General features: G+C 38.3%; 1 protein-coding gene across 1 annotated transcript; it reads left to right on the top strand.

Moving 5' to 3' along the window:
- The first annotated feature begins 56,885 nt into the window (after window positions 1-56,885).
- Window positions 56,886-178,550, top strand: SYT10 (synaptotagmin 10). The gene is made up of 7 exons (XM_055395218.1): window positions 56,886-57,036; window positions 85,389-85,746; window positions 110,334-110,901; window positions 151,389-151,509; window positions 170,446-170,617; window positions 174,711-174,840; window positions 178,479-178,550. The coding sequence occupies exons 1-7, from the start codon at window positions 56,886-56,888 to the stop codon at window positions 178,548-178,550; spliced, it is 1,572 nt and encodes a 523-aa protein (XP_055251193.1).
- Window positions 178,551-288,358: the final 109,808 nt, after the last annotated feature.

Consider the following 288,358-nt stretch of genomic DNA (forward strand, 5'->3'; position numbering starts at 1 on the left):
TAAAGAGATTTTATTTTCTTCATTGCATATTTTTTTCCTCCTTTGTCAAAAATAAGGTGTCCATAGGTGCATGGATTTATCTCTGGGCTTTCTTTTTTGTTCCATTGATCCATATTTCTGTCTTTGTGACAATCTTGATGACTGTAGTTTTGTAGTACACTCTGAAGTCAGGAAGGTTGATTCCTCCAGTTTCTTTCTTCTTTCTCAAGATTGCTTTGGATATTTGAGGGTTTTTTTGTTTTGTTTTGTTTGTTTCCAAACAAATTGTGAAAATATTTGTTCTAGTTCTGTGAAAAATGTCCTTGGTAGCTTGATAGGGATTGCGTTGAATCTATAGATTGCTTTCGGTAGTATGCTCATTTTAACTATATTGATTCTTCCAATCCATGAACATATAAAGTAGAAAATTCAGTTCAGTTCAGTTCAGTTGCTCAGTTGTGTCTGACTCTGAGCTCATGGACTGCAGCATGCCAGGCTCCCCTGTCCATCACCAACTTCCGAAGTTTATTCAAAATCATCTCCATTGAGTCAGTGATGCCATCCAACCATCTCATCCTCTGTCATCCCCTCCTACTACTGCCTTCAATCTTTCTCAGCATCAGGGTCTTTTCCAGTGAGTCAGTTCTTCGCATCAGGTGGCCAAAGTATTAGAGCTTCAGCTTCAACATCAGTCCTTTCAATGAATATTTAGGACTGATTTCCTTTCAGATGGATTGGTAGGAAATTGGACAGTAATAATCTTAAAAGAAAATGGAGTACATTTTGCTAGGTACTTTATGCATATTATTTATTTAAATGTATAATGACTTCTAAGAGTTCATATTATTGTCTTAATTTTACTGATGTATGCTGAAGAAGTGCTAGAGATAAGATTTAAGCCCAGGTTTGCCTAAGCCCCAAACCTACTTTTTTAACCATTTAAGTGATTTTAGCTCTGTAATATGATTTAACGGAACTTTGCAATCGCCCTGAGTATATATTGTGAGTAACTGAATTGTGGTGTTGGAGAAGACTCTTGAGAGTCCCTTGGACTGCAAGGAGATCCAACCAGTCCATTCTAAAGGAGATCAATCCTGGGTGTTCATTGGAAGGACTGATGCTAAAGCTGAAGTTGCAATACTTTGGCCACCTCATGCGACGAGTTGACTCACTGGTAAAGACTGATGCTGGTAAAGGTTGGGGGCGGGAGGAGAAGGGGACGACAGAGAATGAGATGGCTGGATGGCATCACCGACTCGATGGACATGAGTTTGAGTGAACTCCGGGAGTTGGTGATGGACAGGGAGGCCTGGCGTGCTGTGATTCATGGGGTCGCACAGAGTTGGACACGACTGAGCGACTGAACTGAACTGAACTGAACATAACAAGGATAGTCATTAGCATTTTTCTTGAGAATTAGTCATCTTTCCTTCAGTAGAGGAGGTGTATACAAATAACATCATGCAAGAAAAATCAGAGAAACATGCCAAGTACAGTGCAGGAATATATACAGCCCACAGTTCCATTCAGCAGCATCTGACTACTTCTGAAACAAAGTGAGCTCTCAGGCTCTAGCAGAAGGTCTTATATGTGCAAGTGCAGTCTTCTCATGTCCATTTTACCTTCTTTAGATTCCAATTACACCTCATAAATCAAGACGATTTACCTTGTTTTACTCCTTTACAAAGAAGGAAGGATAACCATAAACATATATAACTGCATGTCATCATATCAAATGTAGGGCTTCCCTGGTGGCTCAACGATAAAGAATCAACCTGCAATACAGAAGACACAGGAGACCTGAGTTTGATCCGTGGATGGGGAAGATTCCCCTGGAGAAGTGCATGGCAAGACGCTCCCGTATTCTTGCCTGGAGAATCCCATGGACAGAAGAATTTGGCAGGCTACAGTCCATAGGGTCACAGGGAGTCAGACACAACTGAAGCAACTGAGCACACATGCATATAAGATGTAACCTTCAAGTGAAGAAGTATAGAAACACAAGGTACACTATCAGTTATTGAATCTCAGCATCATGGGGTGAAAAGGTACAGCCTGAGAGTGGCTTGAGTTTTTAGTGTTTGTAAAAGAACTAGTTTTTGCCTCTTTTTAAAAAATATTCTTTAACCAATTTATAGATGTTGTCCAGTTATGTCATAGATACAAAGGAAGGGGAGAAGAAGAATGAGGAGGAGAAAAGGAAGATGAAGGAGTAGAAGGGGAAAAAGGACAGGAAGGAGAAGAAGGAGGAGGAGCGGTAGAAGAGGAAGGAGGAGGAAATGGATGAGGAGGGAGAGAAGAGAAAGAAGGAGGAGGAGGAGAGGAAAAGGAGGGACAGAAGAAAGAGAAAAAAGAAAGAAAAAAGGGGAAATAGCTATTTTGGAACTGAGGATTTTTTTTTTAATTTTGCCTAGATTTCTGGCTTCTGTATAATCTTGGTTAAACCATGCCTTTTTTCCTGCACCTATTTTTGTTTATAAAATGATGTTAGCCTAGATTATTTAGAAAGCCATTTCAATTTGTGCTGAAAGAAGCGGCTTACATCCTTGTGTTAAACAAATGCACTGCCAAGTTTGTGATACTAAAGTCTGCCCACATACATTATTTATTCATTCATTCAGCACTTACTGAGAATCTATCAAGTGCCAGAAACTGTTCTACGTGACCATAATTCATCAAAGAATAAAATAGACAACATATTCTTCACTTTATGAGACTGTGACCTTTATTTTCAAGTGATGTAAGTAGATAAGAATCCATGTATGCTACTTTTGGGAATCAAATGTACCAAGTAAATGAGATGCCCCCCCAAAGTATCTGAAACATTATATCTCAGGAAATTGGCTTTGGGCATCAGTTTAGTTCGGTTCAATCATTCAGTCGTGTCTGACTCTTTGCAACCCCGTGGACATACAGAATTTTCATATATATATATATATATAATTGTCTATGATGGTACTCTCTAGTCTATTGTATTAATTGACATTCCTATTTTTATTGTACCTCAGTTCAGTCATTCCGTCGTGTACAACTCCTTGTGACCCCATGGACTGCAGCACACCAGGCTTCCCTGTCTATGTCACCAACTCCCAGAGCTTGCTCAAACTCATGTCCCTCAAGTCAGTGATGGCTCCAACCATCTCATCCTCTGTCATCCCCTCCTCCTGCCCTAAGTCTTTCCCAGCATCAGGGTCTTTTCCAATGAGTCAGTTCTTCGTATCAGGTGGCCAAAATATTGAAGCTTCAGCTTCAGCATCAGTCCTTCCAATGAATATTCAGGACTGAATTCCTTTAGGATTGACTGGTTTGATCTCCTTGCAGCCCGAGGGACTCTCAAGAGTCTTCTCCAACACCACAGTTCAAAAACATCAATTCTTCTGTGCTCAGCTTTCTTTATATTCCAAACTCTCACATCCATACATGACTACTAGAAAAACCATAGCTTTGAATAGACAGAGCTTTGTTGGTAAAGTAATGTCTCTGCTTTTTAATATGCTGTTTAGGTTTGTCATAGCTTCTCTTCCAAGGAGCAAGTGTCTTCTAATTTTATGACTGCAGTCACCATTTGCAGTGATTTTGGAGCCCAAGAAAATAAAGTCTCTTTCTGTTTCCATTGTTTGGGGCATACTGTGCCTCAATCTCCTCTCAATGTCACATTGAGAATTATGCTGTAATGTGCAACTTCCTCAGGAAAAAAATACTCTTTTCCAGTTCCCCTATGTTAATAGTTTAAGCAGAATCCACTCTTTTGTTGATAGTGGCTTCTTTGTTCATTGACTGGCTCCAAGGTCATCTCTACCAGGGTCACCTTAGTTCCTTTGTCTTCTATGATGTTTTTGGCCAAAGATTCCCTGGAACTTCAGCAGTTCTCCTTTAACACTTTCTGCTGTTACTGCCTCTTATCACATGGAGAGAATATTCACATTAGTCACTAGCTATTGCTTATAAAAGGAACATTTTACAGAAGATAAATAATATATGCCTTCTCCAAAGGATCTTCTTTTACTCAATTTGCAGGGATCTGCTATCAAGGAGAGTGAGCAACTCAACTCAAATTTAGTGGTAGGCAATGTGATGATCAAAAGAATGGCTGTGAGAGGCCTACATTTTCATTGTATAAACTTAGGCAAAGTATTTGTTCTCTGAGTCTTGGATTCTTGTGAAAAAAAATATGCAACTCAGAGTATTGTTATAAAGATTAAGTCAGATAGCAAGTAAATGCCTAGCACCCATCACCAAGCATTACATAGACAATACATTCATCATCTACTTTGATGCCAAAGAGGACATCAAAGCATGCAAATGAATGACCAGTTACAAGTTATATAAGAATGTTCAAATATGAAACATTTTTTAATTATGAAAATAAAAGTCTAAGGAATAAGCTGCTTGATTTTCTAACTTAATACTTATGTCTATGACCTCTATGTTCCACCATAATAAATGCTAAATTCTTTTCATAACCTTCCCTAATATCCTACCCAAAGACCTGTAATGAAATTGGTTATTTCTCCAGATGGACATTTCTAATGACTTCATGTTAAGAGCACTTTATTTACTGGGTCACTTACCAGTGAATCAAATAAGCAATTTTGGTAAAGGAAGTGCAAGGACTACGTTCAAGTCATAGATTCACCACTTACCATCTGCATAATTTACATATTGATCTTTCTAGACCAAATTTTTCCAGCTGTAAAATGGTCATCTATAGAGTCCCTTGGACTGCAAAGAGATCCAACCAGTCCATTCTAAAGGAGATCAATCCTGGGTGTTCATTGGAAGGACTGATGCTAAAGCTGAAACTCCAATACTTTGGCCAACTCATGCGAAGAGTTGACTCACTGGAAAAGACTCTGATGCTGGGAAGGATTAGGGGCGGGAGGAGAAGGGGATGACAAAGAATGAGATGGCTGGATGGCATCACCGACTCGATGGACATGAGTTTGAGTGAACTCTGGGAGTTGGTGATGGACAGGGAGGCCTGGCATGCTGTGATTCATGGGGTCGCAAAGAGTCGGACACGACTGAGAGACTAAACTGAACTAAAATGAACTGATAGCTGTTTTATCAGTCTGTACAGGTTTCTTGTAAAGATCAAAACCCATACTCTTCAGCTTTGTAAATTTAGGACTTTTATAAATATAAGTGATATTATTATCCATGTTTCCCTGACTAATATATTTGAATACACTCAAATAAAGGTTTTGATTATGTGTGTATTTATATTTACAATTTATAGGTCCAGATTTCCTTTTTCTCATAAAAACTACGCCTTAGAGAGAAATTAAAACTTGAAGCCTGTGAAAGGTTAGTCACCTATCTTTTTCTCTCTTGATCCTTAAGAAACAGAAAATAGTGCTGTCATGAGAAAAATAGGGTGATTACATCATTTGCTGAAGTATCTGTAAAGGTATATGACAGAAGACGTCAAATCCTCACCCCCAATAAAACATGAATTGTCACATTTGATTTAGAGCTTTATACTGGGGGTATCAAATGCTATTTCATTTTTTCAACCATTTCATATATGTGAAGTATGCCCAGGTCTCCCACATTGCAGGCAGATTCTTTACCAGCTGAGCCACCAGGAAAGCCCATTTCATATATATATAACTGAATCATTATCCATGGCACTTCTGTCAACATCAAATTCTCAGCAACCTATGAGCAGTATGAACAATTGTTTTTGGATGTATTTAAGGTGTACAGCATAATGTTTTGTGATATAAATACAAAACATTGTGAAATGATTACTGCAATCAAGCTAAGTAGCAGATCCAATCACCTATCAAAGTTATGAATTCTTATATTTGTTTGTGGTGAGAACATTAAATTTAACATTAAATTTCTCAGCAAATTTCAAGTATAAAATACAGTAGAGTCAGTTCACTATATCCCCATATGCATAACTCATGAATATAGACAGCCAATTGTACTTTGCCATTTTATATAAAGAATTTGAGAGTCCATGGATATTGGTATCTAGAGATACTGGAACAAATCCCTCTGCAGATATTGTGGGACTATTCTACTATTAACTTTAGTACATTAAATCTTGAGAAAATTTTCATCCTGCACAATTGACTGTTTGACCCCTTTGACCAACATCTCTCCATTTCCCCTATTCTCCCAACCCTGGCACTCTACATTTATGAATTCAACTTTTTAAGATTCCACATATTAGTGATACCCGTGCAAGATTTGTCTTTCTGTATTTGGCTTATTTCACTTAGCATGATAAGTTCCAATTTTATCCATGGTATCACAAATGGTAAGATTCCCTTCTTTTCAAAGGCCATACAGTATCCCATTCTGTGTGTGTGTATCTCACATCTTCTTTATCCTTTCATCTGCCAGCGAACATATAGGTTGCTTCTATATGTCGTGAATAATTCTGCAATGAACATGAGACTGCATATATCTCCTCAAAATACTAATTTTATTTCTTTTGGATATATACCCAGAAGTGGGATTGCTAAATCATATGACTTTCATACTTTCAACTTTTTGAGGAAACTGCATACTGTTTTCCATACTAGCTGCACAATTTTACATTTGCATCAGTAACAAACAAAAGTTCCCTTTCTCTACATTCTCACTAACACTTGTTTCTTTTCTCTTTTTGATAATCATTTTTATGATATCTTATTGTGTCCTTGATTGGCTTCTCCGTGATGATTAGTGATGTTGAGAACCTTTTTACATATCTGTTAACCACTTGTGTGTCTTCTTTAGAGAAATATCTATTTGATCTTTAGCCCATTTTTCAATCAAGTTTTTGTTTGTTTTTCTTTTTGTTGTTAAGTTGTTTGAGTTCCTTATACATTTTGATATTAAGTGAAAGTGAAAGAAAGTGAAAGTTGCTCAGTCGTGTCCTACTCTTTGCGACCCCATGGACTAAACAGTCCATGGAATTATCTAGGCCAGAATACTGGAGCGAGTAACCTTTCCCTTATCCAGGGGATCTTCCCAACCTAGGGAATGAACCCATGTCTCCCACATTGCAATCTGAGCCACAAGGGAAGCCCATTTGATATTAACTCCTTCTTTACTGGATCAATTTTTTTCAAAATTTTCTCCCATTCTATAAGTTTCCTTCAATAGTCAACAATTCTCTGTTGATTACTTCCTTAACCTTGAAGAAGTTTTTCACTCTGATGCAGTCCCATTTTTCTTTTGTGGGGGGGGCACTTCCCAGGTGGTAAAAAAGAAAAATCCACCTGTCAATGGAGGAGATGGGAGAGATGTGGAGTCCATCAAGAAGATCCCCTGGAGTAGGAAATGGCAACCCACTCCAATATGCTTGACTGAACAATTCCATGGACAGAGGGACCTGGAAGGGGCAGTCTGTGGGGTCACAGAGAGTCAGATATGGCTGAGCACACACTACTTGGCACACATGGGGGAAAATGGCATTTATTTTTGCTTTTGTTGCCTGTGCTTTTGGAGTCATATCCAAAAATATTTGCCCAGAATAATGTCAGGAACTTTTCCCCTACATTGTCTTCTGGTAGTTTTATGGTTTCTGGTATTACACTTAGGTTTTTAATTCATTTTGAGTTTATTTTTGTGTATGACATAAGAATTCAATTTCATTCTTCTGCGTGTGGACATCCATTTTTATCAACATCATTTACTTAAGGGACAGTTCTTTCTCTACTGTGTATTCTTGGTAGCCTTCTCAAAAATCAGTTGACCATAGACGCATGGATTATTCCTGGGTTCTCAATTCTGTCCCATTGGTCTATATGTTTCTTTGCCAGCACCATGCTATATGCGTGTACACAGCATATTGTTGAGGATTGTTTCTTGCTTGTTTCATTTTTAATCCCTTCAGCCACTCTATATCTCATGGCTGGAAAATTTAATTGTTTATATTATTTAACTTATATGCAGAGTACATCATGAGGAACGCTGGGCTGGAAGAAGCACACGCTGGAACCAAGATTGCCGGGAGAAATATCAATAACCTCAGACATGCAGATGACACCACCCTTATGGCAGAAAGTGAAGAGGAACTCAAAAGCCTCTTGATGAAAGTGAAAGAGGAGAGTGAAAAGTTTGGCTTGAAGCTCAACATTCAGAAAACAAAGATCATGGCATCTGGTCCCATCACTTCATGGGAAATAGATGGAAAGACAGTGGAAACAGTGTCAGACTTTATTTTTTTGGGCTCCAAAATCACTGCAGATGCTGATTGCAGCCATGAAATTAAAAGACGCTTACTCCTTGGAAGGAAGGTTAGGACCAAACTAGACAGCATATTAAAAAGCAGAGACATTACTTTGCCAACAAAGGTCCATCTAGTCAAGGCTATGGTTTTTCCAGTGGTCATGTATGGATGTGAGAGTCGGACTGTGAAGAAAGCTGATCGCCGAAGAATTGATGCTTTTGAATTGTGGTGCTGGAGAAGACTCTTGAGAGTCCCTTGGACTGCAAGGAGATCCAACCAGTCCACTCTAAAGGAGATCAGTCCTGGATGTTCATTGGAAGGACTAACGCTAAAGCTGAAACTGCAATACTTTGGCCACCTCATGCGACGAGTTGACTCACTGGGAAAGACTCTGATCCTGGGAGGGTTTGGGGGCGAGAGGAGAAGGGGACGACAGAGAATGAGATGGCTGGATGGCATCACCGACTCGATGGACATGAGTTTGAGTGAACTCCGGGAGTTGGTGATGGACAGGGAGGCCTGGCGTGCTGTGATTCACGGGGTCGCAAAGAGTCAGACACGATTGAGTGACTGAACTGAACTGAACTGAAGGTAACTATTGATAAGTAAGGACTTACTGTTGCCATTTCATTGTTTTCTGACTGTTTCATAGTAGTTCAGTTTTTCCTTTCTTCTCATTCCATCTTTCTTTGTGAGTTGATGAATCTTTGCAGTTTTATGCTTTGATTTCTTTCTCCTTATCTTTTCTGTAACTACTAGAGGGTTTTTCTCATGGCTACCATGAGACTTATATAAAATATATGATAACTATAACACTTTGTGTTAAACTGATAATAACTTCAATAACACAAAAAATTAAATTAACAAAGTATTGACTCTATAGTAATTTTAACTTTTGTCTTTTAAATTTATTCTAGAGTTATCAGTAATTTGTGTGTCACATTATGATCCTGAATTTGACAACTATTGGGTTAGCCAAAAGGTTCATTCAGTTTTTCTGTAAGATGTTACCATGAATCTTTTGGCCAACCACCTTTACCCATGAGTTTATACTTTCATAGTTTTATTTTACAACTTTTTTCCTTTATTTTTCTTCCTTTTGTTTTCCATTTAAAAATTCATTTTTAATTGGAGGTTAATTGCTTTACAATATCATGCTGATTTCTGCTATACATCAACATGAATCAGCCATAGGTACATATATATATGGCCCCTTCCTCTTGAAACTACCTCCCACCTTCCACTCCATCCCACCCCTTTAGGTTTTAACAGAGCACTGGTCTGAGTTCCCTACATCATACAGTAAATCCCTACTGGCTCTCCATTTTACATTTGGTTATATGTTTCCATGCTACTCTTTCAATTCAACCCACCCTCTCCTTTCCCCATTGCATCCACAAGTCTATTCTCTATATCTGTGTCACACTGCTGCCCTGCAAATAGGTTCACTGGTTCCATCTTTCTAGATTCCATATATATTTATGTTAATATGTGATATTTGTTTTCCTCTTTCTAACTTAATTCATTCTGTATAATAGACTCAAGGTTAATCCACTGCATTAGAACTGACTCAGATGTGTTCCTCTTTATGGATGAGAACCGTGAACTCCCAGATGTTCAAGCAGGTTTTAGAAAAGGCAGAGGCACCAGAGATCAAATTGCCAACATCTGCTGGATCATGGAGAAAGCAAGAGAGTTCCAGAAAAACATCTATTTCTGCTTTATTGACTATGCCAAAGCCTTTGACTGTGTGCATCACAATAAGCTGTGGAAAATTCTGAAAGAGATGGGAATACCAAACCACCTGACCTGCCTCTTTGCAGGTCAGGAAGCAACAGTCAGAACTGGACATGGAACAACAGACTGGTTCCAAATAGGAAAAGGAGTACGTCAAGGTTGTATATTGTCACCTTGCTTATTTAACTTATATGCAGAGTACATCATGAGGAACGCTGGGCTGGAAGAAGCACAAGCTGGAATCAAGATTGCTGGGAGAAATATCAATAACCTCAGATATGCAGATGACACCACCCTTATGGCAGAAAGTGAAGAGGAACTGAAAAGCCTCTTGATGAAAGTGAAAGAGGAGAGTGAAAAGTTTGGCTTGAAGCTCAACATTCAGAAAACAAAGATCATGGCATCTGGTCCCATCACTTCATGGGAAATAGATGGATAAACAGTGGAAACAGTGTCAGACTTTATTTTTTTTGGGCTCCAAAATTACTGCAGATGCTGATTGCAGCCATGAAATTAAAAGACTCTTACTCCTTGGAAGGAAAGTTATAACCAACCTAGACAGTATATTAAAAAGCAGAGACATTACTTTGCCAACCAAGGTCCATCTAGTTAAGGCTATGGTTTTTCCAGTGGTCATGTATGGATGTGAGAGTTGGACTGTGAAGAAAACTGATCGCCAAAGAATTGATGCTTTTGAACTGTGGTGCTGGATTAGACTCTTGAGAGTCCCTTGGACTGCAAGGAGATCCAACCAGTCCATTCTAAAGGAGATCAATCCTGGGTGTTCATTGGAAGGACTGATGCTAAAGCTGAAACTCCAATACTTTGGCCACCTCATGTGAAGAGTTGACTCACTGGAAAAGACTCTGATGCTGAAAAAAGGTTGGGGGCGGGAGGAGAAGGGGACGACAGAGAATGAGATGGCTGGATGGCATCACCAACTCGATCGACTTGAGTTTGAGTGAACTCTGGGAGTTGGTGATGGACAGGGAGGCCTGACATGCTGTGAATCATGGTGTCGCAAAGAGTCAGACACGACTGAGCGACTGAACTGAACTGAACTGAATATTCCATTGTATATATGTACAACTTCTTTATCCATTCATCTGTCAGTGAAACATCTATACTCCTTCCAAGTCCTAACTATTTTAAATAGTGCTGCAGCAAACACTGGGGTACTTTCTTTTTCAGTTATGGCTTTTTCAAGGTATATGCCCAGTAGTGGGCTTCCCTCATAGCTCAATCGGTAAAGAATCTTCCTGCAATGCAGGAGTCTTGGGTTCAATTCCTGGGTCAGGAAGATCCCCTGGAGGAGGAAACAGCAATCCACTCCAGTATTCTTGCCTGGAAAATCTCATGGACAGAGGAGCCTGGTGGGCTACAGTCCATGTGCTCGCAAGAGTCGGACACGACTTAGCAACTAAACCACCACCAATGGGATTGTTGGGTCATATTTTAGTTTTATCCCTAATTTTTAAAGGAATCTCCATACTGTTCTCCATATGACTGATTCAGTTTACATTCCCACTAACAATGCAAAACGGTTCCCTTTTCTCCACACCATTTCCAGCATTTATTGTTTGCAGATTTCTGAGCATGACCATGCTGACTGTTGTCAGGTGATACTTCATTGTAGTTTTAATTTGAATTTCTCTAATAATTAGAAATGTTGAACATCTTTTCATGTGTCTGGCCATCTGTATGTCTTCTTTGGAGAAATGTATTTTTAGGTCTTCTGCCTATTTTCTTATGGAGTTGTTTTATTGATATTAGTTTGCATGAGCTGCTTGTGTTTGTTAGAGATTAAACCTTTGTCAGTTGCTTCATTTGCAAATATTTTCTCCCATTCTGAGGGTTGTGTTTCCATCTTGTTCATGGCTTCCTTTGCTGTGCAAAAGCTTTTAAGTTTAAGTATGTCACATTTGTTTATTTTTGGTTTTGTTTTTATTACTCTAGGCGATGGATCAAGAAGAATCTTGCTGATTTATGTCAGTGTTCTGCCTATGTCTTTTTCTAAGGGTTTTATAGTGTCTGGTCTTACATTCAGGTCTTTAAAACACTTTATTTTTATGCATGGTGTTAGGAAGTGTTCTAGTTTAATTCTTTTACATGTAACTGTCCAGTTTTCCCAATACCATTTATTGAAGAGATAATCTTTTCTCCATTGTATATTCTTGCCCCCTTTGTCATAGATTAGGTGACCAGAGGTGTGGAGCTTTCTATCCTGTTCTATTGATCTATATTTCTGTGCCAGTACCATACCATCTTGATTACTATAGTATGTTTTTTTTAAAAATTATTTTCCGAGTCCAAAAATCCCGCCAAGGGAGCCGCCGAGCAGAGGAAAAGCCGAAGTGGAGAAAGGAGAAGAAAGAGAGCAGGGGGTCACCGGGCGAGCGGGAGGCAGAGAGCAGCGGCCGCCGCCAGCACCCGTGAATTGGGTACCTGGACTCAGGGCAGAAAAACCTCTCCCGGATCCACAAAGGCAGCCTGAGCGCGCACCTCTCGTTTGCGACTCCAAGTACCAGGTTTGAGAATTTCCAGGTACTTTTCCTGTCCTGCCCTTAAAAGGAGCTTACAGGGTTGAGGAACAAGATGGCGGAGGAATAGGACGGCGAGACCACTCCTCCACAAATTCATCAAAAGAACTTTTGAATGCGAGTAAAGTCCACAAAACAACTTCTGAATGCTGGCAGAGGACGTCAGGCACCCAGAAAAGCAGCCCATTGTCTTCGAAAGGAGGTAGGAAAAAACATAAAAGATAAAAAGCGAAACAAAAGAAGTAAGGATGGAGCTCCGTCCCAGGAAGGGAGGCTTTAAAAAGAGAGAAGTTTCCAAACACCAGGAAACATTCTCACTGGCGAATCTGTGGCGAGCCTTGGAAGCTCAGAGGGGCACATAACCCTCTTTTTTTTTTAAAGATTTTTTTAAAACCCACAGATTACCCGCCAAACGGTAACTCCCAGCGGAGAAGCAGCGCAGACGCCTGCATACGCCATTAGCAAGCGGGGGCTGGGCAGGGAGGAGCCGGCTGAACTGCTTAGAGAGAGGACTGGGCTTGAATGCCGCGAGAACAATTTGAGAGAACTGGGGAGAGCAAAGCAGACTGTGGGATAGCTTCCCCACGAAAAGGCGGAAAGCTCTAACCTAAGACTCGGCCAGCCCCGCTCACAGAATAAAGGACTGAGCAGAGCGAGCCGGCTTTGGTCGGCCCATCCCCCATCCCCCGCCAAGACAGGCAGGGAGGTCAGCCAGAGCCGGAGCGGGCAACCGCGGCCCCGGAAAGGCATCAGATACAAACTGCAGGCAGGCTTGTTGCTATTCAGGACTTCTTGGGCTCGGGCCGGTCGATATCCCCCTGAGAAGGTGCGCCGGTTGTACACCCAGAAAACTGAGTGGCGGGGACTGGGGAGGCGATAAGTCGCAGAGACCGTGCTCGCCAAACACCTGGTCCCCTGAGCTGCTCGGACTGGGGAAGGCACAAAACGCAGGCCCAACCAAGTCTGCGCCTTTGTGGAGTACCTGAGAACCTGAACTTGAGCCGCTCAGACCTGGGAAGTGCATACAACCCGGTGCCAGCCTCGGACAGTTCCCGGCAGAGCAACCTAGAGCCTGTGCAGTGTAGACTGGGACAGCATACGTGCTGTGAGCGGGGGGCAAACCCAGTGTGGCCGAGACGCTGCGAGCACTCCCCACAGACGCCAGAGATAATCAACTGCAGCGTTCCTCCCTTCCCAGAACAGGACTGAACAACTGAGCCTTAAAAAGTGTCCACCCACCCCCTAGTATCGGGGCGGAAATTAGACACTGAAGAGACCAGCAGACAGAAGCTAAAACAGAGGGAACTACCTTGGAAATGACAGATAGAGACGTCTAGAGACTACTCCAAGAATAAGACCAAAAACCAGAGGCAAGAGGCTTAAGCCCGAATCCTGAGAACACCAGAGAAGTCCTGACTCCAGGGAACATTAATCGATAGGAGCTCATCAAACGTCTCCATACCTACGCTAAACCCAAGGGTCAACAAGTTCCAGAGCAAGACATACCACGCAAATTCTCCAGTAACACAGGAAACTAGCCCTGAGCTTCAATATACAGGCTGCCCAAAGTCACTCCAAACCCACTGACATCTCATAACTCATTACTGGACACTTTATTGCACTCCAGAGAGAACAAATCCAGCTCCACCCACCAGAACACCGACACAGGCTTCCATAACCAGGGAAACTTGACAAGTCACCTGTCCAACCCCACACACAGAGAGGAAACTACATAATAAAGAGAACTCCACAAACGGCCAGAAGAGGGAAAGGCCACCCCAAGCAAAGCATTATAAGCAAGATGAAGAAGCAGAGAAATACCCAGCAAGTAAAGGAACAAGATAAATGCCCACCAACACAAGCAAAAGAGGAAGATATAGGGAATCTACATGAAAAAGAATTTCGAATTTTGGTGGTGAAAATGATTCAAAATCTTGAAAGCAAAATGGAGTTACAGATAAATAACCTGGAGAAAAGGATTGAGAAGATGGAAGAAAGGTTTAATAAGGACTTAGAGGAAATAAAAAAGAGTCAATATACAATGAATAATACAATAGATGAGATCAGAAACACTCTGGAGGGAACAAACAGTAGAATAACAGAGGCAGAAGACAGGATAAGCGAGCTAGAAGATAGAATTGTAGAAATAAATGAAACAGAGAGGAACAAAGAGAAACAAATTAAAAGAAATGAGGACAATATTAGAGACTTCTGGGACAATGTTAAACGCTCCAACATTCGAATCATAGGAATCCCAGAAGAAGAAGACAAAAAGAAAGACCATGAGAGAATACTTGAGGAGATAATAGTTGAAAACTTCCCTAAAATAGGGAAAGAAATAATCACCCAAGTCCAAGAAACCCAGAGAGTCCCCAACAGGATAAACCCAAGGCGAAATACTCCAAGACACATATTAATCAAATTAACAAAGATCAAACACAAAGAACAAATATTAAAAGCAGCAAGGGAAAAACAGCAAATAACACACAAGGGGATTCCCATAAGGATAACAGTTGATCTTTCAACAGAAACTCTTCAGGCCAGGAGGGAATGGCAAGACATACTTAAAGTGATGAAAGAAAATAACCTACAGCCCAGACTACTGTACCCAGCAAGGATCTCATTCAAATATGAAGGAGAAATCAAAAGCTTTACAGACAAGCAAAAGCTGAGAGAATTCAGCATCACCAAACCAGCTCTCCAACAAATGCTAAAGGATCTTTTCTAGACAGGAAACACAGAAAGGGTGTATAAACTCGAACCCAAAGCAATAAAGAAAATGGCTATGGGATCTTACTTATCAATAATTACCTTAAACGTAAATGGGTTGAATGCCCCAACCAAAAGACAAAGGCTGGCTGAATGGATACTAAAACAAGACCCCCATATATGTTGTCTGCAAGAGACCCACCTCAAAACGAGGGACACATACAGACTGAAAGTGAAGGGCTGGAAAAAGATATTCCATGCAAATAGAGACCAAAAGAAAGCAGGAGTAGCAATACTCATATCAGATAAAATAGACTTTAAAACAAAGGCTGTGAAAAGAAACAAAGAAGGAAACTACATAATGATCAAAGGATCAATCCAAGATGAAGATATAACAATTATAAATATTTATGCACCCAACATAGGAGCACCGCAATATGTAAGGCAATTACTAACAAGTATGAAAGGGGAAATTAACAATAATGCAATAATAGTGGGAGATTTTAATACCCCACTTACATCTATGGAAGAGGTCAGTCTTCATTCCAGTCCCAAAGAAAGGCAATGCCAAAGAATGCTCAAACTACCGCACAATTGCACTCATCTCACACGCTAGTAAAGTCATGCTCAAAATTCTCCAAGCCAGGCTTCAGCAATATGTAAACCGTGATGTTCAAGCAGGTTTTAGAAAAGGCAGAGGCACCAGAGATCTAATTGCCAACATCCGCTGGATCATGGAGAAAGCAAGAGAGTTCCAGGAAAACATCTATTTCTGCTTCATTGACTATGCCAAAGCCTTTGACTGTGTGGATCACAATAATCTGTGGAACATTCTGAAAGAGATGGGAATCCCAGACCACCTGACCTGCCGCTTGAGAAACCTGTATGCAGGTCAGGAAGCAACAGTTAGAACTGTACATGGAACAACAGACTGGTTCCTAATAGGAAAAGGTGTACGTCAAGGTTGTATATTGTCACCTTGCTTATTTAACTTATATGCAGAGTACATCATGAGGAACGCTGGGCTGGAAGAAGCACAAGCTGGAATCAAGATTGCTGGGAGAAATATCAATAACCTCAGATATGCAGATGACACTACCCTTATGGCAGAAAGTGAAGAGGAACTCAAAAGCCTCTTGACGAAAGTGAAAGAGGAGAGTGAAAAGGTTGGCTTGAAGCTCAACATTCAGAAAACAAAGATCATGGCATCTGGTCCCATCACTTCATGGGAAATAGATGGAAAAAAAGTGGAAACAGTGTCAGACTTTATATTTTTGGGCTCCAAAATCACTGCGAATGCTGATTGCAGCCATGAAATTAAAAGACGCTTGCTCCTTGGAAGGAAAGTTATGACCAACCTTGATAGTATTTTAAAAAGCAGAGACATTACTTTGCCAACCAAGGTCCGTCTAGTCAAGGCAATGGTTTTTCCCGTGGTCATGTATGGATGTGAGAGTTGGACTGTGAAGAAAGCTGATCGCCGAAGAATCGATGCTTTTGAACTGTGGTGTTGGAGAAGACTCTTGAGAGTCCCTTATACTGTAAGGAGATCCAACCAGTCCATTCTAAAGGAGATCAATCCTGGATGTTCATTGGAGGGACTGATGCTAAAGCTGAAACTGCAATAATTTGGTCACCTCATGCGACGAGTTGACTCACTGGAAAAGACTCTGATGCTGAAAAAAGGTTGGGGGCGGGAGGAGAAGGGGACGACGGAGAATGAGATGGCTGGATGGCATCACCGACTCTGTGGTCATGAGTTTGAGTGTACTCCGGGAGTTGGTGATGGACAGGGAGGCCTGGCGTGCTGTGATTCATGGGGTCGCGGAGAGTCGGACACGACTGAGAGACTGAACTGAACTGAACTGAACTGAACATCTATGGATAGATCAACTAAACAGAAAATTAACAAGGAAACACAATCTTTAAATGATACAATAGACCAGTTAGACCTAATTGATATCTATAGGACATTTCACCCCAAAACAATGAATTTCACCTTTTTCTCAAGTGCACATGGAACCTTTTCCAGGATAGATCACCTCCTGGGCCATAAATCTAGCCTTGGTAAATTCAAAAAAGTTGAAATCATTCCATGCATCTTTTCTGACCACAATGCAGTAAAATTAGATCTCAATTATGGGAGAAAGACTATTAAACATGCCAACATATGGAGGCTGAACAACACGCTGCTGAACAACAAACAAATCGTAGAAGAAATCAAAAGAGAAATCAAAATATGCATAGAAATGAATGAAAATGAAAACACAACAACCCAAAACCTCTGGGACACTGTAAAAGCAGTGCTAAGGGGGAAGTTCATAGCAATACAGGCACACCTCAAGAAACAAGAAAAAAGTCAACTAAATAACCTAACTCTACATCTAAAGCAACTAGAAAAGGAAGAAATGAAGAACCCCAGGGTCAGTAGAAGGAAAGAAATTGTAAAAATTAGGGCAGAGATAAATGCAAAAGAAACAAAAGAGACCATAGCAAAAATCAACAAAGCCAAAAGCTGGTTCTTTGAGAAGGTAAATAAAATTGACAAACCACTAGCCAGACTTATCAAGAAACAAAGGGAGAAGAACCAAATCAATAAAATTAGAAATGAAAATGGAGAGATCACAACTGACAACACAGAAATACAAAGGATTATTAGAGAATACTATCAGCAATTATATGGCAATAAAATGAATAACCTGGAAGAAATGGACAAATTCCTAGAAAAATACAACTTTCCAAAACTGAACCAGGAAGAAATAGAAAATCTGAACAGACCCATCACAAGCACGGAAATTGAAACTGTAATCAAAAATCTCCCAGCAAACAAAAGCCCAGGTCCAGACGGCTTCACAGCTGAATTCTACCAAAAATTTAGAGAAGAGCTAACACCTATTCTACTCAAACTCTTCCAGAAAATTGCTGAGGAAGGGAAACTTCCAAACTCATTCTATGAGGCCACCATCACCCTAATCCCAAAACCTGGTAAAGACCCCACAAAAAAAGAAAACTACAGGCCAATATCACTGATGAACATAGATGCAAAAATCCTTAACAAAATTCTAACAATCGGAATCCAACAGCATATTAAGAAGATCATACATCATGACCAAGTGGGCTTTATCCCAGGAATGCAAGGATTCTTCAATATCCGCAAATCAGTCAACGTAATACACCACATTAACAAACTGAAAAATAAAAATCATATGATTATCTCAATAGATGCAGAGAAAGCCTTCGACAAAATTCAACATCCATTTATGATAAAAACCCTCCAGAAAGTGGGAATAGAAGGGACATATCTCAACATAATAAAAGCTATATATGACAAACCCACAGCAAACATTATCCTCAATGGTGAAAAACTGAAAGCATTTCCCCTAAAGTCAGGAACAAGACAAGGGTGCCCACTCTCACCACTACTATTCAACATAGTTCTGGAAGTTTTGGCTACAGCAATCAGAGCAGAAAAAGACATAAAAGGAATACAAATTGGAAAGAAGAAGTAAAACTTTCACTGTTCGCTGATGACATGATCCTCTACACAGAAAACCCTAGAGACTCTACCAGAAAACTACTAGAGCTAATCAATGAATACAGTAAAGTTGCAGGATATAAAATCAACACACAGAAATCCCTTGCATTCCTATACACTAATAATGAGAAAATAGAAAGAGAAATTAAGGAAACTATTCCATTCACTGTTGCAACGAAAAGAATTAAATACTTAGGAATATATCTACCTAAGGAAACAAAAGACTTGTACATAGAAAACTATAAAACACTACTGAAAGCAATCAAAGAGGACACTAATAGATGGAGAAATATGCCATGTTCATGGATTGGAAGAATAAATATTGTAAAAATGAGTATACTACCCAAAATAATTTATACATTCAATGCAATCCCTATCAAGCTACCAAAGATATTTTTCACAGAACTAGAACAAATAATCTCACAATTTGTATGGAAATACAAAAAACATCGAATAGCCAAAACAATCTTGAGGAAGAAAAATGGAACTGGGGGAATTAACCTGCCGGACTTCAGGCTCTACTACAAAGCCACAGTCATCAAGACAGTATGGTACTGGCATAAAGACAGAAATATAGATCAATGGAACAAAATAGAAAGCCCAGAGATAAATCCACGCATCTATGGACACCTCATCTTTGACAAAGGAGGCAAGAATATAAAATGGAGAAAAGAGAGTCTCTTTAACAAGTGGTTCTGGGAAAACTGGTCAGCCACTTGTAAAAGAATGAAACTAGAACACTTCCTAACACCATACACCAAAATAAACTCAAAATGGATTAGAGAGCTAAATGTAAGACCAGAAACTATAAAACTCCTAGAGGAGAACGTAGGCAAAACACTCTCCGACATAAATCACAGCAGGATCCTCCATGACCCACCTCCCAGAATATTGGAAATAAAAGCAAAAATAAACAAATGGGACCTAATTAAAATCAAAAGCTTCTGCATAGCAAAGGAAACTATAAGTAAGGTGAAAAGACAGCCTTCAGAATGGGAGAAAATAATAGCAAATGAAGCAACTGATAAAGGATTAATCTCAAAATTATACAAGCAGCTCCTGCAGCTCAATTCCAGAAAAATAAATGACCCAATCAAAAAATGGGCCAAAGAACTAAACAGAAATTTCTCCAAAGAAGACATACAGATGGCTAACAAACACATGAAAAAATGCTCAACATCCCTCATAGTCAGAGAGATGCAAATCAAAACCACAATGAGATACCATTTCACACCAGTCAGAATGGCTGCTATCCAAAAGTCTACATGCAATAAATGCTGGAGAGGATGTGGAGAGAAAGGAACCCTCTTACACTGTTGGTGGGAATGCAAACTAGTACAGCCACTATGGAGAACAGTGTGGAGATTCCTCAAAAAATTGGAAATAGAGCTGCCATATGATCCAGCAATCGCACTCCTGGGCATACACACCGAGGAAACCAGAATTGAAAGAGACACGTGTACTCCAATGTTCATTGCAGCACTGTTTATAATAGCCAGGACATGGAAGCAACCTAGATGTCCATCTGCAGACGAATGGATAAGAAAGCTTTGGTACATATACACAATGGAGTATTATTCAGCCATTAAAAAGAATACATTTGAATCAGTTCTAATGAGGTGGATGAAACTGGAGCCTATTATACAGAGTGAAGTAAGCCAGAAAGAAAAACACCAATACAGTATACTAACACATATATATGGAATTTAGAAAGATGCAAATGATAACCCTGTATACGAGACAGCAAAAGAGACACAGATGTATAGAACAGTCTTTGGGACTCTATGGGAGAGGGTGAGGGTGGGATGATTTGGGAGAATGGCATTGAAACACGTATGTTGTCATATGTGAAATGAATCACTAGTTCAGGGTCAATGCATGTTATAGGATGCTCGGGGCTGGCATGCGGGGATGACGCAGAGGGAGGATAAAGGGAGGAGGGAGGTGGGAGGGGGGTTCAGGAGGGGGAACTTATGTAAACCCGGGGCAAATTCATATCAATGTATGGCAAAACCAACCAATATAATATTGTAAAATAATTTGCCTCCAATAAAAAATAAATTAATTACATAAAAAAATAAAAATAAAAATTATTTTCCATCATAGGTTATTGTAAGATATTGACTATAATACCCTGTGCTATACAGTAAAATTTTGTTGCTTGTTGCACATCTATTTTTAAATTAGAAATCTAGCATTCTATTCATAGTAAGTCAAACAAGTGGGATAAATACATCATGATTTTTTGTTAGGCAAAAATTCATACATTTTCTAAAATATATATATTATACATATCTCTGTATATGTTTATACAAAAGCTATTCTACTACACTTGATAAAGGCTTGAGAAAGAACATAAAAAAAGAATAGGTGGATAAATTAGAGAACATTAAATAAGTGGAAGCATTGAATATGAAATATAAAAAGTGAAACAAACTAGATATAAATAAAAAATCATCATAGAGTCCAGATGTTTTTAAACATGACTGCTCACTAGAAACATAACTGGAGCTCTGGAGAAAAAAAAGGAATGCCTGAGCATTTTTATTTTTAAAAAAATTTCAAGATAATTCTGATATGCATCTGGATTTTAAAAAGTTATTACAGGTTTTACTATTATGTACTAGTTTTGGTGATATAGAGTTCTACTATTTTTCTGTTGTCCAATCATGATACAAAGGTATTAAGTGAGTAATATTTACATAATCAAAAAAGTAAAAGATGTTTTTCAGTTTTGACAATCAATAGCTAGACATAAAATAAAAGATAATTATAACTGCAAGCCATAATGGGAACATGATTAACCTAATAATATAAAATAATTACATATAATTTGAAGGAGTTAAGCAGAGTGATGTGGTAAGTGGAAGTGCATGCATGCAGATGTCTTCATCCACCCAACCAGACTATGTCTTTTGGTTGGCACATTTAATCCATTTACATTTAAGGTAGTTATTGATGTGTATAATCATATTAGCATTTTCTTAATTATTTTGGGTTTATTTTCTGTAGGTGTTTTCCTTCTCTTGTGTTTCCTGCCTAGAGAAGTTCCTTTAGCACTTGTATTAAAGCTGACTTCCGTTCCGTTCCGTTCCGTCGCTCAGTCGTGTCCGACTCTTTGCGACCCCGTGGACTGTAGCCTACCAGGCTTCTCCGTCCATGGGATTCTCCAGGCAAGAATACTGGAGTGGGTTACCGTTTCCTTCTCCAGGGGATCTTCCCGACCCAGGGATCGAACCCAGGTCTCCCGCATTGGAGGCAGATGCTTTAACCTCTGAGCCACCAGGGAAGCCCCAAAGCTGACTTGGTGGTGCTGAATTCTCTTAACTTTTGCTTGTCTGTAAAGTTTTTGATTTCTCCATCAAATCTTAAGTACAGTCTTGCTGGGTAGAGTATTCTTGGTTGTAGGTTCTTCCCTTTCATCATTTTAAATATGTCATGCATTCCCTTCTGGTCTGTAGAGTTTCTGCTGAGAAATCACCTGATATTCTGATGGAAGTTCCCTTGTATGTTATTTGTTGTTTTCCCCTTGTGGCTTTTAATATTTTACCTCTGTCTTTAATTTTTGTCAGTTTGATTATTACGTGTCTCAGTGTGCTTCTCCTTGGGTTTACCCTGCCTGGGATGTTCTGTGCTTCCTGGACTTGGTTGATATTTCCTTTCCCACATTAGGGAAGTTTTCAACTATTATCTCTTCAAATGTTTTCTCAGGTCCTTTCTCTCCCTCTTCTGCCTCTGGGAACCCTATAAGGCCAATGTTCATGCATTTAATGTTGTCCCAGAGGTCTCTTAGGCTGTCTTAATTTCTTTTTATTCCTTTTTCTATAGTCTGTTCTGTAGCAGTGATTTCCACCATTATGTCCCCCAGGTCACTTACCTGTGCATCTGCCTCAGTTGTCCTGCTATGGATTCCTTCTAGTGTACTATTTATCCCTGTTTGTTTGTTCTTCATTTCTCATAGGTCTTTGGTAAAGATTTCTTTCATCTTCTCAATATTTGCCTCCATTCTTTTCTGAGATCTTGAATCATTTTCACTATCATTAGTCTGAATTCTTTTCCTGGAATGTTGCCTATCTCCACTTCATTTAGTTTCTTTTTTTTTTTTCTGGGGTTTAATCTTGTCCCTTCATCTGGGACATAACTTTATGCTTTTTCATCATGATTAACTTTCTATAATGAGGCTTTATTTTTTTTCAAGCCACTGTGAGACTGTGCTTCTTCTTGCTGCCTTCTGATGGAGGAGGCTGAGATTTGTGTAAATTTCCTGATGGGAGGGACTGGTGATGGAAAAAACGAGGTCTTGCTCTGGTGAACAGGGTCTTGCTCAGTAAAACTTTAATCCATTTATCTGCTGATGGGTGGGATTGCACTCCCTCCCTGATGAGCCCCTGCTGTCCCATACCTCCACCAAAGAATGGATAAAGAAGATGTGGTGCATATATATAATGAATTTTTTTCACCCATAGAAAAATTATGAAATAATACCATTTTTAAATAACGTGGATGGGTCTAAAGATTACCATACTAAATGAAGTCAGTCACACAAAGAAAGTAAAATATCCTATGATATATTCACATGTGAAATATAATTTTAAAAAAAATGAAGCAATTGAACTTATTTACCAAACAGAAACAGACTCACAGACTTGGAAAACAAATTTATAGTGAACTCCGGGAGTTGGTGATAGATTGGGAGGCCTGGCGTGCTGTGATTCACGGCATCGCAAAGAGTCAGACACGACTGAGTGAATGAACTGAACTGAACTGAAAGGGTAAATGTGGTTCAGTTCAGTTCAGTTCAGTCGCTCAGTCGTGTCCGACCCCATGAATCACAGCACGCCAGGCCTTCCTGTCTATCACCAACTCCCGGAGTACACTCAAACTCATGTCCACAGAGTCGGTGATGCCATCCAGCCATCTCATTCTCCGTCGTCCCCTTCTCCTCCCGCCCCCAACCTTTCCCAGCATCAGAGTCTTTTCCAGTGAGTCAACTCGCCGCATGAGATGGCCAAAGTATTGGAGTATCAGCTTTAGCATCAGTCCCTCCAATGAACACCCAGGATTGATCTCCTTTAGAATGGACTGGTTGGATCTCCTTGCAGTATAAGGAACTCTCAAGAGTCTTCTCCAACACCACAGTTCAAAAGCATCGATTCTTCGGTGATCAGCTGTTAACAGTCCAACTCTCACATCCATACATGACCACGGGAAAAACCATAGCCTTGACTAGACGGACTTTGGTTGGCAAAGTAATGTCTCTGCTTTTTAATATGCTGTCTAGGTTGGTCCTAACCTTCCTTCCAAGGAGCAAGCGTCTTTTAATTTCATGGCTGCAATCAGCATCTACAGTGATTTTGGAGCCCAAAAAAATAAAGTCTGACACTGTTTCCACTGTTTTTCCATCTATTTCCCATGAAGTGATGGGACCAGATGCCATGATCTTTGTTTTCTGAATGTTGAGCTTCAAGCCAACCTTTTCACTCTCCTCTTTCACTTTCGTCAAGAGGCTTTTGAGTTCCTCTTCACTTTCTGCCATAAGGGTAGTGTCATCTGCATATCTGAGGTTATTGATATTTCTCCCAGCAATCTTGATTCCAGCTTGTGCCTCTTCCAGCCCAGCGTTCCTCATGATGTACTCTGCATATAAGTTAAATAAGCAGGGTGACAATATACAACCTTGACGTACACCTTTTCCTATTAGGAACCAGTCTGTTGTTCCATGTCCAGTTCTAACTGTTGCTTCCTGACCTGCATACAGGTTTCTCAAGAGGCAGGTCAGGTGGTCTTGGATTCCCATCTCTTTCAGAATGTTCCACAGTTTATTGTGATCCACACAGTCAAAGGCTTTGGCATAGTCACTGAAGCAGAAATAGATGTTTTTCTGAAACTCTCTTGCTTTCTCCATGATCCAGCGGATGTTGGCAATTTGATCTCTGGTGCCTCTGCCTCATGAACAGTAACAAAAGGCAAAATGATAGGATACTGAATGAGGAATTCCCCAGGTCAGTAGGTGCCCAGTATGCTACTGGAGCTCAGTGGAGAAATAACTATAGAAGGAATAAAGGGATGGAGCAAAAGCAAAACCAATACCCAGTTGTGGATGTGACCAGTGATAGAAGCAAGGTCCGGTGCTGTAAAGAGCAATATTGCATAGGGACCTGGAATGTTAGGTCCATGAATCAAGGCAAATTGGAAGTGGTCAAACAGGAGATGGCAAGAGTGAATGTCGACATTCTAGTAATCAGTGAATTAAAATGGACTGGAATGGGTGAATTTAACTCGGATGATCATTATATCTACTACTGTGGGCAGGAATCCCTTAGAAGAAATGGAGTAGCCATCATGTCAACAAAAGAGTCCGAAATGCAGTACTTGGATGCAATCTTAAAAATGACAGGATGATTTCTGTTCGTTTCCAAGGCAAACCATTCAATACTACAGTAATCCAGGCCTATGCCCCAACCAGTAATGCTGAAGAAGCCGAAGTTAATCGGTTCTATGAAGACCTACAAGACCTTTTAGAACTAACACCCAAAAAAGATGTCCTTTTCATTATAGGGGACTGGAATGCAAAAGTAGGAAGTCAAGAAACACCTGGAGTAACTGGCAAATTTGGCCTTGGAGCACGGAATGAAGCAGGGCAAAGGCTAATAGAGTTTTGTCAAGAGAACGCACTGGTCATATCAAACACCCTCTTCCAACAACACAAGAGAAGACTCTACACATGGACATCACCAGATGGTCAACACCGAAATCAGATTGATTATATTCTTTGCAACCAAAGATGGAGAAGCTGTATACAGTTAGCGAAAACAAGACCAGGAGCTGACTGTGGCTCAGATCATGAACTCCTTATTGCGAAGTTCAGACTTAAATTGAAGAAAGTAGGGAAAACCACTAGACCATTCAGATATGACCTCAATCAAATCCCTTATGATTATACAGTGGAAGTGAGAAATAGATTTAAGGGACTAGATCTGATTGATAGAGTGCCTGATGAACTCTGGACAGAGGTTCATGACATTGTACAGGAGGTAGGGACCAAGACCATCCCCATGGAAAAGAAATGCAAAAGAGCGAAATGGCTGTCTGAGGAGGCCTTACAAATAGCTGTGAAAAGAAGAGAGGCGAAAAGCAAAGGAGAAAAGGAAAGATATAAGCATCTGAATGCAGAGTTCCAAAGAATAGCAAGGAGAGATAAGAAAGCCTTCCTCAGTGATCAATGCAAAGAAATAGAGGAAAACAACAGAACAGGAAAAACAAGAGACCTCTTCAAGAAAATTAGAGATTCCAAGGGAACATTTCATGCAAAGATGGGCTCGATAAAGGACAGAAATGGTATGGACCTAACAGAAGCAGAAGATATTAAGAAGAGGTGGCAGGAATACACAGAAGAACTGTACAAAAAAGATCTTCACGACCAAGATAGTCACGATAATGTGATCACTGACCTAGAGCCAGACATCTTGGAATGTGAAGTCAAGTGGGCCTTAGAAAGCATCACTAGGAACAAAGCTAGTGGAGGTGATGGAATTCCAGTTGAGCTATTTCAAGTCTTGAAAGATGATGCTGTGAAAGTGCTGCACTCAATATGCCAGCAGATTTGGAAAACTCAGCAGTGGCCACAGGACTGGAAGAGGTCAGTCTTCATTCCAATCCCCAAGAAAGGGAATGCCAAAGAATGCTCAAACTACTGCACAATTGCACTCATCTCACATGCTAGTAAAGTCATGCTCAAAATTCTCCAAGCCAGGCTTCAGCAGTATGTAAACCGTGAACTCCCAGATGTTCAAGCAGGTTTTAGAAAAGGCAGAGGCACCAGAGATCAAATTGCCAATATCCGCTGGATCATGGAGAAAGCAAGAGAGTTCCAGAAAAACATCTATTTCTGCTTCATTGACTATGCCAAAGCCTTTGACTGTGTGGATCACAATAATCTGTGGAACATTCTGAAAGAGATGGGAATCCCAGACCACCTGACCTGCTTCTTGAGAAACCTGTATGCAGGTCAGGAAGCAACAGTTAGAACTGGACATGGAACAACAGACTGGTTCCTAATAGGAAAAGGTGTACGTCAAGGTTGTATATTGTCACCTTGCTTATTTAACTTATATGCAGAGTACATCATGAGGAACGCTGGGCTGGAAGAGGCACAAGCTGGAATCAAGATTGCTGGGAGAAATATCAATAACCTCAGATATGCAGATGACACTACCCTTATGGCAGAAAGTGAAGAGGAACTCAAAAACCTCTTGATGAAAGTGAAAGAGGAGAGTGAAAAGGTTGGCTTGAAGCTCAACATTCAGAAAACAAAGATCATGGCATCTGGTCCCATCACTTCATGGGAAATAGATGGAAAAACAGTGGAAACAGTGTCAGACTTTATTTTTTTGGGCTCCAAAATCACTGCAGATGCTGATTGCAGCCATGAAATTAAAAGACGCTTGCTCCTTGGAAGGAAAGTTATGACCAACCTTGATAGTATATTAAAAAGCAGAGACATTACTTTGCCAACCAAGGTCCGTCTAGTCAAGGCAATGGTTTTTCCCGTGGTCATGTATGGATGTGAGAGTTGAACTGTGAAGAAGGCTGATCGCCGAAGAATCGATGCTTTTGAACTGTGGTGTTGGAGAAGACTCTTGAGAGTCCCTTATACTGCAAGGAGATCCAACCAGTCCATTCTAAAGGAGATCAACCCTGGATGTTCATTGGAGGGACTGATGCTAAAGCTGAAACTGCAATACTTTGGCCACCTCATGCGACGAGTTGACTTACTGGAAAAGACTCTGATGCTGGGAAAGGTTGGGGGCGGGAGGAGAAGGGGACGACGGAGAATGAGATGGTTGGATGGCATCACCGACTCTGTGGACATGAATTTGAGTGTACTCCGGGTGTTGGTGATGGACAGGGAGGCCTGGCGTGCTGTGATTCATGGGGTCGCGGAGAGTCGGACACGACTGAGCGACTGAACTGAACTGCCTCTGCCTTTTCTAAAACCTGCTTGAACATCTGGGAGTTCACAGTTTACATACTGCTGAAGCCTGGCTTGGAGAATTTTGAGCATGACTTTACTAGCGTGTGAGATGAGTGCAATTGTGCAGTAGTTTGAGCATTCTTTGGCATTGCCTTTCTTTGGGATTGGAATGAAGACTGACCTTTTCCAGTCCTGTGGCCACTGCTGAGTTTTCCAAATCTGCTGGCATATTGAGTGCAGCACTTTCACAGCATCATCTTCCAAGACTTGAAATAGCTCAACTGGAATTCCATCACCTCCACTAGCTTTGTTCCTAGTGATGCTTTCTAAGGCCCACTTGACTTCACATTCCAAGATGTCTGGCTCTAGGTCAGTGATCACATTATCGTGACTATCTTGGTCGTGAAGATCTTTTTTGTACAGTTCTTCTGTGTATTCCTGCCACCTCTTCTTAATATCTTCTGCTTCTGTTAGGTCCATACCATTTCTGTCCTTTATCGAGCCCATCTTTGCATGAAATGTTCCCTTGGAATCTCTAATTTTCTTGAAGAGGTCTCTTGTTTTTCCTATTCTGTTGTTTTCCTCTATTTCTTTGCATTGATCACTGAGGAAGGCTTTCTTATCTCTCCTTGCTATTCTTTGGAACTCTTCATTCAGATGCTGGAAAGGTATAAATTACGAGCTTGAGATTACCATATTTATACCACTATATATAAGAGTGATGTCAACAAAGGCCTACTGTCTAGCACAGGGAACTCTATTCAGTATTCTATAGTAACCTATATAAGAAAGTTTTATATATATACATATAACTTATATATATCCAAGGAGCAAGCGTCTTTTAATTTCATGGCTGCAATCAGCATCTGCATATATATATATATATATATATATTAGTTCAGCTCCGTTGCTCACTCATGTCTGGGTTCCCTGTCCTTCACCAACTCCCAGAGCTTGCTCAAATTCATGTCAATTGAGATGGGGATACCATCCAACCATCTCATCCTCTTTCATCCCATTTACTCCTGCCTTCACGTCTTCCTAGCATAAGGGTCTTTTCTAATGAGTCAGTTCTTCATATCAGGTGGCCAAAGTATTGGAGCTGCAGCTTCAGCATTAGCCCTTCCAATGAATATTCAGGACTGATTTCCTTCAGGATTGACTGGTTTGATCTCCTTGAAGTCCAATGGGCTCTCAATAATCTTCTCCAGTTCCACAGTTCAAAAGCATCTGTTCTTCGGTGCTCAGCTTTCTTTATGGTCCAACTCTCACATGCACAAGCAGAAGTAGATGTTTTTCTGGAATTCTATTGCTTTTTCTATGATCCAGTGGATGTTGGAAATTTGTTCTCTTGTTTTTCTGCCTTTTCTAAATCCAGCTTGAACATCTGGAAGTTCTCAGTTCACGCACTGTTGAAGCCTTGCTTGGAGAATTTTGAGCATTACTTTGTTAGTGTGTGAGGTGAGTGCAATTGTGCAGTAGTTTGAACATTCTTTGGCATTGTCTTTCTTTTGGACTGGGATGAAAATTGACGTTTTCCAGTTCTGTGGCCACTGCTGAGTTTTCCTAATTTGCTGGCATATTGAGTGCAACACTTTCACAGCATCATCTTTTAAGATTTGAAAGAGCTCAGATGCAACTCCATCACCTCCACTAGCTTTGTTCGTAGTGATGCTTCCTAGGCCCACTTCACTTTGCACTCCAGGATATTTGGCTCTAGGTAAGTGATCACACCATCGTGGTTATCTGGGTTATTAAATCTTTTTTATATATTTCTTTCTGTGTATGCTTCTGTTAGGTCCATATTGTTTTAGTTCCTCAAGCTTCTGTTAGGTCATATTGTGTTAGCTCTGGGTATGCATAAAAGTGATTCATATGTATATATATATGTATACATGAATATACCTGATTATCAAGTATATATAAATATATATATCTGAATCCCTTTTCTGTATACATGAAACTAACACATAGTTGTACATCAATTATTCTCCAGTATAAAATAAAAATGAAATAAAAAATAATTCAGTGTCAGGTGCTACTTTATTTAAATTTTAATAAGGAGTAACCAAAAGAAAGTACAAACATTTTCAAAAGCAATGCCTATATGAATTGACAAGAAAAGGTTTAAATTACTATAGCACAACAATGTGAAAAAGAATTAAGAAAGCACTATAATGGTATGAAGCAGAATTGACATTTCTCTCATTTTAATCGATTGAAATCAATCTAATAGTTTTTATAGTAGCCACCAGTTATTTATTTCACAGGCTAAACTCGGATAATTTCCAATGTTTACTCCCATTTTTAATGGGATCTTAATGACACAAAAAATGTTGATTATAGATTAAAAATGCTAGTACAAAATACTTGATGAGAAAAGTTAACTTAAAAAATGAACATATTAATAGATCCAGTTTAATTCACATTATGGGAGAAACTAGCCAGAGAGCCTCAAAGGAGAATTCTGTATTAAACATGAAGAGAATAATTTCTATAGAGTTTTATAGAGAAGTAAGAGAAGTCAATCAAAGTTTAGTTCTTTCTGTCAAAAACACAATTGGAAAAAAAGTAATTTAGTAATTTGTGTGGATGCTCCTTCTCCAATATTTTTCTAAGGCATCACAAAATATGATATATTCTGATTGGTGTAGTTTTTAAGTTTTGATAAATCACTCATCCAGGTGTTGAAACAGGTTTAGATCTCCTTTGTGAAAGGAATCTTGTGTTTTCCTACATTACCAAGAAGGGAAGATACCATATGAAGGTTAAATCCACCAGAAGGTATGATCTAGGGTATATAGCCACCATATTAGAAAATCAGCACTGCCCATGGTCACGTGGTTCCCACAATATAATCATATTTCCTAAATTAGCAACATAAGATGTAAACAATCAGAAAATAAGATCTCATGTCTGTTTTACAATGCCTAGCAAAAGCCTAGCTAACAGACATAATATTTGGAAATTCAATTTAGGAACACGTTAGTTCCAAAATGAGCTGATTATCAGTCCAATCTGGCAAGTTTTTAGAAATGTCAATTCCTGGCTCCCACTCTCCAGAATCTCTTTTTGAATGGACCCAGGAAACTCTTCCTTTTAATGGTCCCCAGGTGACACTGATGATCATTCAGATTAGCAAACTCTAGCATGCTAGTCTTCGTACTTGAAAATAATGGCCTACACATCAAAACATCTTCTTTTCTATCCTGTCACATCTTCAGATACAGTGAAGTTATCTTGAAATTATTACCTTGAATAATTACAATGAAATTATTGATTAGTTTTCATAGGCTGGGTAATTTCATATGCTAATGAACGGGAGGATTATTCCAACAATTTTTGAGAAGGGGTGGAGATTTCCAGGATTGGGCTACCGCCCACTCCTTGGTCTTTTGGCAGTGCCTTGGAACTGTCATGGCACCTCTGGGTGTGTCATTTCACTTGGTGATTGAGGATCAAGGTCTAGTCTTGTCTGCCATCTTGATCCCATTTGATTCTAATTTGCTTATGTTGTGTCCTTGGGTTATATCATTCTTTCAGAAATTGTTCTCTGCCCCTTTCCCTCCTGTTACAAACCTACCTGAGAATTACCTCTCTGAATATTATGAATAGTCATCCCCCCACCCCCCAGATAACTGGTATGTTTCCATGTTTTGTATAACATGAATGATTATATTGCATCTTGGTTCCATTTTGTCTGAGTTGTCGGCAATCACAGGTTTACTTTTATTCTGAAACAAAGAAACTTTTTCTCTTAGGACTGGTATTTCTGTGCTGGATTAAGCTTAAACTGGAATTAAGATTGCCAGGAGAGATACCAGTAACCTCAGATATGCAGATGACACCACTCATATGGCAGAAAGCAAAGAGGAACTGAAGATTCTCTTGGTGAAAGTGAAAAGAAAGAGTGAAAAAGCTGGCTTAAAGCTCAACAGTCAAAAAGCAAAGATCATGGCCTCTGGTCCCATAACTTCATGGAAAATAGATGGGGAAACAGTGAGAAACTTTATTTTCTTGGGCTTCAAAATCACTGCAGCCATGAAATTAAAAGATGCTTGCTCCTTGGAAGAAAAGCTATGACCAATCTAGACAGCATATTAAAAAGCAGAGACACTGCCCACAAAAGTACATCTAGTCAAAGCTATGGTTTTTTCAGTAGTTATGTATGGATGTGAGAGTTGGACCATAAAGAAAGCTGAGCACCAAAGAATTGATGCTTTTGAACTGTGGTGTTGGAGAAGACTCTTGAGTGTCCCTCGAACTGAAAGGAGATCCAATCAGTTAATCCTAAAGGAAATCAATTGTGAATATTCATTGAAAGGACTGATGCTAAAGCTGAAACTCCAATACTTTGGCCACCTCATGCGAAGAGTTGACTCACTGGAAAAGACCCTGATGCTGGGAAGGATTGGGGGGAGGAGAAGGGGACAACAGAGGATGAGATGTCTGGATGGCATTGCCGACTCGATGGACATGAGTTTGAGTGAACTCCAGGAGTTGGTGATGGGCAGGGAGGCCTCACAAGCTGCGGTTCATGGGGTTGCAAAGAGTTGGACACGACTGAGCAACTGAACTGAACTGAACTGAATGTTCTAATCTGTTCTGCTTGAGCTGATATAACAAAATTCCAAAGACTTGGTGGCTTAAAAATACGAATTTATTTCTCATCATTCTGAAGACTGAGAAGTCCAAGACCAAAGGACCAGACGATTCAGTGTCTGGTAAGAGCCCTTTTCCTGGACAGGTTACTGTCCTTATATTGTAAAAAGGGACAAGGAAGTTCTCTGGATCCCTTTTATATGAGCACTAATGAGGGCAAAGCCCACACAAAGACCCCATCTCCAAATACCATCACACTGGAGATTAGGTTTCAGTATCTGAATTTTGAAGGGAACACAGAAATTCAATCTTCAGTACATAACAAACCTTAGAGATATTGTCTTCAATCCACCTTTCAAATGAGAAAGTTGGTTTAAATAAAGAATATGAAGATTTTTCTGAGAGTCATGCTGTTAGTGATTAGCACATATACAATTTGAATGTAGAATCAATTCTTTTATTTGCTGTGTTATCTTCCTTTAAGATGATTTTTTAAAATGTGTCTTACATAATTTGGGTAGGGCGGGAGGAGGGAACAATGAGGCAAAAACAGAAAGAGCAATTTGACAAATGATGTTTTGTATATGATTTTTAATGATTTTACTATATTAAGCTCTGACTTAATCTATGACCTATGTGTGAAATAGAAAAATACAAAGTACAGCAATAAAAAAATTCTGTTTTTTTAAATGGGTTGAATGCCTCAACCAAAAGACAAAGACTGGCTGAATGGATACGAAAACAAGACCCCTATATTTTTTGTCTACAAGAGACCCACCTGAAAATGAGGGACACATACAGATTGAAAGTGAAGGGCTGGAAAAAGATATTCCACGCAAATAGAGACCAAAAGAAAGCAGGAGTAGCAATACTCATATCAGATAAAATAGACTTTAAAACAAAGGCTGTGAAAAGAGACAAAGAAGGACACTACATAATGATCAAAGGATCAATCCAAGAAGAAGATATAACAATTATAAATATATATGCATCCAACATAGGAGCACCACAATATGTATGGCAAATGCTAACAAATATGAAAGGGGAAATTAACAATAACACAATAATAGTGGGAGACTTTAATACCCCACTCACACCTATGGATAGATCAACTAAACAGAAAATTAACAAGGAAACACAAACTTTAAATGATACAATAGACCAGTTAGACCAAATAAATCTCTATAGGACATTTCACCCCAAAACAATGAATTTCACCTTTTTCTAAAGCGCACACGGAACTTTTTCCAGGATAGATCACATCCTGGGCCATAAATCTAGCCTTGGTAAATTCAAAAAAATTGAAATCATTCCAAACATCTTTTCTGACCACAATGCAGTAAGACTAGATCTCAATTACAGGAGTTAAAAATGCCAATATATGGAGGCTGAACAACACACTGCTGAATAATGAACAAATCATAGAAGAAATCAAAAGAGAAATCAAAATATGCATAGAAATGAATGAAAATGAAAACAAAACAACCCAAAACCTCTGGGACACTGTAAAAGCAGTGCTAAGGGGAAGGTTCATAGCAATACAGGCACACCTCAAGAAACAAGAAAAAAGTTAAGTAAATAACCTAACTCTACACCTAAAGAAACTAGAAAAGGAAGAAATGAAGAATCCCAGGGTTAGTAGAAGGAAAGAAATCTTAAAAATTAGGGCAGAAATAAATGCAAAAGAAACAAAAGAGACCATAGCAAAAATCAACAAAGCCAAAAGCTGGTTCTTTGAGAGGGTAAATAAAATTGACAAACCACTAGCCAGACTCATCAAGAAACAAAGGGAGAAGAACCAAATCAATAAAATTAGAAATGGAAATGGAGAGATCACAACCAACAACACAGAAATACAAAGGATCATTAAAGAATACTATCAGCAATTATATGCCAATAAAATGGACAACTTGGAAGAAATGGACAAATTCTTAGAAAAGTACAACTTTCCAAAACTGAACCAGGAAGAAATAGAAAATCTTAATAGACCCATCACCAGCACAGAAATAGAAGCTGTAATCAGAAATCTTCCCGCAAACAAAAGCCCAGATCCAGAGGGCTTCACAGGTGAATTCTACCAAAAATTTAGAGAAGAGCTAACACCTATTCTACTCAAACTCTTCCAGAAAATTGCTGAGGAAGGGAAACTTCCAAACTCATTCTATGAGGCCACCATCACCCTAATCCCAAAACCTGGTAAAGATCCCACAAAAAAAGAGAAAACTACAGGCCAATATCATGGATGAACATAGATGCAAAAATCCTTAACAAAATTCTAACAATCAGAATCCACATTAAGAAAATCATACATCATGACCAAGTGGGCTTTATCCCAGGAATGCAAGGATTCTTCAATATCTGCAAATCAATCATCATAATACACTACATTAACAAACTGAAAAATAAAAATCATATGATTATCTCAATAGATGCAGAGAAAGCCTTCGACAAAATTCAACATCCATTTATGATAAAAACCCTCCAGAAGGTGGGAATAGAAGAAACATACCTCAACATAATAAAAGCTATATATGACAAACCCACAGCAAACATTATCCTCAATGGTGAAAAACTGAAAGCTCTTCCCCTAAAGTCAGGAACAAGACAAGGGTGCCCACTCTCACCACTACTATTCAACATAGTTTTGGAATTTTTGGCCACAGCAATCAGAGAAGAAAAAGACATAAAAGGAATCCAAATTGGAAAAGAAGAAGTAAAACTTTCACTGTTCACAGATGACATGATCCTCTACACAGAAAACCCTAGAGACTCTACCAGAAAACTACTAGAGCTAATCAATGAATGCAGTAAAGTTGCAGGATATAAAATCAACACACAGAAATCACTTGCATTCCTATACACTAATAATGAGAAAATAGAAAGAGAAATTAAGGAAACTGTTCCATTCATTGTTGCAACGAAAAAAATAAAATACTTAGGAATATATCTACCTTAAGAAACAAAAGACCTGTACATAGAAAACTATAAAACACTGGTGAAAGTAATCAAAGAGGACACTCATAGATGGAGAAATATACCGTGTTCATGGATTGGAAGAATAAATATTGTAAAAATGAGTATACTATGCAAAGTAATTTATACATTCAATGCAATCCCTATCAAGCTACCAACGATATTTTTCATAGAGCTGGAACAAATAATCTCACAATTTGTATGGAAAAACAAAAAACCTCGAATAGCCAAAGCAATCTTGAGGAAGAAGAATGGAACTGGGGAAATCAACCTGCCGGACTTCAGGCTCTACTACAAAGCCACAGTCATCAAGACAGTATGGTACTGGCATAAAGACAGAAATATAGATCAATGGAACAAAATAGAAAGCCCAGAGATAAATCCACGCACTTATGGACACCTTATCTTTGACAAAGGAGGCAAGAATATAAAATTGAGAAAAGACAGTCTCTTTAACAAGTGGTGCTGGGAAAACTGGTCAGCCCCTTTAAAAGAATGAAACTAGAACACTCCCTAAGACCATACACAAAAATAAACTCAAAATGGATTAAAGATCTAAATGTAAGACCAGAAACTATAAAACTCCTAGAGGAGAACATAGGCAAAACATTCTCCGACATAAATCACAGCAGGATCCTCCATGATCCACCTCCCAGAATATTGGAAATAAAAGCAAAAATAAACAATTGGGACTTAATTAAAATTAAAAGCTTCTGCACAGCAAAGGAAACTCTAAGCAAGGTGAAAAGACAGCCTTCAGAATGGGAGAAATAATAGCAAATGAAGCAACTGACAAAGGATTAATCTCAAAAATGTACAAGCAACTCCTGCAGCTCAATTCCACAAAAATAAAAGACCCAATAAAAAAAATGGGCCAAAGAACTAAACAGACATTTCTCCAAAGAAGACATACAGATGCTCAACGTCACTCATAATCAGAGAAATGCAAATCAAAACCACATTGAGGTACCATTTCACGCCAGTCAGAATGGCTGCTATCCAAAATTCTACAAGCAATAAGTGCTGGAGAGGGTGTGGATAAAAGGGAACCCTCTTACACTGTTGGTGGGAATGCAAACTAGTCCAGCCACTATGGAGAACAGCGTGGAGATTCCTTAAAAAACTGGAAATAGCACTGCCATACAACCCAGCAATCGCACTCCTGGGCACACACCAAGGAAACCAGAATTGAAAGAGACACATGTACTCCAATGTTCATTGCAGCACTGTTTATAATAGCCAGGACATGGAAGCAACCTAGATGTCCATCTGCAGATGAATGGATAAGAAAGCTGTGGTACATTTACACAATGGAGTATTACTCAGCAATTAAAAAGAATACATTTGAATCAGTTCTAATGAGGTGGATGAAACTGGAGCCTAATATACAGAGTGAAGTAAGCCAGAAAGAAAAACACCAATACAGTATACTAACGCATATATATGGAATTTAGAAAGAAGATAACGATAACCCTGTATACGAGACAGCAAAAGAGACACAGATGTATAGAACAGTCTTTTGGACTCTGTGGGAGAGGACGAGGGTGGGATGATTTGGGAGAATGGCATTGAAACATGTATATTATCATATGTGAAACGAATCGCCAGTCCAAGTTCAATGCAAGATACAAGATGCTCGGGGCTGGAGTACTGGAATGAACCAGAGGAATGGGATGGGGAGGGAGTTGGGAGCGGGGTTCAAGATGGGGAACATATGTACACCCGGGGCAGATTCATGTCAATGTATGGCAAAATCAATACAATAATGTTAAGTAATTAGCCTCCAATTAAAATAAATAAATTTTAAAAAAAGAGCCTGGGAAAAAACACTTTTATTTTCTAACTTAGCAAGTTTTGACTCCTTTATATTGTCTTTAAATTCCTCATAGTGAGTGAGTAATTACTTCTTTATATCATTTTTATCTGTACCTAATGATTAGCAAATAAAGCAGCTGACACTTTTGACATTCTTTCTGGAAATTTCCTTAGTCAGATATATCATTTTATTAGATGAAACTTATTTTCCATATTGCCTCAGGTGACAGTCTTGCTATGCTTTCTGAAAGTGAAAACTCAGTCATGTCCGGTGCTTTGTAATAAAGAATGTCCAAGATGGTTTCTTCGTTCACATGTTAGTCACCTGAGCTGAGGTGACTGGAGTAGCGCAAGTTGATTGAGATTTTTTTCTCTTCTTATTATGATTTTCCACATGGGGTAGCTGTGCTTCCTCATACCACAGTCAGATTTATGTGGCAACTGTCTTCCCCTAGAGAGTATATTTTAAGAGGCAAGAATTGGAAACTACAAGTTTCTAGGCCTGGGCCTAGAAAAAACTTTTTTTTTTTTTTACATTAAGCACAATACAGCAATTTATTTAGATGCTTAAAATGAATACAAAGGGAAATAAAGACAATGAAATAATACATACTACAACAGTGTGTCATATATTAGATGGTATAAATGAATACACCAGGGTGGTGTTTAACTAAAGATAAACTAAATATCCAAAGAGCAGCACTCACTGGTCTGCTGCTTCAACACAACACGCTTCTGTACAGATCTAAACGGTGTCAAAATTAGTAGCTGCAAAGTCGATTCTTGCATGTGTTTTTTAGCTTAAAAGATTTCAGGAAACATCTGAAATACCAGTTTTTGTTTTTGTCAGCTGTAATGTCAAGGATATTCAGAACAAGAAAAATTCTATTATACAAGAGAGTCCAGATATATATCTTATGTGGCTGGCCTCTGTCGTGAGATTGTAAGGTTATGTGCAAAAACTAAGTCTGTCCTGAAGTCCACACTAGTGTAAACTAGTCCACACTAGTATAAACTAGTCCACAGTTTCTAGCCTGGGCCTAGAAACTGCCAAAGAATCATTTCTGTTGTTATTTGTATGTTCTTACTTGTCAAGGTAGAGAGCCCACCTAGTTTCAAGAGACAGGAACACAGATGTCTCAGAGGTTCAAATGTCAAAGAATTTGTAGCTATCTCTAATCTACAAGATTTAAACTTCTCCCTTCTTCACTTGACTGAGTTCCAGAGGCCTGTATCCATCGATGCAATCATCAGTTTCAGTGAATAGCGCAAAAGCACCTGGTCACGTCAAAATCAAATTTACTCCTTTCCTGGTGTTTCCAGGAGCAGTGAAGGGCTCTGTCACTTGCTAAACACTTGGAGATGATCACTGACACTTCACATGCATTTTATGCAACACATCACCAAGTTCTTTTGATTTTATCTCATACTATCACTATTTGATACTTTCAATCTGCTAAGCATCCATTCTAGAGCTTTTTTTCTTTTCTTTTAAAATTAATTTAATTCTTTTAAATTAATTTTATTCTTTTCTTTTTAAATTAATTAATTTATTTTAATTAGAGGTTAATTACTTTACAATATTGTGGTGGTTTTTTGCCATACTTTGACATGAATCTGCCATGGGTGTGCAAGTAAGAGCATTCTCATCTTGGTTATGCTTTTTTTTTGATCAGTATTTTCTTCTCACATATTCAACAGTCTTTTAAAAATATTTGTGTTTATTTATTTGGCCAAACGAGGTCTTAGTTGCAGCATATGGTATCTAGTTCCCTGATCAGGGATCAAACCTGGGCCCCCTGCCTTGGAAGTGCAGAGTCTCAGCCACTGGACCACCAGGGAAGTCCCTAGAGCTTGAATTTCTTGAGAATGATCTATCATTCAGATTAACACAGTATGAAAAATTAACTTTCCTCCTATCAACATTGTCTATTTCTTGTTTACAAATCCAAAGTCAGCAAGGATCTACACATTCCTCTCTTTCCACTTTAATTAAAAGATGCATAGTTTTAATTAATGTCTTACAAACTATATGAAATAAAACAAATGTAGGAGGAAAACAAGCTGGTATTTTTCTACAAAAAGAATAAATTACTAACCAGTTTCAGAAAGCTGTGTTTTCTGCCTCTGAACTGTACCACTGAATTTATGAGATTTTAAGGCATACCTTAACTTAATTATTTGTTTAGTTGAGTTTTTCATTACTTTGTTATTCACCTCAATTGTTTCCACTTTGGTCTTAGGAATGTATTGAACTAAACTTACTTCTGGTAATGGAGAGGAGATGAACCGTCTTATACTTCATCTTTAATATTCCTTCCCCCAAATGTACTTATTATCAAGCTAAGGTCTAATTTTTATCTTTAATCCAGGCTTTCCTCTATCATGGATATGCACTGCTTTCTAACTTTTAGGAAGCAGGATTATCTCATCTGCTATTAGGTTTGACAAATTCTTATTATACCAGTTCACAAAATGAAACTAAGTCTGAAAGAAATTAAGTACTAAGTATGCACATGAAAGTGTCTCTATATACATATACACACAGACACATAAAATTGGCTTATAATATAGTAAAGCCTTATTTATTAGTTGTTTAGATTTATAAAATACTATAGATTCATCAAAGAAATAATAATTATTACCATAAGGTGCTTATTTAGTGTTTAAAACTCACATAATATTGCCAAATCTTTATTAATGCTATTTTTACAAATGGAAAATCTTAGTCTCAGTCTTTACACAACTTTCACAAGGTCACATTGTAAATGGTGATCTAGGAAGATCTGTATGGTAGAGTTCTTTTTATTATACAATATAGAGTCCCATAAAATCATAGAGCACTGTTTGTGTCTCTGATATACATCTCTCACAATATGCCACGTACTTATGTTATTTGTATATATGCTTGTCTTTCTACTTATTTTGAAGTTTGAAGTCCAGGATTTTCTACTTAATAGAATTTCCACCCTGGGAAAGCTATTTAAATGCCCTGTTTCTCATTTCCCATGTATGTAAATGAAAGGGCTGAGCTAGAAGGTATCTTTGGGTTCCAATGTTCTATAATTTCTGTCACTGTGAGCTCCTCCATATCTTGTACTACTTACAAAGTATAGTAAAGTACTAATATCTACTGTATAAATGTCTATTGCATGAAGTAGGTTAGTCTTATACTGCTTTAATAATTAGTAAAGTTAGAAATTCAATAAATATATTCATTCATTTTTCATAATATGTTCACTTGACCAAATGCAGTCTATTAGGTATATTATTGTAAAAAGACAAATAAATCATAATCTCTGCCCTCAACAAACTTCCACTTTGAGGTTATTTTTGATTATTTTTATATAAAATAACATGAAATTCATAAAAAATGATGCAAGGTATCTTTTAGTGTCATTATTTTAATTTAAAATATGAGAAAACTAAGGTCTGGAAAATTAATTGATTAGTCAATAGCATCTACTTCTGCTTCAATGACTACACTAAAGCCTTTGGCTGTGTGGATCACAACAAATTGTGGAAAATTCTTAAAGAGGTGGGAATACCAAACCACCTTACTTGCCTCCTGAGAAACCTGTATGCAGGTCAAGAAGCAACGACTAGAACTGGACATGGAACAATGGACTGGTTCTACATTGGGAAAGGAATATGTCAAGGCTGTATATTGTCACCCTGTCTATTTTTTTAAATTTATTTTTTTATTGAAGGATAATTGCCTTACAGAATTTTATTGTTTTCTGTCAAACCTCAACATGAATAAGCCATAGCGAACCTAGATAGCATATTAAAAGCAGAGACACTATTTTGCCAACCAAAGTCCATCTAATCAAGGCTATGGTTTTTCCAGTGGTCATGTATGGATGTGAGAGTTGGACTGTGAAGAAAACTGATCGCTGAAGAATTGATGCTTTTGAATTGTGGTACTGGAGAAGACTCTTGAGAGTCCCTTGTACTGCAAGGAGATCCAACCAGTCCATTCTAAAGGAGATCAGTCCTGGGTGTTCATTGGAAGGAGTGATGTTAAAGCTGAAACTGCAATACTTTGGCCACCTCATGAGACGAGTTGACTCACTGGAAAAGACTGATGCTGGGAGCGATTGGGGGCAGGAGGAGAAGGGGACGACAGAGAATGAGATGGCTGGATGGCATCACCGACTCGATGGAGGTGAGTTTGAGTGAACTCCAGGAGTTGGTGATGGACAGGGAGGCCTGGCGTGCTGTGATTCATGGGGTCGCGGAGAGTAGGACACGACTGAGCGACTGAACTGAACTGGACTGATAAATATATCCCTTCCCTTATGGACCTCCCTCCCATCTCCCACCCCATCCCACCCCTCTAAATTGATACAGAGCCCCTGTTTGAATTTCCTGAGCCAGTCAGCAAATTCCCATTGGCTATCTCTTTTACATATGGTAATTTAAGTTTCCATGTTACTCTCTCCATACATCTCACCCTCTCCCCTCTCCCCATGTCCATAAGTCTGTTCTCTATGTCTGTTTCTCCATTGCTGCCCTGTAAATAAATTCTTCAGTACCATTTTTCCAGATTCTGTATATATGCTTTGAATACGATATTTATCTTTCTCTCTCTGACTCACTTCACTCTGTATAATAGGTTCTAGGTTCATTCATATCATCAGAACTGACTCAAATGTGTTCCTTTATGGCTGATAATATTCCATTATGTATATGTACCACGGCTTCTTCTGTCAATGGACATCTAGGCTGCTTCAATGTTCTAGCTATTGTATGTAGTGCTGCAATGAACAATGGAATAAATGTGTCTTTTTCAATTTTGGTTTCCTCAGGGTATATGCCTAGGAGTGGGATTGCTGGGTCATATGGTCGTTTTATTCCTAGTTTTGTAAAGTGAAGTTGCTCAGTCATGTCCGACTCTTTATGACCCCATGGACTGTAGCCTACCAGGCTTCTCCATCCGTGGGATTTTCCAGGCAAGAGTACTGGAATGGGTTGCCATTTATCTCCATACCATCTTCCATAGTGGCTGTATCAATTTACATGCCTACCAACAGTGCAAGACTGTTTCCTTTTCTCCACACTCTTGCCAGCATCTATTTTTTGCAGACTCTTTTGATGATGGCCATTCTGACTGGTGTGAGGTGATATGTCTTTGTAGTTTTGTTTTGCATTTCTCTGATAATGAGGAATATTGAACATCTTTTCATGTGTTTGTTAGCCATCTCTATGTTTTTTTGGGAAATGTCTGTTTTAGTCTTTTTGCCACTTTTTGATTGGGTTGTTTTTCTTGCATTGAGTTGTATGAACTGCTTGTATATTTGTATATTAATCCTTTGTCAGTTGTTTCATTTGCTATTATTTTCTCCTATTCTGAAGGCTGTCTTTTCACTTTACTTATAGTTTCCTTTGCAATGCAAAAGATTTTCAGGTCCCATTTGTTTACTTTTGCTTTTATTTCTATTACTATAGGAGGTGGGTCATAGAAGATCTTGCTTTGATTTATGTCATCGAGTGTTCTCCCTATGTTTTCCTCTAAGAGTTTTATAGTTTCTGGTCTTACATTTAGGTCTTTAATCTATTTTGAGATTATCTTTGTGTATGGTGTTAGGAAGTGTTCTAATTTCATTCTTTTACAAGTAGCTGTCCAGTTTTCCTAGCACCATTTATTGAAGAGGCTGTCTTTGCTCCATTGTATATTCTTGCCTCCTTGGTAAAAAATAAGGTACCCATAGGTGTAGGGTTTATTTCTGGGCCTTCTATCTTGTTCCATTGGTCTATGTTTCTGTTTTTGTGCCAGTACCATACTGTCTTGATGACTGTAGGTTCATAGTGTAGTGAAATCAGGAAGGTTGATTCCTCCAGCTCCATTCTTCTTTCTTAAGACTGCTTTGGCTATGTGGGGTCTTTTGTATTTCCATATGAATTGTGAAATTTTTTGTTCTAGTTCTGTGAAAAATGCTGTTGGTAATTTGATAGGGATTGCATTGAGTCTGTACACTGTATTTGGTAGTATAGTCATTTTCATAATATTGATAATTCCTACCCAGGAATATGAAATATCTCTTCATCTGTTTATGTCATCTTTGATTTCTTTCATTAGTGTCTTATAATTTTCTGTGTACAGTTCTTTTGTCTTAGGTAAGTTTATTCCTAGATATTTAATTCTTTTTGTTGCAATGGTGAATGGGATTGATTCCTTAATTTCTTTTTCTGATTTTTCATTGTTAGTATACAGAAATACAAGTGATTTCTGTGTATTGACTTTGTATTCTGCAACTTTGCTAAATTCACTGATTAGCTCTAGTAATTTTCTGATACTATCTTTAGGGCTTTCTATGTACAGTATCATGTCATCTGCAAACAGTGAGAGCTTTACTTCTTCTTTTCTGATCTGGATTCCTTTTATTCCTTTTTCTTCTCTGATTGCTGTAGCTAAGACTTTCAGAACTATGTTGAATAATAGTGGTGAAAATGGATGCCCTTGTCTTGTTCCTGATCTTAGAGAGAATGCTTTCAGTTTTTCACCATTGAGAATAATGCTTGCTGTAGGCTTATCATATATGGTCTTTACTATGTTGAGGTAGGTTCCTTCTATGCCCAGTTGTTTTAAGAGTTTTAATCATCAGTCAGTTCAGTTCAGTTCAGTTCAGTCACTCAGTCGTGTCCGACTCTTTGCAACCCCATGAACCACAGCACGCCAGGCCTCCCTGTTCATCACCAACTCCTGGAGTTCACTCAAACTCATGTCCATTGAGTTGGTGATGCCATCCAGCCATCTCATTCTCTGTCGTCCCCGTCTCCTCCTACCCCCAATCCCTCCCAGCATCAGACTCTTTTCCAGTGAGTCAACTCATCGCATGAGGTGGCCAAAGTATTGGAGCTTCAGCTTTAGCATAAGTCCTTCCAATGAACACCCAGGATTGATCTCCTTTAGAATGGACTGGTTTGATCATAAATGGGTGCTAAATTTTGTCAAAGGCTTTTTCTGCATCTATTGAGATAATTACATGGTTTTTATTTTTCAATTTGTTAATATAGTGTATCACATTGATTTATTTGCATATATTGAAGAATCCTTGCATTCCTGGAATAAACCCACCTCGATCGTGTTGTATGAGCTTTTTGATGTGTTGCTGAATACTGTTTGCTAAAATTTTGTTGAGGATTTTTGCATCTGTGTTCATCAGTGATATCGGCCTGCAGTTTTCTTTATTTCTGATGTCTTTTTCTGGTTTTGGTGTCAGGGTGATGGTGGCCTTATAGAATGAGTTTGGAAGAGTTCCTTCCTCTGCAATTTTTTGAAAGAGTTTTAGAAGGATAGGCATTAGCACTTCTCTAAAAAGATCTTCACGACCAAGATAGTCACGATAACGTGATCACTGACCTAGAGCCAGACATCTTGGAATGTGAAGTCAAGTGGACCTTAGAAAGCATCACTACGAACAAAGCTAGTGGAGGTGATGGAATTCCAGTTGAGCTATTTCAAATCTTGAAAGATGATGCTGTGAAAGTGCTGCCCTCAATATGCCAGCAAATTTGGAAAACTCAGCAGTGGCCACAGGACTGGAAAAAGTCAGTCTTCATTCCAATCCCAAAGAAAGGGAATGCCAAAGAATGCTCAAACTACCGCACAATTGCACTCATCTCACATGCTAGTAAAGTCATGCTCAAAATTCTCCAAGCCAGGTTCAGCAATATGTGAACAGTGAACTCCCAGATGTTCAAGCAGGTTTTAGAAAAGGCAGAGTCACCAGAGATCAAATTGCCAACATCCGCTGGATCATGGAGAAAGCAAGAGAGTTCCAGAAAACCATCTATTTCTGCTTCATTGACTATGCCAAAGCCTTTGACTGTGTGGGTCACAATAAACTGTGGAAAAGTCTGAAAGAGATGGGAATACCAGACCACCTGACCTGCCTCTTGAGAAACCTGTATGCAGGTCAGGAAGCAACAGTTAGAACTGGACATGGAACAACAGACTGGTTCCAAATAGGAAAAGGAATACGTCAAGGCTGTATATTGTCACCTTGCTTATTTAACTTATATGCAGAGTACATCATGAGGAACGCTGGGCTGGAAGAAGCACAAGCTGGAATCAAGATTGCCGGGATAAATATCAATAATCTCAGATATGCAGATGACACCACCCTTATGGCAGAAAGTGAAGACGAACTCAAAAGCCTCTTGATGAAAGTGAAAGAGGAAAGTGAAAAGGTTGGCTTGAAGCTCAACATTCAGAAAACAAAGATCATGGCATCTGGTCCCATCACTTCATGGGAAATACATGGAAAAACAGTGGAAACAGTGTCAGATTTTATTTTTTTGGGCTCCAAAATCACTGCGGATGCTGATTGCAGCCATGAAATTAGAAGACGCTTACTCCTTGGAAGGAAAGTTATGACCATCCTTGATAGTATATTGAAAAGCAGAGACATTACTTTGCCAACAAAGGTCCGCCTGGTCAAGGCTATGGTTTTTCCAGTGGTCATGTATGGATGTGAGAGTTGGACTGTGAAGAAAGCTGATTGCCGAAGAATTGATGCTTTTGAACTGTGGTGTTGGAGAAGACTCTTGAGAGTCCCTTGTACTGCAAGGAGATCCAACCAGTCCATTCTAAAGGAGATCAGTCCTGGGTGTTCATTGGAAGGACTTATGCTAAAGCTGAAACTCCAATGCTTTGGCCACCTCATGCGACGAGTTGACTCACTGGAAAAATCTCTGATGCTGGGAAAGGTTGGGGGCGGGAGGAGAAGGGGACGACCGAGAATGAGATGGCTGGATGGCATCACCGACTCTGTGGACATGAGTTTGAGTCAACTCCGGGAATTGGTGTTGGACAGGGAGGCCTGGCGTGCTGTGATTCATGGGGTCGCGGAGAGTTGGACACGACTGAGCGACTGAACTCAACTGTACTGAAATGTTTCATAGACTTCTCCTGTAAAGCCATCTGGTCCTGGGCTTCTGTTTGTGGGGAGATTTTAGATCACAGCTTTGATTTCAGTGCTTGTAATTGGGTTGTTCATAATTTCTATTTCTTCCTTGTTCAGTCTTGGAAGAATGAACTTTTGTAATAATCTGTCCATTTCTTCCAGGTTATCCATTTTATTGCTAAATAGTTGTTCATAATAGTCTCTTATAATCCTTTGTATTTCTGCATTGTCTGTTGCAACCTCTCCTTTTTCATTTCTAATTTTGTTGATTTGATTCTCCTTTCTTTTTCTTGATGAATCTGGCTAAAAGCTTGTCAGTTTTGTTTATCCTCTCAAAGAATCAGCTTTTTGTTTTATTAATCTTTACTGTTGTTTCTTTCATTTCTTTTTTACTTATTTCTGCTTGGATCTTTATGATTCCTTTCCTTCTACTAATTTTTGGGTTTGTTTTGTTCTTCTTTTTCCAGTTGTTTTAGGTATAAAGTTAGGTTGTCTATGTGATGTTTTTCTTGAGGTAGGATTGTATCACTATAAACTTCCTTCATAGAACTGCTTTTGCTGCATGCCATAGGTTTTGAGTTGTCATGTTCTCATTGTCATTTGTTTCTAGAAAATTTTTGATTTCCTTTTTGATTTCTTCAGTAACCTGTTGGTTATTTAGAAACGTTTTGTTTAATCTCCATGTGTCTGTGATTTTTACAGTTTCTTTCTTGTAATTGATATCTACTCTCATAGTTTTGTGGTGGGAGAAGATGCTTGATATGATTTCAATTTTCTTAAATTTACTGAGGTTTGATTTGTAACCCAAGATGTGGTCTATCCTGGAGAATGTTCCATGTGCACATGAGAAGAATGTGTACTCTTCTGCATTTGGATAGAATGTCCTGAAAATATCAATGAGACCCATCTCATCTAATGTATCATTTAAGACTTGTGTTTCCTTATTAGTTTTCTGTTTTGATGATCTGTTCATTGGTGTGAGTGGGGTGTCAAAATCTCCTAGTATTATTGTGTTACTGTCAGTTTCTCCTTTTATGTCTGTTAGTGTTTGTCTTACGTGTTGAGGTGCTCCTGTGTTGGGTGCATAGATATTTACAATCGTTATGTCGTCCTCTTGGACATAATAGGACATAATGATCCCTTGATCATTATGTAGTGCTCTTCCTTATCTCTTGTAATCTTCTTTATTTTAAGGTCTATTTTGTCTGAGTATTGCTGCTCCAACTTTCTTTTGCTTCCCATTTGTATGGAATATATTTCTCCATTCTCTCACTTTCAGTCTATACACATCTTTAGGTTTGAAGTAGGTTTCTTGTAGACAGCGTATACAGGGGTCTTGTTTTTGTATCCATTCAACCAGTCTGTGTCTTTTAGTTGGAGCATTTAATCCATTTACATTTAAACTCATTACTGATACATATGTTCCTATTGCCATTTTCAGCAAGAGAGTTCCAGAAAAATATCTATTTCTGCTTTATTGACTGTGCCAAAGCCTTTGCCCCGGATGAACTCTCCATAATAAGTGTGAGATTGTGGTCATTGCGAACCACTCGACACTAGGACAAAGTACAGACTGGAGTAAGGCCAGATCTGAGCCTGAGCTGACTTCAAAACACCCACAACAGGTCAAGAGGCCTTCCTAGAAATATTGGGGTACTTTCTAAATAGGCAGATTGGGTGATGCTTGCTGTGTGGAGAGGTCAATGCAGGAGTAAGGAGGTCATTTATCTTACTACCACTCTCTCTGTATATAATTTTCTTCTTCACTTTTATTTTTTTATCATACAGTTCTAATGTTGTTCTTTATTATTTCTTTAATTGTTAATTTTCCCCTTTAAAAAAGAATCTTATTTTAAAATAAACTTACTTTATTTTATATTTTTTCCTATTTTTGTAGTACTATTTAATTATATTCATTTTCCTCATATTTTTGATTTTGTATTTTTGCTAGTGTAGGCTTTAGTATTTATTTTAAATTATGTCTTGGTTTCTTTCTTCTTTTTGATTCCTGCTTTTACTAATTTAAAAAATTTTTTTATTTTTTTCACTCTTCTTTTTGTGTATGAGTTTCTTAGAGTGTTCTTGGCTGTTGAATGTTGCTTTCACCATTAGTCTTGGGGTTTTGTCTTCTGTGCTGTGTGGCTTATGAAGCATTGGTGCGACAATAAGTTTTCGGGCCTGAACCTTCAAGGAAGGAGACTGGAGTCCAGGACGTTGAACCACCAGAGCAGTCCCAACCCAATGGAACATTAATTGGTGAGAGCTCTCCCAAAGGCCTCCATCTCAACACTAAGACCAAGCTCCAATCAAAGCCAGCAAGCTACACTGGACATTTCATGCCAAACCTTCAGCAAAACAGGAACACAAGCCTGCTCATCAGAAAACAGACTGTACAAGGCAATACTACGTCCATACAAACCACAAAACTATACTGAACATGGCACTGCCTTTTAAAAGACAAGATCCAGCTCCATCCACCAGATCATAGGAACAAGTCCTCTCAACCACTAAACCTTCACAAGGAACTGGTCCAACCTCAGCCACGGGGGACAGACCTCACAAATAAGAGGAACTATGATTTGTCCAGCCTGCAGAAAGAAGACCCCAAACAAAGTAAACTAAACAAAATTAAAAGACAGAAACATACAGCAGATGAAAGAATATGGTAAAAGTCCACAAGATCAAATAAATGGAGAGGAAATAGGCAGTCTACTTGAAAAAGAATTCATAGAAATGATAGTAAAGATGATAAAAAATCTTAGAATAAAATGGAGGCACAAATAAATAGAATAAAAACATGGATTGAGAAGATGCAAGAAATGCTTAACAATGAGAAAATATTTGAAGAGATTATAGTCAAACACTTCCCTAACATAGGAAAGGAAATAGCCACCCAAGTCCAGGAAGTCAAGAGAGATTCATACAGGTTGAACTCAAAAAGAAACATGCCAAGACACATATTAATCAAACTAACAAAAATTAAACACAAAAAATAAATATTAAAAACAGCAAGGGAAAAGCAAAAAATAAATACAAGGGGATCTCCATAAGGCTAACAGCTGATATTTCAATGGAAACTCTGCAGGCTAGAAGGGAGTGGCAGGATATACTTAAAGTGATGAAAGGGAAAAATCTACAACCAAGATTACTCTGTCCAGCAAGGATCTCATTTATATTTGAAGGCAAAATAAGAAGTTTTACAGAAGCAAAAGAAGAATTCAGCACCATCAAATCAGCTTACACCAGGAAACAAATGCTAAAGAAATTTCCCTAAATAGGAAGCAAAGAGAAAGAAAAGACCTAAAAACAAACAAACAAACAAACAAAAATAAAACCCAAAACAATAAAGTAAATGGAAACAGGATCATACATATCAATAATTACCTTAAATGTAAATGGTCCAAGCAAAAGACACAGTTTGGCTAAATGGACACAAAAACAACAGCTGTCTACAAGGGATACACTTCAGTCATAGGAACACATACTGATTGAAAGTGAGGGGCTAAGAAATATTATTTCATGCAAATGGAAATCGAAAGAAAGCAGGAGTAGCAATCCCCATATCAGATAAAATGACTTTAAAATAAAAAATATTACAAGACAAAAGAAGGACACTACCTAATGGTCAATAGATCAATCCGAGAAGCATATATAACAATTATAAACATGTATGCATCCAACATAGGAGTACACCAATACATAACAGAAATGGCACCAACTATTATAGTGGAAATCGACAGTAACACAATAAAAGAGGGAGATTTCACCAACCCACTCACACCAATGAACAGATCATCTGGACAGAAAATTTATAAGGAAACACAAGCATTAAATGATTTGTTGGACCAGCTGGATCTAATTGATATCCATAGGACATTTCATCCAAAAATAGTATGTTTCACTTTTTTTCTAAAGTGCACACGAGACATTGTTCACGGTCACATCAAGGCTTGATCTTGCATCACATCAAGCCTTGGTAAATTTTTTAAAAAAATGAAATCATTTCAAGTATCTTTTCCTACCACAGTGTTATAAGATTAGATATCAAGTAGAGGGGAAAAAATCTGTAACAAACACATGGAGGCTAAACAATATACTTCTGAATAACCAACTTGTCACTGAAGAAATCAAAAACAAAATAAAAATATACCTAGAAATAAATGATAATGAAAACACAATAACTTGATATCTACAGGATGAAACAAAAGCAGTGCTAAAAGAGAGGTTTACAGCAGTACAAGCCTACCTCAAGAAACAAGAGATACCACAAATTCTTACACCTAAAACAACAGAAAATGAACAACCCCCCCCAAAGTTAGTAGAAGGAAAGAAATCATAAAGATCAGAGCAGAAATAAATGAAAAAGAAAAAGGAGAACAATAGCAATGATCAATAAAACTAAAAGCTGGTTCTTTGAGAAGATAAAGAAAATTGACAAACCACTAGCCAGGCTTATCAAGAAAAAAAGGAAGAAGACTCAAATAAATAAAACTAGAAATGAAAAAAGAGAAGTTACTAGAGACAACACAGGAATACAAATGATCATAAGAGGCTACTATGAACAATGATGTGCTAATAAAATGGATAACTAGGAAGAAATGGACAAATTCTTAGAAAAGTATGACCTTCCAAAACTGAACAAGGAAGAAATAGAAAACATGAGCAGACCAATCATAAGTATGGATATCGGAAGTGTATTGAAAAATCTTCCAACAAAGAAAGCCCCAGGGTCAGATGGTTTCATAGGTGAATTCTATCAAAAGTTTAGAGAAGTGCTAACACTTATCTGACTCAAAACTTTGCAGAAAATTGCAGAGGAAGGAAAACTCCCAAACTCATTTCACAAGGGCACCATCATTCTGATACCAAACCAGACAAAGATACTACAAAGGAAATTGCAGGCCAATATCACTGATGAACACTGATGCAAAAATCCTCAACAAAATTCTAGCAAACAGAACCCAACAACACATTAAAAGTTTATGCATCATGATCAAGTGGGTTTTATCCCAGGCATATATATCCCAGTACATGCAAGGCATGCATATATTGCATTCAATATATGGAAATCAAGCAATGTAATGCACCATATTAAAAAATGAAAGATAAAAATCATATGATCATCTTAATAGATGCAGAGAAAACTTTCAACAAAATTCAATACCCATTTATAATAAAAACACTTCAGAAAATAGGCATAGAAGGAATGTACCTCAACATAATAAAAGTCATACATGACAAACCCACAGCAAAAATTCTCAACAGTGAAAAACTTAAAGCATTTCCTCTAAGACCAGGAACAAGACAAGAGTGCTCACTCTCAACAATATTATTAAATATAGTTTTGGAAATCCTAGACATAGCAATCAGAGAAGAAAAGGAAATAAAAGGAATCCAGATTGGAAAAGAAGAAGCAAGACTCTCACTGTTTGCAGATGACATGACACTATATATACATAAAAACCCCTAAAGATGCCACCAGAAATTAATAGAGCTAATCAGTGAATATAGTAATGTTGTAAGCTATAAAATTAACACACAGAAATTTCTGGCATTTCTATACACTAAAAATGAAAAACCAGAAAGAGAAATTAAGTAAACAATTCCATTCTCCATTAAAACAAAAAAGAATAAAATATCTAGGAATAACCTACCTAAAGAGAAAAAAGACCTGTATTCAGAAAACCATTAAGACACTGGTGAAAGAAATCAAAGATGACACAAACAAAAGGAGAGATATGCTGTGCTCTTGGATTGGAAAAATCAATATTGTGAAAATGACTATACTTCCCAAAGGAAGCTACAGACTTAATGTAATCCCTATCAAATTACCAATGACCTTTTTGTGGCTCAGCTGGTAAAGAATCTGCCTGTAATGTGGGAGACCTGGGTTCGATACCTGGGTTGGGAAGATCCTCTGGAGAAGGGAAAGGATACCCACTTCAGTATTCTGACCTGGAAAACTCCATGGACTGTACAGTCTATGGGGTCGCAAAGAGTTGGACACAACTGAGCGACTTTCACTTTCATTTTTTTCACGTAACTGGAACAAATAATTTCAAAATTTGTATGGAAATATAAGGCCCCAAATAGTCAAAGCAATCTTGAGAAAGAAAAACAGAGGAATCAACCTTCCTGACTTCAAACTATACTACAAATCTGTCATCAAGACAGTATGGCACTGGCACAAAAACAGAAATATAGACCAACAGAACAAGATGGAAAGCCCAGAGACAAACCCATGCACCTATGGGCACCTTATCTTTGACAAATGAGGCAAGAATATACAACGGAGAAAAGATAGTCTTTTCAATAAGTGGTGCTGGGAAAACTGGACAGATACCTGTAAAGGAATTAAATTAGAACACTTTCTAACATCATACACAAAAATTAACTCAAAATGGATTAAAGATTTAAATGTAAGGCCCCAAACTGTAAAGCTCTTAGAGAGAAACATAGGCAGTATATTAACGCATATATATTGAATCTCAGAAAATGATATTGATGAGCCTATTTGCAAAGAAGGAAGGGAGATGCAGTCATAGAGAACAGACATGTGGACATGGTGATAGAAGGAAAGAGTGGTATAAACCAAAAAAATAGGATCAATTATATATACAGTACTATGTGTAAAATAGAGAGCTTGTGAAAATTGCTGTATAACACATGGAGCCAAGCCTGGTGTTCTTTGATGACCTAGAAGGGTAGGATACAGAGGGTGAAGAGAGAGGCTAAAGAGGGAGGTGAAAAAGCAAAAATGTTAGTCGCTCAGCCACATCTGACTTTTTGTGACCCCATGGACTGTAGCCCACCAGGCTCCTCTGTCCATGGAATTCTCTGGGCAAGAATACTGGAGTGGGTTGGCAATTCCTTCTCCAGGAGATCCTCTTGACTCAGGGATCAAACCAAGTTCTTCTGCATTGCAGGCAGATTCTTTACTGTCTGAGCCACCAGGGAAGCACTGAAGAGGGAAGTGATATATGCATAATTTTGGTTGATTTGCATTGTTTTACAGCAGAAACCAACACAACAGTATAAAGCAATTTTCCTCCAATTAAAAAATAAATTTATCAAAGGAGAAAAAAACCTGGAAAAAATCCATAAGAGGGTCAAAAGAGAGCCATACTGCCTTACTCCACAAAAGCAAATAGACTCTCTAAATAATACAAAATCACTTGTTTAGACATCCCACACAACAGCTCATGTAGTAAATATGAAAACAGCATTGCTTTGCAGGTCATTTCATATGGATCTGTCTTTTTAAGTGTGGAGGCCTGGAGGGCAAGGACAATTGAAAAGGGATTTATTAAAATGTATTACTTATGAAACTGAGAAGGACCCTGAGGGGTCTTCCTGAGTACAGAATCCCCTCTATGCCCCCATTTCTTGTTTGTAGAAAAAAAGGCTTTAGTCTTCAAAATCTTTACTGAGCTTCAGAGAATAGGCTCAAGCAGTTAGTGATTAGGACAACAGAGTCATTAAACTCCTAATTCTTCCTGAAAGGATATAGATACAATTTAATGTATATCTTTGAGCTTTTGTGTAGAAACTAAGACCTCACCAAGGTGGAGGGTGGTGACTACATGCTGACTACACACATGTAGGCCCCAGACTGGAGCCGGAAGATTGAGGTTTCCCAAACATTACCCTATTATCTCACCACCAAGCTGTTACCAAGTCCAAACTCACTGTGCTCACCACATGACAGGTCAATAAATCCAAAAGACTAGGTGTTGAGGTAAGGAATATAACTTTATTTGGAAAGTTGTCTGACCAAGAAGATGGCAGACTAATATCTCAAAATAACCATTTTATTGGAATTGGGAAACTAGTATCTTTTAAAGAAAGGAAAGGGGAAGCAGTGAGGAACTAAAGTAAAAAGTCATTAATCCTGCAAATATTTCCTGGAATGGCCAATCTCAGGGAGGGGATAAGTTAACTTCTTCTTTCCTGTAGCCATCCACAGGTGAGTAGGGTCCTGAACAAAAGCACTTTGGTTTAACATTCAGACAGAGGGGCAGGGTTTCCCAAAGCAGGCCATTATATATAACTATAATAACAAAAACAACAAAAAGCAAAGATTAAAGTCGAAGAAACAGATCCAACATGGAGTCAAAATTGGCTCTTTCCCATCAACTAATCAGAAGAACGTCCACAGTTCTTTCCTAACACTGTCTTTAAAAACTCTTGCTTGAAAGCCATTTGAGCATAATCTGCCTGTTCTTCTTGCTTAATGCCCAAATAATTCCTTACTTTGCTGCAAACACCCACTTTCTATAGAGTTTGGCTTTCTATAACATGGGCACCAGAGCACTTATTTAATAACAGCTTCAAACATAGTAGATATTTAAGGTTTCTTAAATTGATGGTGAAATTATTTCTTTAGTCAATCTGATCTAAAAACAGCCCAGGTCGATGTGCATAAAAACAAAAAGCAAATGAAGCCAGCAGATTATACTTTGTCTTAATTCATGAAAGAAAAAATAGTCCTTAGTGATACCAATTGTCCTATGAATCAGGTTAAAATGATTCAACTAATATATGCTCCCTCCTGGGATGCTATGCCAAATGTTTACCCTAAGCTTTACCATAGTGTCCTTACAGAAGAAATAATTTATCACAAACTGTGGAATGGTTTAAAATAAAACTACCCATTCTTTGGGAGCAAAACCTTTGGGCACGCAGATTATTTTGAGCTGAAAACAACACCCAAAAGACTCAGGAAGAAATTTTGACAGTCCTTCTAGCTGCCTAAAGAATGTAGCTAGAGCTGTTCCAGGAAGGGAGCTATCATCAAAGAAAACTATTGTATGAACCAGATGTGTAGACTGGGAGAAACCTAGCAAAATCTGTTTGTTAAAATTCTCCTTGTCTCCTATTGTCTCTGCATGGCAGAGTAAGCATTTGTTTACCAAGCATCTGCTTTTCCATCTCCTTGTGAATTGTCTTCCACCCCTTTGAGGTACCAAACTGATGCCCCCAACGTCCTCTTTTGTCTTTAGCTGAAGAGGGCATTTAAGGTGAGGGCTTCAGCCATTTTGGTGAGTCACTCATTTTTCCTGAGTCTCTCCCATTGTACATTACTAATTTTTTTTCTCCTGTTGATCTTTCTCACATCAATTTAATTCTTAGACCACCCTGAAGAATCAAGATGGGTTGAGGGAAATTTCTTCCTCCTCAACATGAACAAATTCAGGATATTTCACTTCTAAAATAAAGAATCCTTACCTAACAAAAGTTAAATCAATCTTCAGATTATAATATGGGATCAAACTCTGCCTGAAAACAATTTAAAAGCAATGTAAATTTATTTCCTATAACCTTGTGGCACATGTTTATTAACATTATTTTGTAGCTTTAGCTCCACTCATTTGTGTTAGAGAATTATAAGAGTCTAAACCCTTCAGTTTGGAGAAGGCACTGGCAAGCCACTCCAGTACTCTTGCCTAGAACATCTCATGGATGGAGCAGCCTGGTAGGCTGCAGTCCGTGGGGTTGCTAAGGGTCGGACACCACTGAGTGACTTCACTTTCACTTTTCACTTTCACACATTGGAGAAGGAAATGGCAACCCACTCCAGTGTTTTTGCCTGGAGAGTCCCAGGGATGGGGGAGCCTGGTGGGCTTCCGTCTATGGGGTCACACAGAGTCGGACACGACTGAAGTGACTTAGCAGCAGCAGCAGCAAACCCTTCAGTTAGCCCTTTGACTTAGTTAAAGCCCTGAAAGCAATTTCCTCAGGTTGAGCAATCTGTGTGACAGATTTGAACTTAACCCCTTTCCCCTTTAACACCTGTGCCTTGTCTTCTTCAGTACTTAAGTCACTTGAAAGAGTGATAAAGGAGATCAGGTTATGCAATCTCAATTGCCAATTGCATATTAATGGACAAAATTCAAACTGAATATTAATACAAATAACATTTTGTTTTGTGGTCTCTTAAATTTAGTAAAAAAAAATTTAAATAGCAATGAACAACTTTGCCTATTCACTATATTTATGCATAAAAACCAATACAATAATGTAAAGAAATTAGCCTCTAATTAAAATAAATAAATTAAAAAAAAACTGAACTGGGTAAAGGGTAAGTGCACCCCATGGGGAATTTTACTTTTAGTAGTAAAAAGAGCTCTTGGGTTGAATATTCTGTTTCTAAACAATCATAGAAATCAAAAAGAAAAAAAAAGTCATTTCTAAAATGCTTTCCTGGGATGTCTTTTTTTCTTTCTGTAGACGTCTGGTTTGATCGTTCATCTACTAGGTATTTCATTAACTTTTTCAGTTTGTTTTCAGTTGGCACGATCTTTTAAAGAAAAGTATTATAGAATCAGAGCACATCTGTAATCAAGAGGGGTTTTGGTAGGGGGGTACGGAGGCTGGGAAAGGTACCCAGAAAATCAAGATTTCTCACCAACCTGCGCGCCAGAAGAGCATCTCTGGCCTCAGCAGGAAAACCCAGCAAGGGCTCCCGGCGGCGCCTCCTCCGTTGTCTCCCGCTTCCCCCGGTGACTAGAGACGGGGTCACCAGACCCGCGCCAGGCTGCGATTGGACGCGCCGTCGTCAGGCACCCTCCAGAAACACAAACGCTTCTGCGAGTGAAGGGCTTTAGGCTTTTTACGTCTCCCCCCGCTCCCCTCCGCTCTCCATGCCAGGTCTCTCTGGCTTGTTTGGGCTCGTTCGCGCGGCCTGAGAATTAGCAATAACCTCGCTGCCGCCTCCGGCTAGCTCTAATTCCCGCTCCAGACTCTCCACCTTCTCTGGAGCCTTCTGCTCCCGCTATGGGGCCAACTTGGGGCTCCTAAGAGTTGCCGCCTCTTAGCTGCGCGCTCTTGGGCCAAAGTCTCCGAGGGCGGGATATGGCTTAGGGCGCTAGAGGGGTCAGCACAGAGGTAACTGGAAGGGGAACGAACGGCTATCTGGGAGAAACGAGGCCAAACGATGAGTTTCCGTAAGGAGGACGGAGTGAGCAGCCTGTGCCAAAAGGCGCTGCACATCGTCACGGAGCTGTGCTTCGCGGGCCAGGTGGAGTGGGAGAAATGCTCGAGCATCTTCCCCCCGGACGGGGGCAGCCAAGGCGGAAGTAACACAGGTAACTGGGGAGGGCTCGGCTCGCGACCTCGCAGTCCTCGGGGACTCGCGCTCTCTGCTCCAAGCGCCTGGGTCCTGCGCCTTCCGGCGGCGCGGGGGCTTCTTTAGGACGCCTAGGCTTCTTGTCTTACCTCTCTCCTTTGGTTAGCTCCTGGCGACTTCCAGTGTGGACTGCTCGGGTTTTGCCTTCTTGCCTCCATCTGTCTGGCTTCTTCCACTTCTCTGCTCCCCTTCGTACCCGCTGCCGCCGTTTCTCGCTCCTAGGCTCCTGTACCCGCTTTCTCTGAGCTCTCCCACGCCTCCCATCTCGCTCCCAGAGAGGAGAGGCGAGCGCGGGCCGCGGCGTCCAGACCTTTAGCCCAGCGCTGCCCGCGGGGGCCGTTTGCCACCGGGACTCTGGCTGCCCTCGCTTTTGTCCCGCAGGTGGCGGGTCGCGGTTTGGGGAAGGGACCAGGCCGAAGAATCCGTACTTGGATGCAAAACAAACAAAAACTCCTTGGAAATGGGGCTGCGTTGGTCCCCTAGAACAGAAAGGAGCCCTGTAGGGGTAACCCGCAACCGATGTCATGTTTGCATTTGACCGTGTGCAAAACCCTTTAATATAAGTGAAATTCTAGGGCTTCTTGATAACGTTGGGCCAACAGCGGGGATGATCAACCCCATTTTTCGAGGCAACAAGTAAGGCTTAGAGGACAGACAGATTTAAGTGGAAGGAAAGGTTTATAAATCCTTTCTACACGTGTTCATACAGCCCTTAATACAGGCATCCTCTCTGCCTTGTCAACAAACTTGGGGGAAAAAAACGGGGTGGGATGGAGGAAGCACATGGATCTTTAGAAATCTGAAGGTGGAAAGAAGTCTCAGGTAACAGATTTTTTGCAAAAGGGATGTGGAGCATAGCAGAGCCACTTAGGGGTGATGCTTGGCGGGAAAGGATTTGTAACCACCTGCACTGTGGTTAGTTTGTGTAGCCTGTTGTGCCATTGATGGGGTCTAGCTGGATTCCTAGAGTTGCGGACCGAGTAGTTTTAAGTTCCATGGGAGAGAGTCCACATAGTTTTGGGAGGTGAACACAGGTTTGGGGATTTTCGTTATCGGGCTGGAAGATTGTCATTCTTTCTGTAGGGTTTGTTTCTTTCCTTTTACTAGCCTGTCATTTTAGTCTTCTGGCAGGACCTCCTGGGTTGAGGGTAGTCAGGGCAACAGATGAGAGCTGGACCTTAGCTCAACGTGGAACGTTAACAGTGGAGAACCCTGTTTGCTGGGAAGGAGACAAGGAAGGCACAGTTAGTGGGCTCCCCATCCACTACCACCAAAGACAAAGAGAGAAAGGATGGAGGTGGGGAACGAATGTGTTTTAACCTTTACAGTAACATTATTTAAGTGGAATATTTGTACTTTTTAAAATTCTCTGATCATGGCAACAGGAACCAAGAGAGGCGTCTGTCTGCCCTTGGCAGAACCTGCAGAAATGTTTCTACTTGGGTCCTGAAAGGGATGATACATAATTGCTGCTATACATATGCTGGAAACAGACATTTTGTGAATTTTAATAAACATAGCAGAGTCTTTTCCATTTGTTCAGCAGGTGTTACATTCCTAGGAGTGTGTGAAATTCAACTACTAGTTGAAGGCACTGGCTAAATATTGCATATATGCTTGTCTTGTGTATGGTTGCTCAGCATGAGGTAAACACTCAAAATAGTTTGAACTTAAAGTCTTCTGTGGTAATTGGGTAAGTTGCTCTGAAATGTCTGATGATACATGTGCTAAAGACAAGACTCAGAGATGGAAGTGCAGTGAAAGAAATGAGAATATCTAAAAGATCTGAACTTTGGTCATTTAATAGTTGATGCTGTGGATAAAACTACTGATTTCCACTGCACCCCAAGCTGCACCCCTTGTGATCGTACAACAAATAGTGGTTTTCTGGGCCTCAGATTGGCTGGTAATGAGGAAAATATGAAGACTGGAAGCCAAATACTAGCTTTTAAATCTTTATAAATACACAATTATGGCCTTCAAGTGGGCTTCCCAGGTGGCTCAGTGGGTAAAGAACCTGCCTGCAGTGCAAGAGATTCTGGAGATATGGGTTCAATTCCTGGGTCAGGAAGATCCCCTGGAGGAGGGCACAGCAGCCCACTCCAGTATTCTTGCCTGGAGAATCCCATGGACAAAGGAGCCTGGTGGGCTACAGTCCCTAGGTCTCAAAGAGTCGGACATAACTGAAGCAACCTAGCTCAGCACAGCTTAAGTTAAAACACAGCATATGAGTTGTAGAGAGAATTCTGAACTTGTTCTAAGCATTACAGCAAGTAATTGTAATCCTAATTCCTTTTGGATTTGTGCCTGGGAACAAAAATGGAGCAAAACAAAATCTCAAACAATTACATGGGTATTTTTCTGCCCTTAAGTGAAAATATGTACTACTCACATTGGGTATTCAATTTAATATATGAGTATTTATTGAATGGTTGCCACTAAAAAGACATCCTACTAGGTTGTGTATGAGATATAAAGATGCAGAAGCTTGTTTTACACTTTCCATTTGTAAATCCATGCAACAATTTAAAGTAAAATAATCTGCAAATAAGCTCCTATTACTAATAGATATCTATGAAATGTATCAAAGATTAATTATCAAATCTTTAGCTAAATTACTCAGCCTCACCTGTTCTTTGTAGTAGATTTTCTTATGCACTTGTTCTAGTAGGTGATTCTCTACTCACTGTTTGTTTAATGAGAAACACATTATGGTAAGAGGACATGGACATTGCATAGAATGGTGGTTTTTTACTTTCAGCACTTCCCAGATGGTGCCAGTTATTCTAAGGTTGCAATGACAATTGCAAACTTCCAGATTGTGCATGTTTTTAGATTCCTTCATGCAGGGGTAGGGGGAGAGAAGTTCAGGTACAGGGCTCTCTTGGTCTCCTTGGTGGATTGAATCCAGAAGGCCCCACAGATACCAAGATTTATGATGCTCAAGTTCCTTACATAAAATGCTGGAGTATTTGCTACAACACTTCCTCCCATATATTTAAATAATCACTAGATTACTTATAATACCTAAATCATCAAGAGGTACTTCTAATACCTCTTCATCAAGAAGATAGAAAGGTATTCATACCTTCATCAGGTATTATAAGTACCTCTTGATGAAGGTGAAACAGGAGAGCGAAAAAGTTGGCTTAAAATTCAACATTCAAAAACTAAGATCATGGCATCTGGTCCCATCACTTCATGGCATGAAAAAATAAAATTAAAGTCACTCACTTGTGTCTGACTGTTTGTGACCCCATGGACTCTACAGTCCATGGAATTCTCCAGGCCAGAATACTGGAGTGGGTAGCTTTTCCCTTCTCCAGGGGATCTTCCCAACCCAGGGATTGAACCCAGGTCTCCTGCATTGGAGGGGGATTCTTTACCAGCTGAGCCACCAGGGAAGTCCACTTCATGGCATATAGATGGGGAAATAGTGAAAGACTTTATTTTCTTGGGCTCCATAATCACTGCAGATGGTGACTGCAGACATGAAATTATAAGATGCTTGTTGTTTGGAAGAAAAGCTATGACAAACCTAGACAGAGTATTAAAAAACAGAGACATTAACTTCTGACAAAGGTCCATATAATCAAAGCTATGATTTTTTCCAGTACATGAAAGTCACTCAGTCATGTCTGACTCTTTGTGACCCCATGGACTGTAGTCCATGAAATTTTCTAGTCCAGAATACTGAAGTGGGTAGCCTTTCCCTTCTCCAGGGGATCTTCTCAACCTAGGGATCGAACCCAGGTCTCCCACATTGTGGGTGGATTCCTTACCAGCTGAGCCACAAGGGAAGTCCAAGAATTCTGGAGAGGGTAGCCTATCCTTTCTTCAGTAGGTCTTCCCAACCCAAGGAAACTGGAGCCACAAGGGAAGCCCAAGAATTCTGGAATGGGTAGCCTATCCCTTCTTCAGCATATCTTCCCAACCCAGGGATCAAACTGGGGTGTCCTGCATCACAAGCAGATTCTTTACCAACTGAGCTATCAGGGAAGCCCTCACGTATGGATGTGAGAGTTGGACCGTAAAGGCTGATCGCTGAAGAATTGATGCTTTTAAACTGTGGTGTTGGAGAAGACTCTTGAGCGTCCTTTGGACTGCAAGGAGAAGAAATCAGTCTATCCTAAAGGGAATGAATCCTGAATATTCTTTGGAAGGATTGATGCTGAAGCTGAAGCTCCAATAATTTGGCCACCTGATGTGAAGAGCTGACTCATTGGAAAAGACCCTGATGCTGGGAAAGATAGAAGACAGGAGGAGAAGAAAACAACAGAGGATGAGATGGTTGGATGGCATCACCAACTCAATGGACCTGAGTTTAAGCAAGCTCCGGGAGATGGTAAAGGACAGGGAAGCCTGGCGTGTGCAGTCCATGGGATCACAAAGAATGAGACACAGCTGAGTGACTGAACAACAGCAATCTAAATCAAGGTAAATGATATGTCACTCATTCATTTGGCGCTCAGCCTTGTCTGACTCTTTGCAATCCCATGGACTGTAGCTCTCCAGGCTCCTCTGTCCATAGGTTTCCTCAGGCAAGATTACTGAAGTGGGTTACCATTCCCTTCTCCAGAGGATCTTCCTGACCCAGGGATTGAACCTGGGTCTCCAGCGTTGCAGGCAGATTTTCTTCCATTTGAGCCACCAAGGAAGACCCATATAAAGGCAATGTAGACAGTTGTCTGTTTGACAATCTAAATTTTGGTTTTTTTAAGCTTCCTGAATTTTAAAAAATACTTTCAACCTGTGGCTGGTTGATTGTATGGATATGAAACATGGATACAGAAGGCTGATTGTAAGCCTAAAGTTACTCTACTTTAAAGAAGTCATGAATCACATATAGAAATAAAATATTCTTCTACTGTTTTTTTTAATACCAATTAAGAACAGGCTTCACCATTCTCTTTACCATTTACTGAAGCAGAAGCGATGATAATGTTATTGAGAATCAAGCAGTCAAGTTGACAGATTCTATATTTTAGTAAACTTTACAGTCACTTAACTGCAGATGGCAATACTGGTTAATTTACTCTTTTGACAAAGTTTTTTCAGAGACATTATTAATGTCAACATTACTAGTACACTAGAAAGTTCATTGTGTGCAGTTTTAGAAAATCAGGTTTTTGCAGTCTTTTTACCACTGATTCTCCCCCTCCAAAATAGACAGGTCACCCACTAAATTCATTAATGTAAAATAGAACTTAACACTCTAATACTTAGGGAAAATACAAAACAGTATATTGGCCTATTGCCTTAAATGTAATTTTTCATATATACTGTGACTGAATATACGTAATAGTTTTTGAACTGGATTTGAGTTCATTTCTGGTCTTTAATTGCTGTTCCATATACAAATGCTTGTGAAATTTTAGGAAATTTCATTACTTGAGAGGCAGACCTCATAAATGCAGCTAATTAAACCCCCTTAACTCATAGTCACATCACAACTGTGCAGACATAACCATAATTTAAAAATTTTATGTAAATATTTAATTCCTCAAAGTTTTAAATTTACGTTTTATACTTTTGATTTAGTACTAAAATTCTAAAATAAAAATATAAACAAATTATTCTAAATTCATATATGTGTTCTTCATTTTCTTAAGATGTGGGAATCAGTAGGTAGTTATATGGCAAACACTTTCGTTGTAGTTACTTGACTAATAAAAACAGAGATGGCTAAGTAAAAAAATTAAACTAACATGATTTCCTCTGAGAATAAGGCATTTTAAGTCTGTCTTGATAGTTTCAGTTCAGTTCAGTTCAGTTCAGTTGCTCAGTCATGTCCAACTCTTTGCGACCCCCTGAATCACAGCATGCCAGGCCTCCCTGTCTATCACCAACTCCCGGAGTTCAATCAAACTCATGTCCATCGAATTGGTGATGCCATCCAGCCATCTCATTCTCTGTCGTCCCCGTCTCCTCCCACCCACAATCCCTCCCAGCATCAGACTCTTTTCTAGTGAGTCAACTCATCGCATAAGGTGGCCAAAGTATTGGAGTTTCAGCTTTAGCATCAGTCCTTCCAATGAACACCCAGGACTGATCTCCTTTAGAATGGACTGGTTGGATCTCCTTGCAGTCCAAGGGACTCTCAAGAGTCTTCTCCAACACCACAGTTCAAAAGCATCAATTCTTCGGTGATCAGCTTTCTTCACAGCCCAACTCTCACATCCATACATGACCATGGGAAAAACCATAGGGCTTTATAGATTTTCTCTACAGATAGAAAGTCAATGATTACCCAATTAATTTAATTATTTTGTATCACTAGTAGTAATGAGTTTTACACATTCTAATGATTGTATAAAGAATTACACTTTAGAAACATAGTAGTCATGTTAGGATTAGTAGAAATCCTTGAGAGTTGTAGGTTTCAAAAAGTAACTGAACCACAGTGAATTCAGACCTGTAGGCACATTTGAAGGATTCACCAGAGGGTTTTTTCCTTCCCCATGTTGATACTCCACTGAAGAATGGCCAGCTTCTACTATTTCTAGTCTCATATTTACATGATCTTCAGTACATATTGTGCTTGGTCTTAGTTGCTTCTAGGCAAATGGATGACTACTTTGGCTTCAAAGGCCAAGCAGGTATCAGCAAACATCCACTATTCTTCACTGTATTGGCATGATTTACTTTTTGCCTTAAACTTTTTTCCACTTTGAGACAAATTAAGATGTGTGTTGCATCTCTATGTGAGCTGTAAATTTCTGAAATCTGATTCTTTCAAGAGCAATTTAATGTACAGAGTATATAGTGGTCCCTTTCATCCAAATCAGATTTTCTTTAAAACTTTAGTCATCATTGTAATCTTGTTTTATGGGGGAAAATTGTCATTATTGGGAATATGTATGCATTCATTTACAAATTGTTTTTGTACAAAAATGTGTCAGAAAATGAACATTATCATAAATGTTTAATGGACTTTCCAATGTCAATTTCAATAATCTATATTTTGAAAATATAATTATGTTTTTCCTGATCTACCTTTTATTCTGTTAATGACATTAATTCAATAGGCTGTAAACACTTTGGGGGCAGTGGCTTGTTTATTGTTTTATCCTCAATGCCTGGAAAAAAACTGTGGCTTGTTAAGAGTTTCAATAAATATTTATTGGATACTGAGAGAATGAATAATTGAATTAATGAATTTATCCTCAAGAAACCTCAATATCCTTAACTGTATACCAGTGGGTGCTATTTAATCATCTCCCAATCCCTTCTGAAACTCAGTCAGTTCAGTTCACTCAGTCGTATCCGACTCTTTGTGACCTCGTGGACTGCAGCACGCCAGGCTTCTCCATCACCAAATCCTGGAGCTTGCTCAAATTCACGTCCATCCAGTTGGTGATACCATCCAATTATCTCATCCTCTGTTGTCCCCTTCTCCTCCCGCCTTCAAACTTTCCCAGCATCAGTATCTTTTGCAGTGAGTCAGTTCTTCATATCAGGTGGCCAAAGTACTGGAGCTTCAGCTTCAGCATCAGTCCTTCCAGTGAATATTCAGGACTGATTTCCTTTAGGATTAACTGGTTTCCTGTCCTTGCAGTCCAAGGGTTTCTCAAGAGTCTGTTCCAATAGCGCAGTTCAAAAGCATCAATTCTTTGGTGCTCAGCTTTCTTTATGGTCCAACTCTTACATCCATACATGACTACTGGAAAAATCAAACCATAGCTTTGATTATAGGGGCCTTTGTCATCAGAGTAATGTCTCTGCTTTCTAATACTCTGTCTATGTTTGTCATAATGTTTCTTCCAAATAGCAAGTGTCTCTTAATTTCATGGCTGCAGTCACCATCTTCAGTGATTTTGGAGCCCCCCCAAAATAAAGTCTGTCACTGTTTCCATTGTTTCCCCATCTATTTGCCATGAAGTGATGGGACTGGATGCCATGATCTTAATTTTTTGAATGTTGAGTTTTAAACCAGATTTTTCACTCTCCTCTTTCACTTTCATCAAGTTCTTTAGTTCCTCTTCGCTTTCTGCCATAAGGGTGGTGTCATCAGCTTATCTGAGGTTATTGGTATTTCTCCTAGCAATCTTGATTCCAGCCTCTGCTTCAGCCAGCCTGGCATTTCACATGATGTACTTTATATATAAGTCATTTTGAACTTCAATTTTGAACTTCTGAAACTAAGTTGTATATATTTGTATCTTTGTGTCTGTGGTGTCCAATACAGTATTTTATGTAGATAATATACCACTTATTTAGTTTTATGATAATGGAAAAAATTAGAGCACTTAGGCATTTAAAAGCTAGAACATGATAAGCAACATACTCAAAAGTAACTGAACTTTGGATGTCCTTTCACTTCCTGAGTGTATTCAGGTAGAACTATGACTCCATGGCTCAACTTATGTGTTACATAATAAATGTATTGAATTTATTAAAGTTCTAGAAAAGTGTGAATATCTTTTAAATATACCCATTCATAGTAGTAAAAGGAAAGCCTGTCCATTTGCTTATGTAAAAAGTAGCATGGAAAAAAATAATCATATTATTATTCAAACTGCTGTTAGTCATTCCAGTAAGAACTAGAAATCATCATTTTGCAGTTGTGAAAACTGAGGCAGTAAAAGTTAGTAACTTCCCCTCAATCACAACTAATTAATGATGTGGCTAGGATAACAACACTGGGCTCTTTAGATCCTGTCCTAAGCTCAACAAAAAGTAGGCATAAGAAGAGATCCTGGGGCCATCCATGGTGCTAAAGGACACTGGAACAACATCAATTTCCTCTGTTGGTGTAATACCCAATACTGTTCAAGTTCAGAAACAATTCCTGAAGAGAGCTTCTAAACAGAGTTATTTTCTTTTTCCTCACAATGTTAAATATCCTAGTGACCACTGAAGCTGTAAGAGCTGATATTAACATAGCTTAGGTAGAATGTCAGAATGTAAAGCTATATATATATAATAAATATATTAATTCTTTCCTGGAATTGTGCTGTGATGGCCTAAGAGCTAAAAGGTAAAATCATCTAGAGGGAGTGATGAGGGAAAAAGGAACTGATATTAACTTTTTTCCATTCAGATGGGTCCCAAAGTGTTATAATCTACTGTTAAATAGTCTGTTAGAGAACATGATAGCTTTTAAAACCTTATGTCAGTTTGTCCATACTGCAAGATTATTTTAACAATGAGGACTGTTTTCTCTTCAGTATCCACTCTTCCTTTAGTTGTGTTTAAGTAGTCACACATTTATAGGTATAATGAACAAAACAATATTAAGTGACTTATTATCATTTTGAATATATTATAATATGAGTTGTTAATATACATGAGAGCTAGATTTAGCATTATGCTTTTTTCGATAAATATTTACTGAGGTCTTACTATGTGAAAGCCACTGTGCCAAACATTAAAATGTACTGGTACGATTAAATGTGCATAGTTTTTCAAGTTAACATAAATGTAGTGTTAATATATAATAATAGATTATAAATTATTTACTCAATTATGAATATATATAAAGATTTAAAAGTAAATTTGGCTAATTTAATGATATTTGATACCATGCTTGATACTGTCAGGCAGGCTTATTTCTCTCCGTTGATTTTTGTCTCCTCATAACAAAGATTTGGAATAACAGACTAATTACAGCTCAAGCAGGCAGGATTTCTCAGCCCCTGTCTCTTCATAGTAAGCATTCAAAACAATGGTAAGGTTACAGCTCAGTTATAGCTCAAGCAGAGAGGTCTTTTATTAAACAGAGAAGGGATAGTGCACTCCTGAGATGTGGGGACAAGCCAACACTGAAGTAGTGGCCACGATCCCTCTTGGCTTTCCCTTTTTATACTCCCTGTCTCCTCCTCTTGGTTCTACCCTGTACAAAATGCAAATGGACCAATCAGGGAAGGGGGGGTATCTGGTCACATGCATAATAGGGCTTTTATATATTCATCTAGATGGGCGCAGACTGAGAGTTTTGATGGACAGTTGAAAGTTATATAACAACAGACTCTATTGTGCATGTCTTTCCCATAATTCAGTCTATTATAATCAGATGTATGAATGTATAGAATATTTATGAATACCTAATGGAAGTTGGTGATGGACAGGGAGGCCTGGCGTGCTGTGATTCATGGGGTCTCAAAGAATCGGTCAAGACTGAGCGACTGAACTGAACTGAACTGAATGGACTCCTAGGAGCCTAAGGTCACTTAAGGAAGTCCCTGTGGTTAGTTTGTATCCATTGTGTGCCCAGGGTACCTGTGTAGGAGTTGGAAAAGTTTCTGGGGTTATTTTTGTAGCATAGCTGTGAGCTCTCCTGGGCCTGTGTGGAATGGGATTTAGAGATCAGCTTGCATCCTTTTCAGTTAGGCCACCTCTTGTTGCTCATGCCTAACTTCCTACATAACAATACCATTTCATTGAATTTAGGATGCTGTTGATTACAAGGCACACATTATTTTATATTATACCAGGAAAATCAAAAAAGAAGACTACAAAAATTAAATTATGACTTGGTGCTTTTTCATCACATAGAATTTTTAGTTTACACCTATGGAAAAATTTCTTTTAGAACAGAAACAAATTTTAAAAATCATATATCACTCTTGTACAAGCATAAAAAGGGAAGCACTACAACAACAACAACAAAAACGAAAACATACAAGACAAATAGATTAAAATAATTTAAAATGTAAAGTACTGAGTCTGATTCTTCTGAATGGTGATACTTTCATTTATCCCCTCATTATTGGACTCTATGGCATCAAAAATACTGTCAAGAGTAGTAATGATCCATTTTTTGCCTTAAAGGAATTCATTGTTGTGCTAAATTGCTTCAGTCATGTCTCTTAGCAGCCCCATTGTAGCATGCCGGGCCCTTCTGCCTATGGGATTCTCCAGGCAAGAAAACTAGAGGGTGTTGCCATGCCCTTCTCCAGGGAATCTTCCTGACCCAGGGATTGAAGCTGTGTCTCTTGTCTCTTGCATTGGAAGGCAGGTGTTTTTTTTTTTTAATAGCACCTGGAAAGCCCCAGAGGAATTCAGAAGAGATATAAATACTAGTGTTGCTGTGCTCTAAAGCTAGCTATACAGTTCTGTTGAATCTGACAATGTTGCCAAACTCATTTGACCCAGCAAGTTTGGCTTATGAAGGTTATGTGTGTGTTTTGCTATTTTCTCAACACTTTCTTCCAAGCCATTTAGACTCATTCTTTGACTTCTGATGCTGATGCATTTGCTTTAGCATAAACACAGAGCAAAATATGACACACTTACTTAATGACTACTAGTACTTGTAACAGGTCATTGATACTGATACATTCTGATTTCAAAAACTGAAATGTCTAAAAATATGCATTTTATAATCAATTAAATATGGTAATGATATAAAGTTTCTATCATTTACTGAAATTCAAGAGAAAGACAAAAGTCAGTAACAATTAAAATGGAAATTTTAAGCGGCATTGTTGCAACAGTAATAGGTTGGTTGATTATGTACTGGATTTATGGTTGAGGAAGAGACTGATAGTTGTTTCCTAGTATTCATTTCCTCCTATTTCATAGAATTAGAATCCTTTATTTTTAGTTTGGTATGTGGCAGCATTATTTTAAAAAAAAACTTTAAAAAGGACAACTTTTTTCAGCATACCTTATAGGTTGGTACGATTGCATGACTAAGTTATGATTGTTGGAATATTAGCAGCACTGATGTGCACTACTTCTAGATTTTTCCCTTAAAGTGAAAGGACACACCATTCTTCCTTTCTCCCTTGTTACTTTTCATCCACCTGCCTGGAATGTACACATGTAAGCTTGCCATCTTGGACGTTAAGGAAGAGGCAAAAACCTTTGAGTAGAAAAGCAAAAACATGGAAAAAACCAGGATTCCAGACACCTTAAGCTGATGTGTTTACCCTGACTTGCTTATTCTGGACCAATTAATTAAATGAGAGAGAAATAAACTTCTATTTTGTTTGTTACTATTAATTTGGTCCCTTTTTGTAGAAATTAGAATTATGTGGCATTATAATAATAATACCATATTGTTGCTGTTACTTAGTCATTAAGTCTTGTCCAACTCTTTGCAACCCTGTGAACAGCAGCACACCAGACTTACCTGTCCTTCAGTATGTACCTGACTTTGCTCAAACCCATGTCCACTGAGTCAGTGATGCCATCTAATCATCTCATCCTCTGTCACCCCCTTCTCATCTTGCCCTCAATCTTTCCCAGAATCAGGGTCTTTTCCAATGAGTCAGTTCTTAACATCAGGTGGCCAAAATATTGGAGTTTCAGCTTCAGCGTCAGTCCTTCCAATGAATATTTAGGACTGATTTCCTTTAGGATTGACTGGCTTGCTCTCCTTGCAATCCAAGGGACTCTCAAGAGTCTTCTCCAGCACAGTTCAAAAGCATCAATTCTTCGGTGCTCAGCCTTCTTTGTGGTCCAACTGTCACATACATACATGACTATGGGAAAAACCATAGCTTTGACTATATGGACAATGAGGACAACCAAAGAAACAAAAGATTTGCAATTTACAAGAAACTATAATTTCTGATTAATTGAGAAGTTACTTATTTGTACATTTTGAGAAATTAAAGAACTAGAATTTTTAAATTTAAAAAAGTGGTACAGTAATAATTGGAATTGAGAGAATAGCAATTGGTTTATGATTTTCTGCATCATTGTAGCCATCTGCATGGATAATACGTAATTAGTCCTAACAGTATGCACAATTTATAGTAATTAAGACCATGCAAATGTTATAAATTAGCAAAATTCTGGTTTATTAAAAGCTTATGAGGACTTAGCATGTTTTTGCTAATTATGTTTTCTGATGAATTATGTTTTCTGATGAGAGTGTTGTTTTTTTTTTCAGAACTCTCTGACTTTATTTTGAGATATTAAGGCATGATAAAAGAGTAAGATCTTTATAGCTATACATGAGTCAGAGATGAAGAGTTAGCCAGCCAGACAGATAAATAAGTAGATACATAGTGGTAGAACCAATAGTTATGAATATGTATGCAATCAAATCAGGGTTTGTGCAATATTAAACCTGATTATCTTTGAGCCTAATTTAATTTTTGAAATTTAATTAACTTCAATTCTTACCAAGATATAATTGGATGAATGGTGTAAAATGGATTATTTTTAATTATCCAGAGACATTGAAATTTTGAGCTAGAGAGATTCTACTTATCAAGTTTATTCATTATATAATGGGTAACTTCAAAGTCTGTGTGGAGAAGGAAAACCATTCATATTCATCTCCCTCCAGTGATCTCGTCTCCACCTTACTTCATTTCTTTCATGATCATGACCAAACACTTGTCATTATGTTAAAAGTACTATTTTAGAATTATAAATCCAAACATTCCAAACCCCAATCAAAAGCTCCTATGCTTTCTTCTTTTGCATTTGGAAACTCCATTCAATTTTCTACCTCTGGGTGAATTCCCTGTCAATAAATATTGCATCATACTTATGATACATCATTTAATCTTTGCAATCACTTTCTCCTTTGAGGTTTATTACATTCTTCTGGGAGGATAGAAGGTGCTCATTCATGGGTAAATTCATCTGCTTCTCTATTCCTACACCAAAGGACCTGAATATTTAGAAGATTTTATTTTACTTTTTTTTGAGTATATTTGAATGTATTCTCCATATAAAATAAAAGTTTTCAAAGCATTGTTGCATTTAGTATTTCACTTGATCTGAATAACAGTCCTCTGATGTCGTTGTCTTCTCATCCTGGTGTAGTATAGTTTCTTCTGAAAAAAGTCCTTCCATCCAGGTTGGAGACAGTCCCTTAAATTATGTCTTTTTCTAGTCCTGGTTGCAGGTCATGAGGCATCTGATCTTCATCCAAAGATAGATCACTGATACAAGCTTCAGAAACAAACCTAGGGTGCTCTTCAAGAACTCAACCAAATCCCAGTTCAGAAACTTGTATTTATCCAAAAGTCCTTTTTATAAATCTTCGAAGGGCATCCACTGCCCACCAGATTCCGGATTGGGAGAGACCTCCTCTCTCCCGCAGAGCCAGCTGCCTTCCAGCACGAATGCTGGGCCTCGGCCTTACGCTGGCTATGGCGATCGCCCCTGAACAGACCTTGCACCGGTGCTATAATCAGCCCTCCTCCGGGCTGATGAACCCCTTCTGCCGGGAGAGCGTTATTCTCCCCAGTCAGAGGGATCCCGGATGAGCCCCCAAATGTTATGCCCTGAGTCCGGTCCCCCCATACTGGTAGAATAAGACACTCGCAGCAATGCAAAAGCAAGAATGGGGTTTATTTCTAGCTTGAGCTAGGGCTCATGCCTCCTCCAGCGCAGTGGAGTGGGACAAGAGCTATTTAGAAGATTTTAAAACCAGGCAGGCTAGTATCACTCTTAGTCTTCAGTTGCAAAAGAACCCTCAATTCTGACCAGATGTCTTATGTTTTCCTATTCAATTTTCTCCTATTCTCTAAAGTTCATATATCAAATATTCCCCACTGTATTTAAATATTCCAAAATATTTTTCAGCATCCCCAAATAACTGGCAGTTGACTCTAACTTCTATTTGGAGAGATAATTATAAACAAGAATTCTCTTGAATTCCAGACTATGTTTATAAAATTTGATTCCAGAACTATCCTCTTTTTCTTGAAAAGGAAGAAGTGATCGAGTTCTTTCATCTTTGCTTCAGATACCATCCGTCGTCACCTTTTATGTGACTTTATTGTTAATTATTCACTCTGCTTGATTTTCTTTCTCTCCTTATCTAGTAATACTTTCCCATAAATTATAAACCATGCTGAAATATTGCACATTTTAATGAAAAACACCAATTAAAAACATCAATTCCATGAGTGATTCCTTCCTCCTTTCCTACCTACAATATCTTGAAAGCACTGTCTATACTCACAGAATTCATATCCTCACTCTCATTCATTCATTCAACTACATTCATCTGGTTAACACAGTCTCTGCTGCACCAGTCTCATTGAATTCGCTGCAGACTTCCTTGTTTAAGTTAATGTTTACTTACCTACCTTAGTTTTTATTGAACTTATTTTAACTTCTTATACTACTAATCACTTTATAAATACTCTCCAAACTTCTGTGAAAACACCTTGACCTCATTTTTTTCATGTCTTCTACTCTTTCTCAGTCTTATATGCCGGCGCTTTGTTCTTTAAATTTCTCTTTCTTTCTTTAATTATTGATGTCTTCAGGATTCTGCTGAGGAGCTTTTACCTTCTTTGTCATGGATTCAACTTCTTCTGTTTAAAGAAGTCCTTCAATTTTATCTTCAGTTACAGTCATATATGACCGACAGCTTACTCAAAATTTCCACTTGCATGTTGAGTATTATTATTAACATACAGTCTAAACCCCTGAAGTCATGGTCTTTCTTACTTCATCATCCTGTTTGTCTCCCAGTGAATCATATTCTTCTTCTTCAATATTCACACTCCTCACTAGCCCCTTGCCTTGACAAATACCTCTAAAATGTGCTCTTTTTCAAATACCTCTAAAATTCTAGCCACCTTTGTTCAGAGCCACTATCATCTCTCATGTGGATGACTACTATAATCTGTAACTATTTTTTCTCTTCTCATTTGGTCTCCACTTTTATTTTCTCTCCAGCCAGAGTGTTATTTATGAAATGCATATTTAACCATTTCATACCTTGACATAAAAATCCTTCTGGGACTACATATTTCAATCTGAACTAAGTCCAAACTCATAACATCTTTATGTCATAGTTAAATGTTGAAAAACAATCACTAAAAAAATTTTTTTAACATTTTGATGACTTCACAAATTCTCACAAATCCTCCCTTAATCTTTTTTTAAACTCCCTTAATCTTTTGATAGAGTCTTTATCTTGTTTAACAAATTTTGTTGAAAAAAATGTCATAAAGACCTAAGAATTAAATTCTTGGTTTTGTTTTTAAAATACTCTTATTTGTCATAATTGCAATAATAATGTAAAAATATATAATGCAGTGAGCTTGTTTTTATAATTTTAGTTTTATTTTTCTCAAAGAAATTCTAATTAATGAAACTCCTTTCACTTTTTCTTGTTGTGGGAAAAGCCCTTTCCCTTCGTTTTACATTTCTGGATGGAAGAAGCTACAAGATAAGATAATCGTGGAATCTTAGCTTACCCTATCCCTAAGACATGACTTACCTATTTCCCTCTTCATTGGTGGATATTCTCTACTTCTTCATGTAGTAAATTTTATAGGGTCAAGTACTCATGGAGAATACTTATGGTTGTCCAGCCAGGCTTCTGACTGTATCTGAAAGTCTAATTAATTCTAGGTGATATGTTAGCAAGTCCACTTTCTAATAGACCCAAGAAGAGTTGATTCTTTTGAACTATGGTGTTGGAGAAGACTCTTGCAAGTCCCTTGGACTGCAAGGAGATCTGTCCTGGGTATTCTTTGGAAGGACTGATGTTGAATCTGAAACTCCAATACTTTGGCCACCTGATGCCAAGAGCTGACTCATTTGAAAAGACCCTGATGCTGGGAAAGACTGAGGGCAGGAGGAGAAGGGGACGACAGAGAATGAGATGGTTGGGTGGCATCACTGACTCAATGGACGTGAGTTTGGGTGAACTCTGGGAGTTGGTGAGGGACAAGGAGGCCTGGCTTGCATGGGGTCGCAAAGAATCAGACACAACTGAGCGACTGAACTAACTAAGCTTATACTCACTTTTATTATAATTGCTGCCTGGTTGGGTAGGAAAATAGAATGTCATTTATTAGCTTCTTGAAAAAATAATTTTTACTTATAAATTTTGGTCTCTAATATAAACAAATTCACTCCTTTTATTACCAAATAGCATTGGAAGATGTTTCTCTTCTTACTAATCTGTGAATCACCATTCAATCCGTACTTGTTTCATACCTATGCCTCCTTCCCTCTAGGTACTCTTTTTTTAAAAAAAAAATATTTATTTTAATTGGAGACTAATTACTTTACATTATTGTATTGGTTTTGCTATACATTGACATGAATCTGCCCCGGGTGTACATGTGTTCCCCATCTTGAACCCCCCTCCCAACTCCCTCCCCATCCCATCCCTCTGGTTCATCCCAGTACACCAGCCCTGAGCATCCCGAATCATACATCGAACCTGGACTGGCGATTCATTTCACATATGATAATATACATGTTTCAATGCCATTCTCCCAAATCATCCCACCCTCGCCCTCTCCCACAGAGTCCCAAAGACTGTTCTATACATCTGTGTCTCTTTTGCTGTCTCATATACAGGGTTATCGTTATCATCTTTCTAAGTTCCATATATATGCGTTAGTATACTGTATTATTGGTGTTTTTCTTTCTGGCTACTTCACTCTGTATAATAGGCTCCAGTTTCATCCACCTCATTAGAACTGATTCAAATGTATTCTTTTTAATTGCTGAGTAATACTCCATTGTGTATATTTACTACAGCTTTCTTATCCATTCGTCTGCAGATGGACATCTAGGTTTCTTCCATGTCCTGGCTATTATAAACAGTGCTGTGACGAACATTGGAGTACATGTGTCTCTTTCAATTCTGGTTTCCTCGGTGTGTATGCCCGGCAGTGGGATTGCTGGGTTGTATGGCAGCTCTATTTCCAGTTTTTTAAGGATTCTCCACACTGTTCTCCATAGTGGCTGTACTAGTTTGCATTCCCACCAACAGTGTAAGAGGGTTCCCTTCTCTCCACACCCCCTCCAGCATTTATTGCCTGTAGACTTTTGGATAGCAGCCATTCTGACTGGCGTGAGATGGTACCTCATTGTGGTTTTGATTTGCATTTCTCTGATTATGAGGGATGTTGAGCATCTTTTCATGTGTTTGTTAGCCATCTGTACTTAAAGAAAAAAAATAATTGATAATAGTAACAGCCCATTGTTGCCCTTACTATGTTGTTGTTACCCATAGTTGTTGCAAACTATGATGATAAATAATTTACATACATTTCCTTATACAAAACTCACAGTATTCCTATGAAACAAAAAGATAAATTCCTCAATTTTACTACGATTCTTTAAGTCTAAACAAGTTGCCCAAAGCCACACAGTGGTGGGGCTGACATTTGAACCCAGGTCAAAATGGTTTCACAGTATAATTATACTATTTTCCTAGTATAAGAATTTTTGCATATTCCTTTCATATCACTCAACTCTTAGTTATCCAGCTGTCTTGAAGTACATAGGCATATCTTTTTAGATAATTCCCAAAATATGTTTTCAGTAGCTCCATAAATATTTTTTGACTGTGTGATATATACTAAACACTAAAAAAGGTAAATAAAGGGAATGAGCTTATTTTTAGGCTGGGAACACTTGGAGAAGCAAAATAAACACATATCCACAATCCCTTATCCACAATTATGAAACCTCCAAACCTCTAAAAACTGAAAATTATTTTGTAAATTGCCCAATTTGGCACCAACATCTTACCTAAATTGACATTAAGTTGCTTATGGTCTTCAGTGATCCCGTTCAGCGTGTCTAATTCATATATTTCATTACATATCTATTAATGTGTTTGGTTACTAGATGTTATCCCTGATAATGTTTACCATGATACCTTTCTAATATCCAAAAGAATATGAATTTTGAAACCATTGTGTCCCAAGCATTTAGGATAAAAATTATAGGACAAAAATTATTAATGTTACAATACTAGTGCTGTGGTGGTGGGTGTGCTTTAAAAGCCATCAGGAACAGAGGGGGCAGAAAGAGCTTCAGGGAAAGATACTACTGGATCTAGTTATTGAAGCATGAATACAAATTTGCCAGACAGATAGGAGAAAACAATGGAGCCACTTGAAACAGACTGAACAGAACAGAAATTGTGAGAGAGTAATGTGTGGCCTGGAGGAGGAGAATAGGCAAGAGAGTGGCAGACGAATGAAGTTGGGTCAATAGCCAGGGGTCAAATCACAGGATACTGTGGAATGCTATGCAAAGTTTAAATGTGACCCATATTGGCTAAGGTGACCTGGGAGGATGTTAGGCTAAAAGAGGTAGGAACACAGTTTATCTAAGTTGCATAATAATAGAATATATAAATTAATAAAATAACTTTATTCCTGCTATCCTGTTATTACTAATAGCATAGGCTGTCACTTTCAAAAGTGATTTGGTTTGGATGAAATATATGACCAAGAATAGTGAGAAGAGAGGTGTGCTATTGTGCATATATATTTAGTCTTTGTCCACAGTTCCTGGCTCACAGCTCACCCAAACCTTAGAATTTCTTCAGTGATGAGAGCCATAAAGGTGTCTTGTTAGCTTAATGATATGACTTTTGGATCCCAGCTAAGCTTGGGTACTGTTTTCCAGAAGATCAACCTTGTGATTAGAGGACTGGAACTTTAGCTCCACTCCTGCTGAACTTCTGGGAGGGGAGAAGGGCTGGAGGTTGAATCAGTTGGAGATTGAACCAATGGCCAATGTTTTTACTCAGCCATGCCAGTATCATGAAACCTCTATAAAACCCCCAAAGGATGGGGTCTGAGAGCTTCTATGTTAAACATGCAGAAATTTGAAAACACTGTGCTCTGAGAGGGCATGGGAGCTTTCTCAATACTTTGCCTGATGAACTCTTCAATCTGGCTATTCCTGAATTACATCTTCTTTTAATAAACTGGTAAACAAACAAGTTTCCTGAGTTCTATAGGCTTGTCTGGCAAATTAACCAAACCTAAGGAGTAGGTTATTGATATTTCTCCCGGCAATCTTGATTCCAGCTTGTGCTTCTTCCAGCCCAGCGTTCCTCATGATGTACTCTGCATATAAGTTAAATAAGCAGGGTAACAATATACAACCTTGACATACTCCTTTTCCTATTTGGAACCAGTCTGTTGTTCCATGTCCAGTTCTAACTGTTGCTTCCTGACCTGCATACAGGTTTCTCAAGAGGCAGGTCAGGTGGTCTGGGATTCCCATCTCTTTTAGAGTGTTCCACAGTCTATTGTGATCCACACAGTCAAAGGCTTTGGCATAGTCAATGAAGCAGAAATAGATGTTTTTCTGGAACTCTCTTGCTTTCTCCATGATCCAGTGGATGTTGGCAATTTGATCTCTGGTGCCTCTGCCTTTTCTAAAACTTGCTTGAACATCTGGAAGTTCACGGTTCACATATTGCTGAAGCCTGGTTTGGAGAATTTTGAGCATGACTTTACTAGTGTGTGAGATGAGTCCAATTGTGCGCCAGGAAATTAAAAGATGCTTACTCCTTGGAAGGAAAGTTATGACCAACCTAGATAGCATATTAAAAAGCAGAGACATTACTTTGCCAACCAAGGTCCATCTAGTCAAGGCTATGGTTTTTCCCGTGGTCATGTATGGATGTGAGAGTTGGACTGTGAAGAAAGCTGATCGCCAAAGAATTGATGCTTTTGAACTGTGGTGCTGGAGAAGACTCTTGAGAGTCCCTTGGACTGCAAGGAGATCCAACCAGTCCATTCTAAAGGAGATCAATCCTGGGTGTTCATTGGAAGTACTGATGTTGAAGCTGAAACTGCAATACTTCGGCTACCTCATGCGACGAGTTGACTCACTGGAAAAGAGTCTGATGCTGGGAGGGATTGGGGGTGGGAGGAGACGGGGACAACGGAGAATGAGATGGCTGGATGGCATCACCAACTCGATGGACATGAGTTTGAGTGAACTCTGGGAGTTGGTGATGGACAGGGAGGCCTGGTGTGCTGTGATTCATGGGGTCGCAAAGAGTCGGACATGACTGAGCGACTGAACTGAACCGAACCGAACTAAAGGAGTAGGTGGTGGGAACCTCCTCCAATCTTTTGCCAGTTGGTCAGACTCCTGCCCCACATTGTGCTGCAGTCTCCTTATATCTTGGCTTGGGCTCCAACTGAGCAGAACGTAGCCACTGAAGAAGTTAGCTGGGTTAAAATATCTAGAAAAAATGTATAAGTGGGGCTTAAAATATATGAAGATTATGAAACAAGTCATAGGCTTCCTTCATTTCAAAATTATAGTTAATAATCAGGAATCATATTGATTTTATATTTTTTCTCTTTTACTCAAGTTATAGTGCTAAAAATAAACTACAAAATATAAAATATGATCACACATTCCTCACCAATGGAATATAAATGGAAAATATAATCAATGTAGCTTTAGTTTCAATTGAAAAATGAAGGAAAAATTAGTTTCTGTATATCATAGCATGTTAAAATTAATTTTTATTCATATAATTAAGAAGCAATAAAAACTTAGAATTATTTCAATTTCTGAATGGATTTGCATCAGCAACAGATTGAGAATTAAACCAGAACCATTTTATCTCACTAGTTACAGAAAGATAAAATAAAACTACCAATCATTTCCCTATCAGGTCAATGAAAATAAAAGTAAAATAATATTTCTCTGAAATTGTAGAAACTGGTCAACTTACATGATGTTCTTATCAGTGAGTCTGGGTTCTGTTTTGAAATATTTGTTGTGTTGTTGTTGTTCAGTCATTAAGTCATGTCTGACTCTTCAAGAACCCATGAACTGAAGTACACCAGGCTTCTCTGTTCATCACTATCTCCCTAAGTGTGCTTAAACTTATGTCCACTGAGCCAGTGACCAGCCGTCACCCACTTCTTCTCCTGCCCTCAATCCTTCCCAGCATCAGGGTCTTTTCCAGAGTCAGCTCTTCACATCAGGTGGCCAAAGTATTGGAGCTTCAGCATCAGTCCTTCCAATGAATATTCAGGGTGGATTTCCTTTAGGACTAACTGGTTAGATCTTCTTTCTGTCCAAGGGATTCTCAAGAATCTTCTCCAACACCACAGGTCTTAAGAATCAATTCTTCAGTGATCAGCCTTTATGGTTCAACACTCATGGTCCAACTCTTATGGTCCAGCTCATCCAAACATGACTGTGGGAAAAACCATAGCTTTGACTACACAGAATGTTGTCAGCAAAGTGATATCTCTGCTTTTTAATGCACTGTCTAGGTTTGACATAGCTTTTCTTCCAAGAAGCAAGCGTCTTTTAATTTCATGGCTGCAATCACCATCACATTGATTTTGGAACCCAAGAAAGTGAAATCTGATCCTGTTTCCACATTTCCCCCATCTATTTGCCATGAAGTGATAGGACCTAGTTTTTTTTTTTTTTTTTTACTTTACAATATTGTATTGGTTTTGCCATACATTGACATGAATCCACCCCAGGTGTACATGTGTTCCCCATCTTGAACCCCCCTCCCACCTGCCTCCCCATATCATCCCTCTGGACCTAGCTTTTTGATGTTGAGTTTTAAGCCAGCTTTTTCACTCTCCTCTTTCAACTTCATCAAGAGGTTCTTTAGTTCCTCTTCACTTTCTGCCATTAAAGTGGTATCATCTGCATATCTGAGGTTATTGATATTTCTCCTAAACATCTCAATTACAGCTTGTGATTCATCTAGCCTAGAATTTTCTGTGATGTACTCTGCATACAAGTTAAATAAGAAACGTAACAATGTACAGCTTTGTTGTACTCCTTTCCCAGTTTTGAACTGGTCAGTTTTCCCATGCATGTGGGCTTCCTTGGTGGCTCAGTATAAAGAATCTGCCTGCATGCAGGAGCCCCAGGAGATATAGATTAGATCCCTGGGTTGGGAAGATCCCCTGCAGTAGGGCATGGCAACCTACTCCAGTATGCTTGCTTGGAGAATCCCATGGGCAGAGGAGCCTGGCAGGCTACAGTCAATAGGGTTTCAAAAAGTCAGACACAATTGATGTGACATAGCATGCACAAATACATGAAGTTGTTCCATGTCCAGTTCTAACTGTTGCTTCTTGACCTGCATACGGAAACAGGTAAGGTGGTCTGGTATACCCATATCTTTAAGAATTTTCCACAGTTTGTTGTGATCCACATTGTCAAAGCCTTTAGTCAATGAAGCAGAAGTAGATGTTTTTCTGGAACCCCCTTGCTTTCTCCATAATCCAACAGATGTTGGCAATTTGATCTCTGGTTCCTCTGCCATTTCTAAATCCAGCTTGAACATCTGGAATTTCACAGTTCACATGCTGTTGAAGCCTGGATTGGAGAATTTTGTGCATTACTTTGTTAGCATGTGAGATGAGTGCAATTGTGCAGTAATTTGAACATTCTTTGACATTACCCTTCTTTAAGATTGGAATGAAATCGCACCTTTTCCAGCCATATGGCCACTGCTGAGTTTTCCAAATTTGCTGACATATTGAGTGTAGCACTTTAACAGTAACAGCATCTTTTAGGGTTTTTTTTTAATTTTTTATTTTATGTTATTGGAGGCAAATTACCTTACATTAATATATTGGTTGGTTTTGCCATACATTGACATGAATCCGCCCCGGGTGTACATGTGTTCCCTTTCTTGAACCCCCCTCCCACCTCCCTCTTCCCCATATCCTCCCTCCAGGTCATCCCCGTGTACCAGCCCCAAGCATCCTGTATCACACGTCGAACCTGGACTGGTGATTCATTTCACATATGATAATATACATGCTACATTGCCATTCTCCCAAATCATCCCACCTTCACCCTCTCCCACAGAGTCCCAAAGACTGTTCTATATACCTGTGTCTCTTTTTCAGTCTCGTATACAGGGTTAAGGTTACCATCTTTCTAAATTCCATATATATGCGTTAGTATACTGTATTGATGTTTTTCTTTCTGGCTTACTTCACTCTGTATAATAGGCTCCAATTTCATCCACCTCATTAGAACTGATTCAAATGCATTCTTTTTGATGGCTGAAAAATACTCCATTGTATGTACCAAAGCTTTCTTATCCATTCATCTGCAGATGTAGCTCACCTGGAATTCTATCACCTCCACTAACTTTGCTCATAGTAAGGCTTTCTAAGGCCCACCTTACTTCCCACTCCAGGATTTCTGGCTCTAGGTGAGTGACCACACCACAGTGCTTCTCTGTTATTAACACCTTTCTGAGTATTCTTGCCATTTCTTCTTAATCTTCTGCTTCTATTAAGTCCTTACCATTTCTGTCCTTTATTGTGCCCATTCTTGTATGAAATATTCCCTTTATATCTCTAATTTTCTTGAAGACACCTCTCATCTTTCCCATTCCACTATTTCTCCCTATTTCTTTTAATCATTCATTTAAGAAGGCCTTCTTGTCTCACCTTGTTATTTTCTGGAATTCTGCGTTCAGTTGGGTATATCTTTCCCTTTCTCCTTTGCCCTTCACTTCTGTTCTTTCCTGAGATATTTGTAAAGCCTCCTCAGACAACCACTTTGCCTTCTTGCATTTCTTTTTCTCTGGAATAGTTTGGTCACTGCCTCCTGCACAAAGTTACAAATCTCTGCCTTATTCAGGCACTCTACCAGATCTACTCCCTTGAATCTATTTGTTACCTCCGCTGTATATCACAAGGGTCATACCATGAGTGACTAACACTTTCACTGAATGATCTAGTGGTTTTCCTTACATTCTTCCATTTAAGCTTGAATTTTGTAATAAGAAGCTCATGATTTGGGCCAACTCCAGGTCTTGTTTTAGCTGACTGTATATAGCTTTCCATTTGCAGCTGCAAAGAACATAATTGATCTGATTTCCATATTGATCACCTGGTGATGTCCATGTCTCTTGGTATGTTGGTGAAGGATGTTTGCTATGACCAGTGTGTTCTCTTGGAAAAAGTCTGTTAAACTTTGTCCTGGTTCATTTTGTACTCATAGGCCTAACTTGCTGGTTTTTCTGGGTATCTCTTGACTTCCTACTTTTGCACTCCAATCCGATAAAATGAAAAGGACATCTTTTGCTTTTTGTTCTAGAAGGTGTGATAGTCTTCATAACCAGTCAGCTTCAACTTCTTCACCATTAATGGTTGGGGCACAGACTTGGATTACAGTGATATTGAATGATTTGTCTTGGAAATGAACTGAGATCATTCTGTCTGAGCTTGCACCCAACCAAGTACTGCATTTCAGAATCTTTTGTTGACTATGAGGGCTACTCCATTTCTTCTAAGGGATTCTTGCCCACAGTAGTAGATATAATGGTCATCTGAATTAAAATTTCCCATTCCTGTCCATTTCAGTTCACTGATTCCTAAGACATCAATGTTCATTCTTTCCATCTCCTATTTGACCACTTCCAATTTACCTTGATTCATGGAGCTAACATTCCAGGTTCCTATGCAATATTGTTCTTTATAGCATTGGACTTTACTTTCACCACCTGGTGCATCCACAACTGAGCATTATTTCTGCTTTGGCCCCGCCACTTCATTCTTTCTGGAACTATTAGTAATTGTTCTCTACTCTTCCCCAGGAGCATATTGGACACCTTTTGATATTGGGGGCTCATGTTATGGTGTCATATCTTTTTGCCTTTTCATACTGTTCATGGGATTCTCAAGGCTAGAATACTGGAGTGGGTTATCATTTCCTCTTCCAATGAAATTCTATATTTTATTCTATATTTAAAATTCTATACTTTATGATTACTTAAGAGATATTTTTGTTTATTAGTGCTTGGACTGGACAGAGTCACACCAAACTGAGGTTACTGGTTGCTTTTGAAGAGTGGTGTTTTACAATGGTGATTAAAAGAAATTAGATTTGTTCTTCAGTTTTCTAGGGCTTCCATAACCAAGTACTACAATGGGTCACTTAAACAATAGAAACGTACTCCTCAGAGTTTTGAAAACTAGAAGTCTGAGATAAGTTGTCAGGAGGGTTGATTTCTTCTGAGTCCTCTACGCATTGGCTTCTTGATGGCTACCTTCTCCCTGGGTCCTAACATGGTCTTCCTTCAATGACTGCCTTTGTCTTAATCTCCTCTTCTTATAAGGACCTCAGATATATTGCACTAGGGCTCATTCATATGACCTCATTTTGCCTAAATTACTAATTTAAAAGGCCCATCTCCAAATACAATCATATTCTGAGGTCCTGGCTGTTAGGACTTTAGCATATGAATTTGGAGGTAGTGGAGGGACAGACATAATTCAATCTGTTATATCCCTAATATTTTATTTAAAACAGAGAAACAAAAGAAATTAAGAGTTATATTTGATACTGATGTTAAACAAAGTTGTGAAATAAAAGAATATGGTTATCTAAGTCTAGAAAAGTTCTTCATGGGATATCTATTTAGTCTTCCAAACTTTAAGAGTGCTGCAGCACCAGATTGCTAACATTTGTAATTTTAGGAAGGTGAAAATGGAAGTTGGCAGAGGGATATTCTTAACACGTTTCAATGAATTTTACTTTTTGAAACTGTAGTCAATGTACAGAAACATTCGGGAAGACAGTACAGAGTTTCCATATTCCCCACACTCAGTTGCTCCTATTGTTAACATTTTACATTAGTGTGTGAAATAGTAATGTATTTGGTTACAGTTGCTGAACTAGTATTGATACATTGTTAACTGAAGTCCATACTTTATTCAGATTTCTTTTTTTATAATGTTCTTTATTTTTTATTCCAGGAGTCTCTCTAGGGTAATTCCATCTAGATTACCATATCACATTTAATTAGCATGTGTCCTTAGTCTCTCTGGGTTATGAAAGGATGACATCTTCTCAGACTTCCTTTTTTTGACAACATTGGGTTTTGAAGAGTACTGGTCAGGTGTTTTGTAGACTGTCCCTATACTCGAATTTTCATATGTTTTTTCATGATTAGATCTGGATCATTAATTTGGGGAGGAAGATTGCAGAGATAAAGTGCCATATTTATCACATCATTTCAAGGCTATTGACATGATTTGTCACTGTTGATGTTCCCCTTGATCACCTGGATGAGGTTTGTATTTTTCAGATGTCTCCTGTGTAAAATTATACCATTTTGCCCCTTTTTATACAAAAGGTACTCATTAGGAGGAAGTACTCATTAGGAGGAAGTCACTTTGTCATCCCACAGTTAAGGAGTGGAGAGCTGTTTTCTACTTCCTTGAGGGCAGAGTATCTACATAAACTCCTTGGCATGATTTTGCATGAGAGATTTGTGACTTCTCCCGCATTTATTTATTTATATAATCTTATTAACTTTTTATTGTATTCCTTTTAATTATTTTACACATATATTAATTTTATATTTATTTTAAAATAAGAATATTTTAAAGTTCTGTAGCAAATTATTAACCAATTTTGGACTTCAGAAGTTAGAAGCACTCAAGCTTATTAGAAAGGACCTACAGATTTTGAAGAGGGTTTCCCAGGTAGCACAGTGGTAAAGAATCTGCCTGCTAATGCAGGAGGTGCAAGAGATGCACGCTGGTTTGATTCCTGGGTTGGGAAGATCCCTGGAGTAGGAAATGGCAACCTGCTCCAGTATTCTTTCCTGGACAATTCCATGAACAAAAGAGCCTGGTGGGTCCATGGGGACACAAAGAGTCAAACATAACTGAGTGACTGAGTACATACACACACATGGGGTTTGAAAATACAACTAATTGTGTACTCATTCTCTATTAGTAATGTGTCCCAGGTGGTGCTAGTGGTAAAGATGCTGCTTGCCAGTGCAAGAGACATAAGAAACATGAGTTCAGTCCCTGGGTTGAGAGGGCATGGCAACTCACTCCAGTATTCTTGCCTGGAGAATCCTATGGACAGAGGAGCCTGGCAGGCTACGATCCATTGGGTCACAAAGAGTCAGACATGGTTGAAGCTGCTTAACACACACATTCTCATTAAGACCACAGAAAGCAGCTTATACATATATTTAACATTATTACTGCTTAGAGAGTAAGAAGTTTGCATCTGTAGATCAAAGATGAAGCCAACAGAAGGCTTTCTTGTTGTATACAGTCTCAGAGCATGTTAAGCTTCATGACTTCAAGGTAGGTTGCAAGGAGCTAACCTTCATTTTGCAAACTCTTGGACCCCCTTGTACTATACTTGGAAATGATATGTATATATCATGCTTTTCTTGTGTACAACTGAAAACTTCCTGGGATAGAAATTTTCAATTGTTTCCTTTGAATGTATATATATATATATATATATATATATAGTTGGAGTATAATTGCTTTGCAATGTTATCTTAGTTTCCTCTGTACAATGAAGTGAATGAACTATATGTAAATATACATATTTCCCCTCCCTCTTGGACCTCCTTCCCACCTCCTCCCATCCCACCCATCTATGTCATCAGTGATATAGATGAACCTATTTCCAGGGCAGGAATGAGATGCAAACATAGAGAACAAACATAATTATTATTTCCTCCCTACAAAAGTACTTAAAAGTAGATTTTTGAAACTCTGAATCAGCATACTATTAATAATAACCATAACATCACATTATCCCACAATTACTGCTCTACTATATACATTGTCAATGACTTAATATTTCTCCTACTTTGTAATTTTTTTCCAGATATTTCAGTCAGCCTGTTAGCAGTTGTTGTCAGCTTTTGTGGCCTGGCCTTGTTGGTTGTTTCACTTTTTGTCTTCTGGAAGTTATGCTGGCCTTTCTGGAAGAGCAAACCCATGACTTCCAATGTCAGTACCCTTCCACAGAGCATGTCAAGTGCTCCCACTGAAGTTTTTGAGACTGAAGAGAAAAAAGAGATTAAAGAAAATGGAGAACCAGCACTAAAAGTTATTGAGCCTGCAATAAAAATCAGCCACACTTCCCCTGATATCCCAGCCGAAGTCCAAACTGCTGTAAAAGAACATTTAATTAAACATGCACGTGTGCAGAGACAAACAACTGAGCCTACATCTTCATCCCGGTAAGGAAAGATCAAATAAACAAAACTATTTGGGCTCTGTGTGTGTCTGTATTTGTGTGTGTTGTATATGATTTTCTAAGGGAGAAAAACTGAAGTGGGAAAGGAGAAAAGACAAACAAGGGAAATGAGAAAGACAGAGGAAAATAAATAATAGAGTAAGGAGGGAATTGACAGGACAGAATAAATAGGGATGAAGAGAAAGAAATTGAGGACAAAGTCCGACAGAGAGTGGTACCATGAAAGGTAGAGGTTTCATTAAAATAATCTAATTAGAGTTTTATTTATTGGCTTTTTCCTTTGAAATATTTTTGGTTGATTTCCAGTCTTTCAATTTAGTTTAATACAACCAGTAAAGAAATCAGCCATTTGCCTTGTGTTCCATTAAATCATCTACAAGTTCACAATCAAAACTAACAGAGGTTAATGTTTAGTTTACACTTGTTTAGCTCCTATACCATAAACTGCTAGAAAGTTTCATTGCTTATTGGAACTCACAGACAAAACTATTATGGTAAATTCCACAACAGCTTTGTTGGGTATCATGAGCATAGCAAGAGTGCACAGGAAGGGAAAGCAGAGGGAAACCTCCTTAAAGTGATACATTTGAAGAAGGTACATTTTAATTCAACCTGGAAAAATCAGCAAAAGTTTACTTGAACAAAAAGAAGTTGCTATAGTGTATTTCAAACTGTGTTAACTGTAAATGGGAAAAAGATTCTTATGAAAAGATTTTTTTCTACTAAGTATGGTCTTCAATATTTAACGTGAAAAACCAACATGTTATTGTAATAGTAGCAGTGTTTCTGATAATAATGGTCTAATAGTAGCAGTGTTTCTCTGATTCCCAGACATAACAACTAGTTTTACCCTAGGAACATGGTAAAAATCAAAAGCAATGGGGGTAAGTGATGTTTTCTGCTAACAATTGACTTCCTTATCTTACCTTCCTATCTCTCTAAATCAAAGATGCATTCATGCTTTCTGACATGATATACTTTTTGTGGACTTGGAAATCTATCAAGTTGAAAAACTACAAGGATTGAAAGAATATTCGATATATCTTTTGTAAAATTAAAAAAAAAAGGATTGTACTATAAATAAACCATCTTCTTTCTGAGATAAATTCCAGTGAGATAAGTAAGAATAATTGTTACTTCAGGGATGAGGAACTTTGGGGTAAGGAGGATGGATGGAGGTGTTATACTTTTCAAGCTATTTAAATTTTATAATCTAGATGTGCTTCGTGTTTAGTTATTATGTTGACAGGTTTTCCTGAGCACTGCATTCATTCAGTTTTATTATCCAGTATGCATTAATTTAAATTTATTTATAGATAGTTAACTCTAAAATAATTATTCCATATGCATCTTCTTTATATTTATAGGACAAAATACTTTAAATTTATTTCATGTGGTTACTTGATTATCATTACTATCAAAACTTCAAACTGTGGCCAAATATGATATTTAATAAAGCCTTAACATACTCAGAAATTTCAGGATAAAAATATTGAATTAATCTACAAGACATTTTAAAAAAATATTCATACTGTCTGTGACTATATATCAACTTAGTGTTCAGAATTATTCAAATCTTTTTGTGGATAAGTGCACCCCACATAAAGACACTCAATTAATGAAGATAACTTGGGCTTCTCAGGTGATAATCTGCCTACCAATGCAGGAAAGAAATTGTGGGTTCATACCCTGGGTCAGGAAAATATCTTGGAGTATGAAATGATAACCCACTCCAGTGTTCTTGCCTGGAGAATTCCATGGACAGAGTAGCCTGGTAGGTTGCAGTCCATGGATTTGCAGAGAGTTAGACACAGCTGAATGACTGAGCATGTACAATAAGAATAACTGGCCTTTCTTTGCTCAATTTTTTTTGGAAACCTCAGAAAAATGAAACACTATCTCCAAAAGATTATCTGTTGAATGTAAACATACAACTTATCCAATTATCACTAGCTAGGGGAGAATGAAAGAATACCTACTGAGAACACATGTTTGAAGAATTGGTTTTGGATGCAGAATTGCTGTCTAGAAATAAAATACAATAGAAAGTGATAACACGTCATTTTAGTGCTAAATTTCTCAGTCAGTCAGTCACCCAGTCATGTCTGACTCTTTGTGACCCCATGGACTGTCCCCCATGAGGCTCCTGCCCATGGAATTTTCCAGGCAAGAATACTGGAGTGGGTTGCCATTTCATACTCCAGGAATTTCTCAGTAATTATATGAAATTAAATTAGAAAAATATCCTTTTTTCTCTTAGTCTTAAAAAACATAAAGATGGCATTGTACATATGTCTCATATTTTTTAAGAGAAAAAGTATAATACAGATTCATAGTTTTTCTATAAGTTTGATATCATTGACCTCTTTGAATTTCCTTGTTTATGAGTGGTTGGGGAAGGAAGAAAATAAAATATCATTTTTGAGTGCTTGCAGTTCAGTCACTATGCCAGCATCCTTCCTGCTAATCCTCCACCAGCCTGCATGAAGTTAATATTATTAACTATTCCTAGTGCTTGTGAGTTAACTGAAACCCAGAGAGATTTTTAAAATTTCCTAAAGACATGCAGCTGGTGAAAATTAGAACTCACATTTATCCAGATTAATAGAACATATTTTTAGAGTTAAAGCCAAGGAGATATGGTTTTTTCACAATCAAAGATGTTACAAACAGGGACCTGCTGTATAGCATATGGAACTCTGTTCAGTGTTATTTAACAGCCTGGACAGGAGAGGAGTTTGGGGGAGAATGTATACATGTACATGTATGGCTGAGTCCCTCCACTGTTCACCTGAAACTATCACAATATTGTTAATCAGCTATACCCCAATACAAAATAAAAAGTTTAACAGAAAATGCTGCTACTGCTACTGCTAAGTCGCTTCAGTCGTGTCCGACTCTGTGCGACCCCATAGACGGCAGCCCGCCAGGCTCCCCCGTCCTCGGGATTCTCCAGGCAAGAACATTGGAGTGGGTTGCCATTTCCTTCTCCAATAGATGGTTACAAAGTCCACTGAGAACAGGTAGCTTGGAGGTTGGAGAATGAGGGCATCTTCCTGCTCATTCTGCTCAGTTAGAAATGTGGGATTATATGTGGTTATCATGAATAGCTAGTCATGTTTGACCCTGAGATGAAAACTTGATTATTTCTATTTCTCAAAACTCCCCATATATGTTAATTACTTCATCATACTAAAATTACCTTTATATAGAGAGGAAGGGGAAATTGCTGAGTTAATTATACAGACAGAGAGCTTTAGGGCTCATTATTGTAAATTGGTTTATTCTGTTCAAATGCTAACTTTTCATTGAAGTCTAGTAATATCAGGAACCCTCCCCCTGCAACCCACACAGTAATCTAACTTTAATGCTTGGTTCCCTCACCTTATTAGGATATCCCAGCTCTAGTCTGGTATCAGGACTCCCTTTTATTGGCTTAGACAATAGATGACAAGCATCATATTCTCTCAACTTTTAGTTGTCTCTGTTTTTAAGTGACATCCTAATTAGTTAACAACATGCTAGAAACTATCACATTTCTCATCTTCCTTTTCAAATATTTGCACATTTGACCCCATCAGTCTGCTGGTAGTCCAACAGCCCAACAGACGCCTGTGTATTTCTTATTATTAACATTATTCTAGCATCTATCTTGATTGCTTTTTCATTCATCCAGTAGTGTTACTTTGTAGATATAGCCAGTAGATATAACTTTTAAGTATAGTCAGGGTATTCCGCATACTCTATCTGATCTGCAACTCTAGGGAACTGAGAAAAACATCCACAACATAATTCAGAAAGATAAACATAAGAAATTACAGTATTCAAAACTACAAGTACATACTGTGTGGTGGGAAATGTGGATTTAAGAGAATAGAAAAATCATTGCTAGCTGAGGCATGGATCTGAGGCCAAAGGAAACTAGAAATTCACATAAATGGCAATTCGAAGAGGGTATACATTCCATATGGAAACATTTTGTATGGAAAGACACAGAATAGGAAATCTTGCTATGAAAACATCAGGTAAATTACCTTAATCAGAAAACAGAAGTCAACTGAGGAATAACTGAAGATAAAGTCAGTTGGAATTAAAGTCTGAGAAGTCCTTCAAATCATGGACAAAATGTTCAAGGTCTGTCCTGTCAAAAATATTTGTGTCAGAAGAGTCTCTTGGTTAAAGAGTTGTATTTTAGTAAAATTAATTTGGCAACAGTTTGTAGGGCAGGCTGTAGAAAAAAGACATTTATTTTGGAAGTAATATAGCAGTTCAGGAATGATAAAAACAAGGAAGTTGCAAACAACAACAAAATGAAAACTGAGAAAAGTTATAAAGGAAGAATCTAAGATTTCATAAAAAATATTAAGTGACATTTCTGTCATTCCAAGTCTATTCCAATCCTAGACTAAAAGCTTGACATTCAAACTTTTGATGTTTGATGTATGTGTCTGATGATGCCAAGCTGCCATTATAATGTTTTAGGTCCATATTGCCCCACACATATAGCCCTGCCTTCTTAGGCAGAAAATCTGCTGATTTCACTTCTGCATTGCTCTTGACACCTAGACAAAGCACTGTAGGAATTCAGGATAAATTTGTTGAATTTAAAAAATCAGTAAATGAATTTGATAACTTCATCTTATCTGTCCAAATGGGTCTTTCACGGTTACCAGTTAGAAAGGTGCTTGGTCTTTTTGTCATCCTCCTGTAGATCTCAACTTTATTCTTCTGTGCTCGTTTCCCTTGTCTAGAATGACAAACTCTTCTATTCACTATAAGATCTTTAAGGAAATAAATCTTTCTCTATTCAATTATCATTTATTGTCCTTTAAAGTCATATCTACAGTCTAGCAATTGTTTATTGTCTTAATGTTGATAATAGGATAATAGGATAACTTCTCAGAGAACCAGTGTGTACATAACCTACTTTAATGTGCTCTTTTTTTTTCCATCATTGAAAGACACTGAGAGTGTTAGTTGCTCAATCATATCTGACTTTTTGTGACCCCATGGACCATAGCCCGCCAGGCTCCTCTGTCCGTGGAGTTCTTCAGGAAAGTATGCTGGAATGGTTAGCCATTCCCTTCTCCAGAGGATCTTCCCAACCCAGTGATTGAACCCAGGACTCCTGCATTGCAGGTGGATCTTTACATCTGAGCCATAACAGGAGCCCCAATTTCCATCACTGGGTAAGTGCATAGTAAGCATCAGGTGAATGATTTTGATTGATTATCTCTCCACTTTGCTCCTTCAAAGACATCATCAGCTGGTGAGATAATAAGTGCTAATATTAGGAGAAGGCTAATGATGGTTAATCCTAGGTCAACTCCCTAGGATGAGTATAAGGAACAATTTTCTGTGCATTCATTGCTATTGTGAAATGAGATGAATTGTAAGTGGCAAAATAATTTGTTGAGGATGAGAAATTATGTTGGTTAATCACTGTTAGAGAGGATTCTAAGTACCTACTGAAAATAATTAAAGAAATCATTGACTTATATGTCAGTGATGGATTTACATTAGCCATGGTTTCTTAGAAAAGTAATTCTTAAAGTCATCACAAATAAAGTTAGAAAGAACACTCAGAAATAAATTATGTAAAAATATTTTAAAAATATATAAAACTGGATTACATAGTTTTCTTTAAGAGATTTTTAAAAAAGTAAATCCCTCTCAAAAGATAGCACGGAGAAGGCAATGGCACCCCACTGCAGTACTCTTGCCTGGAAAATACCATTTACGGAGGTGCCTGGTGGGCTGCAGTCCATGGGGTCGCAGAGTCCGACAGGACTGAGTGACTTCACTCTCACTTTTCACTTTCATGCATTGGAGAAGGAAATGGCAACCCCCTCCAGTGTTCTTGCCTGGAGAATCCCAGGGACGGGGGAGCCTGGTGGGCTGCCGTCTATGGGGTCGCACAGAGTCGGACATGACTGAAGCGACTTAGCAGTAGCAGCAAGAGATAGCAAAAGTTGCAATTTTCATTCCAAGATACTGAACAGAGTGGGAAACAAGATGTTACACAAATGAAGGATTTAGAAGATATTTAACTAGCTAGGATGTCATGACCAGAACAATAGGAGAACCTCAGATCTGTTGTTCACTCACTCAGTGTTCTCAACTCTTTGTGACCCCGTGGACTGCAGCACATCAGACTTCCCTCTCCTTCACTATCTCATGGAGTTGACTCAAACTCATGTCCATTGAATTGATGATGCCATCCAACTATTTCATTGTCTGTCACCCCCTTCGCCTCCTGCTCTCAATATTTCCCAGCATCACAGTCTTTTCCAATAAGTCAGCTCTTTGGCATCAGGTGTCAAAGTATTGGAAGAAGCTTCAGTTTCAGCATCAGTCCTTCCAATGAAAATCCAAGGTGGATTTACTTTAGAATTGACTGGTTTGATATCCTTGCTGTTCAAAGGACTCTCAAGAGTATTCTCCAGCACCATAGTTCTAAAGCATCATTTCTCTGGTGCTCAGCCTCCTTTATGGTCTAACTCTCATACCCATACATGACTTCTGGAAAAACCATAGCTTTAACTATACAAACCTTTGTTGACAAAGTGATGTCTCTACTTTTAAATACACAGTCTAGGTTTGTCAAAGCTTTTCTTCAAAGGAGCAAGCATTTTTGAACTTCATGGGTGCAATCACCATCTGCAGTGATTTTGGAGCCAAATAAAATAAAGTCTGTCATTGTTTCTGTTTTTTCCCCATCTATTGCCATGCTCAGTGGTAAAGAATCCACCTGCAATGAAGGAGACCCAGGTTCAATCCCTGGGTTAGGAAGATACCCTGGAGAAGGAAATGCAACCCACTCCAGTATTCTTGCCTGGAGAATCCCATGGACCCAATAACCAGGCAGGCTGCGAAGAGGGTTGCAAAGAGTCAGACACGACTGAAGCAACTTATCATGCACACACAATGGGACTGGATACCATGATCATTGAGTGCTGAGTTTTAAGCCAGCTTTTTCACTCTTCTCTTTCACCTTCATCAAGAGATTCTTTAGTTACTCTTTGCTTTCTGCCATTAGGGTGGTGTCATATGCATATCTGAGGTTATTGATATTTCTCCTGGCAGTCTCGATTCCAGCTTGTTTCTTTCAGCCCAGTATCTTGCATGATGTACTCTGCATATAAGCTAAATAAGCCATATCTAGCTCCTTGAAATAACAATTCATAAAATATACTGTACAGATGCTTGAGGTGGTTAAATAATTTCCTTTAGGAAAAATATTCTTTTGGTATATAATTTAACTTTTGAAATGGAGTGACTCTTTGAACCAAGGTCACAGATAAAACCTTATAAGGTATAAAAACTATGAGATTTTATTTAATGACACTGATAAATATTATCTCCTCTTTGTAAGCACCAATTATAAATTGGTTAGGGCTTCCCTGGTAGCTCAGCTGGTAAAGAATCTGATTTTAACGCAGGAGACTCTGGTTTGATTCCTGAGTCAGGAAGATCTTCTGGAGAAGTGATAGGCTACCCATTGCAGGATTCTTGGGCTTCCCTGGTGGCTCAGATGGTAAAGAATCTGCCTGCAATGTGGGAGACCTAGGTTCAGTCCCTGGGTTGGGAAGATCCTCTGGAGGAGGACATGGCAACCCACTACAGTATTTTTGCCTGGAAAATTGCTATGGACAGAGGAGCCTGGGGGGCTACAGTCAATGGGGTTGCAAAGAGTCAGAAGTAACTGAGTGACTAAGCACAGCACAACACATAAATTGGTTAGGCCCTCTTCTTCATAGTACAAATAATTCTTGGGAAGTTGAATTTTACTAGTCATAAGATCTTTTAGTAATCATTTCATACAAACTCCAACAGATATTTCCTGAATCCTAGCTTGTGATTATTATGAAATTCATGAAAAGATGAATAAAACTCATTTTCTGTTATTATAAAGAGTACTAGTGGGAGGGTTGGGGAATGGTAGATAAATCTGAAGATAGGATATTTTAATACACTCTTTGCAGTATGCTCAAGGAGATGTGAAGGTACAGAAGGAGGGCCCCAGAGTGGTAGGTAAATTCATTTGAAGGATTTTAACATTTTTCTTCAAATCCTAGCTAAGCTCACTAGGAGAGAGGCTCATGATAGACATCAGCATACTTAAAATTAAGGGACAGCCTAAATGTCATGTTGAGCATAGAAAGTTAAAGCTAAAATACATAATTATAAGATCAGAAGACCTTAGAGTGGATGTAGCAATACCAAATAAAATATTCTTGGTTTTATTATTCTGACAAGATGTTTTTTTTTAAATTTAGGCTTTTATATTGCTACATTCTTTTAATATAAAATATTATGTTCTCAGAACTTTATTTGTTGATAAAAAACTACCAAGAAAAATTTCCCAACCTAATTACTTCACATGCATTCCTTTAAATATATGATGCATCAAAAGCAATTGCTTATCATCTCTTGTTTTGATTTATAAACATTTTTTAACATGATAAAAGGTCAAGGGACAAGTATTCTCTGAATGCCATAATTCATTTTATTAATTTCTATTAAAGAACAAGTTTCCTTGAACAGAATAAAGATGTTACTAAAATTAACCATTATATTGCATAATTGAGAAGAAAAACAGTTTTTCTCTCCAAACAGCTTTTATTATTATTGGATTGTTAGTCATATAGCTAAAGTTTTCAGGGAAAATGCTTAACTTATTTATTCAACAATGTTTATAGAGCAGGGCTTCTCTAATGGCTCAGGGTAAAGAATCCACCTGCCAATGCTGGAGACTTGAGTTTGATCCCTGGGTCAGAAACATACCCTGGAGTAGGAAATGGCAAACCACTCCAGTCTTCTTGCATTCTTGCCTGGAAGTTCCCATGGACAGAGGAGCCTGATTGGCTACAGTCCATGGGGTTGCAAAAGAATCAGACGTGACTTAGCAACTAAACAACACCAACAACGGTATGTGCGTCTGTGTGTGTGTGTGTGTGTGTGTGTATTCAGTTCAGTCGCTCAGTTGTGTCCGATTCTGCGACCCCATGGACTGCAGCACTCCAGACTTCCCTGCCTATCACCAGCTCCCAGACCTTGCTCAAACACATGTCCACTGAGTCGGTGATGCCATGAAACCATCTCATCCTCTGTCGTCCCCTTCTCCTCCTGCCTTCAATCTTTCCCAGCATCAGGGTCTTTTCCAATGAGTCAATTCTTCACATAAGATGGCCAAAGTATTGGAGTTTCAGCTTCAGCATCAGTCCTTCCAATAAATATTCAGGACTGATTTCCTTTAAGCTTGACTGGTTGGATCTCCTTGCAATCCAAGGGACTCTCAAGAGTCTTCTCCAACACCACAGTTAAAAAGCATCATGTCTTTTGCCCTCAGCTTTCTTTATAGTCCAACTCTCACATCCATACATGACTACCGGAAAAATGATAGCTTTGACTAGAGGAACCTTTGTCAGCAAAATAATTTCTGTTTTTAATATACTGTCTAGGCTGGTCATAGCTTTTCTTCCAAAGAGCAACTGTCTTTTAATCTCATGGCTGCAGTCACCACTTGCAGTGATTTTGGAGCCAAAGAAAATAAAGTCTGACACTGTTTCCCCATCTTTTCCATGAAGTGATGGGACCATATGCCATGATCTTAGTGTTCTGAATGTTGAGTTTTAGGTCAGCTTTTTCACTCTCCTCTTTCACTTTCATCAAGATACTTTTTAGTTCTTCACTTTCTGCCATAAGGGTGGTGTCATCTGTGTATCTGAGGTTATTTATATTTCTCCCAGAAATCTTGATTCCAGCTTGTGCTTCATCCAGTCAGGCATTTTGTATGACGCACTCTGCATATAAGTTAAATAAGGAGTTAAATAAGTTAAATAAGGTTGCATCAATATGCAACCTTGATGTACTCCTTTCATAATTTGGAATCAGTCTGTTGTTCCATGTCTGTTGCTTCTTGACCTGCATGTAGATTTCTCAGAAGGCCAGTAAGGTGGTCTGGTATTCCCATCTCTTGAAGAATTTTCCACAGTTTGTTGTGATCCATACAGTCAAATGCTTTGGCATACTCAATAAAGCAGAAGTAGATGTTTTTCTGGAACTCTCTTGCTTTTTTGATGTTCCAACAGATGTTGGCAATTTGATCTATGGTTCCTCTGCTTTTTTGAAATCCTTCTTGACCAGCTGGATGATCACAGTTCTTGTTCTGTTGAAGCCTGGCTTGGAGAATTTTGAACATTACTTTGCTAGCATGTGAGATGAGTGCAATTGTGCAATAGTTTGAACATTCTTTGGCATTGCCTTTCTTTGGATTTGAATGAAAACTGACCTTTTCCAGTCCTGAGGCCATAGCTGAGTTTGCAGTATGCTCAGCAGTGGCTAAACTCAGCAAACTATATATACATCTTCTGGCTGGATTCTGACTATATTTTGAAGATAGAATGAACAGAATATGACACATTAGCTTGGGCATATGAGTAAGAAGAGGAAGGCAAGACTGACTGCACTGTTTCGATCTGAGCATCTGGAAATATAAAATTAACAAAGATGAAACTGAGAATGGAGTGAGTTGAGAGCCAAGAACAGGAAATATGGAACTGTTTTGTTTAAGGATTTTGTTTGAAATCTTAGTTGAAAAATTGAATGGGCAACCAGATAATGACTCTGGAACTCTGGAGAAATTTGTGATACGTACTTAAATTTGAAATCCATATAGAACTGATGTTCAAACTCAGGAGAGAATATTATCAAAGAGGTGAGTGTATATAAGAAAGAGAAATCTTTCTTGAAGAATTCAATTTATTGAATCCCCAAAGTACTTCAATATTAAGTAATCAGGAAAAACACAGTAGTCTGAGAAGTAAAGACTAGTAAAGTAGATGGAAAACCAGGAGAGTACAATCTGAAAGCCAAGTGAAGAGAGCAGGTAAACAACCATGGAATAAGCTGAGTTTAGTAATGTGGAGGAGATATTATGGACATTTTCAAGATCAATTATGTCAGAATTCGTGTGTGAAAATCTAATTAACATGTGTTTACATAGAATGGAAAGAGATAAATTGGATAGTGTATGAACTATCCTTAACTCTTCCAAGGAGTTTGGCTGCAAACATGTTAGAGAAACAGCAGTACAGACAGAGGAAGTGGGTTTTTCGGAAAATTCCTTTAAGATAGCAGATATAACAGTATCCCTCTTGTGCTGATAGTAATAATCTGGTAAAAAGGAGTTAGTAATGCAGGAATCAAAGAGTAGCAGTCTTTAAAATGACATGAGAGAAAATGGAAATTAGTGTATAAGTGGACAAACTGGCTTTAGATAACAGCATGGGTGTGATCACTCACCTATAGCCAGACATACGGGAATGTCAAGTGAGCCTTAGGAAGCATCACTATGAACAAAGCTAGTGGAAGTGATGGAATACCAGTTGAAATATTTCAAATCCTAAAAGATGATGCTGTTAAAGTACTGCACTCAATATGCCAGCAAATTTAGAAAACTGACCAGTGGCCACAGGACTGGAAAAGATCAGTTTTCATTCCAATCCCAAAGAAAGGCAATGCCAAAGAATATTCAAACTACTGCACAATTTTGCTCATCTCACATGCTAGCAAAGTAATGTGCAAAATTCTCCAAGTCAGGCTTCAACAGAACATGAACTATGAACTTCCCAGTGTTCAAGCTGGATTTCGAAAAAGCAGAGGAACCAGACAGCAAATTGCCAACATCCATTAGATAATCAAAAAAGCAACAACCTTACCTGCCTCCTGAGAAATCTGCATGCAGGTCAAGAAGCAACAGTTGGAACCAGACATGCAACAACAGACTGGTTCCAAATCAGGAAAGGAGTACGTCAAGGTTGCATTTTGTCACCCTGCTTATTTAACTTATATGCAGAGTACATAATGTGAAATGCTGGGTTGATGGAGCACAAGCTGGAATCAAGAATTCTGGGAGAAATATCAATAACCTCAGATACGCAGATGAAACCACCTATGGCAGAAAGCAAAGAACTAAAGAGCCTCTTGATGAAAGTGAAAGAGAAGAGTGAAAAAGCTGACTTAAAGTTCAACATTCAGAAAACTAAGATCATGACATCCAGTCCCATCACTTCATGGCAAATAGATGGGGAAACAGTGGAAACAGTGTCAGACTTTATTTTCTTTGGCTCCAAAATCACTGCAAATAGAGACTGCAGCCATGAAATTAAAAGACACTTGCTCCTTGGAAGGAAAGCTATGACCAGCCTAGACAGTATATTAAAAAACAGAGACATCCCAGGGAACACATGTACACCCAGGGCAGATTCATGTCAATGTATGGCAAAACCAATACAATAATGTAAAGTAATTAGCCTCCAATTAAAATAAATAAGTTAAAAAAAAAAAAAACAAAACCAGTGACATTACTTTGCTGACAAAGGTCCATCTAGTCAAGGCGATGGTTTTTCCAGTAGACATGTTTGGATGTGAGAGTTGGACTATAAAAAAAGCTGAGGGCCATAATGCTTTTGAACTGTGGTGTTGGAGAAGACTCTTGAGAGTCCCTTGGATTTCAAGGAGATCCAACCAGTCAAGCCTAAAGGAAATCAGTCCTGAATATTTATTGGAAGGACTGATGCTGAAGCTGAAACTCCAATACTTTGGCCATCTTTTGTGAAGAATTGACTCATTGGAAAAGACCCTGATGCTGGGATAGATTGAAGGCAGGAGGAGAAGGGGGTGACAGAGGATGAGATGGTTGGATGGGATCACTGACTCAATGAACATGAGTTTGAGCAAGTTCCAGGAGTCGGTTATGGATAGAGAAACCTGGTGTGCTGCAGTCCATGGGGTCGCAAAGAGTCGGACATGACTAAGCAAGTAATCTGAACTGAATAGCATGGATGATTAATCTTTTAGCCCTCAAAAAGGTAGAATAATATATATATACAGATACTGATAACAGATTAATGAGGTGGAAGGTTTCTGCTATTTGCTTCAACTTCATTAGTGAAATGGGAATTAAGGCCCCATAGTGAAATGGGAAGTTAGTGAAATGGGAAGTGAGATTGGGAATAAGGATGGTGATACAAGTTTGAATAAATGAGAAGGTGGAAATTGAGAGTGAGAATGTTTTGCTGTTCAGCGTTAGGGTCTAGTGAGGAATGTGATGAATTTAAAATGAACATTGAAAGCTGTTTATGTTTTTCTTTAGCTTATTCACTTATACATGTACAGGTGTAGAAATGGTGCAAAGTTGAATTCAACTCCGACTGTGGTTTTGCAATCCTACGAAGAAGATAGAGAGCAGCAAGAAAATTGAGAATATATGCATGAGAGTGACTCTAATGATTAACCATAGAATTGAACTGAATAAAGAAGGGAACTACTGCACAATTGGGCTCATTTCACATGCTAGCAAGGTAATGCTCAAAATCCTTCAAGCAACAGTATGAAAAGGCAAAAAGATAGGACACTGAAAGATGAACTCCCCAGGTCGGTAGGTGCCCAATATGCTACTGGAGATCAGTGGAGAACTAACTCCAGAAAGAATGAAGGGATGGAGCCAAAACAAAAACAACATGCAGTTGGGGATGGGACTGGTGATAGAAGCAAGGTCTGATGCTGTAAAGAGCAATATTGCATAGGAACCTGGAATGTTAGGTCCATGAATCAAGGCAAACTGGAAGTGGTCAAACAGGAGATGACAAGAGTGAAGATCAACATTCTAGAAATCAACGAACTAAGATGGATTGGAATGGGTGAATTTAACTCAGATGACCATTATATCTACTACTGTGGGCAGGAATCCCTTAAAGAAATGGAGTAGCCATTATAGTCAACAAAAGAGTCCGAAATGCAGTACTTGGATACAATCTCAAAAACGACAGAATGGTCTCTGTTCATTTCCAAGGCAAACCATCCAATATCATGGTAATCCAAGTCTATGCCCCGACCAATAACACTGAAGAAACTGAAGTTGAACAGTTCTACGAAGACCTAAAAGACCTTCTAGAACTAACACCCAAAAAAGATGTCCTTTTCATTATAGGGGACTGGAATGCAAAAGTAGGAAGTCAAGAAACACCTGGGATAACAGGCAGATTTGGCCTTGGAGTATAGAATGAAGCAGGGCAAATGCTAATAGAGTTCTGCCAAAAGTACGCACTGGTCATAGCAAACACCCTCTTCCAACAACACAAGAGAAGACTCAACACATGGACATCACCAGATGGTCACCACCGAAATCAGAGTGATTCTGTTCTTTGCAGCCAAAGATGGAGAAGCTCTATACAGTCAGCAAAAACAAGACCGGGAGCTGACTGTAGCTCAGATCTTGAACTCCTTATTGCCAAATTCAGACTCTAATTGAAGAAAGTGGAGAAAATCACTAGACCATTCAGATATGACCTAAATCAAATCCCTTATGACTATACAGTGGAAGTGAGAAATAGATTTAAGGGACTAGATCTGATAAACAGAGTACCTGATGAACTATGGATGGAGGTTTGTGACATTATACAGAATACAAGAATAAAGACCATCCCCAAGAAAAAGAAATGCAAAAAAGCAAAATGGCTGTCTGAGGAGGCCTTACAAATAGCAGTGAAAAGAAGGGAAGCGAAAAGCAAAGGAGAAAAGGAAAGATATACCCATCTGAATGCAGAGTTCCAAAGAATAGCAAGGAGAGATAAGAAAGCCTTCCTCAGCAATCAATGCAAAGAACTAGAGGAAAAAAACAGAATAGGAAAGACTAGAGATCTCTTCAAGAAAATTAGAGATACCAAGGGAACATTTCATGCAAAGATGGGCTCAATAAAGGACAGAAATGGTAGGGACCTAACAGAAGCAGAAGATATTAAGAAGAGGTGGCAAGAATACACAGAAGAATTGTACAAAAAGATCTTCATGACCCAGATAATCATGATGGTGTGATCATTCACCTAGAGCCAGACATTGTGGAATGTGAAGTCAAGTGGGCCTTAAGAAGCATCACTACAAACAAAGCTAGTGGAGGTGATGGAATTCCAGTTGAGCTATTTCAAATCCTGAAAGATGATGCTGTGAAAGTGCTGTCCTCAATATGCCAGCAAATTTGGAAAACTCAGCAGTAACCACAGGACTGGAAAAGGTTAGCTTTCTTTCCAATCCCGAAGAAAGGCAAGCCCAAAGAATGCTCAAAGTACTGCATAATTGCACTCATCTCACATGCTAGTCAAGTAATGCTTAAAATTCTCCAAGCCAGGCTTCAGCAATATGTGAACCGTGAACTTCCAGATGTTCAAGTAGATTTTAGAAAAGGGAGAGGAACCAGAGACGAAATTGCCAACATCTGCTGGATCGTCAAAAAAGCAAGAGAGTTCGAGAAAAACATCTATTTCTGCTTTATCGACTATGCCAAAGCCTTTGACTATGTGAATCACAATAAACTGTGGGAATACCAGACTACCTGACTTTCCTCTTGAGAAATCTGTATGCAAGTCAGGAAGAAACAGTCAGAACTGGACATGGAACAACAGACTGGTTCCAAAGAGGATAAGGAGTACATCAAGGTACTTATTTAACATATATGCAGAGTACATCATGAGAAATGCTGGGCTGGAGGAAGCATAGACTGGAATCAAGATTTCTGGGAGAAATATCAATATCCTCAGATTGCAGATGACACCACCGTTATGGCAGAAAGTGAAGAAGAACTAAAGAGCCTTTTGATGAAATTGGAAAAGGAGAGTGAAAAAGTTGGTTTAAAGCTCAACATTCAGAAAACTAAGCCCATGGCATCTGGTTCCATCACTTCATGGCAAACAGATGGGGAAACAGTGGCTGACTTTATTTTTCTGGGCTCCAGAATCACTGCAGATGGTGATTGCAGCCATGAAATTAAAAGACTCTTATTCCTTGGAAGAAAAGTTATGACCAACCTAGATGGCATATTAAAAAGCAGAGACATTAGTTTGTCAACAAAAGTCCATTTAGTCAAGGCTATGGTTTTTCCGGTGGTCATGTATGGTTGTGAGAGTTGAATTATAAAGAAAGCTGAGCACCAAAGAATTGATGCTTTTGAACTGTGATATTGGAGAAGACTCTTGAGAGTCCTTTGGTCTGCAAGGAGATCCAATCAGTCCATTCTAAAGGAAATAAGTCCTGGGTGTTCATTGGAAGGACTGATGTTGAAGCTGAAGCTCCAATACTTTGGCCACCTGATGCTAAGGGCTGACTCCCTGGAAAAGACCGTGATCTTGGGAAAGATTGAGGGCAGGAGGAGAAGCGGACGACAGAGGTTGAGATGGTTGGATGGCATCACTGACTCAATGGACATGGATTTGAGGGACTCCAGGAATTGGTGATGGACAGGGAGGCCTGGTGTACTGCGGTTCATGGGGTTGCAAAGTGTTGGACACGACTGAGCGACTGAACTGAACTGAGACTTCAACAGTATATAAACTGAGAAGTTCCACATGCTCAAGCTGGATTTAGAAAAGGCAGAGGAACCAAAGATCAAATTGCCAACATCCATTGGATCATAGATAAAGCAAGCTAATTCCAGGAAAACATCTACTTCTCCTTCACTGTCTACAATAAAGCCTTTCACTGTGTGGATCACAACAAACTGTGGAAAATTCTTAAGACTGAGAGCAAAAGGCCACCTTACCTACCTCCTGAGGAACTTGTATGCAGCCCAGGAAGCAACAGTTAGTACCAGACGTGGTACAATGGACTGGTTCAAAATTGCGAAAGGAATGCATCAAGACTGTATATTGTCACCCTACTTATTTAACTGATACACAGAGTACCTGATGTGAAATGCCAGGCTGGAAGAAATACAGCTGGAATCAAGGTTTTTGGGAGAAATATCAATAACCTCAGATATGTAGTTGACACCACCCTAATGGCAGAAAGCTAAGTGGAACTAAAGGGCCTTGATGAATGTGAAAGAGGGGAGCAAAAATGCTGACTTAAAATTCAACATTTAGAAAACTAAGATCATGGCATCTGATCATCACTTCGTGGCAAATAAATGGGGAAAACATGGAAAGAGTGACATACTTTATTTTCTTGGGCTCCAAAATCTCTGTGGATAGTGACTGCGGTTATGAAATTCAAAGATGTTTGCTCCTTGGAAGTAAAGTTATGAGAAACCTAGACAGCATATTTAAAAACAGAGACATGACTTTGCTGACAAAGTCCCTAGAATCAAAGCTATGGTTTATCCAATAGTCATGTACAGATATGAAAGTTGGACCATAAAAAGGCTGAGCACTGAAGAATTAATGCTTTCAAATGTGGTGGAGGGGGAACTTATGTAAACCCGGGGCAAATTCATATCAATGTATGGCAAAACCAACCAATATAATATTGCAAAATAATTTGCCTCCAATAAAAAAAAAAAAAAAGAAAAAAAAATTGTGGTGCTGGAGAAGATTCTTGAGAGTTCCTTGAATAGCAAGGAGATCAAACAAGTTAATCCTAAAGGAAATCAACTCTGAATATTCCCTGGGAGGACTGATGCTGAAGCTGCAGCTCCAACACTTCAGCCACCTGATGCAAAGACCTGACTCACTGGAAAAGACTCTGATGGTGGGAAATATTGACAGCAGGAGAAGATGGAGGTGACAGAGGATGAGATAGTTTGATGGCATCATCAACTCAATGGACATGAATTTGAGCAAGCTCCAGGGGTTGGTGATGGACAGGGAAGCCTGGTGTGCTACAATCCATGGGGTCACAAAGAGTGAGACACGACTGAGTGACTGAACTGAACTGAAAACTAAGTAGTTGGAATAAACTTGTGCATTGCTAGGTATTAAAGCAAAAGCATTGTCAAAGAGAGTTAATGAACCAAGAGATTAAAATAATGAAGATTTTAAAGGAAGTGGTTTGAGTATTAGTAAATGACTCACAGTGCTGCAGTTCATGGGGTCACAAAGAGTCTGACATGACTGAGTGACAATATAAGGGTTAATGGGGATATGATCTGTTTTTTAAAAATATAAATTTATTTGTTTTAATGGGAGGCTAATTGTTACAATATTGTGGATATGACCTGTTGACTTGAACATTTTAGAGCCTGGAGTGGTGTATTCAAGGGGATTTATGTGAAAGTGGTAATGGAAGACAAGAAAGAAGGGTTGTGTGCAGTTATGCTGTGTCTGCTATAGCTGCTGCACCAGCCAGGAGAGAATAAACAGGGCTGCAGTTCCTAGATTCCTCACATTTTCTTCCAGTCTCTTAGCTCTCACCTTGCTTACCATGGTTTCAGTGAACAGTGTGCCCAGTGAGATATAGCAAGACAATTGGCGCTGTGAGCAGGATGAAGAACAATCCATTGTAAGAGACATGGGTTTGATACCTGGGTCAGGATTCCCTGGAGAAGGAAATTCCTACCTACACCAGTATTCTTGCCTGGAGAACCCCATGGACAGAGGAGGCTGGTGGGTGACAGTTCATAGGTTCTCAAAGAGTCGGACATGACTGAAGCAACTGAGCAGCAGCATGGCAGCAGGGATGAAGAAAATAAAGTTCAAAAGGTGAATTAAACGAATCGCCAGTCCAGATTCGATGCATGATACAGGATGCTCGGGGCTGGTGCACTGGGATGAACCAGAGGGATGATATAGGGAGGGAGGTGGGCGAGGGGTTCAAGATGGAGAACACACGTACAGCCAGGGCAGATTCATGTCAATGTATGGCAAAACCAATACAATATTATAAAGTAATTAGCCTCCAATTAAAAAAAAAGTGAAGTGACTTGTCCAAAGTTGCCCTCACTTCATAGGAAAGCAGGGACCAAATTATTGTCTGATTTTGAGTGCTGCATATTTTAAACCTCATCTCAATGTAATCCTCTTCAAGTGCTTTCGCTTGGATAGTGGGAAATATTGGCACGGTTTCCAGTGGAATTCCAGGACTCTACTCACATGTCACCCAAAGAGATTCTGTCCATACGTATTCAACTTCTGGCCTCTGATTTTGTTTGAAAGAAAAGAACTGTTGGTAAAACAATGCTTTTAAATTACTGTATTAATACATTTATTCCTATGACATTATGTAATATTGACTATATTTAGTAGCTACCCTTGGATGTTCCAGGTAAGGTGGGTAGAATTTTTCCTTCTCCAACTAGAGGAGTATTTATGTGGTGTCTTCTTAGGTTGGAAGGTTAAGAGTGGGGTCTGTAGCAGTCTAATGGCCTGTACTTTAATTGGCTGGATATTTGTGTGAGACTAAATAGCCACTTACCACTGTCATTCCAAAGGAGCAAAAAACAAATGCAATAAGGTAAAGAAGATCTGTGTTGTCATGACAATATTTTAACACTGTAATAATTAAAGCTTCTGCTGGCTGACTAGCTAAACTCTGACTTAGAACAGGGACTATTTACTCTATAATTAAGGTATTGGCTTACTAGAATGAAAATCTTACTACTTTTTGATTCCTGTTAGAAGGGGCTTACAGCTGTACAGTTATATTCAGTGACATAAGAAATAAATTATTGATTTTTTAGGGGGAGGACAGAAGATTAAATTTTATTGAAAAGCATAAGGGAGGTGAAATTATGGATCAATTTATAAAAAGTAAGAGAAAAATTTTTGTGGGGTTTTTTGCTTGCACAAATAACAAAATATTAAATTGCTGCATAAGTGAAAGTGATTTTGGCAGAAACATTAGATTGTTTAGTAAGTATTCCAAGAATGTATAAAGTGGGCTATACTAGATCTATTTTATAATTCACAGAAATATATACTACCTGTATTCTTTTAAAATTCTTGAACCCCCCTCCCACCTCCCTCCCCATACCATCCCTCTGGTTCATCCTGGTGCACCAGCCATGAGCATCCTGTATCATGAATTGAACCTGTACACCTGGGGTGGATTCATGTCAATGTATGGAAAAACCAATACAATATTGTAAAGTAATTAGCCTCCAATTAAAATAAATAAAATTTAAAAAAAAAATTCTTATTATTTCCTGATGATTTGTGACCCTAATTTAAGTCCCTGATCTTATATATCTGGAATAGAGTCAAGATTAAAATACATTTTATAGAGTGTTCAACACATTATAATGGGACCAATCTGAGGAAGCAGATCACTTCAAGATTTAAGTCAGTCAGTAAAGATTTTTATATTTATACTCAAATACTGAAACTAAAATATTGAATTTATTTTTTTTTCTCTTTTTTTTTAATTGGAGGCTAATTATTTTACAATATTATATTGGTTGGTTTTGCCATATATTGACATGAGTCCGCCCCGGGTGTACATGAATTCCCCTTCCTGAACCCCCCTCCCTCCTCCCTCCTCTCTTTATCCTCCCTCTGGGTCATCCCCACACACCAGCCCCAAGCCTCCTATAACATGCATCAACCCTGAACTGGTGATTCGTTTCACATATGACAACATACATGTTTCAATGCCATTCTCCCAAATCATCCCACCCTCACCTTCTCCCACAGAGTCCCAAAGACTGTTCTATACATCTGTGTCTCTTTTGCTGTCTCGTATATAGGGTTATCATTTGCATCTTTCTAAATTCCATATATATGCGTTAGTATACTGTATTATTGGTGTTTTTCTTTCTGGCTTACTTCACTCTGTATAATAGGCTCCAGTTTCATCCACCTCATTAGAACTGATTCAAATGCATTCTTTTTAATGGCTGAGTATTACTCCATTGTGTATATGTACCAAAGCTTTCTTATCCATTCGTCTGCAGATGGACATCTAGGTTGCTTCCATGTCCTGGCTATTATAAACAGTGCTGCAATGAACATTGGAGTACATGTGTCTCTTTCAATTCTGGTTTCCTAGGTGTGTATGCCAAGGAGTGTGATTGCTGGATCATATGGCAGTTCTATTTCCAGTTTTTTGAGGAATCTCCACACTGTTCTCCATAGTGGCTGTACTAGTTTGCATTCCCACCAACAGTGTAAGAGGGTTCCCTTTTCTTCACACCCTTTCCAGCATTTATTGCATGTAGACTTTTGGATAGCAGCCATTCTGACTGGTGTGAAATGGTATCTCATTGTGGTTTTGATTTGCATTTCTCTGATTATGAGGGATGTTGAGCATCTTTTCATGTGTTTGTTAGCCATCTTTATGTCTTTGGAGAAATGTCTGTTTAGTCTCCTTTGGTCTACTTTTTGATCGGGTCGTTTATTTTTCTGGTGTTGAGCTGCATGAGCTGCTTGTATATTTTCAGTTCAGTTCAGTTCAGTCGCTCAGTCGTGTCTGACTCTCCGCGACCCCATGAATCACAGCACGCCAGGCCTCCTTGTCCATCACCAACTCCCGGAGTTCACTCAAACTCATGTCCACAGAGTCGGTGATGCCATCCAGCCATCTAATTCTCGGTCGTCCCCTTCTCCTCCCGCCCCCAACCTTTCCCAGCATCAGAGTTTTTTCCAGTGAGTCAACTTGTCGCATGAGGTGGCCAAAGTATTGCAGTTTCAGCTTTAGCATCAGTCCTTCCAATGAACACCCAGGATTTATCTCCTTTAGAATGGTATATTTTGGAGATTAGTTATTTGTCAGTTGTTTCATTTGTTATTATTTTCTCATGTTCTAGAGGCTGCCTTTTCATGTTGCTTATAGTTTCCTTCGTTGTGCAAAAGCTTTTAAGTTTAATTAGGTCCCATTTGTTTATTTTTGCTTTTATTTCCAATATTCTGGGAGGTGGGTCTTGGAGGATCCTGCTGTGATTTATGTCGGAGAATGTTTTGCCTATGTTCTCCTCTAGGAGTTTTATAGACTCTGGTCTTACATTTAGCTCTTTAATCCATTTTGAGTTTATTTTGGTGTATGGTGTTAGGAAGTGTTCTAGTTTCATTCTTTTACAAGTGGCTGACCAGTTTTCCCAGCACCACTTGTTAAAGAGACTGTCTTTTCTCCATTTTATATTCTTGCCTCCTTTGTCAAAGATAAGGTGTCCATAAGTGCGTGGATTTATCTCTGGGCTTTCTATTTTGTTCCATTGATCTATATTTCTGTCTTTATGCCAGTACCATACTGTCTTGATGACTGTGGCTTTGTAGTAGAGCCTGAAGTCCAACAGGTTAATTCCCCCAGTTCCATTCTTCTTCCTCAAAATTGCTTTGGCTATTCGAGGTTTTTTGTATTTCCATACAAATTGTGAGATTATTTGTTCTAGTTCTGTGAAAAATATCATTGGTAGCTTGATAGGGATTGCATTGAATGTATAAATTACTTTGGGTAGTATACTCATTTTTACAATATTTATTCTTCCAATCCATGAACATGGTGTATTTCTCCATCTATGAGTGTCCTCTTTGATTACTTTCACCAGTGTTTTATAGTTTTCTATGTACAAGTCTTTTGTTTCCTTAGGTAGATATATTCCTAAGTGTTTAATTCTTTTCGTTGCAACAGTGAATGGAATAGTTTCCTTAATTTCTCTTTCTATTTTCTCATTATTAGTGTATAGGAATGCAAGTGATTTCTGTGTGTTGATTTTATATCCTGCAACTTTACTGTATTCATTGATTAGCTCTAGTAGTTTTCTGGTAGAGTCTTTAGGATTTGAATTCAGTATAGTTTAATTAGGAGCAAATTCCCTCATCTGAGATAAAGTAGTCCTAGTTTCGGAGAAGGCAATGGCAAGCCACTCCAGTACTCTTGCCTAGAAAATCCCGTGGGTGGAGCAGCCTGGTAGGCTGCAGTCCGTGGGGTCGCTAAGGGTCGGACACGACTGAGCGACTTTACTTTCACTTTTCACTTTCACACATTGGAGAAGGAAATGGCAACCCACTCCAGTGTTCTTGCCTGGAGAATCCCAGGGACGGGGGAGCCTGGTGGGCTTCCGTCTATGGGGTCACACAGAGTCGGACACGACTGAAGTGACTTAGCAGCAGCAGCAGCAGCAGGCCTAGTTTGTTTCTGTATAGAAATAATTTCTCAATTATGATCAAGTGGAAAAAGATATAACAATATGAGTAAAGGATTTTGACGTAAGCGCTGGAGAGCTATTGAGTGTAAGAGAGAGCTGAAAGAAGGAAAGCCAAACTGAAGGCTACTGTAGCAAGCAAAGTATGAGGTGATGAGAATCTGGACTGAATAGCAATGGAAATGAAGCAGAATGGGCAATTATATGAGATGTCTCAAAGCAGCAGATCGACAGGACTTGGAAAATTGAGCAAAGCCCATGAATTAACGGAAAGGTGATTCAAAGCGTACTGCAGGATTCAAAGCATAAATGATTGATAAAACTGTTAGACCTGTTATAAGAGATTATAGAAGAGATAACAGATTTGAAAGCAAAATAGAGAAAATAATGAATTTGCTTGACTTTGGGGCAAAATTAGGACATTTGTTTAGAAATCCCCCTTGAAGACAAAGAGATATGGAACTAAATTTTTGTCTATATGAGATATATCTATATCTCAGGAATCTCTGGGAATCATCAGATTTAAGATAGTAATTATAGCCCAGGAACTGATTATTAGTCTAATGAAATGATTGAAAAAAGAACAGAAAACCTGGAAATAGACCTTGAGGAAACACATAAGTTGACATAGCTCATGCTAGAAATCATGGAGAAAGTATAAGAGAATCAGATCTTTTTTTTTTTTTGTAATTAATTTATTTTTTATTGGAGGCAAATTATTTTACAATATTATATTGGTTGGTTTTGCCATACATTGATATGAATTTGCCCCGGGTTTACATAAGTTCCCCCTCCTGAACCCCCCTCCCACCTCCCTCCTCCCTTTATCCTCCCTCTGGGTCATCCCCGCATGCCAGCCCCGAGCATCCTATAACATGCATTGACCCTGAACTAGTGATTCATTTCACATATGACAACATACGTGTTTCAATAATGCAAGTCATAGGTGAAAATTAGTAAGCTGATATATATATTATACAAAATGTTCTGGAAATGTTGATGAGATAAATAATAACAGTGAGTATATGAAATTCAGTTTGAATTTTAAGAACTATTATTTAACCCCTAATTCTAAGATTCTATAATCTTTTAATCCTTAAGAGTTTCTGAAGCCACTCTATGTTGAAAAAAGTAAAATGTACTTGTTTTGGCTGTCATAATTATATATATTTTTGAAAAGTAAATGTTAATTTGGTTAAATGTTAGAAATAGCACAGTGTAAGAATATGTGGACTTATGTCTTTAATATTGACACTAAAATGGAAATTCATAGGACCAAAATATCCAGACGAAAAGAAACCAGTCATCTGAATGATTTGTTTACATAATGTTTACATATAGATGCACCCAGGTAATTGATAACATTTATAACATTTTGTGTAATATTGAACTTTTTTGGTAATCCTCTTTCTTTGTAATTGTGCTTATTATGGTAAGTAAAAATACCAAGAACTTGTAAATTGTGCATTTGTGTGTTTTAGGTGTTTTTATAATTTTAGGAGATTTTTTTCTTTGAATACTTCATCCCTGGTTTTTCAAAAGTACTGTGTGTGTATGTGTGTGTGTGTGTTTGTCCATCTGTTTATTGCTGTCGATAAAATACTTCATTATCATGGGTGTGGGGAAGAGTTTATATGCCACTGTATATAACATTATTATCAAAACAATCTACCTAAATGATTTTTTTGTGTGTATATATATATATATGTATATGTATACAGACACAATTCCTTCAGAAGACACCTACCAAGGCAAATGCAGGTTTCCAGTGTTGATTTTGGCATGGGCACAGAACCCATTTTACAAAGAGGAGAAACAACAACCAGCATTGGGAGAATAAAACCAGAGCTCTACAAACAGAAATCAGTGGACTCTGAGGACAACAGGAAAGAAGACGTCAAAACCTGTGGGAAGCTTAATTTCACCCTCCAGTATGACTATGAAAATGAACTTCTAGTGGTGAAAATTATCAAAGCCTTAGATCTCCCTGCTAAAGACTTCATGGGAACTTCTGACCCTTATGTGAAGATGTATCTTCTTCCAGATAGGAAAAAGAAATTTCAGACTCGTGTGCACAGAAAGACTTTAAATCCTCTGTTTGATGAAACTTTTCAGTTTCCTATAGCATATGATCAACTAAGCAACAGAAAACTACATTTCAGTGTGTATGACTTTGACAGATTTTCTAGACATGACATGATTGGAGAAGTGATTTTTGATAATTTGTTTGAAGCCTCTGATCTCTCCAGAGAAGCCACAGTATGGAAAGATATTCATTGCGCTACCACAGTAAGTTATAATTCCATCAATATATTCCTTTTATTTGACCTGCAGTGATATATAAAACTAATTTTTACCCAGATTAGTTCCAAAAAGTTAGAGAAATTTTGTCCTAAATACCTGCAAACAGTGTATGAATTACATATATACATACATAATTCAGGCACTTAACACTATCTAGGTAATATTAGTGATTTTATACATAAAAAATCTTTTCTTTCAATGTCTAACCTTTGTTTCTACACTGCTTGCTTTGAGGAAGTTCATTACTTCACCACACTGCACAGTTCTTATAATTTGCCAAAAATAGTAGGCCTTTTCACTTTTAAAATATTTATCTTTAACTTATTCTCTACAATCAATTTCCAAATAGTTATTAGTGATTTTAATTATTTAAGATGATTTCATTCCTCAGGTTTAACCTAAAATGTACTTTGATGCCATTTGGAAAGGCCTTGATTTGGCTTAAAACAGCCCACTCCTTCAGAAGCTTTTGTGGAATTAGTGAAATTATACCATTTGAAATGACAAATGATGAGGAAGTGATTGTTTCCATTCAGTTCAGTTCAGTTCAGTCACTCACTTGTTTCCAACTCTTTGTGACCCCATGGACTGCAGCACCCCAGGCCTCCCTGTCCATCACCAACTCCCGGAGATTACCCAAATTCATGTCCATTGAGTCAGTGATGCCATCTGACCATCTCATCCTCTGTTGTCCCCTTCTCCTCCTGCCCTCAATCTTTCCCAGCATCAGGATCTTTTCAAATGAGTCAGCTTTTCGCATCAGATGGCCAAAGTATTGGAGTTTCAGCTTCAACATCAGTCCTTCCAATGAACACCCAGGACTGATCGATCTCCTTTAGGATGGACTGGTTGGATCTCCTCTCAGTCCAAGGGACTCTCAAGAATCTTCTCCAACACCACAGTTCAAAAGTGTCAGTTCTTCAGCACTCAACTTTCTTTATAGTCCAAATTTCACATCCATACGTGACCACTGGATAAACCATAGCCTTGACTATATGGACCTTTGTTGACAAAGTAATGTCTCTGCTTTTTAATATGCTGTCTAGGTTGGTCATAACTTTCCTTCAAAGGAGCAAGCGACTTTTTACTTCATGGCTGCAGTCACCATCTGCAGTGATTTTGGAGCCCCCCAGAATAAAGTCTGCCACTGTTTCCCCATCTATTTGCCATGAAGTGATGGGACCAGGTGCCCTGATCTTAGTTTTCTGAATGTTGAGCTTGAAGCTAACTTTTTCACTCTCCTCTTTCACTTTCCTCAAGAGGTTTTTTAGTTCCTCTTCACTATCTGCCATAAGCGTGGTGTCATCTGCACATCTGATGTTATTGATATTTCTCCCAGCAATCTTGATTCCAGCTTGTGCTTCTTCCAGCCCAGCATTTCTCATGATGTACTCTGCATATAAGTTAAATAAACAGGGTGATGATATACAGCCTTGATGTACTCTTTTTCCTATTTGGAAACAGTCTGTTGTTCCATGTCCAACTGTTGCTTTCTGACCTGCGTACAGATTTCTTAGGAGGTGGGTCAGGTGGTCTGGTATTCCCTTCTCTTTCAGAATTTTCCAGTTTGTTGTGATCCACACAGTCAAAGACTTTGGCATAGTCCATAAAGCAGAAATAGATGTTTTTTTCTGGAACTCTCTTGCTTTTTCGATGATCCAGCGGATGTTGGCAATTTGATCTTTGGTTCCTCTGCCTTTTCTAAAACCAGCTTGAACATCTGGAAGTTCTCGGTTCATGTACTGTTGAAGCCTGGTTTGGAAAATTTTGAGCTTTACTAGCATGTGAGATGAGTGCAATTGTGCAGTAGTGAGTACTCTTTGGCATTGCCTTTTCTTAGGGATTAGAATGAAAACTGACCTTTTCCATTCCTGTGGTCACTGCTGAGTGTTCCAAATTTGTTGGCATATTGAGTGCAGCACTTTCACAGCATCATCTTTTAGGAGTTGAAATAACTCAACTGGAATTGTTTACATTAGAACTTTTCTTTTTCATTGTAAAATGATTTTTCTTATTATAAAATAATTTAATATCAAAATTTGAAAAATAGAATAAAAATATGCAATTAAATAGTCTATAATGTCACAAATTGATATGTAAAAACTTGGCATATTGATTTCTATTTGTTTTTCTATAAATGTTTGAAAGTAATTAAAGTCAATATAAGTTTAAACTTTTCCATGCTTTTTTTCAGATGCTATTTGTTTTAGTACCTGATGTTCAAGATATGATCCATTTTCCCTAGTGAATCTTTTATTGTTGGACATTTAAATTAGGCATAAATTTTGTTACACTAAAAATTGTTGCATTCTTTTTACAGAAATTTCTTTTATATTCAAAAATACTTGGCCAGAATAGAACTGGAGAAGCAGAATTAGGGAACTGGTCTCCTAGGAGGTTATATTGGTAATTTTTTTCATTTATTAGTTATTAATTGAAGGTATTTAATTTTTTACTGCCAGGCTCTCTTTATGTATTTAACATCTTTTATAAAAGTTTTACCACAAATTATAAACTTAAAATGTTGAAGTTTTTGATAGAGACAGAGGTTATTTAAAAAATAAGAAAACTGTTAAATTTGAAATCGTTCCTTTTGTAGTACACTAGTATTTGAGGTAAACACATTTTCATTATAAATTATACAGATAAATAAAAATTTATATTGTCAGTTTATTGCATTACATCATCAAAACATTTTAGCTTTTGGGTTTTTTATTTCATGGTCTCCACTGTGATTCTCTATTAAGGAACAAACTAGATTATATTTCAAAGGCACATTGGAGCTTTTTTGATTTCATATCATTTTTTACCTTATTACTTATATTCCTATAAGAATAACAGTGGTGAAGACGGAATTTTTACTGTTTTAAATATATGACTTATTCTATAATTATAAAATGCAGTAACAATGAATTGTTAGGTTACTTCTCTTGATTCTCCAATCTTATATTATTCCTTCTTTTATTTATTCAACAACTCTTTGCTGATTACCCACTCTATGTTTGACATACTCTGAGTACTAGGAATGTGAAAAATGTTACCATAAAAAATTGTTTGACATACATTCTGTTCATATGTTTGTGATCAGAGGTAGGTAACCCCTAAATGAAGTATAACAATTAGCATAATTTTATAGGTGACTGATAGTGGATTTTCTAACAGTCAAAAGTTTTCGTGTTCCATAATTGGTCCTTAAAAACATAGTAAGGATTCCTCATGGAAGCTTCAATTTTTTACTGTTTATAGAACATAAACTGTTTTTTGGTAAATATGAACAAACTCTTCAGTTTTATTTTCAATTCTCCCATATGCTTCAGGTGTTACTTTTTTATTTCTCCTGTAAAACTTACCACAAATATAGTGTCTTAACACAAATTTATCACGTCATACTTCTGTAGGTTAGAAGTCCAACATAGGTCTTGTTGGTCTGAAATCCAGGTGTTGGCAGGACTCTGCTCCTTTCTAGAGGTTCTAGGGATGATGCATTTCCTTGCCTTCTCCAGATTTTAGCAGTCACAGGAATTCCTTGGTGTAGATTGAGCTCATGTGAGCAATCAAGGATAAGCTTCCCATCCCAAGGTATATAATCATAATCATATATGCAAAGTCCTTTTTTGCCATGTAGATAGAAGGAAATGGCAACCCACTCCAGTGTTCTTGCCTGGAGAATCCCAGGGACGGGGGAGCCTGGTGGGCTTCCGTCTATGGGGTCACACAGAGTCGGACACGACTGAAGTGACTTAGCAGCAGCAGCAGGTAGCATACTCAGGTCTTGTAATCAGGATGCAGCCATCTTTAAGGATGCCTTTATTTTGTCTGCCATGGCTATAGACATTTTCAATTCCGTATTCTGGATATAAAAGGAAGTATGAGGATAATAATATGTATTATTAAATTATTCTAGTCAAATGATGTTTGCCTTTAACTGGAACACTGAGCCACGCACTGTTCTAGATACTACTTATGACTTTTTGTTGTGAAGATAGTGACAAAACCTAGGTTTCTTGAATACGGAACCAAAGTTCTCAGTATGCACTCAGTTCAGTTCAGTTGCTCAGTCGTGTCCAACTCTTTGTGACCCCATGAATCACAGCATGCCAGGCCTCCCTGTCCATCACCAACTGCTGGAGTTCACTCAAACTCATGTCCATCGAGTCGGTGATGCCATCCAGCCATCTCATTCTCTGTCATCCTCGTCTCCTCCTGCCCCCAATCCCTCCCAGCATCAGACTCTTTTCCAGTGAGTCAACTCTTCGCATGAGGTGGCCCAAAGTATTGGAGTTTCAGTTTTAGCATCAGTCCTTCCAGTGAACACCCAGGATTGATCTCCTTTAGAATGGACTGGTTGGATCTCCTTGCAGTCCAAGGGACTCTCAAGAGTCTTCTCCAACACCACAGTTCAAAAGCAAAAATTCTTTGGTGATCAGCTTTCTTCACAGTCCAACTCTCACATCCATACATGACCACGGGAAAAACCATAGCCTTGACTAAACAGACCTTGGTTGGCAAAGTAATGTCTCTGCTTTTTAATATGCTATCTAGGCCATAACTTTCCTTCCAAGGAGAAAGTGTCTTTTAATTTCATGGCTGCAATCAGCATCCGAAGTGATTTTGGAGCCCCCCAAAAATAAAGTCTGACAATGTTTCCACTGTTTCCCCGTGAAGTGATGGGACCAGATGCCATGATCTTTGTTTTCTGAATGTTGAGCTTCAAGCCAACCTTTTCACTTTCCTCTTTCACTTTCATCAAGAGGCTTTTCAGTTCCTCTTCACTTTCTGCCATAAGGGTAGTGTCATCTGCATATCTGAGGTTATTGATATTTCTCCCGGCAATCTTGATTCCAGCTTGTGCTTCTTCCAGCCCAGCGTTCCTCATGATGTACTCTGCATAGAAGTTAAATAAGCAGGGTGACAATATACAGTCTTGACGTACTCCTTTTCCTATTTGGAACCAGTCTGTTGTTCCATGTCCAGTTCTAACTGTTGCTTCCTGACCTGCATACAGGTTTCTCTAGAGGCTGGTCAGGTGGTCTGGGATTCCCAACTCTTTCAGAATGTTCCACACAGTCAAAGGCTTTGGCATAGTCAATGAAGCAGAAATAGATGGTTTTCTGGAACTCTCTTGCTTTCTCCATGATCCAGCGGATGTTGGCAATTTGATCTCTGGTGCCTCTGCCTTTTCTAAAACCTGCTTGAACATCTGGAAGTCCATGGTTCACATATTGCTGAAGCCTGGCTTGGAAACTAGTATCATCTTTTAGGTTAATGTAGTATTTAATTAAAAATTCTCTTCAGCTTTTGAGAAATTATTAAACATTTTTTATATCCTCAGATTAATAAAGATGAAAAAAGGAACGAGTTGAAATTTGCTTAAGAAATTGTCTTTTCCTATTCACATATCTTTAATTTTTAAAAATTCATACAGAAATTATAGAGTTTTCTAGAAAGAAGGAGAAAGGAATGAAATAGTAATGTAGTCATACGCCCTCACTAAATATTTGTTGAATAATTAACTTAGCATGTTTTCATATAAGGTCAAGTGAAAGAATGTATGTTAGGTCAAATCTCCCAGAGGGGAAAAATCAATTCAATGAAGTATTTTACTGATACGTTTGGTTATATTTGTTGTCATTAACTACTTTCTGTAGACAAAAAATTTAAAAATTATTGAGTGTGTAGCACAAATTCATATGTGAATAAACCAGAAATATTAATATTTTTAATTTATTGTTAATAATCCTATCAGGTTGAAAAAAGAGATGCATATCAGGTATAAATATATTACTAATTATACAAGTAGGATTAATATTTTTATCAGGAATTAGCAGGGTTTTTTAAAATTTCAGGTTGAATGACAAAGAAAACAGTAAAGTTGTATTTTTATTTTGTGCAAAAATATTAGTTTTCACTTTACAGCTCATCTCATTGTATGTTAAAAATACGGTAAGCCAATCAGCACGTCACCTAACATAGAAATATCTCCAATGTAGGAAAAAATCACATTGAAGGACAGTGTATACCCTGTACCTCTACTTCTAAAATGGGAAAGAAAAATCTATATTTGCATTGAGTTATATATGCAATAAATGTCTTTATAAGGAGACATAAAATTTTAATAATAGTTATTGCATGTGTCCCTGGTAGTTCAATTGGTAAGGAACCTGCCTGTAATGTAGGAGGCCCTAGTTGGATTCCTGGGTCGGGAAGATCCCCTGGAGAAGGGACAGGTTACCCACTCCAGTATGCTTGGGCTTCCCTGGTGGCTCAGACAGCAGAGAATGCAATGCGGAAGACCTGGGTTCAATCCCCAGGTTGGGAAGATCCCCTGGAGGAAGGCATGATAATCCACCCCAGTATTCTTTCCTGGAGAATCTCATGGACAGAGGACCCTGGAAGCTATAGTCCATAAGGTCGCAAAGAGTCAGACACAACTGAAGCAACTTAGCATGCATGCAGGCAATGTGCTTAGCTACCCAGTCGTGTTGGACTCTTTGTGACCCCATGGACTGTGGCCCATCAGGGTCCTCTGTCCATGAGATTCTTCAGGAAAGAATACTGGGGTGGGTTGCCATGCCCTCCTCCAGGGAATCTTTCTGACTCAGGGATGGAACCTGCATCTCTCTCTTACATCTCTTGCATTGGCAACTGGGTTCTTTATAACTAGAACCACCTGAGAAACCCAATAATTCAGTTCAGTTCAGTTCAGTCACTCAGTAGTGTCCGACTCTCCGCGACCCCATGAATCACAGCACGCCAGGCCTCCCTGTCCATCACCAACTCCCGGAGTTCACTCAAACTCATGTCCACAGAGTCGGTGATGCCATCCAGCCATCTCATTCTCCATCGTCCCCTTCTCCTCCCGCCCCCAACCTTTCCCAGCATCAGAGTCTTTTCCAGTGAGTCAACTCGTCGCATGAGGTGGCCAAAGTATTGCAGTTTCAGCTTTAGCATCAGTCCCTCCAATGAACATCCAGGATTGATCTCCTTTAGAATGGACTGGTTGGATCTCCTTGCAGTATAAGGGACTCTCAAGAGTCTTCTCCAACACCACAGTTCAAAAGCATCGATTCTTCGGCGATCAGCTTTCTTCACAGTCCAACTCTCACATCCATACATGACCACGGGAAAAACCATTGCCTTGACTAGATGGACCTTGGTTGGCAAAGTAATGTCTTTGCTTTTTAATATACTATCAAGGTTGGTCATAACTTTCCTTCCAAGGAGCAAGCGTCTTTTAATTTCATGGCTGCAATCAGCATCTGCAGTGATTTTGGAGCCCAGAAAAATAAAGTCAGCCACTGTTTCCACTGTTTTTCCATCTATTTCCCATGAAGTGATGGGACCAGATGCCATGATCTTTGTTTTCTGAATGTTGAGCTTCAAGCCAACCTTTTCACTCTCCTCTTTCACTTTCATCAAGAGGCTTTTGAGTTCCTCTTCACTTTCTGCCATAAGGGTAGTGTCATCTGCATATCTGAGGTTATTGATATTTCTCCCAGCAATCTTGATTCCAGCTTGTGCTTCTTCCAGCCCAGCGTTCCTCATGATGTACTCTGCATAGAAGTTAAATAAGCAAGGTGACAATATACAACCTTGACGTACACCTTTTCCTATTTGGAACCAGTCTGTTGTTCCATGTCCAGTTCTAACTGTTGCTTGCTGACCTGCATACAGGTTTCTCAAGAGGCAGGTCAGGTGGTCTGGGATTCCCATCTCTTTCAGAATTTTCCACAGTTTATTGTGATCCACACAGTCAAAGGCTTTGGCATAGTCAATGAAGCAGAAATAGATGTTTTTCTGGAACTCTCTTGCTCTCTCCATGATCCAGCAGATGTTGGCAATTTGATCTCTGGTGCCTCTGTCTTTTCTAAAACCTGCTTGAGCATCTGGGAGTTCACGGTTTACATACTGCTGAAGCCTGGCTTGGAGAATTTTGAGCATGACTTTACTAGCGTGTGAGATGAGTGCAATTGTGCGGTAGTTCGAGCATTCCTTGGCATTGCCTTTCTTTGGGTACTTATTGGCAAAAATGGTAGAAATTGGATGAATATGGAAAAGGAATGATTTGTAATATATTACTTTATATACATTTTATGTTTCAGTAGTTCAGTTCAGTTCAGTTGCTCAGTCATGTCTGACTCTTTGTGACCCCATGGACTACTGCACACCAGGCTTCCCAGAGATTGCTCAAACTCATGTCAGTGATGCCATCCAGCCATCTCAACCTCTGTCATTCCCTTCTCCACCTGCCTTAACTTTCATCAAAAGGCTCTTTAGTACTTCACTTTCTACCATAAGGGTGGTGTCATCAGCATATCTGAGGTTATAGATATTTCTCCCAGCAATCTTGATTCCAGTTTGCGCTTCATCCAGTCTGGCATTTTGTGTGACATACTCTACATATAAGTTAAATAAACAGGGTGACAATACACAGCCTTGACTACTCCTTTCCCAATTTAGAACCAGTCTGTTGTTCCATGTCCAGTTCTAACTGTTGCTTCTTGAACTACATACAGATTTCTCAGGATGGAGGTAAGGTGGTCTGGTATTCACATCTCTTGAAGAATTCGCACAGTTTGTTGTGATCCACACAGTCAAAGGCTTTGGTGTAGTCAATAAAGCAGTAGATGTTTTTCTGGAACCCGCTTGCTATTTTGATAATTCAGTGAATGTTGACAATTTGATCTCTGGTTCCTCTGCCTTTTCTAAATCCAGGTTGAACATCTAGAAGTACACAGTTCATGTACTGTTGAAGCCTGGCTTGGAGAATTTTGAACATTACTTTGCTAGCATGTGAGATGAGTGCAATTGTGCAGTAGTTTGAACACTCTTTGGCATTCCCTTTCTTTGGGATTGGAATGAAAATTTTCCTGTGGCCACTGCTGGGTTTTCTAAATTTGCTGGCATATTACTGAACTGAACTACTGAAAGATAAAATCTATATAAAGTAATATATTCCAATGTGAGTAGAACACATTAACCGGAGAAGGCAATAGCACCCCACTCCAGTACTCTTGCCTGGAAAATCCCATGGACGGAGGAGCCTGGTGGGCTGCAGTCCATGGGGTCGCTAGGAGTCGGACACGACTGAGCAACTTCACTTTCACTTTTCACTTTCATGCATTGGAGAAGGAAATGGCGACCCACTCTAGTATTCTTGCCTGGAGAATCCCAGGGACGGGGGAGCCTGGTGGGCTTCTGTCTATGGGGTTGCACAGAGTCGGACACGACTGAAGTGACTTAGCAGCAGCAGCAGCAGAGCACATTAACAGAATCATCTTTTAGGATTTGAAATATCTCAACTGGAATTCCATCACCTCCACTAGCTTTGTTCATAGTGATGTTCTCCAAGGTCCATTTGAGTTTGCTTTCTGGGATGTCTGGCTCTAGGTGAGTGATCACACCATCATGACTACCTGAGTTGTGAAGATCTTTTTCTATAGATCTTCTGTGTATTCTTGCCACCTCCTCTTAATATCTTCAGCTTCTGTTAAGTCCATACAATCTCTGTCTTTTATTGTGCCCATCTTTGCATGAGACGTTCCCTTTGTATCACTAATTTTCTTGAAGAGATCTCTAGTCTTTCCCATTCTATTGTTTTCCTCTGTTTCTTTGCCCTGATCACTGAGGAAGACTTTCTTATCTCTCCTTGCTATTCTTTGGAACTCTTCATTCACACAGGTATATCTTTCTTTTTCTCCTTTGCCTTTAGCTTCTCTTCTTTTCTCAGCTATTTGTAAGGCCTCCTCAGACAACCATTTTGCCTTTTTGCATTTCTTTTTCTTGGGGATGGTCTTGATCACTACTCCCTGTACAATGCCATGAACCTGTGTCCATAGTTCTTCAGGTACTCTGTTTATAAGATCTAATCCTTTGAATCTATTTGTCACTTCCACTGTATAATCATGAGGGATTTGATTTAGATCATACCTGAATGTTCTAGTGGTTTTCCCTACTTTCTTCAACTTAAGTCTGAATTTGGCAATAAGGAATTCATGATCCGAGCCACAGTCAGTTCCCAGTCTTGTTTTTGCTGACTCTATAGAGCTTCTCCATCTTCATCTGCAAAGAAAACAATCAATCTGATTTCATTATTGATCATCTGTTGATGTCCATGTGCATAGTTGTCTCTTGTGTTGCTGGAAGAGGGTGTTTGCTATGACCAATGCATTCTCTTGGCAAAACTCTGTTAGCCTTTTCCCTACTTCATTTTGTACTCCGAGGCCAAATTTACCTGTTACTCCAGGTATCTCTTGACTTCCTACTTTTGCATTCCAGTCCCATAAAATGAAAAGGACATCTCTTTGGGGTGTTAATTCTAAAAGGTCTTGTAGGTCTTCATAGAACCGTTCAACTTCTTCAGCATTACCGGTTGGGGCATAGACTTGGATTACTGTGATATTGACTGGTTTGCCTTGGAAACGAACAGAGATCATTTTACGTTTAAACTAATACTATTCAAATTTTTATTAACTTTTTCAAAAAGTACAATATCATAAAAACTAATGTATTTTGAATATATAAATGTAGTTTTCTTATGAACACTCAAGAAGCCACTGAAAGTTTAAATATATAAGGAAGGGTTTTCCTCTTATAAACAGAACCACTTCATTTGTGCATTTATTTATTTATCCTGCTATTGAAATAATATTTTTTCAGCACCACCTATGTTCTAGACACTCAGGAATCTCAAGGGGGGAAGGATGTATGTGTGTGTGTTTATGTGTAAACCACATTGACCTGGTTTACAGATATAAAATGTTTCAATCTATTATCTTTTTAAAAATTTATTTTAATCTATTATCTTTTAATAGTCTATCAAAAGTCTATTATGTTTTGACTCTGTTTCTTTTTTTAGGTGTTTTTTGGTTATCCATTTTATTTTTATTTTTAAAATTTATTTATTTTAATTAGAGGCTAATTTAAATAAGTTCGTTTGTACTATTTTTTAGTTTCCACATACAAGTAATAGCATATAGTATTTGTCTTTCTTTAATCTTTAATCTCTAAGTCCACCCATGTTGCTGAAAATGGCATTATTTCATTCATTTTTATGGCTAAGTGTTATTCCACTGTATATATATTGCATGTTTATCCATTCAACTGTTGATGGACATTATGGTTGCTTCCATGTCTTGGCTATTGTAAATAGTACCACTACAAACATCGAGGTGCATGTATCTCTGAATTAGAGCTTTCATCTTTTCTGGACTTATGTCTAGGAGTGAAATTGCTGGGTCATATGGTGACTTTAATTTTAGTTTCTTAAGGAACCTCCACACTGTTTTCCATAGTAGCTGCATCAATTTGCATTCCCACCAATAGTATAGGAAGGTTTTCTTTTTTCCATACCCTCTCTAGCTTTTATTTGTAGACTTTTTGATAATGGCCATTCTGAAGGATGTGACATGATGCCTCTTTGTAGTTTTGATTTGTATTTTGCTGATTATTAGGCCTTCCTAGGTGGTGCAAGTAGTAAAGAACCCTCCTTCCAGTGCTGGAGACATAGAGACACTGATTCAATCCCTGCATCAGGAAGATTCCCCTGGAGAAGAGCATGGCAACCTACTCCAGTATTCTTGCCTGGAGAATCCCAAGGATAGAGGAGCCTGGCATGCTATAGTCAATAGGGTCACAAAGAGTCAGAAATCATGGAAGCATGCATGATAATTAGTGATACTGAGCATCTTTTCATGTGCCTATTGTCTTCTTTGGAGATATGTCTATTTAGGTCTCCTGCCCATTTTTTTTTTTTAAATTTCATTGTTGAGTTGTATGATCTGTTTGTATATTTTGGAAATTAAGTCCTTGTTGGTTCCATCCTTTGCAAATATTTTCTTTGAGTCCATAGATTGTTTTTTCATTTTGTTTCTGATTTCCTTTGCTGTGCAATACCTTATAAGTTTGATTAGGTCCCATTTGTTTATTTTTTTTCTTTTATTTCTATTGCCTTGGGAGACTGACCTAAGAAAATATTGCTACAATTAATGTCTGAGAATGTTTTACCTATGTTTTCTTCATGGTGTCTTTTCATATATTTAAGTATTTGAGCCATTTTGAGTTTATTTTTGTGTATGATGTGGGAAAGTGTTAACTTCATTAATTTACATGCAGCTGTCCAAGTTTCCTAGCACCACTTGTGGAAGAGAATGTCTTTTCTTCACTGTATTTTCTTGCCTCCTTTGTTGAAGATGGACTGTAGGTGTGTGGGTTTATTTCTGGGCTCTATATTCTGTTTCACTGATCTTTGTCTGTTTTTCTGCCCATACCATGCTTTTCTATCACTGTAGCTTTTCAGTACTGTCTGAAGTCTGGGAGGCTTATACCTCCAGCTTTCTTCTTTTTCCTCAGCATTGCCTTGGCAATTATGACTCTTTCATAGTTTCATATAAATTTTAGGATTATTTGTCCCTCCCTTCTGGCAACCACCAGTTTGTTCTTTGTACCTATGAGTCTGTTTCTGTTTTATTTGTATTTGTTTTTTAGATTCCACATATGAGTGAATTTATATACCACTTGTCTTTCTCTCTCTGATTTATTTCACTTAGCATAATGCCCTCAAGTTCTATCCATATTACTGCAGATGACAAGATTTTATTTTTTATGACTGAGTACAATTCCATTGTGCACATATATACCACATCTTTCTTATCCATTTATCTGTCAATAGAAACAGGTGGCTTCCATATCTTGGCTACTATAAATAATGCTGTAATGAACACAGAGGTACATATATATTTTTAAAAGAGTATTTTTATTTTCTTCAAGAAAATGCCCAGGAGTGTAGTTGCTGGCCCATATTTCAGTCCTAGTTTTTCATTTTTTGAGCAACCTTCATACTGTTTTCTACAGTGCTTGCACCAACTTACAGCTTCCACTAACACTGTATGATAATTTTATTTTCTCCATATCCTCACTAAAACTTTTTTCTTGTCTTTTGATAATAGCCATTCTGAAAGTTGTGAGGTGGTATCTCATTATGTTTTTTGACTTGCATTTTTCATTCTCATTTTTCCCATTAAGTAGGCATTTTAGTTTGATCTAGTCCTACATATTTGTTTGTTTATACTTTTGTCTTCCTTTCCTGACGAGACACATCCAAAAAATATCATTAAAATCAGTGTCAGGAAATGTTCTGCCTATGTTTTCTTCTAGGAATTTTATGGTTTTGTTTTATACATAATAAGTCTTTAACCCATTTAGAGTTTATTTTTATATGGTGTGAGAGAGTAGTCAATTTGATTCTTTTGAATGTAGCTGTTCAGTTTTCCAACACCATTTATTGTATAAGCTTTTCGCACTGTCATTTCTTGCCTCCTTTAATGTAGATTAATTGTCCACCTAAATATGTGTTCATTTATGGGCTCTCTATTCTGTTCCATTGATTGTTTTTGTGCCAGTACCATACTATTTTGTTTACTGTAGCTTTGTAGAATAGTTTGAAGTCAAGGAGCATGATATTTTCAGCTTTCTTCTTCCTTCTCAAAATTGCTTTGACTATTCAAGGGCTTTCATGGTCCCATACAAATTTTAGGATTATCTGTCCTACTTCTGTGAGAAAACATCAGCTATTTTTATAGATATTGCAATGATTAATAAAATATTGATTTGTCCAATTCATAAGAACAGACTATCTCTCCTCTTATTTGTAATGCCTTTGATTTCTTTCATCAAAGTCTTAAGAATTTTCAGAATAAAGATCTTTCACCTCCTTGGCTAAATTGATTCCTATATATTTTATTTGTTTTGATGCAGCTTTAAATGGGATGTCTTTTTTAATTTCTCCTTCTGATAGTTTGGTATTAGTGTATAAAATGCAACAGATTTATGTATATTAGTTTGTATCCTTCAATATTGTTGAATTTTAAAATTAGTCCTAATATTTTGTTGATGCAGTCTTTGGGGCTTCTATATATATATGGTGTCAGGTCATCTGAAAATATTGATAATTTTACTCCTTGCCTTCCAATTTGGATGACTCTTGTTTCTTTTTCTTGACTAATTATTGTGACTAGAATTTCTAATACTCTGTTGTATAAAAGTGACAAGAATGGGCATCTGTGTCTTGTTCCTGATCTTAAAGAAAATGTTTTCAACATTTTATCATTGAGTATGATGTTCAGTTCAATTCAGTTCAGTTCAGTCACTCAGTCGTGTCCGACTCTTTGCGACCCCATGAATCACAGCACCCCAGGCCTCCCTGTCCATCACCAACTCCCAGAGTTCACTCAAACTCATGTCCATCGAGTTGGCGATGCCATCCAGCCATCTCATTCTCTGTCATCCCCTTCTCCTCCCACCCCCAATCCTTCCCAGCATCAGAGTCTTTTCCAGTGAGTCAACTCGTTTATCTTATATGGTCTTTATTCTGTGAAGTATGCTCCTTCTATGCCCTCTTTGTTGAGAGTTTTTATCATAAATTGATGTTGAACTTTATAAAATGCCTTTTCAACATCCATTGAGATGATCATATGATTTTTACTTTTTGTTTTGTTCACATAGTATGTCACATTGATTGAATATGTGGATATTGTACCATTTTTGAAACCCTGGAATGAGTCCAAGTTGATCATTCTCTCTTTAACTTTTGCCATTTTAATTATAATATGCCGTGGTGTGGACCTTTTTAGGTTTATCTTGTTTGGGGCTGCCTGTGCTTTCTATACCTAGATGTCCACAAGTTAGGGAAGTTTTCAACCATTATTTCTTCAGATATATTTTCTGTCTCTTTGTCTCTCTCTTCTCTTTTTGGAGACCCTGTAAATATTATAATGCTTGATTTTTTAGTGTATTTTTATGTCAGTTATTGTATTCTTCATTTCTGACTGATTCATTATTATATTTTCTAAGTCTTTGTGAAAGTTCTCACTGACAGAAACAGTCACAAGGATACTCACCCAAATCAGGAAAAGAATGGAAGAATTCAGTGAGAACTTTGAAACAAACTGACCATGGATTTGCATACTTACTAGCTCATTAATCTGTATAGTTTTGAGCAAGTTACTAGATCTCTTACTTATCTGCAAAATGGGGATTATTAGAAGATTAATCATGGTTTGTTGAATAAACTAAATAAGATATGTGCTTAGCATTGATCCAGACCTTTTGTAAATTCTCACTATACATTAGCTGGCAGAATGATATCATTGGTATATTGTTTTGGTTTTTGTTATAGTTGGCTTATTATATAGGAATTAAGATCTTGGTGCTAAAAGTAGCTTTGCCCTATTATTATACTAAAGATAGTTTTAGATGGTGTGGTTTTCTACTTAGATTGGAAAGTTTTGTGCAAGAGATAATTCAAATCTATTTAGTTACTGTATATCATGAATCAGTGAGTAGATACTACTTTTTCTTTTATGATATCTACTGTTACCTAACATGCTTCTCATCTCCCACCTGACTTGACACTTCCTTTTCCACTGGGCCCATCTCCTCCTCTTTTTCCCCTCACCAACCTCTGCATGCACTTATAATGTGTATCTTATAAAACCTCAAGAGTTAATGATGCTGGTTATCTTCAGTATGCTACTTTCCATTATTCTTCAACCTGTTTGATGCATAAAGAGGTTGACTTGTTTGTCCACACACTCTATGCTCTCTGAGTTCTGGCAAAAGATGTTAGGGCAGAAGGAGAATGGCATTTGGCTATGTATTCTCTTCAGATCTTTCTATGAGAGATTGGCTATGTGCTTTACCTGAAGGTACAGTTCCTCTCAAAGTAGGCTTTTCTTATTACACCTCTTTCTGAGTTCTGGTAACTGTCCTCTCCCTGGCCCTTTCAGACCTCGAGATCATTACTACCTCTACTCTTACCAGCAGCCAGGACATCACACTGTCTCTTGTGGTTTCCCTACTTCCTGCTTACACCCCTTAGATGCCCCCCACCCCCCCCATTAAGCCCTTTGGAATTACTCTGATTTGTGTGTGTCATTCTGTTTCTTCCTATATCCCTGAATGATATCACAAAGAAATAAAATGATTCCTGCTTACCAACAGCTTAATTTCCTGTAAACTTCTTGGATCATGCATGTATGCATGCTTAGTTGCTCAGTCTGTCCAACTCTTTGTGACCCTATAGACTATGGACCCTGCCAGGTTCCTCTGTCCATGGGATTTCCCAGGTGAAAATACTGGTGTGTTGCCATTTCCTTCTCCAGGGGATCTTCATGACCCAGTGACTGAACTCACATTTCCTGTATCTCTGGCATCGCAGGCAGATTCTTTATCCATTGAGCCATTGGGGACCATGTCACGTGTGGAATATATTCTGCATATTTATTACTTTTAGGGAAGCTAAATTAGTCCTTTAAATGCTTGATGTTAAGATAAGGTTTTCAACAACTATTAACAAGGCAAAATAGCTATGACATTGTTGCTGCTGCTGCTGCTGTGTCACTTCAGTCGTGTCTGACTCTGTGTGACCCCATAGACAGAAGCCCACCAGGGTCCCCAGTCCCTGGGATTCTCCAGGCAAGAACACTGGAGTGGGCTGCCATTTCCTTCTCCAATGTGTGAAAGTGAAAAGTGAAAGTGAAGTCGCTCAGTCGTGTCCGACCCTTAGCGACCCCAGAGACTGCAGCCTACCAGGCTCCTCCATCCATGGGATTTTCTAGGCAAGAGTACTGGAGTGGCTTGCCATTGCCTTCTCCGTTACAGTCTTCTAATCTTTTTTATACAGAGAATTTCAAAGGGCTTCCTTGTATCAGAATTTCACATTTCATTGCAACTGAAAAAAATCTGAATTTCTGCCTTTAAAAAAATCAAGATTTCAGCATAAATAATATACCATTTATTTAGATAGTCTAAAAAATGACTATTTATGATAATATTTTTAGATTTCAAAATATATATTTGTGTGCCCAGTTCAGAAATATAATCTAAAAACACATATATATCTCTACTTTTTCAATAGAAACTACTGAATATAATTTAGCCTTTGCTTATTAGCAGTGATTTTTTTAAAATTTATTTTATTATTTTTTTAAAATTTATTTTATTGGAGGCAAATTACCTTACATTAATATATTGGTTGGTTTTGCCATACATTGACATGAATCTGCCCCGGGTGTACATGTGTTCTCTTTCTTCAACCCCCGCCCCCACCTCCCTCTTCCCCATATCCTCCCTCCATGTCATCCCCGTGCACCAGTCCCAAGCATCCTGTATCATGCGTCGAACCTGGACTGGTCACTTATGATAATATACATGCTACAATGCTGTTCTCCCCAATCATCCCACCTTCACCCTCTCCCACAGAGTCCCAAAGACTGTTCTATATGCCTATGTCTCTTTTGCAGTCTCGTATACAGGGTTCAGGTTACCATCTTTCTAAATTCCATATATATGCGTTAGTACACTGTATTGATGTTTTTCTTTCTGGCTTACTTCACTCTGTATAATAGGCTCCAGTTTCATCCACCTCATTAAAACTGATTCAAATGCATTCTTTTTGATGGCTGAAAAATACTCCATTGTATATATGTACCAAAGCTTTCTTATCCATTCATCTGCAGATGGACATCTAGGTTGCTTCCATGTCCTGGCTATTATAAACAGTGCTGCAATGAACATTGGAGTACACGTGTCTCTTTCAATTCTGGTTTCCTCGGTGTGTATGCCCAGGAGTGCGATTGCTGGATCATATGGCAGTTCTATTTCCAGTTTTTTGAGGAATCTCCACACTGTTCTCCATAGTGGCTGTATTAGTTTGCATTCCCATCAACAGTGTAAGAGGGTTCCCTTTTCTCCACACCCTCTCCGGCATTTATTGCATGTAGACTTTTGGATAGCAGCCATTCTGACTGGTGTGAAATGGTATCTCATTGTGGTTTTGATTTGCACTTCTCTGATTATGAGGGATGTTGAGCATTTTTTCATGTGTTTGTTAGCCATCTGTATGTCTTCTTTGGAGAAATGTCTGCTTAGTTCTTTGGCCCATTTTTTGATTGGGTCACTTAGTTTTCTGGAATTGAGCTGCAGGAGCTGCTTGTATATTTTGGAGATTAATCCTTTATCAGTTGCTTCATTTGCTATTATTTTCTCCCATTCTGAAGGCTGAATTTTCACCTTGCTTAGAGTTTCCTTTGATGTGCAGAAGCTTTTGATTTTAATTAGGTCCCATTTGTTTATTTTTTCTTTTATTTCCAATATTCTGGGAGGTGGGTCTTGGAGGATCCTGCTGTGATTTATGTCGGAGAGTGTTTTGCCTACGTTCTCCTCTAGGAGTTTTATAGACTCTGGTCTTACATTTAGCTCTTTAATCCATTTTGAGTTTATTTTGGTGTATGGTGTTAGGAAGTGTTCTCGTTTCATTCTTTTACAAGTGGCTGACCAGTTTTCCCAGCACCATTTGTTAAAGAGACTGTCTTTTCTCCATTTTATATTCTTGCCTCCTTTGTCGAAGATAAGGTGTCCATAGGTGCATGGGTTTATCTCTGGGCTTTCTATTTTGTTCCATTGATCTATATTTCTGTCTTTATGCCAGTACCATACTGTCTTGATGACTGTGGCTTTGTAGTAGAACCTGAAGTCTGGCAGGTTAATTCCTCCAGTTCCATTTTTCTTCCTCAAGATTGCTTTGGCTATTCGAGGTTTTTTGTATTCCCATACAAACTGTGAGATTATTTGTTCCAGTTCTGTGAAAAACATCGTTGGTAGCTTGATAGGGATTGCATTGAATGTATAAATTACTTTGGGTAGTATACTCATTTTCACAATATTTATTCTTCCAATCCACAAGCACGGTATATTTCTCCATCTATTAGTGTCCTCTTTGATTACTTTCACTAGTGTTTTATAGTTTTCTATGTACAAGTCTTTTGTTTCCTTATGTAGATATATTCCTAAATATTTAATTATTTTCGTTGCAACAGTGAATGGAATAGTTTCCTTAATTTCTCTTTCTATTTTCTCATTATTAGTGTATAGGAATGCAAGTGATTTCTGTGTGTTGATTTTATATCCTGCAACTTTACCGTATTCATTGATTAGCTCTAGTAGTTTTCTGGTAGAGTCTTTAGGGTTTTCTGTGTAGAGGATCATGTCATCAGCGAACAGTGAAAGTTTTACTTCTTCTTTTCCAGTTTGTATTCCTTTTATGTCTTTTTCTGCTCTGATTGATGTAGCCAAAACTTCCAGAACTATGTTGAATAGTAGTGGTGAGAGTGGTCACCCTTGTCTTGTTCCTGACTTTAGGGGAAATGCTTTCAGTTTTTCACCATTGAGGATAATGTTTGCTGTGGGTTTGTCGTATATAGCTTTTATTATGTTGAGATATGTCCCTTCTATTCCCACTTTCTGGAGGGTTTTTATCGTAAATGGATGTTGTTATTTGTCAAAGGCTTTCTCTGCATCTATTGAGATAATCATATGATTTTTATTTTTCAGTTTGTTAATGTGGTGTATTACATTGATTGATTTGCAGATATTGAAGAATCCTTGCATTCCTGGGATAAAGCCCACTTGGTCATGATGTATGATCTTCTTAATGTGTTGTTTGATTCTGATTGCTAGAATTTTGTTAAGGATTTTTGCATCTATGTTCATCAGTGATATTGGCCTGTAGTTTTCTTTTTTTGTGGGATCTTTACCAGGTTTTGGGATTAGGGTGATTGTGGCCTCATAGAATGAGTCTGGAAGTTTTCCTTCCTCAGCAATTTTCTGGAAGAGTTTGAGTAGAATAGGTGTTAGCTCTTCTCTAAATTTTTGGTAGATTTCAGCTGTGAAGCCGTCTGGACCTGGGCTTTTGTTTGCTGGAAGCTTTCCAATTACTTCCTCTATTTCCGTGCTTGTGATGGGTCTGTTCAGATTTTCTATTTCTTCCTGGTTCAGTTTTGGCAAGGTGTACTTTTCTAGGAATTTGTCCATTTCTTCCAAGTTATTCATTTTATTGCCATATAATTGCTGATAGTATTCTCATAAATCAAAAGAGAAATCAAAATATGCATAGAAATGAATGAAAATGAAAACACAACAACCCAAATCCACTGGGACATTGTAAAAGCAGTGCTAAGGGGGAAGTTCATAGCAATACAGGCACACCTCAAGAAACAAGAAAAAAGTCAACTAAATAACCCAACTCTACATCTAAAGAAACTAGAAAAGGAAGAAATGAAGAACCCCAGGGTTAGCAGAAGGAAAGAAATCATAAAAATTAGGGCAGAGATAAATGGAAAAGAAACAAAAGAGACCATAGCAAAAATCAACAAAGCCAAAAGCTGGTTCTTTGAGAAGGTAAATAAAATTGACAAACCACTATCCAGATTCATCAAGAAACAAAGGGAGAAGAACCAAATCAACAAAATTAGAAATGAAAATGGAAAGATCACAACTGACAACACAGAAATACAAAGGATTATTAGAGAATACTATCAGGAGTGATCTTTACGATCATTAATTCTGATAGTAAATTTAAAAAGCAGACTTTTATTTTTGTCCTTTGTTCATCTATTACACCTTTTTTTCTCCATATAAGTACATATGCTTGCTACATTCTTTAATTCTCCAATTTGTTCCTTCTAGGTTGTATAATAAAATATCTAAGTTTGGAGAACTATATATAAGTAAAAGCAATATGTGTTAAATAATGATTTGAGATTTTGTCCTCATAGTAAAGTGCATGAGGCTTATAACAAGAAAGAAGTCTTTTTATATTAACCTAAAAGCTCAAGGGTATGTTCTGAGTAGGTTTTAAAAGTCTGGATCTTATGATCATATTATTTTAGAATTGGTAGAGAATTCAAGTGATCCTTTAGTTTTGTAGTTTAGCAAATGGAGGCCCAATGATAATAAGAAAATTACCAGTTCACACTGCTGATTAATAGAAAGTTTAAAACTAGATTTTAAATAGTTAATTAATTCTTGGTTCAGTGTTGTTTGCCCTGAACTATGTTAGATTGCAAAGAGAGCCAACCAGTCCATTCTAGAGGAGATCAATCCTGGGTGTTCATTGGAAGGACTGATGCTAAAGCTGAAACTCCAATACTTTGGCCACCTCATGCGACGAGTTGACTCACTGGAAAAGAGTCTGATGCTAGGAGGGATTGGGGGTGGGAGGAGACGGGGACGACAGAGAATGAGATGGCTGGATGGCATCACCGACTCTATGGACATGAGTTTGAGTGAACTCCGGGAGTTGGTGATGGACAGGGAGGCCTGGCATGCTGTGTGTGATTCATGGGGTCGTGGAGAGTCGGACACGACTGAGTGACTGAACTGAACTGATGTTAGATTGCATGTTTGAAATATGCTAAAAAGAAATGAAAAGAATTAATATTTTAACATGGAATTTCACTTTTGGCTTACAGAATTAAAATCTCAAATTACTTATATAATTTGAATTAAATAAAAATTTAATATGATACTTAACATATGTAAAAACATTTAATATAATAAAAATTTAGTATATGTAAAAATTTTAAAGCTTATAACCCTGTCAAATTTATCTTTACAACATTGATCAAAAATGCATGAAGTACTAAGCAGTAATTATTTTGGCCTTATTCTAAACAGTAGTCAGAATCAATGCTATTTCAGGGAATGTCTAGACTATTTTTCTTTCTTATATATATTTGGTAAAAAATCCTTACTAGAAGTATAATTTAATTGTATTTATTGTTAGTGTCTTTCTATATTACAATGTTTGGAGGTTATAGGAAACAGAAAGAAACTTTTTATGCCCATGATATTCTAGCAACATATGCAGGTCTGTTGCAAGTTTTAGGAATTTAGTATAATTCTACTGATAGTATTGAATTAAAATTTTTCCTTTCTCTCTTGCATTTAACTAGTTTAATTATTAAGATTATCTTATATAGTGAAAAGAATATGCAGTTGATTTTTAAATATTCAAAATATTCTCCTTTTCTATAATAAGCTGCATTAAATATTTTCTTGAAATTCAGTAACTGATTTTTTAATTAAAAAATTTTTTTTCAAAGAAATATAGTACTTCATTCACTAGCTTTGACATCTAAGTCCATGAAAACAATTCTGAATTTGTCCTTCTGGCTTTTAAAATATGAACCAGTATTTCCATTGAGGAAAGTCACAGAGGAAAGCAGAAGACCACAGGAACTCAAAATGAGTGTCCTTTAATTACAATCCAGGATTTGTTACCATCTAGCAAGCCACTCCAGTACTCTTGCCTGGAGAATCCCAGGGACGGGGGAGCCTGGTGGGCTGCCGTCTATGGGGTCGCACAGAGTCGGACACGACTGAAGCGACTTAGCAGCAGCAGCAGCAGCAGCCATATCATTTTGGGGAAACTGCTTACCATTTCTAAACTTGTTCCTACAACCATAAAAAAATGGTTTATAATAATATCAACCCCATGGGAATAATTTTGAAAATAAGATAATAAAAGTGCAGTTCCTGTAAAATTTACTTCAAAATAAGTTGTGTCACTTATCCTCAACATGCTATAATCTTGTAAGTAAAGAAAACAGCTACATGTTATCTACTTGATTCAGTTCAGTTCAGTCACTCAGTCGTGTCCAACTCTTTGCGATCCCATGAACCGCAGTACGCCAGGCCTCCCTGTCCATCACCAACTCCCAGAGTCCACCCAAACCCATGTTCATTGTGTCAGTGATGCCATCCAACCATCTCATCCTCCGTTGTCCCCTTCTCCTCCTGCCCTCAATCTTTCCCAGCATCAGGGTCTTTTCAATTGAGTCAGCTCTTCACATGAGGTGGCCAAAGTATTGGAGTTTCAGCTTCAACATCAGTCCTTCCAATGAATATTCAGGACTGATCTCCTTTAGAATGGACTGGTTGGATCTTCTAGCAGTCCAAGGGACTCTCAAGAGTCTTCTCAAACACCACAGTTCAAAAGCATCAATTCTTCGGCACTCAGCTTGCTTTATAGTCCTACTCTCACATCCATACATGACCTCTGGAAAAACCATAGCCTTGATTAGATGGACCTTTGTTGACAAAGTAGTGTCTCTGCTTTTTAATATGCTGTCTAGATTGGTCATAACTTTCCTTCCAAGGAGTAAGCGCCTTTTCATTTCATGGCTGCAATCACCATTTGCAGTGAATTTCAGTTCAGTTCAGTTCAGTCGCTCAGTCGTGTCCGACTCTCCGCGACCCCATGAATCACAGCCCGCCAGGCCTCCCTGTCCATCACCAACTCCCGGAGTACACTCAAACTCATGTCCACAGAGTCGGTGATGCCATCCAGCCATCTCATTCTCTGTCGTCCCCTTCTCTTCCCGCCCCCAACCTTTCCCAGCATCAGAGTCTTTTCCAGTGAGTCAACTCGTCGCATGAGGTGGCCAAAGTATTGGAGTTTCAGCTTTAGCATCAGTCCCTCCAATGAACATCCAGGATTGATCTCCTCTAGAATGGACTGGTTGGATCTCCTTGCAGTATAAGGGACTCTCAAGAGTCTTCTCCAACACCACAGTTCAAAAGCATCGATTCTTGAGCCCCCCAAAATAAAGTCTGCCACTGTTTCCCCATCTATTTGCCATGAAGTGATGGGACTGGATGCCATGATCCTAGTTTTCTGAATGTTGAGCTTTAAGTCAACTTTTTCACTCTCCTCTTTCACTTTCATCAAGAGGCTCTTTAGTTCTTCTTCACTTTCTGCCATAAGGGTGGTTTCATCTGCATATCTGAGGTTATTGATATTTCTCCTGGCAATCTTGAGTCCAACTTGTGCTTCCTCCAGCCCAGCGTTTCTCATGATGTACTCTGTCTATAAGTTAAATAAGCAGGGTGACAATATACAGGCTTGATTATCTTGAATATCTACTTGATTAGTAATGTCCAATTCCCTCCATATGTTAAATTTCTTACCTTAATGTTTAACTTTCTTAAATGTATTATTGTCACAATATTTTTAAAAATGAATAATATATTCTTTACTATTATCCTCAATCTTAAGTTAATTAAAACATGACACATTATAAAAGACTGTGCTATGGCATCAGTTCAGTTCAGTCACTCAGTTGTGTCCGACTCTCCATGACCCCATGAATCACAGCACGCCAGGCCTCCTTATCCATCACCAACTCCCGGAGTTCACTCAAACTCATGTCCACAGAGTCAGTGATGCCATCCAGCCATCTCATTCTCGGTCGTCCCCTTCTTCTCCCGCCCCCAACCTTTCCCAGCATCAGAGTCTTTTCCAGTGAGTCAACTCGTCTCATGAGATGGCCAAAGTATTGCAGTTTTACACTGCATTAAAACTTTCTATAAATTTAATTAGTTCACTAAACCAATTTTTTACTTGGTTTTGTAAACTAAGTTTTACAAAATTTTTACCAATTTTAAACCATTCAATTACTGATTGAATATTTTATTTATATTTTTGGAATGTTTTTAATTTTTGTATATGCTATGCACAGTCCCACACCCCATAGTAAGTAATGGGATGCTTTACAAGTATAGGCACATATGAAATAGCAATCTAGGAAAGAGTTTAGACACCCAGGAGCAGGTTGCTACCATACCAAGTAGACTGCAGATTTTTCAATTTATAATTAGTTATTTATAGAGAAGCAACTCGGGAGGAGAAGGGGACGACAGAGAATGAGATGGCTGGATGGCATCACCGACTCTGTGGACATGAGTTTGAGTGTGCTCCGGGAGTTGGTGATGGACAGGGAGGCCTGGCGTGCTGTGATTCATGGGGTCGCGGAGAGTCGGACACGACTGAGCGACTGAACTGAACTGAACTGAACTGAACTATGATATAACTCATATGATGACTATAACATATTGCCCACACAGTGAAAAGTAATGACTAGCAGAACATTTTTGTAACAGAGGCTGGTTACCTGCTATGCCTATTTAGACCAAGGATCTTAAATCTATCGGTTCAATAACTTCCGTTTAGTTCTTCTATTTGCCAGGTATTCTTTTGGATGTTTTAGGACATGAAATGTCCCCAATCTCATAAGGCTTACTATGTAGAAACAGGTGATAATGAAAAAAAATATGACTATCTCCAGTGCATGGAAGTGCTATATGAGGCAAGGTAAGGGACAAAATGTTGGCAGTGAGGCAGGGCTGGTTTTCGTAGTGTGGTCAGATAAACCCTCTCTGATGAGAGTAGTAGATGAGGGTCAGGTCACCGAGAGCCTTTAGGTCATGGAAAGAACTTTGAGTTATATTCTGAGTGACATGTGAGACCATTGATGGCTTTTGATCAGAAGTGAGCCATGACTTCATTTATTAGCTGTAGGATCTCTGGCTACTATATGGAGAAAAAACTTTGGCAGAGAAAAGTGGAACCAGTTTTTTATTTTTTAAAATAGTGAAGCCAAATTCATCCAGTTCAAATATCTTCATATAACTGAGAGGAATTCCTTCAATTGGGAATTTTGTAATGATATTTAAAGGCGTCAAGCATTCAAAGGACTGCTGTATACAGTTTAGCACACAAGTTTCTATACCCCACCTATAAATAGCAATTAAGTTTTGAAAATAAGTCTCCAGTTCCTCTCAGCAAGAAACTTTGATCTCTCTTAACCAGTAAGATGAAGAGTTCTTATCAAATTTGTATACTTTTATTGTGTTCCAAGTTCTTCTTGTCCCAGTGTCTATATTAGTCTATCCCATTTGTTCTTTATGTAGATGGTTCAGTTCGGTTCAGTTTAGTTCAGTCGCTCAGTCGTGTCCGACTCCTAGCGACCCCATGAACCACAACACGAAAGGCCTCCCTGTCCATCACCAACTCCCGGAGTTCACTCAAACTCATATCCATCGAGTCGGTGATGCCATCCAGCTACCTCATTCTCTGTCGTCCCCGTCTTCTCCTACCCCCAATCGCTCCCAGCATCAGAGTCTTTTCCAGTGAGTCAACTCGTCACATGAGGTGGCCAAAGTATTGCGGTTTCAGCTTTAGCATAAGTCCCTCCAATGAACACCCAGGATTGATCTCCCCTAGAATGGACTGGTTGGATCTCCTTGCAGTCCAAGGGACTCTCAAGAGTCTTCTCCAGCACCACAGTTCAAAAGCATCAATTCTTCGGCGATCAGCTTTCCTCACAGTCCAACTCTCACATCCATACATGACCACGGGAAAAACCATAGCCTTGACTAGACGGACCTTGGTTGGCAAAGTAATGTCTCTGCTTTTTAATATGCTGTCTAGGCTGGTCATAACTTTCCTTCCAAGGAGTGTCTTTTAATTTCATGGCTGCAAATAGCATCTGCAGTGATTTTGGAGCCCCCCAAAATAAAGTCTGACACTGTTTCCACTGTTTCCCAATCTATTTCCCATGAAGTGATGGGACCAGATGCCATGATGTTCGTTTTCCGAATGTTGAGCTTCAAGCCAACCTTTTCACTCTCCTCTTTCACTTTCATCAAGAGGCTTTTGAGTTCCTCTTCACTTTCTGCCATATGGGTGGTGTCATCTGCATATCTGAGGTTATTGATATTTCTCCCGGCAATCTTGATTCCAGCTTGTGCTTCTTCCAGCCCAGCGTTCCTCATGATGTACTCTGCATATAAGTTAAATAAGCAGGGTGACAATATACAACCTTGACGTACTCCTTTTCCTATTTGGAACCAGTCTGTTGTTCCATGTCCAGTTCTAACTGTTGCTTCCTGACCTGCATACAGGTTTCTCAAGAGGCAGGTCAGGTGGTCTGGGATTCCCATCTCTTTCAGAATTTTCCACAGTTTATTGTGATCCACACAGTTAAAGGCCTTGGCACAGTTAATGAAGCAGAAATAGATGTTTTTCTGGAACTCTCTTGCTTTTTCCATAATCCAGCGGATGTTGGCAATTTGATCTCTGGTGCCTCTGCCTTTTCTAAAACCTGCTCGAATATCTGGAAGTTCACGGTTCACATATTGCTGAAGCCTAGCTTGGAGAATTTTGAGCATGACTTTACTAGCGTGTGAGATGAGTGCAATTGTGTGGTAGTTTGAGCATTCTTTGGCATTGCCTTTCTTTGGGATTGGAATGAAGACTGACCTTTTCCAGTCCTGTGGCCATTGCTGAGTTTTCCAAATTTGCTGGCATATTGAGTGCAGCACTTTCACAGAATCATCTTTCAGGATTTGAAATAGCTCAATTGGAATTCCATCACCTCCACTAGCTTTGTTCATCGTGATGCTCTCTAAGGCCCACTTGACTTCACATTCCAAGATGTCTGGTTCCAGGTGAGTGATCACGCCATCATGATTATCTTTGTCGTGAAGATCTTTTTTGTACAGTTCTTCTGTGTATTCTTGCCACCTCTTCTTAATATCTTCTGCTTCTGTTAGGTCCATACCATTTCTGTCCTTTATCGAGCCCATCTTTGCATGAAATGTTCCCTTGATATCTCTAATTTTCTTGAAAAGATCTCTTGTTTTTCCTATTCTGTTGTTTTCCTCTATTTCTTTGCATTGATCCCTGAGGAAGGCTTTCTTATCTCTCCTTGCTATTCTTTGGAACTCTGCATTCAGATGCTTATATCTTTCCTTTCCTCCTTTACTTTTCGCTTCTCTTCTTTTCACAGCTATTTGTAAGTCCTCCTCAGAAAGCCATTTTGCTTTTTGCATTTCTTTTCCATGGGGATGATCTTGGTCCCTGTCTCCTGTACAATGTCATGAACCTCCGTCCAGAGTTCATCAGGCACTCTATCTATCAGTTCTAGACCCTTAAATCTATTTCTCACTTCCACTGTATAATCATAAGGGATTTGATTGAGGTCATATCTGAATGGTCTAGTGGTTTTCCCTACTTTCTTCAATTTAAGTCTGAATTTGGCAATAAGGAGTTCATGATCCGAGCCACAGTCAGCTCCTGGTCTTGTTTTTGCTAACTGTATAGAACTTCTCCATCTTTGGCTGCAAAGAATATAATCAATCTGATTTCGGTGTTGACCATCTGGTGATGTCCATGTGTAGAGTCTTCTCTTGTGTTGTTGGAAGAGGGTGTTTGCTATGACCAGTGTGTTCTCTTGGCAAAACTCTATTAGCCTTTTCCCTGCTTCATTCCGTGCTCCAAGGCCAAATTTGCCTGTTACTCCAGGTGTTTCTTGACTTCCTACTTTTGCATTCCAGTCCCCTATAATGGAAAGGACATCTTTGTTGGGTGTTAGTTCTAAAAGGTCTTGTAGGTCTTCATAGAACTGTTCAACTTCGGCTTCTTCAGCATTACTGGTTGGGGCATAGACTTGGATTACTGTAATATTGAATGGTTTGCCTTGGAAATGAACAGAAATCATTCTGTCATTTTTAAGATTGCATCCAAGTACTGCAGTTAGGATATTTCATTTGTTAAATCCAGGAAAGCTTGTTTCAACTCTATCTCTTCAACCTGAGCATTCAATGACCCCTGGTAGCTAATCCAATGGCTATATTGGATTGTATAAGAGTTAAACCATTGTTTCAGGTAGTTATTTCCTGCTTGGATTAAGGGCTGAAAATGGTTTTCCTACTGAGACAAAACAGGGGCAATATTAAATAGCATCCTTGGCAATAATAGCTCTTGGCTGTAATCATTAAGCACTTAATGCTCAGTATTCTTTATAACGGTCCCATCTGTAACACTACCATGCTCTCTGCCCACTTCTGCCCTGACTTCAAATAAGTTTCATCTTTGTTCCATGACCAAGCACAATGCTTAATATTATATGCTTAATACAAAGGCATTCCTTCATTCTTATGGAAATACTAGCAGGTCCTGCTAAAGGACACTAGGTGAGCATTTTCTCTGTTTTTAATGGAGATGATGGGAAAGAATCAATAAAGAGAATGAGAGGTAAAAATCCAGGAATGTAACTAGGTTTTCTGATAGGACCCTCCTTTGGCTGTTTCTTCCCCATCTTCATTGAACATGATGAAATCTAGTTTAATCGGAATCACTGAGAGAAAGAGGAAGGGCAGGGAAGAAGGGCTGTTCAAAAATTGTGGTTCTTCAAAGAAGAAGGAGGGAAATGAGCTAGAAATTGGAACAGGATTATGATGTTAATTATATTTCCTAATTGTATTCTGCCAAGCATCTTCTTCATCATTTTCCCTTGCTCCCTATAGTCACTAGACTGCTTGCTCTGGCTGAGTGGAAGAGATGGTCAGATGTACAAAAAATGAAGCAATTTGTCTACCTTAGGGGTGTATTTATTTTGAAATTCCAGAGTGCTATAGAATTATAGCAAACATAATGCCAAATCACCCTAGAGTAAGGGGATCTATAAAGAAATAGGTTCAATAAAACTAGCAGATATGTATCATGCAACTTCAGCTCCCCAAATCCTGTGTACCTTTAAATGACTCAAAAGTGTTTTGAGCCATACATGGATATGCCCTTGCACACTTCTAAGAGGGTTTCACTCATAAAGCCCTCAACAGTCGTGAACAGTGTCTTAGCTCAGTTTCTCTCTGGTTAATGAGCAGTCTTCACATCTTCAAATAGAGGTGAAGTCCCTGCTGCCACTGACCTGGCTTGATGCTTTTATGATTTTTTTCATTCAGTATGCTTTTAATTGAGAATCAACATTATGATGCTCATGAACAATAGAAATATTGTTATCAACAAGAAAAGAATAGTATTTCTTGAGTATCTGCAAATTGAACATACATTATCTTTGCATATTATCCCTTTTAAGTCTAAATGCAACCTCCCTAGGAAATTGTTATTGATATTAGTCATGAAAGTGGATCTCATCTTGACTGCAGAGAAATTCTGGGTTCATCTGAGTAAGTATTATTGAGTACGGGTCCTAAACCAGTGATCTTGTTTACACTCTGGTCATAGTTAGACACTTAAAAGTCTTACCTCACAACTTCCTTATATGATGCTTCCTCTATTTAAATTTCCTTTACCATTAGTCACTCTTCAAGATTCAGTCACCCACTTCTGAAGTTCTCATAGATCCTCATGGGAAGAATCAAGTATTTTTCATCTCTACTCTCATAATTAAAACCCAGGAATCCCTCTAAAAGACTGTACAACACTGGATCTAAAATTGTACTTTAAAATTATGCAGACTTATGTTTTTATTCCATTTTGTCTCTTAATTATGTGCTGTTCTGAGAGGCTATGTAACTTACACAAAATCCCATATAAGCCCTATGAGGAGAAAAATTTTGTCCTGATCATCAGTGTTCCCCTAATGACAAGAACAGTGTTTTCCATTTAGGCTGTTCTTAATAAACACAAGCATACTAATTAATGAATGAATGTTTAGAAATTGATGAAGTATTTGATAAAGCTAGAGTGCAGAGTTTGTTGTATCAGTTCAGTTCAGTTCAGTGTCAGTCACTTAGTTGTGTCTTACTCTTTGGACCCTTGTCCATCACCAACTCCCAGAGTTTACCCAAACTCATGTCCATTGAGTTATCCTCTGTCATCCCCTTCTTCTTCCACCTTCAATCTTTCCCAGCATCAGGGTCTTTACAAATGAGTCAGTTCTTTGCATCAGGTGGCCAAAGTATTGGAGTTTCAGCCTCAACATCAGTCCTTCCAATAAACACTCAGGACTGATTTCCTTTAGGATAGACTGGTTGGATCTTCATGCAGTCCAAGGGACTTTCAAGAGTCTTCTCCAACACCACAGTTTAAAAGCAAAATTCGGGCTTAAGTTGAAGAAAATAGGAAAAACCACTAGGCCATTTGCTGCTGCTGAGTTGCTTCAATCGTGTCCAACTCTGTGTGACCCCCATAGATGGCAGCCCACCAGGCTCCCCCACTCCTGGGATTCTCCAGGCAAGAACACTGGAATGGGTTGCCATTTCCTTCTCCAATGCATGAAAGTGAAAAGTGAAAGTGAAGTCACTTAATCGTGTCCAATTCTTAGTGACCCCATGGACCGCAGCTTACCAGGCTCCTCCGTCCATGGGATTTTCCAGACAAGAGTACTGGAGTGGGGTGCCATTGCCTTCTCCACTATCAGAGGGCAGACAGACTGTAAACCACAATCACAGAAAACTAACCAATCTAATCACATGGACCACAGCCTTGTCTAACTCAATGAAACTATGAGCCATGCCCTGTAGGGCCACCCAAGACAGACAGGTCTTGGTGGAGAGTTCTGGCAAAATGTGATCCACTGGGGAAGGGAATGGCAAACCACTTCAGTATTCTTGCCTTGAGAACCCCATGAACAGTATGAACAGTTTGTTGTATATAAAAAGAAATATGTAAATGAAAGTAGAAAAAACATGGGAACCAACTTGATAGGGACTATGTGTCATGTTGAGGAGTATGGACTGTATTGAAAGTCCTGTGTGTCCAACATGTATCAGAGAGTCAAATACTTGGACTTTTTAGCAGAGCTGGGAAACAATATAAATGACCCTGAATGTTACTTGTTCAATATGGTCTTTTCTCACAAATCCCTAACCAAATAAACCCTATGTTCTCTACTTTAAGGATTGGATCCTTCCTCATCTGAACCACATTGTCTGGCAATTTAATTAACAGCCATGTTTTATAACTGCTTATTCTTAAACTTGAAATCAAGCTATGAGCACCAACTGATCCTTTCTAGTCTTTCCAATGAGGTTTTGCCGGCTCTGTCGCACACCGAGACTAAAAGGGCCTGTCCATCCAGTCTAAACACACCTGAGCTGTGTATATTATTTAGTCCTCATTTTATTAGCAATTAAGACACAAAATTTTAGAGCTGGAAAATCAACTAGTTTTTCTCTTTGAACACCTTCATTTTATACCAAAAAAACACTAAGGCCAAGAGTTAAATGAATTGATTGTTGTTAAGTTCTATGATTTCCTCAGGTGTATGGGAGGTGTGGGTCAGAGAGAAATAAGTATTTTACTGTAGTTTAAATTCAGTAGACCCTCTGTGGGTCTGCATTTCACTATAGCTTCATTTCATGAAGTAAAATAGTAACTTCATGAAGCTACTCATTTGATTCAGTAACATATCATTTAACAAAGTGAGGAAAGCCATCTGTTTTCTTACCAAACAGGAAATTTGGAAGGCAGGCTGCATTTAGGGTCTTAAGTGGGTGTGATGACTGCTGTCACTGTGACAACAAGTTGTTCATTTAAAGATTTATTTAAAAAAAAAAAGATCCTTCCTGGGTGTTCATTGGAAGGACTGATGCTAAAGCTGAAACTGCAATACTTTGGCCACCTCATGCGACGAGTTGACTCACTGGAAAAGACTCTGATGCTGGGAAAGGTTGGGGGCGGGAGGAGAAGGGGACAACAGAGAATGAGATGGCTGGATGGCATCACCGACTCGATGGACACGAGTCTGAGTGAACTCCGGGAGTTGGTGATGGACAAGGAGGCCTGGCCTGCTGTGATTCATGGGGTCGCAAAGAGTCGGACACGACTGAGCGACTGAACTGAACTGAACTGAACTGAATGATCCTTCCTCGGAGAAGGCAATGGCAAGCCACTCCAGTACTCTTGCCTAGAAAATCCCATGGATGGAGGAGCCTGGTAGGCTGCAGTCCGTGGGGTCGCTGAGGATCGGACACCACTGAGCGACTTCACTTTCACTTTTCACTTTGACACTTTGGAGAAGGAAATGGCAACCCACTCCAGTGTTCTTTCCTGGAGAATCCCAGGGACGGGGGAGCCTGGTGGGCTTCCGTCTATGGGGTCACATAGAGTCAGACACGACTGAAGTGACTTAGCAGCAGCAGCAGCAGCAATGATCCTTCCTAATATATCTCTGAATTCAAGCATGTCTTTAGCCAGCAATTCCGTACATCTGTTTACTTCAGTGATCCCTCTCTTTGGTCTTTTCCCAGCCTAATCTAGCCTACTCCAAATAAATAAATGTTTTTAAACCATTATGTTCATTGGTATCATTATTTTTGAATGTCTATTCATGCCAGGCACTTTAAAGGGATGACACCTACCTTGTGAGGCAAAAGTTATTATCCCCATTTTACTAGTGATCAAACTGAAGTTAAAGGAGTTCATATTTTTGCCATGTGCTTGGGAACTAGTACATGGAAGATGTAGCTTCAGCTCTGGCTTTTCCAATCCAGGAACCTATGCCCTTTTCATTCTGCCAAGCTCCCATGCTCTAGTGTTACCAAAACCTCTGGATCCCTGTTGCCCAGAGAAGTCACCAAAGCAACTATATCTAGCTGTAAACCTCCTTCAACATGTTGCCAGACTCCATATTTCTCAACATAAATTGTGCGTTCTTTTTTTTTTTTTAGTATTTCTTTCTTTCTCTTTTTTAAAATTTATTTTAATTGGAGGCTAATTACTTTACATTATTGTATTGGTTTTGCCATACATTGACATGAATCATAGTACTCACCTGTAGCATTATTCCTCCTCTTCCCTGTAAAACCCAATTTCATTAATTCTTCAAACCCAACCTAATGATTATTTCCCAAGGGGTGCTTCCCTTTGTTATTATACACACTAGTCATTGAGCCTTTAAACTGCCTCTTTTCCATATCTTGAGCTTGCTATTAGTTCAGTTAGTCCTGAAACAAGATGTGCAGTGCAACTGTTTGCATATTGATTTTTTTCCAATGATTGCTGTTTTAATGACACAGTACACAGAAAAACTTTATAACTGTGACTGTGTTTCAGAGGTTGACTGTAGCCAGTCATCAATTATCTTGATTTCTCCAGCTCTATGTCTGTGGAACCAGGTGAAAGAAATCAAAGATACAGTGTCTAATCCCACCCTGCTGCTGCTGCTGCTGAGTCACTTCAGTCGTGTCCGACTCTGTGTGACCCCATAGACGGCAGCCCACCAGGCTCCGCCATCCCTGGGATTCTCCAGGCAAGAACACTGGAGTGGGTTGCCGTTTCCTTCTCCAATGTGTGAAAGTGAAAAGTGGAAGTGAAGTCGCTCGGTCATGTCTGACTTCTAGCAACCCCATGGACTGCAGCCTACCAGGCTCCTCCGTCCATGGGATTTTCTAGGCAAGAGTACTGGAGTGGCTTGCCATTGCCTTCTCCGAACCCCACCCTAGTGTTAGCTTTTATTCATAAAGCCTTTATTCCAAGTATGGGTTAAGAAAATTGTCATTGTGAATGTTTCACCAATTATGTGTGTGTATCAGAATTAAATTAAAGTTGTCCCATCTGAAAGAAAATTTATGAAACATGATATCCTAGACTTAATAGTAGGCTTTCAAATAATTATATGCATAAATACACAAATGTTTTTTAAAGGTTAATATGGGGAGTCCATATTTATATAGCATTACAGTAAATGAGATTACTCATAAATAAAATTTTCAGAAATTCAAAACATTTCTCATTTTAAGCCAAAATTATTATTTTAAACATTGTAAGGTTTTGGGATAAAAATAACTCCAGACAATAAATACTGTATACTTTTCTACTTTCTTAAACAAAACATAAACGATAATTTTCCGTAGCTTGATGACTCAGAATCATCATTTTGAACTTTAATTACTCTTCAACTCTGTAATAAAATGACATTTTTAAGTTACTGAGGCATTATTAGTGTTGGTCACCTTTGATAAAAAATGATTCTAGATTGCTATCCTTTTTAGAATACAGTATTTGCTTCTTTTTTATATGCTTTGTATCTCTGCAGCTATCATTTATCTCTGCTTTTGCTAGACCTAGTGCTGTTAGTTTTCCCAACTTTACATTTCATGTGTGAGTTTTGACCTGTTATAGATTGATACACCAATTAAACATTATTCTTAGAATTTTGTCTAAAATAATAGTAAATGGGTGTTGAATAGGGATGGTATAGCATCCTTATATAAAAGAATTTTACTGCATACTTATGTTATATTTATGCTGTATATTCAGAGACCTTTCAATTTATTTCCTGGTCTTTTGCTGGGCCTGGGAAGTTCAGATTATTGAAAGTGACTTTCCTGATAAACGACATTGCTCTGGGGCAGACAGAGTCAAATAAAACTCAGTCTGTTCCCTGGAGGTGGGCTATCAACATAGGGACAGATACAGTGAGGGTACTGAGATCAACACATATTGTGGCTCAGAAGACTGTCATCAAAATCCAGAGATTTGATGCACTTTTGTTATGGGATCGTTTTATAGATCATACAGTCATTTACGTTCATCAAGTTCATTTCTCATGATTATCTCTTGTATTGCTTCCAGATTTAAAAAGCTGAAAAATATTGGTATTTACCCTAGAGAGTATTTTGCCCTTTTCCGTATATGGGCAGTTTTACTTCTTTCAAATTCTTACTTCCTAAAGGAAAAACTTAGTCTCAACGAAGACTCAAATTTTGTGCAGTTATTATTGCATGCCTACAATACATTAATTTTCCCCACCCAGCTCATTCCAGTTTCCTTAAAACTCCTGACTATATGGAATTGACACATTTAAGTGGATTTCTTAGTACTGCAGTGAGCAAAAAGCCAACTAGCTTGTCATCAAAGTGGTCCTTTAATCATATTCTTTTCTTTCAGTTTATTTGGGCTAGTTCTTCGATCACTCCTCAATTTAACCTCTTTATCTTTGCCAGTACTTGTTGATAGTCCAAATTATGTTGCAGCTCGATTCATAGATAGGATCTTTCAGAGATGGCACCAAACACAGCAAACTTTCTTTGTTCCACCCTGTAAATAAGTGATACATCAAAAGAAAAAGAAAAATTACTCCTACAGATTGTGTGATGTATAAAAGAATCCGTCAGAGGTATGAAAATGTTTTATTAATCCCTTTAGAAGTCTCTGTTAACTTTTTTTCTGCACAAGCAGAAAATGTGGTTCATTTCCTGTTGAATTCTAAGTATTTCATCTCTGAGATTATCTCTTCTATTTCTTTCCTAACTTATCCATCACAATCCCCAACATGTTTCTTGGTGGCACTTGGTATCTTGTTCTACATTTATAAAGGGATCCTTTAATTTTTGTTGTTGTTGTTCAGTCTCTCAGTCATATCTGACTCTTTGACTTTATGGACTGCAGCACACCAGGCTTCTTTGTCCACCATCTCCCAGGGCTTCCTCAAACTCATGTCCATTGAGTTGGTAATGCCATCCAACTATCTTTTCCTCTGTCATTCCCTTCTCCTGCTGCCTTCAATCTTTCCCAGCAACAGGGTCTTTTCTAATGAGTCAGCTCTTCCCATCGGTGACCAACGTATTAGAGCTTTAACTTCAGCACCAGTCCTTCCAATGAATATGCAGGACTGATTTTCTTTAGAATTGACTAGTTTGATATTCTTATAGTCCAAGGGACTCTCAAGAATCCTCTCCAACACCACATCTCAAAAGCATCAATTCTTCAGTGCTCAGCTTTCTTTATGGTCCAATTCTCACATCCATAAATGACTACTGGAAAAACTATAGCCTTGACTAGGCAGACCTTGGTTGGCAAAGTAATGTCTCTGCTTTTTAATATGCTATCTAGGTTACTCATAACTTTCCTTCCAAGGAGTAAGCGTCTTTTAATTTCATGACTGAAATCAGCATCCGCAGTGATTTTGGAGCCCCCAAAAATAAAGTCTGACACTGTTTCCACTGTTTCCCCATCTATTTCCCATGAAGTGATGGGACCAGATGCCATGGTCTTTGTTTTCTGAATGTTGAGCTTCAAGCCAACCTTTTCACTCTCCTCTTTCACTTTCCTCAAGAGGCTTTTGAGTTCCTTTTCACTTTCTGCCATAAGGGTGGTGTCATCTGCATATCTGAGGTTATTGATATTTCTCCCAGCAATCTTGATTCCAGCTTGTGTTTCTTCCAGCCCAGCGTTCCTCATGATGTACTCTGCATATAAGTTAAATAAGCAAGGTGACAATATACAGCTTTGATGCACTCCTTTTCCTATTTGGAACCAGTTGTTGTTCCATGTACAGTTCTGACTGTTGCTTCCTGACCTGCACACAGGTTTCTGAAGAGGCAGGTCAGGTGGTCTGGGATTCCCATCTCTTTCAGAATGTTCCACAGTTTATTGTGATGCACACAGTCAAAGGCTTTGGCATAGTCAATGAAGCAGAAATAGATGCTCTTCTGGAACTCTCTTGCTTTCTCCATGATCCAGCGGATGTTGGCAATTTGATCTCTGGTGCCTCTGCCTTTTCTAAAACCTGCTTGAGCATCTGGGAGTTCACGGTTTACATATTGCTGAAGCCTGGCTTGGAGAATTTTGAGCATGACTTTACTAGCATGTGAGATGAGTGCAACTGTGTGGTAGTTTGAGCATTCTTTGGCATTCCCTTTCTTTGGGATTGGAATGAAGACTGACCTTTTCCAGTCCTGTGGCCACTGCTGAGTTTTCCAAATTTACTGGCATATTGAGGGCAGCACTTTCACAGCATCATCTTTCAAGATTTGAAATAGCTCAATTGGAATTCCATCACCTCCACTAGCTTTGTTCCTAGTGAAGCTTTCTAAGGCCCACTTGACTTCACATTCCAAGATGTCTGGCTCTAGGTCAGTGAACAGAAGCAGAAGATATTAAGAAGAGGTGGCAAGAATATACAGAAGAACTGTACAAAAAAAAAAAAAAAGATCTTCAAGACCAAGATAAGTTAAACAAGCAGGGTGAAAATATACAACCTTGACATACTCCTTTCCCAATTTTGAACCAGTGTGTTTTTCCATGTCTAGTTCTAAGTGTTGCTTCTTGACCTGCACACAGATTTCTCAGGAGGCAGGTAAAGTGATCTGGTATTCCCATCTCTTTAAAAATTTTCCACAATTTTTTTGATCCACACTGTCAAAGGCTTCAGCATAATCAATGAAGCAGAAGATGTTTTCCTGGAACTCTCAGTTTTTCAATGATCCAACAGATGCTGACAATTTGATCCCTGGTTCCTCTGCCTTTTCTAAATCCAACTTGAACATCTGGAAGTTCTCGGTTTATGTGCTTTTGAAATCTAGCTTGGAGAATTTTGAGCATTACTTTGCTACCGTGTGAAATGAGTGCAATTGTGTGGTGGTATGAACATTCTTTGGCATTGCCCTTCTTTGGGATTGGATTGAAAACTGACCTTTTCTAGTCCTATGGGCACTTCTGAGTTTTCCAAATTTGCTGGCATATTGAGTACAACAGGTTAACAGCACTTTAGTTTTAACCAGTTTTCAACAAAAAGTGATTACTCTGATTAATAGTTCCTGGGAGAACAAACATCCAGAAATGGAAAGAAGGATGGGCTACAGACAAAGAATTTTAACCCATTAACTGAGCCTAAAGAAATTTTTGGAAAAAGAGAGAATAAGTAAAGAATCAGATAAATAAATTCAGACATTTCATTAGCCCTTTATAGTCTTATATACTGACTTCCTCCTCAGCTGAGATCTTCGAGGGCAGAATCATGCCATCTCTCTTTTAGTATCTACAGCATCTACCAGTGTACCTAACAAATAATGCTCAATATTTTCTTGGTAGTGAAAAGAATGAGTCCTGTAGGAGGCTGTATCTTCCTGTTTTCCCCAGGCCTCTCCTTTTACATCTTTCTTGTTATTTTAAGTGTGCAGCAAACAACCCAGAGGAGAGCCATTTGGATATACTTTGGTCTTAAAATAATTATTTTCTTACTCTTTTAAAAATAATAATTCTTCTATTAAGTTTTTTTTCACTTACCCAATATTTCTGAGCACCTGATATGTGTCAAGGTATATCTCCATGTGATAGCAATATAGCAACGAACAAAGCAGCATGCCTTATCATATGCCAGACACTTTGTTAAATGCCTTGGTCTTTATTTACATTATTTCAATTACTGATTAAAACCCCTGTGGGGAGGATATCTTCTTCAATTTGAAAATGAAATTTCAGAGATTCAAAGCTTAATTAAATTTCCCAGGATCTCGCAGCTCGGAAGGAGAAAACAGGAGTCAGTGCAACTTTAGCTGACTCTAAGATTTATGCTCTTAATTGCTAGGCCTGATGGTTCAGATGGTAAAGAATCTGCCTGCAATGCAGGAACCCCAGATTCTATCCTTGGGTCAGGAAGACCAGCTGGAGAAGTGAATGGCTATCCAATCCATATTCTTGCCTGGATAATTCCGTGAACTGAGGAGCCTGGTGGGCTACTGTCCACAGTCCATGGGGTAGAAAAGAGTCAGACATGACTGAGCAACTAACACTAATTCTAGACCATGAATAAAGAAATGGGAATTACATAGATCAGAACTTGAATTGTAAGAATTAGTCCAATAAATATTAATAGTATTACATGAAAAAATTTTAAGAACCAAGTTTTATGGACCTCAATGAATAGCAACTTAATCTTTCCCATATTAAATCTACCACAGATTTTCTTACCAGGAATAATTTAACTCCTGTAAACAACTCTTTGAGAAGCATCCAGAATGTGCATTGTTCATACTCATTTTCATTTGTCTACCATCTATGCAGACTTTGACAGCAAAATTATCTATACGAGGATATTACGGACAGTTCTACTTTACAAATGAAGCAAGGCAGTTCAGACTTTTATCCAGATTAATTAATAATATTTTCATTCCTTCAAAAACTGCACTTAAAGTCAGCTATGTACCTTCATTAGGTTACAAAAATAAAGTAGATAAGAACTATACTCCCTTAGACCTTACATATGGGAGTTGGGGAAATGAAAAATGAATTTAAAAGATAATTCTGATGATGCTTAGTGCTATGAAAAAATGTGAAGAATCTGTGAGTAGGGTGGATATAGGATAGGAAGGAGGAAGGCCTCACTGAAGGGATTTTTTTTTGAGCTGAATCCTAGATGGTGAGCTGAGTCAGCCATGTAAAGTTATGGGAGAGAAAAAGAAAATGCAAAAGTCAAAGGCACAAATAAATATCATCTGATGAATAACTGAGAAAAAGGCTTTTGGCCTACATGAGAGTGAATTGAGGGAGGGGCAAGAGAGTAATAGAGTGATATATGGGACCAGATCACATGGGGCCTATGTGCATGACTTTGTAATGCATTTTCTAAACAAAGACATATTTAATAATAGATAGAGATATTCTTAATAATTATACCAAGACAAAAGGTATTAGTCTGGAATTTCCTAGATATACCAGATGTTTAGATGATTTTAAGCAGGAAGGTGAGATAATGTGACTTGCATTTCATAAGTCACCACACTGACTGCTTCTGATCAACCTTTGCAGTAATCCTGATACAAAGTGAAAGTGGCTTCCATGAAATTAATAGTAATAGAGCTTCAAAGAATGTCAGTAATTTCAGATATGTTTTATAGATAATGTAGACAAGATGTGGGTTGGATGTATTAGGGGTGAGAGAAAAAGAATAACAGTAAGTGCTAGGTTTTTAACTGAACCTCTGGATGAATTAAGATACCATTTCCTGATTTTGAGAAGATGATAGAGGAACTGGTTTTAGTAAATGTTTGCAAATAAGTAGAACCAGCAGTCTGATTCTGACTGTATTAAGTTTGAGATTCTGGTTAGAAATACAAGTGGATATATCAAAATACCAGCTGGGATATACTCTCTTTTCTTACCTGTTTATTAGAGCATTTTTGCATTGTAACATGTATCCTCAATAAAACAATTTAAAATGGAATTCAAATAGTCCATTAAAGTAATTTTTTTACACAGCAGTAATTTTTCCCCCCTATCTGGTGTTTTAAATTGCTAACATTACTGATTTCCTTTCTAGGAAAGTATAGATCTGGGTGAAATCATGTTTTCCCTTTGTTATTTGCCAACTGCTGGACGTATGACATTGACAGTCATCAAGTGCAGAAACCTGAAGGCTATGGATATCACTGGCTCATCAGGTATGCTCACAATTGGCTAATGGAAACATTCCCAAACAAACATGCCATATAGCTGAAATTATGACTCTTGAGAGTCCCTTGGACTGCAAAGAGATCCAACCAGTCCATTTTAAAGGAGATCAGTCCTGGGTGTTCATTGGAAGGACTGATGCTAAGCTGAAACTCCAATCAATACTTTGACCACCTCATGTAAAGAATTGACTCACTGGGAAAGACTCAGATGCTGGGAGGGATTGGGGGCAGGGGGAGAAGGGGACGACAGAGAATGAGATGGCTGGATGGCATCACCGACTTGATGGACGTGAGTTTGAGTGAACTCCAGGAGTTGGTGATGGACAGGGAGGCCTGGTGTACTGTGATTCATGGGGTCGCAAAGAGTCGGACACGACTGAGCGACTGAACTGAACTGAACTGAACTGAATTGTTAAGTTCATTTGTCTGTTGTGGGACACTATGTGCTAAGTCGCTTCAGTTGTGTCTGACTTTTTGTGAACCTATGGACTGTAATCTGCCAGGCTCCTCTGTCCATGGGATTCTCCAGGCAAGAATACTGGAGTAGGTTGCCATTTTCTTCTCCAAGGGATCTTCCCAACCCAGGGATTGAACCAGCATCTCTATGTCTCTTGCATTGGCAGGTGTGTTCTTTACCACTAGCACCACCTGGAAAGCTTTGGGGCACTATAAAAGTGGAAAAAGAGATTACCAACTAAAGTGTTCTAAACACCTCTTTAGTTTACATTATCACTATGACATTTTAGAAAGGTATTATCAAGTAGATTGCCTTTGAACTTGGGTTTATATTTTAATTTCTTTCTCTACTGATTTAGTTCTTTTACAAGAAATGTGTAACTTACCATATACTTCAGGGCTTCCCTTGTGGCTCAGCTGGTAAAGAATCCACCTGCAATGTGGGAGATCTGGGTTCAATCCCTGGGTTGGGAAGATCCTCTGGAGAAGGGAAAGGCTACCCACTCCAGTATTCTGGCCTGGAGAATTCCATGGACAGAGGAGCCCGGAGAGCTACAGTCCATGGGGTCACAAAGAATGGAGCACAGCTGAAGTGACTGAGCATGCATGCATGCAGGAACAGAGAGATATAATAAAGTAAATGAACACACCTTAAAGTTTCTTAAAAACATTAGTGGAGGAAATTTCTCTTGTTCTAGATTTGACAAAGAGGTAAAAACTGATCATTCTCTTTAATCCCTTCATTTAAATCACCACAATTCTGGAGAGTTATTTGTAAGTTAATAGGGAACTTTGGCACACCTCTGTGGAAGAAAAAATGATAAGGACAGAGTAGGGAGGTCAGTAACATTTGTTGAATTAAATAAATAAAAAATAGTAGGCAGAAGACAGGATTAGCGAACTAGAAGATAGAATTGTAGAAATAAATGAAACAGAGAGGAAAAAAGAAAAACGAATTAAAAGAAATGAGGACAATATTAGAGCCCTCTGGGACAATGTTAAACGCTCCAACATTCGAATCATAGGAGTCCCAGAAGAAGAAGACAAAAAGAAAGACCATGAGAGAATACTTGAAGAGATAATAGTTGAAAACTTCCCTAAAATAGGGAAAGAAATAATCACCCAAGTCCAAGAAACCCAGAGAGTCCCCAACAGGATAAACCCAAGGTGAAATACTCCAAGACACATATTAATCAAATTAACAAAGATCAAACACAAAGAACAAATCTTAAAAGCAGCAAGGAAAAAGCAGCAAATAACACATAAGGGGATTCCCATAAGGATAACAGCTGATCTTTCAACAGAAACTCTTCAGGCCAGAAGGGAGTGGCAAGACATACTTAAAGTGATGAAAGAAAATACCCTACAGCCCAGATTACTATACCCAGCAAGGATCTCATTCAAATATGAAGGAGAAATCAAAGGCTTTACAGACAAGCAAAAGCTGAGAGAATTCAGCATCACCAAACCAGCTCTCCAACAAATGCTAAAGGATCTTCTATAGACAGGAAACACAGAAAGAGTATATAAACTTGAACCCAAAGCAATAAAGAAAATGACTATGGGATCATACTTATCAATAATTACCTTAAACGTAAATGGGTTGAAATTTTCAAAAAGGCTAGGAAACAATTCTCATAGCCATCAATAGTTCAGTGTTGAGTTCATGAATAGTTTTTAAAGTTTGGGACAAACTGTAGTATTTGCTATTTGAAGTACTATTTGTAATTGGCATATTACGATGTAACATTGGTCTTCATTTCCAACTTAAAACGCCTAAAAATGCCTAACAGGTTTTTAGATTTGCGAATTTTAGTTGATATGTATTTTATGATGTTACTGAACCTGCAGAAATATTGAAATATTTCAGAGAACTTATTCACTGTACATTTAATTTATTTTATTTATAAAAGTTATGAACTGTAGAAAGTTTTACTTGTTAGGTCAAATGCTTGTTGCTTCAAATGCTTGTTGCATTTGAAGTGCTAGTTACAAGAAAATCAAATACCTTCAATGTATAAATGCTATTAAGTTTTTAAAGGACTCTGGAGTATAAGTAAGTTTGTTTAAAGAAATTTAGTCTATTCAACCTGAATCAGCTCTGTCAAACATTAATTAAAAGCCTCATTTAAAATAAATAAATAAATAAATAATGGTGGTGGGAGGGAGGGTTGGGAAGCTGGCTGGAGGTGGAGGTGGAGGTGGTGAAGTTTATTAATCTAATTAAAAATGAAGTTGCATTTCCATTTTCCAAAACCACCCATTCACCAGTGTACTGTGTCACTAGACATTATGTACGATTTTACTTTGCAACAGAAACCATTACATTTAAAAATTCATTACAGCAAGGTTAGTTAGACACATGATGGATGCAGCTTTAATCCTGCCATATATTATTACAGTTAAAATGTAAATGACGAAAAATATTTTGTGCTTATCAGCATTTATGTGGAAATGTGTTTTACAGTGATATATGGTGTTATATTTCTATTATTGTGATGAGAAAGAAAGCAATACAAAAAGACGAAGTGTTTATTAAAACATGAAAAAAAAAAAAGAAATAAATGGTTTTGCAGCACTGAAGAGATTATAGAAAGTAAATAAGCTAGATCAGACCTGTTTTATGTAGTAATTTTATAGTTTATTTTAATTATTTCAGTTGTAAAATATTGTTATACTGTTAATTAGTTCTGATTGTTCATATTAAACTATTGTAATGCAAATAAATAAATAAATAAATAAAATTAAAAAAAAATAAATAAAAGCAAGAAAAAAAAAAAAAAAAGATCAAGGATCTCGTGTGCTGCAGCTGAGACCCAGAGCAGCCAAAATAAGTAAATAAATAAAAATAAATGTAAAATAAATAATAGAATGCATTGTAAAAAAAAATAGTAATGCAGATATAGTAAAAGATGACTTGGGGAGTGCAATCTATAACCTTTTAGTTCTTCAGAACAAAATAAATTAAATTTGCATCACAGAAAGTATTAAGAACTCTAATGTAGAAAGGATTCCAGGAAAAACTAACTGAATAAAAAATGAAGTACAAGCATAAATATGGATATCATGCTCCTTTTGATATAAGAATATGGAATCTTAGAATATATAACATGTTGCTAATATTTGCATAAAGAAATACTTGAGTGATATATAAAAACTGAGGTGTGGAGAGGTATGGGAACAGATGGGAAGGAAACTTCTCATTGCATGTCTTTCTCTGTCTCATCTAAAATTTGTGAATTTTTATTCATTTTTTAAAATTTGCAATGCATAGTTGAAATGTAAAGATAGAAAGAAAGGAAATTAATTCCACATTCATTTTGGTGAAAAAGTCTTAAGTAAACAAATGTGGAAGAACTTAAGATAAACAATGTATTCTGCAAATTATTTTGCTCTTTCTACCGTGTATTGAAAGAGAACCAAATTTCCAGACAAGCAAACAGCAAAGTTGTAATTAAGTTCAAGAATATTTTTTATTTATATGAAGCTTCTCATCAGGGGAGTGCATGCTTTGAGAACATCACCTCATTAAGTCTCACAACAGCCTTGTGAATCAAGTAAATTATACTTATCACTAATAGAGAAATGTCATCAGAGACATGATGGGGGTAGTAAATGATAAACCAGGCCTCATTCTCACTGTTAATAAGAGGCTTAGACCTGGGGTTCATACCACAAAAGTGAGTTTCTTCCTTAGAACATAGTTCCTACTATTAAAAATTGAAAAATATATAGGAGTGTTTCTATTTTGCAAATAAGTTCATTTATATCATTTTTAGATTTGCATGTAAGTAATACCATGCAGTATTTCTCTTTCTCTGTCTGACTTATTTCACTGAGTATGACTTCTCTAGGTCCATCCATGTTAATGCGAATGGCATTATTTCATTCTCTTTTAATAGCTGAATAACATTCCACCATATATGTATATACATCTTCTTTACCCATTCCACTATCAGTGGACATTTGAGTTGTTCCCAGGTCTTGGTTGTTGTAAAAGAGTGTTGCAGTGAACATTGGGATACATGGATCCATTCAGACCATGTTTTTCTCTGAGTATATGCCCAGGAGTGGGATTGCAGGGTCATATGGTAGCTATATTTTTAGTTTTTGAAGTGAAATGAAGTGTTAGTTGCTCAGTTGTGTCTGACTTTTTGTGACCCCCCTGGGCTATAGCCTGCCAGGGTCCTCTGTCCATGGGATTTTGCAGGTGAGAATACTGGAATTCTTAAGGGAAAAAGGGAATGGGTAGACACTCCCTTCTCCAGGGGATCCTCCCAATCCAGGGATCAAACCTGTGTCTCCAGCATGGTGGGCGGATTTTTTACTGTCTGAGCCACCAGGGAAGATCCAGTTTTCAAAGAAACCTTCGTAGTGGCTGTATCAATTTACATTTCCACCAACAGATTAGGAAGATTCCCTTCTTTCCACAGCCTCTCCAGCATATATATTTTGTTGACTCTTTGATAATAACCATTCTGACTAGTGTGAGGTGATATCTTATTGTGGTTTTGATTTATATTTCTCTAAGTAATTAACAATGTTGAGCATTTTTTCATATGCCTTTTGGCCATCTATATGTCTTCTTTGGAGAAATGTCTATTCAGATCTTCAGCCCATTTTTTGATTCAGTTGCATTTTATAATTTTTATTTATTTCTTTATTATTTATATTTTTGCTGTGTTGGGTCTTTGTTGCTGCATGTGCTTCTCTCTAGTTGAGGTGAACGGGAGCTACTCTGTAGAGGCCATTTGGGTTTCTCAATGTTGTGGCTTCTACTGTTGTGGAGCACGGGCTCCACGGCTCATGGGCTTCAGCGGTTGCTGCATGTCATCTCAGTAGTTGTGGCTCCTGGGCTCTTGTGTGTATAGGCTTAAGAGTAGTTGTGGCTTGTGGGCTTAGTTGCTCCATGGAAGTGGGATCTTCCCAGATCAGGGACTGACCCCATATCTCCTGCATTGGCAGGTGTATTCTTTACCACTGAGCAACCAGGGAAGCCCTGGGTTGTTTGTTTTGATGATGTTAAGCTGCATGAGCTGTTTGAAAATATTGAAAACAAACCCCTTCTCAGTCACATTGTTTGCAAACATTTTCTCCCTTTCTGTGGATTGTCTTTTAGTTTTGTTTATTGTTTCCTTTGCTATGCAAAAGCTTTTGAGTTTAATTAGGTCCGGTTTGTTTATTTTTGCTTTTATTTCCATTACTGTGAGAGACAGATTAAAAAAAAGATGTTGCTGCAATTTATGTCAGAGAGTGTTCTGCCTGTGTTTTGCTCTAAGAGGTTTTTTTAAAATTAATTAATTTATTTTAATTGGAGGCTAATTAATTTACAGTACTGTAGTGGTTTTTTGCCATACATTGACATGAATCAGCCATGGGTGTTCTTAGAGTTTTATAGTGTCTGGTCTCACATTTAGGCCTTTAATCCATTTTGAGCTTATTTTTGTGTATGATGCTACAGAATGTTCTAATTTCATTTTTTTTTAACAAATAGCTGTCTAGTTTTTCCAGCACCATTTATTGAAGAGATTGTCTTACCTCCATTGTTTCATTGTTTAGTTTTTCCACTTTTGTCATAGATTAATTTGCCATAGGTGCATGGGTTTATTTCTGGGTTTTCCATCCTGTTCCATTGATCAATATTTCTATTTAAACAAACTCACAGAGTTAGAGAACAAACTTATTGTTACCAGGGGGAATGGGTGGGGGGAAGAAATAGTCAGGGATTAGGGGATAGATATGTACACACTGCTATTGATATATATAACCTGGGCTTCCCGCATAGCTGAGTCAGTAAAGAATCTGCCTGCAATTCAGGAGATCCAGGGTTCAATACCTGGGTCAGGAAGATCCCCTGGAGAAGGAAATGGCAACCCACTCCAGTATTCATGCCTGGAAAATCCCATGGACCAAGGAGCCTGGTGGGCTACAGTTCATGGGGTCTCAAGAGTCAGACACACCTCAGCAACTAAACCACCACCACACCCTGCTATATTTAAAATGGATAACCAACAAGCACCTACTCTATAGGGAAGATAACTCTGCTCAATACTGTAACAGCCTAAATGGGAAAAGAATTAGAAAAAGAATGAAGTGAAGTGAAGTGAAATCGCTCAGTAGTGTCCGACTCTTTGCTACCCCATGGACTGTAGCCCACCAGGCTCCTTGGTCCATGGGATTTTCCAGGCATAAATACTGGAGTGGGTTGCCATTTCCTTCTCCAGGGGATCTTCCTGACCCAGGGATCGAACCGAGGTCTCCCGCATTGTAGGCAGACGCTTTACCATCTGAGCTACCAGGGAAGCCCAGAAAAAGAATAGATGCATGTATATGTATAACTGAACCACTTTGCTGTAAACCAAAAACTAACACAACATTGTTAATCAACTCTGTATGTGTGTTTGTTAGTTGCTCAGCTGAGTTTGACAACTGTATGCCAATATAAAATAAAAAGTTTAAAAAAATACAGTCATTGAATATTTCCCCTCTACCTTGTTTTCCTCTATATACCTTATTTCCAGCCACAAAATGTGTTTTGGCCCCTTGGTACAAATGCTTATGAAATATACAGATACATTTTTCTAGAATCTAAAATACATTCATTTCATCTATTTGCTGAAATAAATTAATGTCACATTTTTGGCTTATTCTAAGGAAATAAGATCTATTATTACATTGATAGAGAGAAAAAAAAGTTGTGGTGCTATAATTGGAGGGTAGCTATAATGAAAAAAAGAACAAATCAAGATAGAATAGACAGTTTTAACCACCTAGCAAACTCATCCCAATGCCTATACCCTCTTCCAAAACCATGCTTCCTTTTTATAAAAAGGTACAAAAAGCAAACTTTTAATAAATATTATATCAGTTCAGTTCAGTCGCTCAGTCCTATCTGACTCTTTGTGACCCCATGGACTGTTGCATGCCAGGCTTCCCTGTTCATCACCAACTCCTGAAACTTGCTCAAACTCATGTATATTGAGTCAATGATGCCATCCAACCATCTCATCCTCTTTCATCCCCTTCTCCTCCTGCCTTCAATCTTTCCCAGCATCAGGGTCTTTTCCAATGAGTTGGTTCTTCCCATTAGGTGGCTAAAGAATTGGAGCTTCAGCTTCAGTCCTTTCAATGACTATTGAGGACTGATTTCCTTTAGGATGGACTGGTTGGATCTCTTTGCAGTCCAAGAGACTCTCAAGAGTCTTCTTCAACACCACAGTTCAAAAGCATCAATTCTTCAGTGCTCAGCTTTTGTTATGGTCCAACTCTCACATCCATAAATGACTACTGGAAAAACCATAGTTTTCATTAGACAAACCTTTGTCAGCAAAGTAATGTACCTGCTTTTTAATATCTTGTCTAGGTTGGTCATAGCTTTTCTTCCAAGGAGCAAGTGTCTTTGAATTTCATGGCTGCAGCCACCATCTGCAGTGATTTTGTAGCCCACCAAAATAATGTCTGACACTGTTTACATTGTTTCCCCATCTATTTGCTGTGAAGTGATGGGACCAGATGCCATGATCTTTGTTTCTTCAGTGTTGAGTTTTAAGTCAGCTTTTTCACTCTCCTCTTTCATTTTCATCAAGAGGTTCTTTAGTTCCTCTTCACATTCTGCCATAAGGATGGTGTCATCTGCATATCTAAGGCTATTGATATTTCTCCCGGCAATCTTGATTCCAGATTGTGCTTCATCCAACCCAGAATGAAGTATTCTGCATATAAGTTAAATAAGCAGGGTGACAATATACAGCCTTGATGCACTCTCTTCCCAATTTGGAACCAGTCTTGTTCCATGTCTGATTCTAACTGTTGCTTCTTGACCTTCATACAGATTTCTGAGGTGACAGGTAAGGTGGTCTGGTGGTATTCGCATCTCAGAATTTTCCACTGTTTGTTATGATCCATACAGTCAAAGGCTTTGGCATAGTCAATAAAGCAGAAGTAGATGTTTTTCTGGCTGGAGAAGGAAATGGCAACCCACTCCAGTGTTCTTGCCTGGAGAATCCCAGGGACGGGGGAGCCTGGTGGGCTATTGTCTATGGGGTTACAGAGTCGGACACGACTGAAGCAACTTAGCAGCAGCAGCAGATGTTTTTCTGTAATTCCCTTGCTTTTTCAATGATCCAATGGATGTTGGCAATTTGATTTCCAGTTCCTCTGCCTTTTCTAAGTCCAGCTTAAACATCTGGAAGTTCTCAGTTCATGTACTGCTGAAGTCTGGCTTGTAGAATTTTGAGCATCACTTTGCTAGCACGTGGGATGACTGCAATTGTGCAGTATTTTAAACAATCTTTGGCATTGCCTTTCTTTGGGATTCAATGAAAACTGACCTTTTCCAGTCCTGCGGCCACTGTTGAGTTTTCCAAATTTGCTGGCATACCGAGTGCAGCACTTTCACAGCATCATCTTTTAGAATTTGAAATATCTCAACTGTAGTTCCATCCCCTCCACTAGCTTTGTTCATTGTGATGCTTCCTAGGGCCTACTTGACATCTCAATCCAGGATATCTGGCTCTAGGTAAGTGATCATACCATTGTGGTTATCCTGGTAACTAAGATCTTTTTTGAATAGTTCTTCTGTGTATTCCTGCCACCTCTTAATATCTTCTGCTTCTGTTAGGTCTTTACCTTTTTGTCCTTTATTGTGCCCATTTTTGCATGAAATGTTCCCTTGTCTCTAATTTTCTTTAAGAGATCTCTAGTCTTATTCATTCTATTGTTTTCCTTTATTTCTTTGCGCTGATCATTGAGGAAGGCTTTCTTTTTTTTTTTTTAGGTAATTAATTTATTTTTTATTGGAGGCAAATTATTTTACAATATTATATTGGTTGGTTTTGCCATACATTGATATGAATTTGCCCCAGGTTTACATAAGTTCCCCCTCCTGAACCCCCCTCCCACCTCCCTCCTCCCTTTATCCTCCCTCTGGGTCATCCCCGCATGCCAGCCCCGAATATCCTATAACATGCATTGACCCTGAACTATTGATTCGTCTCACATATGACAACATACGTGTTTCAATGCCATTCTCCCAAATCATCCCACCCTCACCCTCTCCCATAGAGTCCCAAAGACTGTTCTATACATCTGTGTCTCTTTTGCTGTCTCGTATACAGGGTTATCATTTGCATCTTTCTAAATTCCATATATATGTGTTAGTATACTGTATTGGTGCTTTTCTTTCTGGCTTATTTCACTCTGTATAATAGGCTCCAGTTTCATCCACCTCATTAGAACTGATTCAAATGTATTCTTTTTAATGGCTGAATAATACTCCATTGTGTATATGTACCAAAGCTTTCTTATCCATTCGTCTGCAGATGGACATCTAGGTTGTTTCCATGTCCTGGCTATTATAAACAGTGCTGCAATGAACATTGGAGTACACGTGTCTCTTTCAATTCTGGTTTCCTCGGTGTGTATGCCCAGGAGTGCGATTGCTGGATCATATGGCAGTTCTATTTCCAATTTTTTGAGGAATCTCCACACTGTTCTCCATAGTGGCTGTACTAGTTTGCATTCCCACCAACAGTGTAAGAGGGTTCCTTTCTCTCCACATCCTCTCCAGCATTTATTGCATGTAGACTTTTGGATAGCAGCCATTCTGACAGGTGTGAAATGGTATCTCATTGTGGTTTTGATTTGCATCTCTCTGATGATGAGGGATGTTGAGCATTTTTTCATGTGTTTGTTAGCCATCTTTATGTCTTCTTTGGAGAAATGTCTGTTTAGTTCTTTGGCCCATTTTTTGATTGGGTCATTTATTTTTCTGGAATTGAGCTGCAGGAGCTGCTTGTATAATTTGGAGATTAATCCTTTATCAGTTGCTTCATTTGCTATTATTTTCTCCCATTCTGAAGGCTGTCTTTTCACCTTGCTTAGAGTTTCCTTTGCTGTGCAGAAGCTTTTGATTTTAATTAGGTCCCATTTGTTTATTTTTGCTTTTATTTCCAGCATTCCGGGAGGTGGGTCATGGAGGATCCTGCTGTGATTTATGTCGGAGAGTGTTTTGCCTACGTTCTCCTCTAGGAGTTTTACAGTTTCTGGTCTTACATTTAGCTCTCTAATCCATTTTGAGTTTATTTTGGTGTATGGTGTTAGGAAGTGTTCTAGTTTCATTCTTTTACAAGTGGCTGACCAGTTTTCCCAGCACCACTTGTTAAAGAGACTGTCTTTTCTCCATTTGATATTCTTGCCTCCTTTGTCAAAGATGAGGTGTCCATAGATGTGTGGATTTATCTCTGGGCTTTCTATTTTGTTCCATTGATCTATATTTCTGTCTTTATGCCAGTACCATACTGTCTTGATGACTGTGGCTTTGTAGTAGAGCCTGAAGTCTGGCAGGTTAATTCCCCCAGTTCCATTTTTCTTCCTCAAAATTGCTTTGGCTATTCGAGGTTTTTTGTATTTCCATACAAATTGTGAGATTATTTGTTCTAGTTCTGTGAAAAATATCATTGGTAGCTTGATAGGGATTGCATTGAATGTATAAATTACTTTGGGTAGTATACTCATTTTTACAATATTTATTCTTCCAATCCACGAACATGGTATATTTCTCCATCTATTAGTGTCCTCCTTGATTGCTTTCAGTAGTGTTTTATAGTTTTCTATGTACAAGTCTTTTGTTTCCTTAGGTAGATATATTCCTAAGTATTTAATTCTTTTCATTGCAACAGTGAATGGAATAGTTTCCTTAATTTCTCTTTCTATTTTCTCATTATTAGTGTATAGGAATGCAAGGGATTTCTGTGTGTTGATTTTATATCCTGCAATGTTACTGTAAACATTGATTAGCTCTAGTAGTTTTCTGGTAGAGTCTCTAGGGTTTTCTGTGTAGAGGATCATGTCATCAGCGAACAGTGAAAGTTTTACTTCTTCTTTTCCAATTTGTATTCTTTTTATGTCTTTTTCTGCTCTGATTGCTGTAGCCAAAACTTCCAGAACTATGTTGAATAGTAGTGTGAGAGTGGGCACCCTTGTCTTGTTCCTGACTTTAGGGGAAATGCTTTCAGTTTTTCACCATTGAGGATAATGTTTGCTGTGGGTTTGTCATATATAGCTTTTATTATGTTGAGGTATGTCCCTTCTATTCCCACTTTCTGGAGGGCTTTTATCATAAATGGATGTTGAATTTTGTCGAAGGCTTTCTCTGCATCTATTGAGATAATCATATGATTTTTATTTTTCAGTTTGTTAATGTGGTGTATTACGTTGACTGATTTGCGGATATTGAAGAATCCTTGCATTCCTGGGATAAAGCCCACTTGGTCATGATGTATGATTTTCTTAATATGCTGTTGGATTCTGATTGCTAGAATTTTGTTAAGGATTTTTGCATCTATGTTCATCAGTGATATTGGCCTGTAGTTTTCTTTTTTTGTGGGGTCTTTACCAGGTTTTGGGATTAGGGTGATGGTGGCCTCATAGAATGAGTTTGGAAGTTTCCCTTCCTCAGCAATTTTCTGGAAGAGTTTGAGTAGAATAGGTGTTAGCTCTTCTCTAAATTTTTGGTAGAATTCAGCTGTGAAGCCGTCTGGACCTGGGCTTTTGTTTGCTGGGAGATTTTTGATTACAGTTTCAATTTCCGTGCTTGTGATGGGTCTGTTCAGATTTTCTATTTCTTCCTGGTTCAGTTTTGGAAAGTTGTATTTTTCTAGGAATTTGTCCATTTCTTCCAGGTTATTCATTTTATTGCCATATAATTGCTGATAGTATTCTCTAATAATCCTTTGTATTTCTGTGTTGTCAGTTGTGATCTCTCCATTTTCATTTCTAATTTTATTGATTTGGTTCTTCTCCCTTTGTTTCTTGATAAGTCTGGCTAGTGGTTTGTCAATTTTATTTACCTTCTCAAAGAACCAGCTTTTGGCTTTGTTGATTTTTGCTATAGTCTCTTTTGTTTCTTTTGCATTTATCTCTGCCCTAATTTTTACGATTTCTTTCCTTCTACTGACCCTGGGGTTCTTCATTTCTTCCTTTTCTAGTTGCTTTAGATGTAGAGTTAGGTTATTTAGTTGACTTTTTTCTTGTTTCTTGAGGTGTGCCTGTATTGCTATGAACTTCCCCCTTAGCACTGCTTTTACAGTGTCCCAGAGGATTTGGGTTGTTGTGTTTTCATTTTCATTCATTTCTATGCATATTTTGATTTCTCTTTTGATTTCTTCTATGATTTGTTCGTTGTTCAGCAGCGTGTTGTTCAGCCTCCATATGTTGGCATGTTTAATAGTTTTTCTCCCATAATTGAGATCTAATTTTACTGCATTGTGGTCAGAAAAGATGCATGGAATGATTTCAACTTTTTTGAATTTACCAAGGCTAGATTTATGGCCCAGGATGTGATCTATCCTGGAAAAGGTTCCATGTGCACTTGAGAAAAAGGTGAAATTCATTGTTTTGGGGTGAAATGTCCTATAGATATCAATTAGGTCTAACTGGTCTATTGTATCATTTAAAGATTGTGTTTCCTTGTTAATTTTCTGTTTAGTTGCTCTATCCATAGATGTTAGTGGGGTATTAAAATCTCCCACTATTATTGCATTATTGTTAATTTCCCCTTTCATACTTGTTAGTAATTGCCTTACATATTGCGGTGCTCCTATGTTGGGAGCATAAATATTTATAATTGTTATATCTTCATCTTGGATTGATCCTTTGATCATTATGTAGTTTCCTTCTTTGTCTCTTTTCACAGCCTTTGTTTTAAAGTCTATTTTATCTGATATGAGTATTGCTACTCCTGCTTTCTTTTGGTCTCTATTTGCATGGAATATCTTTTTCCAGCCCTTCACTTTCAGTCTGTTTGTGTCCCTCGTTTTGAGGTGGGTCTCTTGCAGACAACATATATGGGGGTCTTGTTTTTGTATCCATTCAGCCAGCCTTTGTCTTTTGGTTGGGGCATTCAACCCATTTACGTTTAAGGTAATTATTGATAAGTACGATCCCATAGCCATTTTCTTTATTGCTTTGGGTTCGAGTTTATACACCCTTTCTGTGTTTCCTGTCTAGAAAAGATCCTTTAGCATTTGTTGGAGAGCTGGTTTGGTGATGCTGAATTCTCTCAGCTTTTGCTTGTCTGTAAAGCTTTTGATTTCTCCTTCATATTTGAATGAGATCCTTGCTGGGTACAGTAGTCTGGGTTGTAGGTTATTTTCTTTCATCACTTTAAGTATGTCTTGCCACTCCCTCCTGGCCTGAAGAGTTTCTGTTGAAAGATCAGCTGTTATCCTTATGGGAATCCCCTTGTGTGTTATTTGCTGTTTTTCCCTTGCTGCTTTTAATATTTGTTCTTTGTGTTTGATCTTTGTTAATTTGATTAATATGTGTCTAGGAGTATTTCGCCTTGGGTTTATCCTGTTGGGGACTCTCTGGGTTTCTTGGACTTGGGTGATTATTTCTTTCCCTATTTTAGGGAAGTTTTCAACTATTATCTCCTCAAGTATTCTCTCATGGTCTTTCTTTTTGTCTTCTTCTTCTGGGATTCCTATGATTCGAATGTTGGAACGTTTAACATTGTCCCAGAGGTCTCTAATATTGTTCTCATTTCTTTTAATTTGTTTTTCTTTTTTCCTCTCTGTTTCATTTATTTCTACAATTCTATCTTCTAGCTCGCTTATCCTGTCTTCTGCCTCTGTTATTCTACTGTTTGTTCCCTCCAGAGTGTTTCTGATCTCATCTATTGTATTATTCATTGTATATTGACTCTTTTTTATTTCCTCTAAGTCCTTATTAAACCTTTCTTCCATCTTCTCAATCCTTTTCTCCAGGTTATTTATCTGTAACTCCATTTTGCTTTCAAGATTTTGTATCATTTTCACCACCAAAATTCGAAATTCTTTTTCATGTAGATTCCCTATATCGTCCTCTTTTGTTTGTGTTGGTGGGCATTTATCTTGTTCCTTTACTTGCTGGGTATTTCTCTGCTTCTTCATCTTGCTTATAATGCTTTGCTTGGGGTGGCCTTTCCCTCTTCTGGCCGTTTGTGGAGTTCTCTTTATTATGTAGTTTCCTTGCTGTGTGCGGGGTTGGACAGGTGACTCGTCAAGGTTCCCTGGTTATGGAAGCCTGTGTCGGTGTTCTGGTGGGTGGAGCTGGATTTGTTCTCTCTGGAGTGCAATGAAGTGTCCAGTAATGAGTTATGAGATGTCAGTGGGTTTGGAGTGACTTTGGGCAGCCTGTATATTGAAGCTCAGGGCTAGTTTCCTGTGTTACTGGAGAATTTGCGTGGTATGTCTTGCTCTGGAACTTGTTGACCCTTGGGTTTAGCGTAGGTATGGAGACGTTTGATGAGCTCCTATCGATTAATGTTCCCTGGAGTCAGGACTTCTCTGGTGTTCTCAGGATTCGGGCTTAAGCCTCTTGCCTCTGGTTTTTGGTCTTATTCTTGGAGTAGTTTCTAGACGTCTCTATCTGTCATTTCCAAGGTGGTTCCCTCTGTTTTAGCTTCTGTCTGCTGGTCTCTTCAGTGTCTAATTTCCGCCCTGATACTAGGGGGTGGGTGGACACTTTTTAAGGCTCAGTTGTTCAGTCCTGTTCTAGGAAGGGAGGAACGCTGCAGTCGAATATCTCTGGCGTCTGTGGGGAGTGCTCGCAGCATCTCGGCCACACTGGGTTTGCCCCCGCTCACAGCACGTATTCTGTCCCAGTCTATACTGCACAGGCTCTAGGTTGCTCTGCCGGGAACTGTCCGAGGCCGGCACCGGGTTGTATGCACTTCCCAGGTCTGAGCGGCTCAAGTTCAGGTTCTCAGGTACTCCACAAAGGCGCAGACTTGGTTGGGCCTGCGTTTTGTGCCTTCCCCGGTCCGAGCAGCTCAGGGGACCAGGTGTTTGGCGAGCGCGGTCTCTGCGACTTATCGCCTCCCCAGTCCCTGCCACTCAGTTTTCTGGGTGTACAACTGGCGTACCTTCTCAGGGGGATATCGACCGGCCCGAGCCCAAGAAGTCCTAATTAGCAACAAGCCTGTGTGCAGATTGTATCAGATGCCTTTCTGGGGCCGCGGTTGCCCGCTCCGGCTCTGGCTGCGCTCCCTGCCTGTCTCGGCGGGGGATGGGGGATGGGCCGACCGCAGCCGGCTCACTTTGCTCAGTCCTTTATTCTGTGAGCGGGGCTGGCCGAGTCATAGGTTAGAGCTTTCCGCCTTTTTGTGGGGAAGCTATCCCACAGTCTGCTTTGCTCTCCCCAGTTCTCTCAAATTATTCTCGCGGCATTCAAGCCCAGTCCTCTCTCTAAGCAGTTCAGCCGGCTCCTCCCTGCCCAGCCCCCGCTGCTAATGGCGTATGCAGGCGTCTGCGCTGCTTCTCCGCTGGGAGTTACCGTTTGGCGGGTAATCTGTGGGTTTTAAAAAAATCTTAAAAAAAAAAAGAGGGTTATGTGGCCCTCTGAGCTTCCAAGGCTCGCCACAGATTCGCCAGTGAGAATGTTTCCTGGTGTTTGGAAACTTCTCTCTTTTTAAAGCCTCCCTTCCCGGGACGGAGCTCCGTCCTTACTTCTTTTGTCTTGCTTTTTATCTTTTATGTTTTTTGCTACCTCCTTTCGAAGACAATGGGCTGCTTTTCTGGGTGCCTGACGTCCTCTGCCAGCATTCAGAAGTTGTTTTGTGGACTTTACTCGCATTCAAATGTTCTTTTGATGAATTTGTGGAGGAGAGAGTGGTCTCGCCGTCCTATTCCTCCGCCATCTTGTTCCTCCCGACCAGATGCTAACTTTTTAAGAGGACTGGCCAAAGAGGTCACCAAATAAAGTTCAAATTTCTATATATCAATCATGGCCAGTGATTCCCTTTCCTTCAAACCTCTTCAGTGAGCCCAGGAGAGGCTGCTCACTGCTAGGGGACCCGACACAAGGTATCCTGATGCCTCTGTTACCCGAACTCAAACCAGATTTTTACTCCCAACACCGGCAACTTCCCGTAAATCTGCTCTGAAATTTTATCCTGCTCGCTGAGCCTCCGCTGGCTGAAGGCCAGTGCAACATTCCTGTTGTTTTAGGAGCGCAGATACCTTTGCTGAAGGTTGGGGGAAAAAACAAAACCAATCTGCCTTGATGGGGAAGAGACGCGGGAACTTCACCACACAGACTTGTCGCTCCCCGCTCAAAAAGTCACATCCATTTTAGAAAGCCAAGAAATAGCCCCAGCAGTAGCACCTGCTCCACCTGAGGACATCTGCCCGAAATCAGACGTCTGGCCCCCCGCTTTGGGCGGCTGAGGGAACCCAAGCAGAACCACGTTTGAGGAATAAGGAACCAGCTGTTGAATCACGAGCCGGTCGGCACACCCCACCGAGGAAGGCTTTCTTATCTCTCCTTGCTATTCTTTAGAACTCTGCATTCAAATGGGTATATCTTTTCTTTTCTTCTTTGCCTTTAGCTTTTCTTCTTCTCTTAGCAATTTGTAAGGTCTCCTTAGGCAACCATTTTGCCTTTATTTTTCTTAACGATGGTCTAGATCACCACCTTCTGTACAATGTCATGAACCTCTGTCCACAGTTTTTCAGGCACTCTGCTTATAAGATTTAATCCCTTGAATCTATTTGTCACATCCAATATATAATTAAGAGATTTGATTTAGGTCATACCTGAATGGTCTAGTGGTTTTCCCTACTTTCTTCAGTTTTAGTCTGAATTTTGTAATAAAGAGTTCATGATCTGAGCCATAGTCAGCTCCCGGTCTTGTTTTTGCTGACTCTATAGAGCTTCTCCATCTTCAGCTGCAAAGAAAATAATCAATCTCATTTTGATATTGAACATCTGGTGATGTCCATGTGTGGAGTTGTCTCTTGTGTTTTTGGGAGTAGGTGTTTGCTGTGAGCAGTGTGTTATCTTGGCAAAACTCTGTTAGCCTTTGACTTGCTTCATTTTGTACTCCAAGACCAAACTTGCCTGTTACTCCAGGTATCTCTTGACTTCCTATTTTTGCATTCCTGTCCCTTGTGATGAAAAGTACATTTTTGGGGTATGTTAGTTCTAAAAGGTCTTGTAGATCATCATAGAACTGTTCAGCTTCTTTAGCATAAGTGGTTGGAGCATAGACTTGAGTTACTCTTATATTGAATGGTTTGCCTTGTAAATGAATAGAGATCATTCTTTCATTTTTCAGATTGCACCCAAGTACTGCATTTAGGACTCTTTTGTTGACTATGAGGGTTACTCCATTTTTTTCTAAGCAAATCTTGCCCACAGTAGTAGATATAATGGTCATCTGAATTTAATTCACCCATTCTGGTTCATTTTAGTTCACTGATTCATAAAATGTCAATGGTCACTCTTGCCATCCCTGTTTGACCACTTCCAATTTACCTTGATTCATAGACCTAACGTTCCAGTTTTCTATGCACTATTGTTCATAGGAAGTCATCAAACATTGCTTCCATCACCAGTCACATCCACAACTGGGCATTGTTTTCACTTTGGCTCCGTCTCTCCATCTTTCTGGAGTTATTTCTCCACTACTCCAGTTGCATGTTGGGCTCCTACCTATCTGAGGAGTTCATCTTTCAATGTCTTATCGTTTTGCCTTTTCATACTGTTCATGGGGTTCTCAAGGCAAGAATACTGAAGTGGTTTGCCATTCCCTTCTCCAGTGGACCACATTTTGTCAGATCTCTACACCATGACCCATCCATCTTGGGTGGCCCTACATGGCATGGCTCAAAGTTTCATTGAGTTAGACAAGGCTGTGTTCCATGTGATCAGTTTGGTTAGTTTTCTGTGATTGTGGTTTTCATTCTATCTGCTTTCTGATGGATAAGGATAACAGGCTGGTGGAAGCTTCCTGATGGGAGACACTGACTGTGGGGGAACCTGGTTCTTGTTCTGATAGGTTGTGCCATGTTCAGTATATCTTTAATCCAATTTTCTGTTGGTGAGCAGGGCTATGTTCCCTTACTGTTGTTTGGCCCAAGGGCAAACTATGGTAGGGGTAATGGTGATAATGGCGACTTCCTTCAAAAGGACCTATGCCTGCATTGTTGTATTCAGTGTCCCTGACTCCAAAGCAGGCCACTGTTGACTGATGCTTTCTCCAGAGACTCTTGGACACACACATGCAAGTCTGGCTCAGTCTCTTATGGGGACATTGCTCCTTTCTCTTGGATCCTGGTGGGCACAAGGTGTTGTTTATGCCCTCCAAGAGTCTCTTTACCCAGTTCTGTGGAAGTTATGTAATCAAATTCCACTGGCCTACAAAGTCAAAGTCCCTGGGAGTTCTCAGTCCCTTTGCTGAATCCCCAGGATGGGAAATCTGTTGTAGATCCTAGAACTTTCTTAACAATGCAAGAATTTCTTTGGTATAATTGAAACTATAGGACATAATATACCATTATAGGACATAATATACCACTATAGGACATAATATACCACTATAGGACATAATATACCACTTTTCTTATTTAATAAAATTAACCACAGTTTTTATTTGTGCTTTGTACTATTATTTGCATTTTATTAAAACTACCTTTCTATTGCTAGATCCTTATGTCAAAGTGTCTCTGATTTGTGAGGGTCGAAGATTAAAAAAGAAGAAGACGACTACAAAGAAAAACACTCTAAACCCTGTATACAATGAGGCAATTATTTTCGACATCCCTCCGGAGAATGTGGACCAGGTCAGCCTCTCCATTGCAGTCATGGATTATGATAGGTATGTTCATTTCTCTACTCACAGAGTAATTGCTACATTTAGTCATATGTGGACCAAATTCAGCTTTTCAGGTTATTTCCTGCTACAATAATTTTTATTTTAAATTGGAAAAGGGAAAAATTATTTATTCAGAATTTACTTTATTCTACGGTATAACATTCATTTTTCTCTTCCAAAGGATGTCATCCTGAAGTTGAAGGACAGGTTACCTGAGTATTGTGACATAATGGGTATGGAAGCTGTATGGGATACATTATAAGAAACACTTCTGTGAAGTTTTTAAAAATAGTAACCACAGAAATTACAGTCAATGGATTTTGCTTTTCCAAGTGGACTGGAATATGAATATCATGATGCTTACCTGAGCTCTATCATTAGTTAGCTGTGTAAAGGGCAAGTTTTCTCTTAGAGAGTCACTTTTGCGTTTTTAAAACATTAGTATAATGTGAAATTGTGAACAGTGAGTTGAAGGTGAGTTGAAGGTGAATATTATCCATATTGTTATTGCCTTGAAGGTTTCACACTAATCTTAAATCATTGCTTTATGGATAGTTCTTCTAACTCACACACTTTGATTACTTCTCCTTTTATAAAGTAAATAGCTAACTACTGAGTAAAGCACTGAATCTTCTTCCTGTTGCAGCACCTACTCCTTCCTTTTCTGAAATGTTGCCCTGCTCAGTTTATCTCATTGCATTCATGGTTTACAGCTCTGCTCGAGTCACCACTTCTGCGTCTTTCTTGGCTAACCAATCTCTTCTTCCTCTGAACTTGTGTTCCACTGAAGTTCCTTGCTATATAATTATTTTTGTTGCTTTCTTTTTATATTTATAAAGCTTTCAAAAATGAATCTTGTATATTTAAGCTACAAAATTATCGGCACATAGATAGTGTCTTATTTTGTTCTAAAGATAACAAAAGTGGTACAGAATGCACATACATAAATATTCAGAGTGTCTATTTTGTATTATTATGCAAATGGTAGTAGCCAGGACCCTATAACAGAGAGACATTAAAAATGGTATACTTTGGATGACAGCTAGAAAAATGAAGTACTGAAAGATAAGATGATTTGTACTATTTGAAGTTAGATTATATCACAGTTTACAGAAAAGCTGACACTGTTTAAAGAGAGAGAGAGAAATCTTGAATTTCTAGTTGAAATGGGAAACTCTAAAAATATTGCAGTGTTTCAATCAGAACCCCTTGTTCCACTTTATCAAAAAATTACTCCCATTGATTTCTCACAGCAAAGACTGCAGGTATATACAACTGAGCATTTGTCACCCAAATAACTTTAGGAAAGTGAACCCTGACAATCTGTAAAATGAATTCTAAAAGTTATTTATAAAAATATACTTTTGGAGGGACTTCACTTTAAGGGGGGAAGATACTAAGCATCAGTTCAGTTCAGTTCAGTTCAGTCACTCAGTCGTGTCTGATTCTGTGACCACATGGACTGCAGCACACAGGCTTGTCCATCACCAAGTACCAGAGTTTGCTCAAACTATGTTTTTCCTTATCTACCTGTTAGTCTGCTAATGACATTAATTCAATAGGTTGTAAACTCTTTGAGGGCAGTGATTTGTTTATTGTTTTATCCTCAGTGCCTAGGAAAAACCTGTGGCTCCTTTAAGAATCTCAATAAATATTTGTTGCATACTGTGAATAATTGAATTAATGACTTTATCATAAATAATTCATAAATGAATTCATAAATAATTTATGAATTTATTATTTAATGAATTTATCCTCAAGAATCCTCAATATCCTTAATTGTATAACAGTGGACACTATTTAATCATCTCCCAATCCCTTCTGAATTTCAGTCGGTTCAGCTCAGTCGTTCAGTAGTGTCTTATTCTTTGCGACCCCATGGACTACAGCATGCCAAGCTTCCCTGTCCATCACCAACTCCTGGAGCTTGCTCAAACTCATGTCCATCGAGTTCGTGATGCCATCCAACCATCTCATCCTCTGTTGTCTGCTTCTCCTCCTGCCTTCAATCTTTCCCAGCATCAGGGTCTTTTTCAATGAGTCAGTTTTTCACATAAGATGGCCAAAGTATTGGAGTTTCAGCTTCAGCATAGGTCCTTCCAATAAATATTCAGGGCTGATTTCCTTTAGGCTTGACTGGTTGGATCTCCTTGCAGTCCAAGGGACTCTCAAGAGTCTTCTCCAACACCACAGTTCAAAAGCATCAGTTCTTTGGCACTCAGCTTTCATTATGGTCCAACTTGTGCATTCATCCATGACTACTGGGAAAACCATTGCTTTGACTAGACAGACCTTTGTCAGCAAAGTAACATCTCTGTTTTTTTTTTTTTTGTTTGTTTGTTTTCATCATGAAATTGTTGGAGAGGTATCTTTAGCGTCAACTTTTGAAAATGGGACTGCTAAGCCAGAGGGCAGAAGTGTTTGTAGCTGAATCAGGTATTACCCAAGTCCTCTCCACTGGAGTTGTACCATTTTTTCTTTTTTTTTAGGTTTTATTATTTTAATTATTTATTTATTTATTTATTCTAATTGGAGGCTAATTACTTTACAATATTGTATTGGTTTTGCCATACATTGACTCTGCTTTTTAATATGCTGTCTAGGTTGTTCATAACTTTTCTTCCAAGGAGCAAGTGTCTTTTAATTCCATGGCTGCAGTCACCAGATGCAGTGATTTTGGAGCCCCCCAAAATAAAACCTGTCACTATTTCCATTATTTCCCTATCTATTTGCCATGAAGTGATGGGACCAGATGCCATGATCTTTAGTTTTTTGAATGTTGAGTTTTAAGCCAGCTTTCTCACTCTCTTCTTTCACTTTCATCAAGAGGCTCTTTAGTTCCTCTTTGCTTTCTGCCATAATACATCAGTTAATTATTACATCATTAATTAACTGTACAATTAATACATCAGTGACAGTGAGAAATGTCCTAAAATCATCTCAAAAATCTCCTTTGAGTTTTCTGTCAAAATAATGATAGAAAAAAATGCCTTTAACTTGCATTCTGTTCTTGAGAAGCAGCTTACCCCCCATGTGTGTTCGGGTCAACCCTTTTGATTCAAGTCTTCTATCTCTTACTAAGTGTACAAAGGCAGGCAGGCCCCTTCTGAGTTTTTAACTTCTTTGTCTGCAAAACGAGTTGATAATAATGATATTCATGGTCATGATGTAAAGATTAAGTGAGTCAGTACATTTAAATTACTTAGAAAAGTGTCTCACACATAATAAGCTCTCAAAAACATTAACTATCATTATTATTTTGATTTATTACTATGAAAACAAGGCATGAATAGAAAACAAGAATGTTCGCTATGCTCTGATGTTATACAGTAAGTTAAATGCCATGGCTCAAAATGTAGCCCTTCCCTGTTTAATTATTATACCAGTGGTAGCATTCACTGACATATAATTTAGAATCAATTAATTATGGTCATTTATACAAGCTCATTTATATTGAACCCTTTGTGAGTAATTTATGCATCATTATAAAACATTAAGCCCTTTGGGAAAAGGAGATTAGAGTTACATCACTTAAAGTTAATAGGTCTGCTTCCAAGAAAGAAACTCATCATATAGGTAAGGACCAACTGGCATTTCTCATCCACACTCCTATTATTGTGAAATGTGCTTGATTTACAGAGCACTAAAATAGTTTGTGTATAGTCCTTTTACAAATTCGTTTTTGAATGCTGATCCTGCTCAATCACTTCAGTTGTGTTCTACTCTTTGCTACCCTATTGATTGTAGCCCACCATGCTCCCCTGTCCAAGGGATTCTCTAGGCAAGAACACTGAAGTGGGTTGCCATGCCCGATTCCAGGGGATCTTCCTGACCCAGGAATCGAGCCTGCATCTTTCATATCTCCTGCATTGGCAGTTGGGTTCTTTACCACTAGAACCATCTGGGAAGCCCAATCTTGTTTAGTAAGTTTTAACTTACTTAAGACTCTTCATTTGACCTGAAGTAGTTTAATATGTAAAATTATCTAGAACTTATCACAAAATCTACTGTTTTAATTGTGCTTAAAATTCTGTTAAGGTGTGTGAAACTTATCTTTGAATATTGGAATGAAAGTAAAATATTCTCCAAATCATAGGGTAGGACACAATGAGGTCATAGGAGTGTGTAGAACAGGACTGGATGCCGAGGGTCTTGGGCGAGACCACTGGAATGAAATGTTGACCTATCACCGAAAACCAATAACACATTGGCACCCCTTACTGGAGGTAAGCTTTGGACCTCTCTTGCATCTACTCTCTTCTTTATCTCTTGTTTAAATATTATTTATCTGCTAACATTTCACTAACATTTTACATATTCACCTTTTAAAAAAATAGCTATTTGCTCTTGTTTTTGTCCCACAGACTCTGTTATCCAGTATGCAAAGTTCTGTATGTCTTGTTGGTTTTTAAAAATAACTAAATTATGATATTGATATTCCTTTAAAGTAAGTCCATAAAAACTGCAAATCTATTATTTTCTCTACATAGTCTGAAAACCTGTGTCATTAAGTGGTGGAGGAATCAAGTAAATTCATTATTACCTGGAAACTGAATTTTGTTGCTTCTCTTTTGTGAAAGCAGCCACCTCACCTAAACTTCCCAAGAATCCCTAAAGATGTCACTTAATATGTAGGGGGGCAGGTATATAGTTACTGGCTCTATTCAGGAAGTAAAAAGTCTCACAGATTGTTTTTAAAAATATTGAGGCATCAGTTTGCCTAAGTTGAAAACCTGGTTCTGCTGTGTGACCCCATATTGGAGAACCTTGGGCAAGACACAAACCTAAGTTTCTGTTATTACTACTTAATAGCAGTAAACTTAGAGTAAAACTAGACGAACTGCTGACTATTAAGTACTTAACACAGAGTATAGCACTATGTTGTTCTAAATATAACTAATATTAATAGTTATATTAACTAGAAGTGATATCAATACCAGTTCCTATCAGAATATTTAGCCATGAAAGCAGTTTTCGGTCTACTCGATACACTGAATGTTGTTAGGTGAAGTGATTTTCTTTCCCAAAGACTGGAATATCTTGAAGAACCTCAAAATAAATTATTTATATGACCTAATTAATTGTGAGTTGATAAGAGGTGGAATTTATGCAATTCAATACAAAAATTTATGATAACCACACAGTAACAGTAAGTGAAATACATTGCCATCTCTCCCATGGATAAGATTCTGCTTCTTATTCTGTCACTAAGCATAGGTTGAATAGGAGAGACAGAGCAGTATAATTAACTAAATGTCATTGAGCCCTCGTTCTATTCTCAGCTTGGTCACAAAAGTGTGACTTTGGCCGTGTTCAGTTCAGTTCAGTTCAGCCGCTCAGTCGTTTCCGACTCTCTGTGACCCCATGAATCACAGCACGCCAGGCCTCCCTGGCCATCACCAACTCCCAGAGTTCACTCAAATTCATGTCCATCGAGTTGGTGATGCCATCCAGCCATCTCATTTTCTGTCGTCCCCTTCTCCTCCTGCCCCCAATCCCTCCCAGCATCAAAGTCTTTTCCAGTGAGTCAACTCTTCGCATGAGGTTACTCAAGACATTATGGGGAAAATTCCATGAACATTATATAAACAGCACATGCTCAGACATAGGAGGTGAAATGTCATCTTAGATAAATTATTTGCTTTATTACATTAATGTTCCAAATCTTTAATTCACTTCATTATTTATTGTAAATCATAAAAGACAGACACGTTATGCAAATGTACATTCACACAGCACTTTCCCCTAAATAATAACTCAATAAGTCCTGAGAAGGTTGTTTCATTTCAACAATGTGTATTATCTGAAGTATACTCTACTGCTTTGCTATTCTTTTCCTGATTCTCATCTTTGTTTTTGCTTAAAGTTTGAAAAGTGATTGTTAGGTCTAAGAATCTAGACATAAGAGTAGAGTTTGCTGGGCAGATTACTACACTGAAGGCAGATGTGAATTCTAACCCTTGTTCCTCTGACTTTCTAATCCTGGGCAGACCACGTGCTTTATCTGCAGCTACATTTCTCTATATTTAGAAAAGAGAAATGCACACCTCTGGGACTTCCCTGATTGTCCAGTGGCTAAGACTGTACATTTCCAATGCAGGGGCCCCAGGTTTGATCCCTGGTCAGGGAACTAGGCTCTACATGTTGCAACTAAGCATTCTCATTCCACAACCAAAGATCCTGCATGGCACAATGAAGACCCAGCACAGACAAAAAATTAATAAATATTAAAGAAAGAGAAATATACACTCTTACAGAGTTTATCGGAGAAGGTGATGGCACCCCACTCCAGTACTCTTGCCTGGAAAATCCCATGGATGGAGGAGCCTGGTGGGCTGCAGTCCATGGGGTCATAAAGAGTCAGACACGACTGAGCGACTTCACTTTCACTTTTCACTTTAATGCATTAGAGAAGGAAATGGCAACCCACTTCAGTGTTCTTGCCTGGAGAATCCCAGGGACAGGGGAGCTTGGTGGGCTGCCATCTATATAGTTGCACAGAGTCGGACACGACTGAAGTGACTTAGCAGCAGCAGCAGCAACAACAGAGTTTATAGGAATGATGTAGGGATAAGTGAGATGATGTGATCAACAACTTTTAACTAATGAAAGGACAGATGTTTTATGACCCAAAGCATATTATAGTTGCTTATGACTAGTAAGTTGGGCATGCAGCAGTCCATGGGGTTGCTAAGAGTCGAACATGACTGTTCAGCTGTTGTTTAGGGCAACTGAACAACAATAAGCAGTTATACATTTATATGATGAGGAAAAACTATGAAATAGGCATGAATTTGTGTGTGAAAACATGGGAGAACTTTTCAGTCATTGTAGGGTTTATAGGAAGGATAAACATCAGTAGAAGATCCCAGATAAAATGTTCTAGTTGCTCACTAGCAGAGGACAAGAGGGCTGAAAAGATTTTGCAGAGATACTTTCTCCAGCAAATAGCTCACTTTTTCTAACTTCTACACCTGCATTCACTGGTCAAACAGAACATAGGGACTACAGACCTAAGAACTGGCTGGATTTTGAATTGTGAGAAAGTGCTGTGTGTGGAATTATGTGTTTTGTTGCCACAGCAGTGATTAAAATGAGAAGGGAACAATTACTCAAGAGCTGAGTAAATTGGTAAGAAAAGAGACTAAAGCATCGCTTGGAAAATCTGTCTACTTCTACCTGGATATAAAAGTTTATCCTATTGTAATTAAATCTATAAAATATACATAATATTTAGGGGCCAGGAGAAATTATTCTTTATCCCTTGTGGCTCCTATCTTCCAAACTCAGTCCTTATCATTAATTGCTTCTATAAACATCACCTCCTGCTTTAGAGCAAATGGAATGCAGTCTCCTATGTCTTGAACCTTCTTGCTCTTATCCAACCTTAGAATGAAAGTATTAGTTGCTCAGTTGTGTCCCACGATTCTTTGTGACCCCATGGACTGTAGACCACCAGGATCCACTGTCCATGGAATTCTCCAGGCAAGAATACTGGAGTGGGTAGCTATTCCCTTTGCCAGGGATCTTCCCAACCCAGGGATCAGACCTGGATCTCCTACATTGCAGGCAGATTCTTTGCCATCTGAGCCACCAGGAAATAAAACTAATAGTCTGTGATAGAATGTGAGATGAATCTGCAGTTTCCCTGCATGTCATCTATGTACCATGCTCTGCCTACATTTTTGTGAGATGTTTGTGTCCCCTCACGCCACCTGAGAAGGTAAGTTATGCAGGTCATGGGGAGTTATGTATATCTTCTCTTCAGAAACTTGCATATCATGGGTGTGAATATTCACTATTAAAAGGTAACAATTACCCACTTTATTATTTTTTTGCACATTATAAAATTATTATCTTTCAGTTACCTGGCCGGGCGACCAGTTTTGATAGTCAAGGATCCTGTCCATCTCCCAAGCTAACTTCCACACCATAATGCTTCCAAAATAATGCCATTATAATAAGGACCCAGGATCATGTTCTCACCAAATCAGAAAAAAAAAAAAAAAAGTGGAAGATTTTATTTCCTCATTTGAATACATCCTAATAACAAACAAAATATTGTGTAAATTTTGCCTTCATTGTCTGTTTACTAACTTTGAACATCTTAATGTATCTTACTTGAATACAAATGGTCTTTACTTCCATTAGGCATTTTATTATTTGTGTCATATGCCAATTAGAAGAAAAACTGTTTTTAATAAATTGTAAATTCTCTGCATAAGCAAATAATACATTTTTGAAAATAATCCATACTTATCTGAAATTAAATATAGTTAATGCTGCTATTGTATAAAGTAGCACATGTCATATATGTATGGTTTTGACTTTGTTAAAACTATGTTCATTTCCAGTTGTGTATATGGTTCTGTATAAACCTTAATGGAAAATGTGAGCTTTACTCACTGCATTAAATAATCAAATTAATATAATTTATTAATTTATTATTTATTCTTTCATTCTCAACAAAATCTTTTCTTGATGAAGTTTGGTTTTTGCTAAACTCTAAACTTTTTCTTTCAAGCTTATTCTTTAAGATATAGAGAAAACACTATAATTTGAAGATCCTCTCTGAGTATAAATTTAAGAATATTTAGTAGCTGGAAAATGGAGATTGAGCCATTTGGGCTAGTATTTTATACTGTCTTAAAGTTACTAATTCAAACATCTGTAGCACTGTTTGATATTTTAAAAATTATATTATTAGTTTTCTCAAATGTAGCATTAGTATTCCTAAATGAATAGAATCAGAACTCATGAGGTTCTCAAGTACTACATATTTATTTTGTGACATAAAGTTATCACATGGATCCTGTATTCCTGATAGACATATTGACACCAAAGTTACAATAAATCTCTGTGCTTATTGCCATTTGGATTGTACACAGTGATAGTGACTTTTAAACTCAAACAGAAGCTAATCTTTAGAAATGGGTATTCCCTTAAAGAAAAAAATGACTTATTTTTCAGCACATTATATAATTATAAATAATTCAACTTCAATATCTAATAAAAGACAAATAATTCTCAAGGCACAGACCCACAGTCTTTTGTGAAAGCCTTTGCCCTCATAAGAATCAAGAATCAGGCCACTAGTCGTAAAAACAATGCAAATGTTTTTACAGAACTTTCCTTTAAATCATGTCAACATTTTATTGTCATGTTTCTGGGCCCTATTAGAAGGTATCTATATTGAATGACCCCAACCTTACTTTTGAGATGTGTATTGTGCATGTTTCAAGCTTATCCCAAGATAGAAGGTTAAATCTCAATCTTCTCCCCCCTGCCCAAATAAAAATCAAGAAAATCTGCAGTTAGGCTATAAAAACAGATTCATCAGAACTAGAAAAGTTTTCAGCAATTGCAAAATTTTGATTTTAGTAAAATCCCTTATTTCTAAATATTAAAATTTGGTTTTAAAGTCTTGAGATTTTGTATTTTGGTACTTCTCATATGATGGTATTAACATTAATTAAGATGTAACTATTTTACAAATTAATATTTTTAAGTCATACATAATTCCCTAAATTTTTTCAAAACTACTTGTGGCATCTCAATGAAAACAAATATTCCTGGCCAACATTTTCTGATTTAAAACTAAAGAAACCTTACCAAGTCTAAAAGAACCACTTGCTATAGACAATATGACTGAGGATGACACTTCTATTTTGTAATCCTTTGTTTTACTGGAAAATAGAATTGTCAAATGAGAAGACTCTTAAAAAATAACATGTTCAGAGATAATTGTTTATAGGCATAGCTGCAACTTACAATTAATTAGCAACTATATTTCCGTAGTATAATAATTTTTTTCACCTAAAACATACTTAAGGATTTTTATTCATGCTTTTCTTTGCCTCCTATGTAGAAATAGTCAATGTTTACAGTAAAAAACACAACCAACCAGCCAACTAGGAGACTTTAATATGGTTATTGTAGACTAAAAGTTTAAGATAATTTTTTTAAAATTATTGTTTCCTAGGGATTAGAATAAACATATCAGGACTGACCATTTGCTAATCCTTGAGAGATTAAAGGGAGAAAATTCATAACAGATTTTAAATACATGATTTAAAATGGTGTGAAAGTATTAGTTGCTCAGTTATGTCTGACTCTTTGCAACCCCATTGACTATAGCCCACCAGGCTTCTCTGTCCATGGAATTCAGCAGGCAGAAATATTGGAGTGGGTTGCCTTTCCCTTCTCCAGGGAATCTTCCTGACCCAGGGACTGAATCCAGGTTTCCTGCACTGCAGGCAGTTTCTTCACTGTCTGAGCCACCGTAGGATTTTCAGTACACCCTACTCTGCACAGTCACACATCCATACAAACATAACTTATCCTCTTTCTACTTATGATTAAAGATGGAATGTTTTTCATTTTAATATTCAAAGTAAGGTTTGCTGTTACAGATATTCTCCACTAATTTGTGTGAAAGACAACATTTTAACAACCTCACTGATGCATGATGAAGTTGCAGTTTAGGTATATAATGGATACCTAATTCCAGGGACATGCCAAACATAAATCTAAGAAAAAGAAACGTGTTGATTAGTTAGTGTAACAACACTGATGTTCTTTTTGTTTTTTAGTTTTATTTTGTTTATTCATTTGCCTATTTTACACTAAGTAATCAGGGGAATGAGGAAACTGAGTATAAAAAAGCACAGATGTTTGTGGAGTATATAATCATTCTCTTGTAAAATTCTTAACAGTTGATGCTTTTTTTTTAACCACAGTTTCTTAGCATTTTTATTGACAATTTAAATTTTTTGTCAGGCCAGTCCTATTTCTGTCACTTTATTTTACATATAAAACTTGTGATGTTAATACATTAACAATACATTTGAAAAACTCATCAGGACTAAAGACAGGGAACTAGGGACAGAACACAGAACCAAGCACCCACCATCTTACGCACATTCTAGTTACTGCAGGGAGCACACAAGTGATTGATACTGACTCAGGTATTAGATACAAAATATATATATTTGAATCTATCTGATTGTGATATTTAATTGACACCTGTGCTTATTCTCCTGTAATGTTTGCTATTTTAAAATTTACACAATGCAATAAAAAGCTGTCAATCCCTTAAAGGCTCCCATTTAATAATTAATTGCTTCAAAAATGAAAAAGCCAAACTTTCACTTCTTTCTCAGCTTTTACTATCCATGAAACAAAATATAACTTATTTCAGAATGAGTCATCAAAAGAGCCAGACACTGTTGCAAATAAAGGGACACAAAATCTTAACATTGAAAGCATGGCTATTTCTTTACTTCTTTAAAAAGAATACTTGATATTATCTTAGATATATTTTCATGGAATGGAGTTCCATATGATTTTTTTGCCACCTTAGTTGCAATCATGACCAAATAATTTAATTACCTGATAATTAAAAAAAGAAAGAAAGAGAACTAGAGTTGATGTGGATTTAAGAAAATCGTCTCAGAAAATCTGTTCGTGAAGCAGCTTTGGTTGTTCTGATATACTTTAATTTATTTAAGCATTTATAGTTTGTAGGCTAGGAATTGATTGCTGCCAATAAGAAATGATACAAAAGCAAAGAAAGTGAGGTAAATTAAGAATCTATATAACTAAATGACAATTAAACGCAGATGTTAAAGCTTATGGGAATAAAGACATTGAATGCAAAATTAAAAGCACTTTTGTAATTTAACTTTTAGGAGAAAGAAAATTCTCTAATACTATTCAAAAAACCCACGATACAGCATTTTAATACTTACTAGAAGACGTGGCTCAGGATATGATTCATCTGAACCTACTAGGACCCATTATGTAAAAGAAAATAGTGAATGCATATTTTATATGCAAAAGAGAGTTAACATTTCCAATGTTATTCAGTGATAATCTCTTAGGTAAGAATTCTCTTTTTCATTAAAAAACTTTTCCTGTATTTGCTCAATCATATGTTAAGTGAATAGTAATTTAATAAAAAATGCATTGGTAATACTTGCCATCTGTCAATAACAGTTAATCAAAAAGATGTACATTTGAGCCACAGCAACTTGTTCTCAGTTCAAGTGTTTTCTCATCAAGGCAAAAACATGTTTTTATTACCACTTTGTTCATCATGAAGATTGGTAACCAGGGTTTGACTTGATAGCGTAATAGTATCATGATATCAAGACCTTAAAAAGAAAGCATAAAGGGCTGAGGTGGGACTTAAGGATTTATTGAATGCAAACATTTTGGATATTAGAAATAGTGATTGAAAAAAATAAGTAGAAGATATAAAGGAGAAGATAGGCTTCATCATGCTTAAAATGATTTAAATACACTTATAAGAAGACTTGTTTACACTAATCCTATTTTATTTATTCTGAAACACTGGAAATGACTTCTATTAAATGGATCTAAATATGCAAATACTAATTGTATGGGAATGTTTTAACCTCAAATTGACAGTGCTTTCTTTGAAGCTCAACTGTGTCATGAATGCCCTCCCCAAAGAACAAACTATGCCTGATTTTGTCATGAAAGGGTAAAAATGGACCACTGTCTTCAGAAATTTTGTTATGAATTGCATCAGCTATACACAGAATCTATTTACTGTATGGGATGCTGGATTTCAATTATTCAATATAATTTTGTTTCCTCAAAAGCAATGTATGGGATAACAGTGCACATTATAAAAATGAGTCAAAAATTGTTCAGAGAAATAATTCCCAATGCTGAAAAGTTAATGCACTGGATTTTCATTTTTGTTATCTTTTCAAAATTGTTTTATTATTTTCCCAATCTAAACATCCATACAGAGTTATATTTGACTATGATTTTGCTATAGAATAAAGTTTGTGAACCTAAAAAAAAAAAAACCAAAAACCTAAGGCTATGTACAAACTGGTCACAGAGTCGTTCCTCATGAAAATTGGATGGCTTATTTTATTTGTATTCATATAGATTATTTTGCTAATTTTATTATAAATATTTTTGTTTTTTTCTTTTAAAAGACCCTTTAAGCTTTCCATATAGAAGCATAGTAATCCCCAATGTGAATAGCTTCATAAATTCTATCACAGCATAAGAAAGAAGCAGGTAGACCAACTCTAAAATACAAGATATTTGCATTTAAAATTTTTACAAACAAAAAGTCCAACTCAAATTTGCATTAACTTTTTGGACTTTTCCAACTGAGAGAAATAATTGGGTTCATCTGAAAAATCTAGATAAATTTTGGAACACATGAAATGAGATCTTCATTGAAGAATGAAGAAGTCAATACAGAAAAGAAATTTCTCATATTGTAAATACAATGATTCCACTAATGAGCAGTCCAAGATAATTTGCCAGTTATTCTAAGCTGGCAGAAGACATGAAACTTCTTCATTTCATATATATCATTGAATAATTTGTATCCATTATATTTGACATTTTTTGTATCCTTCAGTCATTGTTGATGTGGTTTTTTAACTGAAGTTTGTGATATATGTAGCTATTGTTCAAATAGATATCTGTGAGTCTGTATAACAGAACAAAACTTTTAAAATCTTTTGAAATTCATGTTTCTGGCTTTTGTATATGGTAACCAGCCATTTGTGAAACTTGACAAGATATAATTGTATTACTTAGAACAAATGTTTTGCAACCACCTTTAAAAGATGTTACATAGTTCAGTATTTTTACAATGTCTTCTTTAAAATGTGTGAACATATTTGTCAGGTTCAGATAAATTATGAAACAATGAAACCTCAAAGCTGTTGTAAAGTCTATGATTACTTTTATAGAAGAAAATGGAAAAGCACTTGAAATATAATTTTATTGTTTCATATGTATTTTGAAAAATAAAGTGATTAGAAATTATTTTTTATTGATATTGAAGAAAATATCTTTTTCAGATTTACTTTTGAGATCTTTAAATTGCTAAGTCATTCTTTAACAGTCATTATTTTTGGCATTCGTTAGAGAGCAGAGTAATTCATTTATCAATAATTCAGTAGCTGAGGCAACTTAATGTCTTTAAAACCTCACTTAATTCATACCATTATTTTAATGAAATAATTAACTTAAGATCCTGGATTATTTCCATATGGAACAATGAAAAAAAAATGAATCAGGTTTAAGAAGAGGTAAATGCCATTTATACGTACCAGCTACATTGTTTCATCTGCAAAATATCCCTATAAATACATTATCAGATGATCTAGTAGTTGGGGAATACCAGTTAATTGTTTCTCTTTACTTCATATTTTCATAAATAATCAATATTTTCATAAGGAATGTATATATAGCAACAAATTTCAGGCAATCAACACAACACTGACTCAAAGGAAATTATAAACCAAATGTTCTCTATTTGGGTTTGTTGGGGATGACATGGAGGGAGGATATGGGGAAGAGGGAGGTGGGAGAGGGGTTCAAGAAAGGGAACACATGTACACCCGGGGAGGATTCATGTCAATGTATGGCAAAACCAACCAATATATTAATGTAAGGTAATTTGCCTCCAATAAAATAAATTTTTAAAAAATCATCAAAATGTAAAAAAAAATAAAATAAAACAAAACTTAGTCAAATAGTCACTCTTAAAGATATTTTGTGTTTCTAAATGTATCCCCAGGAAGTTTTTATATTTACATTTGCACTGAATTAAAATTTATATTTCCACTAACAATATACGAGAATTTTCAGTTAACCTTTTCAATAAGTGATGTAATTATTATTTGAAACTTTACCAATTAAACACAACTAAAATGATATTTCATCAGTGTTTTAATTTTATTTCTTTTTTAATCAGGTGGTATTCATCATTTTTCATAAATTTTGATTGGAAATTTCAATTTTATTGCTTAATATTTCCTCATTCTTTTGTTGAAATTGACTTCTCATTCAATTTTAGAGGCTTTTTTCCCCTTAATGTAGACAGATTCTTCATATGACCACATCTGAAATTAATTTCCATTCTGCAGAGCTGAAGGCATTTAATACTAGATTATAATCTGTAAAGGCAGTTTATACAATCTATACAAGTGAAAAATATATAGTAAAAATATATATGAGAAATAAAAAGTGCAATCAAAAGTCACCATGTTTTTATTATAAAGCATGAGATATTTTGTTGACAAGGTTCTAGATCATTTTGTGCTGTCACTGCCAGTGTTTCTAAAAGAATTTGAAGACATCCATTTTATAGATAAACCATTATTTCTTATGTTTTAACTAATTTTTGTGCTGGATTTGGACAGTTTCAAAACTACCCACTTTCATAAATTAATACAGAACAGGGACAATATATCCATTCATGTCTACAGAAAATTAAATTAAAAATCTGAACAGTAACATGATAACACACAATAGTTTCCATTTTTTTAACTCAGTTTTCCTTCAAATGAAAAATATATCATCCAAATTTCCACCTACAAGTATAAATTATGTAGATGGAGTCAATTCCAACTAAGAATCCACTTAATGAGTCTAATTGTTTAGCTTGTGTGCATTTCATGAGCAAGATTTGTGTGGGGGGGTAATGCTTCTTTGTTTTTTATAATTTTCAGAACATACATGACTAAAAATTGTACCTTTTCAACCTTGAGTCACTAGAATTGAGTCAGTGACAGGAACTTAAACCCTAAATAAAAGAAACTAATAAGTAATCTTAGAGATAGCTAACAAACACAAGAGAAGATGCTCAACATCACTCATTATTCAGTTCAGTTCAATTCAGTCTCTCAGTCGTGTCTGACTCTACGACCCCATGGACTGCAGCATGCTTTGCCTCCCTGTCCATCATCAACTCCTGGCGTTTACTCAAACACATGTCCATTGAGTCAGTGATGCCATCCAAACATTTCATCCTCTGTTGTCCCCTTCTCCACCCACCTTCAATCTTTCTCAGCATCAGTCACTCAGTCAGTTAGTTCAGGCGCTCAGTCGTGCCCGACTCTTTGCGACCCCATGACCTGCAGCACACCAGGCCTCCCTGCCCATCTCCAACTCCCAGAGTTTACCCAAACTCATGTCCATTGAGTCGGTGATGTCATCAACCATCTCATCCTCTGAGGTCCCCTTCTCCTCCTGCCTTCAATCTTTCCTCAATCGGGGTCTTTTCAAATAAGTCAGCTCCTCGGATCAGGTGGCCAAAATATCGGAGTTTCAGCTTCAACATCAGTCCTTCCAATGAACACCCAGGACTAATCTCCTTTAGGATGGACGGGTTGGATCTTCCTGCAGTCCAAGGGACTCTTAAGAGTCTTCTCCAACACCACAGTTCAAAAGCATCAAAAAGTTCAAAAGCGCTCTTCTGTGCTCAGCTTTCTTTATAGTCCAACTCTCACATCCATACATAACTACTGGAAAAACCATAGCCTTGACTAGATGGACCTTTGTTGACAAAGTAATATCTCTTCTTTTTAATATGCTATCTAGGTTGGTCATAACTTTCCTTCCAGCATTTCTCATGATTTACTCTGCATATAAGTTAAATAAGCAGGGTAACAATATACATCCTTGACGTACTCCTTTTCCTATTTGGAATCAGTCTATTGTTTCATGTCCAGTTCTAACTGTTGCTTCCTGACCTGCATACACATTTCTCCAAGCCAATGGAGAAACACACATTCACATTCAGCAATATGTGAACCGTGAACTTCCAGATGTTCAAGCTGGTTTTAGAAAATGAAGAGGAACCAGAGACCAAATTGCCAACATTCTCTGGATCATCAAAAAAGCAAGAGAGTTCCAGAAAAACATCTATTTCTGCTTTATTGACTATGCAAAAGCCTTTGACTGTGGATCACAATAAACAGTGGAACATTCTGAAAGAGATGGGAATACCAGACCACCTGACCTGCCTCTTAGCATCAGGGACTCTTCAAATGGGTCAGTTCTTCACATCAGGTGGCCAAAATATTGCAGTTTCACCTTCAGCATCAGTCCTTCTAATGAATATTCAGGACTGATTTCCTTTAGGATGGACTGGTTGGTTCTCCTTGGAGTCCAAGGGACTCCCAAGAGTCTTCTCCAACACCACAGTTCCAAAGCATCAATTCTTCAGCGCTCAGCATTCTTTATAGTCCAACTCTCACATCCATATATGTCTACTGGAAAAACCACAGCCCCGACTAGACGGCCCTCTGTTGACAAAGTAATATCTCTGCTTTTTAATATGTTGTCTACGTTGGTCATAACTTTCCTTCCAAGGTGTAAGTGTCTTTTAATTTCATGTCTACAGTGGTGACTCCAAAATCTGTGGTGATTTTGGAGCCCAAAATATTTAAGTCTGTCACTGTTTCCATTTTTTTCCCATCTATTTGCCACGAAGTGATGGGACCGGATGCCATGAGCTTAATTTTCTCAGTGTTGAACTTCAAGCCAACTTTTTCACTCTCCTCTTTCAGTTTCATCAAGAGGCTCTTTAGTTCTTCTTCAGTTTCTGCCATAAGTGTGCCAGAGGTATCTGCATATCTGAGGTTATTGATATTTCTCCTGGCAATCTTGATTCCACCTTGTGCTTCATCCAGTCCAGCATTTCTCATGATGTACTCTGCATAAAATTTATATACATAAGGTGACAATTTACAGCCTTGACATAATTCTTTCCCAATTTGGAACCAGTCTGTTTTCCCATGTCCAGTTCTAACTGTTGCTTCATGATCTGCATACAGATTTCTGAGGAGGCAGGTCAGGTGGTCTGGTATTCCCATCTCTTTCAGAATTTTCCACAGTTTGTTGTGATCCACAGAGTCAAAGGCTTTGGCATAGTCAATAAAGCAGAAATAGATGTTTTTCTGGAACTCTCTTACTTTTTTGATTATCCAGAGGATATTGGCAATTTGATCTCTGGTTCCTCTGCCTTTTCTAAATCCAACTTGAACATCTGCAAGTTCACAATTTACATACTGTTGAAGCCTGGCTTGGAAAATATTGAGCATTACTTTGATAGCATGTGAAATGAGTGCAATTGTGCAGTCGTTTGAGCATTCCTTGGCATTGCCTTTCTTTGAGACTGGAATGAAAACTGATCTTTTACACTCCTGTGGTCACTGCTGCATTTCCCAAATTTGCTGGCATATTGAGTGCAGCACTTTCACAGCATCATCACTCATTATTAGAGAAATGCAAATCAAAACCACAATGAGGTGTCATCTCACACCTGTCAGAATGACCATCATCAAAAATTTACAAACAACAAGGCTGAAAAGGGTGTAGAGAAAAGGGAACCCTCTTACACTGTTGGTGGGAATGCAGACCAGTACAACCACTGTGGAGAACAGTGTGGAGATTGCTTAAAATATCTGGGAATAGAACTGCCATATAACCCAGCAATCCCATTGCTGGGCATATACTCTGAAGAAACCAGAATTGAAAGAGACACACATACCCTAATATTCACTGCAGCACTATTTACAATAACTAGGACATGGAAGCAACCTACATGTCCATCAGCAGATGAATGGATAAAGAAGTTGTGGTACATATCATTGGAAGGACTGCTGCTAAAGCTGAAACTCCAATACTTTGGCCACCTCATGCAACGAGTTGACTCACTGGAAAAGACTCTGATGCTGGGAAAGATTGGGGGCGGGAGGAGACGGGGACAACAGAGAATGAGATGGCTGGATGGCATCACTGACTCGATGGACATGAGTTTGAGCGAACTCCAGGAGTTGGTGATGGACAGGGAGGCCTGGCGTGCTGTTGTTCATGGGGTCGCGGAGAGTCGGACACGACTAAGCGACTGAACTGAACTGAAGTGACTATCATTATTTATTATGTTTATGTCCTCCATAGCAGCCATTCTTCAAGATGGCCCCCATCTATTCTCACCTTCTGTTATCAGGTCTCTGTTTAGTCCTCTGCCACAATGAGTAGAACTGACCTATATTATCTGTAGGATAGTACACAAATAATGAAGTATGATTTTGAGAATAGATTGTAAAAGTTGTACTTTTACAATATCACCTTACTCTCTTACATTACTTGCTCTGTTGGAAGCCACCTTCCATTTTATAAAGATAATCAGTTGTACAGGGAAGACCATGTGGTAATAAACTAAAGTCTCCTGCTAACAATATTGTCATTACTTTCCAGCCATATGAGTAGTCCTAATTGGGTGGAAGTATATTCTGATTTCTATCCAAGTCATCAGATATCTATAGCACTGACAAACGTTTTGTCTTTAACCTCATAAAAGCCTCTAAACCAGAACAGCAACTCCCAAATTTCTGAACTATAGGAACTGTCCATAGTTGTCTTAAGTTTTCAGGCAATTTGCTATTCAACAATGGAAAATTCATACAGATTTTTGTACCGAAAATCAGGGTCTGTTACAATAAAAACTTTAAATGCAGAAGTGGCTTTGGAGTCAGAAAAATGAAAGAACTCTGAGCAATGAGCTAGTAAAATATTGAAAAAGTTCAAAGAAACTGCTAGGACATGTCTGATGAACTTTGAGGAGGATATAGGTAAGGGCTTAAAGGAAAGTAAGGAATATGTCACCGGAAATTGAAGGAAACATTTTTGCTATGGCAAAATGTTTAAGAATATCATCACTTTCTGTACTGTAAAAGGTAGTTAATGTGTCCAGATGGAATGGGGTAATCTTGCTAAGTAGACTCCAGGTAGAGTGTTGAATGTGTCACCTGGTTTCTTCTTATTTATAGTAAGATGTGAGATGAGAGAAACAAGATAAAGGAAGGACTGTTAGACATAAAGAAACAAGGACTTCCTAGTTATAGATTTCACCCCTGCTTTCCTAGTGACAAATAGTGATTAAAAACAAGAAGTAAGCTTTTGTTGTGTTGAGCCACTAAAATTTGGGGATTTTAACTGTTATTGCAGAGTGGTGGTGGTTTGGTGCTAGTTTAGTTGCTCAGTTGTGTCCAACTCTTTGGGATCCCATAGACTGTAGCCAACCAGGCTTCTCTGTCCGTGAAACTTCACATGTAAGAATAATGGAGTGGTTTGCCATTTCCTTCTCCAGTGAATCTTCCTGATCCAGAATCGAATCTGGGTCTCCTGCATTGCAAGTGGACTCTTTACTGACTGAGCTACAAGGAAAGAGCTTAGTGTATTCTAATACAATAAGCAAATCTAGCAATACAGATTAGAAACAGACTGTATCTATGTTGGATCATCAAAAAAAGCAAGAGAATTCCAGAAAAACATCTACTTCTGCTTTATTGACTACGCCAAAACCTTTGGCTGTGTAGATCACAAAAAAACTATGGATAATTCTTCAAGAGATGAAAATACCAGACCACCTTACCTGTCTCCTGAGAAATATGTATGCAGGTCAAGAAGCAACAGTTAGAACCAGACATGGAGCAACAGACTGGTTCCAAATTGGGGAAGGAGTACATCAAGGCTGTATGTTGTCATCCTGCTTATTTAGCTTATATGCAGAACACATCATATGAAATGCTGGACTGATTGAAGAATAAGCTGGAATCAAGATTGCCAGCGGAAATATCAATAACCTCAGATACACATATGACACCACCCTTATGGAAGAAAGCGAAGAATTGAAGAGCCTCTTGATGAAAGTGAAAGAGGAGAGTGAAATAGCTTGCTTAAAACTCAGCATTCAGAAAACTAAGATCATGGCATCTGGTCCCATCAATTTATGGCAAATAGATGGGGAAACAATGGAAACAGTGAAAAACTTTATTTTGGCGGGGCAGGGGGAGGGGCGGGCTCCAAAATCACTGCAGATGGTGGCTGCAGCCATGAAACTCAAAGATGCTTGCTCCTTGGAAGAAAAGCTATGACCAACCTAGACAGCATATTATAAAGCAGAAACTTTACTTTGCCAACAAAGGTCCATCTAGTCAAAGCTTTGATTTTTCCAGTAGTTATGTATGGATATGAGAGTTGGACTATAAAGAAGGCTGAGCACTGAAGAATTGATGCTTTTGAACTGTGGTGTTGGAAGACTCTTGAGAGTTTCTTGGACTGAAAGGAGTTCAAACCAGTCAATCCTAAAAGAAATCAGTCCTGAATATTCATTGGAAGTACTGATGCTGAAGCTGTAACTCCAATACTTTGGCCACGTAATGTGAATAACTGACTCTTTGGAAAAGACCCTGATGCTGGGAAAGATTGAAGGCAAGAGGAGAAGAGGATGACAGAGAATTAACTGGTTGAATGGCATTACCAACTTATTGGACATGAGTTTGAGCAAGCTCTGGAAGTTGGTGATGGACAGGGAAGCCTGGCATGCTGCACTCCTTGGGGGTCACAAAGAGTTGGACATGACTGAGCGACTGAACTGAACTGAAGGCTGTGTCTGAAGTCCTCTAACAAGGCAGTATTTCAGAGTTATCTTCACTACATTGCCAAGGTTTATCTGCTTTTCCTCCCCATCACCAACTTCAAAGGATTATGTATATATACATATGTGTATATATGCACACATATATATATTTATAGGTAGTTGACAGTGAATAAAATAGCAAGGAATGGATGACTAATTGCTGAAAGAACAAGGAAGTAATTGGATAAATTGCATCCTGGACTAAGTTCTTGAAACTGCTTTACAGTTCAGAAGCATGTGCCTAATAGCTAAAAGAAGCCAGGTGTGCATTCTCTGAAACTATACTGTTTCAGCAGAAATTGCAGCTTAGTCATCAATTTACCTCACCTCTTTCTGGCTCTCAGAAATTGTATCTACTTCCTGAGTTTGTAAGATCTAAACACATTTATTTAAAATAAATTAAAACAGCACCTCAAAGTAGGCTGAGACTAAGGTTTTCTACATGCAAATTCTCAAAAATAACAGAGTTAAAGATTAAGAACATAGATCTGGGATATTTGAACTCAGGCTTTACCACTTACTTATTCTGTGACCTTTCATTTAACTTTTCTATCCATCAACATCTTCATTTATAGAATGGATGCAAAAGGAGTTCTTCCCTCATCAGTCTGCAAGAAGAATTAGGTGAGTTAACATTTACTAACTGAATTAATTCATATGAATTTAATGAGTTAATTTATTATTAGTGTGTAGTTGTATGTGTTAATATTTAGAAGTATTTGACTCATAGTGTATACATCTAATTTAAATTTTTTTAATCAACAGGTAAGCAAGTTGAGAGAGTAATATTGACATATATACTCTACCAAGTGTAAAATAGATAGATAGTGGGAAGCTGCTATTTAATTCAAGGAACTCTGCTCAGTTGTACAGAAGAAACTAACAACATTTTAAGGCAATTATCCTCCACTTCAAAAAATAAATGAAAATAATATATTAAAAAAACGCAAGTCTTCATGTCAACTACAGATTTTTATAGTTATTGTAGCTCCTGGTCTTCAAGTCTCTATGTCTTTTTGACTTGACAGTAAGGCATATGAAAGAATATTGGGTTTTCTTCTTACAATTCCTATTCAGTTCAGTTCAGTTCAGTTCAGTCGCTCAGTCGTGTCCGACTCTTTGAGACCCCATGAATCACAGCACGCCAGGCCTCCCTGTCCATCACCAACTCCCAGAGTTCACTCAAACTCATGTCCATTGAGTCGGTGATGCCATCTAGCCATCTCATTCTCTGTTGTCCCCTTCTCCTGCCGCCCCCAATCCCTCCCAGCATCAGAGTCTTTTCCAGTGAGTCAACTCATCTCATGAGGCAGCCATTAGGTTATCTCAATTTCTTAAATCTTCAGTTGAATTATCTATCAATAGATGTTAAATGCTTCTCTGGTTAGTCATTGGAAAGTTTCTAACAGATCGTTGATAGGCACCTCTGTGACATAACTTTTTTATGACACATTAATCTGTCACTCCAGCCTTTCCTAGCTTTGAAAAATTCTATGGTTTATTCTGAGAGATTTGACAATTTCTTTTGTCTTTAAATTACTTGACTTGTGACAGGTAATCTTCTGTACACTATGCAACTCTACATTTCAATGGTGCATCATAATGCAATCTTTTAAAAAATATTTTTAGCAGAATTATAAACCCAAAATTCACTTAAAATTCCATTACCTGTGGAGTTATCAGTGTAGGTATCTCTACTGAAGTGAAAACAAAAGGAACATCTGTTAAAACAAAACAAACACTGAGTTCTCACAAGCAAAGACAATAAAAACTTGCTCCTTTTCCTTATTGCCAGCAAGTTTATTTTAACATTTTAAAGTTTCATCTCAATTTCAGAAAGAAGGAAAAGAAAAATTTCCAATTTGAAAGAAAGGAAAGGACAAATTATTGAATGTCTTACACAGATTCTGTGCTATTTATTTTATGTATTTTATCGCTATTCTTCATAAAATGAAATGTTGTTATTGCTATTGTTCTCTTTATCCAAATGAAAAGGTATAATCTTAACAAAAATTAACTAGCCCAAAGTCACATAGTGGCACACTCACATATACCTAAAATAGGTTAGAAGTGGAAATTGAAGCCTGATGAGTTAAAACACAAAATTCATGCATATTTCATTATGTTACGTTGTCTATTAAAGTAATATGTGCTATTATATAGTGACTAATTTATTAAATAAAACCTAGTTTTCTATTAACAAAACTTATTGAACTTTAGTGCTTTAGGGAACTAAACATAAATATTCCTTTCATCCCTTCTTTTGATCCATTTTCCTTAAATTCCTATTAGAGGCATTTATTTTTGGTTTATTATATATTGCTATACCTTGGTTGCTCATGATTTGGGCTACTTTTGTTGACTTCTACAAAAAAAGTTATTGCATAAAATCTTGCTACCCTACTATTTTTAAAAAAACATTTTCTCAGCAAAAGAGACACAGATGTATAGAACAGTCTTTTGGACTCTGTGGGAGAGGGCGAGGGTAGGATGATTTGGGAGAATGGCATTGAAACATGTATATTATCATATGTGAAAAGAATCGCCAGTCCAGGTTCGATGCATGATACAGGATGCTCGGGGCTGGTGTACTGGGATGAACCAGAGGGATGGGATGGGGAGGGAGGTGGGAGGGGGTTCAAGATGGGGAACATATGTACACCAGGGGTAGATTCATGTCAATGTATGGCAAAACCAATGCAATAATGTAAAGTAATTAACCTCCAATTAAAATAAATTAATTTAAAAATTTTTTCTCTTTCCATTTTCTAAAGTATAATTATTGATTATTAGTTAATTTTTTTTTACTTTTTTGTGAACATTTTCATAGTTTTACTATATTACCATATTTTATTGACCCCCAAAATGATCCTAAGCAATCATCAAAGATTATATCTATATGGAAAGTATATTTAGTCTTACTTGATCTGCTATTACCATAACTTTGAGAGTCCCTTGTACTGCAAGGAGATCCAACCAGTCGATTCTAAAGGAGATCAATCCTGGGTGTTCATTGGAAGGACTGATGCTGAAGCTGAAACTGCAATACTTTGGCCACCTCATGTGACGAGTTGACTCACTGGAAAAGACTCTGATGCTGGGAAAAGTTGGGGGCGGGAGGAGACGGGGATGACAGAGAATGAGATGGCTGGATGGCATCACCGACTCTGTGGACATGAGTTTGAGTGAACTCCGGGAGTTGGTGATGGACAGGGAGGCCTGGCGTGCTGTGATTCATGGGGTCGCGGAGAGTCAGACACGACTGAGTGACTGAACTGAAATGAACTGAACTGAACTGAAACATATCTACAAAGTTATTCTTTTCTTATTTGACTTTGCTATTTTTGTCTCAATCTCTTCACCTTTAGTTTCTCAATCTATAATTTAATTAAATGAGCTTTCAGTAAAAATTTTCAAATCTTGCTCTTTAAGCTTCATATTTTGCACTTTTGAGAATTTTCTCATTTGATATTTTTTAACTCACATCATGTATGACCTTTGAAAATAAGACTTCTTTTTTGTAATTATATTGACCTCAACTAATTGTTTTTCCTGTTCCCACCAGAATTTTCTAATCTTCCACATACTCTGTATAATTAATAAATTTTACCATCTCTGGAGTTTTTAAAAACACAGCACACATCACAATTACATCACATTACATCAAGTTAATACATGTGTGTATATATATCTTGACTTTACTTTGCCCTATTTCTTTTTTATGTTTCTCAACTAAAAAGCTATTCACCTGTAAAGTCAAACATACTTAATTCTGTTTTCTACATGTTTCATATGTTATCTTACAATTATTTTCATCTTTCTTATCCCAACGGTGCTAAAATTTTCAACCCAGAAAGACTCTCAATTCTCAATTTTCACTTTCACTTAATCTTTACAGACTCTATATGTTAACAATGAAAGATTTGAGCAATTTTTTTCCTTCATTAATTTCTGTGATTACACAACTGCAAGCTGAAACACATATAATTTGAACATCTGTACTATGTGAACCTAGCATCTTTTGAAATACTAATAAATACATACCAGTTTTCAACAATGTTCCAAACCTTATATTGTGCACTGAGCATAATAAGAATACCAACCACTATTCAAAGCACTTCTTGTTTATTAGTTCATGTTAATGCCCTCTAACCAAAGACCACAGGGAACAAAGACTGCTGGCCACCACAGAAACGAAGCTGACCCTTGTGGTGAAGAGAGGTAGAAAGTTTCTGCTTCCCCTCCATCTTTTTTAAAGGACTTGTCTTTTTCTAATGACAATTACAAAAGAATTCCAAGTATATACTGAGGTAGAAGTTACTGGCTCTTTTCTTTTTCCCTTCCTTGAAACAGAACCAGATATAGATGTCTCCTTTATGTAAATTATATCCTCTTTTGCTTTAAAATCTGTGTATTTAGGAAACGTTATCTTTATCTGTTATATCCAAAATGGCTTCCTGATTGAACGTTTCACTAAGTGATTACCAGAACAATATCTATAACATATTTGGGTAGCCTTGCTTCTTTGCCCCTAAAAGAAAAGAAATAAAATAACCTAGTATGAATGCTTGTAGGTGAGAAATAATTGAAAAGACAGTCCTTAAGTTCTGTTGTTTACAGTACTGGAATCCATATTGTTCCCAGGGTCAAGGTAAGGTGAGGGAGGTAGTTGAGCTACAGAGAAAGAATTCTGCATTCACCATATCTGGAGTCCCACAGCAGTCCTTGCTGGTGCATTTTCATATTTCCATTTATTTGGAACCTATGCCAACATCCTATTCTCTCTTTTATTCTCTTATACTTCCATTAGAAGCTAAGAAAATCTGTATGGTAAGTGGACTTCTACTTTCATAATATTAAGGTATGTTGAGACACAAAACATGAATATTGTAAGCTCTCAAACAATGTGGACAGGTACCTAAACTGGTACCTAGTAATGTACAACTACCTAGAATGGCAGTGAATTAAGAAACTTTATTCTTCGATATATTTTTCAAATCCTAAATTGTATTACCCACATTGCCACCCCATCCTGCCTCATAGGATTCCATGCTATCTGGTGTCCCAGAGTGCTTTGCATTATTGCCTTTTCATAACCATCTGCTCAGTGCTCAGTCACTTCAGTCATAACTGACCCTTTGTGACCTGATGGACGGTAGCCCACCAGGCTTCTCTGTCCATGGGATTCTCCAGGCAAGAACACTGGAATGGGCTGCCATGCTCTCCTCCAGGGGATCTTCCCAACCCCACGATTGAACCTACATCTCTTATGTTTCCTGCAGTGGCAGGTGGGTTCTTCACCACAAGCACCACCTAACCAACTTCATATTAGTCTTCTGTATAGAAAATGGATTCAACCCCTGCTATCAACAAAGAAGTATTTCCTCACAGCATCATGCTTCATTTATTTTATTATGACTGTTGGAGCAGGGACAGATTTTCAGAGTATGAAGTCACAGACAGGGGTGGATCTAAGAGAAGCCTAAAGCCTACAAAGCATCAGCCAATTTTGATACTGCAGATTGCATAAAATATTAGCTCACATGCATTATTTATCAAAGTAATACTGAGTTTGAGCCATCCTTGAAGCATGACTGAGACACTCCTCTAACTTGTGCTCCATGTCGTTGTTTTGGATCCTTATCTTGTAGCAATTAGCAAAGTGAAGAAGTCAAAAAGTCATTTTCCTAAGATTTGAATAACACTGTGATCCTATGGACTGAAACCTTGAAGACTGGGGTGAAAAAAGTTATATTCCCAGCAAGACGAACCTCCCAGAGTTTGTAATAAAAACATACATGAGCTTACAGCCTACCACTCAAATACCAATGTGTAGTCTCCTTGAATGTTACCATATAAAAGAACTCTGGATATTTGGCATCTGGCATGCCGTGGCATGCTCTTCAAGAAAATTAGAGATAACAAAGGAACATTTCATGCAAAGATGGGCTCAATATAGGACAGAAATGGTATGGACCTAACAGAAGCAGAAGATATTAAGAAGAGGTGGCAAGAATACACAGAAGAACTGTACAAAAAAGATCTTCACAACCCAGATAATCATGATGGTGTGATCACTCACCTAGAGCCAGACATCCTGGAATGTGAAGTCAAGTGGGCCTTATGAAGCAACACTACGAACAAAGCTAGTGGAGGTGATGGAATTCCAGTTGAGCTATTTCAAATCATGAAAGATGATGCTGTGAAAGTGCTGCCCTCAATATGCGAGCAAATTTGGAAAACTCAGCAGTGGCCACAGGACTGGAAAAGGTCAGTCTTCATTCCAATCCCAAAGAAAGGCAATGCCAAAGAATGCTCCAACTACCGCACAGTTGCACTTATCTCACACCCTAGTAAAGTCATGCTCAAAATTCTCCAAGCCAGGCTTCAGCAATACGTGAACCGTGAACTTCCAGATGTTCAAGCTGGTTTTAGAAAAGGCAGAGGCACCAGAGATCAAATTGCAAACATGCGCTGGATCATGGAAAAAGCAAGAGAGTTCCAGAAAAACATCTATTTCTGCTTTATTGACTATGCCAAAGCCTTTGACTGTGTGGATCACAATACACTGTGGAAAATTCTGAAAGAGATGGGAATACCAGACCACCTGACCTGCCCCTTGAGAAACCTATATGCAGGTCAGGAAGCAACAGTCAGAACTGGACATGGAAAAACACTGGTTCCAAATAGGAAAAGGAGTACGTCAAGGCTGTATGTTGTCACCTTGCTTATTTAACTTCTATGCAGAATACATCATGAGAAACACTGGGCTGGAAAAAGCACAAGCTGGAATCAGATTGCCGGGAGAAATATCAATAACCTCAGATATGCAAATGACACCACCCTTCTGGCAGAGAGTGAAGAGGAGCTAAAAGGCCTCTTGATGAAAGTGAAAGAGGAGAGTGAAAAAGTTGGCTTGAAGTTCAACATTCAGAAAACAAAGATCATGGCATCTGGTCCCATCACTTTATGGCAAATAGATGAGGAAACAGTGGAAACAGTGGCTGACTTTATTTTTCTGGGCTCCAAAATCACTGCAGATGGTGATTGCAGCCATGAAATTAAAAGACGCTTACTCCTTGGAAGGAAAGTTATGACCAACCTAGATATAGTATATTAAAAAGCAGAGACATTACTTTGCCAACCAAGGTCCGTCTAGTCAAGGCTATGGTTTTTCCAGTGGTCATACATGACCACTGATGTGAGAGTTGGACTCTGAAGAAAGCTGATAGCCAAAGAATTGGTGCTTTTGAACTGTGGTGCTGGAGAAGGCTCTTGAGAGTCCCTTGGACTGCAAGGAGATCGAACCAGTCCATTCTAAAGGTGATCAGTCCTGGGTATTCATTGTTAGGACTGATTTTGAAACTGAAACTCCAATACTTTGGCCACCTGATGCGAAGAGCTGACTCATTTGAAAAGACCCTGATGCTGGGAGGGATTGGGGGCTGGAGGAGAAGGGGACGACAGAGGATGAGATGGCTGGATGGCATCACCGACTCAATGGACATGAGTTTGAGTGAACTCCAGGAGTTGGTGATGGACAGGGAGGCCTGGCGTGCTGTGATTCATGGAGTTGCAAAGAGTCAGACACGACTGAGTGACTGAACTGAACTGAACTGAAGATGACTGATTATAAGGTGACTAGAAATTCAAGGAAATTCTCTTATACAAAAGATAGAGTTAAAGCAAAACTTTTATTTTTAGATTTAAAAAAAAAAGAAATCATAAGAACAGAAACAATGCAGAGAACAGAAGAAATTTTGGAAAATAATCTAATCATATTCTAAGAGATGAACAATGGTATTTCATTCATGAAATGAAAACAGAAAACAAAGCAAAAATCTCAGTATTCCCAGAATTTAAAAATATGATAGCTAAATTGAAAATTTCACAGAAGCATTAAAAGATAACATTGAAAAAAATCTTCCAGAAAATAGAGCAGATACAAAATTTTGGACAATAAAAAAGATAAATAGAAAAGTTAGAGAATCAATGAAGTACAAAATCCCTTAATAATAGGTCCAGAAAAGGACACTAGGTAAAATAATGATGATGAATTTTTACAATAATTAAAGGAAGTTGCTCAAATAATGTATTGACAAAGCCCATCAGTTATCCTAAACAATGAATGTAAAGACATATCAACTTACTTCAATGTGAAATTTTTAAATTTGGGAGCAAACATAGGATCCCAAACCTTCCAGAGAGGGGAAAACAAAAGCAAACACAAGCCACATATCAGTTCAGTTCAGTCGCTCAGTCCTGTCCGAATCTTTGTGACCTACAGCACAATAGACTTCCCTCTCCTTCACCAACTCCTGGACCTTGATCAAACTCATGTCCATCGAGTCAGTAATGCCATCCAACCACTGTATCCTCTGTCATCCTCTTTTCCTTCTGCCTTCAATCTTTCCCAGTATCAGGGGCTTTTCTAACGAGTCAGGTATTCACATCAGGTGGCCAACGTATTGGAGTTTCAGCTTCAGCCTCAGTCCTTCCAATGAATATTCAGGATTGATTTCCTTTAGGACAGAGTGGTTTGATATCCTTGCAGTCCAAGGGACTCTCAAGAGTCGTCTCCAACACCACAGTTCAAAAGCATCAATTCTTCAGCTCTCAACTTTCTTTATAGTCCAACTCTCACATGAATACATGACTACTGGAAAAACCATAGTTTTGAAGAGATGGACCTTTGTCAGCAAAGCAATGTCTCTGCTTTTTAATATGCTGTCTAGCTTGTTCATAGCTTTTCTTCCAGGGAGCAAGCGTCCATGGCTGCAGTCACCATCTGCAGTGATTTTGGAGGCCCCCCCCAAAAAAAAAACAAAGTCTGTCACTGTTTCCATTGTTCCCCCATCTATTTGCCATGAAGTTATGGGACCAGATGCCATGATCTTCATTTTTTAAATGTTGAGCTTTAGGCCAACTTTTCCACTCTCCTCTTTCACTTTCATCAAGAGGCTCTTTGGTTTCTCCTCACTTTCTGCTATAAGGGTGGTGTCATTTTCATATCTGAGGTTATTGATATTTCTCCTGGCAATCTTGATTCCAGCTTGTGCTTCATCCTGCCCAGAATTTTGCATGGTGACAATATACAGCTTGACGTACTCCTTTCCCAATTTTGAACCAGTCTGTTGCTCCATGTCTGGTTCTAACTGTTGCTTCTTGACCTGCATGCAGATTTCTCTGTAGGCAGGCAAGGTGGTCTGGTATACCCATTTCTTCAAGATTTTTTCCACAGTTTGTTGTGATCCATACAAAGATTATGGCGTAGGCAATGTCTACTACAATTATTGACTATGCCAAAGCATCATGTAGTAAAATGGAAATCAGAATGTGTCAGGCAAGATGAACATGGAAATTGAAAAAGAAGTGCAGCAATGACTTTAAAATTCTTAGTGAAATTATATCCAAACTAGACTTCTATACCTAACCCAACAATCAATCATATCTGATTACAGAATGAAGACATCTTCAGACATGCAAAATCTCAAAAACTTTACCTCCTGGACACCAGGAAACAGAGAATATAATATACAAGATTTCTAGGATGATAGCAAAATTGAGTATTATGTTGTCAGTAAGATAGCAGTTTTCAAGTACTAGTCCAAATTAGTAGATGATGAATATTTGAAACTAAAGATCATTTGTTGTTTTGAATATTAGGACACACTTCTGGTATAGAAATAGGGGTGTACTATGAGTGGTAAGTGCAGTTAAAGATGTAAATGCCGAAAACAATTATTATTAATTTCTTCAAAAAAAGTAAAACAAAACATATTGCTCAGAGATAGAAATGTAATCATGTCATACATCTTATATGGCTCTTGTGAGATTAACATTTGTTTAATCCTTATAATATAAAATGTAACTTTTTTTAATTGTATGGATGATCAGAGAGGAAGAGAGCTAAATCCTTGTCTTCCTTACTTAGGAATCAATAAATAATCTCTAGAACTGAAAATTTTAAAAGAAATAGTGGCATGTGTGTATTATTTAGAAACTAGAAGAACTAAAGAAATAACTAAAAACTATGAGATAACTGGAGAAGGAAATAGCAACCCACTCCAGTATTCTTGCCTGGAGAATCCCAGGGACAGGGGAGCCTGGTGGGCTGCCTGTCTGTGGGGTCGCACAGAGTCGGACACGACTGATGTGACTTAGCAGCAGCAGCATGAGATAATTTCCTATGAAGAGGCTGAACCAGGGGTAGACACAGCTGAAACAGAGATCCTTTTGTTTCCAGGATAAGTCCATTGATTTTTTCCAAAACGATGTGCACAAAAATATATAACCAACAAAAGTTAAACAGAAATAAAGATGAAGACTGGTTTTATTATTTTGTAGGAATTTTAAAATTCATTTTTATTTTATTAAATATGATTGCATCTACATATAGTAGAATATGCAAATATAGTTTTTCTTGAGTCTACATAAAAAAATGATTTATGTACCTAATGGATTTACATAACTTTAGAATTTCCCAAGAATCCAGAGCTCACAAGCTTGGAAACATTGTTTTAAATCTTAAATTTTAGCTGAGTGGGTTCTAACTGAAAAGAAGTCACAGTGATTGATCACAGGAAAAATTTATGAAGCACAATTTCTTATTTTTTGGTGAGGGTAATATAACACAATCTCTGATGCTGGGAAAGGTTGGGGGTGGGAGGAGAAGGGGACAACAGAGAATGAGATGGCTGGATGGCATCACCGACTCGATGGACATGAGTTTGAGTGTACTCCAGGAGTTGGTGATGGACAGGGAGGCCTGGCGTGCTGTGATTCATGGAGTCGCAAAGAGTCAGACACGACTGAGCAACTGAACTGAACTGAGAGTAATGAAGGTGGTGATTTTCAGAGGGTTTGTGAGTAACAGACATAAATCTCTAAAATCAACCCAATCTTTTTCCATCCCACTTCCAAGAATAAAGGGAGGTATCTCAGAAACAAAAAATAGAAAAGAAAAAAATGTTTCTTTCTTTTTCTGTATGCAAAGAACAAACCTGAAAAATTATCTGCTCTGTAAAGTGGCTGATTATCTGTCATGTTGCTAAGGCATTTAATTGCTTAGATTATGCCACATAATGTTAGCTAATCCTTTGGAGAAAACAGAGTACAAACAGTTTAAAACTAATCGTCACCTTTTGCAAATTTACAATATAAAGATCACTAGGAGGAACTGATGCTAAAGCTGAAACTGCAATACTTTGGCCACCTCATGTGACGAGTTGACTCACTGGAAAAGACTCTGATGCTGGGAAAGGTTGGGGGCGGGAGGAGAAGGGGACGACGGAGAATGAGATGGCTGGATGGCATCACCGACTCTGTGGACATGAGTTTGAGTGTACTCCGGGAGTTGGTGATGGACAGGGAGGCCTGATGTGATTCATGGGGTCCCGGAGAGTCGGACACGACTGAGCGACTGAACTGAACTGAACTGAACTGAACTGAGTAAGAACATATCCATTCAAATGAAAAACCAAAACATCTAATTCTGCCATCCCTATTAGAAACTGTTGCTAAAGATATTGAGCCCAGAAAATATTAATACATTTTATATTAAAAAGATATGTCTCCAGAATCTTTTGCTTTGGAAATTGCCCTATAATGGGACTAGAGGTACAATGAATGTCTAGATTACATTTTTAGAGTCTCAGAAAACTTTTTAAAAAATATTTTCTGCTGTCCTGTTACAAAGTTACCATTCACTGGTGTTCGAGAAGACTCTTGAGAGTCCCTTGGACTGCAAGGAGATCCAACCAGTTCATTCTAAAGGAGATCAATCCTGGGTGTTCATTGGAAGGACTGATGCTAAAGCTGAAACTCCAATACTTTGGCCACCTCATGCGAAGAGCTGACTCACTGGAAAAGAGTCTGATGCTAGGAGGGATTGGGGGTGGGAGGAGACGGGGATGACAGAGAATGAGATGGCTGGATGGCATCACCGACTCGATGGATATGAGTTTGAGTGAACTCCGGGATTTGGTGATGGACAGGGAGGCCTGGAGTGCTGTGATTCATGGGGTTGCAAAGAGTCAGACATGACTGAGCGACTGAACTGAACTGAAGCAAGCATTTATTTAATACTCTCTTCACTTAAAAATTAATAGAAAGGTGAGAACATCATAAAATGATTAAAAAAATTGTGTGCAATCTGGACTCAAAAGACATTGTTGCCATTCTCCTGCTGTAGGCAACATTTTCTTTCATGTGATAAAAGTTTTGACCTATTGAGTCTTTGGCATCCTCTCAGTGCTCACAGATCCTTCACTCTTCTGCTTTGCCGCAAGCTGCACTTCAAACAACTAATCATTCTGGAGACTCCAAATTGTGGCCATTTAACAGGTTGCTGTCCCTTCTTAAGTAGAACAAAATGTCTCTGGAAATGCCATCATTTTGAGGGACTAATAAAAGATAATCAGGTTTTTTTAAATTAAACTTAAACTATGTGATGCATCAATTGAAAGCAAGAAAGAATAATTTCTCAGGTCAAACATTCAACATGTAATGATTAAAACCAACTTTGTAACAGTTCTTCCATTGATAAGTATTAGCAACTTAGTTTAATGTAAAATATGGGTTTGAAAGTAGTTTCTCATTTAGATTTAGGCTTCCTGGTGCTTTCATCTGTCTCAAGCATAATTTGTTTCCATTTTCCATGATTGAAAAATAAAATGATAAATGGCTCCCCCAAAGGACTGCTGAATGAGTTTAATATTCATGAAAATTACGATTAAATGTCAACCTTGTTCTCATCCTGTGGTTTCAACACTTGTGAAAGTCCTACAGTTTTCATAGGTAGGCTCTCCGCAATTAATACTTTCTGGCACTAAAAATATTCCTTGAATCAAGTCAAAGCTATTTCACAGCAAAATAACTCCAAAGAAATCCAAGAGAGAAGTTTTAAAGCAATTCAGAACCCTCTGAAGTAAACACCGTGCAAGTAATGAATTTCTTACATTAATTTGCAGGTTGCCAATTAGACCACATCAAAACAGAAACTGAAGGAACATATCTGCATCAGAGAAAATCAAAGAGCCACAACTCTGCAGATACATATTATATATAATATACTAGGATGCAGCTTAAGAATGAAGCTGAGACTTCAATGTGAACAAAAGTGGGTAGATGTTTAAAGTTTCAAGTTCTTAAAATATCAGTAATAATTTCATACCAATGGGGTCACATGTTCCTTTTTCCTGGGTCCTGGTGCCCTAGAAGAAACTGTTTCCCTAGTCTGTAGAAGTTCTGTCATCAAATCCCACTGGCCTTCAAAGTTAAATTCCTGGGAGTTCTCAGTCCCTTTGCCAGATCCCCAGGCTGGAAAATCTGTTGGGGGCCCTAGAACTTTTGCAACAGTACAAGAACTTCTTTGGTATAACTTTTCTCCAGTTTGTCAGTTATCTGTTCAGAGGCTCTACAGTAGAGCTAATGGTGACCTCCTCCAAGAGAATGTATGCCACATGCTGTGTCTCCCAGGTCTTCTGCAGCCAGAGCCCCTGTCTTTGCAGCAGGCCACTGCTGACACATGTCACCACAGGAGACACTCAAACACTAAATGGCAGGTCAGGCTCAGTGTTTCATTGAGGTCCCTGCTCCTTTCCCTGGGTCCTGGTGCATTTGAGGTTTTGTTTGCACCCTCTGATTGTCTCTGGTAGGTATGAGATTTGATGTTTTTTTAAATTTATTTATTTTAATTGGAGGCTAATTACTTTTTATTATTGTATTGGTTTTGCCATACATTGATATGAATCTGCCCCGGGTGTACATGTGTTCCCCATCTTGAACCCCCCTCCCACCTCCAACCCCATCCCATCCCTCTGGTTCATCCCAGTACACCAGCCCCAAGATCCTGTATCATGCATCGAACCTGGACTGGTGAGATTTTATTTTAAACATTATTGAGTCACTCCTACCATCCTATTGGGATCCTACTGGGGTCCTTTGCCCTTAGATGTGGGATATCTTTCTTTGGTGGGATCCAACATTCTCCTGTCGATGGTTGTTCAGCAGCTAATTGCAACCTTGGTGTTTTCACATGAGAAGATGAATGTGCGTCCTTCTATTTCACCATCTTGTGTAATGAATTTCTATTGATTACACAATGAATAGAAGACTCTTGAGACTCCTTTGACTGCAAGGAGACCAAACCCATCAATCCTAAAGGAAATCAACCCTGAATATTCATTGGAGAGACTGATGCTGAGGCTGAAGCTCCAATAATTTGACCACCTGATGCAAATAGTTGACTCACTGGAAAAGACCCTGATGATAGGAAAGTATGAAGGCAGGAGGAGAAGGGGATGACAGAAGATGAGATGGTTGGATGGCATCATTGACTCGATGGACATGAATTTGAGCAAGCTCTAGGAGTTGGTGAAGGACAGGGGAGCTTGGTGTGCTGCAGTACATGGGGTCAAAAAGCATTGGACGTGACTTAGTGACGGAATAACAACAACAACTAGGTATCCTTGGAACATGGAAAATTATCATTCGTTCAGTTCAGTCGCTCTGTTGTGTCCAACTTTCCATGACCCCATGAATCACAGCACTCCAGGCCTCCCTGTCCATCACCAACTCCCAGAGTTCACTCAAACTCATGTCCATCGCGTCGGTGATGCCATCCAGCCATCTCATTCTCTGTCATCCCCTTCTCCTCCCGCCCCCAACCTTTCCCAGCATCAGAGTCTTTTCCGCTGAGTCAACTCGTCGCATGAGGTGGCCAAAGTATTGGAGTTTCAGCTTTAGCATCAGTCCTTCCAGTGAACACCCAGGATTGATCTCCTTCAGAATGGACTGGTTGGATCTGCTTGCAGTCCAAGGGACTCTCAAGAGTCTTCTCCAGCACCACAGTTCAAAAGCATCAATTCTTCGGCGATCAGCTTTCTTCACAGTCCAACTCTCACATCCATTCATGACCATGGGAAAAACCATAGCCTTGACTAGACGGACCTTGGTTGGCAAAGTAATGTCTCTGCTTTTTAACATACTATCAAGGTTGGTCATAACTTTCCTTCCAAGGAGTAAGCATCTTTTAATTTCATGGCTGCAATCAGCATCTGCAGTGATTTTGGAGCCCAAAAAAAAAAAAAAAAAGTCTGACACTGTTTCCACTGTTTTTCCATCTATTTCCCATGAAGTGATGGGACCAGATGCCATGATCTTTGTTTTCTGAATGTTGAGCTTCAAGCCAACATTTTCACTCTCCTCTTTCACTTTCATCAAGAGGCTTTTGAGTTCCTCTTCACTTTCTGCCATAAGGGTGGTGTCATCTGCATATCTGAGGTTATTGATATTTCTCCCAGCAATCTTTATTCCAGCTTGAGCTTCCTCCAGCCCAGCGTTCCTCATGATGTACTCTGCATATAAGTTAAATAAGCAGGGTGACAATATACAGCCTTGACGTACTCCTTTTCTTATTTGGAACCAGTCTGTTGTTCCATGTCCAGTTCTGACTGTTGCTTCCTGACCTGCATACAAGTTTCTCAAGAGGCAGGTCAGGTGGTCTGGTATTCCCATCTCTTTCAGAATTTTCCACAGTGTATTGTGATCCACACAGTCAAAGGCTTTGGCATAGTCAATGAAGCAGAAATACATGTTTTCCTGGAACTCTCTTGCTTTTTCCATGATCCCGCGGATGTTGGCAATTTGATCTCTGGTGCCTCTGCCTTTTCTAAAACCTGCTTGAACATCTGGGAGTTCACAGTTCACATATTGCTGAAGCTGGGAAAATTATCATTCATTAAGTAAACTTAACTGTTGTGGATGAATTAAATTCCTCTGTTTGAGCCACTTCAGTGCAAAGCTACTTTCTGCTGCTCACTTGAGGGCTTGTGCACCCCAATCATTTTTTCCTCTAGGTTGATGTAGATTGCTAGGACAAAACTTGGAGATTTTTCTGAAAAAAATAATGATATAAATATAATAGAAAGCAAACTAAGCTTTGTTTGCCTGTTGACTTGAATATATTGTGAAGCATTGTTGTTGTTCAATTGCTAAGTCATGTCTGACTCTTTGCAATCCTCTGAACTGCAACACACTAGACTTCCCTGTCCTTCACCATCTCCTGGAGATTGATCAAACTCATGTGCATTGAGTTGGTGATGCCATCCAATCATCTCATCTTCTGTCATACCCTTCTCCTCCTGCCTTCAATCTTTCCCAGCCTCAGGGTCTTTTCCAGTGAGTTGGCTTTTTCCATCAGGTGGCCAAACTATTGGAGCTTAAGCCATAACACATCTCAAATAAAACTATAGATCTATATTAAAAATACATCTTTTATCAATACATACAACATTGAGATCAGTAGTGAAAATTGTTAAGGACCTGGTCCATAATATATTGCTTTGTAATTAAGACCAGTTGAAATTTTCTGTTTGAGTTTTGCAAAATAAAATAACCAGAACTATGGCAATATCTTTACAAATTCTAATTCTTTAATTGTTTTTTCTCTCTGCTTTACACAGATTTGTTTGAAAGTTAGATTATTTATTAGGTAGCTAGAATATAGGGGTAGGGTCTTCAAATGACATATTTCTAAGAAGTTTATTGGTCAATGTTGTTGTTCAGTCACTCAGTCTTTTCTGACTCTTTGCAGCCCCCATGGATTGCAGCACACCAGGCTTCCCTGTCCTTTACTTTTTCCCAGAGCCTGCTCAAACTCATGCCCATTGATTTGGTGATGCCATCCAACCATCTCATCCTCTGTCACCCCTTCTCCTCCTGCTTTCAATCTTTCCTAGCATCAGGGTCTTTTCTAATGAGTCAGCTCTTTGCATCAGGTGGCCAAAGTATTGGAGCTTAGCTTCAGCATCAATCCTTCTAGTGCATATTCAGGGTTAATTTCCTTTAGGATTGACTGGTTTGATCTCCTTGCAATCCAAGAGACTTTCAAGAGTCTTCTAAAATACCACAGTTCAAAAGCATCAATTCTTTGTTGTTCAGCCTTCTTTATGGTCCAACTCTCACATCCATACATGGCTACTGGAAATACCATAGCTTTGTCTATGTTTGTCAAAGTGCCATCTTTGTTGGTAATGTCATGAGTCCGTTTCCCTAGCTTACTAGAGCATAGGAAAATTTGAACAGGTTTTATCAGGCTGTTGTCTGAAGTAAGGAAGGGACAGTCCCACTATGCCTTCCCACTCTGTATTTATGCAAGTTAAATTACAAAGTTGACATATTTTCAAGGATGAGTAAGAAATCATGATTCTGAACTCGAACACTATTTTGATTATCTTCAGCCTGGTGTATGAGGACGCCGTGCTACAGAGTCTTGAGACAATAGGCTTTCCAGTCATGAAATACCACAAGGTTACTCTCTTCATGGTTTCATAAACAAGGATTGCACTGGTATCTCAAGGGACAAGCCTCCAAGCCAGTGTGAAGAGAGTGGAGGCAGAATAGAATAGAGACCAAAGTTCCCTCAATTTAAGGGCTATTTCATAACATTTATGCCAACTATGTGATGTTCAAGTTTCTTCATGGTCTGACCTCAGCCTAAAACATCTGTCCTCTAAGACATGCTATGTGACTTACACTCCATTCTCATAAACTGCCACACTACACCTGCCATAAACTCTGTACTCTTCTAACTTATTAGTAAGCAGAATTAAAACAGTATAAGTTCACCTGTGTAAACTAGACATGTAGAAAACAAACAATGAAAGGGTATACACTAAATGATAAAAAGTGGTCACCTCTCAGAATACTGTTTCTTCTTTTACCATATATGATTAAATGAACATACATTTTTATTTCATGAGCAGAAAACATCATTTGTAAGTCTTTCTATGAATATAGAATCATTTTTTCCTGCCCACACAGTCAGACATTTAATATATTTTTCTAGCAAATTTTATGCAAAATATAACACAGTGAGTCAGCAACTAAATTTTCTACTTTCTATTTTTCTATTTAACCATATTTATCTTTGTTTTATTTGACATGTAAATTATATAGCAAAAATTATATTTTTCCTTAGTGTAGATTGTGGTGATGATGGAAGGGGGGAGGGTGGGATAGAATCATAGAAAAGCTGGGTTTTATTTTTTAAATGTTTTGCCTGCTTCAGTAACAAAAATTCTATGATTCTAAATACTTTCTGTATTCAGTCTGCTACCAGTTTTACTTGACACTCTGCATTTGATATTTGAATATTTCTACTTGCTTGTCTGTTTTGATTCAACTTTTCCATAAATCTTATCTATACTCTATAAGCATTGAGTTAGTTCAACTTTTTTTTTAAGTTGTTAAAAGTCAGCTAGTAAAATCATCTGATGCTTAGTAACATTATATTTAGCAGCATGTACTTATATTAACTTGTCTTCCATCCTGAAATTTTGGTGTTCAATATTTCTTCCATATCTCTAGAAGAGTTACTTTGAAATTGTGATATGTGACAGGTTTTTGAGTTGTATGCCTTCATAATGTTAGGGGGGGTTTTGAAATTGTGATATGTGACAGGTTTTTGAGTTGTATGCCTTCATAATGTTAGGGGGGGTTTGACAAATTTATTTATAAAATTTCTAGGGCAAATATATAAAAGCATTACATTGAAATATATGGATTCTGTGGAATTCAGACCTTTTAGATATCAATATGTCTACTCATGATGCATTTATTTAGAGTTCACAAAAGGTAAATAAATATCTGAGGCATAGTTTAACTTTCTAGTCAAAAGTCTAAAAGCAAAATTCAAAACAGAAAAAAAAGGATGCTGAATTATCCATCTGGACATTTTTTTTTAATTTAACATTTTTGAGCTATATTTTGTACTGAGCACAATGCAGTAACAATAAAGCTTGCAGGAAGTATGATGTGTGTTTTTCCCATCACACTAAGAAATTCTCTGACATGAGCTGGGCTATCCTTTTTCTAACCTATCTACCAGGAGATAGCATCAGATCCCACAGCTTAATGGGTCAGTCCTATAAGACTACCACACCCTTGACTTCAGATGCCTTTCACAAATCCATACTGTAAGTTAGAGGTTCCCACAACCTCCACCTTAGGTTGGATTCATTTGCTGGAACAACTCACAGAACAAAGGAAACAGTTTACTTATGAAAATATGATATGAACATCCAAATGAATGTGCCCTTGGGAAGGAACACAAAGCTTCCATGTCCTCTCATGGAGACCACTATCCAAGCACTTCCACATGTTGACCAAGCAAAAGCTTTCTAACCTTGTCCTTCTGAGTTTTTATGGAGACTTCATTATATAATTGATTAGAGCATTGGCTATTGGTGATTAATTCAACCTCTAACTTCCTGCCTTGAGTACAGAATATACAGGGATATCAAAAAAGGCAGTAATCAAGATAAATAATATCTATTTTGAAAATCTGTGATAAAGTATCAAAATGCAAATCCTATAACATGCTATATACTAATATATAATTATACATTATATTATTTATACCAAGCACAGCTCTTTGCTACAGAAAATGCTTAATGAATGTGTCAATAGAATCATTTGGGATGCAATCAGCAAGGCAGAGTTACAACTGCACTGATACATATTTTATATATTGCTATTTATTATATATACTTATACATATATACTCTGATACGTTTGTATATTTATACTGAGCGACTGAACTGAACTGATACACATTATACTGTGATATATATGGTGGCACTGCAGTCCGTGGGGTCACTAGGGGTTGGACATGACTGAGCGACTTTACTTTCACTTTCACACATTGGAGAAGGAAATGGCAACCCACTCCAGTGTTCTTGCCTGGAGAACCCCAGGGACTGGGGACCCTGGTGGGCTTCTGTCTATGGGGTCACACAGAGTCGGACACGACTGAAGTGACTTAGCAGCAGCAGCAGCAGTGGTAAAGAACCCACTTGACAATGCAGGAAACATAAGGGACATAGAGATGTGGGTTCAATCCTGGGTCAGAAAGATTCCCTGGAAGAGGGCATGCCACCCACTCCAGTATTCTTGCCTAGATATCCCATGGACCAAGCATCTTGATGGGCTACAGTCCATAGGGTCACAAAGTGTCAGACATGATTGAAATGACTCAGTATAGCACATATATATATATATATATGTTATGTATATAGATATATTAGGAGAAATGGCTGAGGGAGGTAAAAGATTAAACCAGCAGCAATTGGCCGGTAAAATTTCCAGATTGCAAAACAGTTCTGACACTTATGAAAGGAGATGAGAAATGAAGGAACACTGGAAGGAAAAGCCTTGCCTCTGAGAAGGTAGGTCTCAATCAGCCCAGGGCAGGGCTTACCACAAAGACTTGTTAGAAGACACTTGGCAGGTGCAGTGAGCCTTATTATACCACTGTGCTCAGTCATCACCTGGGAGTTGCCAGGAACAGCATGACCTTGGATCTAAAGCTCAGATGATCCTGAAAAAAATTCACAGCAGGAGATTGTCAGCTAAGTACACCCCCAGCAGCAGTTTCTCTCTTCAAGCGACATCTGAGTCATGCACCTCAATTACTACCATAAAGAATGCCTAATAAGGTTAATAATAGAAAGGTGGGGGAAGGGAAGAAGTTGGTTAGTATTAAGAGCTTTTAGTTCACATTTATTTTTCCATAATGAAAGATCTTTAAAAATGCTCTGCCAATTAAATGGTTATCACATGTACAATTACATCATGAAAACGTAACCTACTTGTATTAAAACTCTAGAGGAATCACACACACACACAAAAACAGCCTGTAGGGCTCTTGGTCTCTGAAAAAAAGAGCCTATAGGGCTTCCCTGGTGTCTCAGTTGTGAAGAATCCAATGCATGGGACCCGGGTTCAATCCCTGGTCCAGGAAGATTCCACACAACAATTAAGCCCATGGGCTGTGTGTCATAACTACTGAGTTAGTGCTCTAGAGCCCACAAGCCATAGCTATTGAGCCCATGTGGCGCAATTACTGAAGCACATGTGCTAGAGTTCATGCTCTACAAGGGAAACCACAGCATTGAGAAGCCTATGCACCTCAACTAGAGAGTCTATCCTGCTTGCCACACTGCAGAAGGTATGCTAGCAGCAATGAAGACCCAGCACAGCCATAAATAAATACAATGAATAAAGATATATTCTTTTAAAAAAGGCTTTAAACCTAGGTTTTAGTGAAAATGTGTTGATACTACTAAAATTTTTAATCAAGGAGAGACATATATCTGTACACAAGTGGTACAGATTTTATATTATTTTATAATTCTGTTGTTGTTCAGTCACTCAGTCATGTCTGATTCTTTGTGAACCCATGGACTACAGTACCTCAGGCTTCCCTGTCCTTCACCATCTCTCAGAACTTGCTCAAACTCGTATACATTGAGTCAGTGATGCCATCCAACCATTTCACCCCCTGTCGTCCCCTTCTCCTCCTGCCTTCAATCTTTCCCAGTATCAGGGGCTTTTCTAATGAGTCAGCTTTTCACATCAGGTGGCCAAAATATTGGAGCTTCAGCTTCAGCTTCAGTCCTTCCAATGAATATTCAAGATTGACTTCCTTTAGGATGGACCGGTTGGATCTCCTTGCAGTCCAAGGGACTCTCAAGAGTCTTCTCCAACACCATAGCTCAAAAGCATCAATTCTTCAGTGTTCAGCTTGTTTTATTGGTCCAATTCTCACATCCATACATGGCTACTGGAGAAACCACAGCTTTGACTAGATGGACTTTGTCAGTAATGTCTCTGCTTTTTGATATGCTGTTTAGGTTTGTCATAACTTTTCTTCAAAGAAGCAAGTGTCTTTTAATTTTGTGGCTGAAGTCACCATCTGCAGTGATTTTGGAGCCCCCCCAAAATAAAGTCTGTCACTGTTTCCATTGTTCCCCATCTATTTGCCATGAAGTGATGGGACCAGATGCCATGATCTTTGTTTTTTGAATGCTGAGTTTAAGCCAGCTTTTTCACTCTCCTCTTTTCACTTTCATCAAGAGGCTTTTTAGTTCCTCTTCACTTTCTGCCATAAGGGTGGTGTCATCTGTGTATCTGAGGTTATTGATATTTCTCCCAGCAATCTTGATTCCAGTTTGCTCTTCATCCAGCCTGGCATTTCACATGATGTACTCTGCATATAAGCTAAATAAGCAGGGTAACAATATACAGCCTTGACTTGCTCCGTTCTCAATTTGGAAATAGTCTATTGTTCCATGCCTTGTTCTAACTATTGCTTCTTGACCTGCATACAGATTTCTGAGGAGGCAGGTGGGGTGGTCTGGTATTCCCATCTCTTGAAGAATTCTCCACAGTTTTTTGTGATCCACACAGTCAAAGGCTTTGGTGTAGTCAATGCAGCAGAAGTAGATGTTTCTCTAGAATTCTCTTGGTTTTTCTATGATCCAACAGATATTGGCAATTCGATCTCTGGTTCCTCTACTTTTTCTAAATCCAGCTTGAACATCTGGAAGTTCTTGGTTCAAGTACTGTTGAAGCCTGGCTTGGAGAATTTTGGGCATTTCTTCGCTAGAATGTGAAATGAGTGCAACTGTGTGGTAGTTTGAATGTTCTTTGGCATTGCTGTTCTTTGGGATTGGAATGAAAACTGACCTTTTCCAGTCCTGTGGCCACTGCTAATATATTCTTATCTTGATGTGAAAAAACAGATATAACTGTTCAGTGTCTCTTAAAATGCCTTACAATGGTTTTGAAGGGTGATGCAAAAAAATATAGGGACAAAACTCTTTTTTCCTAAGGTACTTCATTTAGATTAAGATATTTTCTCCCTAGAAATCAATTTTCATCAGTAGCAGATAGTCTTAAAGAAATAAGACTGGCTTTTCTTTGAAAATCCAAGCAGAACTTATTCACAATTTTGACACATATTTAAATATTATTTACGTTTACTGTGCAGTTCATAACTTCTCATTTGCTTTAAATTTTATGAGGTACTGGAATAAATGTCAAAGTTGTAATATAATTATATCTCACTCTCACATTAGAGCTTTGAGTTTCAGTTTTATCTGAGAAATTTCTGAAGACTATAGCCCAGAGACAGCCTCTCAGATAGCTCTGAAGAAATATTCCAAAGAGGTAAGGAGAGAGGTATATATATATATATATGCATATATACATGCAATTAAGCATACATTTCAGTAGAAGATTGCTGCTTGTCTGGAGGAACAGATATCAGTTAATGATTCTGTGGTATGGTAAAATATAAGAATTCAGATTCATTAAAAATTTCTCCTGAAATATTTCTGATTATATAAGGGTCTGTTTTGCCTGTTTTCTCACAGAACAGAATGCCTCATCCTAATTTTTGCCCTGAAATCCTTTCAGAGTATATTGTAAGTCAGTGATTACAGCTACTAAGGACTTGATTCTTGTAGAACTGGATGGTGGGCAACAGTCTTTTTTTTTTTTTTTAAAAAAGAAAGGTAAGTTGTGTAATGAATAAAAAGATTTATTTCAAAATGCATTATTATATTTTTGTAAAACGAGCGACTGAACTGAACTGAAAACAAACCTAAGTATCAATATCCATTATGCAATATTTTAATGTAGGTTGAAGTTCAAATAAAGTAGGTGTTAATAGAACCACTGACCAAAACCACCCACCATGGCCAGGCATAATAGTAACCACTTACATGAGTTATTTCACAACAGGAAGTCCTGGTAAAGAATGTGGAACTAACAAAATATTACCAACAGGAAGAATTCAGGAAAGATTCAATAGGAAAGAGGAGACACCTCTATCCTACCAACCTCCCAGAATCTTTCTCACTGGAATCCATCTTGACTGAGTAATGCACACACCACTGGCAAGAGCCTTGAGTCAAAATGATAGTTTCTAGAGACAACCTTGGAGAAAGCAATGGCAAGCCACTCCAGTACTCTTGCCTAGAAAATCCCATGGATGGAGGAGCTTGGTAGGCTGCAGTCCATGGGGTCACTCAGTCAGACACGACTGAGTGACCTCACTTTCACTTTTCACTTTCATGCATTGGAGAAGGAAATGGCAACCCACTCCAGTGTTCTTGCCTGGAGAATCCCAGGGATGGGGGAGCCTGGTGGGCTGCCATCTATGGGGTCACACAGAGTCGGACACGACTGAAGCGACTTAGCAGCAGCAGCAGCAGCAGCAGAGACAACCTAGAAACTAACCTTATTACCATAAAACCTGAGACTGAAAATGACATGACAGAACAGTTCTTCTGGGTTCCCTTACCCTCCTACTCACCACCTAGGTTCCCCTTCCCAATAAAGTCTCTTGCTTTGTCAGCACATGTGTCTCCTCAGATAATTCGTTTCCAAATATTAGACAAGAGCCCACTCTTGGGCTGTGGAAGAGGTCCCCCTTTCTTTAACTTAAGGATAAAATAAGTCTTGGATGAAAACAGAATGTTTTATGATAATGTTCTTATAATACTTAAATGAAGGAAATCTTTCTAAGTATGATGCAAACTCAGGAAACATAAAGAAAATCTTGACAACATAAAATTTGAAGCCTGTATACCATAAAAATTTTTTAATATTTTTTAAAAACTAGAAAAATTATATCATAAATTATGTATCTGATAATAAGATCCTTAACATTTTTTAAAACTCTTGTAAATCAGTATATCATTTAAAGAAAGCTATCTGGAAACAAAAGTGAAACAATAGATATTGTTGATTGAATTGCAATGTAGGAAACAGTTTTTAATAAAACCAGAAGAACATTCTAGGAAAAAAAGAGTCAAGGGCTTATAAAGGCAAAAGTCATGAGGCTGTACTCTAACATAAGAAAGGAAATATTTGTCCTTAACAGTTCAGTTCAGTCACTCAGTCATGTCTGACTATTCGCGACCCCATGGACTGCAGCACGCCAGGCTTCCGTGTCCATCACCAGCTCCCGGAGTTTACCCAAACTCATGCCCATTGAGTCAGTGATGCCACTCAACAATCTCATCCTCTGTTGCCCCCTTCTTCTCCCACCTTCAATCTCTCCCAGCATCAGTGTCTTTTCAAATGAGTCAGCTCTTCGCATCAGGTGGCCAAAGTACTGAAGTTTCAGCTTCAACATCAGTCCTTCCAATGAACACTCAGGACTGATCTCATTTAGGGTGAATTGATTGGATCTCCTTGCAGTCCAGGGGATTCTCAGATAGGCTGTCCCAAATTATTTAGGATAAGAGTCCTGTGGAGAACAAAATCTTCTACCCCAAAATAAGCCTTTTAGCATATCAATTTTTTTTGCATATCAATTATTTTAAGCTGGTTGCTTTCTAAGAAACAGTAGAAAAGGAGATAATTTTGAAAATCAAGTAGGATTTACCCTTTTATAAGAAATAATTACATTTTTAAGGGAAATCATCATTTGTAAGAGGTTCTCCCCCACTGTACCAAGAAGAGGAGAATGACCAACTCTAGAAACTCTTATCAATGGAGAAGGCACTGACTTAAATCTGCATAGTAACCTTACCTTTGTTTATTGTGCTTTTCCTGGTCACCTCCTATAACTAACTCTCTCCAGCCAGAATAACCTAGAAGGGCAGAGGAAATTGTCTTCCTCCTCAATAAATAGATAGACTAATATGAGTTATTTTAGGGTAAGGGTCTTGTGGACTTCAAAAAAAAATTCACAACCTAAAAGATGAGAATTATGTTTTAATGAGTGGGAATATTTTTAGACTTCAAGCCCAAGAGATAGCATCTCAAGTAAACCTGAGAGAAACTACTCTGAGGTGAGGGGAGGAGCCAAGTTTTACAGAAGTTTTGCAACAAAGTGCAAGTAGTTTGAACATCAAAAGATTATTGCTGATCAAAGAAGAACAGATATTCCAAGTTAAGGAATTTAATGCTTTTCTATGTATGAGAAGATGCCAAAGTCTGAGCTCACTGAAATCATTCCTTTGCTATGCACCTCAGCTATTTAGGGCCAGTTTCCTGTGTTTTTCACATCCTGAACTTCCTCGGGGCTCACCATAAGAAGTGTCTCAGTCTGATCGCTGCTAGATGAGAGGTATTCTTTCCTTCTTGAGTTTCCTCAGGGCTCACCAGCTTACCATCCATGGTAGATACACTTGCTGATAACTGTCATATCCTTGTTTACTGATATGGTAGGATATATCCAATTTCTCAATCTGATCAATATTTTTAGTTTTTGGAACACTAGGCATGTTCTGGCTGCACCATATGTCATGTAAGATCTTGGTTTTCCAACCTGTATCCCCTGCATTGGAAGCATGGAGTCTTAACCACTGGATCGCCAGGGAAGTCCTGAGATGAGATGTATATGTCACATTTCCTCAATAGACTCCAAGTTTCACTTTAGAGAGTTCTCTTGGCAACACCAACTCCACTTTGATATTCCAGTGCAAATGGAAATAAACGTCAATATGCAAACAATCTCACAAATAATTTTAAAATGCATATTTAAAACACTATATGCAAGAACATGGACGGTCCTCTAGGTTATCATAGTAAAGTGATGTAAGTCAGACTGAGAAAGACAAACACCGTATAATATCACTTTCATGTGGAATCTAAAATGTGATACAAATGAACTTATCTATGAAACGAACTCACATTCATAGAACAAACTTGAGGTTGCCAAGAGGGAAGAGGGGTGAGTAAAGAGTGGATTGAGAATATGGGGCTAGCACACTATAAAATATAGCACAGAAAACTGTTCTCAATGCCCTGTGAAAAACCATAATGGAAAAGAATATGAAAAAGAATGTATATATAGATATATATAACTGAATCATTTTGCTGTACAGAAGAAATTAACAAAACTTTGTAAATCAACCATTCTTGAATAAAAGTATTTTAAAAAAACCAGTATAATATTTTTCTTATGAAATAAAAAGCCTGAAAGAATGATGATGCCAAGGATTGATGAGGATGAAATAAAAGTAAATTAGAGAGGTGGTCCCAAGATGGCAGAGGAATCGGATGGGAAGACCACTTTCTCCCCCACAAATTCATCAAAAGATCATTTGAGTGTTGAGCAACTTCCACAGAACAACTTCTGAACTCTGTCAGAGGACACCCGGGCACCCAGAAAGACAGCCAAATCTCTTCAAAAGGAGGAAGGACAAAATATAAAAGAAGAAAACAGAGACAAAAGATTTAGGGATGGAGACCCGTCCTGGGGAGGGAGTGGTGAAGGAGAAGTTTCTTCACAATAGGAAACTCTCTCACAGGCATGTCTGTGGGGGAGCTTTGAAATCTCAGAGGGCAATATAACTGGGAGGGAGAAAAAAAAAACAAACCCACAGAATATGTGCCTAACCATGACTACCAGCTCAGACACTTGCTCCCGCCAGCAGCGAGTGGGGGCTGGGCAGGGAGGTGTGGGCTGCATCATTGGTCCTTAGGGTAAGGATCAGGCTTGAATGCCCTGAGGATAATCTGAGGGAACTAATGTGACATAGTAACCCAAACTGTGGGGTCACCAGAGAGACAAAAAAAAAAAAAAAAGGTCCCTTTCCCACAAAAGACTCTAATGCCACACAGTGACTCATGGTACACTCACAGAACAAAGGACTTTAACAAATAAGAGAGCAAGCCAGCTGCTGTTTAGGGACTCCCACCCCAGAGGCAGAGAGGCAGGTGTCTGACAGCAAAAGCCGGAAAACAAGGGGCTACTGCAATCTCAGCCACAGAGAACTCATCATCCAATAAACTGTGAGCAGGCTGCCAGTTGCTAACCATGTCCTCCTGGGATCTTGGACAGTTCACATCTGCCAGGAGTGTCACAGCCTGAGATTAACTCCCCAGAAAACACACGCAGCACACCTGGGGCTGTGCCCTTGTGGCACACCTGGGAAACTAAGCAGCTGGAACAGGGGAGGTGCATAAGACGCATGGCACACCAGGGACAGTGATCTCGCCAAGCACTTAGTTGACTGAGTGGGCTGGACCTGGGAATAGCTCAAAACACACAGCCCATCTGGGTCTGTGCCCCTGTGGATCACCCGAGAACCTGAGCAGCTTAGACGTGGGAAAGGCAGATAACAGAGGGCCCACTTGAGACTGTTCCCTTGCAGAGCACCCTGGAGCCTGAGCAGTGCAGTCCTGGGAAATATACTCTGCCTTGGGCTGTGGCAAACCCAGTGTGGTCCATCCAATAAGAGCACTCCTCACACATGCCAGCAGTATTTGTTTGCAATGTCCTTCCCTCTCCACAGCACAACTGAACATGTGAACCTAAATAAGTGACCACCTTTCCCACCTTGTGTCAGGGCAGAAATTAGACACTGAAGAGACTTGCAAACAGAGGAAGTCAAAATAAACAAAAAAGGGGGAACTGCTCTGGAAGTGACAGGTGCAACTATTAAAACCCTGCAGTTAATGCTGAGATTGTGCATTTGAAGGACACCTATAGACTTTGAGAACAAGTACAAGCCAGAACAAGGGATTATCTGACACTGAACTGACCTCACACTGCCTACAACAGCTCCAGAGAAATTCCTAGATATAATGTTACTATTAACACTTTTTAATTAAAAAAAAATTAGTGCTTTGCTACACCTTTAACTTTCATTTTATAGCCTAGTATTACATTTCAAAAAACCCTCTATTTTTAAAAAACAAATTACATATATATTTTTTAATGTTTGTGATTAATTTGAATTTCTAATTTTTATATTGTATTTTTGAGACTCTAACCTCTGTTCTAGGTTTTTAATCTTTGCTTTTTGATATTTGCTATCAATGTTGTACCTTTACAAATCTAATCTTCAGTATCCATTCTCACTTAGACATTTGATTACTGGCTTAATTGCTCTCTCACCTTTTGACTCTCCCTTTTCTGTTCCTGGTCACCTCTATCTCCATCCTCCCTGTTCTCTTCTTTATATAACTGTGTGAATTTCTCTGAGTGTCCCTGGCTGTGAAGAGCTGTTTCAACATTAACCTAGCGGTTTTATCTTTATACTGTATGGATGGAAAAATTGTGAGGCTAATGTAGAGAAGGATCAAAACTTAAAGGCAGGAGGCTTAACTCCAGAAGTTTAGAACATTAGAGAACTCCAGACTCCAGGGAACATTAATAGACAAGAGCTCACCCAAAGTCTCCATGCCTACATTGAGACCAAGCTCCACCCAACAGCCAATAGTTCTAGTGCAAGACACACCACACAATTTCTCCAGCAACAGGAACATAAACCTGAACATTAAAAGATGGGCTGCCCAAAGACGTGCCAAACCCAAAGACTTCACAAAACACCACTGAAGACTTCATTGCATTCCTGAGAAAAGAGATCGAGCAACACCCACCAGAACACAGACACAAGTTCCCCCAACCAGGAAATCTTGATTAGCCACTATTCCAACCCCACCCACAGGAAGTAGATTTCACAATTAAGAAGAACCATGAATTTCCATTCTGCAGAAAGGGCACACCAAACACAAGAATCTAAATAAAATGAAAATGCAAATAAATATTTAGCAGGTGAAGGAACATGATAAAAACCCACCAAACCAAACAAAAGAGGAGAGTCTACCTGAAAAAGAATTCAAAATAATGATAGTAAAGATGATACAAAATCTTGAAAACAAAATGGAGTTATAGAAAACAAGACTAGAGACAAGGATAGAGAAATATAAGAAATAAAAAGAGTCAATCAATAATGATCAAAGCAATAACTGATATTTAAAAGCACTCTGGAGGGAACCAACAGTAGAATAACTGAAACAGAAGAGAGGATAAGTGAGGTGGAAGATGGAATGGTGGAAATAAATGAAGTAGAGAAGAAAAAAGAATTAAAAGAAATTAGGACAACATCAGAGACCTATGTGAAAATGTTAAATGCCCCAATATTTGAATCATAGGTGTCCCAGAAGAATACCAAAAAAAGGGGGCATGAGAAAATACTTGAGATAATAGTTGAAAACTTCCCTAAAATAGGGAAGGAAATAGCCACCCAAGTCCAAGAAATCCAGAGAGTCCTAAACAGGATAAACCCAAGGCAAAACACCCCAAGAGACATATAATTAACTAACAAAAATTAAATACAAAGAATAATTGGAAAATAATAAGGCTCCAATTAAAATAAAAAATTTTTTTAAAAAAAGCACCAAGAGAAAAAAAACAAATAACACACAAGGAGATTTCCATAAGGATAACAGCTGATCTCTCAATAGTTAAAATCAGTGAACATACTTAAAGTCATGAAAGAGAAAAAACTACAACCAAGATTCCTCTACCCAGCAAGGATCTGACTCATATATGAAGGAGAAATCAAAAGCCTTACAGACTAGCAAAAGCTAAGAGAATTCATCACCACCAAACCACGTTCAGTTCAGTTCAGTTCAGTTGCTCAGTCGTGTCCGACTCTTTGCTGCCCCATGAATCACAGCATGCCAGGCCTCCCTGTCCATCATCAACTCCCGGAGTTCACTCAAACTCATATCCATCGAGCTGGTGATATTCATTGGAGAGACTGATGCTGAGGCTGAAGCTCCAATAATTTGACCACCTGATGCAAATAGTTGACTCACTGGAAAAGACCCTGATGATAGGAAAGTATGAAGGCAGGAGGAGAAGGGGATGACAGAAGATGAGATGGTTGGATGGCATCATTGACTCAATGGACATGAATTTGAGCAAGCTCTAGGAGTTGGTGAAGGACAGGGGAGCTTGGTGTGCTGCAGTACATGGGGTCAAAAAGCATTGGACATGACTTAGTGATGGAATAACAACAACAACTAGGTATCCTTGGAACATAGAAAATTATCATTCGTTCAGTTCAGTTCAGTCGCTCTGTTGTGTCCAACTCTCCACGACCCCATGAATCACAGCACTCCAGGCCTCCCTGTTCATCACCAACTCCCGGAGTTCACTCAAACTCATGTCCATCGCGTCGGTGATGCCATCCAGCCATCTCATTCTCTGTCGTCCCCTTCTCCTCCCGCCCCCAACCTTTCCCAGCATCAGAGTCTTTTCCAGTGAGTCAACTCGTCGCATGAGGTGGCCAAAGTATTGGAGTTTCAGCTTTAGCATCAGTCCTTCCAGTGAACACCCAGGATTGATCTCCTTTAGAATGGACTGGTTGGATCTCCTTGCAGTATAAGGGACTCTCAAGAGTCTTCTCCAGCACCACAGTTCAAAAACATCAATTCTTCGGCGATCAGCTTTCTTCACAGTCCAACTCTCACATCCATTCATGACCACTGGAAAAACCATAGCCTTGACTAGACGGACCTTGTTTGGCAAAGTAATGTCTCTGCTTTTTAATATACTATCTAGGTTGGTCATAACTTTCCTTCCAAGGAGTAAGTGTCTTTTAATTTCATGGCTGCAATCAGCATCCACAGTGATTTTGGAGCCCAAAATAATAAAGTCTGACACTATTTCCACTGTTTCCCATCTATTTCCAATGAAGTGATGGGACCAGATGCCATGATCTTTGTTTTCTGAATGTTGAGCTTCAAGCCAACATTTTCGCTCTCCTCTTTCACTTTCATCAAGAGGCTTTTGAGTTCCTCTTCACTTTCTGCCATAAGGATAGTGTCATCTGCATATCTGAGGTTATTGATATTTCTCCCAGCAATCTTGATTCCAGCTTGTGCTTCTTCCAGCCCAGCGTTCTTCATGATGTACTCTGCATATAAGTTAAATAGGCAACGTGACAATATACAACCTTGATGCATTCCTTTTCCTATTTGGAACCAGTCTGTTGTTCCATGTACAGTTCTAACTTTTGCATTCTGACCTGCATACAGGTTTCTCAAGAGGCAGGTCAGGTGGTCTGGTATTCCCATCTCTTTCAGAATTTTCCACAGTGTATTGTGATCGACACAGTCAAAGGCTTTGGCATAGTCAATGAAGCAGAAATAGATGTTTTTCTGGAACTCTCTTGCTTTCTCCATGATCCAGCGGATGTTGGCAATTTGATCTCTGGTGCCTCTGCCTTTTCTAAAACCTGCTCGAACATCTGGGAGTTCACGGTTCACATATTGCTGAAGCCTGGCTTGGAGAATTTTGAGCATGACTTTACTAGCGTGTGAGATGAGTGCAATTGTGCGGTAGTTTGAGCATTCTTTGGCATTGCCTTTCTTTGGGATTGGAATGAAGACTGACCTTTTCCAGTCCTGTGGCCACTGCTGAGTTTTCCAAATTTGTTGGTTTGAAAGTGCTGTACTCAATATGCCAGCAAATTTGGAAAACAACCAAGGTAAGAGAAACCCAAATAAGACAGTAGGTATTGAGAGAGGGCATCAGAGAGCAGACACACTGAAATCATAATCACAGAAAACTAGTCGATCTGATCACATGGACCACAGACCTGTCTAACTCAATGAAACTAAGCCATGCCCTGTGGGGCCACCCAAGACAAGCGGGTCATGGTGGAGAGGTCTGACAGAATATGGTCCACTGGAGAAGGGAATGGCAAACCACTTCAGTAGACTTGCCTTGAGAACCCCATGAACAGTATCAAAAGGCAAAATGATAGGATACTGAATAAGGAATTCCCCAGGTCGGTAGGTGCCCAGTATGCTACAGGAGAACAGTGGAGAAATAACTCCAGAAAGAATGAAGGGATGGAGCCAAAGCAAAAAAATACCCAGGTGTGGATGTGACTGGTGTTAGAAGAAAGGTCCAATGCTGTAAACAGCAATATTGCATAGGAACCTGGAATGTTAGGTCCATGAATCAAGGCAAATTGGAAGTGGTCAAACAGGAGATGGCAAGAGTGAACATAGACATTCTAGGAATCAGTGAACTAAAATGGACTGGAATGGGTGAATTTGACTCAGATGACCATTATATCTACTACTGTGGGCAGGAATCCCTTAGAAGAAATGGAGTAGCCATCATGGTCAACAAAAGAGTCCAAAATGCAATGCAATCTCAAAACGACAGAATGATCTCTGTTCATTTCCAAGGCAAACCATTCAATATTACAGTAATCCAAGCCTACGCCCCAACCAGTAACGCTGAAGACGCTGAAGCTGAATGGTTCTATGAAGACCTACAAGACCTTTTAGAAATAACACCCAAAAAAGATGTCCTTTTCATTATAAGGGAGTGGAATGCAAAAGTAGGAAGTCAGAAACACCTGGAGTAACAAGCAAATTTGGCCTTGGAGCACGGAATGAAGTAGGGCAAAGGCTAATAGCAAACACCCTCTTCCAACAACACAAGAAAAGACTCTACACATGGACATCACCAGATGGTCAACACCGAAATCAGATTGATTATATTCTTTGCAGTCAAAGATGGAGAAGCTGTATACAGGTAGCAAAAATAAGACCAGGAGCTGACTGTGGCTCAGATCATGAACTCCTTATTGCCAAATTCAGACTTAAATTGAAGAAAGTAGGGAAAACCACTAGACCCTTCAGATATGACCTAAATCAAATCCATTATGATTATACAGTGGAAGTAAGAAATAGATTTAAGGGACTAGATCTGATAGAAAGAGTGCCTGATGAACTCTGGACGGAGGTTTGTGACATTGTACAGGAGACAGGGGCCAAGAACATCCCCATGGAAAAGAAATGCAAAAAAGCAAAATGGCTATCTGAGGAGGCCTTACAAATACCTGTGAAAAGAAGAGAAGTGAAAAGCAAAGGAGAAAAGGAAAGATAGCAACATCTGAATGCAGAGTTCCAAAGAATAGCAAGGAGAGATAAGAAAGCCTTCTTCAGCGATCAATGCAAAGAAATAGAGGAAAAAAAACAGAATAGGAAAGACAAGAGATCTCTTCAAGAAAATTAGAGATACCAAGGGAACATTTCATGCAAAGATGGGCTCGATAAAGGACAGAAATGGTACAGACCTAACAGAAGCAGAAGATATTAAGAAGAGGTGGCAAGAATACACAGAAGAACTGTACAAAAAAGATCTTCACGACCAAGATAATCACGATGGCGTGATCACTGACCTAGAGCCAGACATCCTGGAATATGAAGTCAAGTGGGCCTTAGATAGCATCATTATATACAAAGCTAATGGAGGTGATGGAATTCCAGTTGAGCTATTTCAAATCCTGAAAGATGATTCTGTGAAAGTGCTGCCCTCAATATGCCAGCAAATTTGGAAAACTCAGCAGTGGCCACAGGACTAGAAAAGGTCAGTCTTCATTCCAATCCCAAAGAAAGACAATGCCAAAGAATGCTCAAACTACCGCACAATTGCACTCATCTCTTACCCTAGTAAAGTCATGCTCAAAATTCTCCAAGCCAGGCTTCAGCAATATGTGAACCATGAATTTCCAGATGTTCAAGTTGGTTTTAGAAAAGGCAGAGGCACCGATCAAATTGCCAACATCTGCTGGATCATGGAGAAAGCAAGAGAGTTCCAGAAAAACATTTATTTCTGCTTCATTGATTATGCCAAAGCCTTTGACTGTGGATCACAATAAACTGTGGAACATTCTGAAAGAGATGGGAATAGCAGACCATCTGACCTGCCTCCTAAGAAATCTGTATGCAGGTCATAAAGCAACAGTTAGAACTGGAGATGGAACAACAGACTGGTTCCAAATAGGAGAAGGAGTACGTCAAGGCTGTATATTGTCACCCTGCTTATTTAACTTCTATGCAGAGTACATCATGAGGAACGCTGGGCTGGAAAAACACAAGCTGGAATCAAGATTGCCAGGAGAAATATCAATAACCTCAGATATGCAGATGACAACACCCTTATGGCAGAAAGTGAAGAGGAACTCAAAAGCCTCTTGATGAAAGTGAAAGAGGAGAGTGAAAAAGTTGGCTTGAAGCTCAACATTCAGAAAACAAAGATCATGGCATCTGGTCCCATCACTTCATGGGAAATAGATGGGGAAACAGTGTCAGACTTTAATTTTTGGGGTTCCAAAATCACTTCGGATGCTGATTGCAGCCATGAAATTAAAAGACGCTTACTCCTTGGAAGAAAAGTTATGACCAACCTAGATCGTATATTAAAAAGCAGAGACATTACTTTGCCAACCAAGGTCCGTCTAGTCAAGGCTATGGTTTTTCCCGTGGTCATGTATGGATGTGAGAGTTGGACTGTGAAGAAAGCTGATCGCCGAAGAATCGATGCTTTTGAACTGTGGTATTGGAGAAGACTCTTGAGAGTCCCTTGGACTGCAAGGAGATCCAACCAGTCCATTGTAAAGGAGATCAATTCTGGATGTTCATTGGAGGGACTGATGCTAAAGCTGAAACTGCAATACTTTGGCCACCTCATGCGACGAGTTGACTCACTGGAAAAGACTCTGATGCTGGGAAAGATTGGGGATGGGAGGAGAAGGGGACGACAGAGAATGAGATAGCTGGATGGCATCACCAACTCGATGGACATGAGTTTGAGTGAACTCCGGGAGTTGGTGATGGACAGGGAGGTCTGGCGTGCTGTGATTCATGGGGTCGCAAAGAGTCGGACACGACTGAGCAACTGAACTGAACTGAACTGAAATCTCTCCCATAAGGAAGCTTCCATAAGCCTCTTGTCCTTATCCATCAGAGGGCAGACAGAATGAGAACCACAGTCACAGAACACTAACCAAACTGATCACGTGGACCACAGCCTTGTTTAGCTGAATTTTGCTGTCAAGTCCTTCTACTTGAAGACTTGTTATTGTTCATATTGAGAACATGCATGTGATGGATTGCATCTGCTTGGCTATATAAAAAAAATGAGGTTTTTTTTTTTTTTTTTTTTTAGCGTATTTGTAATCTCTAAGCACATTGCTTGTGATTTGAATCACATTCTGGGTAATGGTTTATTCAATAATAAAATGTTTTTATTTTCTTTCCTTTATTCCTTACTACCTTTGTGGAGAGTTTTTCTGGGTTTTTCGAAAATTTTATTTTTAATTATATTTCCCCAACACATGGAAGAGAAATAATATAATAATATAAACATTATTTTGCAAAGGAGTCCTAGATCTCCTACTGATTTCAAACTTTGCCCCTTCAGATCTACCAGGAATAATAAATAGTCCCAATGCTGAGGCATGCTCTCTTAATAGCTTCCTTAGCCAATGAAGAGACTGAAACCTTGAAAATACTCCCTAAGGACTTAGAGATATTGAAGACAGTGATTCTATTCTTTCAATTTAGCATTTAGTTAAATGTTTCTCTCCTATTATATTATCAAGCAAGGTATCCCAGATACATTTTTTCACAGTAAATTACATTAATTAATTAAAATGGGTGATTTTAAAAGATTATACTAGAATCTGATATACTAATACTAAAAATTATACTGAAAATTTTATACTAAAATCACCCACTGTAATTTATTTATTTAATTTATTTTGAAAAAATGTATCTGGGATGCCTTGCTTGATAATATAATATTCCTGATAGATCTGAAGGGGCACATTAGGTCTTACCTGGTGGCTCAGATGATAAAACGTCCGCCTGCAGTGTGGGAGATCTGAGTTTGATCCCTGGGTCAGGAAAATTCCCTGGAGATGGAAATGGCAACCCACTCCAGTACTCTTGCCTGGAAAATATCATGGATGGAGGAGCCTGGTAGGCTACAGTCCATGGTGTTACAAAGAGTCGGAGACGACTGAGCAGCTTCACTTTATACATTAAATTCACACTCATGTATATTGATATATGTTCAGGGTCATATATATTCATATTATCATAAACTTTTTTCATTTCTGAAAGATTGTAACTCAAATATTTAATTGGAATGATGAAGACCAAGGGGAAAAAATTTACAAAATTTTGTCATAGTATTGATTGCAGCCTCCATTTGCTACACTTTATCAAAAACAGTGTTTGTTCATTGATATTTCTGAATTATTAGGGAAGAGATGGAGAGAAATCAGTAGGTTTTGGTCTCACTATGGAATCTGAACTCCAGGAACAGGACTTCAATTAGCACACACACAAAAAACAAAACTAAGATCAAAGCAGAATCACAATCCAAGGTACAGGAGCTTTCAGGAACAGAAGGAATAAGCCAGAAACTGAGTCACTAGACTACAATGAACAAAACAAGATCTCTGAGTTACTAGCCTCAAAATCAAGTAATTTTCTGCCTAACATGCAGACGGGTTCCAGAATTTAGAACAAAGATGTACTATATAGGGTGAACAAATGAGCACAGCTGTGAAGTTTCAAAGAAGAAGCAAGAAATAAGGCATGAAAATAGTAAACCAAGAGGTGCATATAAAAAACCTATAAAACAAATTTAATCACAGACATATCATGAAAACTCATAATCCAATATTTTGGACACATGTGAACTTTAGGAATCAAAAGACTTAAATCACTGCACTCAGGAATTTGTTTTTTGTTAAAATTAGTATATTTTTAGTCAGTGATGCTTAAAACTTTTAGAGTTCCTTTTAATTTTCTTATCTCTCATATGCTGATAACCACTAAATCCTTCTCTTTTCTTGGGGATAATAAGGGGATTAGCACTAACAAGTGGGGATTAACTAGAGACAGAGAAGAGGGCACGTCTTACAGACATTAGTTGTCTACTATTGCTTTTCTTCTTTTCTGAAGAAATTAAACATATTTGGTTGGATCTCTTTTGTCTACCTACATTTCAAACACTTTCTCTCTGCCCATTGTTCTCTGCCTGTTTTGTAGTTTTGATTTGTATTTTTCCTTCTTCTTTGCACTCTTCCTTTATGGTTTGATGAATTTTTGTGGTGGTATGTTTTGTTTCTTTTATCTCAATCTTCAGGTTTATCCTTTGTGGTTACCATGAAGCACACTTAAAATATCTAATAATATCCTAGTTTAAACTGTAACTTTAATAGCATACAGAAACTCTACACTTCTCCTACCTCTCACATTTTAGGTTATTGACATTATTTATATCTTTCTATATTGTATATCCAATAAAAATTATGAAAGTGGTTGACACACCATTACAACATTAGAGAATCTATTTAATATATAAATATATTTTTATATATTTACCTTGCCTGATGAGTTTTATGCATTCATATGATTTTATGCTGTTAATTTAAAAGTCCTTTCATTTCAGCTAGAACTCCCTTTAACATGTTTGTAAGGCAGGATCTAGTGGTGATGAACTCCCTAGCTTTTGTTTGTTTGGGGAAATGTGAGCTAAAGGACTAATGATAAGCGTTTGGTATATTTGATACATTTAATTGTAGACTAAAGCAAGAATGAAGACATAGCTGGAAGTAAACTATATAAACATTATGTATGGTAAGAGCAGAAAGAATACAACTTTTTAAAAATGGAAAAAGTAGAACAAAAGGGAGAGTAAATAAGATTCATGATTGTTATATGGGTAATAAGTTGGAGTTAACGTTGTTGTTGTTCAATTACTAAGTCATGTCCCCTTCGTTGTGACCCCATGAACTGTGTCACACCAGGCTTCAGTGTCCTTCACTATCTCCTGGAGTTTGCTCAAACTCATGTCCATTGAGTCAGTGATGTCATCCAATCATATCATTCTCTGTTGTCCGCTTCTCCTGCCTTCACTCTTTCCCAGCATCAGGATCTTTTCCAGTGAATCAGCTTTTCATGTCAGGTGGCCAAAGTATTGGCGTTTCAGCTTCAGCATCAGTCCTGCAAATGAATATTTAGGTTTGATTTGCTTTAGGATTGACTGGTTTAATCTCCTTGTTGTCCAAAGGGCTCTCAAGGATCTTCTCCAACACTACAGTTAAAAAACAATTCTACAGCACTCAGCCTTCCTTATGGTCCAAAACTTACATCCATACATGACTACTGGAAAAACCATAGCTTTGACTAGATGGACCTTGCTCAGCAGAGTGATGTCTTTGCTTTTTAATACTCTGTCTAGGTTTGTCATAGCTTTTCTTCCAAGGAGCAAGCATCTTTTAATTTCATGGCTGCAGTCACCATCTGCAGTGATTTTGGAGCCCAAAAAATAAAGTCTGTCACTGTTTCCATTTTGTTTCCTCATTTATTTGCCATGAAGTAATGAGACCAGATGCCATGATCTTAGTTTTTTGAATGTTGAGTTTTAAACCAGGTTTTTCACTCTGTTCATTCACCTTCATCAAGAGGCTGTTTAGTTGCTTTTTGCTTTCTGCTATTAGAGTGGTATCATCTGCATATCTAAGGTTATTGATATTTCTCCCAGCAATCTTGATTCCAGCTTGAGCTTCATCCAATCCAGCATTTCATATGATGTACTCTGCATGTAAGTTATATAAGCAGGGTGACAATACACAGCTTTGACATAATCCTTTCCCAATTTGGAAACAGTCCATTGTTCCATGTCCATTTGTAACTGCTGATTCTTGACCTGCATACAGTCTTCTCAGAAGGCAGGTAAGGTGGCCTGGTATTCCCATCTATTTCAGAATTTTTCACTGTTTGTTGTGATCCACACAGTCAAAGGCTTTAGTGTAACAGTCAATCAAGCAGAAGTAGATGTTTTTCTGGAATTCTCTTGCTTTTACTATGATCCAACAGATTTTGGCAATATGATCTCTGGTTTCTCTGCCTTTTCTAAATCCAACTTGTACATATGAAACTTCTCAGTTCACATACTACAGAAACCTTTCTTAAAGGATTTTGAGCATAACCTTACTAGCATGTGAAATGAATGCAATTGTGTGGTAGTTTGAACATTTTGGTATTGCTCTTCTTTGGGATTGGAATGAAAACTGACTTTTCCAGTCCTATGGCCACTTCTGAGTTTTCCAAATTTGCTGGCATATTGAGTGCATGCAACACTTTAACAGCATCATCTTTAAGATGTGAAATAGCTCATCTGGAATTCTATCAGCTCCACTAGCTTCATTCATAGTGATGCTTCCTAAGACCCACTTGACATCACACTCCAGGATGTCTGGCTGCAGGTAAGTGGTCACATCATCATGGTTATCTGGGTTATTAAAATATTTTTTGTATAGTTCTTCTGTAAATTCCTGCCATCTCTTCTTCAAATCTTCTGCTTCTTTTAGGTCCATACAATTTCTGTCCTTTATTGTGCCCATCTTTACATGAAATGTTCCCTTAGTATCTCTAATTTTCTTGAAGAGATCTCTAGTTTTTCCCATTCTAATGTTTACCTCTGTTTCTTTGCATTGTTCACTTAAGAAAACTTCCTTATCTCCCCTTGCTATTATTTTTAACTCTTTATTCAGATGGGTATATCTTTCCTTTTCTCCTTTGCCTTTAGCTTCTCTTCTTTTCTCAGCTGTTTGTAAGTCCTCCTCAGACAACCTGTTTGCCTTTTTGCATTTCTTTTTCTTCAGGCTGGATATCTAATCCCTTGAATCTATTTGTCACCTTCACTATATAATCATAAGAGATTTGATTTAGGTCATATCTGAATGGCCTAGTGGTTTTCTCTACTTTCTTTGATTTAAATCTGAAATTTGCAGTAAGGAGCTGATGATCTGAGCCACAGTTAGCTCCAAGTCTTGTTTTTGCTGACTGTAGAGCTTCTCCATCTTTAACTACAAAGAATATAATCAGAATATAATCAATCTGATTTTGATATTGACCATGTGGTGATGTCCCTGTGTATAGTTTTCTGTTGTGTTGTTGGAAGAGGGTATTTGCTATGACCAGTGTGTATCTTGTCAAAACTCTGTTAGTCTTTGCCTTGCTTCATTTTGTACTCCAAGGCCAAACTTGCCTATTACACCAGGTATCTCTTACCTTCCTACTTTCGCATTCCAGTCCCCTAAGATGAAAAGGACCTCTTTTTAGTGTTATTTCTGGAAGGTCTTCTAAGGTATACTATTTGAAATTTACAAACCAGAGGTTGAAAGATGAAGTTTAAAAGTAGGGTTAAAATAACTAGTATAGAAGACTTTAATACAATCTTTCTTAAACAAGAAAAGAATTTTTTCAAAAAATAAATGATCACACTTAGACAAGTTGTATATGTAGCAAAATACACATGGCAAATGAAGTATAAATTAACAAACCCAAAAGAATATTTTGATTAGTTAATACCAAATTGGTCAGTCAGTTACTTTAATTTTTTTTTATTGGAGGCAAATTACTTTACATTAATATATTGGTTGGTTTTGTTACTTTAGTATGTGTTACTGGGCTTCCTTATCGATTCAAAGATATTGAAGTTAACTCAAAGAGTAAAATTCAACTCTATCAATAAAGGCACACCTAAAATAGAAGGGTTCAAAAAGTCAAAATATAAAAGAATAGGCAAAGATTTACTGGAAGAGTAATAAAACACCTGTGATCTCCATATTGGACAATATAGAATTTGGGCCAAAAATCATTAATTGAGACTAAAATTATCTTATAACGGTTAATGTTACAGTTTACAGTGAAGAAACACAAAAACCAGCAACCACCTATATAAAGCCAAAAATTCATGAAATATAAGAAAAAAATAATACCATGTTAATAGTAAAACACACATTCAGAAAGAGAGGTTAAATGGAGCAAAAACTAAATAAATGAATATAAATATGTAGAAGAGCTAAACTGAAGAGGCAATAAGGTTGGCCTTATGGATGTATGTTAAAACTGCAATATGCTTCTTAATATACATGAAATATTCATAAAAATGATTTCATCGGCATTAAATTTCCTGAATTTTACAGTTGCACTATGGCTATGATAGTGAATATCTTTGTTCATAGTAAATATACACTGAAGTGTTTAAAGAAAATGTGGAATATGGGTAAGGGTATATGGGAGTTTTCTCTGTGACTTCAACTGTCCTACAAATTGGACATTATGTCTAAAAAAAGTTAAAATAGAACTGTTGCATTTGCTTGGTGGTTTGTAGCTGACAAATTCATTGCTGCATCTTCTTCCAGGCTACGAAACACAGAACCTAGCATTCTTCTCAAGCTACTGCTTCAGTACTGGGAAGGTGCACTGTGTTGTGCTTTGTGTTTTATGCTAAAACCTTTACATCTGCTTTAGTTTTCTGTAACTCAGAGTGGGTATCAACAATAGAATATGTCCATGTCTAGTTTCCATTTATCCAGTACCAATTATCTTTCCCTTAAAGTGACCTTGCATACAAGAGCCAAATTCCGTGGTTTTACAACAAGAAGAAACAAGCTTCCATCCTCCTTTCTAGAAGGATCATTAAAGACTCTCTTATGGAGTGGAGAACACTGTAGACATTTAGTAAATGTATTTTAATATGGATGATACTGTATGAAACTTCTGTGCTGAGAACCTTTAATGATCACCAGGCAGACCATAAACTTATGAACATGCAGTAGAAAATCTTAGCCATTTCTGTTTCCAAGATCACATTGCAGCTCTTGGAAAAACAGCTAAAAATTCAAGGCAGAGCAGCATAAAGCTAATCAAAATTTTAGTCTGAGAACATAGCACACAGGAGGACTAGACAAAGTATAGCTTTGGGAAATATCAGAACCCAGCATAACTCACAAGAGTTACAGATTCAAAGCCTGATTATAAAGAAAGAATGATTAGATAAAGACATCAGACAAAGGCTTCCTGAGGGAAACTAATACTAAACCTCAATCAATGGAGTAGCTGCTGCTGCCTAAATGCTTACTGTTAGAAAGTCTGGCTGAAAAGCTATAGGAGTCAGAGGCCAGGGAGATAAAACGCTAAAACATTTTCTCTAACTTTTTTGAGGAAGCATCAATTTGAAAGGCAAATTGATTTCTAAGAACATCTATATCTTCTGAAATAGAATGTAATTGGGTATGTTTTTCTCAATTAAATATCAATATTTAACATGCTTTAGTCTTGATTTCCCTAGGATTCTTACATTTATTTGCATGTCAACATAAATGATAGGAAAATACTGGAACAATAACAAATACATCTTGCTGAAGAAACAATCTACAGATACAGCTCTCACGATGTCCACAAGCAAATACAATACAGGAAGTTTTAAGTTAATTTAAAAAATCTCTGTGTAAGAAATACAAAGGATCATATGAGACTACTATCAGCAACTATATGCCAATACAATGGACAACTTGGAAGAAATGGGCAAATTCTTAGAAAAGTATAACCTTCCAAAACCAAACCAGGAAGAAATAGAAAATCTTAATAGACACATCACAAGCATGGAAATAGAAACTGTAATAAAAAATCTTCCAGCAAACAAAAGGCCAGTTCCAGATGGCTTCACAGATGACTTTTACCAAAAATTTAGAAACAAATTAATATCTATCCTATTCAAACTCTTCCCGAAAATCGCAGTGGAAGGTAAACTCCCAAACTCATTCTATGAGGTCACCATCACCCTAATATCAAAACCAAAAAAAGATGCCACAAAAAAGGAAACTGCAGGCCAATATCACTGATGAACATAGATGCAAAAATCCTCAACAAAATTTAGCAAACAGAATCTAACAACATATTTAAAAAATCATACATCATGACCAAGTGGGCTTTATCCCAAGCATGGAAGGATGCTTCAGTATTCACAAATCAATCAATGTGATATACCACATTAACAAATTGAAAGATAAAATCCATGTGGCTATTTCAACAGATGCAGAGAAAGCCTTTGACAAAAGTCAACATTCATTTATGATTTAAAAAAAACAAAAACAAAAAAACTCCAGAAAGTAAGCACAGAAGGAACATAACTCAACATAATAAAAGCCATCTACGATAAACCCACAGCAAACATTATCCTCAATGGTGAAAATTTGAAAGCAAAAAATTTCCTCTAAAGTCAGGAATAAGACAAAGTTGCCAACTCTCACCACTACTACTAAACATAGTTTTGGAAGTCTTAGCCACAGCAATTGGAGAAGAAAAGGAAATAAAATGAATCTAAATTGATTAAAAAAAAAAAAAGAGTAAAACTCTCACTGTTTACAGATGATATATCCTCTACATAGAAAACCCTAAAGACACCACCAGAAAATGACTACAGCTAATGAATGAATATAGCAAAGTTGCAGGATATAAAATTAATACACAGAAATCCCTTGCATTTCTATACACTAACCCAGAGAAAACAAGAAGAGAAATTAAGGAAACAGTCCCATTCACCTTTGCAACAAAAATAATAAAATACCTAGGATTAAATTTACCTGAAGAAAAAGATATTTATATAGGAAGCTATACAACACTGATGAAAGAAACCAAAGATGTCACAAATAGATGGAAGAACACACCATATACATGGATTGGAAGAAAGTATATAGTGAAAATAAGTATACTACCCAAAGCACTCTATAGATTCAATGCAATCCCTATCAAGCTACCAATGGTATTTTTCACAGAACTAGAACAAATAATTTCACAGTGTGTATGGAAACACAAAAAGCCTCAAATAGCCAAAGCAATCTTCAGAAAGAAGAATGGAACTGGAGGAATCAACCTGCTAGAATTCAGACTATACTACAAAGCTACAGTCATCAAGACAATATGGTACTGGTACAAAGACAGAAATATAGATCAGTGGAAGAAAGTCGAAAGCCCAGAAATGAATCCAGGCACCTCTGGACACCTTATCTTTGACAAAGGAAGCAAAAATATTTAACGGAGAAAAGGCAATCTCTTTAACAAGTGGTGCTGGAAAAACTGGTCAACCACCTGTAAAAGAATGAAACTAGCACACTTTCTAACACTATACACAAAAATAACCTCAAAATGGATTGAAGATCTAAATGCAAGAGGAGAAATTATAAAACTCCTAGAGGAAAACATAGGCAGAACACTCTCTGACATAAATCACACCAAGATCCTCTATGACCCACCTCCCAGAATAATGGAAATAAAAGCAAAAATAGAGAAATGGCCTAATAAAACTTAAAGCCTTTTGCACAACAAAGGAAACTACAAGTAAGGTGAAAAGGCAGCCTTCAGAATGGGAGAAAATAATAGCAAATGAAACAACTGACAAAGAAGTAATCTCCAAATTGTATAAGCAGCTCATGCATCTCAATACCAGAAAAGTAAATGACCCAATCAAAAAGTGGCCCAAAGAACTATACAGACATTTCTCCAAAGAAGACATACAGATGGTTATAAACACATGAAAAGATGTTCAACATCACTCATTATCAGAGAAATGCAAATCACAACCACAATGAGGTACCATCTCACACCGGTCGGAATGGCTGCAATCAAAAAGCCTGCAAACAGCAAGTGCTGGAGAGGGGACTTTTGGACTCTGTGGGAGAAGGAAAGGATGGGATGATTTGAGAGAATAGCATTGAAACATGTATATTCAGTTCAGTTCAGTTCAGTTCAGTCGCTCAGTCGTGTCAGACTCTTTGCAACCCCATGAATCACAGCACGCCAGGCCTCCCTGTCCATCACCAACTCCCGGAGTTCACTCAAACTCATGTCCATCGAGTCGGTGATGCCATCCAGCCATCTCATTCTCTGTTGTCCCCTTCTCCTCTAGCCCCCAACCCTTCCCAGCATTAGAGTCTTTTCCAGTGAGTCAACTAGTCACATGAGGTGGCCAAAGTATTGGAGTTTCAGCTTTAGAATCAGTCCTTCCAATGAACACCCAGGATTGATCTCATTTAGAATGGAATGGTTGGATCTCCTTGCAGTCCAAGGGCCTCTCAAAAGAGTCTTCTCCAGCACCACAGTTCAAAAGCATCAATTATTACAACAAATGTTAAACAGATTTCTGTAGTCAAGAAATACAAGAGGAGAAAAAAGATCCACAAAATCTACCCCCAAGTGATTAGAAAATTGCAATAGGAACATATATATCAATAATTACTTTAAATATAAATGTATTAAATGTTCTGACCAAAAGACACAGACTTGCTGAATGGATATAAAAGTAAGACCCGTATATATGCTGTCTACAAGAAACCCACTTCAGACCCAAAGACACAAACAGACTGAAAGTGAGAGGATGGAAAAATATATTCCATGCAATGGGAAGCAAAAGAAAGCTGGAGTAGCAATCCTTACATCAGACAAATAGACCTTAAAATAAAGAAGGTTACAAGGGATAAGGAAGGACACTACATAATGATCAAGGGATCAATCCAAGAGGAAGACATAACAATTGTAATTATCTGTGCACCCAACATATGAGCCCCTCAATATGTGAGACAAACACTACCAGACATAAAAGGAGAAATTAACAGTAACACAATAATAGTAGGAGACTTTAACACCCTACTCACACCAATGGACAGATTATCAAAACAGAAAATTAATAAGGAAATGCAAGTCTTAAATTACACATTAGATGAGATGAATTTCATTGATATCTTCAGGACATTCCATCCAAATGCAGAAGAATATGCCTTCTTTCCAAGTGCACATGGAATATTCTCCAGGATAGACCACATCTTGGGTCACAAATCAAACCTTAGTAAATTTAAGAAAATTGAAATCATATCAAGCATCTTCTCCTACCACAAGACTATGATACTAGATATCAGTTATAAGAAAAAAAAAAACTGTAAGAAACACAAACACATGGAGATTGAACAAAATGTTTCTAAATAACCAACAAGTTACTGAAGAAACCAAAATGGAAATCAAAAATGTTCTAGAAACAAATGACAATGAGACATGACAACTCAAAACCTGTGGGATACAGCAAAAGCAGTTCTAAGAGGGAAGTTAATTGCAATACAATCCTACTTCAAGAAATGAAAAACATTGAAGAGACAACCTAACTTTACACATAAAGCAACTGGAAAAAGAAGGAAAAAAAATTAGTAGGAGGAAAGAAATCATAAAGATCCAAGAAGAAATAAATGAAAAATAAACAAAAGAAACAATAGTAAAGATTAATAAAATAAAAGCTGATTCTTTGAGAAAATAAACAAAATCAACAAACCCTTAGCCAGGCTCATCAAGAATAAAAGAAAAGAATCAAATTAACAAAATTAGAAATCAAAAAGGAGAGGTTACAAAAGACAATTCAGAAATACAAAGGATTATAAGAGACTATTATGAACAACTGTATGGCATTAGAATATATAACATGGAAGAAACTGACAGATTCTTAGAAAAGTTCAACAAGACTGAACCAGGAAGAAATAGAAATTATGAATAACTCAATCACAAGCACTGAAATTGAAGCTGTGATCAAAAATCTCCCCAAAAACAAAAGCTCAGGACCAGATGGCTTCACAGAATTCTATCAAACATTTAGAGAAGAGCTAATGCCTGTCCTTCTAAAACTCTTTCAAAAAATTGCAGAGGAAGGAACACTTCCAAATTCATTCTATGAGGCCACTGTCACCCTGATACCAAAACCAGACAAAGACAACACAGAAAAAGAAAACATGTACACTCATAGCGGATTCATGTCAATGTATGGCAAAACCAATACAATATTGTAAATTTTAAAATAAATTTTAAAAAAATGTGGAGAAGACAGTGAAAAAAAAAAGAGAAAACTTCAGGCCAATATAACTGATGAGCACAGATGCAAAAATCCTTGACAAAATTTTAGCAAACAGTATTCAGCAACACATCAAAAAGCTCATACACCATGATCAAGTTGGGTTTATTCCAGGGATTCCAGGATTCTTCAATATACACAATAGATGCATAAAAAGCCTTTGACAAAATTCAACACCTAATTATGATTGAAACTGTTTAAAAAATGGGCACAGGAGGAATCTACCTCAACATAGTAAAGGCCATATATGATAAGCCCACAGCAAACATTATTCTCAATGGTGAAAAACTGAAAGCATTCTCCCTAAGATAAGAAACAAGACAAGGGTGTCCACTTTTGCCACTATTATTCAACATAGTTCTGGAAGTCCTAGCTACAGCAATCAGAGAAGAAAAAGAAACAAAAGGAATCCAGATCAGAAAAGAAGTAAAGCTCTCACTGTTAGAAGATGACATGATATTGTACATATAAAAATCTTAAAGATACTATCAGAAAATTACTAGAGCTAATCAGTGAATTTAGCAAAGTTGCAGGATACAAAATCAATACACAGAAATCACTTACATTTCTATATACTAACAATGAAAAATCAGAAAGAACAATTAAGGAATCAATTCCATTCACCACTGCAACCAAAATAATTAAACATCTAGGAATAAACTTATCTAAGGAGACAAAAGAACTGTACACTTTTATAAGACACTAATGAAAGAAATCAAAGATAACATAAATACATGGAGAGAAATATTCCATGTTTCTGGGTAGGAAGAATAAATATTGTGAAAATGGCTATACTACCAAATGCAGTCTACAGATTCAATGCGATCCCTATCAAATTACCAATGGCATTTTTCACAGAACTAGAACAAAAAAGTTTACAATACATATGGAGACACAAAAGACCCTGAGTAGCCAAAGAAGTCTCTAGAAAGAAGAATGGAGCTGGAGGAATCAAGCTTCTTGACTTCAGGTTATACTACAAAGATACAGTCATCAAGACAGTATTGTACTGGCACAAAAACAGAAGTATAGACCAATGGAACAAGATAGAAAGCCCAGAAATAAACCCATGTACCTATAGGTACCTTAATTTTGACAAAGGAGGCAAGAATATACAATGGGACAAAGACAAGCTCTTCAATAAATGGTTCTGGGAAAACTGGACAGCTATGTGTAAAACAATGAAAATAGAACACTTCCTAACACCATACACAAAGATAAACTAAAATTGGATTAAAGGCCTAAGTGTAAGATGAGATACTATAAAACTATTAAAGGAAAACATAGGCAGAACACTTGAGGAAATAAATCAAAGCAAGATCCCCTATGACTCACCTCCTAGAGTAATGGGAATAAAATTAAAAATAAACAAGTGGGACCTGATTAAACTTAAAAGTTTTTGCACAGCAAAGGAAACTATAAGCAAAGTGAAAAGAAAACCCTCACAATGGGAGACAATAATAGGAACTGAAACAACTGACAAAGGATTCATTTCGAAAATATACAAGCAGTTCATACAACTCCATGCCAGAAAAACAAACAAACCAATCAAAAAGTGGGAAAAAGACCAAAGAAGACATACAAATGGCTAACAAGCACATGAAAAGATACTAAACATAGCTCATTATTAGAGAAATGCAAATCAAAGCTACAATGAGATATCATCTCAGACTGGTCAGAATGGCCATCATCAATAAGTCTACAAACAATAAATGCTGGAGAGGGTGTGGAGAAAAGGGAATACTCTTGCACTGCTGGTGGGAATGTAATTGATACAGCCACTATGGAAGACAGTATGGAGATTCCTTGAAAAACTAGGAATAAAACCACCATATGACCCAGAAATCCCACTCCTAGGCATATACCCTAAGGAAATCAAAAGTGAAAGATACACATTTATCCCATTGTTCTTTGCAGCACTATATACAATAGCTAGAACATGAAAGCAACCTAGATGTCCATCGACAGATGAATGGATAAAGAAGTTTTGGAATACATACACAATGAACTCAGCCATAAAAAGAAATGCATCTGAGTCGGTTCTAATTAAGTGGATGAACCTAGAACCTATTATACAGAGTGAAGTGGGTCAGAAAGAGAAAGATGAAAACTATATTCTAATGCATATACAGAATCTAGAAAAATCACACTGAGGAATTCATTTACAGGGCAACAATGGAGAAACAGACATGGAGAATAGACCTATGGACATGGAGAGAGGGGAGGAGAGGGTGAGATGTATGGAAAGAGTAAAATAGAAACTTACATTATCATATGCAAATTAGATACCCAACAGGAATTTTCTGTACAGCTCAGGAAACTCAAACAGGGGCTCTGTATCAACCTAGAGGGGTGGGATGGGGATGGAGTTTCAAAAAGGAGGGGATATATGTATACCTATGGCTGATTCATGTTGAGGTTTGAGAGAAATCAGCAAAATTCTGTAAAGCAATTATCCTTCAATAAAAAATAAATTAATTAAAAAAGTATTTTTAAAAGTTAACATCATTTTAGTTGGAAAAGATTAAGACAGTAAGATAAAATTTCTACAACTAGCAAACAAGCCAATGACCCATCCCTAAGCCTCACTCTTTTATGGATTAAAGAAGCTATCAATAACGTCAATTTTCTAGTAGCAATAACTTACTGAGTGAAAGAGCCTTAGGACGGAAACAACACAAAATTAAATTTGTTTCCTTGATGTTTGATTTAAACTGAAATAACTTTGTTTATGGTGGAACGTTTTTAATTTGTCTTTTCACCAACCCTTGTCTTTCCTTAGCAAAAATGACCCAGGGGCTGAGGTTGCCCTTAAAAGTTAATTTGCTTGCTTTTCCCTTACCATCAATCAGTTACACCTGCATGTGGTAATACAAGCAAGAGAACACTGAGTTTTCATATAAATCAAAACAGGAGAATCGATTACTTCTCAATTATGGAGCTCACCGAGGAACAGATTACCTGGCGTGGGTTTAGTCACATATGGTGTTCTTTAGCTGATGGTCAAAGTACTAAAAATCCTCTGATGGGAACATACTGCTTTGCCCTTTAGTTCTAGCCTTCAGACACTGTTTTACAGCTCTCTGGCCAGTTGCCCACCTCAGAGAAGTCCCTGGCCATGAATTCCATTCCTTTTCATCTCACCATGATGCCTTTTCTATTCACTTAATGGTTCTGTTCTCATGATTAATCTTGCAGGTAAATATTTACTAAAGTTCAGGTTGTGTGGAATCTAATAAATATTACCTCTCTGCTTTGCCTGTGTTATAAACCAATTTCAAGCTAAGCCTAAAATATTAATAGTTAAGTATTACCCCTTTAGCATGAACTGTGATCAGTGATTTGTTTTCAACAATTACATTATGAAAAGAAGAAGTAGAAAGAGTAATTAACAGGTTGGCTAAATCTGGAAAACACTACTTGGCCAGGTTATCAAGGTTTATATCAGTTATAAGTCATATTGATAGCATGTACCCCAATTTAGTGTAATGAAGGAAATGCTTCACTTCTGTGGTATTCTTCTTCAAATCCATGATCCCATTCTAACTGTGGCAGAAACATCAGACACACTCAAACTGACCCTTCTACAAAATACCTGACTATCTCAAAACTGTAAAGATTATGAAAAACAAGTAATGTCTGATTGTTTTAGACTGCTGCTGCTAAGTCACTTCAGTCGTGTCCGACTCTATGCGACCCTATAGACGGCAGCCCCCTAGGCTCCCGTCCCTGGGATTCTCCAAGCAAGAACACTGGAGTGAGTTGCCATTTCCTTCTCCAATGCATGAAATTGAAAAGTGGAAGTGAAGTAGCTCAGTTGTGTCTGACTCTTAGCGACCCCATGGACTGCACCCTACCAGGCTCCTCTGCCTATGGGATTTTCCAGGCAAGAGTACTGGAGTGGGATGCCATTGCCTTCTCCGAAACATATGGTTACACATATGTTCAGACCCATAAAATATGCAATGTCAAGAGTGAATCTTGATGTAACTATGGAGTTTGAGTAATTAAGAATGTGTCATTGTAGGTTCATCAGTTGTAGCAAATGTATCTCTGTGGTCAAAATGTTGACAACGAGAGGCTGTGCATGCATAGGGACAGGGCATATACAGGAAATAAGTGTGCCATACCAACTTTTAGGATTTCCTTGTAGCGCTAAGGGTAAAGAATCTGCCTGCAATGCAGGAGATCTGGGTTTGATTCCTGTGTTGGGAAGATCCACTGGAGAAGGGAATAGCAGTCCACTCCAGTATACTTGCCTGGGGAATCCCATAGACATAGAAGCCTGGCAGGCTATAGTCCATTGGGTTGCAAAAAGTCAGACACTACCAAGGGACTAACACCTCACTAACACTTAACTAATTTTGCTCTGAATCTAGAACTTCTCTGAGAAATAAATTCTATTTTAAATATAAAGATAAATTCTATATATTTTTAAATAAAATATATTGTCTTTGTCAGAAAAAAGTATATGTTTTACCCTTTCAGGTGGCCAACCAGTCTGCCCGAAATCTGGAGTCTATAAACACCAGACAGCTTGAACTATGAACTTAAACTTTCTTTGGATTAAATACCTGTCTTCTGCTACAATGCTACATTCATCAAGACTTTCATCAAGTATGGTACTGGCACAAAGACAGAAGTATAGATCAACGGAATAAAATAAAAAGCCCAGAGACAAATCCATGCACCTATAGAAACCTTATCTTCGATGAAGAAGGCAAAAATATTTAATGGAGAAAAGACAATCTCTTTGACAAGTGGTGTGGGGAAACTGGTCATCCACCTGTAAAAGAATGAAACATGAACACTGTCTAACACCATGCACAAAAATAAACTCAAAATGGATTAAAGATATAAATGTAAGACCAGAAACTATAAAACTCTTAGAAGAAAACATAGGTAAAACACTCTCTGACATAAATCACAGCAAGATCCTCTATGACCCACCTCGCAAAGTAATAGAAATAAAAACAAAAATAAACAAATGGGACCTAATTAAACTTAAAAGCTCTTGCACAACGAAGGAAACTATAAGCAAGGTGAAAAGGCAGCCTCTAGAGTGGGAGAAAATAATAACAAATGAAACAATTGACAAATAACTAATCTCCAAAATACACAAGCAGCTCATGCAGCTCAACACTCAACACCAGAAAAATAAATGACCCAATCAAAAAGTAGACCAAAGGAGACTAAACAGACATTTCTCCAAAGAAGACATACAAATGGCTAACAAACACATGAAAAGATGCTCAACATCACTTGTTATCCAAGAAATGCAAATCAAAACCACAATGAGGTACCATTTCACTCTGGTCAGAATGGCTGCCCTCAAAAAGCCTGCAAAAAATAGATGTTGGAGAGGGTGTGGAGAAAAGGGAACCCTCTTACACTGTTGGTGGGAATGCAAACTAGTATAGCCACTATGGATAACAGTGTAGAGATTCCTTAACAAACTGGAGATAGAACTGCCATACGACCCAGGAATCCCACTGCTAGGTATACACACCGAGGAAACCAGAACTGAAAGAGACACATGTACCCCAATGTTCATTGCAGCACTGTTTTTTCAATAGCTAGGACATGGAAGTAACCTAGATATCCATTAGCAGATGAATGGATAAGGAAGTGTAGCACATATACACAATGGAATATTACTCAGTCATAAAAAGGAATGCATTCGAGTCAATTCTAATGAGGTGGATGAAACTGGAGCCTATTTTACAGAGTGAAGCAAGTCAGAAAGAGAAACACCAATACAGTATATTAATGCATATATATGGAATTTAGAAAGACGGTAACAACAACCCAATATGCAAGACAGCAAAAGAGACACGGATGTAAAGAACAGACTTTCGGCCTATGTGGGAGAAAGCGAGGGTGGAAAGATTTAAGCGAAGAGCATTGAAACATGTATATTACCATATGTAAATAGACGACCAATGCAAGTTCAATGCAAGAAGCAGGGCAGTCAAAGCCAGTGCTCTGGGACAACCCAGAGGGATGGGGTGGGAAGAGATATAGGAGGGGGTTCAGGATGGGGGGGCCATACATACACCCATGGCTGATTCATGGCAAAAACCACAACAATATTGTAAAGTAATTAGCCTCCAATTAAAATAAATTAATTAAAAACAAATGTCTGCCTTTCTTTTACTTTCTCTTTCAATTCTAGCTGGTATTTGTTTTCCTGTGATATTCATCTAAAGTTTTTCTTTCAGATACACCATCTTGAGAAAGATGAAATCAGTAGCTTCTAGATATGTGAAAAGAAACCATTGCTCAAAAAATTTTGTCAGCTTTCATTCTCCTGAGATGGATAATACCATCCATCTGGCAATCTTTTCCTTATAGTCTACCCCTTCCCTGTTACAACCACTTATTTAGGCTGTACCATCTACCTGGATCTATTGAGGCACTCTCGGTGTTCCATGTATGAACCCAGGTAGTTTAAGATCAAAATGCAACACAACCCACCTATTGAGCATCTTCTGAGACTTTCACTCTTACTTAAGTGAAAGTGAAAGTGAAAGTCTCTCAGTTGTGTCTGACTCTTACTTAAGGCACTTAGTATTGAAAAATCACTACTCAGTCCTCAGTCTATATTTATTTAAATTGGAGAAGTTAGAAAGTTCCATCCACACTCACCAAACTTACATGAAGCTTGCAGATTAGGTTCCACCAATTAAATGAACTCTTGTGAGATCGAATAAATGAACATAAGGCAGAAGTCACCTTCTATGGCTCTTAGCCAGTGTTTCTTTAATTTTTTTTTTTTAGCCAGTGTTTCTTTCAAAAAAAAAAAAAGTTTGGAAATGGCAATTTCCTCGGGGAGAATTTCAGTGTCTAGTTTCTAGTCTCCTTAGTATGAAAAGCAGTGTATAGTGGCAACAGTTTCTTGCTTTAATATAAATTTAAGTATAATAGCAGCAGTAGTATATTGTCCTATAAATTTTCTCAGGAGACCCAATTGAAAACCTTTAGTTCTTTTTGAATGTCCAATAATCTTCAAAGCACCTATATATTACATCAATTCTAAATTCTATCTTTTCCTATTTCTACTTTTCTGAATTTGGGGTACATACATAATCAATGGCATTACTATAATCAGTATCAACCATGTAACATTCATGACATAATTTTTTTTAAAGTTCTTTGATTGAAAACTTCTTTTAAGATCAAGAAAACACTAGCATCAACACATCTTGGATAATCTCAAATGAAAATCTCACCATATTTGAGGTTTGTAGAGTATCCTGTGTCTTCTTCACTAAACCATATTTGGAAAGAGTAGGTGAGACTCATGGACCACTTGCTCAAGGTATTAAGAATATTGGTCTATCTCTATAAGTTGGAAAAGGCTCCTTGTTTGGGGAAAAGTTTTGTGAAAAGTCTTAAGTTGTAGTGTCTTGGCATTGTGAAAATCCAGTATAATTAAAGCTACCTGCCAAGGTTAGAACAGTTAAAAGAGTACACTTGATTGTAAAATCCTGCCACATAGAATAATATAAATCAGGGCAATGTTCAAAAACCCAGCTTGAAGAAGCAGCATCAAACTAAAAATAACCTAGTGAAAGTTATTTTTTTCATCAAAATTCAGGTTTACCTGACAATATTCTTGACACATTCATTAGAATTTGGTGTCTTAAGGGGGCTAATAAATAGCACCTTTTTCTTTGCCCAAGTTCCACATAATTTGAGAAATAAGATCCAGGAAAAACTTTTAAACAGATACATAAAGATCACAATGTCAACGTCACTAATAGTTTTGCTAAAACATTGCTTAGGCATGTAACAGAAATGGTCTTCCTAGTATCCCATTTCATCACACATGGTGGGTGCTCTGTGCCTTAAAGAAGTAGTGTGAAATGTCTTTTCTCCAGGCTGAAGCCTGCCAGAAGAAGGGAAGAAAGGTGAGGTGAGTTCACATGACCATTTTCTCCCAAAATCCCAACAATATTCATAAAATTAAAAAGAAGAGGAAAAGTGATAAATAAGAAAAACATTGCCTACAGTCTCAAAAAGGCTTTGTTCTAGAAACTAATCATAAAGGCAGGGACTTTGTCTTCTTTAATGCTAGTTTTTGGCAGCTAAACCACTTCTTGGCACTTAGTGAAACTCAGTATTATTAGCTGAACACTGATAGAAGCTAAAAAAAAAAAAAAGTAGATTTATATTAGCTTACTTTTTTCCCTAAAATAAGGTTAAAAATTCAAAATAAATAAGAAAATTGTTTAGTCATGTCATTTTCCTCAAGAAAAATATCACCAGCAAGTAGCATTATTTAACCAGAGAAGGTGTATTCAGTTCAGTTCCTTTTTTATGTCCTTCCTCTACCTGCTTCAAATAAACATCGTTGAGCCCAAGAGTATCCAGGATACTCTTTCGTAAAGTTTTCTTCTAGCTCAAAAAACTCCCAGATGTTTCTACTTGGACAACAGTCCCAGGTTCACTGCAGATTTAGCCATTACAAAAGTGTTATTAAACAGATTGTTTGATTACAAACAGGAACAAAAAATACAGGCAAATGAAAAGGAATTAGAAGTAAAGTCTGTCATTGCAAGCTTCTGAAGGACCTGAAGAAATTCTAATTGTAAGCCTTTATATATATACACTACAAATCTCCCATGATTAGACATGTCCTAAAAGGTTGATCGGAGAAGGCAATGGCACCCCACTCCAGTACTCTTGCCTGGAGAATCCTGTGGATGGAGGAGCCTGGTAGACTAAAGCCCATGGGGTCGCACAGAATCGACACGACTGCGACTTCACTTTCACTTTTCACTTTCATGTATTGGAGAAGGAAATGGCAACCCACTCCAGTGCTTTTGCCTGGAGAATCCCAGGGACAGGGGAGCCTGGTAGGAGGCCGTCTATGGGGTCACACAGAGTCAGACATGACTGAAGTGACTTAGCAGCAGCAGCAAAAGATTGATACTCCCATAAAAGGTAAAAACTCTAATTCAAAAATTTGCATGCACCTCAGTCTTCATAGCAGTACTATTTACAATAGCTAAAACATGGAACCAGTCTGTTGTTCCATGTCCAGTTCTAACTGTTGCTTCCTGACCTGCATGTAGGTTTCTCAAGAGGCAGGTCAGATGGTCTGGTATTCCCATCTCTTTCAGAATTTTCCGCAGTTTCTTGTGATCCACACAGTCAAAGGCTTTGGCATAGTCAATGAAGCAGAAATAGATGTTTATCTGGAACTCTCTTGCCTTCTCCATGATCCAGTGAATGTTTGCAATTTGATCTCTGGTGCCTCTACCTTTTCTAAAACCTGCTTGAACATCTGGAAGTTCACGGTTCACATATTGCTGAAGCCTGGCTTGGAGAATTTTGAGCATGACTTTACTAGCGTGTGACATGAGTGCAATCGTGTGGCAGTTTGAGCATTCTTTGGCATTGTCTTTCTTTGGGATTGGAATGAAGACTGACCTTTTCCAGTCCTGTGGCCACTGCTGAGTTTTCCAAATTTGCTGGCATATTGAGGGCAGCACTTTCACAGCATCATCTTTCAGGATTTGAAAGAGCTCAACTGGAATTCCATCACCTCCACTAGCTTTGTTCATAGTGATGATTTCTAAGGCCCACTTGAGTTCACATTCCAAGATGTGTGGCTCTAGGTCAGTGATCACACCATCGTGATTATCTGGGTTGTGAAGATCTTTTTTGTACAGTTCTTCTGTGTATTCTTGCCACCTCTTCTTAATATCTTCTGTTTCTGTTAGGTCCATACCATTTCTGTCCTTTATCGAGCCCATCTTTGCATGAAATGTTCCCTTGGAATCTCTAATTTTCTTGAAGAGATCTCTTGTTTTTCCTAGTCTGTTGTTTTCCTCTATTTCTTTGCACGGATCACTGAGGAAGGCTTTCTTATCTCTCCTTACTATTCTTTGGAACTCTGCATTCAGATGCTTATATCTTTCCTTTTCTCCTTTGCTTTTCTCTTCTCTTTTTTTCACAGCTATTGGTAAGGCCTCCTCAGACAGCTATGTTGCTTTTTTGCATTTCTTTTCCATGGGGATGGTCTTGGTCCCTGTCTCCTGTACACTGTCACGAACCTCCGTCCATAGTTCATCAGGCACTCTATCTATCAGATCTAGTCCCTTAAATCTATTTCTCAACTCCACTGTATAATCATAAGGGATTTGATTTAGGTCATATCTGAATGGTCTTAATTGGACATGGAACAACAGACTGGTTCCAAATAGGAAAAGGAGTACGTCAAGGTTGTATATTGTCACCCTGCTTATTTAACTTATATGCAGAGTACATCATGAGGAACGATGGGCTGGAGGAAGCACAAGCTGGAATCAAGATTGCCGGGAGAAATATCAATAACCACAGATATGCAGATGACACTACCTTTATGGCAGAAAGTGAAGAGGAACTAAAAAGCTTCTTGATGAAAGTGAAAGAGGAGAGTGAAAAGGTTGGCTTGAAGCTCAACATTCAGTAAACAAAGATCATGGCATCTGGTCCCATCACTTCATGGGAAATAGATGGGAAAACAGTGGAAATAGTGCCAGACTTTATTTTTTTGGGCTCCAAAATCACTGCGGATGCTGATTGCAGCCATGAAATTAAAAGACGCTTGCTCCTTGGAAGGAAAGTTATGACCAACCTAGATAGTATATTAAAAAGCAGAGACATTACTTTGCCAACAAAGGTCTGTCTAGTCAAGGCTATGGTTTTTCCCGTGGTAATGTATGGATGTGAGAGCTGGACTGCGAAGAAAGCTGAGTGCCGAAGAATTGATGCTTTTGAACTGTGATGTTGGAGAAGACTCTTGAGAGTCCCTTGGACTGTAAGGAGATCCAATCAGTCCATTCTAGAGGAGATCAATCCTGGGTGTTCATTGGAAGGACTGATGCTAAAGCTGAAACTGCAATACTTTGGCCACCTCATGCGAAGAGTTGACTCAGTGGAAAAGTCTCTGATGCTGGGAAAGGTTGGGGGCAGGAGGAGAAGGGGATGACAGAGAATGAGATGGCTGGATGGCATCACTGACTCGATGGACATGAGTTTGAGTGAACTCCGGGAGTTGGTGATGGACAGGGAGGCCTGGCGTGCTGTGATTCATGGGGTCGCGGAGAGTCGGACACGACTGAGCGACTGAACTGAACTGAACTGAACCGAAGGAATAAATGCTGTAGAGGGTGTGGAGAAAAGGGAACCCTCTTACACTGTTGGTGGGAATGCAAACTAGTACAACCACTATGGAGAACAGTGTGGAGATTCCTTAAAAAACTGGAAATAGAACTGCCATACGACCCAGCAATCGCACTGCTGGGCATACACACCGAGGAAACCAGAACTGAAAGAGACACATGTACTCCAATGTTTACCGCAGCACTGTTTATAATAGCTAGGACATGGAAGCAACCTAGATGTCCATCTGCAGATGACTGGATAAGAAAGCTCTGGTACATATACACAATGGAATATTACTCAGCCATTAGAAACAGTACATTTGAATCAGTTCTAATGAGGTGGATGAAACTGGAGCCTATTATACAGAGTGAAGTAAGCCAGAAAGAAAAACACCAATGCAGTATACTAATGCATATATATGGAATTTAGAAAGATGATAACGTTAACCCTGTATGCGAGACAGCAAAAGAAACACAGCTGTATAGAACAGTCTTTTGGACTCTGTGTGTGAGGGCGAGGGTGTGATGATTTGAGAGAATCACATTGAAACATGTATATTATCATATGTGGAATGAATTGCCAGTCCAGGTTCGATGTATGATACAGGATGCTCGGGGCTGGTGTACTGGGATGAACCAGAGGGATGGGATGGGGAGGGAGGTGGAAGGGGGGTTCAACATGGGGACACATGTACACCTGGGGCAGATTCTTGTCAATGTATGGCAAAACCAATACAATAATGTAAAGAAATTAGCCTCCAATTAAAATAAATAAATTTTTAAATAAATAAATAAAAATAATAGACACATGTACTATATAAAAAATAAACAACAACGACCTACTGTATAACACAGGGAACAATATTCAGTATCTTTTAATAATCTGTAATGGAAAGAAAAGAATCTGGACAAAAGGGGTGTGTGTGTGTGTGTGTATATATATACATGTATATATTAAATTACTTCTCTATACAATTGAAACTGATACAACATGTCAATCAACTATACTTCAATTTTTTTTAATAGCTAGATGATAATTTTCACATTGTTTGCAAAAAAGCCAGGATATAATTAAACATTAAAGGTCTCTACAAACAGGCCCTGGATAGGGAGTTTGTCTTCTACAGGAACACTTTAACCTCCTCTCTTTTTGAAAGTTATTTTGCCAATTTTAAGCTAAAATTTAGTTTCAAATATATGATAACTTAATCTAAAAGTTGCTATGGCATTTGTCTAGATTTGTCATAGGTTTTCTTTCAAAGAGCAAGCATCTTCTAATTTCTTGGCTGCAGCCACTATCTGCAGTGATTTTGGAGCCCAAGAAAATAAAATCTGCACTGCTTCCATTGTTTCCCTTCTATTTGCCATGAAGTGATGGGACCAGATGCCATGATCCTAATCTTTTAAATGTTAAGTTTCAAGCCAACTTTTTCACTCTCCTCTTTCACCCTCATTAAGAGGTTCTTTCATTTCTCTTCACTTTCTGCCATTTGCGTAGTATCATCTGCATATCTGAGATTGTTTGTATTTGTTACAGGTCCTATTGAAAATCCATAACTTAGTACTTCTAATTTAATTGCCTTTAAACCTAAAATGGTAAAACTTTGGAGGACTTTCAAAGGTCATCTAAAGACTTTATAACATTATGCTTCGTATGTGAGTATTATTTAATATGTTTGGATTTCCCTCATAGCTCAGTCAGTAAAGAATCTGCCTGCAAGACAGGAGACCCAGGTTTGTTTCCTGGGTCAGGAAGATCCCCTGGAGAAGGAAATGGCAACCCACTCCAGTATTCTTGCCTGGAGAATCCTATGGACAGAGGACTCTGGCAGGCTACAGTCCATGAGGTGGCAAGAGTCAGACACAATTTAACGGCTAAACCACCACCATTATTTAATATGAGGAATAATGAATTCAAGATCTCCAAAGTGGTCAATTTAGTATTCTCAAGACATATAGAAAAGTCTCCCTAAATATCCAACACAGAAAACCTTCTTGAACTCCAGACCTATATTGCAACTGCTCCCTGAATCTGCCCCCAAACCAACATGCCTGCAATGTTTTTTTTTTCTGTTTGTTTTAAAAAGCCCCTATAACCTGCAAAATCAACCTGGCTACCAGCAACAAGGTTAGGCTAGAGACACTGAAGATAAAGATACAGACCTCATATATGTAAAGTCTTGTGTGTCTATGTGTGCTCAGTTGTGTCTGACTCTTTGCAAACCCATGGACTATAGCCTGCCAGGCTCCTCTATCTAAAGGACTTTCCAAGCAAGAATACTGGAGTAAGTTGTCATTTCCTCCTCCAGCAGATCTTCCTGAGCCAAGGAAAGTGATCTACCCTCATATAGCTCACACCTACTTAGACTTCCCTGGTGGCTCAGATGGTAAAGAATCTTCCTGCAGCGCAGGAGACTTGGGTTCAATCCATGGGTCAGGAATATCCCCTAGAGAGGGAATGGTAACCCACTCCAGTATTCTTGTCTGAAGAATTCCTTGGACAGAGGAGCCTAGCAAGCTACAGTCCACGGGGTTGCAAAGAGTCAGACAAGACAGAGCGACCAACAATTCCACTTGTGATCGTGTTAAGGGTCACAATACAAGATTGTTAAGGCTGTCTGACACTCAACTCAAAACCGACTTAGTCTTCTCAGTTTAGACAGGCCCTTACACATGCTCAGATCTGTCCATGGACCATGTGGCCAGAATTAATTCATACACATCACAGAATTTATAGTCTTTGCCTCTTTCTAATTCCTTTTTCAAGTTAATTTCCTAAGGTCACATGCAGATTCAGGATAGCTGGGCAGTAATGATGTAGGGGAAGGAGTCTTCTAGCATTATATTACATGAAATTGATGACCATTATATCTACTACTGTGGGCAGGAATACCTTAGAAGAAATGGAGTAGCCATCATGGTCAACAAAAGAGTCCGAAATGCAGTACTTGGATGCAATCTTAAAAACGACAGAATGATTTCTGTTCATTTCCAAGGCAAACCATTCAATATTACAGTAAGCCAGGCCTATGCCCTAACCAGTAATGCTGAAGAAGCCGAAGTTGAATGGTTCTATGAAGACCTACAAGACCTTTTAGAACTAACACCCAAAATAGATGTCCTTTTCATTATAGGGGACTGGAATGCAAAAGTAGGAAGTCAAGAAACACCTGGAGTAACAGGCAAATTTGGCCTTGGAGCACGGAATGAAGCAGGGCAAAGGCTAATAGAGCTTTGCCAAGAGAATGCACTGGTCATAGCAAACACCCTCTTCCAACAACACAAGAGAAGACTCTACACATGGACATCACCAGATGGTCAACACCGAAATCAGATTGATTATATTCTTTGCAGCCAAAGATGGAGAAGCTCTATAGAGTTAGCAAAAACAAGACCAGGAGCTGACTGTGGCTCAGATCATGAACGCCTTATTGCCAAATTCAGACTGAAATTGAAGAAAGTAGGGAAAACCACTAGACCATTCAGATAGGACCTAAATCAAATCCCTTATGATTATACAGTGGAAGTGAGAAATAGACTTAAGGGACTAGATCTGATAGATAGAAGCCTGATGAACTCTGGACGGAGGTTTGTGACATTGTACAGGAGACAGGGACCAAGACCATCCCCATGGAAAAGAAATGCAAAAAAGCAAAATGGTTGTCTGAGGAGGCCTTACAAATAGCTGTGAAAAGAAGAGAAGAGAAAAGCAAAGGAGAAAAGGAAAGATATAAGCATCTGAATGCAGAGTTCCAAAGAATAGCAAGGAGAGATAAGAAAGACTTCCTCAGTGATCAATGCAAAGAAATAGAGGAAAACAACAGACTAGGAAAAACAAGAGATCTCTTCAAGAAAATTAGAGATTCCAAGGGAACATTTCATGCAAAGATGGGCTCGATAAAGGACAGAAATGGTACAGACCTAACAGAAGCAGAAGATATTAAGAAGAGGTGGAAAGAATACACAGAAGAACTGTACAAAAAAGATCTTCATGACCAAGATAGTCACGATAACGTGATCACTGACCTAGAGCCAGACATCTTGGAATGTGAAGTCAAGTGGGCCTTAGAAAGCATCACTACTAACAAAGCTAGTGGAGGTGATGGAATTCCAGTTGAGCTATTTCAAATCTTGAAAGATGATGCTGTGAAAGTGCTGCCCTCAATATGCCAGCAAATTTGGAAAACTCAGCAGTGGCCACAGGACTGGAAGAGTTCAGTCTTCATTCCAACCCCAAAGAAAGACAATGCCAAAGAATGCTCAAACTGCTACACGATTGCACTCATGTCACACGCTAGTAAAGTCATGCTCAAAATTCTCCAAGCCAGGCTTCAGCAATATGTGAACCGTGAACTCCCAGATGTTCAAGCAGGTTTTAGAAAAGGTAGAGGCACCAGAGATCAAATTGCCAACATATGCTGGATCATGGAGAAAGCAAGAGAGTTCCAGAACAACATCTATTTCTGCTTCATTGACTATGCCAAAGCCTTTGACTGTGTGGATCACAATAAACTGTGGAACATTCTGAAAGAGATGGGAATACCAAACCACCTGACCTGTCTCTTGAGAAACCTGTATGCAGGTCAGGAAGCAACAGTCAGAACTGAACATGGAACAACAGACTGGTTCCAAATAGGAAAAGGAGTACATCAAGGCTGTATATTGTCAACTTGCTTATTTAACTTATATGCAGAGTACATCATGAGGAACGCTGGGCTGGAAGAAGCACAAGCTGGAATCAAGATTTCTGGGAGAAATATCAATAACCTCAGATATGCAGATGACAATACCCTTATGGCAGAAAGTGAAGAGGAACTCAAAAGCCTCTTGATGAAAGTGAAGGAGGAGAGTGAAAAGTTTGGCTTGAAGCTCAACATTCAGAAAACAAAGATCATGGCATCTGGTCCCATCACTTCATGGGAAATAGATGGAAAAACAGTGAAAACAGTGTCAGACTTTATTTTTTGGGGCTCCAAAATCACTGCAGATGCTGATTGCAGCCATGAAATTAAAAGACGCTTACTCCTTGGAAGGAAAGTTATGACCAACCTTGATAGTATATTAAAAAGCAGAGACATTACTTTGCCAACAAAGGTCCGTCTAGTCAAGGCTATGGTTTTTCCCGTCGTCATGTATGGATGTGAGAGTTGGACTGTGAAGAAAGCTGATCGCCGAAGAATTGATGCTTTTGAACTGTGATGTTGGAGAAGACTCTTGAGAGTCCCTTGTACTGCAAGGAGATCCAACCAGTCCATTCTACAGGAGATCAATCCTGGGTGTTCATTGGAAGGACTGATGCTAAAGCTAAGACTGCAATACTTTGGCCACCTCATGCGACGAGTTGACTCACTGGAAAAGACTCTGATGCTAGGAAAGGTTGGGGTCGGGAGGAAAAGGGGACGACCGAGAATGAGATGGCTGGATGGCATCGCCGACTCTGTGGACATGAGTTTGAGTGAACTCCGGGAGTTGGTGATGGACAGGGAGGCCTGGTGTTTTGTGATTCATGGGGTCGCGGAGAGTCGGACACGACTGAGCCACTGAACTGAACTGAACTGAACTGATATTTCTGCTGCATCATACCTGATCTGATAAACCTAAATACATCTATTGTTTTGGTAATTGTGAGTTGCTCTAGTATTTTTCCTTAAGCAACACAACAGGTAGAAAATTCAATTCATATTATCTGGAGACTTAGGATAAGCTTTTGAAAAAAGGCCTCTCAAAGAGCAGTAGATTAAAACATCCTCCCTCAAAAGTGCTCCTCTTCCTGCAGTCCCTAAATTGATAAAAGACACAGTATACCAATCTGGAAATCTGCAAGTCTTTGAAATTACTACTTCTCTCTTACATACGTATGTGATTAAGGATAAAAATTCACTCAGGGTTGCTTCCTAAATAACAGTAAAATTCATTTCCTCACTACCATCACCAGCATTTCTGCCTCTCAGGTCTGAGTTACTTAGATACCCTGTTAACAGGATGACATCCTTTCCTTCAGCCATTCTAAGCTACTTGCATTTCCTCAAACATACCATACTCATATTTGTTTAGACTGAGCTACCCCACACTCACTGAACTTAAAATTACTTTAATACTTAAACTAGGATTAAACCTTTGAACAAGACACTCTAAAAATTCTAAGACTCTCCCAACAAAGCCCAATCCTAATTTATGTCATATATTACTCTCTTTAAGCTTTCCACCAGCCTCACTTCTGGGGACTGGTACAGTGAATCACTCCTCCTGAGTTTTTTTTTTTTTTTAATCCTAATAGAGGGGCTTACCTAACTTCTCACACAGTAGTTTTAGATGTGTCATAGTGTTTATACAATACTCTTATTTCTCAGACTATGATTTTCAAGGTGCAGAATAGGTTTTGAATATTACTGATTTTTTTTTAACTTAGAAGTACAACTTACTTAGCAAACTGCAAGACTGAAGAAAATTATGACATACAGTATGTCACTATATAAAAGTATGTCTCTCCTGAAAGTTTGGTGCCAATATGATTATTATTTCTGCTACCAATGCTGCTGTTGAGTCCCACCTTCTGATTTTGCTGCATTCAATATTCCTGCAACTCCCAGTGGTCTTTGCTACTGACCTCAGCCTTAGATAGCAAAACCAACCTGTGCCTCTTCCATCCAGGATACTGTACTCTAGATTTGAGATTTTAAAAAACTCTCAAATCTCTGGTCCTCCCCCAGTCTTAAGGACACACACTCTTTTTCCTTATATCAGGGCATCTTTGCTTCTTCTTTCCTTACTCTTGTCCCTTTTCTCTATTTCTAGGGGTTCTTTCCTCACTGAAAATCTAAATAAAACTCATCTTCTGAGATCCTAGTAAATGCAGAGCAAGGAAAAATTATGTCTGGCTCTTTTGACTCCTCTATAGCAGCTAAAACAAAATATCAAATCACCATAATTTGCTCTTCCATACAGATTTTCAGGTTATAGTCATTTATTGAACACACACCATGCTCAAACAAAGCACTACACACTTATCCAGTAAAAAAAAAATATGGAGATCTTTATCCTGGGCACATGAAAGTGATATTGAAAGTTTTTTGTATTTATCATGCAATTCTTAAAGTTAAAAGGACAAGGATTTTAACCAATTCATCCAAAGTACACCAGGCATAATTGTCAATCTCATTTTATACAAAATTTATAATTAGTGTTATCTCCAATGACATTCTAATGAAATTAAACACATTTGAGATTCTGATTTATTTAGAATTAATAACTCCTTTCAATGGCATGACACTTTTATTTCATCCAAAACATCTGTGACAAAAATGAAGCTATCTTCTCTACCAAGAAGGAACAAAAACATCCTTGAAGGAGCTGCCAGTGCAGTTACGGTATCTGTCTATCAAAAAAGAGATGATGACATTTGGGGTGAGCCTCAGGCATAAATCCTAAGTAGATGACATGTGCCATCTAGCATTTTTAGCTTTCCTGACTTAGGGCTTTTAACTTTTTCAGTGTCCTTGTCTCCTTCTTCAGGCACCCAAGATACTAAAGCTTTATCCAACCACTCTATATCTCCTGTCAAAACTCTTGGGAAATGTCCTAATGAATTCACCCATACTCAAGTATAAATGACTGATGCTGCTTAAATTGGAGAATATCTACAGTAGTTTTTATTTCCAGGCCTGACAGATAGTACTGGGTGTATAAGGATTATGTATGGGCAGAAGGGCTATTCAGCCCCTGGTAATCACACTGATGTATCCATGCCAAAAGCACTTCAAGTGAAATGTTTATTTGTATATGTTTTGGAAAAGGCCCAACATAAGTTAGTATCCTTTAAAATCTCACCTAGGAAAACTATGGTCAGAGCCAAATGAGATTATATATGTAAAAACATTTTTAAGTTAATATTAATAAGGTGTGTACTGATACTAAATACTATTCTATTAGCTTTATCTGAATATCTTATTTATTCGTTACAATAATCTTAGGAGATAAGTACTATCATTCCTATTTCACAAAGGATAAAATAGAAACAATGAAAAGCGAAATAGTTTTCCAAAGGTCAAAAATCCATAAAGTGGTCCTGCTTGTAAACTATAACCTTTCATTATAATCATTAGCAATGTTATTCTCATACCTCGTGCAGTGAAGGACGGAAAATTAGAGGCAAAACTAGCTTACTTTATAGGCTGTGTTACTTATTTTTAGAAAAATATAGACAACACAGTTATTGTAGCTAACACTTGGTAAACCTTTTCTATGACCTAAGTAGCCTCTGGCCACCTGATGTGTAGAGCCGATTCATTAGAAAAGACCCTGATGCTGGGAAAGATTGAAGGCAATAAGAGAAGGGGATGACAGAGAATGAGATGGTTGGATGTTATCACCGACTCAATGGACGTGAGTTTAAGCAGGCTCCAGGAGGTGGTGATGGACAGGGAAGCCCGGCATGCTGCTGCCCATGGGGTCATAAAGAGTCAGACACAACTGAGTGACTGAACTGAACTGAAGTAGCTTGGTGAGAGCTGAGTGCATATCTGATTTATTGTTCCCAACAACCCTGGAAACAGGTCATCTTAGCTCCCATCAATTAACAGATAAGAAAATCATGGTGTACAAGACACACACACGGGGACACAGAGACCCAGCCCTCAACCTCTCGTGAACTGCTCCAGCCATTAAATCCTCCCACTGGCTGCACAGCCAACTGGGCAGAAAGCCTGTCACAACAACCCAAAATCTATCACATGCAGCAAAGTGGTTTTAAGAAGCTTTATATTGATACAAGCGTACTTTGGGAAGCAATAAAATTCTCAAATAAATAACCTAACACTGCACATAAAGAAAAAAAAGAACAAGCAAAACTCAAAGTTAGTACAATGAAAGAAATTATAAAAATCAGAGCAAAAATGTGAAGTAAGGACCAAAAAAATGGAAATAGATCATTTAAATGAACCAAATAAACAACATTAGAAATTATATGTACACTCGTGTTGGATTCATGTCAATGTATGGCAAAAAATACAATATTGTAAAGTAATTAGCCCTCAATTAAAATAAATAAATTTATATTTTAAAAAAAGAAATTATAAAGGAGAAGTTACAACAGAATCTACAGAGATAGAAAAATTGTAAGAGACTACTATAAATAGCTATACATCAATGAAATGGACAACCTAGAAGAAATGGGCACAAGTCCAAGGCCAAATGCCTTCACAGGTGAATTCTTCCAAGCATTTAGAAAAGAATTAGCACATATCCTTCTCAAACTACTCCAAAAAATTGTAGAGGAAGTTAACATTTCTGAATTCATCCTACAAGGCTAGTCTCAATCTGATACAAAAAAAGAAAAAAGACAAAAATATCACACACAAAAAAAGAAAATGACAGACCGATGTTACTGATAAACATAGATACAAAATTTAACAATGAATTAAAAGGATCATGCACCATGATCAAGTGGGATTTATCTGACTGACAGAAAGGATTTTTCAATATCCACAAGTCAATCAATGTGATAATCCCAAATAAATAAATTGAAGAATAAAAAGCATATGAGAATAAAGGGACCATGTGTTAACATAATAAAGTCCATATATGATAAACCAACAGCTAACATTATACTCAAAGTTGAAAAGATCACAAACAAGGCAAGAATGCCCACTCTTGCTGCTTTTATTAAGCATAATATTGGAATTCCTAGGCACAGAAATGAAACAAGATAAAGAAATAAAAGGAATCCAAATTTGGAAAAGAAGACCTAAAACTGTTACTTCTTGCAGATAACATGATACTATACACAGAAGATCCTAAAGATGCCAGAAGAAAACTTCTAGAGCTCATCAAAGAATTCAATAAAGTTGCAGGATACAAAATTGATACACAGAAATCTGTTGCATTTCTATGCACTAACAAAGAAGTATCAGAAAGAGAAATTAAGGAACAATCCCATTTACCATTGCATCAAAAATAAATAAATAGGACTTCCCTAGTGGCACAGTGGATAGGAATCTGCCTGCCAAGGCAAGGGACATGGATTCGATCCCTGGCCTGGGAAGATTCCACATGCTGTGAAGCAACTAGGCCCGGGTGCCACAACTACTAAGCCCACGCTCTAGAGTCCTCGAGCCACAACTACGGAAACCCGCGAGCCTAGATACTGTGCTCCACAACAAGAGAAGTCACTGCAACAAGAGAAGCCACAGCAATGAGAAGTCCGTTCACTACAGGAAAAAGTAGCCCACCATCTCTGCAACTAGAGAAAGCCCACACACAGCCCAGTGCAAACAGAAGTAAATTAAATTTAAAAATATAATAATAAAAAAATAAATAAATAACCAAGGAATAAATCTACCTAAGGAGGTAAAGGACCTGTACCCAGAAAACCATATTAATGATATTCTAAAAAAACAATGTTTTATGAAGTTCCAAATCAAACTTTTACTAGTTTAGCCTTTTTAAAATAATCAATTAAATTAGCATTATGATATATTTTAGAGATTTCCTAGCCAGCAAGTCAACTGCCCATGATGTTATAGCAGTTGATCCTTAGATTACAAAATTTCCTAAATATCTCCCCTCTCATCTAGCCAATGCTGCTATTCCTACTCCAATAAGCCAAATTTCAAAAACAGGTGTATGTCTTTTCACTCAGATTTGGTTATCATTTTGCTTCTTCATACATATACTCCAAATCAATCACACCCATTTATCTAAACCAATTCTTGGCAAGAGACTAGATCATCAGAGAGAAAGAGTCTAATAGCCATCCTAGTAGCAGTGTTTGCCATATTTGCCAATTAGCCTGAAGGATTATAGTAACTGTAAGTTGAACTGTGGTGCTGGAGAAGATTCTTGAGAGTCCCTTGGACTGCAAGAAGAGCCAACCAGTCCATTCTAAAGGAGATCAATCCCGGGTGTTCATTGGAAGGACTGATGCTAAAGCTGAAACTCCAATACTTTGGCCACCTCATGGGAAGAGTTGACTCACTGGAAAAGACTCTGATGCAGGGAGGGATTGGGGGTAGGAGGAGAAGGGGACGACAGAGAATGAGATGGCTGGATGGCATCACCGACTCGATGGACATGAGTTTGAGTGAACTCCGGGATTTGGTGATGGACAGGGAGGCCTGGTGTGCTGTGATTCATGGGGTCGCAAAGAGTCGGACACTACTGAGCGACTGAACTGAACTGAATGATTAGTGAGCACCTTTTCATGTGCTTGTTGGTCATCTGTTTGTCTTCTTTGGAAAAATGTCTTATTTAGCCCCTCTGCCCTATTTTTAATTGGATTGTTTGAGGTTTTTATTGTTATTGAATTGTATAACTTCTTTATATATTTTGATATCAACCCCTTCTTCAATATGCAGTTTGGAAATATTTTCTCCCATTCTATAGGTTGCCTTTTCATTTTGTTGATTCTTTCTTTTGCTTTGCAGTGGCTCTTGGGTTTGATCTAATCTTTAAATTTGCTGTTTTGTTTTTTTATCATATCCAAAAAATCAATGCCAAAACATCAAAGAGTTTCTTCTATGATTTTTTCTAGGCATTTTATAATATCAGGTCTTATGTTTTAGTCTAAATAGTTTCTAAATAATTATTTTCCCCAGACTTGTTTCCTTTGGCAGATGAATGGTCTGAATTGTGTAAGCCACCACTGCCAAAGGTAGAATTCAGATTAAACCTTTAATTTTGGTTTAATTTTAGAGCTTTAAGAGTCATTACCTTATAAAATAAAATAATGTTGACAAGGGAAGGCATGTAGAACTCATATTAAAATCCAATATAATTCTAATGTGATTTGATTATGTCTGGTTATTATTAATGTATTAAATATAATTATGGCCAGGACATCTATATTGTTAAAGTTTTAGACCTCTTTTTCTTACAAAGCACTCAAGCTGCTAAATGAGTAAAGAATATTCTGCTTTACAGATTTTCTACTATAATTACAGTTAAGGACTAAAGCATTAAGTATAATTAGCATCAAGTGTAATTTTACACAACAGAAAATGGTTTCCATAATTATAGATTTAGAATGTCTGCTACTATAAAATTAAGTTTAAATTTTCAAGCAAATTCTGTATTGTAGTTAATACATATTCATAAGCATACAGTATATTGTCCATAAACCCAAATGAGATTGTAAAGTTTACATAGAAGATCTAGTTTTATTTCCTCCAAGATATCAAACTCTTAAATTTGACTTGTTATAAGTCACATTTTGCTTTCCATAATGTGTCATGTATGCATGCATGATCAGTCACTTCAGTCATGTCTGACTCTGCTACCTCATGGACTGTAGCCCACCAGGCTCCACTGTCCATGGGATTTTCCCAGCAAGAATACTGGAGAGGGTTGCCATGCCCTCCTCCAGGGGATTTTCTGACCCAGGAATCAAACCCTGGTCTCCTGCACTGCAGGCAGATTCTTTACCACTGAGCCACCAGGGAAGCCCCATAATAGGTCATCAGTTCAGTTCAGTTCAGTCGCTCAGTCATGCTCGACTCTCTGCGACCCCATGAATCACAGCACGCTCATAGATTCCATTACATTTTAAAAAGATAAGGATACAGAAAATAACAGTTTACCTTCCAAATCATTCTATGTTTACACTGTTGAACAAAGTCATTTTTATTTATCCCTACATCCTTCCACCAAGCAACAAAAACCTCACCAAACACAGTAAAAGGAATGAAGGGCAAAGAAAATGCATTGGTAAATGAACTCTTTCAGTTCCTCTCCTACTTTCATTCCATTCTTCCAGTAAGCAATTCTGTTTGAGGATAAGTTATAATCAGAAAGAAACCAATACAAAATATGCTTAAAATTTGGGAAGGGCATGGAATGAGAGGAGGCAAATGAGAAACACAAATCAAATGGAAATTTACCCATTAAAACATGCAATAAGTCAGGCTGAGAATTTTTATTCTTGCATAGAAATTACAGCTCTGAACTCTTTCTGATTTAAAACAGAGGGCAATTAGCAAGTTCAGAGTTTCAAAGAAGAGGTGAAAAGGAAACTCTGAAGCTCAGAACAGAAAAGGAAAGGGAAAAATAGCTCAATAGAGACAAAAGTTATCAGTTCAGTTCAGTTCAGTTGCTCAGTCCTGTCCAACTCTTTGCAACTCAATGTACTGCAGCAGGCCAGGTTTCCCTGTCCATCAACAATTCCCCAAGCTTGCTCAAACTCATGTCCATCAAGTTGGTGATGCCATCCAATCATCTCATCCTCTGTCATCCCTTTCTCCTCCTGCCTTGAATATTTCCCAGAATCAGGGCCTTTTCCAGTGAGTCAGTTCTTCACATCAGGTGGCCAAAGTATTGGCGCTTCAACTTCAGCATCAGTCCTTCCAATGACCAAACACACACATGATTGAAAGCACAATCAGGAACTTAGTAAGTAGGATTTTGCATTTCACAGAAAACAAAATGTAAAAGAAAATCATTTAAAATTGAGTATAGACATGATAATAGACATGGAGCCAAAGTAACAAAATTTAACAAATGTATCTTTGGTATGTTTTCCTTAAGAAAATAACCAAGCAAAAAAAAATCTATTCTAAAATAAAAGGAAACAGTCTTGAAATGATGGTTTTAGTTTGCAGTTCAAAGAAGTATAGCATGTTCCAGGAAAAGTCAATGCAATAATATCAGCACTGAGACATAACCTCAGGAATTTACTGAACCACAAGGACATAGGGAAAAAAAAATCACACAGATATACAGGTAGGAAAACAAGAATTTGCATGCTAGGTTGACCTCATAATATCTACAAAAGCTCTCTTGCTAGATGATAGTGTAATGATACAGTTAAATTTTAAAAAGAAGAAGGGGTGACCTTGGAATTGAATACCTAGTCAAGTGTTAATTCTTAGTTAATATGTTTAATCTACAGACTTTATTTGGACATCTTCAGTTCCAATATATTTCTTTTTTATTGCAAAAGAAAATCCCAGATCATTTATTGTACAGTTGCCCCTTGAAAACAGATTTAAATTGTATAAGTCGAGTTAGCTGTGGATTTTTTTAAATAGTAAATTCTACAGTACTACACAGTTCTCAATTGGTTAAATTCAGTTTTAGAATCATGTATACAAAGAAACCATGGGGATACAGAGGAACCATGGGTACTGAGGACCAACTATAAATTATTCTGAAATTTTCAACTGCTTGGAAGGTTGGCAACCCTAATACCATGTTATTCAAGAGTCAACTGTATTTCATTGCTATGAACTTTCAGTTTTCTTTAATCTAAATCAGTGCCACCATCTTTTTTTTTTTTTTACACATTTCTTTACATTGCCATTTTCAAAGTTCTCTAAATTGGTTCAAAAACATATACCCAAGGAGAGGTGGAAGAAAAAGTCATACCACTCCAGGTTGGTAGGTAACAGGTTTAATATGTAAAAGAACTTACATATGGACAGCTGAAAGAAAGACAAGTAGATCTCTGTCCCCACACACCAGAATCTTAAAAGTTTATATGGAAGCCTTAACTGAGTTCATTCATATATACTATTCAGATGGTCTCGGCAACACCTTACTCTTTCAAGATCATGTTCTTGAAACAACTCCTAGTATGGGAACGATGGATGGAATGTACATTCCAAGGGCAGAGGAGGAAATGAAGAGACTTTGATTGCTGGGCCTAGCTCAGGAGTCAGCCAGAAGGCCCCTGTGTTCAATGACCTCCTTCAACAATTGGATAGGTCTGATGTTTCCTCATACTTATACACAAGTTATGTATATTTGACAGGAATAGCAGAGACACCATCTTAACTAAGTGATCAAATTAAAACCAATAGTAAAGGGACAAACTGATACCATGTTTCTCTTCATATAACGAATGGAGAAAAATAAACTCAAAATTTGAAGTCTATTTCTTATATAAAGTATAAATACATTCTTTGTTATGCTTTTTTAAATAAAGAAGTTTCATAGTAAAAGTAAACTTCTTGTCATTATTATCTCAGCCCCCAAGTTCACTTTTTCCTCATAGGAAAGTGCTGTTAATGGTTTGTGGACATTTCTAACATCTCTTTCTGTGAGTTTACATATGTATAAAAAGTATACGGGCAGTCCATGACTTTCAGTGTACTTCAAATTTTGAATTTTAATTTTTTCTTTAGCTAGCAACTCAAGTTACAATAATCTCTCATTATGCTAGGCAGTAACAGCTAGCCAGCCAGCCACAGCTCCCAGTCTGCTACATGATCACAAATGTAAACAAATCATATGGTTACAACCATTCTGTATCCATATAGTACTCATTACAACATGGGAAATATTCAACAGTTCAGTTCAGTTCAGTCAGTCGTGTCTGACTCTTTGCGACCCCATGAACCGCAGCACGCCAGGCCTACCTGTCCATCACCACTTTATAATACTATAGGATTTATGTTGGATTTTGCCCCATTGTAAGTTAATATATGTGTTCTGGGCACATTTAAGGTAGGCTGGGCTAAGATAGAATGTTCAGTAGATTAGATATATTAAATGTATTTTTTATTTATGACGGATTTATCAGGATGGTGGTGCTAGTGGTAAAGAACCTGCCTGCCAATGCAGGAGACCTAAGAGATGCAGGTTCACTACCTGAGTTGGGAAGATCCCCTGGAGGAGGGATTGGAAACCTATGCCAGTATTCTTGCCTGAAGATCCTATGGACAGAGAAGCTTGGCAGGCTACAGTCCATAGGGTTACAAAGAGTCAGACATGACTGTAGAAACTAAGCATGCACTCAACCCCATTATAGTGCTTCCCAGATGTTGTAGTGGTAAAGAATTCTCCTGCCAATACAGGAGACCTAAGAGACATGGGTTTGATCCATGGATCAGGAAGATAGACTTGAATAGAAAATGACAACCTACTCCAGTATTCTTGTCTGGAAAGTTCCATGGATAGTGGAGCAAGGTGGGCTACAGTCCATGGGATCACAAAGAATTGAACACAACTGAGTGACTGAGGATGCAACCCCATGTTAAGTCAAGGAAGATCTGTATTCAGTGTGATTTTGAGGGGTGGTGGTGGAAGTTGCCTAAGTATAATAATACTACATATTTTGTCTTATAGTTCATTTTATTCACTTAATATACTTTAGAATGTTTTTCATGAAAGCTCACAGCTCATTCTTTTTTTGAATTAATTAATTTATTTTAATTGGAGGCTAATTATTTTACAATACTGTAGTGGTTTTTGCTATACATTGACATGAATCAGCCATGGGTGTACATGTGTCCCCCATCCTAAACCTCCCTCCTACCTCCCTCCCCACCCCATCCCTCAGGGTCGTCCCAGTGCAGCTCATCCTTTACCTGATGATTAATATTCTATTATATATATGAATAATTAATTATTTAACAATTCTTAAGTTTATAAACACTTGGATTGTTTCCAACCTTTTATTATTCCAAACAATTCTGTAAAGGCACTCTTATACATGTATCTCCATGTACATCTACAAATATTTCCATGAATAACTATCTAGGAATTAAAAACTTGAAAGATGACATTCTTATTTTTTTTAAATCCTACCAATTTCCCTTTAAGTCAACTGACCATTTCATGTTTCTACTAACTGTATAAGGAAAACCTGTTTCCTCTACATATTTGTCCATAGTTATTATTAGCAAGAAAATTTTCAATATTTGTTAATCTGTTGGGAAAAATCTTATTATTGATTGCTAGAGGTTGTGTGCTTCTTCATATATTTATTGATCATTTTTGTAATGCTTCTATGAATTGTCTATTTGTATACTTTACACACTTTCATTGTACACATTTTTTCTTATTTATTTGAAAACTTCTCTTTATATTTGTTTTCACATTCATCATATATGATTCTTATGTTATCAATATATGTTTTATCAATTACTTTTATTCAAGTATGCTTTGTAACAGATCATTGGAAGAAACTTAAAAAACAAAAGTCCTACTGTCATGATTTTACCCAAGGAAAACTTAAGACTACAAAGAGAAGCATATTAACTTATTCTAAGTCGCACAACTAAGCTTTCAGTATTATGTGAGGATGCCAGAGTGTGTAGGATAGTGGGAAAAAAAATTCAGAATTTATATTTTTGTCAAAAGGCCTGGCTTGGAGCAAAATATGAGGTAATAACAAACTGCTCTTAGATCTCTTATTTGGCAAGGACTTTAAAATCCCTGAAAAGAAAACCAATTTGGAATCCAAAGGCATAGTTTCAATGTTTAGCTCTAAAATATATGAGCTAAGTGTACTCAGTACTATTCAGATTCCTCATTTGTAAAATAAGAATACAAGCAGATGTCCTATGTATTTCAAATCAGTGAAGAGTTTTATGCCTTTAAAATATTACACAAATAAAGGCAAACACAAAGTGACTTTTGGTAACACAAGGTAACCTCTTATTTTGCAGATAAACCACTCTGTCTCTTAGTTTCAAGTAAATGAAATAAAGAAAACAATGTTTTATACTATATTCAAATAATAGAGATTTCTGTTGCATAGAGCTTCTCATCCTCTGTCATTATCTTCACAAACCAACATTAGTTTTTCATTAGGCCAGACACCCTTCAAGTATTCTAAATTTCTATCATTTCTCATTTCTTTTATATTTAATTTCAATTTAAACCTGATTTTCAATTTAAAATTAAAATGCCCAAATTTATTTTTCTGTCTAAGATAGAAAAAAATGTTAATGGCCATGTTTTATGGCATTGATAATTCAATTTTGAATCTTCTTATGAAAAGAATTTCCTCAAACTGTAGAAGTTCATCATTATTTTATGTGAACTATAAGCACAGCTATATGGTTCTCTTGTTTCTTGAAGTAGGCTTGAATTGCTATAAACTTCCCTTTTAGAACTGCTTTTGCTTCATCCCATAGGTTCTGGGTCATTGTGTTTTCATTATCATTTGCCTCTAGGAATATTTTTATTTCCCTTATTTCCTGAGTAACGTGTTCATTAGTGAGAAATGTATTGTTTAATCTCCATGTGTGTGTTGTTGCTGTTTTTTATAGGTTCTTCCTATAATTGATATCTAGTCTCAAATTGTTGTGGTCAGAAAATATGCTTGATATGATTCAATTTTCCTAAACTCACTTAGGTTTTATAAGTGACCCAAGATGTGGTGTATCCTGTAGAATGTTCCATGTGCACTTGAGAAGAAAGTGTAATCTTCTGCATTTGGATGGAAAGTCCTAAAGATATCAATTAGGTCCATTTGCTCTAATGTTTCATTTAAGGTGTGTGTTTCTTTATTAATTTTCTGTTTTAATGATCTGTCCATTGGTGTATGTAGGGTGTTAAAGCCCCCTACTATTGTGTCACTGTCAATTTCCCCTTTTAGGTCTGTTAGTATTTCCCTTATGTATTGAGGTGCTCCTATATTGATTGCATAAATATTTACTATTATTATATCTTCTTGGATTGATCTGCTGATCATTGTGTAGTGTCCTACTTGATCTCTTGTAATAGTCTTTATTTTAAGGCCTATGTTGCCTGAAATGAGAATTCCCACTCCAACTTTCTTTTTATTTCCATTTTCATGGAGTATCTTTTGCCATTCTCTTATTTCCAGTCTGTAGGTATCTCTAGGTCTGAAGTGGGTCTGTTGTAGATAGCATGTGTATGGGTCTTGTTTTTGTATCTATTCAGCCAGTTGTTTCTTTAGGTTGGAGCATTTAATCCATTTACATTTAAAATAATTATTGATATATATGTTCCTATTCGCATTTTCTTAATTGCTTTGGGTTTGTTTTTGTAAGTTTTTCCTTCTTTTGTGTTTCCTGCCTATAGAAGTCCCTTTAATATTTGTTGTAAAGATTGCCGGGAGAAATATCAATAACCTCAGATATGCAGATGACACTACCCTTATGGTAGAAAGTGAAGAGGAACTCAAAAGCCTCTTGAGGAAAGTGAAAGAGGAGAGTGAAAAGGTTGGCTTGAAGCTCAACATTCAGAAAACAAAGATCATGGCATCTGGTCCCATCACTTCATGGGAAATAGATGGAAAAACAGTGGAAACAGTGTCAGACTATTTTTTTGGGCTCCAAAATCACTGCAGATGCTGATTGCAGCCATGAAATTAAAAGACGCTTGCTCCTTGGAAGGAAAGTTATGACCAACCTTGATAGTATATTAAAAAGCAGAGACATTACTTTGCCAACAAAGGTCCGTCTAGTCAAGGCTATGGTTTTACCCGTGGTCATGTATGGATGTGAGAGTTGGACTGTGAAGAAAGCTGATCGCCGAAGAATCGATGCTTTTGAACTGTGGTGTTGGAGAAGACTCTTGAGAGTCCCTTGTACTGCAAGGAGATCCAACCAGTCCATTCTAAAGGAAATCAATCCTGGGTGTTCATTGGAAGGACTGATGCTAAAACTGAAACTGCAATACTTTGGCCACCTCATGTGACGAGTTGACTCACTAGAAAAGACTCTGATGCTGGGAAAGGTTGGGGTCGGGAGGAGAAGGGGACGACCGAGAATGAGATGGCTGGATGGCATCACCGACTCTGTGGACATGAGTTTGAGTGAACTCGGGGAGTTGGTAATGGACAGGGAGGCCTGGCGTGCTGTGATTCATGGGGTCGGGGAGAGTCAGACACGACTGAGCGACTGAACTGAACTGAACTGAACTGAAAGCTGCTTTGGTGGTGCCCTGCCAGGGAGAATAATCTTGGTTGTAGAATTTTTTTTTTTTCAGTACTCTAAATATATCCTGCCATTCCCTTCTTGCCTGTAGAATTTCTGCTGAAAGATCAACTGTTATTTGTATGGGTTTTCCCTTGTATGTTACTTGTTGCTTTTCCTTTGCTGTTTTTTAATATTCTTTCTTTGTGTTTATTCTCTGTTAGCTTGATTAGTATGTGTCTCAATGTATTTCCTTAAGTTCATCCTGTATGGGACTCTCTGCACTTATTGGATTTAATAGACTATTTCCCTTCTCATGTTGGGGAAGTTTTTTACTTCAGAAATTTTCTCAGACCCTTTCATTTTTCCTTCTTTCTCTCAGACCCCTGTACTCAAATATTGGTGAATTTAATATTGTACCAAAGGTCTCTGAGGCTATCCTCAATTCTTTTCATTCATTTCCCTTTATTATGCTCTTCAGGAGTTATTTCCACCATTCTATCTTCCAACTCACTTATATGTTCTTCTGTCTCATTATTCTACTGTTGGTTCCTTTTAGAGTATTTTTAATTTCAGTAATAGTGCTATTCATCCTTTTTTTGTATTATTTATTCTAGGTCCTTGTTATTTGTGTTAATTGATTCTCACATTTTCTCCATTCTATTTTTGACATTTGTAACATTTTTACTATCATTACTCTGAATTCTTTTCCAGATAGTTTGCTATTTCCTCTTCATTTGTTTGGTCTTGTGAGTTTCTTCCTTGTTCCTTCATTGGCACTATATTTCTCTGTCTTTTCTCTTTTTTTCCCCCGTAACTTACTCCATTTCAGGTCACCAGTTCCCAGGTTTTAAGGTCATATTCCTTCTTCCTTTTGGTTTCTTCCTTCAATGAGTAAGGTTGGTCTAGTGGTTTGTGCTGGTTTCATATTGGGGGTGACATGCCTGTGTTCTAGTGGGAGGAGGTGAGTTATTTTTCCCCTCTGATTGGCAGGGCTGTGTGAGGTTCTGTATTTTGGGGTGTCTGTGAGAATTCTGTCTGCTGATAGCTGGTTTGTGTTTTTGTCTTGCTTGCTTGAGTGAGGCATCCTACACTGGGTGCCATCAGGAGATGAAGGATACCGGGCTTTATATACAGGTTTTGGCTTTCATGGGCTTCCCTGGTGTTCAGACAGTAACGATTCCTCCTGCAATACAGGATGGAAGTTGTCACTAATTAATACTCCCTGGGATTAGGGGTTCTTTGGCAGTCTGGGATCCTGGACTCAGGGCTTCCATTTCAATGACTCAGGCCCAATCCCTTGTCAGGAGACTGAGACTCCACAAGTTGTTATTTGATTAAAATGTATTGAAACAAACACACCAAGATAAAAAGCAAAACATAATAAGAAACAAAAGATGAGCCCAAACAAATGGTAAGTACAAGATCAGACAGATAATTACAAAAACAATGAGGCATATATATACACACACAAATATAAGCAAAATATTCAGAAAAAAAAAGTACAAGAGATTGCTTTGGTGAGCAATGGAAACCAAAAGTGATATCATCAAATTAATAACAGAGCTAACTAAAACTTAAACTAGAAAGCTGAGCCAAAGCAGAGTGCCATTTGGGGAATAAAGCAAAAACATAACAAATAACAAGCATGGTGAAAAAAAAAAGAAACAGTGAAATAAAAGAAAGGAAGAAAAGGAGAAAAAGGGAAGGGAAGGAAGAAAAGAGAAAAAGAAAAAATAGAAAAGCAAATGCAAATAGAAGTACATAGGAAAGGTTTATATATCTTAGGGAATAACTGCAGCAGGAAACAAACAATAAAAATAACAGTCAAGGAAAAAAAAAAAAACAAAAAAATCAAAGAAAAATTTTTTTAATTATTAAAAAGTAAAAGGAAAAATTTGCAGCACCTGAAAAAGCTAACAGAGAAGTATGTAAGATGCACGTGGCTGGTGTACTGGGATGAACCAGAGGGACGGTATGGGGAGGGAGGTTGGGGCGGGGTTCAGGATGGGGAACACATGTACAGCCAGGGCGGATTCATGTCAATGTATGCAAAACCAATAGAATATTGTAAAGTAATTAGCCTCCAATTAAAATAAATACATTTTTAAAAAATGAAAAGTGTGATTTTTAAAAAAGAGAAAAGTTCTCAAGGTCATAGTTCTTCTTAGCTGTGGTATCTCCCACCCATGAGTGGGGTTGGACTAGTACCCTGTGATGGTTTCCTGTTGGGGGAAACTTGTGACTATGTTCTGGTCGATGGAGCTGGATCTCATCTCTCTGAAGTGCAACATATCCAGCAGTAGGTTTTGGGATGTCTATGGGTTTGATATAGCTTTGGACATCCTGTCTGCTGGTGTGCAATGTTGTGTTTCTGTTTTGTTGAAGGACTGGCATGGGATATCTGGGCACAGGTGCTTGCTGACCTTTGGTGCTCTTCATTTTGGTGTTGAGATGGAGGTATTTGGGAGGGTTTTGCCTACTGATATTCTCTGGGATCAGGAGTTCTCTGGTGATTCAAAGTCTTGGGCTTGGGTCTCTAACCTCAGGGGTTCAGGCTTGATGCCTACTGAAGCTCCAAGACCTCACAAGCCACACAGCACAAAAGACAAGTTCCCAATACTCTTGGTGAAGGCAACACTTAACAGCCCAAACCACCCAGACAAGTGTACACTAAAGTCCCTAATCTTTCTAGGAAGGCCTCTGGACCTGTTGTGGGCAGTAAGGGTTCAGTTCAGTCTCAGATCTGACATTTTTCTAGCTTGTAATTGCTCCTAATGTTCACAGTTGCCCCTAAAGTGCACAGTATGTTCCCCACCTGAACATGAGGGGACGAAAGCCAAGGTCGGCAGCCCACATATGGGGGAGTGCTTGGGTTGTGCAGGCGGAGTGCTTATGGCAATAGCTACCTGTTGGATGTTGTTATGGTCTGAGGTGGATCATGAGTTCTCCCAGAGGAAAAGGTCCCCCCGTTCATGGATCCCTAGAAAGAGCTCAGCTGTTCAAGCTCCCAACAAGGTGTGGGCAGTAACCTGGGCCTGCTCACAGTCTGGTGGTGGCTGTAACCTCTGGGATTGGGACTGCATCAGTGGTGTTTTGTCCACTGCCTCCGGCAACCCTCACAGCTTTGGCAGTGGCAATCACATCTATTTCTGCAACAGTGTTGAAGTAGCCCTCTCAGCACATCCTAACAACCGCCAGCCCCCTACCTCTCCCAGGGGTCTTTGGAGGAGCCTCCACTCCCAGTCCCACCCTCTGCTGCAGGCGGAAGCTTGCTAGCCACTCTCTCAGCTCCCTGTCCCCACTCTCTGCTCTGGTGGAGGCTTATGAACTGCTTTTCTTGGCTTCTTGCCCCCTCCTGGTTCAGGCTAGGGCTTGCTAGCTGCTTCTTTTGTCTCCCAGCCCTCACCCTCTCATCCAAGTTGAGGCTTGTGAGCTGCTTAAGGGCTGAGAATTGCTGTTCAGCAGCTTTCTCTGTATTTTGCCTTCTGAGCCCCCGCTGTTGCACAGCAACCTGAGGTTCTGCGACTCCCTTTTGGGCCCACCTGTGTGGGGGTTTCCTAGTGCATAGAAACTTTTCCTCCTTCATGACTCCCTCCCTCCCTTGGGGCACAATCTCCCATTCTGAAGTCCTCTTGGTTTTCTTTTAACGTATTTATCTTTAATCCTACCTCATTCCATAGCTTGCCTTTTTGGAGGCAGGCCTGGGGTCTTCTGCTGTCATTTAGAAGTTGCTCTGTAGGAGTTGTTCTGTATTTTTATGAGTTTTTTATGTATTTGTGGGGAGGCAGCCTATATCCCCATCTTATTCCTCTGCCGCCTTCTTCTGCTTTCTCACTATCTCTTAATGGCTGTTTCTCTACTTTCTTTTTTGGAACAACGTTCACTTTTTTAATATCCTTATATGCTATTAGGAAAGCAATACACATACAAACAGACAAAAAAAGTAAAGAAGTTACTACCATCCTCATTATGAGTCATATATAGAGCTTGTGCTGAGTCATATACTTGTATGTCGATATATAACATATGTTATACATAAATTGGGATATATCCTTTGTAATTTGCAGAAAAATATATTTCATGTATTTTACATATATATGTATACATACTCATACATATATATATATATATATATACACACACACATATATAGTTGAACTTGGTTAACTGAGACAAATACAAGTATTCCAACAATAAAAGGTAAATATTGCTTAAGTCACTTCACATTCACTTTTTAAAATCCTTCAAATAAAATTTCAACAAAGCATCATTGTCTCTTTTGTGGTTTAATATTAACATTTAAAACAAATATTCTTCACGACAGAACTAACATCAGTGGAACACAGCCCAAGAGAAATTTCAAAACGCCTCTTACTGACTCTGAAATGTGAAAAACTGGTCCATTCTGGCCACCAAGGATTAGCACAGAGCCAGTACACAATGACAGGGAGGACTGGCATGCTGTGATTCATGGGGTCGCAAAGAGTTGGTCACGACTGAGTGACTGAACTGACTTGAGTACACAATGTGCAACAGCACATGTAGGTGTTACTAATACACAAGTAGGTCACCGGCCCCGGCAGTGCAGACGCCAGAGATGCTGGCCCAACCGACCACTCAAAGAGGCGCGGCCGTGAAGAGCTACACCACGCCTGAGGCCAGGCTGGCAGTTGAGAGGAGCTACCCCACGTCCAATAGGCGGTGGCTGCACGGGCGCAGGAGGGCCAAGAGGAGCTACTCCACGTTCAAGGTCAGGAGGGGAGGCCTTGAGGAGATACCCCTCATCCAAGGTAAGGTGCAGCGGCTGCGCTTTCTTGGAGCAGCTGTGAAGAGATATCCCACGCCCAAGATAAGAGAAACCCAAATAAGACGGTAGGTATTGCCAGGGGGCATCAAAGGGAAGACACACTGAAATCATAATCACAGGAAACTAGTCGATCTGATCACATGGACCACAGCCGAATGTGGTCCACTGGAGAAGGGAATGGCAAACCACCTTAGTATACTTGCCTTGAGAACCCAATGAACAGTTCAGTTCAGTTCAGTTCAGTCGCTCAGTCGTGTCCGACACTCCGAGACCCCATGAATCACAGCACGCCAGGCCTCCCTGTCCATCACCAACTCCCGGAGTTCACTCAAACTCATGTCCACAGAGTCGGTGATGCCATCCAGCCATCTCATTCTCCATCATCCCCTTCTCCTCCCGCCCTCAACCTTTCCCAGCATCAGAGTCTTTTCCAGTGAGTCAATTCATCGCATGAGGTGGCCAAAGTATTGCAGTTTCAGCTTTAGCATCAGTCCTTCCAATGAACACCCAGGATCGATCTCCCTTAGAATGGACTGGTTGGATCTCCTTGCGGAACAAGGGACTCTCAAGAGTCTTCTCCAACACCACAGTTCAAAAGTATCAATTCTTCGGCGATCAGCTTTCTTCACAGTCCAACTCTCACATCAAAGGGCAAAATGATAGGATACTGAATGAGGAATTCCCCAGGTTGGTAGGTGCCCAGTATGCTACTGGAGATCAGTGGAGAAATAACTCTAGAAGGAATAAAGGGATGGAGCAAAAGCAAAACCAATACCCAGTTGTGGATGTGACCAGTGATAGAAGCAAGTTCCGGTGCTGTAAAGAGCAATATTGCATAGGAACCTGGAATGTTAGGTCCATGATTCAAGGCAAATTGGAATTGGTCAAACAGGAGATGGCAAGAGTGAACATAGACATTCTAGGAATCAGTGAATTAAAATGGACTGGAATGGGTGAATTTAACTCAGATGACCATTATATCTACTACTGTGGGCAGGATTCCTTAGAAGAAATGGAGTAGCCATCATGGTCAACAAAAGAGTCCAAAATGCAGTACTTGGATGCAATCTTAAAAACAACAGAACGATTTCTGTTCATTTCCAAGGCAAACCATTCAATATTACAGTAAACCAAGCCTATGCCCCAACCAGTAATGCTGAAGAAGCCGAAGTTGAACGGTTCTACGAAGACCTACAAGACCTTTTAGAGCTAACACCCAAAAAAGATGTACTTTTCATTATAGGGGACTGGAATGCAAAAGTAGGAAGTCAAGAAACACCTGGAGTAACAGGCAAATTTGGCCTTGAGGCACGGAATGAAGCAGGGCAAAGACTAATAGAGTTTTGTCAAGAGAATGCACTGGTCATAGCAAACACCCTCTTCCAACAACACAAGAGAAGACTCTACACATGGACATCACCAGATGGTCAACACTGAAATCAGATTGATTATATTCTTTGCAGCCAAAGATGGAGAAGCTCTATAGAGTTAGCAAAAACAAGACCAGGAGCTGACTGTGGCTCAGATCATGAACGCCTTATTGCCAAATTCAGACTGAAATTGAAGAAAGTAGGGAAAACCACTAGACCATTCAGATAGGACCTAAATCAAATCCCTTATGATTATACAGTGGAAGTGAGAAATAGATTTAAGGGACTGGATCTGATAGATAGAGTGCCTGATGAACTCTGGACGGAGGTTCATGACATTGTACAGGAGACAGGGACCAAGACCATCCCCAAGGAAAAGAAATGCAAAAAAGCAAAATGGCTGTCTGAGGAGGCCTTACAAATAGCTGTGAAAAGAAGAGAAGAGAAAAGCAAAGGAGAAAAGGAAAGATATAAGCATCTGAATGCAGAGTTCCAAAGAAGAGCAAGGAGAGATAAGAAAGCCTTCCTCAGTGATCAATGCAAAGAAATAGATGGAAACAACAGGATAGGAAAAACAAGAGATCTCTTCAAGAAAATTAGAGATTCCAAGGGAACATTTCATGCAAAGATGGGCTCGATAAAGGACAGAAATGGTATGGACCTAACAGAAGCAGAAGATATTAAGAAGAGGTGGCAAGAATACACAGAAGAACTGTACAAAAAAGATCTTCACGACCAAGATAGTCATGATAACGTGATCACTGACCTAGAGCCAGACATCTTGGAATGTGAAGTCAAGTGGGCCTTAGAAAGCATCACTACGAACAAAGCTAGTGGAGGTGATGGAATTCCAGTTGAGCTGTTTCAAATCTTGAAAGATGATGCTGTGAAAGTGCTGCCCTCAATATGCCAGCAAATTTGGAAAACTCAGCAGTGGCCACAGGACTGGAAAAGGTCAGTCTTCATTCTCATCCCAAAGAAAGGCAATGCCAAACTGCCGCACAATTGCACTCATCTCACATGCTAGTAAAGTCATGCTCAAAATTCTCCAAGCCAGGCTTCAGCAATATGTGAACATGAACTCCCAGATGTTCAAGCAGGTTTTAGAAAAGGCAGAGGCAACAGAGATCAAATTGCCAACATCCGCTGGATCATGGAGAAAGCAAGAGAGTTCCAGAAAAACATCTATTTCTGCTTCATTGACTATGCCAAAGCCTTTGTGTGGATCACAATAAACTGTGGAACATTCTGAAAGAGATGGGAATACAAGACCACCTGATCTGCCTCTTGAGAAACCTGTATGCAGGTCAGGAAGCAACAGTGAGAACTGTACATGGAACAACAGACTGGTTCCAAATAGGAAAAGGAGTACGTCGAGGCTGTATCTTGTCACCTTGCTTATTTAACTTATATGCAGAGTACATCATGAGGAACGCTGGGCTGGAAGAAGCACAAGCTGGAATCAAGATTGCCGGGAGAAATATCAATAACCTCAGATATGCAGATGACACCACCCTTATGGCAGAAAGTGAAGAGGAACTCAAAAGCCTCTTGATGAAAGTGAAAGAGGAGAGTGAAAAGTTTGGCTTGAAGCTCAACATTCAGAAAACAAAGATCATGGCATCTGGTCCCATCACTTCATGGGAAATAGATGGAAAAACAGTGGAAACATGTCTGACTTTATTTTTTTAGGCTCCAAAATCATTGCAGATGCTGATTGCAGCCATGAAATTAAAAGATGCTTACTCCTTGGATGGAAAGTTATGACCAACTTTGATAGTATATTAAAAAGCAGAGACGTTACCTTGCCATACTCAAGGCTATGGTTTTTCCCGTGGTCATGTATGGATGTGAGAGTTGGACTGTGAAGAAAGCTGATCACCGAAGAATTGATGCTTTTGAACTGTGGTGTTGGTGAAGACTCTTGAGAGTCCCTTGTACTGCAAGGAGATCCAACCAGTCGATTCTAAAGGAGATCAATCCTGGGTGTTCATTGGAAGGACTGATGCTGAAGCTGAAACTGCAATACTTGGCCACCTCATGCGAGGTGGGAGGAGGGGCAGAACCACTGACAAAATGAGATCCAAAGGAGCTTTCTATAATTCATTAAAAAAGAGCACCTCTGTGGGAAATAAAGCCCACCAGTACAAACCCAAAGAATGGACTTGGAGACACAAAGGGTAGCAAGAAGCGAGGCTTTAAAGACCATCTCTTAAGAGCGATGTCTGGTGGGCAGGCAAATGGAGGGCAGTTACAACAAGCAATTTATCCTCTAGCATGAAAGTTCCTCCCCCCAGTTCCTCACTGGATGAGTACAATGGGGTGAACAATCTTCCTGGATGTCACCTAGGTTTATTCTCTCCCTCTTTATGGGTTGGCCCCTCCCTGACACATTGTTTTCTCCTTTGCTGCACACCTATTCCTGATACTATGTTTTGAATTCACCAGTAGGACGAGCCAGCATGAATATCCTAGGCATCCCACACTCCCCTTGTTTGCCCAGACTTTCCAGTTTTGTAACCCTTAAGGTTACTACATCAGTAAGCTGTTAGGCAAGTCATGCTGGTAATAATTTTTTCACTCCAAGCCAGCCAGTCTATTCTAAGGGAGCTCGATCCTGGGTGTTCATTGGAAGGATTGATGCTGAAGCTGAAACTGCAATACTTTGGCCACCTCATGTGATGAGTTGACTCACTGGAAAAGACTCTGATGCTGGGAAAGGTTGGGGGAGGGAGGAGAAGGGGACGACGGAGAATGAGATGGCTGGATGGCATCACTGACTCTGTGGACATGAGTTTGAGTGAACTCCGGGAGTTGGTGATGGACAGGGAGGCCTGGCGTGCTGTGGTTCATGGGGTCGCGGAGAGTCGGACATGACTGAGCGACTTAACTGAACTTAACTGAACTGAAGCCAGCCACCGTTGAAAATGGACCACTTTAAGTTTTATTCTTTACACCTCCTAGAAGTCTGTTGGGCAATGAGAATTCTGAGATCCATTTAGAAACTAGAAAAGGCTAGAAACCCAATTGGTAATTGAGTTTTATCCCAATAAATTACAAGGATATAAGCAATACTCTTGACCACACGTAGAACCTAGATTCTAACAACGAAGCATATAGCTGGTGGAGAATATAAAAGAGGTCCTTTAATTGAGCATCTGTAACAACTTCCATCGACTCTGTGGACATGAGTTTGAGTGAACTCCGGGGGTTGGTATGGACAGGGAGGCCTGGCGTGCTGTGGTTCATGGGGTCGCGGAGAGTCAGACATGACTGAGCGACTGAACTGACTGACTGAACAACTTCCAAGTCCAGATAAGTTACTTATCCTTGCATTTTAATCCAGTTTTATATATATTTCACATTGTTGTGTACAATAGACATTTTGATATACATAACAATGCTTAGATATTGCACACTTACATGAAAAGTTTTATACTTTTAAAACTGAAATTGGTAAAAAATGCAACTTTAGATGTCCTGTATGAAATGGGAAAGTTACTAACAAAGCAGAAGGAAAGAAATTCTCGAGTATATCCTCCTTAGCCTAACAACAACTTCTAGTATTCTCTTTGACAACCAAGCTGCTGTTTAAGCCAAGAAGTGAATTAATTTCTTCTCTACCACTAACAAGCGCACAGACGCCACGCCAGCTCCGAGTGACGGACCACTCACAGAAGCGTGGCCGAGAGGAGCTACCCCTCACCCGAGGCCAGGGGCTGCGGCCGAGAGGAGCTACCCTACGCCCGAGGCCAGGGGCGGTGGCAACTACCCCACGTCCAAGTGGCGGTGGCTGCACGGGCACAGGAGGGCCAAGAGGAGCTACTCCACATTCAAGATCAGGAGGGGAGGCCCTGAGGCGATACCCCTCATCCAAGGTAAGGTGCAGCTGCTGCGCTTTGCTGGAGCAGCCGTGAAGAGATACCCCACGACCAAGGTAAGAGAAAACCAAATAAGATGGTAGGTATTGCGAGAGGGCATCAGAAGGCAGACAGACTGATATCATAATCACAGAAAACTAATCAATCTGATCACATGACCACAACCCTGTCTAACTCAATGAAACTAAGCCATGCCATGTGGGGCCACCCAAGACAGGCAGGTCATGGTGGAGAGGTCTGAGAGAATGTGATCCATTAGAGAAGGGAATGACACCACTTCAGTATACTTGCCTTGAGAACCCCATGAACAGTATGAAAAGGCAAAATGATAGGATACTGAATGAGGAATTCCAGGCCGGTAGGTGCCCAGTATGCTACTGGAGCTCAGTGGAGAAATAACTCCAGAAAGCATGAAGGGACGGAGCCAAAGCAAAAACAATACCCAGTTGTGGATGTGACTGGTGATAAAAGCAAGGTCCGATGCTGTAAAGAGCAATATTGCATAGGAACCTGGAATGTTAGGTCCATGAATCGAGGCAAATTAGAAGTGGTCAAACAGGAAATGGCAAGAGTGAAGGTAGACATTCTAGGAATCAGTGAACTAAAATAGACTGGAATGAGTGAATTTAACTCAGATGACCATTATATCCACTACTGTGGGCAGGAATCCCTTAGAAGAAATGGGGTAGCCATTATGGGCAACAAGAGTCCGAAATGCAGTACTTGGATGCAATCTCAAAAACGACAGAATGATCTCTGTTTATTTCCAAGGCAAACCATTCAATATTACAGTAAACCAAGCCTATGCCCCTACCAGTAATGTTGAAGAAGCCGAAGTTGAATGGTTCTATGAAGACCTACAAGACCTTTCAGAACTAACACCCGAAAAAGATGTCCTTTTCATTATAGGAGACTGGAATGCAAAAGTAGGAAGTCAAGAAACACCTGGAGTAACAGGCAAATTTGGCCTTGAGGCACGGAATGAAGCAGGGCAAAGACTAATAGAGTTTTGCCAAGAGAACGCACTGGTCATAGCAAACACCCTCTTCCAACAACACAAGAGAAGACTCTATACATGGACATCACCAGATGGTCAACACTAAAATCAGTTTGATTATATTCTTTGCAGCCAAAGATGGAGAAGCTCTATACAGTTAGCGAAAACAAGACTGGGAGCTGACTGTGGCTCAGATCATGAACACCTTATTGCCAAATTCAGACTTAAATTGAAGAAAGTAGGGAAAACCACTAGACCTTTCAGATATGACCTAAATCAAATCCCTTATGATTATACAGTGGAAGTGAGAAATAGATTTAAGGGTCTAGATCTAATAGATAGAGTGCCTGATGAACTCTGGATGGAGGTTCGTGACACTGTACAGGAGACAGGGACCAAGACCATCCCCAAGGAAAAGAAATGCAAAAAAGCAAAATGGCTGTCTGAGGAGGCCTTACAAATAGCTGTGAAAAGAAGGGACGTGAAAAACAAAGGAGAAAAGGAAAGATATAAGCATCTGAATGCAGAGTTCCAAAGAATGACAAGGAGAGATAAGAAAGCCTTCCTCAGCAATCAATGCAAAGAAATAGAGGAAAACAACAGACTAGGAAAAACAAGAGATCTTTTCAAGAAAATTAGAGATACCAAGGGAACATTTCATGCAAAGACAGGCTCGATAAAGGACAGAAATGGTATGGACCTAACAGAAGCAGAAGATATTAAGAAGAGGTGGCAAGAATACACAGAAAAACTGTACAAAAAAGGTCTTCATGACCCAGATAATCACGATGGTGTGATCACTGACCTAGAGCCAGACATCTTGGAATGTGAAGTCAAGTGGGCCTTAGAAAGCAACACTACGATCAAAGCTAGTGGAGGTGATGGAATTCCAGTTGAGCTGTTTCAAATCTTGAAAGATGATGCTGTGAAAGTGCTGCCCTCAATATGCTAGCAAATTTGGAAAACCCAGCAGTGACCACAGGACTGGAAAAGGTCAGTCTTCATTCCAATCCCAAAGAAAGGCAATGCCAAAGAATGCTCAAACTACCGCACAATTGCACTCATCTCACACGCTAGTAAAGTGATGCACAAAATTCTCCAAGCCAGGCTTCACCAATACGTGAACTGTGAACTTCCAGACGTTCAAGCAGGTTTTAGAAAAGGCAGAGGAGCCAGAGATCAAATTGCCAACATCTGCTGGATCATGGAAAAATCAAGAGAGTTCCAGAAAAACATCTATTTCTGCTTCATGGACTATGCCAAAGCCTTTGACTGTGTGGATCACAATAAACTGTGGAAAATTCTGAAAGAGATGGGAATACCACCTTACTTGCCTCTTGAGAAACCTGTATGCAGGTCAGGAAGCAACGGTTAAAACTGGACATGGAACAACGGACTGGATCCAAATAGGAAAATGAATATGTCAAGGTTGTATATTGTCACCCTGCTTATTTAACTTATATTCTAGTATATCATGAGGAACCCTGGGCTGGAAGAAGCACAAGCTGGAATCAAGATTGCCGGGAGAAATATCAATTACCTCAGACATGCAGATGACACCATCCTTATGGCAGAAAGTGAAGAAGAACTAAAAAGCCTCTTGATGATAGTGAAAGAGGAGAGTGAAAAAGTTTGCTTGAAGCTCAGCATTCAGAAAACTAAGACCATGGCATCTGGTCCCATCACTTCATGTTAAATAGGTGGGGAAACAGTGGAAAGAGTGTCAGACTTTATTTTTTTGGGCTCCAAAATCACTGCAGATGCTGATTGAAGCCATGAAATTAAATGACACTTACTCTTTTGAAGGAAAGTTATGACCAACCTAGATAGCATATTAAAAAGCAGAGTCATTACTTTGCCAACCAAGGTCTGTCTAGTCAAGGCTATGGTTTTTCCCGTGGTCATGTATGGATTTGAGATTTGGAGTATAAAGAAAGCTGAGCACTGAAGAATTGATGTTTTTGAACCTTGGTGTTGGAGAAGACTCTTGAGAGTCCCTTGGACTGCAAGGAGATCCAACCAGTCCGTTCTAAAGGAGATCAGTCCTGGATGTTCACTGGAAGGACTGATGCTAAAGCTGAAGATGCAATACTTTGGACACCTCATGTGAAGAGTTGACTCACTGGAAAAGACTCTGGTGCTGGGAGGGATTGGGGGTAGGAGGAGAAGGGGACGACAGAGAATGAGATGGCTGGATGGCATCACCGACTCAATGGACATGAGTTTGAGTGAACTCTGGGAGTTGGTGATGGTCAGGGAGGCCTGGCATGCTGTGATTCATGGGGTCACAAAGAGTTGGACACAATTGAGCGACTGTACTGAACTGAACGGAACTACTAATTAGCTGTAATGGGACCTGTTTCCTCATCTATAATGTGAGAAAAATAAGAATATCAACCCCACAGGAATAATCTGTAGAGTTTAAAGAAGGACAATTTGGCCTGTGAAGAAAGCTGATCACCGAAGAACTGATGCTTTTGAACTGTGGTGTTGGAGAAGACCCTTGAAAGTCCCTTGTACTGCAAGGAGATCCAACCAGTCCATTCTAAAGGAGATCAATCCTGGGTGTTCATTGGAGGGACTGATGCTAAAGCTGAAACTGCAATACTTTGGCCACCTCATGCGAAGAGTTGACTCACTGGAAAAGACTCTGATGCTGGGAAAGGTTGGGGGCGGGAGGAGAAGGGGACAACCAAGAATGAGATGGCTGGATGGCATCACCAACTCTGTGGACATGAGTTTGAATGAACTCCGGGAGTTGGTGATGGACAGGGAGGCCTGGTGTGCTGTGATTCATGGGGTCGCGGAGAGTCGGACACAACTGAGCGACTGAACTGAACTGAATTTTACATATTTTATAAGTCCTATATGTCCAAAATATCATTTTAGCAAGCAGTCAATCTAAAACTTATTAATATGTTTTACATTGTTCCTACAATATATTTTATATATGATGTATCTTTTGTGCCTAGAGTCCATCTCAATTTAGTTTAACCCCATTTCAATACTCAATAGCCACCTGTTACTGGTGCCAACTGTACTGAACAAGGCAGAGCTAGGATATGGTTAACACTCAACAAATGTTTATTAGTATTAATTGTTATAACAATATTGGAATTACTATTGCCATTGTAATATTCTAACAATAATCCCAAGCAGTGTTACAACTATTCATATGTTGGGACTTAGGGCAAGTCACTTCAAAATATGCCACAGTGGCATATTGATTATTTGGAATTAAAGTTACAGAAGAAAGAGATGACACAAGAGGAACATTCTGACCCTCCTTTCTGTCTCCCTGAAAGCAGGAAATTAATCTCCCATGTGAAGACTATATTCTCTGCATCTAGAGGTAGAAGGACATTCTTATCATAAAAGATGAAAAATTCAAGTGGAAAATCCTATATAAAAAATATCCTGTTTTAATTTGCTACCCCAAGTTCAAATTCTGTGTAAAATTTTACTGAGTACTCCAAAACTAAGTGTCTTTTTTCTGTCCAGTCTTCACAAATTCATTGTTTCTTTGTCTAGAAACTAAAAAAAAAAAAAAACCTGTCTGTTTTGTTCATTTCTTAGGTCCCATTTCTATGGTACCTCAATATTTATGAACTAAAATGTACTTCTTTTTCTCCTGTTAATATATCTTGTGTTAATTTTACAATTAGTCCAACCATAAGAACTCAAGAGAAGTAGAAGTGATATTTTCCCTTCCCTAGTGTGTAGAATTATAAAATAATTTAAAATCCCTTTCTAATTTACAGAATATAAAGTCTTCCCATGATGGAACAAAAACTAATAAAAATAAAAGTTGATATGAATTTTGATATGTTAGGAAAAACTACAGAAGAAAATTGTCAAAGAGCACAACAAATATTCAAAGGGGAAAAACTGTGGAATGAGGAAAATTTCAGACAGATTATATATTTCAAGAAAAAGTTTTTAAAAGGCAAAATTTAAGACTCTAAAACATAAGTTTAAATTTTTGTTTATAGCCAATATAGTGGGAAGTGTTATCTAAAACCTCTGTTTATTTTCCAGAAAATCCAGATAAATGTAAAAGTCTTAATAAGGCAACTTAGATGTACAGTTTTTTTTTCAATTTATGAATATAGTTTATTATTAATTTATTTTTCAAGTTTTTGTTGCTGATACATAAAAGAAGCTAATTTTGGATATTGAGCTTACATCCCATAACTCTGATTAAAACCACTGGTAATTTTTTCATACATTCCTTAGGATTTTCTAAACATGTGATCATGTGTTTAATTCCTTCTTTCTATTGTTAAGCCTTTTGTGTCTTAGATGTACAGTTTTGAATTAAGCAAAATCAGGGTTAACTCTGTACAAGACTTTCTAGAACAAAATTATTTTATAAGTCAGGGAGGAACTTTATTCTTTGAAGAATAAAAGTTAGCCTGAAGTTCTAAAGGACTATGTAGATTTTATTGTCAGATTTCAAGGGAGTGAGCCTTCCTAAGGCTTGTCAACCTAAAGAATAGTCACAACGTAGAAGTTGAGAGTTATATTTTATTTGGTGGGAATTTTTATGACTTCAAGCCAGGGAGACAGCATGTCAAATGACCCAGAGAAGACTGTTCCCTGAAGTCCTCAAAATTCCCACCAAATGAAACATAACTCTCAGCTTCTATGTTGTGACTATTTTTTAAGTCGATAGTTCTGGCAACCATCATGAAGAGAACCAGAGCAGATTCCTGTCCTCTGCTTGGTCCCTACAAGGAACTGGAGCCTTGGTTCCAGCAGAGGCCACTTGTACTCATTTGTCTCCCTGGGGAGTCCAGACAGATTTGAGTGAGACTCTCCTGGTTCTCAGCTCTCCCGTATTGGTTGATGATCCTGAGTTTTATTTGGTGGGGTATGGCAGGTGCCTGCCCTTTCTCAGTTGAAAGATATGGGGATGGGGAGAGGGGGGAACAATTGAAAGACACCAATACATACCCACCCAGGGTCTGGATACTGGATGGGGCTTGGTTGAAAGATGCTGAGGAATACACAGGACCCTGTTGAAAGATAACAAGTTGCTCCATTTTAGGAAGCTAAGTGGTCTGTGCTGAGTAGTTAGGTAAGAGCCTGATCTGATGCTTTTCTGCGAGTCAGCTGCCTTAATAGAATTTATCAGGATAAAAGTGAAGATATTACATTTACTCCAAAGAAAAGGGACAGAATTCTGCATGGCTGATTGCAGCTTTCTCAGGTGACTGAGAAATTTACAAGAGTGGTGGAGGCTGAGTCCTCATATTGTTCAGTGGTCCCATAGGGAAACCCATTCATTAATTAAAACTTTTGATCACCCAGGCATCACAAATAAGAATTGGCTATTCAGTGATCTGACCACCCATGGTGGTCTTTGCTGAAGAGAGAAACCAAGACACGGAAGATGAGCTGAAATGACTCTGGGTTAACTCCTGGAGGAATTAAGCTCACAAGTGGCACACAGTCCCACCACACAGTTTCACTAGTAAATTTTATCCATGACAGACTTAAAATGGGAAGCAGAATCTCTCAAAAAATAAAAACAAGGGGCATCATAAAGCCAGTCTCCGATGAACATCCCATTCAGATTCAAATACAATACATATAGAGTTCATACTTATATTTGCAGTACCCAGTTAATCGGAGAAATTACACTAAAGGAAATCTCTCCCTAAAATGAAAACACTCTTTTATTGGGTAAGCAATTTAAATTAAGATTTTAAAACCTGGCTTGATAAAAATATCTTCAGAAATCTGATTTAAGTAAAGGCCTCTAAGGGGTAAATTTGCATTTCTCAGTGACTTAAAGGTATCAATATTCTACCTGACCTACCTCGGTTTTTCTGATTCTGTGTTTTGTTTGTTTGCATTTTTGAAAACTTGACCTTGAGAGTAGGCTTTCTGAATTTAAGTTATATCTTCCTCCACTTACTTATGGGGAGACATTTTGTATCTTAATGGTTCAAATCTCTGTTGAGATATATTTTATTGGTAGCCAAAGATGAATCCTTTTAAAATTGGAGTAACTAACAAATTTTTATGGCAAATAGATGGGGAAACAGTGGCTGACTTTATTTGGGGGTGGGGGCTCCAAAATCACTACAGATGGTGATTGCAGCCATGAAATTAAAAGATGCTTACGCCTTGGAAGGAAAATTATGACCAACCTAGACAGCATATTAAAAAGCAGAGACATTACTTTGTCAACAAAGGTCCACCTAATCAAGGCTATGGTTTTTCCAGTAGTCATGTATGGATGTGAGAGTTGTGCTATAAAGAAAGCTGAGCTCTGAAGAACAGATGCTTTTAAACTGTGGTGTTGGAGAAGACTCTTGAGAGTCCCTTGGACTGCAAGGAGATCCAACCAGTCCATCCTAAAGGAAATCAGTCCTGGTTGTTCATTGGAAGGACTGATGTTGAAGCTGAAACTCTAATACTTTGGCCGTTTGATGTGGAGAGCTGACTCACTGGAAAAGATCCTGATGCTGGGAAAGATTGAGGGCAGGAGGAGAAGGGGATGACAGAGGATGAGATGGTTGGATGGCATCACTGACTCAATCGACATGAGTTTGGATAAACTCCAGGAGTTGGTGATGGACAGGGAGGCCTGGTGTACTGCGGTTCATGGGGTAGCAAAGAGTCGGACACGACTGAGCGATTGAAATGAACTGAACTGAGCTGAGCAAATTGGTAAGAATGTTTCCTCAAGTCAAACTTTACATATAGTAATCTTTAGTTATCTGAGCAAGCAACATTAATGTATTCCATTTGTAAACTTGTAAGTTTATATTGTAATATTTGATTCTTAGCTAAGCTTTTAAATGAAGCCATGAGATCTCTAGTTTGCAGACACCTCTACTTCTAAATTATTTGTAGAATTGAATTTATAAAGTGCTCCATTTAATTTTAATAAAAAGTTCTTACATTTCTAGAAAACTGGTGTGAAATGAATATATCTCCTGCCATATTAATAAACAAGAAATGTCACAGTCATCGGTGATTTCTGGCCTCCAAATGTGAATGAGACTCCCAAAACTGTGATCCAGCAGATGCTGCCACCACCTACAGATTGCTGAGGAGCTGGGGCAATGCAAGAAGCAAGGTGAACATGGAAACAGGATTGGCCCCAGATAGCTGAGGTGCATATGGTAGGAATGAATTCAATGCTCCCAGAGTCTTGCATCTTCCCATATATAGGATGCTAAATTATTTAACTTCATACCTGATCTTCAATGTCCAGACTCCCTGTTCCTGTTGTTGCAAACTTGTATATAGTCTGACTTCCCCTCCTAGCTCCTTGGAGCAGTTTTCTCAGAGCTACTGAGATGCTGGCTCCCAGGCTCAGAGTCCTAAACATTCCCATCAAATAAAATAACTCTCTACTTTCAGGTTATAACTATATTTTTTAGTCAGCAGTGGCAAAGATGACTTTCAGGCTCACATGAACTGAGAAATATTCAATATCAAGTTGACACCTGATATTAATGTTTAAGTCTGTTG

This window comes from Moschus berezovskii, chromosome 6 (genome assembly GCF_049115385.1).
Source record: "Moschus berezovskii isolate FMDL1 chromosome 6, NW_MosBer_1.0, whole genome shotgun sequence".
Lineage (NCBI taxonomy): Eukaryota > Metazoa > Chordata > Mammalia > Artiodactyla > Moschidae > Moschus > Moschus berezovskii.

Excerpts from the sequence above, each read along its gene's own strand:
- SYT10 (XM_055395218.1), top strand. The coding sequence starts at position 56,886 with ATGAGTTTCCGTAAGGAGGACGGAGTGAGCAGCCTGTGCCAAAAGGCG. Across the intron at positions 57,037-85,388 it reads CCAAGGCGGAAGTAACACAG|ATATTTCAGTCAGCCTGTTA; the intron begins GTAACTGGGGAG and ends ATTTTTTTCCAG. Across the intron at positions 174,841-178,478 it reads ATTGGCACCCCTTACTGGAG|TTACCTGGCCGGGCGACCAG; the intron begins GTAAGCTTTGGA and ends ATTATCTTTCAG.